We start from the raw sequence: 281,478 nt of genomic DNA, 5'->3' as shown, positions 1-281,478 counted from the left end.
CAGACATAATGCGTTTTTCCAATTTTTGATGTGTTATTTAAGGATTTTTTTAGCTCAAATATTTTATATTTTGGTCATTCTTGTTCATCTATCTTAAATGATTGTTATTAAGAAACTTATGATGCAGCACTAACAAATCATTCATATTTCAACAGAACTTTTATATGATTGGAAGAGACAAGAGCAGAACACATTGGAGAGTATTAAAAATTGACCGGTTAGAGCCAACTGAGCTTACAATTTTCGAAGATTCCACTACTTACTCAGAACATGATTGCCATGATCTTCTGAGACGGTTACATGAAGGAAACAAAGCTGTCGGTGGACTTAAGCTTATAGCAATATGTTATGGAATAATTGGTACAATTTACTGTATTTTTCATAATTTTACATCTTTTTTTTTCTCTTTGATATGGAACTAAATAAGTTATCCTTTGGTTCTAGGCTTTGTTAGATTTCTGGGACCTTATTACATGCTTGTTATCACAAAACGAAGAAAGCTTGGAACAATTTGTGGTCATACAATATATGGAATTTCCAAAAGCAAAATGATTCCAGTACCAAATTCTACAGTGCGGTCAAACTTGCCTTACTCTAAGGATGAGAACAGGTCTCTAGTCCATTATGCTTGTAAATGTAATATGTACATAGTACTTTTAAAGAGAAAATAAGAGAGTAGCATCGAGAACTAGACAGACATTCTTTAATTGTACATATAACAGTATTCTAGTATATATGGTTATTTCTTTTTGGTTTGAATTTCATTGTTTGGGGGTACATTAATTGGTTTGGTTTTATAATTTATATCATTTCAGTAGTACACAAGTAACTTTGTACTGTATTTGTTGAGACTTCTGCAATGTGAATGTGATGATGAGTTGGGTTCTCAGAATCATAACCAGCTCAAGTTACTCTGGTACATTAGTTTTCCGCCTATAGATGAAACACTTAGTACATCTTCCAAATCTTAATCCTTCATTGTTATTATTGTTTGTATAGTTCTGGTGTTTTCCTGCAATATTGACAGGGACAGAGCTGTTATGATGTAAAAAAATAACACCTTGAATGAGACAAGGTATCGACAAGGTTTTGCTGGGGGAAAACACTAACTATATTCTATTGGTTTTGTTTTTATAATTTTCTTTGTTCATTTATATTTAATGCTTATAATTATTCATCTCCATTGTTTTATTGGATTGATTGATTCTTTTTTTACTAATATATATTTGTCCTTTTTCTTTTTCTTGTTGGCTTAGATACAAGAAGCTGCTATCCACAGTGGATCTCACAAAAGATTTCTATTACAGCTACTCATACAATGTCATGCATAGTCTTCAAAGGAATTTGAATGACTGTAAAGCAGGACAGTTTCTTTATGAATCGATGTTTGTTTGGAATGAGTACTTGACTCGTGGAATCCGAAATAATCTTAATAATACTTTATGGACAGTTGCCTTAGTGTATGGTTTCTTTAAACAGGTATGTGTTTAAGAAAATTTGATAACAGGTTACTCTCTATGAAATAATAATCTGAATACTGATTTTAGTTGGATTGTTTGTGTGAGAATTTTGGAATTTGAAAATGAATGAGGGAAAGCTGCTGAAATCTTATAGCTTACTGCTTTTATAATATTCGAATGCTTGCTAAGAATTATTGTATAGTGACCAATCCTTAATATTCAGGATGTTTTCTCAGTTTGGAATTTTACTGAAGTTTTTCTTTCTTTTTCATTCCATCTAGGTTGAGCTCTCTATTTCTGATCGGATCTTCAAATTAATTCTCATTGCTAGACGCTCACGCCATTATGCTGGCACCAGGTTTGAACGCAATTCCCCCTAACACACACTCACACACACACACACAAGTAAATGGTTGATTGGGATAGCTGGCTTAATCTTACATGGAAATTGTACTGCCTGTCTTATATCTCAGTTTTGTTTCAATTTCTTTCGTAGAAAATTTTCAAATCATTACAGCATATACACATTTTCTAGAATGCTTTCAATGATTGTTTCCACTTCCCTGTGCAGATACTTGAAACGAGGTGTCAATGAGAAGGGTAGAGTCGCCAATGACGTTGAGACAGAACAGATTGTAATTGCAAATGCTACTGAAGATTGCCCAACTCAAATTAGTTCTGTGGTACAGATTCGGGGCTCAATTCCACTTTTCTGGTCACAGGAAACATCACGAATAAACATAAAACCTGACATTATATGTATGAATTGCAAAATCCCCTTTTTAGCAGTTTTTTCTCCATACTTTTTTTCTGATTTTTTTTCTCTTTGGGTTCCCCTCAGTATACAAAAAGGACGTAAATTATGAGGCTACAAGACTTCATTTTGAGAATCTAGCCAAGAGATATGGAAATCCAATCATCATTTTAAATTTGATTAAGGTAAATTTTTTCTCATTACTTGAAGAACCATTAAAATACTGAGCAATGGATGGTACTTTCTCTTCTTTCCTATGAATATGCCAACCCCTAATTAGTAAAAAAAAATTCTCTTGTTTTTGTTACAATTGTATAACTAATAATAGACACGCGAGACGAAGCCTAGAGAGACCATTCTTCGAGCAGAATTTGCAGATGCTGTAAGGCATATAAATACAAGTCTGCCAAGGGAGAATCGTCTCATGTTTTTTCAGTGGGATTTGCATAGACATTCTAAGAGGTAATGCTTTTTTTTTTTTTTTTGCTTTTCACATAATGAGTAGAAATTTCTGCAAGTTTAGTGTGATTGAATTGGATTTTGTCTTTGCAGCAAAGCAACTAATGTTCTGAGGCAGCTAGCAAACATGTCTGCATATGCTTTAAGCTTAACTGGGATCTTCTATTGTCAAGTAGCCCCAAATTCAAGGCCCCTGGAATCTCCAGATATTGAGTAAGTTATATCCAAAGGTCACCAGCTTATTACTTATCTCTTTGTGTTTTCTTGGTTCTAAACGTTTGTGGTTGATCCACCTTACCGTATTAGAACCTGTATATCTTAAAAGGCATAATTTCGTCTTTTTTGCTTGATGTTCTTATTCTTATAATTGTTACACTAAAATGTGATTTAGGATCAATAAAACCGATAACTTCTCTTCAGAGAACTTATCCATTCGAAATGAGAGTGCCGATAACGTGGAAATAGAACTTTGCAATACTAGATGTCCTGGTGATTCCAATAGAAGCCACAATGTCAAACCCTTATTGAATCAGAAAGGGGTTTTGAGGACCAATTGCATCGACTGTCTAGATCGTACTAATGTTGCCCAATATGTCTATGGTTTAGTTTGTCTTGGAACTCAGCTATTTACTTTGGGATTTACAGAATCTCCAAAAATTAATCTTGGTGAGCCTTTGGCTGATGAGCTAATGACAATTTATGAGATCATGGGAGACACACTTGCATTCCAATATGGTGGTTCTGCAGCACACAATAAGGTAATTTTTTACTTACTTGCTTTGCTTGTGTTATGAAAGTGAAAATAGATAGGAGTTGGATTAGCCAAATCACCCTTACCTACCCAACTGCTGGCTAAGTTATTTTTATGTAGTTTGTTCTTTGTCGTATCTTTCATCCCATACAAAAATTTATGTAAATTCCACATTATGTCCAAACAAACAGATATTTTCTGAGAGAAGAGGTCAATGGAAGCCCGCAGCACAGTCGCAAGAACTCATTAGAACTCTACAACGGTATTGTAATAATGCCTACTTTGATCGTGATAAACAAGATGCTATAAATGTGTAAGTTGAATTTGTCCTCCAATTAATTAACCAGGCAATACTTGCATTGTTACTGTCAGTCTATTGCATATGATTCTTTGGCAATCTGTTGCAAGGTTTATTGACAAATGACAGAGGAAGTGAAAGCCATCTTAATGTTTGATTTTTCAGATTTTTGGGGCACTTTCAACCACAACAAGGAAAACCTGCACTATGGGAATTGGGTTCAGACCAACATTACAATGTTGGGAAACGTGATTCTAATTTTCCTAATGAGAATGTTAGGTAAGAAGCTGTCTAATGTATTGTAAGACTTGTTTAGAGAAAGCCACAATAAACTATTTCCTTGTCTCTTGAGTAACAATTAAATTATCCTCCAAAAACATCTTATGGTGAAAGTTGCTGTATTTGTAGGGTTAGTATGAAAAGATCACTTTCAGCTGGAAGTATTCCAAGTGACACGCCTGAGGCCGACCCTATACTTGGGTGCAATCAGCCTCTATCTGAAATAGTAGCAGCAGCGAACGATGGTATATCGGAGTCTACACCACTAATTCCAACTAATGAGGATAGCATAGCTGCTTGCAGGTACGCAGTATTACAACTTGCATTTGCTTTGTTGTCTTCTTTTTTATTTTCTAGTACTTCCTGCCACAACAGTCAGTTTAGTGTTATTGTTTAATGTAGTCTCCTCTAAGTGATCAGAGGCAGGTGATCTTTTGGTGTTCACAATTGTTTGTTTAAGATTTGCTCTGCCATTTTCTAGGTATATCCCTTCAGTGATTCAAAAACAATTTTTCAAATTCATGCACGATGGGCAATTGCTTGGACGTGACCCCATTTCTTGTGATGAAGACGATGAGTGTAACTTCTCAAATTTTATGGATGCGGATTGGCTGTCTTCCTCAGGAAATTCTTGTGAAGGAGATATAAATGAAAGGTGATTGTCATGTTTCCACATTTTTGTAGCTTTTACACTCCTTTAGTCTTTATCTTTGACTCACTCTCTCAAGTCCTAATATCTGGCAAGCGACTGGTCTCTGTTGTTATATAGGTCTCTTGGCAGCCTTTCAATAGAGAACGTTGTGAATGGACTAAACATTGATATGAATGAACCAGCAAGAAAATCTAGTGGAATGTCCACTGTTAAAGTGAGTAGCTGTTTCATTTTTTTACTTGATAATTTAATTTTATTGTCCTCTCCAATTAGTAAAAGAGATTTCAACTACCTAATTATGAAACTCAAATTATGTTCAAACACTATTCTGCATTGTGGTATGTAATTTATGCTTACTCCTTATGATTGTGTAGGAAAATGAGCAAGCTAAACCCGACTTAGATGAATTGCTTGAGAAATTTGGAAGTTGGGTTTCTGATGGAGGTTCGCTCTTTCATTAGGGTAACTAGAATCGGTCAAAAAACAATAATTCCTACACCATATTAAACAACTCCATCCGAAGGATGAGTTTCCTGTACAGCAAATAAATGGTAAAAGGAAATCAACAATCAAAAGAAGGATAATTGAACTCTCTCCCTACCCTAGTGTGGAGATTTTGTACCAGCGGAATTGATTTCATCATATGAGATCCTTCATTGTTTATACTTATCCCCCTACATTACAAACAAACTACTAGTGTACAATCCAACAAACATTCACAATTCTTTCAGTTTTCCTCTGACCTAACCAATTTTTTTTCTTGTGTATACAACTTACAAGTTTTTGACTTTGTAAATAAATGTTTAGATTTCCCAAGTGACAATTTCTTTCTATTTCATTTTTATAGACAGACCTAATTTTTTATTTTTACTGATTTACAACAAAATTAGTATAATCAAGGTTGACTAACTCTAGTAAATTTGAGCAACCTGTGATATTCCATATCAGTTAGCTATGCTTAAACACGCTTTAATTAAATTATTTTATAGGGGCTCGTTTGATTATTTATTAAAAAGTTTCACATAATACACTAAAAATTTAAAAAATAATAAAATAATAAGCTATTCAATCATTTTTATTAGTTATTTTATAGTTGTCATGTGATTGATTTTTTAGTTATTTTTTTATTTTTTATGGATTATATATGTTGTTTACAGGTTATTTTCTGATTATTTTTTAATTATTTTTTTACACTTTATTATTTTTCTAAAACTAACGTATTTTGTATTTTTAAAACTTCAAAATCGTATTTTTTTTAAATAAATTTATATAATTGCAAAAATATATATATCGTGTGTAAATAAAATATATTAAAAAAAACGTATTTATGAAAAGTGAGTGACATAATAGTTTTACTAAGGATCGAGATCCAAGTCCACGTTTAGGGTCTGGGTCTATAATTAGGTTAAGGTTCGGGGTTCGATAACCGAGATCCAGGCTCAGGTTCGAGTACAGATCGAGGTCTGAGTCTAGGTCTGGGGCCGAGGCCAGGTCTGGGTCCAAATTTAAGATGGGGGTCCAAGTCTATGGTCAAGGTATGGGTCCGGGGCTGGAGTCAGGGTCGGGGTTGACCGTTGACCATTTGTAAATATTATAATACAAGATAATATGAGTTATTTGTTTTGTATTAAATAATACGACTTGCATTGTCTTAAAATTTATGGTCATAATAATTGATACAATAAAATATTTTTTCCAAACATAGTGTTATTTATTATTTAATACAATACGATCCTCATAAATTATTAGTATTCTCAATTATACACAACTAGACCAATTTAATCAATAAATTACAATTTTAAGTTACAACTACTACACTAAAACTAGGCGCAAAACTTAATAGATAAATAAAGATGGGTAATTTGCGGCTAAACTATATGAACTTTAAGATTTGGTACGATCAATCCCCTATGAATTTTTAGGGACTAAACTCTCCAAACTTCAATTATGTTTCGATCTTCACTTTTCTGTCTAATTTTGTCTTTTAAATGCCAAAATGGACTACTAGCTCATAACATATTTTCATTGATCTATATAATTTTTTTGTAAGGTCGGTCTATATAATATTGATTATCTAAAAATTAAAAAGAAAAACTCCAAAAAATATATATATTTTTTGTTTTCTTCTTCTTTTTTTGACTTACTGGAACCATCGAACCCCAATTTCTTCATTTCTCCTTCTTCAACCACCATAACTACCATTATCACCACCACCCAACCCCGACCGACGATCCTAGACCGACAACCTCAACTGACAACCCTAGACCGAGAGCCTAAACCCCAAAACCTTGACGACAGCCCAAACACTAATGGCTCAAGCGAACCTCCCATCAGCTCCCCACCCTCCAATCTCTCTCTGCCTTCTCTCTCAATCCCTCAAATTGATTTTGTATTTTAGTTTGTGCTATTTGAAATTTTAGATCTAGACTGGATTGTGGGTTTTCATTTCAAATTTGGGATTAAGATTTTAAAAGGGAATTCCCCTATTTGTTGGATTGATGGAGTTGTTTAATTATCTTATTTCTCTCTTTTTTTGTTTGATTTATGGTAATAATAGTAGTGGTGATAAAAAAAATAAAAAAAAATAAAACAGAGAAGAAATTGGGGAAAAATTTTTTTTTTTTATTTTCTTAAAATATAATTTTTTCTCCAATTTAAATTTGATTTATTTTCTCTAATTATTTTTTATAATTTTAAATAATTAATATTATATAAACTATTAAAAATATACCACGTGTACACATTAACAATCCTCGTTAGACAAAACTTTTAAAAAAAGTTAGATCAAAACCGAATTGGAATTCAAAAGATATTTAGCCCACAAAAATTCAGTCCAGAGATTGATAGTACCAACCTAACCTTAAAATTCAAATAACTTAGCCGCAATATAGAAGCAATTATATCACATACCACAAAGGTTACCGTATAGTCTTGCAAATATTACAGATCTTAGACTATATTTTGAATGTCAAATTGAAAATTCAATGTTCGAGACATAAATTGGTTGCTATGGTATTCCATCTTCAATGATAAAATTGCTTTGCCACTTACATTTTACTATATTGATAGACTCGTTAACTTAATCGATAATGGCTGTTTAGCATGTGTAAAAAGGTGAAATCAATTTGCGCAAACAGCCTGCCTACAATGCCAAAAGTGTTCATCGACAAGATGTTACAGAACTTGAGAACATGAGCACCATCAAGATACACAAACTTGAACCAAAGAAATGACTAAACCTTATAAGCAATATTTTAGTAGGAAATATCAGAAAAAATAACTGAGAAACCTAGCCATAAACTTCTTAGAAGCAATCAAATTCTTCTATAAAAAAGAGAAAGTAAGATAATCACAAAGGCATCGTGAAATTGTGATACTCACCAATATGATCAAAATTTGCATCTACTGTGAGCCTTCGTTCAACATAAAAACTTGAAAATATTTTCAAATATCACTCTAAAAGTAGTACGGAACTCAACAGTCTGAAAACTTAAGTGTGCGCTACAAGCCAAAATTCATGTCCAAAACTGGAAGAATAACAAATAAATCTCTAACTTAAACTATGGTTTGCAATGATATGAAGTTATGAAAGGCAGCAGACATCTCATTCCCAGCCTGTAGGAGCAGTTTCGGTAGGCAATTGAGCAGGTGGAATTGCAACATCCCATCCTTCGGCAGCCAAAGGTACTGCAGCTAAAAAAACATCAGCAAAGATAATATAATAGTTTAAAAAAACTACCCTTTTAGCAGCAAATTAAAACAAAACTTAAGGCAGTAAAGGATAAACACCGGTATACTAACCTGCTTCAGTAGTCCAGCCCACAGCGGGAACAGCTGGAATAGCACCTGAGACTTCAGCGGGCCAAGGAGCATCAGCTATTTGGCTAGGCCATTGTTCAGCAGAGAGGCCAGCAAGGCCAGAAGTTGCATAATCGGTAACTCCATAGTCTGCTCCAACAATGGCTTCCTCTTCCTCCTCTGTCTTAGCCTCCTCAGGCTCCCTATAGAAGAATAAATCTACCTGCAAATGGAAACAAGAATCAATCCAAAGCAAATATGTTTTAAAAAGGCAAGACTTGTATTAACTTTGAAATTAAACTTATTAAAAAAAAATGTTTAGTCCTTACCATAACATCCCATTTGTGCCCAGCGCGGATTGTGCCGCGCATCTCCAAAACCATCCTTGCCAAAAGCCAAAATAGGCACCCAATGCTGTGTTTCCCCTTGTTATTCGCAGGGATACCAATGTCAACGTACCTCATTGGTGAATCAGTATCGCAGAAAGCAATGGTAGGGATGTTACCGAGAGCAGCTTCCTTGATGGGCTGCAGGAAAGTTAAACAATCAGAATTATCCATTATAAAATAATTATGAACAATGCAAGCTGTTTGGAATGCAGTAATCACCTGGTGATCAGTTCTTGGGTCAGTAAGAATTAGGAGACGAGGCTCATTAAAAGATGTCTGGAGCTGATTAGTGAAGGTACCAGGAGTATGCCTTCCAGCAATGGCATGAGCACCAGTGTACTGAGCAAATTTAAGCACTGCTCTTTGACCATAAGGCCTTGCAGACTGGACAATCATGTCCTGGGGATTCTCAATAGCAACAATAACCCTGGCAGCAAGCTGAAGCTTTTCCCATGTCTTTCCGAGATTGATAATGTAAATCCCTAAATGCATAAGACACAACGTTTTTGTTAACAGTAAGAAACTACAGTGTTCTCAATTAACTACATTTAGCCTAACAACCATTATAAACACCTCCACTCATCCTTCAAAATACTTGCACTAGGAATAAATTAACAATCAAATAAAAAACAAAAGAACAAATGCAACCTATTAAAGGATTATTCGAACGCAAATTCTCAAAAAGTGCAAAACTATAGTGATCTACATTAACTAGGTTTGGCTTTTCAATAATAAAAAATAAATACCCATTATATATTCCTACATTACTCAACCACAATAATTTCTGAAACAAACAATTGCAACATTAAAAAAGAAAGCAATTTCAGGATTTTCCCAAACGCAAAAGTTGAACAAATTCCTTCACTTAGATTTCATGATGATAAAAGGGAAACAAATCACAATAAAATTGAACAGAGATCTATAGAATACCTCAAAACTAGAGTCAAAATAAAACAAAACAAGCAGAGTACGAATGCATTTATGAAGATATACAACAAAACGTCCAGTTTATCCTTTTCAGGTTAGAATCGAGCGAACCCAATACTTCATCGACTCTACTGTAAGACACTATTAGAATAAAGGACTAATTTTTACACTTTTTTTAGGGGGAATATTCATCTTAATAACGAAACAAAACTAACAGAAAATAAAACAATCAAGATGAATCTACCGTCGTTTCTCCGCTTGAAAACATAACGCTCCATCTGAAAATCACAGTTCTTGGTGCCCAGGTGAACTTCGGCCGCCAACATCATTTGAATGTCAGCTTCTTTCTGAGAGAGCTGACGCGGCGGGGCAGTGGAGTTTCCGGTCGCCATGGTTGACACTGAGAATCGCAATGGAGGCTGTGAGCAGAAGCAGTTTCCTTTTAATTGCTTGATGAGAGTCTGCGAAGATGCTACTTCAAGATGTATTATATAATGATGGGCTTTTGTACATGGGCCTGCACTACTTCAAACCCTAGCAAGCAACCATTACTCACCCTTATTATTGGGCCTATTTACCATCTCAATTACATAAATAATGTGGCTTTTAAAATGGGAAAATTACATTGGGACACGTTTTTTCCCATTTATTTCTAATAATACCGTTTCTCTTTAAATTATTAAGTTTACCGTCAGTTTTACCGTTTTTGATTTTTATACAATTTTTTTATTTTTTGGCTTCTTCAACACGCTTAGTGGATGAGAGGGGCTGACGTAAGTGTCAGTTGAAATGTGATAGGCGTCTTATCAGTGTGGGCGCGTGGGCACGTTTCAGTTTTTGAATTTTTTTAAAATTTTCACCCAAAAGGTGGGTTGTAAACCCAAACCGCCTATATACCTATCAATATAAGTGTTATTTTCATTTTTTCCCAACTTCATTTCTTTTCTCTAAACGTTTAGTAATGGTGAAAACACGTTCGTCTACATCTCCATCCGCGTCCTCCAAGGCTATGAATCCGAAGAACAAATCGAAAGAAACAATGTCCGAGGGTAGTGGATAAGTGAGAGTCTGAGCTTTCTTCGAAGAGGAAGAGGAACAATGTCGGGTCTAAGAAGGGGAAACATGCAGATCGTCCGTTGAAAAAGATGAAGCAAGTGATTGAAGAAGAGGATGTTGAATATGATAGTGACGATTTGGAGATTGGAGTTCCAGATAGTATTAAGGTATATATATTTTATATTTTGTTGTAATTTTTTTGGTTTATTGTCTGATTTAATATTAAGTTTTGATGGATTTTATGGTTTACGGATTTGTTTTTGGATTTTTGTTCTTTTTTTTCGGTTTTCAATTTAAGTTATTGCATGTGTGTTATTTTTTTCCTTTTGATGTTTTTTAGTTGTGTTTAGGGTTTTCTATGGTTTTTTTATTGTTTTTTTATTGTTCAATAAATTTTAGTATATACATTTCAAATATTAATTTATTTTTAGTGATTATTATGTTTTCGGTTATTTTAGGGTTTACGGTTGTATATATAATTTTTATTTTATTGTAATTTTTTTAGTCTATTTTGTTGTTTTTAAATTTTTGTTTTGATGGATTTATTGGTTACGGTTTTATTAGAAATGTATGTACTCTTTTTTGGTAAACGTAATGTTGAGTGGAAGTGTTTGTCGATGAAAGTTATGATTAATTTGATTTCTTGAAATTCGATCATATCTAACGAAACTAATTTTTGAAAAAATATCATGAATCGTGATGGCCATGAGTTTTGTTTTGGCGAAAGGAATATCATGAACCGTGTTTGTATCTTTTCTTGTTTTTGTTTTGGCGGAAGGAATATTTTCTTGGGTCTTAATAACTTAGTTGTTTATGAAACCGAAACGATTGTTAAACAAGAACTTCTAATATTATGACGAGTTTCTATTGTAACAAAAAGGGTTTATCGGAAAGTTTAAACACCAAAGATTAATTGAAAGGCTTTTGAGCAATTACGTTGTTCGGTTGATAAAATATGTCAAATTATAGCTTGACCCAAAATGTTATATTGTTCTCCCCTTATCGTACATGTTGATAAACAATGAGAATAGTGAGTAGACAGTGAGTGAAATAGAGCCATAAGAAGAGTGTTGCTAGTATTTAATCATGTATCTTGTTTAAGTGTTGTAATTAACTAATTATCAAGTTGTTAAGACATTACATATATTTATCTTTAAAAAAAGGACTCGTAAATTTTGTGTAGATTGTGCAACTAATTGCATTGTTAGGAACTTGTTTTGAATGTGATGACCATGATAATCAATATTGGGATCAAGACCCACGAGTTTTTGTTTTTTCTTCTCAGAGTTAAATATGTATTGGTGTATTCACTTTATAAGTTTGATTTTCCCATTTTGAAATGTTTTGGACTATTTTGTTTGTGTTTTGTAGTTGTGGTTGAATGTATATACGTTTTAGTTTGTAGTCAAAAAGTGCTTTTTTAGTGTTATTTCGTTATAGTTTAGTTTTTTACGTAATCTTTATGTTGCTTTTTATTTGGGATTTTTGGGTGTTTTATTTCTAGTAGAATGTATATACGTGTTAGTTTATAGTCAAAAAAATGCTTTTTTAGTGTTATTTTTGTTATAGTTTAGTTTACAGTATCTTTATGTTGATTTATGTGTTTATTTATTTTTGTAGGAGTGGGAGCAATATTTTAAACCTGAGAGTCGTGTTAAGGGTAAGATGATTTTCTTCCCTAATACATTGGAGAACAAAGTGATTGCAAATATCAATGCTAAGTTGAGCCACCGAACAAATTAGGCTTTTTCGTAAATCATGTTTTGGTCATTTGTTAGACATGAAACCAATTTTATATCAACCTCGAGTTAATACATAATGCTGCAGCAGGAGGTACATCAAAAAAATGAGAAGGAGATGTGGTTTAAGTTTGGGTGTGAAAATTTTAGGTTTAGTTTGGGCCGAGTTTGCGGTCATAACCGGTTTCTTGTGTAATGGTGATAATGATATGAAAAAGTATGCAAAAAGGGAGAATGCATTTGTTGATAAGTATTTTTCGAGCAAAGCGCAAGTCACTCATGGTGCGGTTGAACAAAGATTTATGTTTAGTGAGTTCAAGAGTGATGAGTATGCTGTTAAAATGGCAATTTTGTACCTTCTTACCAATGGGTTGATTTGTAGTCCTGCTGTAAAAAAAGTTTCTGATGAGTTGATGAATATTGTGGGGCTTGGTGAATATGATAGTTTCCCTTGGGGGAAAATTGTTTTTGATCTTACATTGCACAATTTGATGATTGCTTTGAGGGGCAGAAAAAGAACGATTTGTCTGATGATTCATGTGGTAAGGGGAAAAGCTAAGGTGAAACGCAAACGACGAAAGAAAATAGTAAAACATACAAGTTACCGGTTTCCCTTATGCATTTATGGTCTCGGTTGTATGAAACTATTCCGTTATGTCTTAAGGCATCTATATGCCAATATGATGCTTCGCAAGAGTATAGGATTTGTAGGTGGTCAAGTACTGGAAATCCTAACTCTGGGGAGCTGGATAGGAAAATTTTCATGTCATCAAAGGTAAATAAGTATTTATTAAAATTATGTAGTTGTTTTTAATTTCTTGGTGTGATATATTTTTTGTAAACTTATATGCTTACTTTTTCTCGTTTTTTTACTTTTTTTTTTTTTGTAGTGAAAGCTCAAGCTATTCTCCCCACCGATGTTGAAAGGAAGATGATGAAACTTGAAGGTTTTGATTTCCCCCTTGTTGGAAACTTCGAAGATGATTTTGATGATGAGCCATTACAAAGGAAGCATTATGAGAAAGGTGACCCATCTGGTATACAGAGAAGTTATGGTGTGGGGAAATCTGATCTAGTAGAGTTAAAGAACAATGTGAAGATGCTTGTTGGTAATCAAACAAAAATTGATGAGTCTTTGAGTTTGTTGAGTACTGAGATGAAGTGTAGTGTTAAGGAATGTGAGTTGAATATGAAGTCTTATATCGATGCAAAAATTGATGGAAGTTTGAAGTTTTATTTGGACATGAAGTTCAATGAGTTGAGAAATTGCTTTTTAAGTGGAAATGATGGTGGAAATGTTGTAGTGAGCGATGAGGATACTTTTAATATGGTATGTGTTTAAGATTATTTTTATTTGATAGTGTGTATTTTTTATTTATTGAGTATGTGATTAGTTATAATGCTGTGTTTTTATTGTGTGTATTGTATTTTATTTTCAGAATGATGATGACCTTGTTTTGACAAATGAAGAAGAGCCAGTTGTGGAGGTAATTTTAGTTAATTAAGAAACTATTATGTTTACTTTTTTTTTAATTAGTTGTTAGATTAATTATTGGGTTTTATGTAAATTTGTTTTTTATGTAAACTCGTTTTGTGTAAACTGTTTTGTTTATTTTTGATAATATTTGTAATATAAAGTTAAACTTTTGTTTAGGTTGAAAAAGTTTGGGGATGAAATGTTGGTAGATAATAAGGTAACTTTTTTAAATTTTAATATTGGTGTAAATTATTAGGATTATTTTTATTATTTTTGTAGTGTAATGTGAAATTATATACAAGTTGAGGAAGTTTTAGATGTTACGAATATAGAGAATAAGGTAACTTTTTTTTTTTATTGTAGTTTTTATTGTAGTTTACTTGTTATATTTAGAAATCAGTAACATTTTTGGTTTATGATTTGTTTTTTATTGTAGAATGATGGTGGTAGTCAGCCTACTTTTGATATAATGTGTTTTATTACATCCCAACCCTTGATGAGAAAGGGGATGATGACAAGAAAGAAGTGGTTGATGATGATCATGAGATGTTCAAGAACGGATCTAACAAGTTAAGGGAAGATGATAATGATGGCGATGACAAGGTTATATTTTATGTTTTATTTATATATTTTGGTATGTGAGTTATATATATTTGCATGTTGATAATTTATTATTTTATTTTTTTATTTTGTTTTTTGCAGTGGTATTGGTGGTGATGGGGTTGGTGCCAAGGAAGTTAAAGGTGGAGGTACTGTTGGTGGATCTAGGGGTGGAGTGAGTCTTTGGGGAGTCACCGTCAAAGAAGGCAAGGAGGTAGTTAGTGTAAATGAGAAGGTTGCCGATGATGAGATGATTTATGAAGAAACCAAAGAGTTTGCGGTGCAACTGAAAAGTTGGGTGATAGTCAAGGTACAGAGGATAGTATAACACTATCTGCTTTAGAGAAGATCAATGTTATTGAGGAAACAATTGCAAAGGTATTTTTATGTTCGTGTTTGGTAATTGTTATGGATTATTAGGTTGTTTTTTTTTTTAACTGTTTTTTTTTTTTTTGTAGGGTAAGGTGTTGCACAAAGAAGTAATGGCTTCTAATCAGAGGAATATTGCAAAGGTTCCATGTTTTAAATGTTTAATTATTATCTACCAACATTTATTTTTTAATTTTTTTTATGTACTTATTATTGAAACTTTTTAATTTATTTTTATTATTACTATTTTTATTTTTTAAAATTTGTGTTTGTTGTGTTTGTTGGTAGGATTTGAATGTAGAGTTTACGCCCAAGGTTGTTAAAAGGGCTGCGAAGCCTGCATCTGTAATGAAGAGTCCTTACACAACAAATTTTGGTTCGGCCAGCAGTGGTAAACCAACTGGTGAAGTGTATGGATTGTTTCCATTTTCAAATGGATTGATGGCCATGCCAGATGAGCTTCAAGTTAAATCATTTGAGCAATGGTTCAAGGCTGGTTTCAATGATAAAAACAAATTGAAGAAGTTCAAACAAGAGGATCGAGTATCAAGGTGCCATTAGATTTTGTTGTTGTGAAGGTTAACGATAAAATGTGGTTTTACGATCTGAGAACCCCGGGGAGAAATTTATCATGTTCGGTTAGTATTTTTTTCTTATGATATATTGATGGGAGTTTTGTTTTTTATGTTTGTGTTTGAGTTTTCATTTATTTGTTTATAATTTATGTTTTTTTTTTATGTTATACGTTATGCAGCATATTGATGTGTGCTTTTATTACTTGAGGAAGCAAATTAAGTATGACAAAAGTGTGAGGTTCTTTGCCAGCACCATCGATTGTTTTTTTGCAGCCCATATATTTGATTTGTACAACAAGTTTTTTGTGCAAATGATGAGGATATTAATTACGTTCCTCGGGACACTAAGCCCATTTGCGTATATTGCGGGATTTGGCTTGTTGTGTGGTAAACCATGGTTCGTTTTAGATTTCATGCTATTTCCGGTCAATGTAATGGCTTTGGCACATTGGATTTTGTGCGTCTTTGACATCAAGATGAGATGTCTTAAGGTGTGCAATTCTTTCGAGGCGTGGAAAGTTTAAGGACGATCGATTTTGTGAATGCATTTGCTGTTATTTTGCCGATTTTATTGTCTCATGTGGATTTCTATGGTCGGAGGTCTGATATTGACAAGAGCACTCAGTATTTTCAGGGAGTGAAGGATACAGATCCATTGGAAATTGTTTTTATAGATAAATTGCCTCAACAAGATCAGTGGTAACTATATTGTATATTTTTTATTTTTTTTATTAACATTTTAGTTTACGATGGTTCTGACTGTTATTTTTATTCTTTATTTTGTAGTGACTGCGGTGTATTCGTTATAAAGTATGCTGAATACTTTATACATGAAATGATCAACAATGTCCCCAAAACTTTGAATATGGATTTCGTCCGAAAGAAGATGTGCGTTGAGCTTTTTGTGCATGCTATGAAGAAGGAGTTGAATGGATATGAATGCAGTTCGAGTTTCTGCGGGAAGATGCCCAAAGCTACTAGGGGAGCTTTGAAGATTGGATGATTAGTGTTACAATTACTATCGTTTAGTTTAGACTGTTATTTTGTGGTTTCCTGATGTTATGTAATTAGCACTTGTAGTATTTTGCAAACTTTAACATGTAGTTTTTGGTTTTATGTAACTGTTGTGTGTTGTGGAACACTTAATTAGGTGGTATACGGACCTTGTATGTTGTGGAACATTATTTTGTGTAAATGAAACTTTTGTGTACTTAAGAAACTAATTAGTTTACTTTTTTTCAATTGATGATTAGTTTACTTTTTCAATTGATGATCAATCTAATTAAAATGGATTTTTTTTTTTTTTTCAGGAAACAAATCACTATCATCAGATATTTTTCTTGTTTACATATCGATATGAGAGGGTAACAGGTACATTTTTTTTTTATAATTGGTGTGAGGATACGAATAGGTAATAGATATATTATTTTTTTTTATTTTTTATTTTTTAAAAAATTGCATATTAATTTTCATTTGAAGATCATTATAAGAAAATATAAAACCTGAAATGGATGGATATGGGTAACATGTTTGTTTATTTTTTTGACATGTTCTTGTTTTTGTAAAATCAGAGGAACCATTATGTTCATAATAGTCCAAGACATAGTACTAATGTAGTACTTATTACTTTAAGTATCAAATGTTGTGAAAAAATGCTATTTTTTTTTAAGTACTGATGTTCTTTCTCTTTCGGGTTGGCTTTGGAACTGGTTCATTTTTGCACGATCTTTTGTTGTGTCCTTTTTGGTTGCATGATCCACATTTGACCTGTGTTTTTGTTTCTAGCACACCTTTGTACCTTTGTTTTTTTGGCCGCCCGTCGCTCTTGTGTGTTGGGTGTAGAACAATCATATCTTTTATATGATCCGGTATATCCCAAGTTGTAGAATCTGCTAGTGGGAAGATATTATCTTCATATGTTGACAAAAAAGCCTTTTTTGTGTAGTAGTAAGAGCGATGGTAGCATGATAGATTCCTTTTGGTTAACACAAATTGCATGTGAGCAAGGCATTTCATCATATTCAAATTTACGACGTTCGCATGTTTTTTTTTCCAGGTTTACTATGTATGAGTCGGTACAATCATGTACTTTGTATACAATCAGGTTTGATGTTTCCACCTGTGAAAGTAGTTATATTTTAGTTACATTATTGATTGCATATAAAAAAAAAAATTTAAGCATGTTTATTGGTATACAAACGAGTTTGATTTTTGTTATGCAGCAATAGACTAATAAGTTTATTTAATAACTGTATGAGTGTAATAAAGTGCAAAAATAAACCAATATGTATATTTTATATAATTATGGAATAATTTTTATAAGGCAGATATGTTACCTTGTACTTTAAGCTCATATCTCGCTCTTTTCGTAGACTTTTCTCTGGTTTTTGTGCCAAGTATGTGAATGTAGACAATGCTCTATTTTTGTTGTCCCAATACCATTTTTGGACCAAAGAGTGAAGACATTCTAGTAAAGTTGCTATTGGTAACTCTCTTACTTCTTTGAGTGCTGCATTCACAGATTCTGCGATGTTCGATGTCATTGTTTTGTATCGCCTGTTTTGGCTGTATAACCTTGTCCACTTACTGTTTCCAACTTCGTTTACTGCATAGTCTCTTATGCCGCTATGAATATTGTCTAGATCTCTCATATTTTTTTCATATTCAGCAGCATTGTAAGCTTTGGAAGCACCATTGAATGCATTTCTGAGTTCATCTCCCCCTTTTTTGAACTTGGTCTTGATATTCTTTAGCAAGTGGTAGCAACAAACTCCATGCATGAGGTTTGGGAAGTTTGTATTTGCTGCTTTCGCAATACTTTCATGTCTATCTGAAATAATGCACTGCCCTTCTCTCTCATTGTATGATTCTTTTAGTTTGCTGAAGAACCAGTTCCATGAAGTGTCATTCTCGTAGTCTACTATTGCAAATGCTAGCTGGAAATATGTGTCTATTTGCATTTTGTGCACTAGCTATTAACAATGTTCCACCATGTTGATTTTTTAAGAAAGTACCATCCGTGACTATTATTGGATTACAGTGTTGCCAACCTTTGATGGAAGCACCTATTGCGAAGTATAGGTATTTGAAGTGGCCATTCTCGTCTGTGACAAGGTCTGTGATTGTTCCTGTAATTCAAGAAACTATTTAGTATACTATATTTTTTATAGTTTTGTTTGGAAAAATTGGTTTTAGGGTTATGAAGTAGTACAGGTTGCATTTTTCCATCATGTACAAGATTCTGGTATTTCGAGTACGATTCGTGTGGACAGCGTCTTGCATCTACAATAGCCTTTTCTCTAGCCCTCCATGCTTTTTGGTAAGATATGGAGACACTATAGTCATCTGCCATGTCATCCACTATTTCATTTGGTGTGTAGTCTCTCTTTGGGTTTACAAATTTGGTTCTTATTACCTTCTACCAATCGGGTTGCTTGTTGCATTAGGGTGGTCTACGGATGTGACATCTAATGAGCATGTATGAGAATGTCGAATCTTTACGATTTTGAACATGTTTGTTTTTCCATGTTTTGATGCCGAGAAACTCCATTTACAATTTTTCATCGATGCAAACTAGCTTGTAGTCAAGTTTGGAGGATCTTTTTACCTTGAAGGAAATTTGATTTCTTCTTATTGAGTATGGGTGACGGCATTTTGTAGTGTTTCCTTGTTTGAAAAAACTTGTCCAACAAATATGTTATCAACATGAGGATCTGAGATCACCTGACTTGTTGCTTGCTGGCTTGTTTCAATTGCATTTTCAACTTGATTGATTACAAAGTACGCCATGTTTTGTGCATACTCCGTCCTTGTAGGTATAGTGTTGTGTGATTTGCATTGTATGTTCGGAAGTAGTCATGATTGATGGGCTTGCTACCAATGTTTTCTCGGTGGAATATTTGCCGAAAGGTTTACCATCATAGGGTATTTGGTCTCATCATCATCTTTTTTTTTCGATTTGTTCATAAAATCGGCCATTGTCATCTCGTAATCTTCATGGGTGGTATTCATTTGATTTAATTTGGAATTGAACATCAATGTTTTGTTTTACTTCGTCCAAACCCAAAGTAGAACATATTGTTTGTGCAAGTAGGTTGTAAGAACATTTTCGATGGTATCAATATCCCCGTCACTTCAAAATCTCGTGTAATTTGTTTTGTCCACCCATTGTCCATTATAAAATATCATAACTGTTCTTGGATCTTCCATATCAAACTGTCATTAATCAATGCAAATGTAACTTTTATTATAAACAGTTTTGATTATTCTAAGTATTTTTTTTTATTGACAAATGTACGTATAAAAAACGATTTTCTCACATAAGTATTTGAAAGTATTGTTTGTATAATAATCAGTTATGTATTTTTAACTTTTATAATTACCTATTTTTGATAGCTTTTGGTGGTGCTTCTAGGAAAGGCAGAGGAAGACGATGAAGATGTACATGTCGTCGAGTACTCGCTGTGAAGGTAATTTTTTCTTAAGCTTTGATTCTTGATCGCATTTGCTCTGTTGACTATTTGGTTGATCTGTCGATGATTCTGATTCAGCTAGCTGTGACTTTTTTGTTTCTGAAGCTTTTTTTTGTTCGTCAATGGAGTTTTTTTTTTTTTTTGGAGAGAAGTTTTGCAGTTGTGATATTGATTTGTATAATCGCAGGGACGCGATTTTGCAAATCGTTAGTGCGGTTGCGAGAATCGAAAACTGTTTTTAGGATGTTCGATCGGTTGTCGAACGATTTTTTTTTTTTTGTTCGTGAATGTTTTTTTTTTTTTCAAGTTTTGATTTGAATTCTCAGATTTTGGATTATAGATTTATAGGTTTCCTTTTTGATTATAGATCACGCGCTTTTTAGGAATTAAAATCCCTTGATTTTCGGATGATTGCAGCGCCTTTGATGACGTTGGCAGTCTGGGTTTTTTTTGGGTTTACGGTAGATGGTGATGAGGTGGCACGTTATTAGGAGTGCATTAGTTTAATTAACGTGATTTACGTTAATAGATTGTATATTACGTATAGATATGAAAATTTCCCTTTTAAAATTGAGAAATTTACAAAAATATTAGAATTTAGGTTAATTTTTACAAAAATACTATCACACGGAAATATTTTCAAAAATACTATGTTTTTATAAAACACCAGTAAAACACAAAGCAGAATAACTCAAAACAATAGTAGAACACCAGTAAAATACCAGTAGAACACCAGTGAAAACTTAACACAGTATACTGCAGTATGAAACTTATAAAAAAACACAGTAAAAAAGTAAAAAATACTGCCCAGTATTTTTATAAAAAAATGACAAAAGTTAGTATACCATGTAAATTTCTCTTTAAAATAATAAAAATTACCCTTATATTTAAACCGTTTTCATTAATATTAGTTTTCTGTTTGATTCATACGTTATTTATTGGTTTATCTTGGTAGTGTACTTTTTTTATTTTTTTGCAATATATCTTATGAATTATCTTGACTTATACACAACTTTTTTTTTTTTTGTAACTTTACATATATATATTTTTTTTTGAATGGGAATAACTTTACATTTATATGTCTTTCTTTCTTCTCTCTTTTTATATTTAAAAATGTTTTTTTTTGCTAGACTAATAATTATTTGATCTAAAAAATTGTACTATTATGATCACTCTTTAAAATAATTATTTTAATACATGAAAATCATATATTTTTTGCTAGTCGAAATCAAAGCAAAAGTAATATTTTAATTTCTTTCAATTTTTTTTTTCTTGTTTTTTTTTTTTAAAAGTTTCTTTTATTTTTGGTTTACCAACATTTAAGCAATATCTAAACTAGGAAGTATACTAAATAAAACTATTTTATTTTATAATTACTTGTTATATTATATAAAAACTAACTAGTTTAAAAATAATAAATTAGTAATTTAAATAAGTAATTAGTAATTTAAATGTTTATCAATTTAATTTACTAATAAATTACGTGAGTTTTTTTATTATCAAAAGTATTAAGCGGTAAGGCTGGTCTTCTCAGCAAGTTGGTTTCAAACAGATTTTATATAATGTCTTACAGTCAAGCTTCCATTGGCAGAAACTTGGTGCTTTAGAAAGAGTCAGCTGAGGAAGAAGAAGTAAAATTTGAGGATAAGGGCCTGATAAGAAACCAACCTCTCCCTCAAAATGACAAAAGCCCAAGAGAAAGTACTGACAGACAGTGTGTAGAGTGCTGATACTGCCGTTGCTGGTTATGGCAGTGATTCTTCAGAAGACCGCATTGAAATAGTGTCTGGGCGGGTTGATCAAACAAAACCAACAGAAACAAAAAGCTTACAAGTGGTCGAAGGAACCTTTGAATAGGATGATACTATGCACGGAATAAGAAGTTATCAACTTTGTAAACTGGGTGGTTCATTATCCTTGGAAATCTTTTGATTTCCCCACAATGTTGTACCATGTAGCTTTAAAAATTGTTCATTTAAGTTTTTGATGTGTACACTAACTAATGAGAAGAGTCTGCATAGCACACCAGTTTCTATTTATTCATCACAGACCCTAGCCATGGGTCCAAATAGAAAGAGCAGAGCAGATATTTTCGAATTCCAACATATGTTATGGTATTTGATCCATTTGGAAGTCACTGAATCAATTTGTGGCATTGACAAGGAGCAAATACGAAAGATAGGCATTTTTAGTCTACTCAATTAGTAAAATCTGAACAAAGATTCATTACAACTACTACACCACGCAACTCTTAGCAGTGAACTAACTAACAACTTTACAAGCTTACTAATAGTAGTAATGTAGTACATAAGTAACAAAAGATACCAGCACCAGTAATTAAGGTTTCAACTTCCAACTCTTCAAGAGATGGTAACCTCAACTTTTTTGGGTTTCGGAGGTGGAGGAAGCTTCTCAACCACAACAGTCAGAACCCCATTTTCGCATTTGGCCGATATAGCTCCGACATTGGCATTTTCAGGCAATCGAAATTTTCTCAAAAGCTTGTTGTTCACCCTCCTCTCCAGTCTCAAGTATTTGCACCCTTCTTCTTCACCCTCCTCACGTTTCCTCTTCCCACCACCACTTCGAATAATCAAAGTGTTCTCGTCCTCAACCGTCACCTGCACTCCAATTCACAATTATCACTTTTACTTTAATTTTGTTAAAAATTAATATTACGATCACGATACATATGAATTTACATAATTATGAAAAAGTACCTGTATATCAGACTTGGACAAACCAGGGACATCCATATAGAAGATGTAGTCTTTCGGAGTGTCCAAAATGTCGACAGGGATGGTTGAAAAGGTTTTGTTCTCACGTGTTTCTTGACCTCGAGAAGGGAAAATAAGTTTCTCTATGGTCTCTGGGAAATGGAAAATGTGATTCACTGCTGAGCCCAAGTCTCCATTGAAGAGGCTCGAATCTGCGACTCCATTACTCATTTCTTTTCTTTCAAATATCAAATCAATTACTCCTAAAAAAACCAAAGAAGAATAAAAAAAAATTGCTCAACGATTTGGCGTAGCAAAGCTAGAGAGAGTGTTAGTAAAAGTGATCAACGATCAGTTTGTAGTGGTGTTTGGTGGCTGAGAAAATTGAGGGAGAGATTTTCTATAAAAGAGATGAGTGGAAAGTATCGTGAAAGTTCCAGAAAAACAGAGCGGAAAGGCACAGAACGGTGTAGAAGCCTCGCGGATTTTGGAGAGGGGTTATGGACATACACGTGTCTAATCGTTATTGGCTTGCCCTATACGTGGCTTCACTTAAAAAGTTAATTTGTCATTTCACGTCTATAATTTGACTGTTACTTTCTAGTAAATTTTTTAATGTTAAATATTTCATGTTTTTGTCAAAAAAAGAAGAAAAGAAATTAATTAACTAATCATTATCTCGAAAACCATTTTTTTTTAAAACTATTTAACTTTTGTAGATTGTCCTTTAATTAGTTATTTTGTTAAAAACATTGATGAAACCAGTGATAAATTATTCTCAGTAAACTTTATTTGAATAAACTAATATTTTATAATTTTTCAAAATATTTATATAAAAAAAAATTATTACAGATTTTATTTTCACACAGCTCGAAAATCCTATACAACTTGAATTATGTTGTAAAATAATGGCGCACACAACAATTTTTTAAAGAAATTTCCAAAATTTTGTGTTTGTAAAAATAATGAAGATCAATAATTATTGGTTACGCAGACCGTGAAGTGTTATAACCAGATGCACAGTTTTGTTCTTTCTATATGTAGATTTTGTAGATGACAATATATTATCACTTTTTTTTTCTTTTAAAAAAAGATAAATACTGAAAGATACTAGTTAGTATACATTTTGTTTTGTTGTTATATAGTTATTAGTATAATAAAATATTAAGTTTATATAATTTAATGTAATAATTTTTAAAAATATTACTAATTAATTACATAACGCTACTTCTAAAAGCTGCTAACTAAAAAAAATTAAAAAGTTTATTTATTGTATTCACTTTTAAATAACTAAATTAGATCATAGGTGGGTGGATTGCATGACAAAAATATGTTACAAGTTCAGATTTCAGCATAGGCAAATTAGATATGTGCTTAGGGACCATGCCAAAAAATAATTTTCTCTTATTAAAATTATACTTTTTTTATTAATTTTAAAATAAAAATTTAAAATATTTTTTTCTATAACCCACTAAATTTTAAGACCCGCCTTAATTTATTAGTAATTGTTTGGTTGTCAAATCTTAAAATGAGTTAATTTTAGCTTATATAATTAAAATCTCAATTAAAGAAATAATTACATAAAATATTAATTTTTGTAAAATTTTAATTTTTTTATGTTTAATTTTGTTTTTACATTTTTACGACATTTTATAAAAATACACAAAAAGAACATACAAGTAACAAGAAATAATATACAAATAATAAAAAATTAACAACAAAATAATAAGAATACAACATAAAAATATACTAAAATATTATATTTTATGTAAATAAAATCAAAAAAACATACAAATTAAAAATTCCTTAACAAAGGATCTATATTTTTTTTGGTTAAGGTATTAAATTTTGAACTAAAAGTTTATACCAAAATAAAAATCCTGGTGCTGTGGTTGAGTGGTGGATTAAACCTGTTGGTAATATCAAAGTTAATTGTGATGAGTCTCTATTCTCGTCGGAATCGAAATTTGGGCTAGGGTTGATTGCTTGCGATTCCTAGGGGCTGTTGGTGGAGGCTATGACCGTGGTTCGTTCATATAGAGAGTGGATACCCATATGGCTGAACAATTGGAGTTAATTAGGAAATGCTGAATTGGATTAAATCTTATGATGAAGTTTTGTTGATGACAGGCTTATGCTTTTATTCTTGAATTTGATTGTCATTGGTTTTCAATGCTATTTTGGATGATGCTGTTATCTTTTTCCCTTTGGTACTGTTATTGCAGATTGTAAGAGACTTGTTCATAGTGTCAATGACTCAATGATGTTTTGTTTTCTTTTATTAAACAATCCGGGAACCAAGCGGCAGATTGGTTAGTTCACTTCTCTAGTTCTTTTCCTGGTCATAATTTCGGTGGGGGTGATGTTTTTACTAGTTTGCAAGCTATTGTATTAGTTGATTCTATGAAGTTTTTTCTTCTGTTTCAAAAAATATATATATCTAAACCATACAAAGAATATATTTCTTACCTTAAAATTTTTTATGAAACTAAAACAAAGTATAGTTCAGAGTCTAAATTTGAATTGTACAATACTACAAGTGCAGTAGATGTAGATTAAAAAAAGAAAACTATTGTACCAATTTCTGATACCAAAGGAATACCACAGAAAACAAATGTGCACAGTGAACCTACTTTTCATCCGTAAGGACCACAAAGAAGAAGCTCTAAACTATTACAAATGTTTTTATTCTAGATTGTGTCTCCTAATGTGATCTGGAATAGTATATGCTTTTTTGTCCCTATTTTGAATCATTAAATCCTATAATTAACTTCATGGCATATTATCTTCCCTTTGCAAATCTGAATAACCATATTATATTAAACATGAATATATTCAAGCACATGATCCAAACCAAACCTAAAAAGTAATCTTAAAGTGATACATGATTTGTTTCCCCATAAGCAAATGTTAAGACAAAAACATCTTAAAAACGAGATTTATCACCATCTTTATCACCTTGAATAATGATACATAGTATATAGATTAAAGAGTACAATCAAAACATAATATAATATCTTCACTATCTTCCAAAAAAATGATTTGATTGTTGGCTTGAAATCAAATTGGTGCTTCATTTTATGAATAAATGAAATAAATTAAACTCCACCAACCACCACATATTTCTAGCCAATAAAAAAGAAACAGAGTAGGCTGCTGTTTAAGGTGATTTGAATTCTTCCACTTGACTTTAAATAGTGGTTTTGTTTAAGTACCCCATAAAAGGACAATATAATAGACAAGAAAGTTTTAAAGCTTAGACCTCTTACTTTCCAATTAGTAAGAAAATAAAAATAATCGTACTGGACTACTGAAATCACTTTATGGCATGTTTCTGTACTATATTCATATAAAGGATCACAATTATTGTCACCCAGTGAAACTTTGCTCTTGTTTAGTTCATGATAACAAAATGATACAGAAAAAAAAAATGAAGACAAAAATGAAATCCACTAGCTAATGTAATTGAAATTGAATCTGCCTCAAACTTGACAAGTGTTTTATGGTTTAAAATTTTGTTGTCAAAATTTAGTGATTTTTCACATCCGTGAAATTGTGTCATACAACATAAAAGCCATTAAAGATTCTAAAAGGTTAGTTCAGATCCGAACCGAATATAATTCAGATTCAAGATTTTACACTGCACTTGACCAGATTCAAGTGACTTTATATTACTACATAAAAATTGTGCAGTGTGCAACAGCTTTCGTCTGTAAGGACCACAATGAACTGAAGAAGCTCCAAAGTACTAGTCTAAGATTTGTGTCTCCCAATATGCTATCTGCTATTTTCTGGCCCTATTTCAAATCATTAAAATCCTATAATTTCATGGCCTCCCTCTGCAAATTTGTAACCATATTAAAATCTGTATCTATATATATAAATTTAAGCACATTATGCAAACCTAACAATAATCTAACATTAATTCATGATTTATATTCACAATAAAGCACGTGTAAGACAGCAATATCTTAAGGTTGATATTTAGACCATTTTTCCAACTGTGGCCACATGATTTATTAGCAATGAGAGAGTCATAGCTCCTTAAACATGTATTATATTTCACTATCATCCAAAAAGAATGATTTGATTGTTTGTTTGAGATTTAATGAGTGCTTGCTTCATTTTATAAAATTATACTATAAAACACTCTACCACCACTATATTCTTACACAAACAAGAAAAAACAGAATAATATTAATCTCAAACAAGAATAATACCTTAAACAGCAATATTTTTTGTTTTTATTTTTGAAAGAGAGTACTCTGTTGTTTAACGTACCCTTCATGAATTGATAATTCCATTTATTTTTGAATACTCCATGAAAGTAAGGAAGTAAAAAGAGCAATAAGGTAGGGAATGAAATGTTCATCCCCATTATATAAATATATAGATATAAAAAGACACAGTCTAGTTTGGCCTTTTGATAGTTCTTAAAGCATATAAAATATTTCACTATCTTCCAAATAATATAAAAAAAAAGAAATTTTTTTGATTTAATTGTTTGTTTGAGACTTAATTGATGCTTCTTTTCAAAAGATAAATAAAATACCACCACTGCATAATTCTACACAAAATAGAAAAAACAGAGAAGAGAGTACTCTGTTGTTGAGGTACCTACCTTTCATCGATTTATGACCCCATTTAACTTAATTCGACTTGTATCTTTTAAAAATACCCCATGACTTTAAAAAAAGATTATAATATAAAATGCCCCACGAAAGGGAAAGAAAATAAATAGAAGGGCAATAAGAAAGACAGAGTCTAGTTTGGCCTCCTACTAGGTATCTAGTCATCCTTATAGTAAAAAAAAAACAAATATTTTAACCGTATTGGACCACTAGAGGTAGAAGAGAAGAACATTTTGGAAGCAGAATAGTCCCTATTATGTACATATATCACAAAGGACCACACAGAATATTGTCACCTAGTGAAGCTCTGCTCTATTTTTTAATTTTCTCTTTTGTTGCCGTACCAACTCAATTAGTGTAGCATTAATAACAGTACTAGTTTTTTCTGCATTTCAAAGAAACGATGCACTAAAAAAATCTTAAAAATGAAGGCTTCTACAAATATGAATCATCACACAGCAATATTTGTGTTGTGTGTGTGAGTAAATGGGTTTAAAAGCAATCAATATGTTTTGTGGGAATGTGATCATTATTTCCCAGAGAAACGTAAGTTTGAAAATTTTGGATGGATACCAACTTAAGTTCTATTTATCATTCAAAATGTTATAATATAGAGAGCTTTATTCTCGTGATGTGTTTGTGTTTTTTTTATTTATTTATTTTGGCTTTGTATTCATGCATGGAAAGAGATCCAGTAGTGCATAGATTTGTCCGCAAAGACAGAATAGAATAGAATAGATATTGGTAACGCTCGAATATGTGGGGGCAATTGGCAAAGACAAAAGTTGGTGCTACAGAAGAAAAGAAAGATGCCTTTGGAGTTTGGATGGTGTTTGGCTGTTGGTGAAAAATAAAACCCAGTTGGGAACTGGTAGACTGCTTACCAACCAACAGCTTGTTTTTCTTGTTGTTACTTGTTAGAAGTTGCTGTGAACAAAAGAGAAAAAAAAAAAAGAAACCAACCACCAAAATGCTTCTTATTACACACTCACCCTTTTCCTTTTTTTACCTGGAAACAACAAGTAATGTATAAAGGAAAACAAAAAATACTTAGCCATTCGTCACTCATGGAAATATATAGCATGCCCAAAATATTTCCTTTTCAAAAATTATACATGGCTGGCATGTTAATTATAAAATTAGATATCAATTTAGACCTAATTTTTTCCACATACGTGAAAGCCACCACCAGCTATATTGTGAAGTACCCTCAAACCTTTACTTATACGACTTTTTTTTTTATTTATTTATTTAAAGATATTAAAAGGGTTGGGGTCAGACAAAGAGTGTCTATATATGCAATAAATAAAAAAGAAAACAAAACAGAAAAAATTTAAAAGATATGATTGATATTGTTAAGCCAATTCAAGCCCCCACGCCAATTGACAAAGCCGCAACTGGTTTTGCACTCTAAAATATGTATTTATTATAGCAAAAAAATGAATATCTGCATTTCTTAGCTGGAAATGAAACAGTGGGCCATGTTGTCTCTATCTCTATTTGACTCTTCCTTTTCTTCTTCTCCAAACTCTTATATATAAATACACGAACCTTCCTTCCCTATTTTCATACAAACAAATTAACCAAAAATCTCTCTTTCTCTTTTTCTTTTAAAAATCCTAAGAAAGACATATATATAAATGGCAAAAGTAGGAAAGCTAGGAGGGAAGTTGAAGTCAGCCATAAAAAGATGGCCATCCTTGACCAAATTCAGCCGCATGAGCAGCAATGGAAGCATCTCATCACCATATCACCCTCATCATAATAATGATCATGACCACAACCAGATCTCAAACGACGTCGTTAATAATGATCAGCTTCATGCCGTTTACGTGGGCAAGTCTAGGCGGCGTTACTTGGTGAGCTCAGAAGTGGTTGAACATCCTCTGTTTCAGGAGCTCGTAGACAAGTCTGCTGCTGCCTCTGTCTACTGTGAAGACGCTACTGGAATCTCCGTCGCTTGCGAGGTTGTGTTGTTTGAACACTTGCTTTGGATGTTGGACAACGCCGAGGCTCAGCTGGGTTCCATGGATGAGCTTGTTGAGTTCTATACTTGCTGATTTTTTTTTATATTTATATTTATATATATATCACTGACCAAGCATATGAAGCAGTTAATTAATTATTAGTTTGTAATTGTATAGAGATATTATATATGGTAATGGTCTTTTGTGTGCCTGTGCTTTGGACAGTGACCAATAACAATATATATTATTGTTATAATTAACCATTTCTTTTTCGAGAAAAGTTGTATTAATTGCTAATGCAAAAGAGTTTGTTATTCAAAATCTCTCTCAGGTTAATTAGTGTTAGGAACTTGATGATGATGATTTTCATTTCATATATTTTCATTATATTTATGAATAATTACTTGTATTTTATGGTTACATTAATTTAAATAAAATTTATGTTGTAATTCATTTGAAGTAATATTATTACCATTATAGTCGATATATATAAGCATGAATAACCTTACATATATATGTCCAAACGAGAATGTACATGTACATGTACCAGTATTTCTGTAAAATACTTAAAAATAAATAAAGAAATAAAAAAAACACAAAAGAAAAGATAATACAAACAACCAAAAACAACTGTATCTGGGTAATGTTTAATGGGATTATTAATACTGGGAAATTTTGCCCATACTATATATTAGGTACAATGCATTGGCCCCTACTCCATTTATATTTTGGATGTTTCTATTCTACTATTACAACTTGTTTGACTATATAATATGTATCTATATATCTCCAATGTGCCAGTTAAAATCACACTTTTACACATACTATATATGAAGTGATTTATTTAGAGGAAAAAAAAGTGGACGAGGATGACTAAAGAGTAATGAGAATTATAAATTGAATATTAGCTGGCAGGAAATGTAAAACAATATCTCTAATTAATAAAGATAGTTAATTAGCTTGACTGGTGGTCTCAAATTTAAAGAAATATTTAGTTTAAGTTTCAAATGATTGGGTTGTTAAGCTGGATGCTTAAGACCAACCAAGCATTGAACTAATAAAAGTTTATTAATATAACATTTTCTATTAGTAATCATATTAATTAAGTTAGATGAGGATTGTCATTATTCAGACCAAGCAAGCAAATTTGCGTGCTACAGAAGAATTAAGTTTTTTTTTTTTTTTGGTGTGTTATTATTTTATTGTATGTGGCTTAGGGTGTAATTACTAATTAATTAGGAATTTCTTAAGAATTTGAACATTAAAGAAAGTATAATGTTGTGAAAACTAACAGTGGCACGCTATAAGTACGTACTCACTGAGTAGTGGAGGGCATCATAAATCATATTAATGATAGAGCATAATATAGCAATTTAATATGCAAACATTGCTCATTTTGAAAGGAAACTTATAATCACCGTTAATTAATTAATGTAGAGTGTCTACATAAACATGGTTGCTACTTGCTGTCTAAATTATAAGTAAGATTAAGGACACAAAAAATATTCATGATATTATACAAATATTTTGGTGTGAGATAATATGATTATTTTGGTGTATAGTATAATTTATTTCTCATTTTCATCCTTAATATATGTCAACTTTATGATTGTTATGCCTTAAAAGAGAGACTATTGGAAAAAATAATATAAGAAGAAGCCTTAAAAAACATAATACTATATATTGAGCACTTGTAATGTCTAGTATTATCTAGAGGTGATGTTATAATTGGTTAGTAATATTTACTAAAAATATTACCTTAAGTTAGAGCATTACTATTGAGTATTAGTGGTGCTTAGCACTTTCTAGATGTGTCATCTTGTAATTGATCATTAACGACTCCCTAAAAGTTATTGTATATATGAGATCCAATAATTAATTATAACAATAAAGATATTGACACGTAAGAGTGTGTTAAGCACTAATGATGTCTTTAAGCATTTCTCCTTTTAGTTATATGGATCTGATACTTAATGCCTCAATAATAGTATGAGATCGAAGAAGATAGTACTGTTAATCACCACGAATACCTTTTAGCATTAAAAAAAAAAACTGAGTTTGAGACACTCATATAATGAAAAATGAAAAATATACAGTAGTAATATGTATAAGGATGTACAGCCATTTATTAAACATTTAATAAAACTTTATTATATGTAAGGAAATCAGAGCAGTGGCATAGTATAGCCAAAATAACAGGAGTGGGCAAGTAGGTCATAAACTGTGTGCGGTTACATTTACTATGGGTCTTGCCCATTGGACCAAATTGAGGCCATACAATTTGTTGGGTGTTGTTCATTACAAACATTTTAAATTAGTTGAGTGTTGTTCTGCCTGAAGAATCTGTTGAATATAGAAACAAAATATGTTTGGGTGTGAAGTTAATGAAATATGGTGGAAGAATCCAAAAATAGATTGAATAGAAGATACAATTGCTGAGCTGAGCTAGGTTGTTTGGGCCACAGCCACACAGCCATATTAATGACCAAAAATATATATGATAAAACAATAAAACAATGCATTGGCCTCCTAAAGTACTAGCAATAATCACTAGTTAAAGTTATGCAAAGCAACACTTAGGTTTAATGTACAGTTGGCTTTGGCTTTTCTAGCTACTTTTTCTACCCAACTTTTGATTAATATATAAACGTAATTCGATTACATAAATTCAATACTAGGGAAAATATTTATTATAATAATAAAGATATATAAACTATTTTTTTTTTCCTTTTGAGGGAAAAAGATAAACTAATTCGATTGGACAAAATGTTCAGAAGAAGAGTATATTGCTGGCCACTAATGGTGACAAATTTGAAAGTTCCAAATAATATAAAAAGAATAATAAGTTCCCAAAATAATAACATTACCATTTCCATTTCCAATTTCTTTACATTAATATTGCAAGAGTGCAAGCTTATACCCTCAAAAGAAATAAAATAGAAGAAGAAAGATGGGTACTGCAACTCAATCTGATAGATGTTGTTGATATTAATTTACATAATGGTAACATTTTCAATATTTGGTCTTAGACATGCATCTTAATATTTAAGATAGAAGTCAAATATAATAGGTGATACTATTTGTATATATATTTTCTTCGTTCTTATATTTCAAATTAATGTGCCACTGCCAAGTGTTTGTTTCAAATAATTGTTTATATGCTTTTAATTAACATTTTATATTTAAATGAACAAACGGCAACTAATTGATTAATTATATATGATCAACTTGCGTACTAGTGAAAAAAAAAACTTCCTGACAATAAATAAATAAACTTAACAATATGAGAAATTATGTGCACTCCTCTAGCTATACCAAATTAAATGATATTTATAGCAAATCATATATTTAATTACTAAACTGACCATTAATTCTTAGCAAAAGATTACAAAAATGTGACTTCTCTCTCTTTGTAAGCATAAGAATGCCAATCACTGATCAGGAGTATACTTATGGTTCATTCATACCAATATATATATACATCATCATTGGCAATAATTAGATCGATCCACTAAACAAAAAAGTATAAACAAATGTTAATTTCATCAATACTTTTTTTTTTCTATTTTTTTTTATCGGAATATATAAAAAGAACATACAAAGTACTTAATATTATGTTATTTCATATATACCAGTAACATCATTACCTACCACTACCAGCACTAATCCACAATTCCCAGAAACTAATGTAATATATATTCTGTACGAACAAATAATTAATTATTAATACAAAATAATGAGTAATAATCAAAGGGGTTTAACCCTGAAGACGTTGGGCTTAGAGGAGTGTTTGGTAATCCAATCCTCAAAATCCTTGGCTCCACAAGGGATCCTCAAAACCCCATCATTAGAAAAGCCATATTCTTCAGCCGATCTATAGAGCAACTCTGAGAAATGGGCATCGCCAAATAAGGCCGTTCGGACCATAAATCGCTTAGTTAACTCATCTTCTAATCCAACACAAATTGGCACATAACCTCTTGGTGTCAATGGAACTGGAGACCCTCTCAGTCGAAGTCGTTTTAGTGATCCTTTACCTTCTATCAACTTTCCCAACTTGCTTCCTCTCATTCCCATCACCAAACTCTCTCTCTCTCTCTCTCTCTCTCTCTCTCTCTCTCTCTCTCTCTCTCTCTCTCTCTCTCTCTCTCTCTCTCTCTCTCTCTCTCTCTCTCTCTCTCTAATGAGCAGTACTAATTACAATTACAAGTAGTATGGTAATATATATATTATAATTAATAAGTTAATTAAGGACATGTAGTTTAGAGAAGGGATTATTATTAATTATTTTGTCAATAAACAAGGCCGTGCGTACCTTACTGTCCTTGTTACACACAACAATTAATATTAATTATCTATGATTATGCAGTTTGTCCAACCAAATTCACCAAACGACATTTTTATTATGATAATTAATTAAACTAATTTAGATAAGGGTTAATATTGTTTTGGAATTTGTATTTTTGTAAAAATTATTGATTAGATTATTTGTTTTATTAAATGATAAAATAAATTATGTATTTTTTAAAATGTATAAATAAAATCTTGAGTTTAATTTTTAATTTTTTTTTCAAATATAACTAATTTGAAAATATTTCATGAAACCAATAGGTACAGAAAACACCAATTTTATTATAATATCTCTACATTAAGTTATTATTAATAAGACAAAATTAATTTATAATACAATTTAGTACTATTTTATAAAATACAAGATGAAATTTGTCATTTAACTTGCAAAATAATATTTACACATTTTATAAAATAATAGGTATATATGTTTATTTATTTTTGTCTTCCCCGTTTTATGTGATGGAGATGTTTATATACATTATTTATATATTATAATTAAGATTCTCCACTGGTAATGGGATTGAAGAGTGCATTCCGTGGCCACTAAGTTGACAACTGCCCAATTAATTTAAGAACTAATTAATCGATCTATATTAATGTTTGGGTTTGGGTTCATATACATATATATACATATAAATATAATTATGTATTGGAAATAACATTGATTCTTTGAATTACTTTTGCATGTAAGGAATGATGAAACCATAAAGCTTTATAATTTATATATATTTCTAGAATAGAAGGTTTTAGTGTACGTACTTATTCACCTGTTAATAATCATAATATTACGAGTCAATGTCGTAAAAGTCACGTTTATATATAAGATAATATCTAAAGTAATTATGATTATAATTAATTGAATAATTTTAGTACGTACCAATAGAAGGATACCCTTTGTACTGTCACTGAGTTGCGAATTGCTCCACGGCAACCTGAAAATTATTGAGTCCCCTTCTTTAATGGAAAATTAATGTAGCTTTGAGACCTCTGAAAAAAATGCATCTACAACTAGAGCCTAGAGGCTCTTGTTGGATATAGGATATTAATAATCAAACCACAGAAAATAAGTATTACGACATCATTTAATCAATAATACTAACAATATATATCTTTTTATATATTTATAGGGAGCTATTATATGAGGCACACAAAAAATATCTTAGGGTATAATCTATTAATTGAGGTATTTAAAATATACATTTTCTTATAAAAAAATTATGACGATATATATTCATTGTAGTCACGCAACAGGCTTCTTGTATTTTTCTTTTTTAGAAATTTCAGCTAATTTATATGGCTTGAATCAAAATTCAAACGCTTTGTTATGGGCAATTATTTTCTCTCATACAAGTAAAGAATAATGGAGGTAACCACGATGCATTCTAAGGATGATGCACCTAAATTTAGTATTTAGAAAAAAAAAAATTAATCTCTATTTTTTTTTTATATTAAGTACGTTATAGTTATTTGAAATATTCTATAAAATTTTAAGAAATTCAAAATTATTTACAATATAAAACAGTTTATTTCACATGCGTATAAAATAAAATAATCACATGTGTAACACATAACTATAACGTACACGACCTATTTTCAACATGCTAAATTTTTCTAAATTTTTTTAAAATTTTGCAGTAAGTCTTAAATAAATGTAACGTACACGACTATGAGAAAAATTAGACTAAATTTTTTTTTCGAATATCGAAATAAATAGGAGTACACCAATACACTCCTTTAGCAGAGTACATTGTAAAATTTTTCAAAAATAATAGTCAACTTTGATTTGGATATGATAAATTAATGCAAAAATTTATTAACATTCTAATAAGATCACAATGAACACTATCATAAGTAATAATAATAATAATAATAAATTAAAATTTTAGTTTTTCTTATATATCATTGGTGCTTTTACAATACACCCTACTAAAATAGGTGTACTAGTATAATTCTTAACTGTTTCGGTATCTAAAATAATTTATTAGTCTAACTTTTTTCGTAGTCGTTACAATTATTTAAGACATATTGTAAAATTTTAAAAAATTCAGAATAATTTACAATATAGAAATTAATGTTCAAATTATCTATTTTACACGCATATAAAATAAAAAAAGCATGCATGTGCAACAGATTTTTTGAATACTATTTTTGGCGTATTAAATTTTCTAATTCCTTAAAATTTTAAAACATATCTTAAATATTAAATAAGTATGACGTATACGATTATAAAATAAATTTAGACTGAATTATTTTTCTTTTTATATTTTTACGTATAAAATCGATAAAATTTATAATTTCTTCTTTTTATATCTCTCCCAATGGATGGGGACACCGATCAGAAACATTTGGGTCAGCCCATTGAAAAGGAAGTCCATTTAGGTTAGTGCTTCAGAGTAGGAAATTTACATGGTATACTAACTTTTATTATTTTTTTTACAAAAATATTGTCATGCGGTATTTTTTACTTTTTTACTGTATTTTTTTATAAATTTCATACTGCAGTATATTGTGTTAAGTTTTCACTGGTGTTCTACTGGTGTTTTTTAGTTGTTCTACTAGTATTTTGAGTTGTTCTGTTTTGTGTTCTACTATTGTTTTATAAAAATACAGTATTTTTGTAAATTTTTTCGTTTGACAATATTTTTGTAAAAGTTACTCCAAATTATAGTATTTTTGTAAGTTTTCTTCAGACCGAAAGGCCCATCGGGCCATGACCGAACGTCGTCGTTTGACAGTTGGCCGAAACAAAGTATCAACTATCAAGCGCTGTTCTTGTTCTTCCTCATCTTTGTCTGTACGTGATTCATAACGTTAAACGGCCAGAACCAGAATCAGTGCAGTCCTCTACTATACTATGGTATGTTGATATTCCCTCAATATCTAAATTGACATTCTTTCAATTTTTCATGCCGTTTCTGGAGAAACCCTTAAATATGTAATTGACTAAGCATTGCCTGTGTGTTTTATGTTTTGCACCATTGCTCTGATTGGAGCTAATTAGAGTCTAATTCACGATTCAACTATATGATCATTAATTGAATTAACCTCATTTTGTGGCTAATTATATAAGCTTAGGATGAGTTTGGGTGAAGCTTTTGGCAAACTTTCTAATGGGATTATTTTGGTTCTGTTTTCAGATGCTCAGAATTTGAAGACAAAACCCACCTTGCTGTTTTTTTTTCTCAGCATTGCCTACTAGCCATTTGCGGTATTTACTCTTTTTATCTCTAATGTTAAGGTTGTTTTGAAAGTTTTTAAAGAGTGTTTTTTTTTTCTTCTCCGAAGACCAACATGTTTGATAAAATGCCACAGAGACTTGAATTCTTTAAATCTGTCGCTTTTTGCTATAATTTGGTATTATTGTGTTATATTGGTGCCGTTGTTTTATTTAAGGCCATATGTTTAACATTTGCCTGGTATCAAGAGAGCAAAGTACTAGTTGATCAAATTTAGTAGTTTCTTTGAACAATTTAGAATTTTATAAAAAATTTTCCAAATGCGTTTTGAATTTTAAAGAAGCAACTATAAAAACTCTAGTTTTTAAACACAATCATTGTTTATAGAATTTTAATTTCAGATCATGTATCAAACGTTTCCCTTTCTTAACTGTAGGAAATTACTGGTGTAGTAGTGAAATGTCAAGGTTCCGAGCCATGTGGCAAGCATCCCTGAATGCGACGAAGAAAGGTAACATTACTTTGCTTTTGCTTGTCTCTCCCCATTATAGCCATATGTACTTTAATGTATATAAGTTTGTGGGCTGTCCTACCACTTAAGAAGCAGTAATCCGTGATTCAGTATGAAGTTGCGGTATAATGTACTGACCTTCATTGAGTATTTTTGCTGACATTTTATGTTCTCTTTATATTACATTCTGTCTTTGAGTATTAGGAAGCCATCATCTTATACCATGTGAGCTTCTCGTTTTTTCCTCTATTTTTTTATAATTAATGCTTCATCTTTAATCCTTTCTCCAATTAAATGTTTCATTTGGGCATTAGTAGTAGGCTTATTTATCGATTAGGGAGGATAGTTAATTCTTTATTTTTGTACACTGGTGTTTTCGCAGTCCTTATATTCTTCCTTTCTAATGTCAAACTGTAGCTCTCACGTGGAGTGCTGAAGATCTGATGCCTCCCACTGAAAGACATATTTTCACCTTCAATTCAAAAGAAGAGGTTAAAAAGTGGCACTTATATTCAGATTCTGAATATGGAGGTATTATTGTAAACAATTCACTTTTAATCATCTTTCTAAGCATAACATTGAGTACATATTCAAGTTTGATTTGAATCGTGCTGTTAAAGCCTTGGCTAAAATAATTCTATCAACGAAATTTCCCTTTTCTTTCTATTTTATTTTGTTTTAATAGAGTTGGCTTTGCTAATGTCATTAATCAATATGCAGATGCTAATCACAAATGCGCCCTTTGTATATTTTATAGGGTTGTCCTCGGCGTCTTTGGAGATCATGGATGCTGGAAAGGGACTAAAAGGTACAAAATAAAAGTTAACTTTAAGTCGGCTTCATGAAAGGTTATATAGCAAGATTATTGTTTGCCTACGCACTTTCATTTTATGTGATTATGAATATAATACTGAAACAAAGGGGCGAAGTAGACCCTGTAGTTGAACTATTAAATTTCTCAGTTAAGCTGTGTAAAGATACGGTCTCCATTCTTAATATCTTTTCTTCTCTGTTTTGATGTAGGAGTTTTCTCTGGCAATCTCTCACTTGATGTCATTCCAGGCTCAAAATGGAATATCAGTCGAAGTGGTTTCTGTGGAATGAGGTCAAGGAAGGTGAAATTATGTCCAAAAATTATAAGTATATATCATATGTTTGGAGTCTTGATTGATTATCATTATACTTTTCTACAGTGTCAAAGCATGATTTAGTTTATGCTTCCACATTGTTAGGTGCAGCATAACAATGTGTCATTTTGTGCTTTACTATTTAGGCTGGTGGAAACAATAGCTTGTCTTGCTTTGTTTTCTATAATAGATGTGGATGAGCCATTGATACTATTGATAACATGAATGATACATTAAGTTGTTCTGCATGTGGTTTGCTTTATTGAGATTTTAGTATTGATATTTTGAGCAAACCTTCGTAAAAATGTGTTAGAGTTTCCTGCCTTTGTTTAATGAGAACATTTATGAAAATAAAACCACTTTCCCCCCTTCTCTTTGATTATACTCTTTTGGCTCCTCTTTTTGGAGAGGCGGCACTTGGCTCAGAAGTGTACTTTTTGGCTCACTATCTTCGAATCACAGATCTTTTGGTTTATCTTTTTGGACCGGTTATTGGATTTGGTTCGAATACTCGTTAGAATTTTGTTTGGTTATGGTACTATGTTAAAATTGTAAGATTTCGTAGAGTTCAATCTCAAAATCAATTGGCAATGAGAGGAGTAGCCCATGCATCTTATGTATGGTTTTTAGTTTCCACACATTATCAATGTGGAACTCTCTAACACAATAAAAACTAGTTTTTGTTGGTATATTCCCTTCATGTGTTCGTTTCCTTTCCTTTGGCAGTTTAATGGCTTCATCGATTTGGAGCCGTTTGACACAGTAGCAATGAAGATAAAAGGAGATGGAAGATGTTACATATCCACCGTAAGTATTCTGCTCATGCCACGGAGATTTTTTGTATAAGCCTTTATTTTAAACCTTCGCTGCTTTTTCCCAGTCTTTTTAATGTGATAGGACTCATGCAGATCTATACGGAAAATTGGGTGAATTCACCTGGACAAGAGGAGGATAATTCATGGCAAGCCTTTGTTTTTGTACCCAAAGATAACTGGTACATTGCAAAGGTAAGTTTCGGCTACCTTTAGCTTTATTGGCTTTCTCATCATACAAGAGAAGATTTCTAGATATAAGTCTATTAGTAAAATCAATTAGCTCAGAGTTCTAGTTCACTATTCAGTTTTCTCCTGATAATCACTTCACTAGTTACTCGTCTCAACTGCCTAAAAATCAATTTCGATCGGTGGAAAGAAAAATAATAAAGTTTTGTTCATATGCTGTGTTACTCTTGTTAATTATACACGTAACAGCTGACTTAGCTTATAAATGATATTTTCAGATTCCACTGGTTCAATATCTACCAACTTGGAGAGGAAGTGTTATAGATGCAGAGATGGAAATGAATCCATCTCGGGTAGTTGGAATGTCTCTATCCGTGAATGCAGAGGGTGGAATGCCTGGTGCCAGAACTGGGCCAGGTGATTTCAAAATTGAGATAGATTGGATCAAGGGCTTAAGAACACAGTGATTAGTGAAGTGAAAAAATGTAGCTGTATCAAAGCTTTTAATTTGTTTTACATGAATAAATCTTATCCGATCTCTCTGTACAGTACCAAATGATGTTGTAAACTACAAACCATCAACTTGCACTGGTTGGAATTCACTAGGCTGATTCCAACCCATCTAAGTTTTTGTGGGGTTTAGAATTTTCCTTTTAGACCATAAAAGTTGGCAAGATTTTGAGAGAATATATCTTTTGGATATGTGGTTGATGTGTTCCATGAGTTTGATTCATTATCTGACCAGCTTTGGTTTCTTTCTCATGAAATATCTGAGGCAATTGAAACCACTAACAGACAATTGATGTGAAAGGGTGCTTGTCTTTTTGGTTGATAAATAGATTTGATGTGTGTGTGAGAGAGAGAGAGAGAAGGGTTAATAACTAATAAGAGGTCTTTTCATGTAGGTGAAAACTAAAGAAAGACTGTGACCATCCTTTAGTTTTGACGTGCTTTGGTTTCAAGAGAGGGCCGCTCCAAGGACCAAATATTATTACTTGTTTCTGCAAATTGTAGTGTCCATACAGGCCTAGTTAGTTCCCAAATTTAGTGGAGGAATATAAACCCTTTGTTTGTTTGTATCAAATAATAAGTGAAGGGAAGAAGTAGAACCTCATTGTTAATTGGACCATTAATCGTACCCTTTTTTTTCTTCTGTTTAATTTGTATTCTTCAAAAGATGACCTTTCACAATCAATTGAAACAGGCAGACAGCTTTCCTAATATTACAACCATATAACATTTCACTCTTATTTTCTTCTTCTCTTTTTACTCTTTTCATTTTGTTGAAAAGAAAAAGCATTGATCACACTGTCAGACCATTATTCGTCCGTACAAAGTCAAAAAATTTATCAGCAAAGTATTTTCTAGTAGTTTCACGTTCAGCAAAGTTGCTTTCAAACTTTCAAGGACGTAATGATTTTAATTTTTACTTGGAAAATTAGGATTTGAAGCCATGGTACATTGTAAGAACTTCAAGTACAAAACAATAAAAAAGAGTTGGATTATGGAGTTAGATAAGATAAAGATGAAATATTTATTAAAATTAATAGGGAAACATGTATAATAACTACTGGTGCAGGCTTGTTGGTTCTTGTGAAGTGTTATAGTTTTTAGGTTGAAAACGATGGAAATGGATCGAAGATGTAGCCAAGATTAAATGTAAGAAGATTAATTAATTTAAAGAAAGAGAGAGTGCAAGATTGTGGGGGTGGGATTGCCTCGAGGAGGATCAAATTAAGAACACTCTGGGTCTGGGGACTAGGGGCCTTGTGGCACTCATTATTTTTTATTCATTTCATACTTGTCATTATTTTTTGTTTTTTTAATTTTTATTTTGTCAGGTTCATCTCATATTTGTTCGAACGTGAAAAATGATTTGTTGACGTGGAAATATGTGTCCCAGATACTACTCTTTCTCTCTCTTTCACAAAAAAGGAGTTTAAAGTTTCTATTAGGCAAACCCACATGTTGCTTTCTTAACCTCCTTATATTAAATGAGTTTTACCTTTCTTACTTGATGATACACTTTCATTGTTGTTTCTTAAAACAAATAAGAATTTTTTACGGGCATAAATATTTAAGTTTAATTTTCGGTTGTAAATAAATATTTAAGTTTAATTTTTAACTGTAATAATACTGAAATTATATTTTTAGAACTCTGTGAGTACTTAACTGTTAATTTTTTAAAAGAAATAAAAATTTGGACCAATCAATGATTGTCACTTGGTAATTTACTAAACTTAATAGTTAGGTACCTATAAAAGTTTTATAATTATAATTTAATTATTATTACCGTAAAAAAATTAAATTTAGATATTTATTCATAAATAAGAGTTAAATTTAAATATTTATATCGTAAATTACTTAAAAAAAATAATAATTATTTCACCACCTAATCATTTTTTTTGAACAATGAATTAGAATTCATTGAAAAAAAAGCGTTTAGTACATCGACAAGGAAAGAAGGAAAATCCTCCATCCAAACTAGCTGATTATTCACTCTAAGTGCGTGCACAGCTAATTAATGAGCAGCCATATTGGCCGACCGATAGACATGAATCAGGGACGTCTCAAAAAAATTGGATAGTAGACTAGAAATATCATCTAAAAGAGAACCAAGGTCATTACAAAGAGAAGATCTTTTAGGAAAAGCAGAAATCACCACCTAATCATTTGTTTATATATAATATAAGTGATTTTGCTACCAAAACTATTAGATTAAAGTAACATTTGTAACTTAATCATATATTCTCTTAAAATCATGAATATGTGGAAATCATTCTCAAAGATTTTATATATATGTGGCCGAATTTTCAATTATGTATTCAAGTGGCTACGTACCACCACACAAATTGGTTAACCTATATCCATCTATAAGGACAAGTTTTGTCAACTTTTTAATAATGGGGAATTTTCCCTCTTGAATAATATACGTAAATGGTATCCTTCCTTTCTTAAAAGATGGACAAAAGAGGAAACATATATAAAGGATTTTTCTTTTTAATTTTTTTTTTGGGTGGGGGGGTTGCTTTTCCCAATTTGATTAAGAGGGATTATAGTATATATAGTGTAGTACTAGTAGTAGTAGTCTAATATGGTCCACATACCAGGGTTTTTGTAGTTACTATCTAATCTTGGTGCTCTTTTAGCTCATATCATATTGAGAGTTGAGACTTGAGAGACTATATATATACACGTAAAGCTTAGTCATACATGAGGCACGTGAAGAGGAGAGGGTTCTAATCTGATTTGGCCAAAATTCACATGGGTCTGTTGGCCCCTTTGGACCACCCACCCTCCCTCTTTCCATTGCAACAATAATATTCTTAATTCTTCTTCTTCTTATTGTTTGTAGCCATATAATTCTTGCTCCATTACCCAGAAGGTAAAAAAAATCTTTGCTTGTCAATTCATATTCCCTAACCCCAACAAACAAGTGCTTCATAAAATATAATAATATGCCAGAGAGTACACTTGATCTACATAATGTTATAGATTTTTTTTATATCTTTGGTTTTAGAGCTCAATAATTTTCAATGTGTATAATAATAAGCTAAAAGTTTTATTGTCTAAGCATTCTTATATAAAGAAAATTAAAACAAAAAAAAATAAATTCTTTCATTTTTGTAACTCTCTACAATATAAAAACATCTGTTTTGACAAGAAAAGAAAACCCTTTTAAGAAACATACAAACATCAGTAAAATTTTTGAATTGTATCAACTATATTCATCAGAACCTACGAGAAGTAGGTGCAAAAAATTCTTTTTGAAAATAATACTCATTTATCTGAATATAATTTACATCCACTGGTTAATAAATTTTAGAGGAAATAGATTCAGCATAAATAGATTATTCATTTAAGATAATATTTAAGGCCTTTGCGGCAATTTTGGTAATATTTGTGGCAAATATATATTGATTATATGTTTCGATAAAAGTAATTTTTTCATTCTTATTATTTCCTGATTCTTAATTTCTTATTATTGCAACGACTTTAGAGGAGAATATATAGCAGTAGCAATTGGTGTATTTGCAGTGACATATACCTGACTTTTTTTTTTGGTCATTCCGGGTGGTCATCAGATTGTTTATTAGGGTTAAATTTCCTATTTTTAGCCGATATTAACATAAACTGTCATATATAGTTGAGATTACTGGCAATCAACATTGATTTGGGCCTTTCCACACCTTTAATTATGTACGTATGGTTAAAATACTGTACTATTATTCAGGTTAGCATAAACTATCATATATGAGTGATATCCATCTTAATATTTTGACTAGTAAAATCAAGAAGAATATTATCTAAGTGCTAAAAGTACGGTGTATATATATATATATATAGTCTAATTTTATAAAATAAAATTCATTAATCGTGTATAAATTAGTCCAAATTTAACACATGTTAAAAATTATATTAAATTTGACATAAATATCAAATGAGTCAAATTTTATACACAATATATATTATTTTTTATTTACTCTGTTGTCACTTATATAACTAGTTATTGGTAAGCATGTTTACTTAGAGTTGTTATTATTTAATCATTAATTTAAATAATAATAAAAATAAAATAAAAATTAAACGTATTTGGTCATATTTTTTTAAAATAGTTTTCAAAGTTTTCTTTTAAAATAAAAATAAAAACATTTTTAAAAAAATATCAACCAAATACAAATTATGTTTTGAAAACTTAAAAAAAAAATAGAAAGAAATGTCAAATATATTATCCTTAAAAGTAACTTTTTTTTAATAATATATTAAGATGATATATTTATAATTTAGAGAGTATTAATCTTTATCCTATAGAAGGAATTTTTTTTTTTTTTTTGACGTAGTGAACAAAGTCACACATGAATAACACATTACAATCGGCGGTGAAGCCCCGAAAGGCATGTTTTACCAAACCATGAGCTGCGGAAAACAAAACGCAAGCCACATAGGACAAAATTGCTCCCGAAAATATAGACAATAAAGCTATAACGTATTTGAACAATACCCCATTACCTTGAAAAACACCTTCCCTTTATTAATAGTTGTCGCCAGAGTTAGCGAGACTGAAAAAACATCACAACACCAAACCAAAAACACTGTTATATTAGAATGACAATCTTCAAAATAAAATCTAAAATACAAACTTAAAATTTAAAAATTAAAAATTTATTCTTTCCATCTATCATTTCTTTCCTTCAATGTTCTTTCTCTCACCAAACAAAAATTTTATCATCTCCTCCCATCTGTATATAGCGTCTTCCCTCTTTTCTCTACTCACCCACTCAGCTATCCATAATGTAAAATGACGTTCCCATGTTTATGCATATGAAATTATATGTTTATTTATTTATTTTTTTATATTGGGGAGGAAATATTCAGAAGACTTCTTTTTTGTGAGTAGAAATGTAGAACCACTAATAACTAAACTATGCCTATGATCACTTATAAAATTATATTTATGGATTTATTATAAAGTCTCACATTGATAATGTGTGAAAAGATAAATAATAGCTAGAATATATAAGATGAATGGGCTACTCCTCCCATTGTTAATTGGTTTTGAGTTGGAATCTCATTCATCTTATTTTAAATTCTAACATGGTATTAGAGCAAAAACAAATAAAAAAAATCCTCTAATAACTATCTAACCCCACAAAAAAGTGCCACTTGTGATCAGGGATAATAAGCCGCTTATGATCGAGTTTTCCAGATGGTGAGCAAATAAAATAGCTACCATCTTGAGAGAGATGTTAGAGAGTCTCACATTACTAATGTGTGGAAAGATTATAGAATGTATAAGATGTTGGAAATTTGATGAATGCTTTAACAAAATATAAGAGTGTTCTAGTGTGTGTGAAGTGGAAAGAGTCCCACATGGGACATGAACCCTTATTTACAAGAATATATAGAGTGCAATTTTGGCATTTGAGTTTGGGCTCCAAGGGGTACTAGTTTTGTGCAAATGGGTGAGGACTCACACACTTAACCCCCACAATTATTTAATAAAATAATTATTTTTTTATTTTTTAATTTAATTAAGAAATATGTTTAATTGGAACTGATTACTTAGTCGTATCAGTTAATGGGACACGTCAAAACCAACTCACCCCACGATTCAGAAAACGTTCTTCTTCCCGTTATGATTTTTTAATCCATTCGTCTATATAATGCGATTGAACTGATGAGAAGAATACATCTTTTTCATATCAGAAAAAAATGCAGTTTTCCTAAATACTAAAATTCTATCTGCGGTATCAAATATATTTGGGTGTATTCGACGGTGCTCTACAGTGCAGTGGGGTTCTGATGCGACGACTAAACTGTTTTATCCCGGGGACGACCAGCAAATGCCGACTGCTTGGACACTCCTAAACAGTGTGATGGAATCTCATTCATTTTATTCAAATTCTAACACGATTGGAGTTAATTGTTTTATGCCTTTAAAAAAAATTAAAATTGGAATATTTCATTTTATAACTTGTATGTGTAAGTCAAGAAAAAAAAAAGATAAGAACAAAGAGACGATATATATGAAAATATTATGTATACTTTAATTGGTTTTCCCCGAGATCTATCTTTTATTTAATTTTGTTTTAAAGTTTGTTGGATTAGTTTCTGAAGCAATTAATTAATTTTGGTCGTAGTACTATATACTAATCAATTATACAAAAGAACGTTGCTAAATGTCACTTCCTCGTACATAAAGCAAGACTGTGATGTAGAAATAATTTCAAAAAGATGAATGGTTTTATTCAGGTTCTGCCCAAGAAGAGATAATATAAAAAAATAATTTAAAGGTGGACACATACAATGGCACCGTATTCACCCTGTTATTCTCTAATAAAATTATAGGACCATTAAATCCATACATTAAATGCTTGCAAAATAAATATCAAAACTTCAATAATAACACTACTTTTTTTAATTAATGTTAAATGCTATTATACACACCCAAATTACAGACGAATGTGTAATAAACATTAATGATTGATATTTTTAAGTAATAAACATCACTTTTAGTTGTAACATTTTTAGGGTAACTGTTGCTAATAAGTCCCTTTATATTTTTATGAGTAATTTGCGGCAAAACCCCTAACTATCAATTTATTTGTAAAAAACCATCCAACCTCATATTTTGGTGGAAAAACCCTCTAAAAATCTTGTTAGTTTATATTTTTAAGGTGTCGTACGTCGAAATTATCGTTAAGTCCTAATTTTGCCCACGTGGCAATGACAAGTCACTAAAAAATTATCCTATGTGGCCATATTTTACAAAATAAAAATAAAACTTTAAGAGCAATTTGCGGCAAAACTCCCCCAACTATCAATTTACTTGCAAAAAACCATCCAAAAAACTTTAAGGTTGGATGGTTTTTTGCAAGTAAATTGATAGTTGGGGGAGTTCTGCCGCAAATTAGTCTTAAATTTTTTATTTTTATTTCATATTTTATTTTGTAAAATATGACCACGTAGGATAATTTTTTAGTGACTTGTCATTGCCACGTGGGCAAAATTAAGACTTAATGAGGCTGAATAGACGACACCTTAAAAATGTAAACGAAACAGTACTTTGGAGGGTTTTCCCACCAAAATATGGGGTTGGATGGTTTTTTGCAATAAATTGATAGTTGAGGGGGTTTTGCCGCAAATTACTCTATTTTTATTTTATACATTTCTTTTTTTTGAGTGATACCTTCTAATATTTGATACTAATTTTGAAAGTAATTGTGTAATAATTATACAATTTAGTAATCACACTATACTTTAAAATATAGGGGTCTTTTTAATATTATACCAAAAACTGATTTTATTTACAAAAATACTTTCAACAAATTTTTTTGCACAAATACCGATGTGCCACGTCAGCGTAAATACCGAAATTCAAAATTATTACCGAAAATAGGAAAAACTTGAAAATTCTCGCTTCCAGAATTTTCAATGTTTTGCAAGTTTTAAAAAAAGCAACATTTTAGTTACTTTTGATGTAAATAATATATCAATTAGTTACTTTTTATTATAAAAAAAATTATTTCATGAATAATTTTTTTCTCATACACATTTAGTTGCTTATTTTAATCGATAACCTTAAAACTATGATTTTATTTTTTTTAATTTTTAGACTATATTATATATTATTTTATTATTTGAAGAAGTAATACTAAATATTATATTTGAACAAAATAAGTATACCATCTAATTTTATGGGTTACTACAATAAATATTATAATATTTCATATTTAAAAGCTTTTTAGTATCTAAATAAATTTACTTTAAATGAGTAACACTAACACATCCTATATAGTAGAGAAGATGTCATGTTTAAAAATTTAATTTATTATAAATTATTTTAGAAACTAGTTCGCATTTGAAATTTAATTTTCTAGTAAAGAAACTAAAAGGTTTTTTCTCAAAAAAAGAAAAAATTAATAAAAGGTTACTTTTGATTTTAATTATTTTTTCCAACAACGATAGAAAAATATATGTTTCCCATATGTTAAAACAATCCTCTTGAAAAGTAGATTGCGGTGACATAAATTTTGAGCTCAAATAATTATCAGTGTAACCAAAAAAACTTTTTAAAATTTTTTTAAAAAAACAAAAAGGAGATTCATTGATGAATAATTCAAATTGAACATACATAAAAAAAAAATCCAACAAATTAGTTACTTGTGGTAATTAAAATGTAATGTTCTTATTTATGTAGTAGTTGTATGAATAAAAATTGCCCATATTTATTTAGATTTACATGAAAAAAAAAGAACAATAACAGAAAGAAATATATTAATTAGCTAGTGATCTCAACAAACTTGACCCTAAGCTTCTTCTCCGCCAGCTTAGGTATATTAAAAAATTTGACCATAAAAAAAAAATTAAAACCCAAATAATGGTGCGTAAGAACTATGAGAAAGAAAGAGAAAATAGGCTATGCACAAACTTGGAAAACATATCAAATATAAAAAGCATTTGGAACGGTATACGTGTCACTCCAAATTTTAAAATACAAACGGTATAAAATCGTATTAATTAAACTAAGGCTAAATTCATAATTAAAATGAAAACAACGTCCACTGACGTAAATTTTTCTAAAATATAAGGGGTACTTGTGTATTAGATGTTAATTAATTATATATGAAGTTATAATATTTTGTTTGACAAAATAATTACTAATAACACAAAAAAAACGTATATATTTTTAAGTAGTTAATATTTCAAATTATTTTTTTTTAATAATTATACAGTTTAATTATACTTACTCATGAGGGTCATACAAATTAAATAATATAATTAAAACCTCTCAATATAAATATACAATCTGAATAGGAAATCTGTTAGCTTTCTGTTACACAGTTTTATAACAATTTTGTTCAGTCTATTATTTTCTTTTCTTGTTTAAATATTCTTGGGTAAGTCTTTGTATCACTATAATGAGTTCTGTTCATTTCAATCATAAAGTGAACTTTGTTTTCGTATTTTCTCTCTTTTAAATTCTCTCTTTTTTTCATGAAATTCATACTCAGAATTCTACATATAATATCAAATTGTCATTGATAAACGTCAACAATGGAGTCCACCAGTGCCGATCCAGCTACCAAAGCTCCTACTGGTCTAACTCAGACCAATAATGCCCCTCCGATCCAGATGAACTCCACCTAATTATTATCTATGAGAGCACTTAAGTTAAAAAATTTATTTCACAAACAAACATAACTTTACTTAGAAACTATTAACTATATTTTTTTTTCAAAAATTTACTACTTTTACAGTTCTATTTTAAAATTTGTGTTAAATATTGTTTTCTTAATATTACAATGTTAATTTAATTAAATTATATGACAAAATAATTTAATAAATCATCTAAATTAAATCGAACACACAATTAAGCATACACGCATTGCATTATTAATAATTACACAATTACAATGTAATTACATTGTCAACAAACATATTAAATTATGTAATTACCTTTAATTATACAATTATATACAAATTCAATTAAACATTGGTTATCAAAACACAATATTGTCGGCTAAATGTCATGTTAGACTATACTTTTATTAGTCCAAATATTTTAAAATTTAAAATAAAATTAACAAATTTATTTAAACTTTTTATTATAAAATAAATTTATTTAATATTTCTTTGTTTTTTTTTTCTTTTCTTCCTTCTAATTCATTTTCATAAAGATCCAAATAATCCCTTCTAATCCCAAATCCCAACCCATTACCACCACCACCACCTTCTTCTAACATGGCATTTAATGAATTATGTTTAGACGCTATACCTTAATATACAAATAGAACCAAACATTAAGAGTGTATTGCCACTAAAAGAAATAAAAGATTCATTATATCAAAATAAAAATATAAGTGGTTTAATTAGCCGAATAACCTTTTTTTTTTTTGAATGGAATAACCTTATTTTTTTAATATGTTTCATCCATTAAAAAAAAAAAAACTAGTGTTTAACTACTTCACCAATAGAATTGATTACCTACAAAAATAATAAATCAAGTGAATTAGTACCAACTATTTAATAAATTTATATAAAAAATTATATTCTAAAAAATATTAAACATAACTTTATGATGAAAATACTAAAACAATATCTAATAAAAAAGATGAATATAGGATTTCTATTTTAAAAATAACTCATCGTTATAAAAAAAAAAAAAAAAAAAAAAAAAAAAAACATTATTTTGTCTTTGTATTTGTTGTTATATCTATATGAAATAACACAATTTTGTCTTATTTTAAATGATTGGAATGAAACTTAAATTATGAAAGAGAGTCTATGTGTGAATTAAACTAAAAATCTTTCTTCTACGAAGTTCTATTAATAAAGATTCTTTAACCCATTCCTTAAATGCATCCCCATTGAACAAAAGCTCAAATACCATTAAATAAAAAACCTCACCCATACTATAGTTTTCATAAGAATAATTAATAATTTTACCACTTAAATTTTCAACAATTCTAAATTATTTATTCGCTAATTAAAATATACAGCTTGTTAAGAATTCTATGAATTTTTACATTTATTATATTTTAGAAAAAAATTTTAACCAATTATATATTTTAAGGGATAATATTAAATAAGTAGAAAAATACTAATTATTCTCTTCATAAATTATTGTAAAAATGCTACCATTATCTCATTACTTAAAATTTGATAAATAAAGCCTATCAGATATCTTGTTTTGATTTTATTAAGGATATTCCAAGTAAAATGACTTATGGATTTGACATCATTTACTGTTTTAACTGTTGTTAATAAAAGGTTTTGTGACTTTCAACAACAAAAGGAAGAAAAAAAACACACTTGAAATTACCAAGATAGATAGAAAGAATTGGAAAATAACGAATTTCTAAAGACCCAATTTTATTCCAACACGTAAAAAAATAATGAAATAAATAAAAATAAGGGGCATAATTTAATTCATATTAAGAAAAAAAAAAAATAAACGAAAAAAAGGTGTAAGAGGGCAGTTTGGACATTTTCTTAGCAAGTTGGTAGTGAGGGAAAGAAGAAGAGAAGAGAAGAGAAAAAGGAAGGGACCCACAGAGCTGAGAGTTTCGTCTAATGGAAAGATATGGTTTTTGCCGTCAGCAAAGACTTGTTGAGATAACAGTGAAAAACAGAACCTTCTGGACACACCATACGCTAAAATATCAACAACTCCCATGCAATCACAGCCGTCCATTCTTCCATCGCCACTATCATTTATTAACACATTGCATTTAAATCACATTATTATAAATTTTATATGAATTTAAAAAATTAAAGTATTAAAATAAAATAAAAATGTGATAAATATATTCTAAAAAAGCTATAGTATTTATATATAAGTTGGGCTTGTTTCTGGAGAGTTCCTGAGGCTTTAGCGTTAAGGGGGAAGAAAGGGTGTTGTGTGTTGATCCTCTTTTTCCGCCTTAAACCCACTTCCCCTTTCCCCTCAAGCTACCTCAAACTCAAATATGCCGAATTTCCTTGTCCCAATTGGGAAAGATGTAGTCTATGATTTGTGATTTGTTATAATATATATACATATATTTATCTATCTATATGGGATTGTAGTTTGCTCTCTTTTTGGGCTTCTGGGTTCTTTAATCTGTCGACAATAAGTGAGAATCGGGGATTTTTCGTTCTGGGTTTTGATTTTCTTTGAAGAAGAAGAAGAGGAAGTTTACAGTAATGGCTAATGGGGAAGAGAAAAGCAGTGACTTTTATGCAGTTTTGGGTTTGAAAAAGGAATGTACAACTTTGGAGCTGAGGAATGCTTACAAGAAATTAGCAATGGTTAGAATTTCTTCGATGACCTTTCTTCTAAAACCCTCTCCTGTTTAATCCTTCTAAATTCTTCATATGGGTCATTTTCAAAATTAAATTTTTTCATGGAGTTTCTGATTTATGTCTTGTTTTTTCCTCTCCAAGGAGACGGTTGACTTGGGTTCAAAAAAAAAAAAATTACAACATACAATTATAGAGAAAAGTCACAGTTCTTGTGGGATTTATTTGAATCCATGCAGTTCACTATTATCATTATTTTTTTCAACTTTTTTAAATAGAGATGGCATCCGGATCGGTGTTCGGCTTCCGGGAATTCAAAGTTCGTGGAGGAAGCCAAAAAGAAATTCCAGGCCATTCAACAAGCCTATTCTGGTAATTTCACAATTTCTAAATTATTTTTCACTTTTGAAAAATTAAAGTTTAATTATTGGATTGACGAAGTCTTTTATGTTAACTTTATGTATTTTTTTACTATTATATTTTGTATTCACAGTTTTATCAGACGAGAATAAGAGGTTCATGTACGACGTCGGAGTCTACGATAGCGATGATGACGAAAGTGTAAGTACAAAAGAATCAAGTCTGTAATCTCATTGGTTCAAGACATGTTGACTTTTCGCTTTCCTTCTGACCTTTCTCAGCCTTTGCAAACCAAACCAGAGCTTGCTCTGTAAGGTTATAATGGACCATGCCCTACTCAATTATTACTCCCTATTCCATGAACCATTTATTTTTCCTTTTTATATTAAGTGGGCATCTTTAAAATATTCTCAAAACCAGTTTTTATGAATTAATGATGATGATTATGGTATGGTACTGATTGTAATTTTTAACTGGTTGATGCAGGGTATGGGTGATTTTTTGAGCGAGATGGCTGTTATGATGAGTCAAACAAAGCCTAATGTGAGTTACCAAACACTTTTTTTTTTATTTATTTATTTATTTATATATTTGTCTATGCATATAAATAAATAAAAAAAAAAAATTGGTACATTTTCCAGTGTTTGTAATATCTCCAAAATTGAATCTTGGTTCTGCTAATGTTTTTGGAGCTGGATCAAATTAAGGAAGAATTGGGTCTCGCTTTTTGGCAAGTCCTATGATGTAGACTTTTGCTTTGCATTTTAGGTCTCTGTGCCTCACTAAAAGCGAGGCACTTTGAGAAAGGAGATATTAATAATGGCTGGCTGTATGTATCCTATAAGAAATTCTGGATGGGCCACTTTAGGGTCTGCAAATTACATTTTTTTAATCAGATATTATTATGATACGCCTCTATTTTTTTATTCTTCTTTGTTGTTATGGTCTTCGGTGTTCAGATACTAGGAGTAGCAAACTCTGCTTCTGGAGGTCCCCCATTTTAAAAGGGAAAATAATAATAATCCTTGATTTTCTTTATAGAAAATTTTGTAAGTTTCACTTTTATTAGTGCGTATGAAAATTTTAGTAGCAAAGGCAAAGTGTGGGCCCATGAATATGTTGCATCAATTTGCCTTTCTGTCATACAAATTTGGTTGTTCATCTGCTTAGTTATGTAATGAAAAATCATTGAAAAATATACACAAGAGAAGAGAAAGTACATCATTTTGATTGTTGAAAATTTAGCAGGAAAGTGGGGAAGAAACCTTTGAAGAATTGCAGCAACTATTTGAAGATATGTTTCAAGGAAACAATGATGCATTTGGATCAAGTAATAGTACTTCCTACTGCGAAACCTCAACGACATCTTCTACGTCCTATGCATCTTATAATTGTGAAAGTTCAAGTTCCAGTAATAAACGTAGCTCCACCGATATGAACAATGGAATTAGGACAAATGGGAATGATTCTTCTTCAGGCTTTGCTGCTCATCTTCAGAGCTTTTGTGTAGGGGTTAGTTAGACCCTATGCTCTTTTTTGCTAGTTATATCTTATTCACTTTCATATTGAAAATATTGAATATATGTAATGTAACCATAGTTTCAAAAGAATTTTAAATTGGATTAGCTTTGTAGGATTCTTACTGTTTGGTATGTTTTCATGAATCCAATAAAGACAGGTGGATCAGCGGCGGGGTTTGAGGGAGGGGATGGTAGTAGGAGGAGGGGCAGTTCGAGGAGGAGCAAGCGATAACCACCGACGACATGGAAGGAAACAAAAGGTTTCGTCTGGTCACGATGTTTCTTCGAACGACTGCTCTAGTGGTATATCAGCAGCTTGATTCAAATGAGTTGGAACAAAAGGAATAATTTTTTCTGCTTCCAGCTTATTATATAGAGGATTTAAGAAAATCACATTTTACAGGCAAACAATAGGGTATTTTTGCCTTTTTTTTTTTGTTTTATGTTTAGTGGTAGTAGGATTTGAATTGAACTTCACATTAGCTACTGCTGGGGCAATGGGGCCACAGAGTTGTCTACCCTACACATTCATGTCCCTGCTGTGGTTTAGTAATTGTAGCTTTGTCTAAAGCCTTCGAATTCGATTGTACTGTTTAGCTTTTCTTTTCATTAATCCTTTTTAAATGTAATGTTATTATAATTCTAATACTTATTTTGCTACTGCATTTTTATCTCCATTATATTTTATTTGGCTAAAAGCTGTGGTGTATAGGAATATTTGAGTCCGTAAAAGTGAATTTCAATAGTAACATATAAAGTGCTCTAAATTTAAAATTTAATACAAAATATAATATGTTAAATTTTATGTTACAATAACATTTCATTTATACATTGAATAAAAAATTAATTTTACTGTTAGGATATTACTATTAAATTTGTATTAAAATATAATATGTAATGTTTTTAATTCAAATTTAAATAGAATATATCAACCAAAAACAAAAGAAGAAAGTAAGCATTTTTTTTCGAACCGGAAAAGAAAGTAAGCATTTACTTCATCAAACATAGTGTAATAACAATTTAGTTGCACTGATTTCGTAGCTTATAGGAAAATTGGGCAATATTATAAGTCCTTTGATATGAATGTAAAGTGGGTGAGGGGTGAGTCCTACAGCACGTGGGAAAGGACCCCACATGTGAGGAGTAAGAGATGTGTTTGTTATTCCATAGGGACTGCTTTTCTTTTTTAATATAATTAAAAAAAGTATAATTTGTCTGGTTTTATATGGGAGTTAATGTGATGGTGAAATATGAGCATGCATGAATGAAGGATGGTCCTACAAACAACAGTACCAAACCACAATCAACTTTTCGGTTTGAAAGCTTGTAGGTAGGTTGTAGGACCAGGCTCAACCCCCATCTCCCCAGTACCCATGGCTTTTCGATTCAGCAACTTGACAAAATTTCCAAAGTTGTGGGGTCCCTTTTCTTTTATATATTTCTTTACATTTTGCCGTTATCTTCTCATGTTGTCTCTCCCAAACCAAGTTGGGGTAAATTAGTTTTGGTACTATACATACTCTCTTATATCATATCAATACTGTAGAAGATACAAGTACTTTTGCACACTCACCGCAACTGGCAATGATTTGCTTTGCATCATTGCATGTTGGTTTTGGTTAATTTATATCTTGAAAATTTAGAAAGAAAAAATAAGGGAAATTTACATGGTATACTAACTTTTGTCATTTTTTTACAAAAATACTGTCAGACGGTATTTTTTACTTTTTTACTGTATTTTTTTATAAGTTTCATACTGCAGTATATTGTGTTAAGTTTTCACTGGTGTTCTACTAGTGTTCTACTGTTGTTTTGAGTTGTTATGCTTTGTGTTTTATTGGTATTTTATAAAAACACAGTATTTTTGAAAAAATTTCCGTGTGACAGTATTTTTGTAAAAGTTAACCCAAATTCCAGTATTTTTGTAAATTTCCCAAAAATAAAGCTTTCATTTTTAGATGATATTTGTTTGACATAATTCTCTCTAAATGTTAAAAGCATGAAAAGCCTCAAAGCCTTAATCAAGGGATATATAAAATGAGATGGGAAGACCGGTGCGTATCATATTATGATATATTAATCAAATAATATTTGCCACGTGACTGTCCCAAACAAGGTAAGAAAAATGAGATAGCGATAGGGATTAGTGGAGAAAAGGAGTTGTTTACAGCAGAAAGGAAAAAGGGAGAAAATTGTCCAACTTTAATATATTTAAGTGGACAAGTTGAAGTTTTTAGAGTGCAAATATGAAAATTCAAGAAGAGAAAGAAGAAGAAGAAAAAGGAAAGAACATTATCATCAAGTTGATCATAAAATAATGTTTTGAGGACAAAAATGATCACAAGTTGAGCTTATTTTTGTGTTTAATAATATAGGGTTGGTCACAAACAAGTTGACGCAAATAGAAAAAATACTAGAGATGAAACGTCTGGTAGAACCCTCCACTTAAACTCATTCACTTTGTTAAGTCAATAAATACACACCATTTTTTTTCTTCTCTTACTTGGTGCCCAGCTCAACACTCGACCCAGTTGCTTTTCACGAACATTAACAGTATATTGCTTGTGTATGAATTATGGTAACGAAATTAAAAGTTAAATTACATGAAATGAATGGGATGTGAAGTATTTTGTTTGGTCACTGACTCAATAATTAAATGTCCTACCAATTGTAATTACACAATATATGCTAACTAATGATCCAGGTTTTCAAAATTTTCCTAAAATTCTATCTGAAAACTATCAATTGAGTACTTTCACCTCGTACAAACATGTTTTTTTTTTTTGCTGAAACACAAACAGATTTAACGGTAGTAACAGACGAAAGTTGCACTAAAATAGGAAGGAAATAGATTTTGCCTTGAAAATTCAATACTATACTAACATGCACTAATATTTTCTTAAAAATTTTATAATTTATATAAATAGGAGCTAAATTTTTTAAATTAAATTAAAAAAAGGAGGAAATGAAGAGATTGTAAAATTATGAAAAGAAAAATACTTATTGTTTTTGAGAAAATAATATAAGTAAAAAATACACTTATGAGTTTTCATTCAATTTGTGAAAAAAAAAAGGTTATTTTTTGGGAAAAATTAAAAAAGAAAACAAAAAGAGTATACCTAAGGAAGTGACTGGTATCTCTCTGTTACTAACTGTTTTTTATTTCAATAATGTTTATTTTTATTTTTCTTTTGAATTTTTCTAAAAACAAATTTTTTCAAAAAATAAAATCATATTTGTAAACTTTGAAAAAAAAAACATAAAAAAGAAAAGTCTCATTAATATAATTCTACAATTGGGCCATTTTGCCACCTCCATGTTCAAAAGCCCAGAACATTTTTTACTGGAAATGTTGATAACAGTGAGAGAGAGCGAGAGTCTAAAATTTGGTGTGAAGACGTAACCAGGGATGCTCCTCTCCATTTGAAGTAATAAAGATCTAAAAATGAAGCCACTAAGTCGATCTAGATCTACTGAGGAAGTTGGAAAGTTGGAGAGACTAAATATTGAGGCTATAATTTATTAGGGTGTCAATTAATAACCAAATTTGTTAATGAAAAAAAAAACAGAGAATAAATAAAATTTGATACCTTGCACATCTATAACTAAATTTGATACCATGTAACACTATAACTAAATTAACAAGTAGATTCTAGCTAGATAACAAAATGGGAAATTTTTAAAAATACATTCTTTTATGTTTTATTTATAGTTATATGGCTTGAAATTTTTAATTATAAAAATATATTTGTAAAGTTTTAAAATTATAAAAATATACATTATTCAGTAAAAAATTAAAAAACAACTAAAAATAACGAGATTTCAACTTCACGATAACTATAAATAAACTATAAAATAACCTGAAAAACAATCTCATGACAACTATAAATAAACTATAAAATAATAAAAAAAAATATTTTATTATTTTTACTGAAAATGTGTTTTTATAAATAAAAAATTTAAAAAGTAAAAATGAGAAATTTTTCATGTTGACGTATTTTAATAATTTATTTCAAAAGTCTTAAATTTTTCCAACCACCAGGCCCAGCCCAGCCCAGCTCTGTTCAGCACAGCCATGTATATATCATGGAGAAAAAATAGAGGGTTGGGTTCTATGGTACTCAAAATTCCTTGTAAATGTAAAAATGCTTAGTAGTCAATTTTTCGTTTTTGAAAGAGTAAGTAATCATTTTAAAATGTGCTTTATAAATACGGTGTCTCATCTTTAGTAAAATCTTTGTTTATCCAATAAAAAAGGAGTTAATTTAGTACTAATATTAATAATTTTACAGTAGATGTTAATACTTAAATGTTTTTTTTTTGTTACTACCGCATATTCCTTTTAACTGGGTGGACACATATTGGAGCAAATTTTGTAGGGTTAAGTTGAAAAATATTACTTTTTTTAATCAATTAATTAAATTTATTTTTAATTTTGTATTTAATTGAAATGTACTTCTTTTTATATGTATTGTACCCAAAATACCCTGACATAAGAGAGTATCTATAAGTGACAGGGGCAAAAGTAGTATAAAAATTAAAAAAAAAGATGTAAAAATAATAGACTTTAAAAAAGAGAGTACAAATAAAAGAGGACAATATAAAAAGGTATAAAGTGTAATTTACTCAATTTGTATGGAAATTTAAATTTGTTGAATAAAGAGAAAATTACTTTTATGTTCTACTTTTATTTTTCCTATAAGCTTGATAAATACTGCATTTTCAATTTTACATATTTTTATGATTTTATGCATACTTCTTCGAATTAATAATTTTTAAAATTGATATGATAGTAATTGATTACTTCGGTAAAAATAGTTGTGGGGTTTATGTACAGTTGCAAGTATTAGTTTAAGTCTGTTAGTTTCTGTTGTAAAACTTGACAGTTATTTCTGTTACTTTATTTTGTTTGTTTGTACTCTCAGCCTATATATAAAGGCTTGTGTTTTGTAATTGAAGGGTAACAAATAGAGAGAGAGTTCTTGTGGTGAGCAGAGAGATTCACATTGAGTTGTAACAGAGCATGATTTATTTCAATTTATGTCTCTCGAGTGTCAAGGTTTCTGGTGTAGGAGCAAGACTCCATTTAGTGTGTTTGCTGTATGTTGTTACTGATTACTGAGCTTCATTCATAATAAGAAAGGCAAAGCCCCAAGGCAGTTCCTCCCAAGGATTAGATCCAAGTGTTATTCACTTGTGATTGAACCTTGTAAACCCTGTGCTCTTATTGATTTTACTGCTGCATTACTATTGTTCTTGTTGCTGGTTTATTGTCAATTAACTTACTGGTTTATGTTAATTGTTTCTCTGGTTTAATTGATCTGTTTTAATGTTCTTGAATGGTGATTGAATCACCACAAATGGTATCAGAGCACAGGTTGCATTTGAGGATTCAAGAACCGTGAAGATCAAGCTTGAAGAACATCAATGGCTACTGCAAGATTCGAAATTGACAAGTTCACTGGTGTGAACGATTTTGGCCTATGGCGCATCAAGATGAAGGCACTCCTTGTGCAGCAGGGTATTGTCAATGCTATTCTTGAACCTGCTTCCAAAGATGGAGAAGATGTAAAGAAAGTGTCTCAAGAACTCGAGATGAAGGCACACAGTGCAATATTACTCAGTTTGGGTGATGAGGTGCTTCGAGAAGTTGCTGAAGAGGAATCTGCTATTGGCTTATGGAATAAACTTGGTACAATCTATATGAAAAAGTCTTTAGCTAACAAACTGTACTTGAAGAAAAGACTTTACACCATGAAAATGGAGGAAACAAAAGAACTAAGGAGGCATCTTGATGACTTCAACAAACTGATCTTGGATTTGAACAACATTGGAGTCAAGATTGATGAGGAAGACCAAGCCATTCTTTTACTCAGCTCCTTGCCTAAGAACTATGAACATTTTGTGGACACAATACTTTATGGTAAGGATACTCTTACCATGTCTGAAGTTAAAGCAGCCCTTAACTCAAAAGAAATACAAAAGAAAGTTGATGACAGATCCGAAACTGGTGGGGAAGGTCTATTTGTTCGAGGAAGACCAGAAAGAAGAGATTTCAAGAAATCAAAGAATGGACACAAGTCCAATTCCAAGAACAGAAATGCAGTGGGAAAGAAGTGCTATTATTGTAAGAAAGAAGGTCACTTTAGGGATGATTGTTATCTATTAAAGAACAAGCTCAAAAGGGACAAAAGCAAGGAAAGGGGTGAAGCTGATGTTGCATCTGGATACGATTCAGCTGATGTTCTTGTTGCATCTAGTGAAGATTCTGGTGTGGAATGGATTCTTGATTCGGGTTGTTCCTTCCACATGACACCAAACAAGAACCTGTTCACTGAATTTGAAGAAAATGCAGCAGGTACTGTTCTCTTGGGCAACAACAAAGCTTGTAAAATCATTGGAGTTGGCACGGTTAATATGAAAATGCATGATGGCATTGTTAGATCAGTTCAGAAAGTTAGATATGTTCCTGATCTTAAGAGGAACTTGTTATCCATAGGCATGTTTGACAATCAAGGGTACACTGTCGAAATCGACCAAGGCACTCTCAACATCTCAAAAGGGTCACTTGTGGTAGTTAGAGGAAGACTCAAAAATGGTCTTTACTACATGGTTGGCTCTGGTGTAATAGGATCTGCAACACCAGCAATAAACAATGCAAATAATGATGTTCAACTATGGCATTTGAGGCTAGGACATGTTAGTGAAAGAGGGCTCAATGAACTCGACAAACAGGGGCTGTTTCAAGGTGGTTTAAATGGGAAACTTGGTTTCTGTGAGGAGTGTGTTTATGGGAAAAGCTGTAGGGTAAAATTTGCTACTAGTCAACACACTACCAAGGAGAAATTAGCCTACATACACTCGGATTTGTGGGGGCCTTCTAGAGTTAAAACTCTTGGTGGTGCTAGCTATTTTATTAGCATCATGGATGACTTTTCTAGGAAAGTTTGGGTGTTCCTATTGAAAAGTAAAGATGAGGCATTTAATGCCTTTGTCAATTGGAAAAGGCTAATTGAGAACCAAACAAAGTGCAAGATTAGAAAGCTAAGGACAGACAATGGATGGGAGTATTGCTCAAATCAATTTGATGAATTTTGCAAAGAACATGGAATTGCTAGACACCTCACTGTTAGAGATACACCTCAGCAAAATGGACTTGCTGAAAGAATGAATAGAACTCTCATTGAGAGAGTTAGGTGTATGTTGAAAGGTGCTGGTTTGGATAGACCTTTCTGGGGAGAAGCTGTCAAGACAGCTTGTTATCTAATAAATAGGTGCCCATCAGTTCCCTTGAAATTCAAAACTCCACAAGAACTTTGGACTGGTCATGTTCCAAAGCTTGACCACTTGAGGGTCTTTGGTTGCTCAGCTTATGCACACTACAGACAAGACAAGTTACAACCTAGAGCTCTAAAATGCATGTTCCTAGGCTATCCTGATGGAGTAAAGGGGTACAAATTATGGTGCCTAGAACAAGGGCATAAGAAATGTATCATTAGTAGAGATGTGGTGTTCAATGAGGAGGAAATGGCTATGAAAAAGAGTGTTACTGCTGCTGCACCAGAAACCAGCAATGTAGGTGATCAAATTGAGGTGGACACTACTCAATTTAATCCCACTGAAGCCTCAGAAACCACCAAGAATGACAATGTTGAGACTATCACTCAACCTAGTCTCAGCTCATATCAACTTGCTCGAGATAGAGAAAGGAGAACAACAAAGGCACCTGACAAATTTGGTTATGCTGAATTTACAGCTTATGCTCTTAGTGTTGCTGAAGAAGTGGAGAGTGATGAACCTTCAAGTTACATGGAAGCCATCTCTGGTAAAAATAAAGTTGCTTGGTTGCATGCTATAGAGGAGGAGAAAATATCTTTAAAGAAAAACAAGACATGGACAGTGGTGAAAAGACCTGAAAATCAAAGGATAATCAAGTGCAGATGGTTATTCAAACAAAAGGATGGTATACCTGGTAGTGAGGGACCAAGGTTTAAAGCAAGGTTGGTTGCTAAGGGATTCACTCAACAAGAAGGAGTTGATTACAATGACATATTCTCCCCAGTTGTCAAACAAACTACCATTAGAGTTGTCTTATCCATGGCTGCTAGATTTGATCTTGAGGTGGATCAAATGGATGTTAGAACTGCATTTTTGCATGGGAACCTAGAGGAGAAAATCTACATGGAGATACCTGAAGGCTATGATGAGAAACCTGATCAGGTATGTCTCTTAAACAAATCTCTTTATGGTTTAAAACAGGCTCCAAGGCAATGGAACCTTAGATTTGATGAGTTTATGTTGAAAATTGGCTTTACCAAAAGCAAATATGATACTTGTGTTTATTTTCACAATGGGATCTATCTACTATTGTATGTTGATGATATACTAATAGTAGGGAAAGAAAGAAATAAAATTGAAAGCTTGAAATCTCAACTTGGTGTTGAATTTGAAATGAAAGACTTGGGGCCAGCCAAGAAGATTCTAGGCATTGAAATAAAGAGAAATAGGCCTCATACTATAAGTCTATCTCAAGAACATTACCTCAAGAAGGTTATTGACAAGCTTGGCATGAAAGATGCTAAACCCGTGACAACTCCTCTTGCCCAACACTTCAAACTATCTCAAGACCAATCACCTAAAACTGAAAATGAGAGAAAATACATGGAAAGTATACCCTATGCTACTGGTGTGGGTTGCCTTATGTATGCTATGGTGTGTACTAGACCCGATTTAGCTCATAGCATGAGTGTTGTGAGTAGGTTTATTAGTGATCCTGGTGAAGAACATTGGAAAGGATTAAAATGGATACTGAGGTATCTAAAGGGCACACTCAAAACTGGTTTACTGCTGGGAAATGACAGCAAGTATAATGACAATGTTACTGGTTTTGTAGATTCAGATTATGTAGGAAACTTAGATACTAGGAGGTCTCTATCAGGTTTTGTTTTCACTGTGTTTGGGGGCTGTGTTAGTTGGAAAGCAAACCTACAAAAGGTTGTTGCTTTATCCTCCACTGAAGCCGAGTATATGGCTGCTACAGAGGCTGTGAAAGAAGCTATTTGGTTGAAGGGTTTGACATCTGAACTGGGAATTAATTCTGACAATTTGTTCATTCATTGTGACAACCAACGTGCTATTCACCTCATGAAGAATCCCATGTACCATGAAAGGTCAAAACACATTGACATCAAACTACACTTCATTAGAGACATTATTGCTAGCAAATTGGTCAAAGTAAAGAAGATAAATACACATGAAAATCCTGCTGATATGTTCACCAAAGCTGTCACTAGTGAGAAATTCAGGCTATGCCTGAAGTTGCTGAACATTGGAGATTGTTGATCCTTCATCTGTGAAGGAAAACTTTATTGATGGAACGGTTTTGCCTATGTTATTTTTAGCTCAGTTTTCTTCACTTGCAAATGTATATAAACCAGGTGGAATTTGTGGGGTTTATGTACAGTTGCAAGTATTAGTTTAAGTCTGTTAGTTTCTGTTGTAAAACTTGACAGTTATTTCTGTTACTTTGTTTTGTTTGTTTGTACTCTCAGCCTATATATAAAGGCTTGTGTTTTGTAATTGAAGGGTAACAAACAGAGAGAGAGTTCTTGTGGTGAGCAGAGAGATTCACATTGAGTTGTAACAGAGCATGATTTATTTCAATTTATGTCTCTCGAGTGTCAAGGTTTCTGGTGTAGGAGCAAGACTCCATTTAGTGTGTTTGCTGTATGTTGTTACTGATTACTGAGCTTCATTCATAATAAGAAAGGCAAAGCCCCAAGGCAGTTCCTCCCAAGGATTAGATCCAAGTGTTATTCACTTGTGATTGAACCTTGTAAACCCTGTGTTCTTATTGATTTTACTGCTGCATTACTGTTGCTGGTTTATTGTCAATTAACTTACTGGTTTATGTTAATTGTTTCTCTGGTTTAATTGATCTGTTTTAATGTTCTTGAATGGTGATTAAATCACCACAATAGTATTTTTATTTTTTCAATTGTAAAATTAATAGAAGTACTACATCACAAAAGAAAGAAAAACCATTGTAATATATACTATAGCTAGTTACTTTTAAATTATTGTTTATTTTAGAAAAAAATAAATAAATTATATTTTTCGGTGGCATTAATTTATTTTCTATATTTATAAAAATTAAATTTAAATTTACCATATTTTAATAAATTTCTCTTGAATAAATACTACTACTATTTCTTCGACATTTTTCAAGTAATCGTCATCCTATTTCTACACATTTTAGGTCATTTGTCTGTGTGCTCAACTTGTCAAATAGGCCTATTGGATTGCATTTTATTTTTATTATTATTATTATTATTATTGTTTAATTTTCTTTTTGATAGTCTTTTTCTTCTCTTGCTTGAGAGGTTATCATAATTCTATTTCACTTGCGACGCCATGGGCAAAAATGTAGAGCAATAGAAAGGACAAACAACAAATGTCGAAATTTCAATGTATATTTATCTTTTTGACAAAAAATTTAAATAAATATAAAAGATAAATAGATATATATATATATATAAAAACAATTCAAAACATTATAGTGTTTTCGAAAACTTGTTTATTGTTGGTCCATTTTGGAGAATGCTGCGATTTTTGTTTCACTATTTTGGCTTTACCTAACAAAATGAAATAATTATTGTTACACTTAACACAATTAGTGTTGCTGGATGGTCCTTGTTGAAAAAAAGTCTTTGTAGGGTTCTTGTTATGTAAATGTTTTTGAAGAAAAATACTACCAAAGATTGAATATGGAAAAGGACAATTCATCTTGGTAGGACCAAATACGATACCAACATCATACCCAATGAAAGGATCAGCATAAACAAAAAAATTTCTCCCATAAGAAAGGGGGAAGCTATTTATTAGTTGGATTTATAATATTAAGTCATGAAATTGATAGACTATAATTAGTTTGATTGGCTCTATACCCAATCCTTGGAAAAATCTCCGTTATACTAATCTTTGGGGATATACGGTAGCTACAAATATTCAACTGAATATTTTAAGGTGGATCATACTTATAGCACCCACTTTTGTTTATGTAATATATATATACTATATATATAGTATGAATTAAATGATAAATTGACATTATTCCTTTAATCTACTGTATTATTTAACTTATTCTTGTTGTCATTCAATTATTTTTTTTAAATAAGTAGATACTTATTAAAATTTAGGGATAACTACGTATAAAATATTATTTTTTGTAATATTTTATATTTTTAAGTGCAATTTTTTTATTTTTATTTTTATATTTTTAAAGTATTCTATAAAAACAATAAAAAAATTACGTAAAAGTAACATGAAAATAACATTCTAACAATATCAAATCAACAATAATAAATATATAAATAACAACATAAAAATACAATATTTTTTGTAAATAAATAATACAAATCGTAAAAACGTTTAAAATTCTGTAAAACCGTATTTTTATAATTTTTTTTATTTTGTATATTTGTGAAATAATTTTTAAAATTAAATCCAATATTCAAAAAAAAAAAAAAACACCTTAACTAATACTTATGCAATAATATAATAGTATGATTAAATGAAGAAGTCTCGGAACCACATATAATTTCTACCAAATAAGTGGTGCCTATTAAGTTTGGAATATTTTTAATTTATACAAAAAGCAATGTATTTCATTCCAACACAAGTCGTAATAAGTTATTATTAGACAGCAACAGCAATGCATAAATATAGGTTCTTGAATTAAGATCTCCTATAAAAATTAGTGTTGTCCTATTTTGTTAAATTAATTTAAATTTAACACTTTAATTAATTTAATTTACATTAAATATGCTAACTATTTTTATTGATTCACTTAAAAATTTAATTTTTTTAATAAATAAAATATTAATTACGTGTAAAACTTAAATTTATTTAACAAAAATATGAGATATCATTTTTTATTAGGGATCTTGATTCCTTATGTTTTCTTATATTATGTAGTTTTTGTATTTTGCAGTCCTTTTCTTTTCTTGCTTTAGCTTTAGTTTCTTATTGCGCTTGGAGACAAAAGACCCTGTTATTGTTTCTTTATTTAAACATCTATAAGTAAAGATCACTTAACCTATAAAAATGTTTCCCACGTATTGGACAACATCAGGGTGTGTTTTTTTTTTTTTTCTTAATTTATTTATCTTGACAAAATGATGTGCTAATTAAACAAATATTTCATAAATACAGCTGATAATAATGTGGAAAACGCATAAGTACATCCACTTATTCATTTCTTACACTACAAGCTCTTTTTTTGTTTTTTTTGAAAATCTTATACTTAAGATGTTCATCCGATCCAATCCGCACTTTTTTGGTCAAACAACATCCAATCCGCACTACGTGCGGATTTCATATTTTGGATCCAATCCGATCCGCATAAGAATTTAAATCCAATCCAATCCAATCCGCAATAGTGCAGATTGGATCGGTTATTTTTTTAATAATAAATTATTTAATATTTCATAGAAAAAAATTAAAAAAAGACTATTGTTTCTTAATCTTCAATAATAATCTATTTCCATCTCTATTTATATACAAATCAAATCAATATACATATATATCAATATATATGTACTTATCTTTAGATTTATACTAAAATAACTAAGCTAGTATACATATATTTAAATTTATGATTATGTGTCTATGTGAATAAGAATTATTTTTCTTGTATTTTTTATTATAAAATAAATAAAATGCACTATTAACTTTCCTAGACATTGCTGTAACAAGAAAGAGAAGAGAAAGGTATGGAAACAGAGAGAAAGAGAGGGAAAGAGTGAACAGTTATATTCAATGAATAAAGAGTGCCATACATGCTTTTATACACAGGAATCATTAACAGAAAACAAAGAGAGAAGTAGACAGTTAGGACTCTAACAAACTAACCAACTTCTCTAACAGTAATAACAGAATTGACACTCTTAACACTCCCCCTCAAACTTAGAATTGATGCATCTTCAATTCTAAGTTTGTGTCTAAAGTTGCTGAATCTGTTGCTGGAAATGGACTTAGTAAGACCATCAGCTATTTGATCAATTGCTGGAACATGTCTGATATCAACAACTTGCTGCAGTATCTTTTCTCGAACAAAGTACAAGTCGAGTTCAATATGCTTGGTTCTAGCATGTAGAACCGGATTAGCAGTGAGTAACACTGTACTGAGATTGTCACACCACACGACTGGAGTCCTGGGAATGGAGACATGCAATTCGAACAGCAGTGAATGAAGCCAAGTTATTTCTGCTACAACATTTGCTAGGGATCGAAACTCTGCTTCTGTGCTTGACCGTGACACGGTATGCTGTTTCTTGGAAGACCAGGCAACAAGATTAGAACCAAAGTAGATTGCATACCCTGAAGTTGACCTCCTATCATCAACATCTGCTGCCCAGTCAGCATCACAAAAGGCAGTGTAGGGATAATGTTGAGATCCTCAAAAGTATATAGGCCATTCCTGTGTGTCCCTTGCAACAGAATTTGCTTGGTACCCTGATCCTTTACACAACAAGTATCAGGATGAAACTCAAAGAACACTTTGTTATCTCTAGCAAATTTGGATACACTTAACAAGTTTTTAGTTATAGCAGGGACATGCAACAAGTTATTGAGCACAAGAGGTTCAGGAGACAATTTTGATGATAAAAAGGATTGACCTATGTGTTTAATGGACAAACCTGATCCATCACCTACAAACAGTTGCTCTTGTCCATTGTAGTCTGAACTTTGTGCAAGATTTGTGGGATCTGGTGTGCAGTGAGTAGTGGCTCCTGAGTCTGGATACCAAACCATGTCCCAGTCATTTGAAGAGGTGAGTAGATTAGCTTGTGGTGTTGCAGAATTAGGAGTAGCATTCGGGCTATTGTGTGAAGGACCTGGAAAATTTTTGTAAAACCTATAGAAACAGCTTTGGACAGTGTGTCCAAGTTTGAGACACAACTGACACTGAAGCTTATTGTTAGGATTAGACACTCTAGCACCTCTGCTAGGATTAAAATTGCCACGAACAGGAGCAAAATAGGGGTAATTGTAAGGACTGAAGTTGTTGAAGTTGGGTTGAAAATTACCTCTATTTGGAAAGGAGTTGCCAGGACCTGTGTTGTTGAATCGATTGAAAGGTTGCTTATATCCTCCTCGACCATAATTTGCAAGGTTGGCTTCAGGACATGGATCAGGCTCCATTGTAGCAATATTAGCACTTAGATCGATCTCACGATCAGTCTTCTCAATTCGAGATTCTGAGGCAAGTAAAAGTGCTTCGATTTCAGCTACAGAGTATTGTTCGAGTCTTGTATTAGTGGATATGACAAAAGTTTCATATTCACTAGGTAAGCCCTTGAAGATCGCACGAACATGATCTCTTGGAGAGAGAACATCACCAACTGATGCAAGAAGATCTACAGTTTCTTTAACCTTGAGAAGATAATCATTAAGAGATAGAGATCCTTTCTTGAGGTTCTGCAGCTTGGTTTGGAATTCAAGAATCTTTGCAGAGACCTGTAGAGTAAAATACTTTTCGAGTGTGGACCATATTTGACTGGCAGATTCACACCCTACCATGCGAGTTAGGAGACTTGGAGTCATAGAGGACAGGAGCCAAGACACCAGTAGTTGATCTTGAGCCTCCCAATCAAGATACTCTGGATTGTAGATTTTTCTGGTGCGATCTTCATCAGTAAGGTATTTTAATGGAGGATCGGAGCCCATGATGAAGTGTTGAAGTCGATTCCCTCTGATTGCAGCTAACACTTGTTGTTTCCACAACAAGAAGTTGTGATCATTTAGCTTGATCGATAGACTGTGGTTGAAATAGACTGGATTCGATTCGTCAGAATTCTTTCTTCGAGTCCGTTGCAGACTTTGTGTTTGATTTGATGATTCCTGTTGACCTTGTTGTGAGTTGTCTGCAGCTGCACTCTTCTTTCCATTGCCAGTAACGACATTTGCCATTAATGGCGGAAACTCAAGCTCTGATACCATATTAACTTTCCTAGACATTGTTGTAACAAGAAAGAGAAGAGAAAGGTATGGAAACAGAGAGAAAGAGAGGGAAAGAGTGAACAGTTATATTCAATGAATAAAGAGTGCCATACATGCTTTTATACACAGGAATCATTAACAGAAAACAAAGAGAGAAGTAGACAGTTAGGACTCTAACAAACTAACCAACTTCTCTAACAGTAATAACAGAATTGACACTCTTAACATGCACCAACTCAATATGTTACTAAAAGAAGTTTGTGTTTTTTTTTATTAATATATATTATATATTAAAATTTTTAAAAAATATGTATAATTAAGTGCGGATTGGATTGGATCGGTTATTTTTTGAGGTCAAACAACATCCAATCTGCACAAGTGCGGATTTTGGATTTTTTAATCCAATCCAATCCGCACAAGTGCGGATATTCGTATTTTGCGAATTAGATTGGATTGGATCGTGCGGATTAAATTGGATCGGATACTTTGTGAACACCCCTACTTATACTGGAAGGCGGTAGCTTAAGTAGATATTTTTTATTCACGAGAAGAAAAGTAGATATTTTTTACTACGATTATGTGGAGATATATATATCTGTATGAATGAGTTTTGATGCAAAATCTCTGTCACGTGACAAGACGTGGATCCCACTCATCCTATCTATTGTTGTGTGTGTTTATTTTTATTTCTTTTTTGGATAGAAAATCTATTCTTATGTTTGGTAGATCTAGATTGAGATTATTAACTTACCAGCACTTTCTATAGAAAAAAACAAAAAAAAAAAGAAAAAAACTTACCAGCACTTATCCAATGACGTGGATTTCATAAAGTAAACTGTTTAATTAGTGGACCCATCTTGACTAAGTCTCACTAATTCTACTGTTTTTCTTTTAATTATTATTATTTTATATATAGTTGCAAGCCTCCAATAGCTTCGGGGTTTATTTACTGCTGTGCTGGCTTTGTAGTCTCAAATTTCAACTTTCAAACAATTAATTAACAAACGAGCATTGTTATTGGGCACCAGTGGTATCTAGCACCTTCTAGATGTGTCGATTTACAATTAGCTAGCAATACTGTATAAAAATTATTATATTAAACTATATGGGACCCGATACTTAATTACACCAATAGCGATATTGACACGTAGAAAGGTGCTAGGCACCAGTAATACCCTTTAGCATTTCTCTTAACAAACTCCATAGTCGATATATCTCGGCTAAATTAAGCCCCATCTTAACTTGGAAATATATATTAGTTGAAATTTTATATTGTCTTTATGTATTTTGGCTTCAAACTAAAAATATATGACTTATAGAGGCGTTTAATTTCTGAAATCTTTTTGGGTAGCTATTGTTTGTTGTTTACTAATCTATACTAAAAATTCAGTTAAAAGAATTAAATGTAATTGGCTAAACCAAAATTCATTTTTTTTTTTATCTCCTGCTAAATATATATGAATGGCATATATGACAATTTTATTATTTTTGTGGTACTATATTCCTAGTTAAACATGCAAAAAGTACGTAGCAAATGAATTTGTACTATTAATTAGATATATGCATACTAATTAAAAAATGGGTTATTATGTCTCATATTAATTATCATATTAATTACATGCAAAATTTCGTTTGAAATGCTAAAGGGCCCTAGTGGTGTTTAACACCTTTAATATCGCTATTAGTACAACTAAGTATCGGGTCCCATATAATTTAATATAATAGTTTTTAAGGAGTATCGCTAGCCAATCGCAATGCCACATGTCGCAAAAGTGCTAGGCACTACTGGTGCCTAATAGCAATGCTCTTATTTTATAGTTATCCAAGAAATTAATGAGAATAATTTAGTGGCTCAAAATGAATCCTAGTTAGCCGGGAAGCCATTGACTCAATTTAGCCAACATAAATCATCCTTCTCTCTTCGAGATCTCCATAATTATCTTCTTATTCTTTCTCTCTATAAAAACCAAACCTTATTACCAAACGGAAGAAACTAATAAACCTCTTCCTTCTTTTGTACATACATATTCCCTCTTCTCTCTCGTAATTCGTTTCATTCTGGTCTTGTCTAGTCCTATATTCTCCCACACATAATCTCTCTTCGTAACACTCGTATCGATTATATATAAATATCATAAAATTATAAGGAAGCCATATATATATAGGTACGAAGAGAAGAAGTAAGATATATAATAAATTATTAATGGGATTCTTAGACAAGCTCTGGGACGAAACTCTAGCTGGGCCCACCCCGGAGACTGGGCTGTCTAAGCTCCGGAAGTATAACTCCTTCGCCGTTGGCACTAGTATTAATAATAATAATAATAATAATAGTTCAAGGGCTCCTCCACCTCCACAGGTGGTGGTTAATGATGGGGTTAGTCGGAGCATCACAATTCTTAGGACAAATTCCACACCTCCTCTCAGGACTTTATCCACTCATCAAGTTCCGGTTTCCGACCCGGATTCTCCTTCCGGTCCGTTCAGCAGTGCCCCCTCCACTCCCACCACCCGTAACTCTTCTCATCTCTTCATACATCTCGTTCATATAATTTTTCATTAATTATTTGAAATAAAGAAGGGATAAGTTTGAAATTAAATTTTTATAAATTTTGGTATTATAATTATTGATTGAAAAGTAAATTGTGGGGTTTGATTGGGTGCAGCCGGAACGCCTGGCGATCATCAAAATATGAAGAAACATTGGACAAGGAGAAAATTCCCTGTTGCAGGCGATGCCTTTGAAGTTGACCGCACTCATAATAACCAGACAAGTCCGACTGTTTACCATTGGTTGTTTTATAATTTTATTATTACACTAAAGATTAATCTGAATTAAATTAATTAGGATTCACCAAAAAAAATAATTGAAATTAAATTGTTTTCTCAATTAGTTGATAATTGTTAGACTAGTACTATATTTATTATTCTTGAACGATGCTTGAAATTACACAATATAAATCGTTTCTAAGTTGGTAATTGGCTTCTCCCATTGCAGGATAGTGATTAGTGCTTTGGATCGTTGAGAAAGAGAGAAGAAGAAATTGATGGTGGATTTTGCTTTCCCATACATCATCGCTATGCCACTCTGTTTGTACATAGAAGGAACCTTTTTGCAGAGACTGTTTCTGCTGCTACTATATATATATATCATGTACATATATATATATTAATAATAATAAATATTATAATAATAAGTCTACAGTTGGTTCAGCCGTGGAAGAATAGATAGAGAACCAATAGTTGCTGTTGTTGTTGTTTGAGTTTTGTGGGAAAGAGGAGTAAGTTTATATATAGCCATAACTTTCAATCACCGATCGAGTTCTTTGTGTGTGTGTGTTTTTCTTTTTCTTTCATCTTGTATTGTACATACAGGGGCTTATATTTTAGCTTGAATATGTATATATACATGGGTTGTGGTTTGAATCCTCTTTCAATGAAAAACTCAATAGAAGAGCTTTGGAAAAGTTAGTTGTATTCAGTAAGTACTTTTGATAACCCATTTAGGTGGTGTTACCACATTGCTTTCTAATTTTCCAATATTGTTTATGAAGTCCTGCCAATCCCATCCACCACAAATCAAAAGTGGAGTTTGATATCATTACTGAATACTTTAGTCTTTATTAGAAGAAAAAATTTGAGAGAACTCCATGGGAAATAGTTATTTTTGTAATTCTGTTTGGACTGTTCAATAATCAATAAAGAGACAACAATTTAGGTAAGGAACAAAAACAAAAAACACTTGAAAAGGAAAAATTCACAATAATCGATCGTCATAGAGAGATCCTTGATGGGGTTTGTGATATAGGTGTTATTTGGTCTAATAATTAAGCTGGGGATGCCTTCACTTTCTCAATCAGATCAGCTGCATCTTGGACGGTTGAGATATTCTCAGCTCCCGCTTCTCCAATTGACACGTCAAACTTCTCTTCCAAAGCCATCATGATTTCGACCTGTCCATTTGTCACAAACAACAATACTTTCAATCCAAAGACCCTTATAACATTATTAGTATTAAAACAAGCACATAATGGCTCATTATTATTATTATGACTTGAGAATAGGGTCAAAAACTATAAAAGACATACAGTGTCAAGCGAATCAGCCCCTAAATCAGCAAATTTTGTTGAGGGTGTGACTGTATTTTCATCAATGGAGAGTTGTTTGGCAATTGTGCTCTGAACCGTTTTAAGAGTCTCTGGTTGAGCCTGAATATATATATGAGCACAGTGTTCTTCTAAAATAGTTAAGCTTAATTTAGTTGGTGCATATAAATAGATATATGTAGACTCACATTAATGGAGCAAGAAATTCTAGTCTTGAAGCAATTAGATGAGAATAAAACCAATCTCTCAGTTGCCTTTGTGAATGTGACCTTAGGAGCAATTCTTAGCCCATTAACCACTGGACCTCCCTGAACATAAAATACTTAAAATCAACATATATAAGTATACATTACATAACACACATACCAATGAAGATTAGCAATAATAAATTGTTTACAATGTTAGTGAAGCCCTTAAGTTGGCAAACTGTGCTTCTGGGTGTGGCATTATTTGATGGAAGAGTTGCTATAGCACTAATTGGGGAGCTTGCAACAATGGAAGCCATTATAAGTTAAGACAAATATGTAAATTTTACTATTGAAAGAAAAAAAATGGTTATGTTATAATAAGAAGAGGCTCGTAGTTTGAATCATATTATATATATATAAAGTTTCATTGAATCAAATCGATTATACCAAAGGAACTGGGGTTATATGGACCCATTAAAACGGGCGGATTATGTTATGACTTGAAATGTCCTTTTCTTTTGTAAGCAAATTCCAAAATACAACGTTTCATAGCTGGCCCCATGGCCATGACTCGTCGTCATCATTTTGTTTTTCTTTTATCAGAATATTGTCTCTTCTGATTTCCTCGTTGCACTCTGTTTTCCATTTTCCTTTAATAACATTCCCAATCAAACAAAAACATTATAATTATTAGTTACTGAAGCAGAATTGCACAACGGGGATGTAGCTCAAATGGTAGAGCGCTCGCTTTGCATGCGAGAGGCACGGGGTTCGATCCCCCGCATCTCCACTTTTATGATCGCTTTTTTTTTTATATTTTAAGAAAAAAAAATTTATTTGAACTTATATTTCCCTAGATTTGAGATGTAAATAGTTCATTTCATTAACTACAAGAAGCCCATCCATTTAGTTAGTTTGGGTTGTTGTGTTGTGTTGTGTCTGGGGCCTTTATCCGAACTCAATGAACTCATTTGTCTCTTTCCCGTGAATGAATAAAATTGACTAAAGTTCTCCCTAGCTACAAACACGTTTGCCTTTCTTTGTTCTCGTAACTTCCACTATCTTACCTCTCATTTAAATGACCTTAATGTCCCCAACCTCGAACAACCTTATTCAAAATTATTATTCTTTCTTTTAATTGTTAACCATATACATGGAAATATTAAAAATATCATTATTATTATAATCATCAACAAATTTAAAATAAAGTCTCCGGAACGGCATCGAGCACATTTTCCTTAATTTTTGTAACAAAATTTGAAAAATAAACGAAATAATTTTCATTTATTTTTGAAATAATAAAATTTTATTAATTTTATTAAAAAAAAAAACAAAAAAAAAATGCTAACGCAAAAGATGTCAGATAGTAAGAGCAGAGGGGAGGAAAGTTAGGAAATCAACCGGTAATTTCAGAGAAAATACGTGGATTTTTATGTCAAATAGACCAACGTACCCCGTGACGCCGGTGGTGATGTGTACAACGTTTCGACCAATAAAACTCTGCCACATCACCAAACTCATTCCCCATTCGGCACTCCTTTCGTACCCTTCGACGGTAGCCGTCAACCCCACCCACCCCACCCCACCCTTTCTCTGTTTTTTCCGTCAACGAGAAAAAAAAAATAAACTTTATAATAATAATGATAATCTCACAAAAGAGAGAGAAAACCGAGGCAGCGAAAATGCCGGTACCCTTTTGAAAACCCTAATCCGATCAACCTGAAATTCACTTTCTTTTCTCCGACTCGGTGATTATCTCTTCTTAGGTACGTATTATCTTTTCTCCTCTTGGATTTCAGCTATTCCTTTCTCGATTCTAATTGTTAGGGTTTTTTCGGTTCTTGTGTTTTGTTTTAGGGTTTTTGAAATTTGACTTTGATTTTTGGGGTTTTGTTTTATTTTTCTAGATCCAGGTTATATTTCATATTGGTTTATGTTTTGTGAGATACGAGAAAGTCTTAAATTTTATCTTTCATCTTTTGTAATTCAGAACATGGTTGTTGAGTTCAGATGTGGTGGGTTTAATATTATACCACAGTTTAGAATTTGGCTTAATCGCTAGTTACTTTCCTCGATCTGAAACTACGTATCTCGGTGTATCTTCCGATGACTCATTGAAATCTTAACCTTCTTATACCCTACGAAATCCTAAGATTTTTCTAACTCTGTTTCTTTCGTAGATCGGAATTTTACTACTCTGTGCACCGGCCGACGAGAACTAGGATTTCAATGGAGGAGGACGACGAGATCCAGTCACATCAATCTCCGGGGAGTGCATCTCCGGCGTCTCCGAGGCCCGTCGGAAGGATAACGGTGACTGTGGCGGCGGCCCCACCTCAGCAGCCGGTGACCCAAAACGCTCTGACTCTGGCTCTCCCCATACAGACTAGGAATGGTGTGGGTGAAAGAGGTAGCGGCGGCGGTGGTGGTAGGGAGGATTGCTGGAGTGAAGGAGCGACGTCAGTTCTGATTGATGCGTGGGGCGAGCGGTATTTGGAGCTGAGCCGAGGAAATCTAAAGCAGAAACATTGGAAAGAGGTGGCGGATATTGTGAGTGGTAGGGATGACTATACGAAGGCTGCAAAGACGGATATTCAGTGCAAGAACAGGATTGATACTGTGAAAAAGAAGTATAAGCTTGAAAAGGCTAAGCTTTCGTCCGGCGGAGGGCCTAGCAAGTGGCCTTTCTACGACAGACTCGACCATTTGATTGGTCCCACTGTGAAGATCGCCGGTGCCGTTGGTGGTCATAATGCCGTTTCTTTAGCGAATAGCTCTTCCCAACATGCTCATAAGGTCCCCCTGGGAATTCCGGTTCGGGGAGTTAGTCCTTTCCAAGGATTACGGGACCCGAAACCGCACCATCTTCAGCAATCTCTGAAGAACCAGAAGATGCAACACAAGAAACGGGGTCCGGTGGATTCGAGCTCATCAAGGGAGGCATCTCCCGCTTCAACGGATAGTTTCCCAATGGATTTTTATGAGAGGAAAAGAGTGAGGACGGGGAGGGAGATGAATTTGAATGCGAATTTGAATCCTGGTAGGAGTGGAGGAGGGGCATTTAGGGGAGGAAAAGAGAAGAAGGGTTGGGGAAATGCAGTTAAGGAATTGACACAAGCTATATTGAAGTTTGGAGAGGCTTATGAGCAAGCTGAAAGCTCGAAGTTGCAACAGGTAGTGGAGATGGAGAAGCAGAGAATGAATTTTGCTAAGGAGTTGGAGTTGCAGAGGATGCAATTCTTTATGAAGACCCAGTTGGAGATTTCACAGCTCAAGCATGGGAGAAAGGGTGGGATTGGCAATGCCAGTAACCATCATCATAGTAACAACAACAACAACAATAATAATAACAGTGATAGCAGCAACTAAGATTATAACTGTTTGGTTTCTCTGTTTATGGTAGAAAATCCATGTTTGAGATATTTGTATTTGTAACTGAAGAAGATGCTAGTGTAATTGTCTCGTCTCCTCCTAATTTAATCACAATTTGATTGCCCTGTTTGCCTTTTCTATTCTAATACCTAGCCTGACAATGTCGCATTTTCTAATATTAGGAAATTAGGAATCATTGATGAGTGTTTTTTTTCCTTTATTAAATATATATTTTTTCTTTTGGATGTGAATTAAAGGTTTCCACTTGTCATTCTAAATTTCATGAAAAAATTGCAACTTTATTTTTGCAACAATTTGTGTCTTTAGTTTTTATAACAATTTACAAATCGTTTTGCCTACTAGCCGGGGAAAAATAAAGTGGAACATAACTCGTAATTACTTTGACTCAGCTAAGCTAACCGTTTCCTTTTCTTGTTTCCTATACTATGCCTTAGTGACACGAAGCTGTGCTGTGACTAAAATCTCAAAGACTTACACGAGTTGAAAGCCGCACAAGAATTAACGAGTTTGGATTAACCGGTCGTGTTTGAGTTGACACGACTAATACATAACTGACTATTTAATGATTTATTTAAAATTATTTTACTACTTTAATAGATCATAAATAGATTATAAACGTGTTGAATATGCTATAAATGTGTTATTGGTTGACATGTTTAAATAAAAAATACTTATAAACTGGTTACACTAGATGACAGGTCGTGTTCAGACTGGACATATACTTATTATATATAAGTCTTAATACCACACGAATACACGATCCACGACCATAAATTGTCATTCCTAGATGTAGCACCGTATATTTTAGCCATATCCAATACTAGTTAGTAGTTACCACATTGGTACTGCTTCAAAAGTACATGATTTATCTTTCTGGGTGAGCAGATATTTTTATTTCAATGTGAGAAACATCAGTTAGGCCTTTAAACTCCAACATTTATTGGATCGAAATCTAAAACAGGCAAAGAAAAGCCCACATCTCCTTTGGAAAAGGAATTAAACAAAATAAATATGTGATGAGAACAAAGTAGCTAAAGTACCCAAATGAAAACATTGCTATGAAAAAGTCTTGCTTGTTGTAATTGGACATTCTCTTGATCGTTCGGCTTTTTAAGCTTGAATCTTTTGGAAATAAAAGTTTGTTAAGTTGTGCTTTGTCTCTAATTTGAAAGCCCACAAAGTGTAAGACAAATTTGAATCTTTTGGTAATCAAAGATAATTATTAAAAGAAAACATTAATTAAACTGTACTTTAACAATCGTTGAAATACATAAAGTTTATGACAAGATTGTTTGTCCCCTTAGTTGATGAGTCTGATGCTTATGAACTTTTAAGTGTCCAATTGGGATTATATTAAACCAAAACGAAACCAATTATGATATAACATAAAAGTATTACTTGCTGATAGGGAAAATCGCCAAAGATGGTCTAAAGCATGAAAATAAAAAGGAAGATATAGTCAAGCCTTTTTATTTTATTTTATTTATTTTTTGTTGACGTTTGGAGACAATTGTTTTGTACATTCCAATCATAGATTCTCATTCAAATTTCAAAATAGAAATATCTTTCATCCAAAGCATCAAAGGAAATCTATATAATATTTATATATCTGGAATTTAAGCAAGGTCCCTTCCCTACCTCACAAGTCACTCGCAAGGTCTATCTAGAACATCAAAATAATAATATTATTTAGTCACAGCGTAACGCAATGCAAAGAGAAAATGAAATTATGATTTCTTTTCTTGGTAGCAACTCAAAGAGAATAGAAAGAAAGAAAGAAAGAAAGAGTCGTGCATAGTTTTGCCCTTTTGCTTAGACAGAGGACAAATTCGGATTCAGTTGTCTCCTATAAACAAATTCAGTGGGTATTTTGTTCACACTCCAGCTAACATAAATAACACATTCCTAGATCTAGTAGGCCCTTACTCTACCAACCTTCACCGAAAATAAGGAAGAAGAAAAAAACGAAGAAAGAAGTTCACTATCTAATATCTATTCAATACATCCCTTATCTATTGACAAAATATAAAATGAAGTCAAATATTTAAAACCCTAATGATTAATCTCATTGGGAATGTGAAGTGTGTGTGGTGTGGAAATATATATTAATGCATGTTGTCATTGCTATGTAATTAACATTTATCAAATGATGAACACATTTACTTACAATCAAGTACTAATTTTTTATTCATATGGATTGATTTTGTTCTATTATTTAAAATTATAAAATATATTATCAAATCAAATTTATCCAATATATACTCATTTGCTACATTATTTATTTTTAAGATTGTTGCCGGGAGTTCACATGGTTCCTTCTGCAGCTTACTAAACTCAATAGTCAATATTATATTGATTACATAGCCATTTTTTTTCAGAGGAATTGCATTATCATTATTTGAGCTTTTCATTAAAGAAAAAGGAAAAAACATTATTTGAGCTGGATTATAGTAGTTCCAAGTTGTGTGTGATTTGGCTTTGAATTTTAGGTGGAAAAAAGAAAAAGGTATCAATAATATGGGTTATATATATAGCTCAGTTTAAGTCAAATATCTTCTTATTGAATGTTTGAGGTATTTCAGCAAAAAACATGTTCTCCCCACCAAGGCACCGACTGTGGAAATTAATGGTGTACTTCTTTGCATATTTTATAAAATTTAAATCCATGATCAGCCCTTTAGTGTGACCAAAAAGTCCACTCATCCATATGCAACTATGACCCTTTGATCTGTATGCTTTTTCAGTGGCCCCCATATACATCCCTTGCACCTTGATTGCATTCGTGGAGCCCATCTGACCGTCCACCTGTCCAGTTTCAAATCACATGTGTGCCAAGCCTATTGGGTGGGTTTTTTAACTCAAAACAAACTCACATCACATATGAAAAGGAGTTTACTTTACATTTTCCCATGTTTTATTTCCAATAATAAATCCCAACTCAAAGTAGCTATAGTTAGTTGTACTGGTAATCATGCATTAATTACAAGTTCAATGGGTAAAACATATTAGGAGTAAAAAACTAATAAAAGAAAAGGAAGATTTTGGTGGCTTATATTATACACGTGGCGTAATGAGCTATAATGAGTTCCTTGAACTTAATAGGGCCACGTGGCAAAGATTTATTGGGGCAGCAAAATTTGGCAACAACCGGAGCGGGGGCTGATGATATACTAGGGTCCCACCCAAATATGAGGGTTTTGTTTTATTTTGAGTACACTATAATGGCCAGTAGGAATGAAAATGAAAGTTCCAAAAAACGTTACCCAACAACAAAGAAAAGAAAGTTACAGGTCTATTTCTAGTGACACACCAAAATTAGAAAACAAAACCTAATAATAATAATTAATGATGGGATTAATTATTTGGAATCTTCTTGTTTTTGCACCACCGGCCGCTAACATCAACAAGAGTGTCACCACCACCATCCACTCACCACCAACGGATACAATACAAATATCAATATCATAATATTACACAGAAACTACACATTTTTTTCAAAAAAAAAAACAAAGAAACCAAGAAAATTCATAAAACACAGGAATGTTGTCAGAATTGCACTTTCTATAGTGAGATTGAATAGCATTAATCGTGTAATGAATTGCACTTTCATTAATTATGAAACTGGCAGCATAGAACCAGTAGCTCCATTTCTTTCTTTTTCTCTTTCAAAAAAATCTAATCCTTGGTACATACATTTCAGTTATTGGTACTCTTAGCTGGGAAAAGAAAATGTTTTTTTGATTAAGTGTAAGAAATTTTTTTTGCTCTAACTCCTAAAATTGGCAATTTTTTTTTTTTTTTTTGTTTTTACTCTTTATACATCTCTAGTATAAAAATAATAAACCTTTTTTTTTTTGTCGTTTTATAATTTAATTATAGTTGTATAATTATATTATAATTGTTATGAGATTATTTTTTAGTTGTTTTGTAGTTTATTTTTTATTCATAGTTGACGTAAGTTTGATTTCTCGTTGTTTTTAAAAAATTTGTTGAAAAAAGTGTATTTTTTATAATTTTAAAGTTTTACTGGCGTATTTTTATAAATGAAAATTTTATATTAAAAAAATAGCTAATTAGAATTTTTGGCCCCTAAACTTTGACATGTACCAAATCATGCCCCTGAACTTTTAAGGTCGTTAAAAATGCGCCTGAACTATTGAGATTGTTAGATTTAAAGACTTTTGTCTAATTTCATTCAATTTTACTATTTCATTGTTTATGTACTAAACCATGATCTACAAACTTTGATATCTACCAAATCATGCCCCTCGAACTTTGATATGTACTAAATTATGTCCCCTGAATTTTCATCCATGTAAGACTTTTCAACTAAAATTATAAAAAAATTCCTTAAATCTAACAATCTCAATTGTTCATGGGGCATTTTTAGAGACCTTAAAAATTCAAAGGGCATGATTTGGTACATATAAAAATTTAGAGACAAAAATTCTAATTAGCCTTAAAAAATTATAAAAAAAAAAGAGTATTTTTGATTTTTTTTAGTTCATAGAAAAATTATAATTATGATTTTTTTACACAACATTATTTATTATTTATTGTAATTTACAACATTATGTAACTTTTCAATAAATCTAAAACTATTTATAGCACTGAAATTAAAGTTCAAACAACTTCTTATATATATATTAAAAAAACAAAAAACTCACACCTTTGAACTACTATTATTTTATTTCAACATCTTAAATAATTGGTATATATCTATATATAAAAACTAAATTTTTAATTTCTCTGATGAAAAGATGTGAACTGTATATCATAGAAATCTCTTAAGTATACTTTAATGTAAGGGGTATGTGTTAATATACATATATATTAATTGACTAGCAATTTTAAGGATTTCTTACTTGCATTTGGAGCATATTGACATTGATATTTGAAGTAAATTAATATAGTTAGCATCAAGAGGTATGGCTGTATTACCTAATTAATGGAGCATATATAACCTCCAACTAACATTTCTAAGAGCAAACTATCAATTAGAGGACCATTTCATGCCTTTATTTTGAGGATTATGACTTATGACTGTCTGCAACAAGGGCCATATCTCCCCTCTCTCTCTCTATATATATTATTTGTAAAACTACGGTCACACTTACTATGATTTCAAATCCTTATAATCACAGTCTAATTGCGGTGAGGAATGAGGATTAATAAATATTCATAGTCGCCATCACAAATGTGAAAAGTTTATAATAATTAAATTATAGAACTGTGAAATCATTTTTAAAATCTAATTGCTAAAATTAAAAGAGAATATTTCATATATATATAAAAATAACAAAAATAATATAAAAATACGGTTGTATAAAATTTTATATATTTTTACGACTTTTATGATTTTATTTACAGAAGATATAGTATTTTGATGTATTTTTATATTGTATTCTTGTTAATTTGTTATTATTTGTATGTTAACTTTTTCGTTTTATTTAGTTGTTATTTTTTTTTTAATTTTTATATAATTTTATTGTTATTTTTATAGAACATCGTAAAAATATAAAAAAAAAATAAGCATTGAACATAAAAAAAATATAAAAAATTATTTTTATGTAATTATTCTAAAATAAAAATCTAACTGGGTCTATTTTTAGTGATGAGAAATAAAAAAATGTTTTCTATAAAAAAAAAAAAGAAAGAGGAGAGAAATAAAAATTGTTTGATTGTTAAATGTTGATCTTTTGCTCGGTAGTGATAATGGATAAACCTTATGGAAGATTTTTTATTTTTTTTTAAAGAAAAATATAAAATAAATAAATATTAGAATTATGGAAGCGTTTTACTTTCTGTTTATGGTCACTGCATAATATTATAAGACATGGTATTGAAAAACTTAAGTTACATTTTTTTTTTAAAAAAAAATAAAATAAAATAATGGAATAGGTCTTATAGGACAATTTTTTTTGGGTGGTGTCTTTATCTCTACAAAATTACCATGGAGCCCAATTTTATAGTGGTCATCACTGGGGTCAGTTTGGTCAAGTTTTGAAATTATATGTATTATAGTATCTATTAACACCAACAAACGAGTTGTTGCAATATCATTATAATAACCCAACTTTGGAAAAAATAAAAAAAATAAATAAAAATAATATGCAGGGACAGGCCTCCGACATTTGTTAAAAGCAATTAAATTAGCCTAATACCAACTCTATCCAATGACCACTTCTTTTAGGGTGCAAAATAACTATATTTTATTCCTTTAGCAAAAGAAGTAAATTTCAAGTAAAACTAATCATCCTAAGTTGATATATGGAAATTTTAAAACAGAAATGCAGACATAATCCAGGGATGTAATAAATGAAAACACATTAAAAATGAAATATTTGGTAGATAATTAGAAACAAATGACCATGTCTAAAAAAGAAACCTTGCTCTGATGAAAGAACAATATTGCTCCCTTTATACCTTTGACCACTTCAAAGCAAAAAGAAAATGTAAATGGTTTAAGATAAGTTTTGGTATGGAAGATTCAGTTTTACACAAGTGCCTTCCACAATTACCTTGTTTTCTTTTATAAAAAGTGACCAATACATTAACCCAAATACGGATAAAGTCTATATTCTTTTTTAAAGAGCATAAATGATAATGAATACTTTTGCACACATATTTCCTAATGTATATTATGGCTACAAAAATAAAATTGAAATGATTTGTTTGTATTTATTTTTAATAAAATTCAAGATGAACTTCACTTTATTTATTTTAACTAATTTTTAGATTTTTTTTTTGGGTATTGTAGTCATAAGCATAATTTAGTGGGTTTTTTAAGGATTATTTTACAAATACATAAAAATAATAAAATAAAAAATTACAAAAATACTGTTGTACGTAATTTTAAATATTTTTATGATTTTTATGATTTTATTTATAGAAAATACGATATTTTTATGTTGTACTCTTGTTAATTTATTGTTGATTTTTTATTATTTGTATGTTATTTTTTGTTGTTATTTTGATGTTATTTTTTTGTTACTTTTATGTATTTTCTTGTTATTTTCGTGTTATTTTTATAGAAAACTGTAAAAAAATATATAAAAAAATTTAAATGTAAAAATATAATTTTTCACGTGTAATTATCTATTTTTTTTATAAGATAATCCAAATTTAAATCTTCCTTCCTCCAATATAAAATATAATTATTTTTTTTATTTTTATATATATGTACATATAGGGGTGTCAATCCATCCTTTTGCATTATTTCTAAATTAATTAACCCTCCATTTGGATAGTGAATCATAATTTTTTATTAGATACAAGAGAATTATTTGAAGAAATACTAAAATATTTTTATAGGTCTTGAAGATAATAAAAATAAAATAAATTTATTTTAATTTTTTGTTTGATTGCATTTTGAATTATTAAATGGTCATTTTAATAGAATGATTTTTCTATAGTTTTAATAGAATGACTATTTCATTTTGAAATGGAAGGAAAAACTATTCTAAAGCCAAATGATATTAATTTTTTATTATTTTTTTTATGTGTTTTAAATTTAATTCAAATATATTACTATTTCCATTCCTATTTTTACATTATTCTTTTATTTTCATTCTTTTCAACTGACACTATAGTGTTTAAAATTGTCATATAAAGTTATATTCTTATTATTATTGTAATCAAATATTAAATTTTTATTTTAATTTAATAACTATAATAAAAATTACAAAATGATATTTCATAATGGTATGTACATTAGAGTAATCTCAAATAACTTCTTTACTCTATTTTTTTTGAAAAACATCATCAAAATTTAACTTTTTATATTTTAGATCATAATTTTATATTACAGCATACAATAGCCTCCAATAAAAAAAAATTAGTGTTTAAAAATTAATTATAAATTAAATAATTATACAATAAAATAGTAAAAAAAAAACCCCACAAAATAATTATAATTATTATTTAAAATAAATATAAATATTTTTATAACAATTAAGTTCACACGAATCAAAAATCTTAAATCCATAACTGCATACAATAATTTTTTTAAAATACATCACTAAAATCTATTTTTTTAATAAACGGGATTGGTCATTGCTTAATGTAATTTTAGATTTTTTTTTTTTTTTTTTTTCTAAGTGGGAAAAGTTGGTGAAGGAGGATGTGTCTGAAATTGAATATTTGCAGAGTTATTATAAAATGACAAGGGTCATATCGTTATTGGACTATGAAAAATATAAGAGAATATAATGTATTATTATTATGTTTGGTGTATTTTCTACTCTATTAGGGGTAATATGAGAGAAAGTGATTTATTCTCACTTTCAAAAACTTGTACTAATTTTATAGGAACCGTTAAATTTGTAATCTAATCTGCCTTAACCGAAGAGCGGGATATATTGTGAAAGTCGAATAGTTTGACCATGGTTAAGCTTTGTCTAATTACCATAATACCCGTATTTAATGAACAGTGCCATTAATCCTTCCCTGCCCAACCCATCTTATGTTTTTATGTGAAATTATATATATATTTGGACTACAATGCCCTTCCTGGAATTAATTTCATATTCATAAATCATATTAAACCAACAAAATGTCAACAAATTTGGAAATTTAGTCAACAAACTCAAGTGTTACATTTACTAAAACCTCAATAGTATGCCTAACCTCATGGACACTTTGGTAATTTAAATAAAAGGCTAAAATAGTAAAAACAAACATCTCACCACTAAAGAGATTTTTGTCTTTCTATTACGTTATCGTAGTAATAGATTTTACAGATTACAGACAAATTTGGTCTGGAGCCCAAACTAAGTACTTCGCACACTCTCTCTCTTCCTCACACTGTATTTTTTTAGAGAGAGAGAGAGCAGAGAAAAGGGAAAAGAAATAATAATAAAGTATGATACATTTGGAGAGTAGGAAGGAATGAGTAAAGCAAAAACCTTCGTTTTCGTCTTCTTCTTCTCGTCATTGTTGTTGCCAAGGTTTCTTCAAGTCAAATAGATTAATAATAAAAATAGTATTTGAAAAACCCACTTGCCAAAACTTGGAGAACTTAGTTAATCTCAGAGACCCAGAAGAAGAAAAAGGAATTTTTTAAAGAGAAAAAAGTTCGAGAAAGTGAAATGCTTGTGCCCATTTGAAACTATAATACGATTAAGCAATCGAAGATCCCTGGTATGTTTGTTTGTTTTTTTAATTCGACGATCGGGTTCACATTTGTTTCCATTTTGAGTGTGATTTTAGGGTTTGTTTAAAGAAAACAAAAGTCTTTATGGGCCACTTTAGTTGCTTTTGTGCATGTAAAATGTGTTTCTGTCTCTACTTTTGTGTTTATCTATCTGGGTTTTGGTCGGATATGGTATGAGCATATGAATGTGGTTTATGCGTGTTTGTGCATTTATCTTTTTATGGGTTTGGTTTGATTTCGCCTTTGGGTTTGGATTGTTTTTGAGTCAGATCTGGTAGATATCTTATACACACCCGTTTATCATTAGTTACTATTTTAGGAGAAGTGCCCAAGTATTTGTGCATTTTGTTTCTTGAGAAGGGTTTATTAGTAGTACTTAGATCCGGTGCTTTAGTATTGATCAAGATTCTGTACTGAAACTAGTGAGTTTTAGTTGATTGACATCTACTTTGTTAAATGTATAATTGATTTATACCAAAAACATTACATGGTTGGAAATGCCAATTACTTGAGTGGGTTCTCTTATTTATTCTTGGATGGTAACATTTTAATGTGTTTTTTCTTTTCCTTCTTCCTACTGGTTTGTAACTGTGTTTTATAATTTATTGTGTGCTTCTGAAAACGGTTTCTTTTATTTCCTATGAATTTTGACATTGCTAGCCAGCATTGAGTGGATCTCCGGGCTTCTGGAAAGTACAACTGGGTGATGAACCGAAGGAAGAAGATATAGGATAAGTGCAGAGAGTCGAAAATGAAACCTGACACCCCTCTTGATTATGCTGTGTTCCAGTTGTCTCCAAAGCGATCACGGTGAGAACAATATCCCAAGTCATTAACTTCTGACCTTGCCTATTAAGGTGTTAAAAATACAATCGCTTTTGTTTCTTACAGATGTGAATTGTTGGTCTCTGGCAATGGAAACACTGAGAAACTTGCATCAGGATCAGTCAAACCGTTTGTATCTCATTTAAAGTTTGCAGAAGAGCAGGTTGCACTTGCAGTTCAGTCGATTAAACTTGAAGTTGAGAACTATAGAAATGCAGAGACCTGGTTCACTAAAGGAACACTTGAAAGGTGTTTATAAGTCAATTAAGTTAGCACTTGTTATTACACTGTTATTTGTGCCTTTATGTGGATGTGATGACATTATGAGTTTCATATTTTAGTTGGTTTGCAACTTTTTCCAGATTTGTGCGCTTTGTCAGTACACCAGAGGTCTTGGAACTGGTTAATACATTTGATGCAGAAATGTCTCAGTTGGAGTCAGCTCGAAGGATATATTCTCAGGTAATTATTGTCATAATTAGAACTACTTACATTATTTACCCCCATTCATTGTTGCTATCTTGCTGACGGTGTGTGTGTTTTTCCTTCTTTTAATCAGGGTTTGGGAGATCAAAAAGCTGGCGGATCGGGTATGTGCATTACTTTTTCTTGTTCAAATTCAAGTAGTTGATTGCACTTTTTGACTTATGATTAGAGAAAGATTAACTTTCAATTTTATTATGGTCATTAATTATTGTAAAATACAAAGTTTAGATATTCCATGGCAGTTAGCTGAATAAAAGAGAAAAATAGAAGAATAATTATGATTACAATAATTATGGTTTCATTATTAGCGAAGACACCTCTTAATAAGAGTGTTGTCCTGCATGCTGAATATCATCATCATTATTGTTTTGACAACCAATTATAGTTGAAGCTAGTACTAGTTTGGTCCAAATATTAGGAGAGATGGAATTTTCTTGACCAGGGAAATGAATCTGCATTGAAACTTGAATGGTGTATTTACTGTGCATTTGGATAACTATGGTGGAATTAAATGTGGGTGTAATTGGAGGTAATTACATGATTTGGCACGTTTTGTTTAACCATGCAATTACTATGTAATTGGATGTTATTGAGGGGTTCTAATTGCACTATTCATTTCTCATGGTCTCCAATGAGAAGTGTAATTATGTTGTGTAAATGTAATTACTAAAAACTTTCCATTTGAAATATTTATCACTAAAAATTATTATGTTCTTGTGTAATTACTAATTATCTACGTAATTATGTAATTATCACTTCATATCCAAACACACATTCCTTTTATTATAAAATAGTGTAATTTCTATGTTGTTTACACTACCTAGTAATTATACAGTTACTTTCAAACGCACCCTTAGTATTTACAAGCTCTTTTATCCACGAAATGATTATTTTGTATTATTTTTGAGTGAAATGAGGTTGTAATGTCTTCGTTTTAGTTCTAGCGAAAGATGAAAGATTACTAGAGAAATGACTGAAATAATGGAAAAGAGAAAGTGAATTGTGATATATATGGAATTATGGATGGAGGTCATGTAGAATTCATAAATGTTTATTATTTATTATATTGTTATTGTATTATCAATGGAGTGACTTTGTGTGTAATCGAGAACCTTCCCATCACCACAACAAAACTTAAGAGTATTCTCATACCTAGCACATATATAACAAAAAACTTTTAGACCAAACAAAAACATTCAAATTGAAATTATAGAAAAAGTTGAAAATAATGAGTTTAGTATGAAAGAAGAACTATACCAATTCTTCAGTCAGTTCAGTGATTGCAAATCTGTAACAACCTCTTTTTCTAGCACTACTCCCACAAAAACGCAAACAAACTTTAATCTTGATTTTAAGTCCATGTCTAATAAGTACATTGGCAATATTTGGGAAAGAAGAGGACGGATTATACGAAAGGTTGCAAAACTTGTAATAACAAATATCTCCATAAGACTTCTTAAGAGGAGTTGTCTTTTCGGTCGTTGGAAAAGTGAAAAGGAAATCAACACTTCCTCTGAAGAAGTCTAATGGAGATATTTGTTATTTTAAGTTTTGCAACCTTTTGTTCAAGTCTTCCACTTCTTTCCCTGATATTGTTGATGTATTAAACGTAGGCTTAAAATCAAAAGTTTAAATCTGTGTGTTTTTTGAGAGTAGTGCTGGGAAGAGAGATTATTACACAGATGCAACCATTGAACCGGTTGAAGAGTTGGTACAAATTTTCTTTCCCATTATACCGACTTTTTCTATATTTTTGTTTGGTCTAAAAGTTGTTTGTTATATATGTGCTAGGTATCAAGATGCTATAAGTTTCATCTTGGTGGAGGGAATGTTCTTGAGTAAGTATGTGACAGTGAGTACATAGGCTTTCTGTTGACCTTCAATGTTTTGGTTAGAGTATGAAGTGATTGAGCTACAAACTTTGAAGCTGTGACAATGTGCTTCACTATACCCACAATTTTCTCTAATATTAACAATAAAAATCCTGATAAGAATCTTATAGACCTAATAAGAATCCTGATTTTCCATTCTATTGAGTTGACTTGATCAATTAGTTCTTAAAAGTTCAAATGAAATCAGTTATTACGAATGGATATTGTTACTACATTATCAATGTGATTTGGACCTTGGGTGAGTGTATTAAAGGCAAAAGAAGCTGGTCATATTGCCGTGTTTCATGCTCAATGCAATGTTAATAAGTAGTGTTTTTTATTTACTTGAAGCTCCGAAGGCAGAAATAGTTGATGCTAGCAGTACCAAATTGTTTGTATGCAAGTTTGGACCTACTTTGTCTCTTGAAGATGGGAATGTACAGGCAGAAGAAAAGCAGATTCATTGATTTTTAGTCCATCTATTAGGATTTAGGAGTTGTGTTTGGGATCAGATGCAGCTGCTTGGTCATGTTATAGACGTTTCTAGATTTATGTTAGAGTAGTATTTCTCTGTAATATGCTTTCAAGATGCATAAAGGACTTGGTTAAGAAGTCAGTATGTGACTGCAATTTTAAATGTTTGCTACATGAAAAAGGTTCTGCTGACTTGGTTATGAATGAAAATGTTTAATGCTTAAATGACTTGGCTTTCTTGCTTGCTTACAAGTATTATAGGTTGGATCTTCTTGGTTTAAATTGATTACTCCTACCACTCTGATCCAAGTTGTACTCTACAATAACTCATAATGTTATCCAATTTACCTCAGGTGGGGATGCAACAGGAATTACAGCAGCTGCGGATGCGACAAAGTAAAGCTTCTAGTTTTTTTTTTCTTTTTAATTGCTTCATTTATGGCAATCTGCATCATATATGCAAGTCTTTTTTCTATACATACTGTTTTTCAGTATTATGATGTATCATTGTATTTCCTTTCTAGGTGTTTTCCATGTTATCTGTGCTTTTCTTTTCTGACTCTATCTTTCATGCAGGAGAGAGCTATTACGAGCTATTGATGTACGGCTTACTGCAGTTAGGCAGGACTTAATCACAGCTTATACTCGTTCATCTGCTGCTGGTTTCAATCCTGATACAATTTCTGATCTCCAAGTCTTTGCAGATCGATTTGGTGCCCACCGCTTGAAGTAAGAGCTCTGGGATATCCCACCTTCACGTAAATCTTATTTTTTAAACCCATACACTCACTTCTCTTTTCTGCATGCACTTTTGCATTTGTTGACTCACCTCAATGTCAATGCACATCTATACTTGTATGTCATGAACCTGAAAACTCATACTATGGTCATATTCTTGTATATTGGTCTTTCTTCTAGGGAGGGATTAGCTGGTGAGATTTAATAGAAATGGCTAGGATAGAGTCACTGCAACTTTGCATTAATCATGGCAACATGAATTCCCGTGTTACTTTTTTCAGTTTGGTTTTCTCCCTTTAGGAATGCCAGGTTAATGGCTTTGAAATGAGATTGTAACAATATCACTATGTCAAAGAGGGTGTACTTAACCACTTTAATTGAGCACTTACCACCCAATGACCAATGAGGGTATTACGCACTTGGGTACTTTTGTTTTAGTGCAGTTATCGGTTGTTTCATTGAATATTAATGTGAATTAACAAGCGGAAATTAAGCCGGTTTAGCTGTCTCTTGTATTATGTTTTGTGTTTTTGCAAAAATGTTTAATAACTCAAATGAGTTGGTCACGGAATAACAACTAAAATCATATGAACTTGAATTTTATATTTTCCCTTTCAATGAAGCAAAATGGATAAGTAGACTGATTTTGTGTTTTTTCTTTTGAGCCCTTTGGCTGTTGATTACTTAAATGGGTCCATTAGTTAAAGTCTAAGGGAATATGATACATAGTCTAACATTGTAGAAAAAGCTAAGGTTACCTGTCAAAACACTGCAGGTACGGCAGTTGAAGAAGTCTTTTCCAATTTTATAAATCTGAACTGCATTTTACGTCTGACCCAAATACATTCCAACTTAAATATTTTTATTATAATGTATATATATATAAATATATTTTACAATTAAATTGTTTATTTTAAAAAATTTGTGCAGCGAAGCTTGTTCCAAATTTATATCTCTATGTCAAAGAAGACCCGATGTAATCAACCAATGGATACAAGGTAGTGATGATGATAGAGCCGTAAGATCATCTTATGGGTCTGACATGTCCATCGAGGACCCCACTGAAGACTCTTCTTGCCCCCAAAACAAGAGCCAGCAACAACTGGATTCATCCCAAGCCCACCTGGACCAATCAAGACTTGCCACTTGTCAGCAACCCACCTCCTCTTCTCCTACAATAAGCAACGTAAACGGAAAAAACGAAGTGAAAGAAGAAACCCACCAACCGTTAGAGAAGGAGAAAAAGGAGGAGGCTCTGACTGAGTCATCTTCTTCTCCCAGTCCAGTGGGTCATCATGTCAGGCGACTGAGTGTTCAGGATCGTATCAACCTTTTTGAGAACAAGCAGAAAGAGCAATCTACTAGCAGCAGCGGTAGTGCTGGAAAACCTGTTGTTGGCAAGTCAGTGGAACTCAGGAGACTCTCCTCGGATGTGTCATCAGCACCTGTTGGGGTTGAGAAGGCTGTTCTGCGAAGATGGAGCGGCACAAGCGACATGAGTATTGATTTGAGCGAGAAGAAGGATATAGATAGTCCCTTGTGTACACCCTCTTCTGCTTCCTCTATTCCTCAAGCTAAGTCTAATAGTAATAATATAATATTGGTTGGTTCTGAAGGTAAGGATCAGAAGGGATTGAATAGTGGTTCAACTTCTTCATCTAAAAGTGAAAACTTGAGCAGTTCGGTCGGAGTTGGCGATGTTGGGTTAAAAGAACAAGCTGAGGGCCACACCCAGGCTGTGGTTTCTTCAGGTATAGAGGAGGAATCAGGATCCAAGGGATGGACTAATTCTAAGGACCAGGTTGTTTCTCAGACCCAACTCAAGTATTATACTTCAAGAGCAGAAATGGTTGCTAACGATCAGAAGGTTTCTTTGGAGAAGTTAAAGAATTCATTTAATAGTGAAGATAGGAGCGGTGTGTTTAAAGATCAAGCGGGTGTTGGAGTTAAAAATCAGGCCGGTGTTCGGGTACAGACTGTAAGTCTAGCAAGCAAGGTGGGGGATGCATCATCTGCTGGTGGATTTGTGAATAAAGTGAATGATTTGGAAATAGTTGATCAGCCTGTAATTCAGTCACGTACAAGGAATTTCCAGAGTCATTCTCGCTCTTCTTCTGGACAGTTTGAATCTGGTAGTGGACTAAAACTTAAGGAACCATCCTCAATCCAGCCCAAATGGCTTGAGGGAGATCAGCTTCCTTTTCAGCCTCAATGGAGATCATCACCTGCTCGAGGGCTTGAGGGGGGTGAAGTGGACTTAATATCGTCAGGTAAGCAACAACTAAAACCTGAAGACTCTGGAGTTCAGAAAATGAAATTCCAGAAACAGGTTTCTTCTAATGATGAACAGAAACAGAAATCCCAGATCCGGAGGAACGAAAGCAGTTTGGCAAACGAAGAGAGCAAATTAGATTTTAAAGTTAAAAAGGTCTCAGTAAATCAAGAGAGTTCGGGTATAATGTCAAAACAGCCAGTTGAGCAGGTGCAGAGAGTAAGGCAGACTAAAGGAAATCAGGAGCGCAACGATGAGCTTAAGATGAAGGCAAATGAACTTGAAAAGCTGTATGCAGAACACAAGCTTCGAGTTCCTGGGGATCAGTCTAGTTCTGCTAGGAGAAGTAAACCCACTGACATGCCAGAAGAAGTGGGTTTAGATTCGCAGTACAAAAAACTGGCACCAGAGGATACTTCCTTACAATTACCTGAGAAAAGCATGGTGATGGAATCAACCAGCGGATCTAGTAATGTGGCAATGTTTAATACACCACCACCAAGCAAGTTGGTAAATAACCATGATTCCGGGGATTCTCTGAGGCAGAATTTCTCTGATCTTAGTTTTTCTGATGATTCTAGGGGAAAGTTTTATGACAAATACATGCAGAAAAGGAATGCTAAGTTGAAAGAAGAATGGGGTTCTAAAAGAGTGGAGAAGGAAGCCAAGTTGATGGCCATGCAGGAAAGCCTTGAGAAAAGTAGAGCTGAGTTGATGGCCAAGTTTTCAGGGTCAGCAGACAGACAGGATCCTGTATCTACTGCTCGTCGGCGTGCTGAGAAGCTCAGATCTTTTAATCTTACTTCTAGTTTAAAGAGAGAGAAGGTATAAATCAAGTTATGCTTTAAGTAATCTTGAGTTAAATCTTAGAACTGGAAGAGTTTTAAATTCATTCCTCTCTTTCTCTATCGCTCTTTGTTTATTAATATTTGAAATACTGTCAAGTGATATTTGGGTTCTTCATTCAATTTTTCCTAATGATGATGAGGTTTTCCTGAATAAACAGTCAATGGATTCATTTCCAAGCGAAGAAGATGAGGAAGACCTTTCTGAGTTTCCAGGACAAAAGTTTTATGGTCAAGAGAGATTTCTTCGTGAAGCATCTCCGGGAGATGGCTCTTCCAGATCCACTCAAAGTAAAAGACTTTTGCCAAATAGAAATTTGTCTTCATCTACTCGGACCATGGCAGCACCAGTACCAGCACCAGCACCAAGGTCTTCATCCAAACTTTCTAACTCCAATTCAGGGAGGCGAAGAGCACAATCAGAAAATCCTCTGGCACAGTCGGTTCCAAACTTCTCTGATTTCAGAAAAGAAAACACAAAGCCTGCTTCTGGAGTCAGCAAGCCAACGCGTTCACAGGTGAGAACCTATGCCCGCAACAGGAGTACCATTGATGAAGCACCAAGTTTCAAGGAGGAGAAGCCAAGGCGATCCCAGTCCTTGAGGAAAAGCTCTGCTAATCCTGCAGATATTAAAGATGTGCCTCCTTTGAGCTCTGAAGGTGTTGTTTTGACACCGTTGAAATACGATAAAGAAGAAACTGAGTCTAGTCCATATGACAAGTTTCAGAAAAGCATGGAGACAAAATCATATCTTAGGAAGGGTAATGGCATAGGTCCTGGTTCTGGAGCTAGTATTGCCAAGTTGAAAGCTTCAGTGGCATTAGAAAATCTCGAAAATGAAGAATTTGATGAATTGGGCTCTGAGGCAGATGAGTTTGTGGACGTAGCTAAGGAAGAAGACGAAGACGAAGACGAAGAGATTGATATTGAAACGACAGAGGTTGATGATTGTGCAAATAATGGAAAATCAAGGCTGAGTCAGGGATCCGATAAGTCTGGTAATTCTGAGTTTGATAATGGTGATTTTACAAGGTCACTTTCTCAAGCTGCTTCAGTTGCAGAATTACCTGCTGCTATTCCTTCAGCATTTCATGTTGTAGGGTCTATTCAAGACTCACCTGGAGAAAGCCCTGTTTCTTGGAATTCACGCAATCACCTTCCATTTTCTTACCCACATGAAACCTCTGACATTGATGCTTCAGTGGACTCTCCAATTGGGAGCCCTGCTTCTTGGAATTCTCATGGTCTTGCTCAAACAGAGGCTGATGCAGCTAGAATGAGGAAGAAATGGGGAAGTGCTCAGAAGCCTATTATTGCTTCTAACTCATCCCACAATCAATCCCGCAAGGACATGACTAAAGGTTTCAAACGGCTATTAAAGTTTGGAAGAAAAACTCGTGGAACTGAGACTTTAGTCGACTGGATCTCTGCTACGACTTCTGAAGGTGATGATGATACAGAAGATGGCCGAGATCCTGCCAATCGATCATCAGAGGACTTAAGGAAGTCAAGAATGGGCTTCTTTCAGGGGCCTTCCGACGACAGCTTCAACAACGAAGGCGAATACATTGAGCATGGTATTTTCTTTTTTTCACATAATAAGTAATTACCCCTTTCTATGTTTACAGATTGCCTAGAATTCTTTTAACTTTGTACTTAATTTCCTTTTTCTTTTTGTGTTAACAGCTCCACGCTCATTCTTCTCGCTCTCTTCGTTCCGAGGCAAAGGAAGTGAATCAAAGCCAAGATGAGTAACCACAAAACAGCAAGGCTATGGATCTTCAGACAAGTTAGGGTGTAAAGGATGATATAATAAATATCAAAAGCTTGAGATAGGGATGACACGACGATGGGTATAAGATCCACGATGGAATTATGTATATCTTACTGGATTTTCGAGGCCTTTGTGGTCATTTAGTTAGTCATATATATGATCATATCTTAATAGTGTTGTGTCCAAATATGGTGTATATTTTTTCTGAACATTGATGAGTCGCTTATTGGCGTAATGTAATTGTGATTTTTGGTAGTTAAAAGAGGCATTCTTTCTCCTTGTTACTTCTAGTTTTGTGTGATGTATATCTAGTTAAAATCAGCATTGGTGACATTTTTAAGAAGTGAGAGATGATATAGCTTGTAAAGACATGAAACTATTTTTTCAACTCATCATTTCTTATTAATATACCTGCTCTTGCTATATTATTCAGCTCATCGTTTTTTTCAATTTGTTCGTTTGTTAGTTGTAGTTTTCCTTCTTGGACACTTGAAATTATTTTGTTATGGTTATTATCTTGTGTCTGTTAGGTAGGACGGTTATATGAAGATATAAACTTTAGAAGTCAAATGTTGAGTGGGAAAGTTCCATCGGTGAAGGAACACAAAAACACTTGATAAGAATAATGGATTGGATTTCAGGCTTTTTCATCATTATTAAACGTTTCTGAAGACGTTTCTCATCATTATCAAACTCATTTTAGGCTTTTTCTATACTTGCATAAATAAGAATATTAAATCAACCTACAGCTAAAAATGATGAAAGAAAAACAACAAACCCAACTATAATAACAAATAGAGAATCATTGCTTCTGTGTTATGTTGACATATATAACTATAATAGAAATCACACACATACATATCATATATAAATTATATATTATTGGACATTTTTATTACATAAACAAAGCAACGTACAGGAGCCACGTTGAGAATTATGTGTGCCGGCGTCCCCCTTTGGCCTGCAATCCAATCAGGTTCGTTGATGATTACAATTCATCTAACTAGTCACGTATATATGTATATTTAAATCAAAATAATTAAATAATCATAAAGACCAACATTGCTATAAGAAGAAGAAGAATAAGGTACAATGTCTAGTATTCTTACAAAATTTTATCCGATAACAATAATTATAACACCAATGCATATATACGTATCTGAATTAGAATCTCAATAGAACCAAAAATAAGAATGGCGGATTCAGCAAAGTTATTGTTTGACTCCTAAAGCTGGAATTTTTGGACTTGATCACACTTGCAAGTTCCAACTTTTTCTCTGTTTTCTTTTTCCTTTCTAACCAATTTATACTTCGACTGTCTTCATTTCCATTCTGCCATACATTTTCATGCCATGGCTGATTCTTCCTTTGAGTTTAACAGCTCTGTTGCTGACTCAACTCACCGTCACCGTAACCGCAACAGTGACAGTCGCCGCCGTCGCCGTCACCCAACTCCTGTCAACTCACACTATGCAACTTCTAGCTCTTTCACTCAATTTAGCTCTCAATACTACCCAAGTGGTTTGCCTGCCGGAAGAAGATTCCGCCACCCAACTCCGGTGCCCACCACGCCGTTTGCCTCCGACAATGACGTGTCATGGCAAAGTGAGGTATCTTGGCAGTTTGAGCCCAGTGGATGGCATGAAAACCACAACCTGGGCTCTGTTCTTAGCCCATGGACCGCCACTCCCAACGTAGTTCGTCGTTCGGCCAATGATTACTATCTTTCTCGAACAAATAATGGTGGCCTCGGAACTTCGATGAATTCACAGTACGATTATTCCGGCTTTCATGGTGGCAGGATTGAGCTTCAAAGCTTTGTTGGTCAAGCTTTTGGTCGTGGCGTACAGAGCAAGTTAAGTACAAAAGCTAAGCCTTTGGCTAGTACAGATGAGCTTAGTATAGTTAATTTCGCTATACCAGAAGATGAACAAGGACATGACTATGATTCTTGGCCTTCTGCTTCTCAATACGGTCATGATAAGTCTGGTATTGATGTTGGACGAGTTTCAGATAGTGAAGAAGAGGAGGAAGAAGAAGAAGAAGATGATGATGATGATGATTATGATGATGGCCCAGCTAAGACAGTTGGACTATTGAGCTTGTTTAAGTATTCAACCAAGTGGGATATTGTTCTTATTATTTTGGGTTGTTTGGGGGCTCTTATAAATGGAGGTTCACTTCCTTGGTACTCTTATCTCTTTGGAGAGTTTGTGAATAAAATTGCTGAAGATTCTTTGGATACTGATAAAATGATGAAAGATGTCCTTAGGGTATGAAAAAAGTTGATTGTTGTTCTAAAATCTTGATTGTGAATTTAGATTTTCTTTAGAAATGATTTTGAATTTCATTTTCAGATATGCTTGTTTATGATGGGACTAGCAGCATTAGTGGCAGTTGGAGCTTTCATGGGTAAGATTTCATTTTCTTTTTTGCACAATGGTTGGTTTTCTTTATAAGAAATTGTATATTAGCTTTGATTAGTTGTTAGGATTATTGAAATTTGTTACTGCTTTTCTTATTATGACTAAATTGGCAGAGATAACATGTTGGAGATTGGTGGGGGAGAGATCAGCACAAAGGATAAGAAAAAAATACTTGAAAGCAGTTTTGAGACAAGATGTTGCCTTTTTTGATACACAAATCAGTACTGGTGATATAATGCATGGAATTTCAAGTGATGTTGCTCAAATCCAAGAAGTCATGGGAGAAAAGGTCTTTTCAAAACTAAATAATCCTTTAGAGAAAGATAATTTTTATTCCTATATGTAGCACTTAAGTTTATTATCAACTCTGATTCAATTGGAAAATCTTTTATTGCAGATGGCACACTTCGTTCACCATATATTTACCTTCATTTGTGGATACGCAGTTGGGTTTTCACGGTCATGGAAAGTATCTCTAGTAGTCTTTTCTGTCATCCCCCTAATGATGTTTTGTGGTATTGCTTACAAGGCTGTTTATGTTGGTCTAACATCAAAAGAAGAGGTAAAAGGAAGAAACGAATATCATAACAACAACATATTGTTTTCAATAGCTTTATTATTATAAATTAATATTTTGTGCTCTCTTTTGTTTAAGGTTTCATATAGAAAAGCCGGTAGTGTAGTAGAACAAGCTATCAGTTCAATCAGAACTGTATTCTCGTTTGTGGCAGAAGATCATTTGGCTGAAAAATACTCTGAATTGTTGAACAAATCAATCCCATTTGGAGCAAAAATTGGATTTGCTAAGGGTGCAGGTGTGGGAGTTATCTATTTGGTTACATATTCAACATGGGCATTGGCTTTTTGGTATGGCTCTATTTTGGTTGCCAGAAAAGAGTTGTCTGGAGGTGCTGCCATTGCTTGCTTCTTTGGTGTTAATCTAGGAGGAAGGTAATAAAAACTTCATTATTGCTAATGCACCATTTGTAGATTAACCATCTTTGATTGTTGTATAATAGTGTGATTGTTAATGAAAGATGTTGCGAACTGCAGAGGCTTGGCATTGTCATTGTCATATTTTGCTCAATTTGCTCAAGGTACTGTGGCTGCAGCCCGAGTTTTTGAAGTCATTGACAGAGTTCCCGAGATAGATCCCTACAACCCAGTGGGAAGAATCCTCCAAAAATCCCGAGGAAGGATTGAGTTTAAAGATGTAAGCTTTGCATACCCCTCTCGTCCAGATGCTCAAATTCTCAACTCCTTTACTCTAGTAATTCCTGCTTCGAAGAGCTTTGCGCTGGTTGGCGCTAGTGGTGGTGGCAAGTCTACCCTTTTTGCTCTAATTGAGAGGTTCTATGACCCCAACAAGGGTAATTACTCGTCTTTCTGATACAACAATCTTTTATTGTAGACAAGGAACAAATCAATACATAGCTGAAATTACTCTTGTTTTTAATTTATTGGGCAGGTATAGTCACCCTGGATGGTCATGACTTAAGGTCACTGCAAGTTAAGTGGCTAAGAGGTCAGATAGGTATGCTGGGCCAGGAACCTGTTCTCTTTGCCACTACTATTCTAGAAAATGTGATGATGGGAAAGGAGAATTGCACAGAGAAAGAGGCCATTGCAGCTTGTATAGCTTCCAATGCTCACAAATTCATTTCTACTCTTCCACAAGGCTATGACACTCAGGTTTCAATAACATAGTTTACTAATATTCCTAGACAAAAATATCAAGAGAAATGCTAAGAACATAGGCTTTAGTCATATCAAAACCATTGATGCATTGATGATAGATCTCATAGGCATGTTTGTCCTTACAAAGACACACTAATAATATGCATAAGCTCTCAGTGATACAACCATGTCAATACTCAATTGTGAGGTTGTTTTTTTTTACTCAAAATGTTCACTTTGTGTGGCAGCTTGGAGACAGGGGAACCCAACTTTCGGGTGGTCAGAAGCAGCGCATTGCATTGGCTCGAGCCATGATTAAAGACCCTACAATTCTTCTGTTGGATGAACCTACTAGCGCTCTAGACCCCGAGTCTGAGATTATAGTCCAACAGGCAATTGACAAGATTTCTTTAGGCCGAACAACCATTGTCATTGCTCATAGGCTAGCTACTGTGAAAAATTCTCATGTCATTGCTGTTCTTGAGCGTGGCTCCGTAGCTGAGATTGGTAATCATCGTCAGCTAATGGAAAAAGCTGGCGCCTACTATAACCTTATCAAGCTTGCTTCTGAAGCAGCCTCGAAAAATACAGTTGAAGTAAAAGATAGCGCGAAGGTTATGCAGTTTCCTGCTTATGACAAATCAGTACATGACATATCAAGATCAAAGTATTTGTACGAAGTATCAGTGTCAAAGAACTTCAAATCTATGCAAAAGGAAATTCAAGCAGAAGAAGAACAACAACAAAAACCAAAACAAAGAAACTATAAGTTAAATGATTTATGGAAGTTGCAAAGACCAGAGCTTGTAATACTCATCTTAGGATTCATTTTAGGTATGCATGCAGGTGCAATTCTATCTGCTTTCCCATTAGCTCTGGGACAAGCCCTTGAGGTTTACTTTGCTAATGAACCAGACAAGATTAAAAGAAAAGTTGGGCATCTTTGTTTGATAATTGTTGGGCTTGGTTTTGGGTGTATAATCTCCATGACTGGACAACAAGGTTTATGTGGTTGGGCTGGAACAAAGCTCACAGTGAGAGTTAGAGATCTCTTATTTAGATCAATATTGAAACAAGAACCTGGTTGGTTTGATTTTGAAGAGAATTCTACCGGAGTACTTGTCTCTAGGCTCTCCATTGATTGTGTAAGCTTTCGATCAGCCCTTGGAGATCGTTTCTCAGTCTTGTTAATGGGATTGAGTTCAGCTGCAGTAGGCCTTGGTGTATGCTTTTATCTTGAATGGAAACTAACCCTTTTGGCTGCTGTTCTCACTCCCTTCACCCTTGGTGCAAACTACATAAACTTGATCATAAATGTTGGACCAAGACTCGACAACAAAGCATATGCAAAAGCTAGCAATATTGCTTCTGGAGCAGTCTCAAATATAAGAACTGTCATAACATTTTCAGCTCAGGAACAACTAATTAAGTCATTTGATCTAGCTTTATCAGAACCAAAACAAAAATCTGTTAGAAAGACACAGATTCTAGGCCTCATACTTGGGGCATCTCAAGGCTCCATGTATGTAGCATATACCATAACTCTTTGGTTTGGGGCATATCTTGTAAAAGAAAAGGAAACAAACTTTGGTGTAGTTTATAAGATTTTCCTCATTCTTGTTCTGAGCTCATTTTCTGTAGGACAACTTGTTGGGCTCGCACCAGACACTTCAATGGCTGCTACAGCAATTCCAGCTGTTTTAAGTATCACCAACCGGAGGCCATTGATTGGAAGTAACAGAGAGAAGGGTAAGAAGATTGATCAGTCGAAACCATTTGATATTGAGCTCAAAATGGTAACTTTTGCATACCCATCTAGGCCTGATGTGATTGTGTTGAGAGACTTCTGTTTAAAGGTCAAAGGAGGTAGTATGGTGGCATTGGTGGGGGGAAGTGGTTCAGGAAAATCAACAGTAGTATGGTTGGTACAAAGGTTTTATGATCCAAACCAAGGAAAAGTGATGATTGGGGGTGTGGACATAAGAGAGATTGATGTTAAATGGTTAAGGAGGCAAACATCTTTAGTGAGTCAAGAACCTGCTTTGTTTGCTGGAACTATAAGAGAGAATATTGCAATTGGAAATCCAGGGGCTTCATGGGGTGAGATTGAAAATGCTGCAAGGGAAGCTTACATTCACAAATTCATCAGTGGCCTCCCTCAAGGTTATGAAACTCAGGTACTACTAATTAAATTCCATTCTTATTATATTTAATGCATAAAAGAAGACTTGTATTATATGAAAGAGATAATATTGTTCTTTTTATGTAAGGTTGGAGAGAGTGGTGCTCAACTATCAGGTGGTCAAAAGCAAAGGATAGCCATAGCAAGGGCCATATTGAAAAATTCAAAGGTACTACTACTTGATGAAGCAAGTAGTGCATTGGACTTAGAATCAGAAAAACATGTCCAAGAGGCAGTGAGAAAACTTTCCAAGCGAACCACCACCATTGTAGTGGCTCATCGGCTTTCAACCATTAGAGAAGCTAATATGATAGCAGTGGTGACCAATGGTAAGGTGACTGAGTATGGTAGCCATGACACACTCATGGCTTCCCATGTTAATGGGGCATATGCTAGCTTGGTTCGTGCTGAGACTGAAGCCAATGCATTTTCTTGAACTATATACTCAACTCAAACCCAAGTGTCATTAACTACACACACCTTGTAAAGAAACTACTACTACTAATGAGTATTGCTTCCGTTTTTCGTAATTACTTTACTCTCTCCGAGTGTGCAAAAAGTCATCCAATCTAATTATAACCGATTAATCAATTACGACTCATCTAATAAAATTCGATATCCAAACCTATTCAATTATTAACGAGTTGTCATCCAATTAAATTTATATGTTTTTAAATTCTAATATATGCTTACACAATTACATAAAAAAATTCAAATATAAAATATCACATATTTATAACATTAATAAATATATTTTAAAAACATATAAACAAATAAATATTTATTATTTTTATGTATTTCTTTGTATGTTTTTTTTTAAAAAAAATTTAACGAATTAAAATGTATTTATTAATTTTTTTTTTTATATATTTGTATTTTATTATTATGAAAATTAAATTTTGTATAAATATATTTTTCTTTTTAGTGAAATTGGCTAAAAATAAATAAATGGGTCCACTCCAATTTAATAGAAAACGAGTCACTACATCTAATAGTTAGAATTGATTTAATCCAATGCATGGATTGGATCGGATGGGATCAGTTGACTCAATTTAATTGGATTAGATCAGTTGACAAAATCTAACATTTAATAAATAAGAGCATTGTTATGAAGTACCAAAATGTCTAGCACTTCTATAAAATGATATCTTATAATTAGTTATCAGTTTTGTATAATTTTTATTCAGTTAAAATAAATAGGACCCAAATTGAATTGTACTAATAGCGATATAACGCTTCATAAAATGCTAGGCACTATAAATAGTGCTCTTTAGCATTTCTCAAAGATTAAATCGGTTGGGTCCAAATCCAACTCCTAACTATTTATATATTTTAAATTGCATTCATAAGTTTGTAATGACTAAACACAACCTCCATAATTGTCCTCTAATATAATAAAGTATCAAAATAAATATAAATACACGAGATTCTAGTATATTGAGAACAAAAATACTTTATGTTTTATTTATAATTTGCTTAAAATTTTTAATTACAAAATTATTATTACAAAGTTTTAAAATTATAAATATACACTTTGTTCAGTAAAAAGTAAAAAAAATAAATTAAAAAATAACCTAACCCTACGACAACTATAAATGAACTATAAAACAACTAAAAAAATCTCATAAGAAGTATAAATAAACTAGGCTAATTAGCAATTTTTCCTCCCCGAACTTTAACATGTACAAAATTATGTCTCCTGAACTTTTTTGGCCGTTAAAAATTTCCCCTGAACTATTAAGATTGTTAAATTTAAGGACTTTTGTCTAATTTTAGTAAAAAAATTCTAACATGGATGAAAGTTTAAGGGGCATGATTTAGTACATATTAAAGTTTGAGGGGCATCATTTGGTAGATATTAAAGTCTGGGGAGCATGTTTTAGTACATAAACAATCACTGAAACAGTAAAATTGAATGAAATTAGACAAAATTCCTTAAATCTAATAATCTCAATAGTTCAGGGGTAATTTTTATCAGCCAAAAAAATTCAGGGGTATGATTTGGTATATGTCAAAATTCGGGGGAAAAAATTGCTGATTATAAAACAAATAAAAAAAAATACTTTATTATTTTTATTGAAAATATATTTTTGTAAATAAAAAAATTCAAAAAGTAAAAATAATTTTTTTTTTGTGCTGATATATTTTTTGTAAATTTTTTTCAAATTTTTAGTCTATTATATAGATTTTTCCATATATTTTCTTTCCTAACTATTTTTTACCTTAAATGTTAAAGTTCTGAAGTATTTTTCTTTTTGGAGCTAATATTCAGAAAAACTTAACAAATTCTGACAAAAAAAAAAAAAAACTTAACAAGTTCATCCATCAATTTAAATTTCTTGAAGTGTTTGAACTTTGAATGGTGGATTTAATATTAAATTTATTTTGAATGGGAGGGCGTGAATACTATTCAATGAATCCTAAAGGAAAATTCTTTCTAAAAGGTAGAAAATAAATATCATATGAAACGAAAATTTGACATGCATCCTAATACCTCATTTTTAGGGTCTTTTTCTTTTTAACACTAACATTTTTATTTTCATATTTTTACCAAATTCTACCTAGAAATCCCTATTGTAATTATCAGAGTAATTTAAATCGCAACTAAAAATTATATAGCAATCCACATAAAAATTAACAGAGAAACCACTTTAGAAACTTAACCTGTAAATTTAAAAAAAAAAAAAAAAATTAAAAAAATTAGTATATGAAATAATTTTTATTATTATTATTTTAATTTTTATTTTCAAAAAATTCTTTTATTACGTGGGAATTACTCTAGAAATTTTTACACCAAAAATCTGTTTTGCACATTTTATTACTCTATGGTAAATTACACATTTTTTTAACTTTACTTTTTCTTTTGAACATGGGGTGTTTCCTAAGGTAATGTAGATTGCGAACTGAGTTAAGTTACAATTTGAATTGCTGCATGAATTACGATGTAAATTGTAAATTGAGTGTTGCGATTTGAGTTACTGTGTGAAATGCCATTAAAGTATTTACAATAAAATACCATACAATTATAATTTATACCAATTTTATCGTATAAATAAAAAAATAACTTTAAACTATATAAATGAACCAACCCTTTTTAGTGTAAATTTACATAATATTACTACTGATTATTTGACAAATTATAATTCCCACATTTTCAATAAATTAACATAATAATAATTGGGTTTTTTTTATTACAACAGAAAAGGAAAAAGAAAATAGATCCTTGTGGATAGAAGGCTGGATAATTTTTGTCAAATTTGTTATACAATGCACGGTATAGCTTTTCTATATAGTTATGCCATTGCGTGTATTAATGTTTTTGGAAAGAATATAATGTCAAATTTGTTATACATGGTATAGTTTCTCTACATAGTTCATTCAGTCCTTGAAAAGTTTTTTTTTGGTAATTAAGTATTTAATTTTCTTTTTATTGGATGAGTCATTAAATTTTGAAAACCATAACAATTTAGTCTTACAAGTTTTTTTCTAATAATTAATAATTTAGTTATTAATTACTAACAACAGTTATTTTCAAAAAAAAAAAAAACAACAGTTTAATTTTTCTTGCGGATAATTTAACTTTTTTTTATGACTTATATGAACTTTTTTTTGTGTGTGTTTTTTTTTTCTCTTTATTGTGTTCTTACGTTTGGCCTATAGATAAATTATAATTTTTTTTTATAGATATAAAGATATATAATATAATTATTTACAATATTAATTAATTTATTACGTCGAAAATATAAAATAATTATTTTGTTATGTGTTTTATAAACAGGGAATATTTATCAAAATAATTTTCGGTAATATAAAATTATAAATCATTAGAAATCTTATAAATATTAATAAAACAATTACTATAAAATATTATATATTATTATTAAAAAAATGGATTATAAGGGAAAAAAACAAAAAAATACAAAAAAGGAAAAAAAATTACAAAAATTTTATCTGCCCAAACAAATACAGTTCCACCAGTAATATTTACAAAAATACCACATGCACTAAGCCTTCACCATAAAGATGAAAATACGCGCTCGTTTCAAAACAACAACCAAAATGAAACCAAAACGAGAAAAATACAACTATTAATTCAATTGATCTGATTCAAATAAAACGCAACTATATTAAATTGAATTAAGTGTTGTGGCTTTTCAAGTTGATTTATCATTATTTTATATTAGTTTAATTCAATTGTTTGCAAGAATTTATTTTGGAAATAAGAAAAGGAGAAAACACTTTGAGAAATAGTTAGTTTCTGAAATAAATTTAAACGTTTCTTAATAGTTTCATTTTAGTTTTATTATAGTTTATTAACAAATATAAATTGTAAATAAACAAGTATACAAACTATAATAAAACTATAAAAAAACTAAAAACAAACGATAAGATATATCTCACTATATATAAACTACAAACATCTAAATCGAATTGTTACCTAAAAAAGAACAGCAAACAACTATACCTAATAATATTCCCAAAACACATCATACATAAACATATTAAACTATTAAAAAACTAGAAAAAAAAAAAAAACTAAAACCCACTGATTAGAGACACTAAAACAAAAACAAATGTTTCAAAATATCTAAAAAAAACTAGAAACACAAACAGAACATAAAACACAACAAAAATGGAACGAAAATAATAAGAAACAAACTAAAATGCCAAACCCAAGAACAAAATAAAATTGATTAAACAAAAATAAAGTCCTAAAAATCCAAAGAAAACCAAACGAAATTTTAAAATGAAAAACCTAAAATATCACAAACCAGAAAAAACCAAAACGATGAAATGGAAATACAAGAAAATGTTTAAAATGGGGGGAAACGAAAATGAAACTGAAAACCAACCTCTGTTCAAACTTCGGCAGAGGCACTAGCTTTTTCACTAGAAATTTCTTCAACCATTTGCTCCTCCACATTGAGCTTCGATTTCTTCTCTTCAACAATCGGACGTTTACCCTTTGTTTTGTTAGCCAAAGATTTCAAGCCCATTTTCGATTTTTTTTTTCTGAACTGGGGAAAGAGATGAGGATGAACGAGTGATGACCATTTTATAAAGAAATTTGAAACAAGAATAAACTGAGAGGGAAAAAAACTTGAGAAATCGTGGGTTGAGTGAGAGTTGAAATTTTTTGGAAGAACAAAAAATGAGAGAGAAAAAAATCGTGATGAATAATGAGTAGTTATGCTTCAACAATGGAGGTTATTGATCTTCCAAACAAAAAAAAAACTGAAAGAAAATCCAAAATCAAATGAAAAGAAAAGGAAAAAAGAGAAAGAAGAGAGTGGAAGTTGATTGATGTGTGATAGAAAAGAAAAAAAGAGAAAGAAGAGAGTGGAAGTTGATTGATGTGTGATGGGGATGACACATGTGTCTGTGCATGAGAATGGTGTGTAAGTGGTATTATTGTAATAAAATAAAGATGGTAAGTAAAAATGTTGATGTAGGCGTGTAGGAGTAAAACAGTAATAAAATGTGCAAAACAGATTTTTGGTGTAAAAATTTCAACATGAAATGTCTTTTTTTTTTTTTTAATAATAAAAAAAAAACAGCAAATAAAATTGAGTTAGATTCATATGTGTGTTCGACCTTGGAAATACAAGTTGGACAAGAGATCGAAGCCTGGGCCTGCATTTATTTTATTGTCTCACTATAAATAACCCTCAATCTGTATTTTCTTCCTCTTGTTTCCTCACAATCTCAATTCCTATCATCATCATCATCTTCATTACCATTCTCGTTCTGTTTTCTCCCTCTGCCATACCCAGCTCCAGGTATCTCTTATTTATCTCTCTATCCCCTTTGAATATATAAGAAAAATGGGACCTTCGTTTAAAAATTATTCCTTTATTTCGTATCTCTCGCACAGGTCAATTGTTTATTTATTTTTTGAGTTGGGTCGTTTCTGTTTGATCTTGGATGTCTTTTCGGAACAGAACAGAAGGTGAAATGGAAAATTTATAGAGTGGGTTTGGACTCCGATTACTCCATTTATCTTTAATTAGTCGTTTTTTTTACTCCAAGATAATTTTTCACTCTTGCGTGTTTTCTTCGTCTCTTTTAAAGTTGTCTTTTTTGGGAAAGAAAATTGTTTGGTGCTTTGTTTGGTTGCTGAGAAACTGTGATAATGGGTATTTTGATATTGTCGAAGTTTGTTTTTTTGAATTTGGTGTTGAATGTACGAGTCTTTATGACTATCTTGGATTGTTTTCAAACTGGGTTTAGGAAATTTCGTGACTTCTTTGATTCTTCTGTTCTATTTTTTGATGATTAGAATTTTTTTAATCAGATTCTGGCGATTGTTAAGTTGAGGTTTTTGTTTTATGTTACATAGGTGGCACTGGAGAATGACGGTGATGATCAAGGGGGAGAACATTAGTTGTGATCAGATTTTGAGTTTTGTTTAATCTTGGATTGTTCTTTGGGGAGATTCTGAAAAAAAGGGATTTCTTAGCTAAACCAAATGAATGTCGTAGGAAAAGTTGGGAGCTTAATTGCTGGTGGTGTTTACTCTGTTGCAACACCGTTTCATCCTTTTGGTGGTGCTGTTGATGTCATTGTTGTTCGACAGCAAGATGGAACTTTTCGAAGTACACCATGGTATGTTAGATTTGGTAAATTTCAGGGTGTTCTTAAAGGTACTGAGAAGGTTGTTGGTATAGCAGTCAATGGGGTTGATGCCAATTTTCATATGTATCTTGATAACTCTGGTGAGGCCTATTTTATCAAGGAGATTGATGTTGGTAAAGGGAGTGAGCTAAATGGGGTCGCCAAGAATGATCAAGAATTTAATGAGGGGAGTAGTAGCATAAATGGTGATAAGAACAACAAGGAAAATGAACATGTTAATAATATTCGTAGACTCGAGCATAGTGTGTCTGATTCTGCTGTAGTTCAATTGCAAGAGGAGCGTGATTCTTTGGGGGAAGATGGGAGGTTTTATGAATTTCAAGATGATGAATCTTCTCTTGATGATTCAGAGTATGGTTCTAGCCGTTTTGAGAGTTTAGATGGTGACAAAATTGTTAAATCCCAGAATTTAAATTCAGAAGTTGTATTGGTAAGTGTGGATGGTCATATATTAACAGCCCCCATCACGGCATTGGAACAGGATACTGAAAATGTTCAATTAAGCACCCCTCAGTTTCATCTTGGCCCAGGTGAAAGTTCTGAGTTTTGTGATGTCAACGATGAGTTCAGTACAGACGAAAATTCTTGGCTGGATTATATTAGTAAGCTGAATGCACCTAAACCAAATGATACATCTGATAATCTCTCTATAGTTAACAATGAGGAAAGTGTTTTTTGTCAGCAGCAGCTGGAAGTACGTGAAGGTGAGGAAGAACATGCCTTTCTATCTACTGAAACTCAAAATTTTAAAATGGAAGAAAAAATTATTTTGGCGCGTAGTGATCTAGAAGATGCATTGCAAGTAAATGATTCGGAATCATCAGATGTTTCTGCACATATTAAAGATTTAAGTTCATCATCAGATGCTTATATTTCACAGTCTAACCATACTATTATAGTTGCTAATGACGCTGAAGAGGTTACTGCTGAATTCAGAAATGATGATGGGTCATCTCTTTCATGTAGTTCTTTTCCACTTAACAACGATACAAGTATGAATATAAAGCTAGAAGATGAACCAGCTGATGATTCTGAAGATGAAGAGAGTTTATCTCCTCATTCTGTTACTAAAAATTCAGAGTTGAAGGATGAACAGTCAATTATTGGGATAGACTCTATTGACATTACACCAGAGAGACCTACAGACAAAGAGGAACCTCAAACAACTTCTACAGAGATACAAATTCAGTCCAGTACAAGTAAGTTTCTCAAAGAATTTCCTGTCTCTTTTTAAGGAAAAATATAAATTTCTAAAGCAATCATTTTGTTTATCCATGTCATTATTTGCAGGGTTCGAGATCTCGCTCTGTGGGAACAAACTTAATGCAGGCATGGGCTTGGATGCGGCTGCTGAAGCTTTTGATGCACATCGCATTTTGGCAGAGGATTTTAAAAGTTCTGGCTCATCAATTATTAAGGATGGAAATCTGATCATTAGATTTAGAGGGCAGTATTTTCCATGGGAAAAAGCTGCTCATTTAGCTCTTGGAGTAGCTGCATTTGGTATGGACTTGCCTATTGATCTCAAGGACGCAATTCCTGTGGAACAGGACAACACACGAAAGGCTGGGAATGGTTCTGGATTGACATCCACTCCCTCTGGACGCAGGTGGCGCCTATGGCCTATTCCATTTAGAAGGGTCAAAACACTTGAGCACACCAACAGTACTTCGTCAAACGAGGAAGAATTTGTTGATTCTGAATCTGTTTTACACAGCTCACAAGCAGAAACGACCCCAAGTACTCCGACATCCCAAACCTTCCATGAATCTCCTCGCAAACAATTTGTGAGGACAAATATTCCCACTAATGAGCAGATAGCATCTTTGAACCTGAAAGAAGGTCAAAATATTGTGACATTTAGTTTCTCTACTCGGGTTCTTGGAAGACAACAGGTTTGAGTTTTATTTATCTTTATGTTGCTCCATCTTAATTCAGTTTCTAGTATTTAGCTGTTAAGATTTTCTGTTCATGTGTTATAGGTTGACGCACACATTTATTTATGGAAGTGGAATGCACGAATTGTAATTTCTGATGTTGATGGTACAATAACAAAGTAAGACATGCTTACAAGTAAATAGATACCAGAAATCATCAATTTCTGTTTACAACTTTCGTTTCTCTTTCTAATTTTACAGTCGGACATGCTTATGAAAACTACTTAAGTCACAACATAGTATTAATGCAGATTGTGTAACATGTAGGCAATGTTGTAATAAATTCAGTCTTAGTCTCTCATTCACTTCACTGGTGACTTTTTTCTCCAGGTCAGATGTTTTAGGTCAATTCATGCCTTTGGTTGGGAAAGATTGGACACAATCTGGGGTGGCTAAGCTTTTCTCTGCAATTAAGGTATTCTCCTTAGCTCTTTAAGATCATCCAAGATCTCAAATTTCAGTATAATGAACTATAAATGGGGTGATTGTTTTATAAATGTTTTTGAATATGTAACTAAAATGCAATGAAGTTCTTGGTATTATAGATGTAGTTTTAGTGCTGGTCAACAAGAACAATTTTTTCACAGTTCAAATACTTCAGTACATTCTGTTTCTCATAGCTTTGCAACCTTTTTATTGTAATAAAAGAATTACTGCCTTTTTAAAAAGTATATATTTTTGTTGATCATTTGTAGATTTGTAATTTATTTTTGTGTAGGAATGGATTTCCTTGGGTACTTACGCAAGAAAAGTTATTGAACCTCTGTTGTCCCTACTGAACTTGATTTAATATTATTCTGACTTTTACAACAGGAAAATGGATACCAGCTACTATTTCTCAGTGCACGAGCTATTGTTCAGGCGTATCTAACTAGAAGCTTTTTACTTAACCTTAAACAGGTACCATGTTTGATTTTTTTTTTCTGGTATGATTGTTCTTTACTTGGTCAGGCATTGCTTGCATAATGTGGCACTGTTTTGGCATAGGTTTTTAGTATCAGATTCTTAAAGTTCTCTTAGTATAATAGGTGGTTTTGCACTTTCTAATATTGGTTTGGAGTCTTGTGATTGCAGTTAATTCTAGAACTGAATGAGCTAAGTTAAAGTTATCTTCTTAATTTCTTTGCATATAGGATGGAAGCACTCTACCAAATGGACCTGTTGTGATCTCACCAGATGGATTATTTCCTTCGTTGTACCGCGAAGGTGAGATGATCTTGCTGATAATTATTAGGACAGCCATTGTAGATGTTCATTGTTGAGTATGCTTGGATTGATTAGTTTATTTCTCATATTATTTTCTTCATTGCAGTAATAAGAAGAGCACCTCATGAATTCAAGATTGCATGTCTAGAGGTTAAAGTTAACAAAAAGCCTGTAACTAATTTCAAATTTAAACGCATTTCGACAGGCTTCTTCTGACACAATATTCTTTTTCTATGTTTAGGATATTAAGAAGCTGTTCCCTAATGATTACAATCCATTTTATGCGGGTTTTGGAAACAGAGACACAGATGAACTGAGTTACAGGAAGATTGGGATTCCAAAAGGGAAAATATTTATTATCAATCCTAAGGTATTATTCTATTGTATTGTTGCATAAAAGAGTTGGTAATGGTAGTGGTAATGGGATGATTCCTAATTGGTTTATGAACTGTGAACTCGGCAGGGTGAGGTAGCCATTAGTCATAGGATTGATGTGAAGTCATACACTTCTTTACACACTCTTGTGAATGACATGTTTCCTCCAACTTCATTGATAGAACAGGTAAGCGAGCAGGTAAGCAATGCCATTATTTAAGAAGAGAAAGACAGTGGTAACAATCTCAAGTTTGATTTGAATGTATGTGTATGCAGGAAGACTTCAACTCATGGAATTTTTGGAGAGTACCACTGCCAGAAATTGATGACTAAAGTCAGTCTCATAGAGTTGAGTTTAAAGAGTAATTTGTAATTTAGTTTGTATTTAGAGGAGTATTATACTTTTGTTTTGATATGGATGGTGATAATAGAATATGGTTCCTTATTGGGGTATGAACTATGAACTTGGCAGGGTGACATAGCCATTAGTCATAGGATTGATGTGAAGCCATACACTTCTGTACACACTCTAAATAACATGTTTCCTCCAACTTCATTGATAGAGCAGGTAAGCAAAGCCATTATTCTATTTTGTTTTTTTTTTTTGGTGACAATCCCAAGTTTGATTGAAGGTATGTATGTATGTGCAGGAAGACTTAAACTCATGGAATTTTTGGAGAGTAGCATTGCCAGAAATCGATGATTAAAATAATAGAGTTGAGAGAGTAGTATTGTACTTTAGTTTGTCACAAGTGTTCTAGATCAGTATTATATTGTTGTTTTATATGGCCATTCAAAATTGCAGCATATTCTTTTAGATATCTTGTGACAGTACATCATGGGTTTCTTCCTCTCTCAATTTTAATATTTCCCAATTTGTAATTTCAACAACAGTAATTTTACGTACAGAAATATACAAAATGTTCTCACTTTAGTTACTTTGTTTCCGTTCATGTGAAATTGTGGTTGATGAGATCATTCAAATGCATGATTGCTAAAGGGAAATTTGATTTTCTATACTTACATATACTTAATATTTTTTTTTAAAACACATAACATTTAATATTTGTAGGATATGACACATTTTAGAATATCCCTAAAATACCCCCATTTACATTACCGCCTCCCCACTCTCTTCTTCTCTCTTTGTTATAAACAAAAAAAAAATTAAAAAAAAAAATTAAAGTGGGCATCGGGCCCTACATCGGGCCCATCGGGCCAGTCATCTGACCATCGGGCCCATCGGGCCAGTCCTATAAAATGAAAAAAAATTAAAAAAATTAAGTGGGCATCTGACCATCGGGCCGACCATCGGGCCCTACATCGGGCCCATCGGACCAATCCTATAAATAGAAAAAAAAATTTTAAAAATCCAAAATGGGCATCTGACCATCGGGCCAACCATCGGGCCCTACATCGGGCCCATCGGGCCAGTCCTATAAATAGAAAAAAAAATTTTAAAAATCCAAAATGGCATCAGACCATCGGGCCCTACATCGGGCCATGCATCGGACCATCGGGCCATGCATCGGGCCTTCATCTTCAAGCTCATATCAAACTAGAAAATCGAATTTTCTTGCCCAGAAAGATCACAGACCCTAGATCTACTCCATCTAACCCTAGATCTAATCAAGAATGCACATATCCAACCTAAATCTATCAACTAACAACATTTTCACCATAATCAATAAGAAAAAAAAAATTAAAAAACCGAAGTGGATGGGTTCCCTCCGTGGGGTGGTGGGTTCGGTGGGTTCTTCGTTCGAGTGGGGAATCGTGGTGGTCCAATTTCAAACGCTAGAGAGAGAGAGAGAGAGAGAGAGAGTCAGTTTAGAAATGAGGGGGGTAAAAATGGGTTTAAGTAAAAGTTATCCCATTTTACAAATTATGTATAGTTTTAGATTAGGATACCAATTTTAATCCCTAATATGCATATAATTTCAAATTTCCCTTGCTAAAATCGAATTTTGACGGTACCATTGCAAAAGAGAGACAACTTGAGGAAGGAGGTTGTTTGAGTGGTACGGACAAGTTGAGTTGAGGTGTGCTATTGTAAATCTCTGTCTCAACCGCCTTATAAAACAAATGTAGATTTTTTTTATGGACTTGTTTGTTAATTGTTATATAGCTTTTAAAATAATTTATAATTTATTTACAATTTTTTTGTATCGATGTCCAAATATTTTGAAAATTATTTTTTCATCCAACGATTAAAAATAAAAATAATACTTCTAAAAAAAATAAAACGAGTTTTTTCATTTTTATTCCTCAAAACAGTTTTTTTTTATTATTTTTTTACGAAATTCTACATAGAAATTTTTATTGCAACAAGTGCTGCAACTTAAATTGTAACAAAAAATCGTATAAAAATCCTATTGCAATTAGTGGTACAATCACTTTAGAAATTCAAGAAAAAAAAATTAAAAATAATTTATGAGTAATTCCCGAAGTAAAATATATTTTGCAAAAATTGTAATTACTACTGTATTTTCTGTAGAAAAAAAAATTAGATATGAGGTGTGGATTTATTTTTTATTTATTATTTAGTAGAAAAAATGAGTTGATGCATCGGTGTGTTGTACCTTTGGAAATATGATTGACTATTGACGCGTATAACTGGACATAAGAGATCGCAGCCTGCGGCTTTGCATTTATTGTCTCACTTGGTCTCATAAAAAAAAAAAAAACCCTCAAATTATTTTTTACTTCTTCTTCTTTTGTTGCGCAGAATCAAAATTATTATCATCGTCCTCCTTCTATTTCTCCCTCAAATCAATGCCATACCCAGGTATATCTTGTTAACATAATACTTTTTTTTTGTTCTTTAATTATAAGGAAAATGAGAATTACATGTTAAATTGATCATTTGTTTCGTATTTTTTTTTGGATACTTTTCGTGGGTCATTTTTTTTTTTCTATTCTTGGGTTCGTTTTTGCTTGATCTTGGATGCCTTATTCTAATAGATCATTGAATTTTATGAAAGTCTTATTATGAGAATTGGATCTTAACGGCGTGAGAAAATCTGCTTTACTGTACACAAAGAAGAAGGGAATACATATTTAGTTTGCATTTTCTCAGATGGTGAAATGGAAAATCATAGATTGGGTTTGGACTCAAATCATTACAACTTGCTTGCCAAGCCAACTTGTAAATAAGCGAAGTGTTTTGGCGAGGCTATAATCCAATTTCTTCTACCATCTTTGCTATGTTTTGTGATGGCTATTTCTGCAATTATGCATTGGGGGTCTAGATTAATTATTATAAAAGAGAGGGACTTTTTAGCAAGCTCCACTGAAGCTCCGCTCGCTGTCACGCGCTGTGTCGCCGACTAGAACCCGCCAACATTGGCCTCGTATGGCTATTCGAAGTTGCCGTTCGGCAATATTCCGGCTGTAGAGAAGTGCGGTTGAGACTATCATGCCGTGGCGAAGCCACATTGGCTATTCTAGTCGCCGTTGAGAGGGACGACGCGGTGAGTAGTAGACTTTCCTCAACTCGAAAATTCACTTCAGATACGTCAGAGGAGGACTCTTTCCGACGAGCTCGGTTCTCCAGAGGATAGACTCGATTTAGGTGGACCCTTAGTCAAGGACGATTAATAGTATCTTTTAACAAAGAATTTTCTCTTTTTTTTTTCTTTCTTTACAAACAAACTTTTTTTTTTTCCTTTTCTTCTTTTACAAACAAATTTGATTGTACAAAAATGCTGTTAATTGCGAACAGTTGAAATTATAATGGAGTTGATGTCAGAGTAGTACAGTACAGTGTAATCTTGATAGCTATACTGAGGATTAGGTTGGAGGATCATTAATTTGAATAAATATCCCCACATGAGTTATTTACTCAAATTCTACCATGGCCTAGGCTCGTGAATCGTGATAAGTTTTCTTGAATATTGTTGTTTAGTTTGTACTTCGCAGTTCTGATAATTTGTGCTATAGTGTGTATTTGATGCTAATGCTAAGCGTAAATATATGGATTAATCATTAGATAATATATTTATTAAATTTCATTTAGTTTTTGAATAATGAATTAATAATTTTAGTAGTTTTAAATTCTTGGATTTAAACTCTACTGTGTTCCTTCTCTCCCTAGAAATTATATTCTTATTTTCTTTCTTTCTCTAGATCTGTTCTCTTTGTTGTTTTCTCTTTGCTCTATCTATTCTACATTAGTACTACTACATAAGTTTGATCTTATGTAACTGTTGACCTATTGCAGTTTAAGTACTAGAGCAAGGTATTTGGGTACTCAAGATGGTAAAGCTAACGATGATTGCCCGAGTTACTGATGGTCTTCCACTAGCAGAGGGGCTCGATGATGGCCGTGATATAACAGATGTTGAATTCTACAAACAGCAAGTCAAAGCATTGTTCAAAAACCTCTCAAGAGGTCACAATGAGCCGTCAAGGATGTCAGTTGAAACTGGACCTTACATTTTCCAGTATCCTTGTGTGTTGTGTCTCTGTTTCCCCCATATTTGCTTCTTGCATTCTTTTCTTATTTTTCTTGTTATAGAAAAATTTGGTTCTGATTCATTGGATTATCCTACAGATTACTTTCTAGGAAAATTTGTTTGATTGGGTTATGCATGCAGCAGATGTCGGTTCTTCCTAAATTTATTCTAGAACTTATGACAGTCTTGCTTGCATTTGCATCAACTCATTCTAGTTGAAACTTTAGTAATTGATTTTGGTTCGATCTACACCAGTAAAGATGTATTTCAGCCATGCTCTATGACTACTGTGTGTGTTGATTTTAGATATTCCCATGCACATGAGCTCACTTTGCAAGCTTTCCTGTGGACTTTCATTTGTAACTTTCTCCATAACTTGTTTACGTGTATTCCAATTTTGACTGCAGCCAATTCTCAATGTTACCTTAACCTAGTTTCTTAGCTATATAACAGAAGGACGTGTCTGTTACTTGACAATGTGCGACCGTGCCTACCCAAAGAAACTTGCTTATCAATACCTTGAAGACTTGAAGAATGAATTTGAGCGTGTTAACAGGGTGGGGCAAATTGAAACTGCGGCCAGACCATACGCCTTCATTAAGTTTGGTGTGTTTTTGTTATTGATGTTTTTCCTTCTCTTCCTTAATCTACAGTGGTCTTACTGTGTCTAAGTTATCATTTTTTATGTGTTTATAGATACATTCATACAGAAAACAAAGAAATTGTACCAGGACACTCATACTCAACGGAATATTTCAAAGTTGAATGATGAGCTCTATGAAGTCCACCAAATAATGACTCGAAACGTCCAGGAAGTCCTTGGCGTCGGTGAAAAGTTGGACCGTAAGATTTTTCGATAACTTCATAATCATGTCATTAATATGCATCAAGTTATATTAAACACATGCACTATAATACGATATTGTTCATATAAGTAGCATTTTCTTAATGTTTTGCAATACACTAATGCAGTTCCCTTGCTCACTACATTATGCATCTTCCCTTTCTACTCCATGAAAAATTGTTTTTGTACAATATGAACTGATTAGATCTCTCTCAAATTCAATTTTGCAGAGGTTAGCCAAATGTCCAGTCGATTAACATCTGAATCACGCATATATGCTGATAAGGCGAGGGATCTTAATCGACAGGTCAGTTCTATCCTCTGATTCAATTTAATTACCTATCAGATGCATTTGGATTTCCCATTAACATTGTAGATTTTTTTCATCTACTGCTCTTTTAGGCTTTAATTCGGAAGTGGGCCCCAGTTGCCATTGTTCTTGGAGTAGTGTTCCTCCTCTTCTGGGTTAAAAACAAGCTCTGGTGAACAAGCTGCCTTATCCCGATTTTGGAGGTTATGAAGTTTTCAACGGGATATTGATATTGACTATTGAGGAATGGGTGCGGGGTTACTTTCCAGACTTGAATGCTTGAGGCTCATGGAGGATTAATTTGATGGCTGAGTTTGTTAACTTGTAATTGAGTTCATAGAGGTACCCTTTGTTGTCAAATTAAATAGTATACTGTTTTCCAAAGAAAGAACAAAAATAGAAAACCTACCGTACCATAAATACCATTTAAAGTTATCAGAAATTTCTTTTTTGATATCTTCTGTCATTTTCATTCTATTGTCAGTTTTAAATTTTGAATAGAATGACTTTTGTGGACACAACCAACTTTCAAACTTTCACGAGTGGGTGCCTTTTAAATGTTAATGGACATTGTAATTTATTATGAATTGTTTCGTAGTACAAATTTTGAGGACACAAATAAAACTAAACATGTTCATTTGTTATGCTAAAACTAGTATGGAGAAGTTGAACCATGAAATAGTTCTTGAAATATGTGGTTTATAGTGCTCTCATATTAAGTCGAAAACTGAAGAACAAGTTGGCACAACACTATTATTGGGAGATCAATGATAGAATTACACATTTTGTGAACAGCAAAGCTTACAAAAGCAAGTCTTTTAATTTTCATTCTTCTTTGGAAGTGAAAATACTAGATGATAATTAGGGTATAATTGTTTAACCCCAAATTCACTTGTAAGGCGCAAATACAAGAGACGAGTTCTGTCCGCCGAAGGCCAGTGAGTTGGACAATGCTACCTTTATGTCCAAACGCTCCTTCTTCTTTCCCACTAGAGCATTCATGCCCTGATCACAATCACAAAATCCAACCATGAAAACAACACTGAAACATTAACTCTCAACATACTTATAACTCATTATACATACCGTGCCCTCATCGAAATTATCAAGATTTATGTTTGGGTGCACCATCCCAGTTTGTATTGCCTGTATATGAAAATCGAGCATAATATGTAAAAAAAACAAAAACAAAACCCAAGATAGAAAGTTCAATCTTTTTCTCTTCCATTTCTCTCCGTTTGGGAACCATAGGATTCACACAAGTAACTATGGGCTGAGTATTACGATCGTAACATAGGCATTCATGGATTTGAAAAATTATTACGGCTGGTTGTGAAGATGGACAGATTTGTATTCTCCGAATTGGTTGCAACTGCTCTGCATGTGTTGGCACCATTTTGTCGAAATTGATGGCTAAGTCTTACTATTTATTATCTATAGCACTGTTCATTATCTCTAACACTTACAAACAACCTTATATATTATTATAATTATAAATACTTATTTATATATATATATATATATGGAAAGAGGTTTTGATGGTTACATTTTATTATGTAATCCATCATGGTTATATTTTTTTAAGCCATTGGATTACTATTAAATGGTTGTGATTATTTTAGAAATTAAATAAAAATAAATAATAAATAACTTGTAACCTGAAAGTAACCTAATCATTTATTTCCTTATAAAACTTAAATTAAGATTAATTATATTTTAAAATTAAATTAATTATAATTATTAATTAATTTTTTGCAACTTATTACTATATAAGGATCTTTTAGCAATTTATTTTTTTATACTTAAATTATTTAAAATTTTATAGCAAAACTTTTTATAATTTAAAATTATACACATATAATTTCATAATTTAAATTTTATTATACTTGTAATCTTAATTTTAAATTATTACACTTAATTATTTAATTTTTTTTATTTAAATATTTAAAAAGTAAAAAATGAAATAAGTTGAAGGATTTTTTAGAAAAAAAATGGCTGCACTTGTTATCGATTGATTAGCTTGAGCCCTCATACTTAGTTCATATAATTGTAACAAAATAATTAAATATCATTTAAAAATAATTAATTATTTGAAAATTTATTATAAGAAGAGAATTTTAATTTGTGTCAAAAGAAGTTTAATTTTTGTAAAAAAAATAAATTTTATTGTAAATATTATAATTAAATTGTTTAATTATTAAAATAAGTCAAGTAAGGATTTAAATATAAATATTAATTGCTAAAAGAGGTCTTGTTAAATATTTAATTAATTATTTTAAGAAAATAGTTAATTATAATTAAATAATTCTAAAAAAGGAATGTCTATTTAATTAATTATTTTAAGAAAATAGTTAATTATAATTAATTAAATCTAAAAAAGGTAAGTTTACCTATTAGTAACCTGCTATTACAGGTTAAAGAAAAATAGCAATATAGTTCTGATAAAAAATATAGCAGATTGAATAGTCACCCATATATATATATTTGTATATATTTATATATTAAAATATATCTTTTATTATTTATATTGTTTTTGATTTCAGTAATTTATCCATTAGAAGATCTGGTCTATTTTTTTGGAAAATACTTTCTTTTAATAAATAGCTTATATAAATATAGCACTAATTCTCGAAAGCCATGGCAAGCAAATGTGGAGGTAATGCCAATGTTAAGTTCGGTTGGTACCAACCGCGCGTCTTCTAAAGATGAAATCTCGAAGATCTTCTTCCCTCAATTCCACAATTTTCCACATAACTATGGATTGTACGATCGCGGTCTCTATCTTTCTCTAAATGATTTTCTATTCAAAAGAAAGAAAAAAATTAAAAAAAAAAAAATTTCTTGCTCATCAAGTTTGTTGCGCGGTTTTATGCTCTCTATACAACACGGTTTGTGGAACAGTTATTATTATTATTATTATTATTATTATTATTATTATTATTATTTCGTTTGAAATAGTAATGAAACACTTATCATAAAATAATGAGTGTAGACAGAGGCTACGGTGATGTGGTGTTGCGGGTATAGTAACATTGACCTTTGCAGTTATTTTGTTTTTAGTTTTTATTTATTTATTTATTTTAAATTTCATATTTTTGTTGCATATTTTTTGTGGTTTTTTTAACTATCCTCTATAGCTTTTTAAGGAAGTTATAACTATCAATTATTCTTATTTTATTTATTTTTTATTTTTTAGCACTTATTTATAATAGTTTATGATTTTATTTTTTTATGAATTAATTATTGTAAATTGGTGTAATTTTGCGTCAATTATTTTATTTATCAATTATTTATAATAATTATTTATTTTTCAATTGGGGATTCATATTTAATATTTTCACATATAGTTTTATTTTGGTGGTTGGATAGAGGATAAAATTTATTTACTTGCCTAAGATTTTAATGTAAGGTTATATAGGATCCCACTATATATGATTGGTGTTTATATTTGCATTTTTTTAGAATAATTTTATATGTTGGTAGATTTTTATGAGATAAGTATTGGTAGTTATTAAGGTAAATATATTATTTTAGGTAGAATTTCTTATTTCTTATTGATTTATTATTTTAACATTTTGTTATCTTTTTTTTTTTAGTTATTAAATTATTTTAGTTTTTCTTTTCTTATTACACTTTTACAATTTTCCATTTATGTCGTTAAGTTTTATCCAATTTTCTTTTAATAAGTTATTTTATTTGTCTTAACATTGCTAATATTTTTTATATATTGTTGTGTTATTTTGTACGGTGATATTATTATGTTATGTTAATGTTCATTAGTTTATTATGTAAAATTTTATTATTTGGAGTTCGATAAAAATTTAACGAGTTTGAACAAGATCTCTCCTCAAGTATTCGAGTTGGAGATAAGTTTCTATCTTTTTCTTATTTTATCTTTATTATTATTATTATTATTATTATTATTATTATTATTATTATTATTATTGGTATAATATGTTCTAATTATTCTTATTTTCTCTTTGGTTTTGTAGGGAAGTTTACAGATTAGCAAAAGCTAAACTTATGTAGCTTTAGTGGTTGCACTGGATTGATCTCTTGCATTGGGCTACCTAATAAATCTTTTGAGTTTAGTTGATTATTTTCAATTATTGTATTTTCTAGGAGATCCTTCTTCTTTGTTTTAATGTAGGATCTTTTCTAGATTTTTTTGCTAGTTTGCTATCCAATTTTCCTGAGGCATCTCTGATTCATGTTTATTGTACACATGAATTAGCAGTTCGTGCACTCAGGGTGGATGATAAACTAGTTTGGATAGATGATTTTTCATCTTTTCTCTATGTATAAACTTTTGAGTATTTTCAATGAAAGTTCATTGTGAAAAAAAAAACCCAAGATAACACAAAATACAAATGGCGAGAGTTTTAGTAAAAGAGATTCAACCTTAACTGTTGCAACAGCTTCAACAGCACCAGCAGCCCCCAAAAGGTGGCCTATCATGGATTTGGTAGAGTTCACTCTCAGCTGCAAAAGAATGTTGTCGAAACAGTCACCAAAACCGAAATCTGGTGGTCTTAAACTAGAAGAAAGTATGTACATTTACGATTCAAACATACATTTGGATTCTTTCCAAAACATCTGTTTATAGCTCTGATTTCTTCCATATCACTGGTTGGTGATGATATAGCATGTGCATTTATGTAGTTTACATCTTCTGGGGCTACCCCAGATTGAGCTAAAGCGTTCTCCATGCAAAGAGATATTTCTCTCCCTGATTCTACAAAAGAAGAGTAATGTATTGTTAGATGCCTCATACGAATAAAAGCCAGTTACTGAGAGACCAGATTAGACAATGCCAAGAAGAGTCTAAGTTGTTGGTTAGTTACCATCATAACGAAGAGCGTCACAAGTGAGGCTTCCCCCTAAAAACTCTGCGTAAATAGTTGCTCCTCTCCTCTTAAGTAATAAAAAGAAATAAGAGAAGTTTAAAGCTTAAAAAACTTGACCAGTGGCTACTGTGCATAGATATAAGATTAGGATCAGGACTACCTTAGCATGTTCCAATTCTTCCAATAACAAAACTCCAGCACCTTCTCCCATCACAAATCCATCTCTAGTCTACAAAAATTAGCAGTTTTAAGAACAAGATTAAACAACTAAGAAAACCAGAAGACTAAGGAGTAAAAGTTTTGAAAGGAAGACTAGAATGGAATAATACAGTATCCCATGGTCGCGAAGCTTTAGTTGGTTCATCATTTTGACGCGAGAGTAATTTGCATGCTATAAAACCTCCAATAGCTGCAGAGATTAAAATCTCAAACTTAGTTTGATATGATCATAAATTCAAAACTTTATCTCAAAATTCAAATACACAAGAATGAAAGCACTGGCTGTATTACATATGGGAACAATCGCTGATTCTGATCCACCACAAAGCATCATGTCCTACAAAATTTGCCAAAACTAGATTAGAGACTCCACATGGGTTCATACAATGCTGAAAATGAAAATGTCAAAACATTCTGCTAAGACGCAAAAAAGCATAAAATCTCAATCCAACTGAGAGTAATAAGGTGAGAACTTACTGCATCACCACTGGTAATATGATGTGCTGCATTCAGTATACAAGAATTGCTAGTTGCACAAGCTGCTGATATTGAGTAGTTTGGTCCTGTCCAGCCCTGAAATTAGTGGCAACATTAATAACAATGTGTACAAGTTTTGTGTTTTGTATGCCATGAGACTTAAACTAAGTTGATTTTTTTTACCAAGTCTATTGCTAGTATAGCAGGGCCCATGTTGGTTCCTGTAAAAGGAACAGTAAAGGGATTTATCTTTCTGTAAGAAGATCTTAATGCTTCATTTGCTTCAGTAAAAACCTAACAAAACGAAGAAAAAGAATAACAACAACAACAACAACAACAAAAGTAAGTTATAGTTCTGAAAAATAAATGTAATTTGGAAAATGTTATATTGAATTTGCATTGGACTTAACTGATATGCCTCCTAATGCTGAGCCAATTAAGACTCCACATCTGGCTTTATCTAATTCTCCCATTTTTTGTGAAGTAATCCCACTATCTATCAATGCTTTCTTTCCTGCAGTGAGCATATAAAGCATGAATTTGTCTGCCCTCTTAGAAATCTTTGGAGACACATATTCTTCTTCTGTTGAAAAAGACTTTATTTGTCCGGCGATTCGCTGTTGAAAACAAAAATGTGAAAACTATGAGTGAAACTGCAAACTCAAAACCTCATTAAGTTGCCACTGTTGAAACTTATATGTAAATATTTTATATACATACCGAGGGAAATTCAGAACAATCAAAGCCCTCTATCTCACTTATGCCACTGACACCTTCAAGAAGATTAGTGTAGAAGGCATTTGGATCATGACCAATGGAGCTTACCACACCCAACCCTGTCACAACTACTCTTCTTTTCCTTGTTTCTTTCTTAGAATCAGCTTCCACAGTAGCACAAGTAGCTTTGTCTATACAAAGATGTCGAAACAATACAAATATAAAACTTAAACATACATAAAGCATTATATGGTATGATATATATATACTCTCTGTATAAAGAAATTACCTGCAGAATGAGCTTCACAATTCATGAGCCTACTTTTCCTTCTTCTAGTTATGAAGGAATTACTCTTTGATCCACAAATGGGGAATGAAATATTTTCACCAATGACAGCTAAAGGTGCATAAAGTCCCCTGGAGCTGTAGTACTCTTTTTTATATTGATCAAAAGCACCTTTGCCATTGTTGCAACATGCTAGAATAATAGTAAGATTGTTTCTTTGAGCTCGTGGGCTCAGTCTATTCTGAGACTGAACCGAGAACCATGTACAAGGAGAAGAAGCTATGGAAGAAACCTCCATTGATTAATGAAGGGATAGCTTAATCAACAGTAGAGAGGAAGAAAGTTTTTCCCTTTTAAATATTTTATAATATGAGAGTTGGATTGGTGTGACTGTTATATTTATTAGCCATGCAGTGTAGCTGATAATAGAGATATTAAAAGAAAATGAAAAATTATGTTCACACAAAAAGAGTGGAATGTTGTAATTTAAGGATCCTAAATATATATATATGTATATTTAGTTGTGATTAAGAGTCTTCTTATATGTAGGAGTTTGTTTATTATAAGGAAATATGGCTTGTGTTGCGTTGCATCTATCTGACACTTTGATGGTATTGTATCTATCTACTCTTTATACTAATTACTATGTGGCAGGGCTAAGTAGTTAATTTTTTACCAAACTCCTCACCCGCCACATTTGCTATTTTTCTGGACTTTAATGTTATTGGAGACGAAAGTAACCACCTACATACATATATATTTAATATGAATATTATCATCCATATATACCTCAGCAGTTTACAACTCATATATATTTATTTAATGTAACAGTGTACTTTTTTTTTCTTCTTTTGGTACGTCTTATTTAGTATCTTGACAAATGACAAAATCGTTTGTCTCAACTTCTTTGCTTGCTTTTTATTTAATAGTCTCTAGTAAAGATTGACAATTAGCAAAAAAATAAATATCTTATTAAATTGTCTTTTCAATAAAAAATAAAACTCGTTAAATATATTTATTTTTTTGGCAAATAGTTCGTAATCTCTAAATCTGTTAGTATTTTAGAGTTATAATTTAACTCTTTCCCATTAAAAGAGCTCTCCAATAATTTCGTTAGACCATCTCTTATCTATCTCCATTTCTTATTTATTATCTTCCCTTTTCCTTGACACACCTTCCTCTTTCCTGATTCATTAATATTATACCAATCACTTTATGGGTTTTATGTTTCCACAATAAATGTTACTGCTCTGTCTTCATTTCATACAGAAAACAATGAAGTTGTACCTGGACACTCATAGCGGAATATTTCAAAAATGAAATGATGAACTCTATGAAGTCTATCAAATAATGTTAGACTCACATTCACAACGGGTTCAACAAATATAAAAGATGTATAGTCTATTTCACCCCTAACCAATTAATTTTGAGATAAAACACTGTACATCTTACCATACACCTCACTCCTAATGACAAATTAAAACTAACCATGTTTCATTTGTTTTGCTGAAATGATAAGGAGATTTTTAACCATGAAATCCCTAGTTCTGGAATTATGTTGTTTAATTCATAGCTACTCTCTCATGTTATGTATCAGTTTCTTTCTTTTCAAAGGGTAGTGTAAGTTAAAAACTGAAGAACATGGTTGGAAAAGCACAACACTATACTTAAAAACATTATGTGAACAAGAAAACTTACAAAAGCACTTCACTTAAATTTTATTTTTATTTGGAACGGAAATTACTAGGTGATATTTTCTGCAAGTGATAGATGATAATTACTAAGTCATTTACGGTAGATAATTATGTAACACACCAAATTCACTTGTAATAAGGTGCAAATACAAGAGACGAGTTCTGTCCGCCGAAGGCCAATGAGTTGGACAATGCTACCTTTATGTCCAAACGCTCCTTCTTCTTCCCCACTAGAACATTCATGTCCTGACCACATTCATTACCATACTATTAAAACAACACTGAAACATTAACACATCAAATCAAATGAATCATAGGTGTCTCATTATACATACCACCCCTTCATCAGGATTATCAAGATTTATGTTTGGATGCACCAAACCAGTTTGTATTGCCTGTATGTGATAATCAAAATCAAGTATAATATGAAGAAGTAAAAAATACAAATGATGATAGTTGATCAATTTTAGTAAAAGAGATTCAACCTTAACTGTTGCAACAGCTTCAACAGCACCAGCAGCCCCCAAAAGATGGCCTATCATGGATTTAGTAGAGTTTACTCTCAGCTGCAAATGAATGGTGTCAAAACAGTCACCACAACCAAAATCTGGTGATCTTATTATACTAGGAGAAAATATGTGCATTTAGGATTTAAAACTTACATTTGGATTCTTGCCAAAACATCTGTTTATAGCTCGGATTTCTTTTATATCACTGGCTGGTGATGATATAGCATGTGCATTTATGTAGTTTACATCTTCTGGAGCTACCCCAGATTGAGCTAAAGCCCTCTCCATGCAAAGCGATATTTCTTTCCCCGAATCTACAAAAGAACAGAACAGAACAGTTATTAAGTAACAGCAGTCTATGTTGAGAAAGTTATGGAAAATGAGGGAAAAAGAGTCTATATATGTTGCTGGTTTGTTACCATCAGTACGAAAAGCATTACAAGTGAAACTTCCCCCTAAAAGCTCTGCATAAATTGTTGCTCCTCTCTTCTGTAGTAGTAACAATAAAAAAGAAAGTAGACAAAAATGAGAAGAGTTTAAGTCTTAAAAAAACCTGGCTAATGGAAACTATGCATAGATATAGAGATAAGAACAAACCTTAGCATGTTCCAACTCTTCCAATAGCAAAACTCCAGCACCTTCTCCCATCACAAATCCATCTCGATTCTACAAAATAAGCATTTTTATGTACAAGATTAAACAACTAAAAAAACCAGAAGACTATGGAGTAAGTTAAGTTTTGAAAGGCAGAGTAGAATGGAATACAGTATCCCAAGGCCGTGAAGCTTTAGTTGGTTCATCATTTTGACGCGAGAGTAATCTGCATGATATAAAACCTCCAATAGCTGCAGAGATAAAAATCTTAAACTTAGTTTGATAAGATCATGTATTTAAACCAAACAAGAATGAAAGAACTGGCCTTATTACATATGGGAATAACTCCTGCATCTGATCCACCACAAAGCATCATGTCCTGCGAAATTTGACAAAACTAGATTAGAGAATAGAGACTCATCATGGGTTATTACTAGATTTTATTTTTAAAAAAGTTAGAACTTACTGCATCGTCACTTATAATATGTTGTGCTGCATTTAGTATGCAAAAATTGCTTGTTGCACAAGCTGTTGATATTGAGTAGTTTGGTCCTGTCCACCCCTGAAATTTTTGGTGGAACCATAATGATAATGTGTACAAGTAAATTATTTTGTATGCCATTAGAATTAAACCAACTTGAATTCTTTTTCTTTACCAAGTCTATTGCTAGTATAGCAGATCCCATATTGGCTGTGGCAAAAGGTACAGTAAAGGGATTTATCTTCCTATAAGAAACTCTTAAAGCTTCTACTGCTTCAGTAGAGACCTAACAAAAACAACAACAACAATAACAACAAAGTAAATCAATTAATAACTCTCTGAGTTGAAATCTACTTTGGAAAAGGTTATAGTGAATTTGGTGGAGACTTAACTGCCATGCCTCCCAGTGCAGTGCCAATTATGACACCACATCTGCTTTTATCTAATTCTCCCATTTCTTGTGAAGTAATTCCACTATCTAGCAGTGCTTTCTTTCCTGCAGTGAGCATATAAAGCATGAATTTGTCTGCCCTTCTAGAAATCTTGGGAGACACATATTCTTCTGTTGAAAATGACTTTATCTCTCCAGCGATTCGCTGTTAAAAATAAAAATGTGAAAACTATGAGTGAAATTGCAAACTCAAAACCTCATTAAGTTGTCACTGTTGAAACTGATCATATATTTGTAAATATTATATAAGTACATACATACCGAGGGAAATTCAGAACAATCAAATCCCTCTATCTCACTTATGCCACTGACACCTTCAAGAAGATTAGTGTAGAAGGCATTTGGATCATGACCAATGGAGCTTATCACACCCAACCCTGTCACAACTACTCTTCTTTTCCTTGTTTTTTCCTTAGAATCAGCTTCAACAGTAGTACAAGTAGCTTTGTCTGTATAAAGATGTCAAAACACTACAAATATAAAACATACATAAAGCAATATATGGTGTGATATGTATATATTCTCTGTATAAAGAAATTACCTGTAGAATGAGCTTCACAACTCATGAGCCTAGTTTTCTTTTTTCCAGTTATGGAGACAGTACTCTTTGATCCATAAATGGGGAATGAAGTATTGTCACCAAAGACAGGTAAAGTTGCATAAAGTCCTCTGGAGGTGTAATACTCTATGTTATGTTGATCAAAAGCACAGGAAAGTGTATTTTTAGAAGCAGAAATGGCACCATTGCCATTGATGCAACATGTTGGAATTATAAGCTTTTTTCTTTGAGCTCGTTGGCTGATGATCAGTCTATTCTGAGACTGAACTGCGAAACATGTGTAAGGTGGAGAAGCTATGGAAGAAACCTCCATCGATGAATAAAGCGATATAGCTAGCTAGCTAGGACTAATATAATGTTATATATATATATAGCTTAAAGCAAAAGTAGAGGAAGAAAATTCTCTGTTTTAGCAAAAACACTACTTAAAATTACTTGCTTATATATAATTATAACCAAATGACATTTCGGTTTGGGAATTTATATTTGTGGGGATGATATGATAAAGGAATTGTTTGCCAAACTCCTTAATTATCTACATTCACACAAAAAGTTTCATCTCCATACAATATGCATTTCTTACATATTATTACGTCTAGAAAAGGATAAAATATTCAAGGGAATGAAGTAAAATAGGACAATCTAATCAATTACCATTAAAGATAAATATTATATATAATTTTAGGTATTTATAATCTGCACACCATAATTATATATGCTTTTAAATTAGTACTATATATAGAGTATTATTGCAACACCTCAACTACATGTGTCGGACTGGTTTGACTGTATATATATAATGGTGTGGAAGAAATGTTACATGAGAAGAGACACTACATGCAGCTGATGATAGAGAGTAGAAGAAATATATATATATTTAGACAAAAAGGGTACAATGTTCTATAGTGAAGGAATGATATCCTTGATAAATATAATATATATATACTAGTTATTATATATATAAAATATAATATGCTCTATAGTTGGAAACACGTACCAAGGTGTAGTTAAGAGTCTTATTCCAGCTTGGTAAATATTTTATCATATTACGTAATTTTGTTTATTAATGAATTGTGAAGAATAAATATGGCTTCTTGTGCGTTGTTGCATCTACTCCTAATTAGTATTCATGAGTTGAGTATACTGACTAACTGGCTAGTTAATTTTTCTACCAACCTTCTCACCATGCCACTCGCTATTTTTCCAGGCTTTAATGTAAATGTATACGTAAAGTTAACTCCTACATATATATATATAATTATTATCATACGTATTATACGTCCCCAGTTTACAAGTACTCATATAAATTTTATATATATTAATGTGTAACAAGTTTGCATGGTTTTCTGGTACATCTCATTACTAAATTTTTTGACAATTAATCGTTTGTCTCAACTTGCTTATGCTTGCTCTTTATTTAAGAGCATTGTTATTAGACACTATCACCTTCTCGACATGTCACTTTGCGATTGACTAGCGATATTCATTAAAAATTATTAAATTAAATTATATGGGACCCGATACTTAAGTGGACCAATATTACCAATATTAACATGTAGGAGGGTATTAGGCACCACTAGTACCCTTTAGCATTTTTTTTTTCTTTATTTAATCATGGAAATAAAAATCTTACTAGCTAAACAAAAAAATAAAAAAAAATCGTACGTTTAATTATAATTAATAATAGTAAATAATTAATTATTATGTATAAGAAAAGATAGATCTCTTAATTTCACATAAACAAAAAAGATAGATATAATAATTAAAATTCACATTTAGCTAGCCTTTTGTCAACAAATTTAGAAAAAAAAAAGGCATTTAGCCTTAATTAAGTCATTTTAAGCGTCCTTAACCGTACCCATGTTTTTCTTAGGAGTACCAGTAACCCACAATAAAGGGACATGAAAATTTTTCAGTGTACGTGTCCCTTTAAATTAAGGATCACTAAAATGTAATATTGTAGTAGCTAGTGAATAGTGATGATGAGTCTGTTACAACATGATAAAGCTCCACTCCAGTCTCCAGCTATTGCTTTGGAGGCTATAAAAGAGTATCATTACTTTTAACTTTTACTTAGGTGAGTAGTTGCCACTAACAGATTTGGAAATAAGGCCTAGCTAGATAGTTACTTTAACTTCACCTTTATAATCTCGAATCATATATAGCACCAATTCCCACAATTGCACATCAAAAGCTGTATCGATATTTAATTTGACATAACCTCTAGCAGAACCTGACAACTTTGCAATGCTTTCTTCTCTGCTCTAAATTGACAAAAATCTCCATTGATTTTGAAATATATATATGCCCCCAACATTTATTTGCCTTATAATAAAAAATTGAAATGGTGTCCAAAATTTCTCTTACGTGTTTGCAAGAAATATATATATTTCACTACTTAATTACGGATTGAATGAATTGAAGCTTTTGAGGTTTGTTACATTGTTGTTGTCATTCGTTATTTATAAAATTTAAGTTGGTTGAGTAAATTTAAAATGGATATTTTATTTAATCTACTATACTAATGTACACTGTATTAATTTATATATGTTGGTTGGGCTTAAATTATGTAGTCGATCGTCTCGGTTACCACAACATTTTATTAGGTGGAGTTGGATTGCCAGGTTGTTACTACGCTTTCATGTAAGAAAGATTCTTGTTTGGCAATATGATATTTTGTTACTTTGTAAGAAGGTTAATGTTTTTAAGATTTTATTTTGTAAATATTGCTCTACGTTATTGCTCAGTCACGACTTGGCCAAAATGGTTCTCTTTTTAGAGGAAGCGAGAGTTTGGTGATCGAGGTTACCGATTTTTGTGTAAGTGTTTGGATTTTTTTTTTCTTGCCATTAGCTTAATAATAATTATCTTTCATTCAAAAAAAAAAAGTACTGTACTAATTTATTTATTTATTTATTTTTTTTTTTTTTGAGAGAGAGAGAAAAAAAAAACCCCAAAGATCACTTTTCAAGTAAAAAGTTTAAAGAAAAGGTGGAGGGGAGGTTGGTTGATTGTATTAATTCTTTTTGATGTAAAATAAGTTCTTGGATACAAGAAAGATACACCGACCACCACACCTTGTTAATAACTTTCGATAAGTATATTTAGCTAAAGAATGAGCAACAGTATTAATAGTTTTAGAGCAAAAAAAAAAATTAGCATAGTGAAAACCAGAAAAATTATGTCTAAAATCTACTAAGACTAAATTGAAGAAGCCAAAGAAACTTGGTTATTAAACTTCAAAACCACACTCAAACTATCAGATTCGAAAACCACATTTTGGTTGCATGTTTTAAAGCTGAAATTTCCGCTATTTCAAAAGAAAAAGTATACATAATGTGCCAAACAGCAGAGACCATAACTTCACATATGAAGTCACGAACCACTATACCCAAACCACATCTTCTATTAAAAACATCAAATACAGTATCAACATTGATCTTCACATTTTTCCTAACAGGTGGCACCCAAGCAAAACTAGGGGAGGCATTAGATGAGGATGGCAAGCTCCCACACCCAAATGAGAAATATTTTTAGACATGTCTAATCTCTGATAGTTAGCAAAAAAATTACACCCCAAAAAACAACAATTTCTAGAACAATAACCTTATCATTGTGCATATTTTTATTCCTCCTAAACTAATAATTTGCCACATAACTATTTTTTTTTTTATGAAAATATAATCTGAATCTTAGCGTATAAATTGTAAATATTAATTAATTAATTAAGTTGATATTTAATTTAAAAAACCATCTACAGTAGTTATTGGATTGGATTAATGATTATATGATATAAAAGGGTAACGTTTCAAGTAACTCATTTTGTAATATTTTTCTTTCAAGAAAAAAAAAAGAAAAGAAAACATTTTGTAATATGCAAGACGAATACCATTAATTCTCTATATCATCAGTAATTAACAATGATTTCTAATTTCGTAGTATTAAATAATGTAAAAAGCATCAATACCTCCCCCAAGTCACACAACCCCATCGTGAAAACCCACAATCCAATCGCGAAACCCACAACAAAATCGCGGAATCCACAACGTAAAACTTTTAATTAATTTTAAATGGATTTTTGGATTTTAATCGCTTGAGTGTTAGGAATAAGGTCATTTTTTCGTGTTTTGGGTTGTTTTTCATTGTTGTATGTTCAAGTTCTGCGTTTCACTGATTATCGACATGTTAAGACATTGTTCGCGACGTTTGTCAATTTCTCTCTTTCAAATGCAAACAAATTGTAGTAGTTGTGTTTTTGTCGATGTTTCACGACATGTTGCAACATTTCTATGCGACACGTCTTTAGGCTTGATGTAGTTTCATCTCATCGCTAAAATGTCGTTAATATAATATCACTAATAGTTTAATTATGTTTTTATTGTTTGAAATTTGAAATTTTATGTCGTTAGATGTCATCAATATTATTGCTATATATCGTTAAATCATGTCTATTTGTTATTTTTCACGATATATTCGCAACGCAGTTTGCGATATGAAATTTTAAAGTTTTTAATATGTTTGCTTACTGTTTTTGCAAATGGCTCTTGAACTTAAACTTACAGTTTCCCAACAGTTCATCGGACGTCTTACCTATCGGGGTTTAGATAGATTTAAAGATATCAAGGCCAAGTTTAAAGAGTTTGAGTTAATTGATACGGTTAAGGCTAACCCTTTCAGGTACTTTTGGGAAGCCAAAGAGTTAATTTTCTCATGGGCGTTGGTCAACAACCTACTCTTATAGAAGATGAAAGTTGACAATGAAAAAGAAGACGAGATATGATTTCATGTGGACAAAGATGACCTGAGATTCGGGCGGATAGAGTTTGAACTTATTATCGGCTTACTTATGGGTAGTGTCATTTAATTAATTCACTAATCTTTTTTTTCCATTAATAGAATATTTTAATAGTTACTAGTTAGTAGTGAGTTTGATTAAATGTTTCACCTATAAGTATACCTAAAATAAATTTATATATCTAAAAGAATTGTTGAGAGTTTTGATACTTGAATATCCATTTTACTTTGTGTTTATTTTCTTTTGCTAATCTAACCTTGGTAGATCAAAGTTATATGGTAGCATCTGGTATATCAAAGTTATATGGTAGCATCTTGTGAATAGTTACTAATTTTTTATGATAATTATTAAATTTAAAAATATATATATAATCAGATACTTGATTATAATTATAATAATTTTTAGGGAAATTACTTCATATGCTATTTTTTTAAAATTTATGGTTTGAGTTTTTAAAGTGATTTTTCCTAAAGTTTTTAAGTAAAATTCTGTAAAAATATATATATATAATAAAAAAAAACTCTTATTTTTTATTGGTTCCATTACCATTTCCCTAAACTAAAATTTAAAAGTATTGTGTAACAAGATTTATGAGTGGTGAATTTTAATAAGTGAACCACCACAAGTACGTGAATTTTACTATGTTAAATGAAAATTAATAACACAGTAATCAGAAAGGACGGTGGTTGGTGAAGATATTTTAGCCTTGTGTTTCTTATAGTAATAATAAGCTTCTGCCACTTATTTATTTTGTCCTACAGTTTTAGTTGTAAGAATAGATAGAAGTTTTCGTCTTTAATTAATAAATGACACCTGTTTTTAATATTAATCTTTCGAAAGGAGTAAATGAGTATTTTTATGCTTCAAAAAAAAAAAAAAAAAGAAAATTGAGTAGTGTGTGATCAATGTTTTTATCAAAAACAAAAAATGATCATGTATTAGTATTTCTGATTGGGCACGTGTAGTACTGCCTAAATATTATCATGGTTAGAAAAAGGACTCATGGTGTTTTAGCAGAAGAAATATTTGTAAATGAGCAGTACATAAAAATATTGCAATAATATATGTATAAAATTAAATTATATATTTTAAGTGATTTCATAAATTATTATTGAAAGATGTTAAGTTGATAGTTATTGATAAGTGTAATTTATTAAATTGGAAATTTATTATTTTTGGCACTTTTTTAATTAAAAATGTTATTAGTGTTTTTAATACCATTATTAAAAGTAATATGACTTTTCTATTTGTTGATTTTGCTTTTTTTTTTTTTTTTTGAATAAAGATAGTTCTCATTAACATGAACAGGTCTCAGCTATAACAATATCACACAAGAACGAAGGAGCATTCAACTCATTATACATACAACTTGACGATAAATTTATGAGTGATATAACGATGTATAAAAAAGAATGAAGGACTGCTGGGATATTTATGAGTACTTTTTATAGAAATTTTTAATTGTATTGTACAATATTGTTGTGCATCTTTTAAAACAATAGGACCAGCAACCATTTTTGTCTTTTAATTATTACTGGTTGGATTTAACTGCTTCGCACGTGACCTGTAATATAAATTTTTTTAAAAAAATTTGTAACATGTTGATTTTTTGTCTTAGTTTTTCATGATTTTTGTAAATTTATAAGGGCCAAATTTATTTATTCATTTTGTGGCTCTAAAAATATTTATGATATTTTACACATATTTTATTTTTATAAAATAGAATACTTTAATTTTTTTAAAAAAAAAAATAATTAATACATAAAATACTTGGTTAATTTTATAAAACAAATAAGAAATAAGATTTTTATTAAGTTTAATTCTTTTTAATTATGAGGTCTACTAATTATTTTATAGGGTGTAAATAATTTTTTTTTAAAATTAATACACTTTTATTATAGTTATAGATTGATAGATATTGTCTCAATTTAATAAATTTATTTGTTATATGTGATGATTATTACTATCTAAAGAGGTTATATAATTATCAAATACAAAATATTCACTTAAAAAAATAAAGAAACCTTATTAATTTAAAATTATATTTGTCATTGAGAGACTTTGATAAAATAATCACCTCCACAAATATTTCACATAAGATAAAATATAAATTGGAGAACAAGCTTATTTAGCATTGACCTTAATAAGTAATGTAGTTTGATACTTGTTTTATCAATTGGGAGTTTAACTTTTTTTTTTTTGTAATTTAATATGTATTGAAGGCTATTTATATAACTTAATTAGTGGAATTTTAAAAATACTCTCATTTTTTATATAGGTTATAGATATATATTAGAAATTTTTACATGAAAAATCCTTTTTACACACTTTATTACAAAATTACCCTCACACGCCTATTACTACATTTCTACTTACAAAGTTTTTTTTATTACACATTTACCACTTACTCATCATACCATGCATACACGTGTGCTTTCCCCATGCATCATCAATCAAATCATACTCTCTTCCCTCTCTTTTTTCTTTTTGTTTTCATTTCATTTTCGATTCTTCATTTCTGTTCTCTAAGTTCATTTTGAATTCAAGTAACCTCCATTAACCACCCATAATTTATCACGTTTTTCCCTCTTATTTTTGGTTCATCCACGAATTTTCAACTTCCTCTTAGCCCACGATTTAGCAACTGTTTTTCTCTCTCTGTTTCAGTTTTTTTCAATCTTATTTATAGGATGGCAATCACTCGTTCATCTTCATCCCCTTCTCCAGTTCTCAAACAGAAATCAAAAATGGGCAAGAAATCTTTGGCCAACAAATCCAAGGGTAAACGCCCAATCATTGATGATTTTGATTCTGATTTTGAAGCTCCAATGCCGAAGCGTGTGAGACCCCATTCTTCGAAGAAAACGAAGCTGAACTTGGAGGAGCACATGCTTCCAGAAATTTCTGGGAAAAAATTTCAAAAATCTATTACACATGCTGAAGATCGGACTGAAGTTGGTTTTTAGTTTTATTTTCGTTTCCCCCTTTCTTCCATTTATGCTTTACCCAGATTTTGGCGTTTTCATGTTCATTATGCTTTGTGTAATTTTAGGGTTTCATTTGCGCATTTTGTTTCATGTTTTTAAATTTTTTAGTTATTTATTGTTGCTTTTGATCATTTCAATTGATTACGATGCAGGTGTTGTTCTTTAATTTGGTTTTGTTTTCTTTATTTTCAGTGTTTTTTTGTGCTTACAGGTTACGTGTTTTGTTTTCGTTTTTGGTGTTTTCAATCAGTCGTCGGTAGTTTCTTTTCAGTTTTTTAATAGTTTGTTACTGGTATGTTTTGATGTGTTTTCGATTTTCATTAGGTTTAGTTGTTTCTTTGTTATATTTTAGATTTCAAAACGATTTTCAAATCTTTGCTCTATATTTTTCTATAGTTGTATATGTTTTTTAGTTTGTTTGTTGTTTTAATATAGTTTTATTGTTCTTTTTATACTGCATTTTTCAATTTCTTTTAGGGTTAGTTGTTTACTGTTTTTTTTATGTTTCCAAACGATTTCAGGTCTTTACTGTTATTTTCTGTGTAGTTGTTTGCCATTGATAGTTTGTTTTTGGTTTGTTTGTAGTTGTATTACAGTTTTCATACTGTTTTATTCAGGATTTATAATTTATCTTGGCCCTTTTCGTTATGTTGCAGGTTTGGGATTTGTAAATTTAGTCCTTCGATTTTTACGGATTTAAGTGTGTATGCACCAGTGTTTATTCTGTGATAGATAATATTAAAACCACTTTATCTCGTTAATTTGCTTTCTTTGTTTCGTCGGACTCGGTTTGGGCATTTTACGGATATGCACGAGTTTGTTTTTCATCCGCAAGTCGTACATAGTTTATTACTAAGGGAAGTTTTACAGCCTAATCCTAAGGAGTTTTGGGCTCAGGTTGCTGGTCGTTGCATACGGTTTAGTGCCGAAGAATTTTACTGATTTACGGTTTAGATTGTTTCGGTGATTGCAACAAGTTGTTGTTTTCACAGGAAACAAATCAATTGGTAGAAACATGTTTCCGTGGTGTAAAAACTATTGACAACAAAGCCATCGAGGATGCTTTTTTGGGTAGTCGGTGGGGTTTGGATGAGTCTATTGGTTTGAAAATGGCTGTTTTGTATTTCATTCAGTGTTTTCTTCTTAGCAATACTCCTGACAAAGAAGTGTCTAGGTTTGTTCTAGATGTAGTTGATAGCGGTCGGTGGGATGAGTATTGTTGGGGTAGGGAATCATTTGAATTGACAATTGACTCATTCAAAGGTAGGATTGAGCATGGGATCATTATGAAAAATAGAAAGGCAGAGAAGGGAGGCCAATATGATGGCTGGTATAGGGCATTGGGATGTCCTTGGGTTTTCACTGTTTGGTTTTATGAATGCTGTCCTGCAATGGTGAACTCTTTCTGTAAGAGAGTTTCATCTTCTATTCCTAGGATTCTGAACTGGAGCAACACCATCGTCACCAAAAATCCAACCCTTCGAGACTTGAAGGGCAAGATTTTTGATTTACCTTTGGAGAAGGTACTTTACAGTTTCTTTACTGTTTTTTTCCTGTTTCTTTTCAGTTTTATTTATGTTGTTGTTTTTTGGTTTTTCCAATTGTTTTAATTTTTTTTCATATTATGTTTGATTATGCTGTTCAGTTGAAGATAAAAAACATGCGTCCTGCGATGAAGAGAGGCGGCGGCTTCAACTTGACGGTCTATTTATCGATGAATCTATTGATGAACGTGGTGTAGCGAAGCAATCATTCGAGGGTGGGTCATCTTCAAAGAAGTCGATTCGGCGGATATTGATTGGATGAAATCTAAGTGGAGATGCTCATTTCGAATCAATCATCATTGGCGAGAAGGACTTCATTTCATTGAGGTGTTTTGTTGATTTTAATTTCAAATCCGTAATGACTGTAATTAAGGATATCCAAGAGAAAGTTAATGCCATTCATCGTCGTCCTTCTGACGAGGTATTTATTCTTATTTTATTGTTTAGGTTTTTTTATATATTTTTTTTTGTATAGTTTCTTTACTGTTTTATTTAAGTTTCATTTATGTTGGTTGATACAGGGAAAGTCATCGGATGAATTAGTAACTCAAGATTCTGATGATGATGCTGATGATGATGATGATGATGATGATGATGATGCCGAGGATGATGAGAAGCAATTGCCTGATCCAGAGAATATTGATTCCGACTCCGACGATGGTGGTGAGTTGGTTAAAGTTGGTGGGGATGCTGATGATGCTGACAAGGTCATTCTTCTTGTTCCTTCGCCGATGTGAATCCTTCGAGGATGTTGGAGGGAGTGATAAAAATGTTAAGGATGTTGAGAAGCCGAAGGGCGATGATTCTCGATTGAAGGGGGACGATTTCTTTGATGGGTTGAGCCAGCTTGTAATAGATGATGATCAAGTTGTGTTGGCTGGCTTGGAGGTCATTGCTAAAATCAATGTAAGTTTACTTTTAATTGTTTTCAAAAAAACTAGGTTTCTTTTTGGTTGCTCATTAGTTTCTAGTATGTTTTGCAACTGTTTTAATGCATTCTTTATTTTTTAGGTCCCCGCACCCAATCCAGATGTTGTTGGTGAAAAGTCAGATGCCCTTCATGCGATGAAGAACCGAGGATACCGTCTCGATACACCTCTGTTGGATAAGAGGAAGCGTGCTCCGCCTTGAAATCTCCATTTGTTGATTTCGGGTCTGGCGATGTCGGGAGCACTCCAATGGAGCTTATGTCCTCAGGTTCTCAATCAGCTGGGGATGATAGGGATTTCAAAATGGTGACTTATGTGAAGGGCCTTTATGCTCTTAATGATGCTTTTGCTGATCCCGTATCTACCGAGATTGAGGCAAAATTTGACTCTTGGATTGGTGAAGGATTGCTTAAACATCCTAGGTCACTGTTTTTATTAAATCTGTTTTTGTATTATTTTTTTTTTCAGTTTTATTCCTGTTTTAATGCTATTTTTTTGCTGTTTTTTTGTTGTTGTAGGCATTATAATTGTTATGAAGACGGCGCAAAGAAATTTACCCCGGGTTTTAGGCTAGGTGTTGATTATGTTGAGGATAAAACTTGGTTTTACCATTTGGCCACATGCGACATGTTTATGAACGACTCGGTAAAGTTTCCAATTTATATTGTACTTATGGTAGTTTGTTTTTAGTTGCTTTATAAATGTTTTTTAGTTTTGATACTACATTTCAGTTTTTTTACAGTTGTTAAACCTTTTCATTTGTGTTTCTGTGTTGTTTTTTTTCTCAGCATATGAACACCATATTCTATTACCTTCGGAAAAAAGGTAAGTATTCTTCCGCTGTGACGTTGAATTTCGCAACTACTGATTGTCTTTTTGATGATTCCATCCAAGCATTGTACCACAAATTTAACAAGGCCAAGTCAATGAAGACTAAGATGTCACACATTCACGCTGCCCACCCAATTGCGCATTACATCCGAGGTATGCGCATTCCCTGTTCCAAGCCTTGGTATGAAGCCGATCACGTGCTTTTCATCATCAATTTAAGAAGGGAAAGTCATTGGGTTTTTGGGCGTCTTGACGTGAACGAAGGGACGTTGTTTCTGTACAATTCTTTGAGAACCGCGAAGATGAATGCCGCAGCTAGGAATGCGATGAAGGCTTATTCCGTGTTCTTTGCCTTTGTTTTTCGATTTACTTGGGTTACGGAAGAATAGAGCACAAGCTCTGCCTCGGTTTCGACCCTACTGGCTCCATTCGGAATCGTGGAGCTTAGTGGTCTTGCGTCTCGACGAAGAAGTGAGTGTTTCTTTTAAGTTTCTTTTATGTTGTTTTTTAGTTTCTAAACTGTTTATTTTTTCTCTATGTTTTTTAACAGTGATTGTGGAGCATATGTTGCTGCCTTTGCTGAATTCTTTATACACGGAAAGGATGTCCCTGCAGACTTTGACATCGAAGTTTATCGAACCCGACTTGCTTCACTTTTCTACTCGTACGGACAAAGGAAAATTGACGAAAGTATTGACAGCGAGGATGAGAAGCAAACCAAGTCTTCTAAGGCATCTAAATTGAAGAAATAGGATCTTTTAATTTGGTGGCTCTATTCTGTTATTTGTTGAATCTATTTACTTGACAAGTTTTAGTGTTGTTGTTTCAATGTAGGTATTATATTTGATTTTATACTATGTAGCTGGTTTAAAACTTTTAGGATATTTGACATTCACTCCTTATAATATCTTTATTGTATAGGTTTGTATTTCCCAAAGTTGTTTGTTTTTTTTAATTGTTCAAGTTCTTATATACGGTCGCACAACTATAGAGAAACTATTAACCAACTAAATACAAACTATGTTTTCATTTTTCCTAAATAGTGCTATGAATGTATATTAATTCTTCGTATTCCATTAATCCTTTTCCCTTATTCAAGTGATGTTTTATCAATTATTGACTGACTGCCTTTAAAACTGTGAAGAAGAAGTCATTCCGCCACTTAATATTTTACAAAGGGTCGCAACTGTAACAAAACGATTTTGAAACTATTAAAAAACTGTTTCAAATTTCATAAAAATGAAATCCCATGTATTTAGAACATCACAGATCAACCTATTTGAATTTGCACACAAAATTAAACAATTCAAATATTTCATATGTATCTATTTTATTGCTTGATTGTTGCATGTCTTTCGATTGTGTCCGTGTTGTCCACATTTGCCGCACCTGTTATGTTTTTTTGTATCCCATTCAGATAAAAACCTTCGTTTCCTTGGTCTTCCAGATCTTATTTTTTGGTTTGGTGGCAGAACAATGATATCTTTTATGTTTTGTGGCACATCCCAAGTTGTGTGATTGTGTACCGGATATGTTGAGCCGATGTATGTTTCAAGTCATGTTCGTGTGGTGTAATAACCCGAACAGTAGTTGTAAACATTCAAGTTCATCTCTTTTATAACAGCAAGCGCATGAGCACACAGTAACTCATCAAGTTGGAATCTGTTGCAACTGCATGTTTTCTCCTTCAGGTTGATGACCCGTGATCTGGTTAGTTCAATGACTTCGAACATGGTCTCATTTATTGGTTTTACCTGCGTATTAAGTGTAAAACTATTAATATGTATAGCAACGAAAAACAAACTATAAAGAAACTATAATGCAACTAAAATATTAAACATGTCATTACATTTTCTGTCAATGATTCCACAAAGTTGTCGACTAATTTCTTTTCTGCTGTAGGTGTTAAAAATGTTGTTGTTTTATGTGCTTTTTTCCTGTTTGTGTATGTCCATTGTTGAACCAATGCTCTCAATGACTCCATCAGTGTTGTGATTGGTAGCTCTCTAGCTGCCAAGTTTGCTGCATTTAGAGATTCAGCAATGTTTGAAGTCATAGTTGAATACCTGTTGTTTTTGCAGTGGTATCTTGACCATTTGTGGTATCCAACTTGTTGTAAATATGGTCTTACACGGATGTCCAAGCTGTCCAACTCGCTCATATGGTATTCAAATTTCCTCTCTGTGTATGCTGTTGCCGGCGAAGAATGGTTTATCCGGCTTGCTTGCATTCTTCTTGAAGGTTGCTTTTAGGTTGCTTAACAGTGGTATACACAATAGCAATGTGTGATTTACGGAAATACTTGACAAGAGTTTGCCTTACTTATGCTCTCATGTCTATCTGAGATCAAGCACTGTTCCTTTCTAATCCCATATGTGTCTCTCACTTTTGTGAAAAACCATTGCCATGAGTTGTTGTTTTACGAGATCCACAACAGAAAAAGCTAGTGGAAAAATGTGCCCATTTGCATCCTGTGTACAAGCAGAGAGCAGTGTACCTCCATATGTTGATTTAAGGAAAGTTCCGTCAACAACTATTATAGGTTTGCATTTCTTCCATCCTTTTATTGATGCATCCAGTGCGACAAACAAGTACTTGAAGCTGTTGTCATCCTCTGTTTCCATGTGCACTATTGTTCCGGGATTAGTTTTTTGCAACATGTGCAAAAAACCGGGCAGCAACATGTATGATTCGTTGGCTTTTCCTCGTAATTCTTCTTGCGCGTGCTCTTTGCTTCTCCATGCTTTCATGTAGTTCATTCGACCCCATACTTGTGTTTCATTTCTCCTCCGATGTCTTGTGGCGTTTGAGTTGTTTTTATGTTGGTGAACCGTGGCTTGATGTAGTTTCCAATCAATTTCTTTGTAGCTTGTCTCTTGCGGCAAATCGATGTTTAGATCACAAGTGTGTATCACCTTTACGTCGTACTTTCGAATGATGAATGACTTTGTTGGCCCGTTTACGGATCTTGTTAGTGCCCACTTGCATTTTGGATCCAAACAACAAATCTTGTATGTTCTTGCACATGATTTTTTAACTACGAATTGGAAGTTGTTCCTAATTGCATAGAAACCAAGCACACTGCAGTGTTTCTTTGTCTTTGTATATTTGTGCTTCTTCTATTTACGGATGATGCGGATCTGTGATTAGTAGTTCGTCATAATCTGTGATTTCTGGTTCCTTTTTTCTGTTGTTTTCCAGTTGCTCAACCATTTCCTCTGCCACAAGTTTTGCATAGTCCATGAAGTCAAAACTTTCTTCCCCAAATTCCGGTACTCTTGCTTCAATTATATGTTGTTGATTTGTTGAGTCTTCTGTTGTTGCTGCATTGTATTCGATTGGTTGGAAGGCGCTTCTATGTGTAATTAATGAATTGTCATTTCCAAAGAATGTTGCATCGATGGTTGTTGTTGGGTTGTTGATGACATTCACACACATTGGTTATGTTGTGAAGTCGGGGTCTTTCGGTTTGAGTTGTATGTAGAAATGCAGGCTTTGATCATCCTTTATCCTCAATGGTTGGTATCCTTCCTTCACTTGATATTTCAGTTGCAAAACAGTGTTTTCTTGGTTGCATTCCAGGGCATCTTTGAGTTTCTGTTGCAAATCTTCATAGTTACAATTGGCAGAAATGTAGTGTCCACTGGCTTCATAATTTTCATAATTCATTCGATCATCGAATTTTCCATTGTAGAAGACTAGGAATAGAATGTCTTTCCTTTCCTGTGTTTTTGCAATGGTTATTAGTCCGAGGCAACGAATTTTAAAACTGGTTTTATTATGTTATGAAATAGAGTACAAACTTACTTCTATCTCTGTTCCTTTGTTCAAGCATTGTATTTCCTGTCCTGATTCCTGATTTTGCCATTTTTTTGGTTGTTAATAAACTACAAAGAAACGAGAATAAAACTATTAAGAAACTTCATTTAAATTTTGGGAAACTAACCATTTCTCAAACTGTTCTGTCCTCTATCTTTTCCACAATAAATTCCTGCAAAAAACGTAATGAAACTATTATTAAATGATTATGCAACTGTAAACCAACTGAAAAACCACAATTATATCCCCAAAATTACATAGTTCTTACTCATTGTCATTTTTCATCATGTTTATTCGAATCAGATCGATTTACAACTATTATAAAACTAATTTGCTACCATTAACATACATCTTACCTTGTATATATGCTAGCTCTTGGTACTTGTCATATAACACTTCTTCATGATTTCTAAACCATTTTCAAACGATAATGCAACTGTAAGCCAACGCAAAAAAAATTAAAAAAAAAGTTATTAGTATCCCTTGGTTCCTTAATCAGAATCAGTTCTTGTTTATTGGTTTTACCATATGAATTGCTTGTTGCACACCATTGAATCAACCAGAATGCAACTAAAAATGCTGTGTATCATTGTTGAAAAAAAAAATCAGTTCATACCTTTTTTTTGGATTTGAGGGGGAGCTCCAGATCTGTTCAATACAGATTTACATTGCTTCAATCTGAATTTTCGACGATCGTTTGAGTGATATTGCACTATAAAAACCGAAATCAAATGTTGAATTTCAGTTTCTCCACGGTTGTCCTGCTCTTTTTTTTTAAAAAATTTATGTTTAGATCATTGGATTTGATCGTTTCCTATTGAAATTCAACGGGATTTACAGCTGTTTTACGTTCGATCTGGTTTCATTATGGTTGCGTGGCCGACTGCATCGATGGAGCTTCATTCATCCTCTCCGTTTGTGACGTGCGGCTGAAGGTAAGGGCAAGTGGTATTTTTGTAATATTTTCCTTTTGGGCTGTACAAATGTTCATTGGGCCGGCCCACAGTATTGTTGTAATATTTTTCCCTTTTTAGAATATTCCTGTTTTTTACCCTATATATTTTTTTACAAAAATTAATATCGTATATATATTTATACTTGTATAAATAAACTTTTTTTATTTATTCTTTATTTAATAAAATATTAAATAAATCATTTCTAATTAAATGTGAAATAAATAATTATAAAATAATTTTTTATTTTTGAAAGAATAACAAAATGTTAATGAGTTTTGTTGTTCATAAAAAAAAAAAAATTAATATCTAGTAAAGGCTAATTGTGTAAGGGAAATTTGATTTTATATACTTAAAAAATTAAAAAAATTTATTATTAAACCAAAACTTTTCAAAATAAAAAAACAATGACATTTTTTTCAAAATTCCAAAAATACCCCCCTCACAATTCAAACCCATTCTCTCTCTTTCCCTCAAACTCTCTCTGCATCATCTCTCTCTATCTCGCATCCCACAACCGCCCACCCTCACCACCACCTCCGACGTCCGACCTCCGACCACCCGCACCAACACCCTCGACCCAGCCCCCCTCTCTCGGACCACCCAAACTTCGCACCCCTTCAGCCCCACTCTCTTTTCCTCTCTGAAATCGCAAAAAAAAAAAAAAAAAAAAAAAAAACCATGAGTCCGATGGTCGGACCATGGGGTCCGACCAATCGGACCCATGGTCCGACCGGTATTTTTTTTTTTTTTTTTTTTGCGATTTCAGAGAGGGAAAAGAGAGTGGGGTCCGATGGGTCCGATTGGTCGGACCCCATGGTCCGACCATCGGACTGGGGAATTTTTTTTTTTTTTTTTAATTTCGGACGGAGAGAGAGAGAGAGAGAGAGAGAGAGAGAGAGAGAGAGAGAGAGAGAGAGAGAGAGAGAGAGAGAGAGAGAGAGAGAGAGAGAGAGAGAGAGAGAGAGAGAGAGAGAGAGAGAGAGAGAGAGAGAGAGAGATGGGGTTGAGTTATGAGAGGGGTATTTCTGGGTTTTAAATAAAAGTGTCATATTTTTCTTAGTTTGAAATGTATTGGTTTAAAAATAAAATATTAAGGGTTTTTAAGTATAGAAAATCAAATTTCCCTTGTGTAATTCACATAGTAGAAGCCCACAGACATTCTCACTTTTATAGAAGTTATAGATATAATATTTCGAATATAATTTTATATATAAATATTATATTGATAAGTACTTGAGTAGATAGAAAAAAGAAAACTTTTCAAGTGGAAGAAAATATTTATTTTTCCACTATAACTATTCGGCTGACTAACAATTTTACTGTTATATTGGTGTTTAAATTACTACCAAAGAAAGGAGGATGGGTGTAGAGATATTGATGGAATACTAAATTGTATTAGAGCTTTAATGTTAAATGATGCTGTTATGGGTGTTTTCTTTGTATATAGGGAAGCGAATAGTGTCGTTCATGGTTTAGCCAATTATCCTTTGTTGAACAAAGCTAGTGCTATGTGGATTGGGGTTAATTTCCCTTGTGTAAGTCTTGCTATCAAGCGTGACATGCCTAATCCTTTGTAATTGTTTGTTTGGATTTCAAAAAAAAAAAAAATTACTACTAAAAAAACATATTAGTAATTAAATATTGTTAATAATTTAAAAAAGTTTTTTTACTTAATTTTTTTTCGTATAAAAAGAATTGTATAGAAAAAAAAAAATTGATTCAACAAAAATTTTCATATCAAATAATTATTATTTTTTTATTATTATTTTCCACATTTTTTTTCTTTACCACTTTCCTTCCCCACTAAAATCTAACTTCAAAATATACCACTGACAAAACTACATTTAATATAATATTGCGGTAATATGATAATAATATTATTTTCTTTTTAAAAAATCTCAAAATGATAAAAAGAAATTTCGTAAAAACATTAAAAAAAAAAAAAATAGATATTTTGTGTAATTTTTTTTGGGCTATTTCAAAAATATGAGAAAAATGATTAAGGTTATGATAAATATGGCATAAAAAGTAAATGCCACTAAATATGTGATTATCTAACAAATTAAACTAAAAATATGGTTTTTTTTAGAAAAAAAACCATATAAAACATTAAAAAAAAAAATGTGAGTTTAAAATTCATAAAAAGTAAAAACTTAATTAAATTACCATAAAAAATATTAAAATTCCCTTCATATTTATTTTTTTAAAAAAAATAAAACAAATAAAACTATAGTGATCGTCGAAGTTGTCACTCGTGCCGGAAAAGTCACCGGAGTTTACTGACGGCACCAAAAAAGTCGTCGAAGTAGTCGTCGGTGCCGGAAAAGTCGCCGGAGTTTCTGCCAACGCGGAAAAAGTAGCATTGTCCCTGGAAAAATCACCAAGAAACTGGTTTCTTGATGAAGAAACAGGTTACTTGGAAACCGATTTCTTGGTGATTTTTCTGGTAATTTTACCGGTGACAATGTCAAGTCCAACGACTATTCTGGAGTTTGATGTCGGTGCCGGAAAAGTCGCCGAAGTAGTTGCCGGTGTCGGAAAAATTGTCGGAGTCAAAAAAGTCGTCTGAATTGGTATTGTCGCAGCAAAATCACTAGAAAAATCACCAAGAAAGTAGCTTTTTCATCAAGAAACCAGTGTCTTCACCAAAAAAGTGGTTTCTTCACTAAGGAACTAATTTTGTTACACAACAATAATAAAGATTATGAAAATAAAATAAAAATGATATACACTAAAAATAATTGAAACTAATTTCATCAATCAACTAAATAGAGAAGAAAAATACCAAAAAAAAATTACCAAGAAATTGATTCCTTCATCAAGAAACTAGTTTCTTGATGAAGAAAATAACCAGTTTCTTGGTGATTTTTCTGGTAATTTTTTCGGCGACAATGCCAATTCCGACGAATTTCCTAGAGTTTACTGTCGGTACTGAAAAAGTCACCGGAGTAGCTATCGGTGTATTAGTCGTCAGAGTTGCTACCAACGCCAGAAAAGTCGTCAGAATTGCCATTGTCGTCCGAGAAATCACTGGAAAAATCACCAAAAAACTGGTTTCTTCATCAAGAAACCAAAAACCAGTTTCTTGGTAATTTTTTGCGACGACTATGCCAATTCAAAGGACTTTTCTGAAGTTTGCTGTCGGTGCCGGAAAAGTCGCCGGAGTAGCTGCTAGTGTCAGAAAAGTCGTCAGAATTGGCATTGTCAACGGAAAAATCACCAAGAAACCAGTTTCGGTTTCTTGGTGATTTTTTCAGTGATTTTTCCAGCGACAATGCCAATTCTGACGAAATTTTCCGGCGCCGGCAGCAACTCCGGCGACTTTTCCGGCATCAATAATAAATAAAACTTCCTAAACAAATAAAAACATTAAATATGGGATTTGAAAACCTAATTACATATATATGGCATATCAAATACCATAAAAAGACCTAAAAACAAAAAAATACAATATAAATTGGTCAAACTTAAATGTGCCATATTTATCATAAGAACTTTTATAATTTCATAGTAAGTGTAATTTCCTCATTTTTTGCTATTTTTTTACAAAAAATACTGCTAGGCGGTATTTTTTACTTTTTTACTATATTTTTTATAAGTTTCATACTGCAGTATACTGTGTTAAGTTTTTACTGTTATTCTATTGGTGTTTTTTAGTTGTTCTACTGTTATTTTGAGTTGTTCTGTTTTGTGTTCTACTGATGTTTTTTAAAAATACAGTATTTTTAAAAATATTTCCGTGTGACAGTATTTTTGTAAAAGTTAACCTAAATTCTAGTATTTTGTAAGTTTTTTTTTTTTTTTGTCCTCAAAGATGGGTTGTTTCTCAGTCAAGATGAAAATGTGTTAAGAGTTTGGGCTCATCACAAACATCCATGACATGATATCAACTGGGCCTGGCCCATATTACTTCGAGGCGTTTACTATTCCATATGGAGCTTTGAAGTTTGAACAGTGCACAACGGTCATTTTTTTTCTCTTTTCAAAAGCTGGCATCGGAAGTGAATTGAAAGTGAGAATTCCATATTATTGATAATCTGTTTAAATTGATTTTCCACCCGAAAATTTCTTTAGAACTGCATCACAATCCGACTCTGAAAACGGCTCCGATGATTCGGACGAGGACCCAAGTTACAGCATTATGGAAGAAACTCAAACAAAATTTTCCAAGCTTTCACTGAAGAAGAAAACAAAGGCTAGGTTTGTGTCTAAAATCTTTTCTTTTCTTTCTCGTCTTTTTTCATATTGGATTGAGACTTACTTTTGTTATTGTGTTTTCATGGGGAATCAATAGTATTTGTGATGATATTGATGTCCCTAACGAAGAGGACCCCAATGGGAGTTATATTAATCCTGAAGAACTTGATGAAAAAGATGCGAAGAGCTTAGAGGAAATCCAAAGAAAGATTGAAGGTTAGCCCAGAAAAGGGTTTCTCTTTTTTTCCTTCATGAACTAATTATATATATCATATAACTATTCATTTATGAAAGAATTGATCTTTATTAATTATAATGATCGAATAATTTTTATTCGTTCTGTTGTGGCAGCGGGGCAGCTAGAGAAGTTGAAAGTTGACCAATGTAAGATTTATCTAAGGAAAAATGGGTTGAGACTGACCGGGAACAAAAGCACACTCCTTCAGCGCATTAAAGAGCATCTTGAGTAATTTTATGACTTTTATCTATGTATAACTCTGAAGAAACGTTTGTTTTTACTTCCTTTTTCTTACATGCAAATGAAATGTTTTTCAGGATTGTGAATGGTGAAGGGGACAAGAAGTATCCTGTATCTAGTTTTGTAGTAAATTGTAAAGGTATGCATCTAGATAGGATGTGGGAATTGTGAAGTTTGGTACACCCACGCCTCTATATTTTGATTCCCAAAGTCATATTTGTTATATTGTAATATTTCTTTGCTTGTATTTTTTACCTTAATTGGCGAATTTTTGTGCAGGCGATGCATGTACTGGCGATGTAGTTTTGTTTGAACAAAATGTTTATGACATGTAAGCTTTAACAAATAGTAAATCTTTGTTTTCTCTGCTGTGAACTAGTTGATAAGAAATTGTGCTCTTCACTTACAAGTAAAACATTATTATTGCTGATTCAATAATACGTCCATTTAGCTTTCTTAGAGTTCTGAAACTCTTTTTCAGGTTCAATGTAGCATCACGGAGAGCCAGCGGTCCTCCTTGTGGCACAAGAATGGTTGCTGGTCGTATTGTGAAAGAGAGCTATGGTGCTGCAAAGCAACAACATACATTCACAGTGAGTTGAGGAGTAATATTTTAGTTGGATATATAAGAATAGTACACATAAATTCCTTATTTATTTCTTTTTTAGGTGGTGTGAAATTAGATGACATTGTAAGATAATAATGAGCATGGATGGAGTAGTAGTGATCCATGTAATGCAACTAGACGCATGCTGATTTTAGTACATAGATAAAATCATCAAGTTGACAATGATGTTGAACTTTGCATACTTTATCACAGATGTTAATATACAGTTTTTTGGTCAATCCCACCAGATTGAAGTACTATGGAGCAAAGGGGAGAAGCCACTTCCCCCACTTCATCCCCTCCTAATTAAGGGACGGAATCTTTACCGGTTGAAAACTTTGAGACAGGTCGGTTTTGCATGATCTTTCTTCCTCTGGTTTGAGCTTGTATAGCTTAAGTTGTATTCTTGTTTCTTGAAAACTCTGAGAGAGATTAAGTTGTACGTATTGTTGTGTGTTTAGAAATGGGAAAATGAAGAGACAAGGCAAAAGATTTTGATGGAGAAGCACTCAAGGGGATCTCTTGCTAGATCTGATAGAGAAACACGAATTCTTGAGAAGAATTATAGAAAAATGCAAAATGGAAATAGGTAAACAATATGAATGATATGGATAAATATTGTTTATTTTATCAAATATTTACTTGTTTATATACCCTTTGTTTCTTGTATTGTTACATGATCAATTCTTTTATGCTTCAGGATTTCAAAAAATGAGGCAGGTCTCCAGCCTTGTCAGCGTTACTCAAAGCCTGCAATTCCACGAGAGAATTTTGTTTCGTCTATCAGTTCAGAAAACAAAGAAAAGGAACCGATGAGGTTGTCCACTGATTCTGGGAAACCTGCGGCAGCTACTAAAGCTCGAGATGCAAGCTCAACTACTAATTTTAGTAAAGTTTCCTCAAATCCAAGCCTGTTTCTGAAAAATAGAAGACAAGACAATCATGTCTCTATCAACCAGCATGCCTCCAAGAATTTGGTAGGGAATATTAATCAAGCAAGAACACATTATGACATTCTTGATGTTCATCACATAAGTGATCGGCAACCTCCCACATATGCATGCTCAAGTGTGAATCAGACAAAGGAACCTCTGAACAGCGGTAATCACAGGCAGCCATTAACAAGCGTGGAAAACTATCATCCCCTGAGTCCATCAAGGAGACAAAACAGAACTGATAACTATCATCCCCTGAGTCCTTCAAGGAGACAAAATGGAAAGGATAACTATCATCCCATGAGTCCATCAAGGAGACAAAATGGAATTGAAAAGTATCATCCTATGAATCCATCAAGGAGACAAAATGTAACTGATAACTATTATTCCTATCTTCCCATGTGTCCATCAAGGAGGCAAAACGAAATGCCACAAAAGCTATGCCGGTATTATGCTCAAGGCAGGTGCTATTATGGAGATACCTGTAAATTCTCTCATGATATGAGGGAGGAATTTGGTCAAAGGAGGGAAGAGAGGTGGTCTTGTGAGCAGAGAGAGTTCCAGGGATGGTCCCATGACCCAAGGGGGAGAGTTTGAGAGACCGACATAGGACAATGTTTTGTTGTTTTGTATGGTCCCCTATCCAAAAACAAGTTTCTACTAAAGAAAAGATTTTGGTTTTTCCTTAATTTTAGAGTACGGGTATCCAAAAACAAGTTTTTACTATATGTAACGATTTTGGTTTTTCCTTAATTTTAAAGTATGGGATTCATATGTGAAGTCATATTCTTTTTTTTGCTAAACAAGTAAACTCTATTGACTTTGCAAACCTCCAAGTGGTCGATGGGTTCCTAAAAATAGTTTACATACAATGATGCTAGAAAGACAAAAGAGAGTATTTTTTCTATAATTTGTCAATCAGAAAAAGCAATTAATCTGACCCCTCTGATATTCAATTGATTGAAATTGGTCTTCTTCCACTGTATCGACTATCATCTTCAATCATTACTCAACTGTTGTCAAACGAAACCATGCATTATTCAAATTCAAATGACAAATTTAACCTTGACAGTCTAAACAAATCACGGCGACACCAACAAAACCAAATTATTGGCGTTTTTCCGGTCCCAAAAGTTTAAGCGAGAGTTTCAGTTTCATAGTATACTTTCTCTGACACAGAAAACAATAAAATATAAATATAAGCTGGTTTAAAGGAGATCCAAGTTTTCAAAACCTTCACTTCGGTAGTGATTTCTCTCGATTTATAGGCCAAGAGAAAACAGGTCATATAAGGTAAGTTCAAACTAGTTTTATTTATATATATCATTTCTCGAGTGTTATGCAAGATCTATTATGGCCCTCTTGCTCTCTAATGGGTAATCATCGTGTCATCGTTTTCCATTGATATGCGGCATAATTTTCTTTTCTTTGCAAATATAATCTTCTTTACATGTCTTTTGTATTTCTTAATTCATTGCTGCAATATTTTAAACTAGCTTCTTAATATTTAAGTAAGTTTAAATGGTTATCTGATTTAGTGATTGTATATAGGTTCCTTGTATGTATTTATATAAATAAATAGATGGATGGATCGAACCCAACATCATAGTTTACAATATTAGATGGTTCTGGTTTTGTTTGCAGGCAGAAAAATGGCACCTGAACCAGTCAACGTGAATGAGTTCAAGGAATTGGCTAGGCAAGCTCTTCCCAAAATGTACTTTGATTATTATGCTGGAGGAGCTGAGGATGAGAATACATTAAGAGAGAACATCGAGGCATATCAAAGAATCAGGTAATATCAGGCTTACTAGTGGTAGCAATTTTTTTCATTTTTTTTTTTAAACTCTCATGTTTTGATTTTGATTGGTTTGTATTGGTGGTGGTATGGATATCTAGGTTACGGCCTAGAGTTCTTGTAGATGTTAGCAGAATAGATATGTCAACAACTGTATTGGGTTACAAAATCTCAGCCCCTATAATGATTGCTCCAACTGCTTATCATCAGTTAGCTCACCCTGAAGGTGTAAATTCAATAGAAGAGAATTTCCTGTGAGGTATTTTGGTATCAAAGTTTGGACTTAACATGACCTTTTCTTACTGCAGGGGAGGTAGCTACAGCCAGAGCAGCGGCTTCATGTGACACCATCATGGTAATTAGCCCAACACATTTGAGGTTTTCTTATTTTGAGAATATAAATGAATCAGTATTTGGAAGGGGTTTGATTTTTCAGGTTTCTTCCTTTTTATTTAGGTTTTATCATACATGTCTAACTGCGCTGTGGAAGAGGTTGCTTCCAGCTGCAATGCTGTTCGGTTCTATCAGTTATACGTACTTAATACTTATCCCTCCTTAACCTTCTTTTATTACAGTTTGTCATCACTGTTCTTGTTATTTTTTTCATAGCAGAAATTGGCTTACACTGAAGTATATTGATCTCATCAACCATATAGGTTAATAAGAGACGGGATGTATCAGCACAGCTGGTGCAAAGGGCTGAAAGAAATGGATTTAAGGCTATTGTCTGGACAGTTGATGCTCCTAGACTTGGTCGGAGAGAGGCAGACATAAGGAACAAGTAAATAAATGCAATCAGTTTCCTTTTCGTATGTTGGACAAAAAACAAAATTCTATTGTCTTTCAACACAAAATATTATAGATGTTTAATTGTATGATCTTCATTGGAAACATGATTTGAATTATCTCTTCAGAATGGTTGCACCTCAGTTGAAGAATTTTGAAGGCCTTATGTCTGCTGAAGTTCACACTCTGCGTGGGGTAGTTCATTTGTTAAATATAGCTCTTAGTTGTATTAGTTCAACAAACTGAGAATTTAGTTTTTCCACAAAAAAGTAGACAATGATAATTTAAAAATCAACAAATCATTCTGTTTAATATAGCTCTTAGTTTTGTATGCAAGAAGCTAAGGGGAATTGTTTTTCTGCAGGATGATGGCTCAAAGCTTGAAGCTTTTGCTAGGAAAACCTTTGATGATTCCCTATGTTGGGAGGTACAAATCATTTAAGCTAAAAAAATTTGGATTAAATAGATTTGTTATCCCAACTTGAGGCTTATGGAGATACCTGTATTTTGTTCTTTTTGTTTGCATCTGCTGGTTTGTAATCACTTGTTATTCTCGAGTTCATTTGAGCTGATTTAGTAAAACTTATTTATAACATTTGCAGGACCTAAAATGGTTGAGATCCATCACAAACCTGCCCATTCTGATCAAGGGGGTGCTTACTCATGAAGATGGTAACTGAAGGGTCTTCTTTTCTTTTTGTGCTGTCTGTAGATTTTCGTAGTGTTATTCTATAGAATGACAAGAAACCAGGCAATTGAAATCCAAAGCCTCTTCTTTTCATTTTCTTCGTCTCACCTTTCTTAGACATCATTCTAAAATAATTGAAAGTCAAATATACCATAACGGATGACACTGTATTCTTCTTCATAAATTCAAAAGTCTCCATTCTTTGTTAACCAACCATTTAAATAGCCTCTTCAGATTCAGTAAATTCATCAAATGCTTCTTTTTGCTAGCTTGTGATTTATTCTTAAAAGTTGTACTACTTTTATACACGTATATTGAATTGATAAGATCTTAATATTTGAGATGTTATGCCCCCAATTTCAGCAAGAAAAGCAGTTGAAGCAGGAGTTCATGGCATTGTCGTCTCTAATCATGGAGCCCGCCAGCTTGATCATACTCCTGCCACTATCTCTGTCTTAGAAGAGGTGACTATGCTTATCATCATGTATCTAACTTCTTGTTTAGCTTTTAGGATTGCTGTCTTTCTGTTAAAATACAAATGATTCTCCTGATGATCAATGAATTTTTGAAATCCTTACATTAGGTTGTTCAAGCTGTTGGAGGGAAAGTTCCTGTTATTGTTGACGGAGGAATTCGGCGAGGAACAGATGTCTTTAAGGCATTAGCCCTTGGTGCACAAGCTGTACTTGTAAGTTCTTTTCTTCAAATTAATCCAGCTTTTTATGTATCATTTCAGCACTAAAGATAATGAGCATAATAAATACTAAAAATTAACGTGTTAAATTCATAGGTTGATAAGTGCAGGGAAAAATGATAAACTTCACCTGCAGTGAAATAATAAAGAAAGCTTAAAAAAAATTCGGTTTGATAAAACTACTAAATTCACAAAAAGAGATATATTTCACTTATAACTCAAAATTATACACTCACTATCTCAATTTCTCCACCCAAATCTTAATACACAATTTGCTTCTTTTTCACTCTCACCACACTGCAAACTCACACATTTTTTTTTAACAACTCACTTTTCTTCTCACACACACCACTCTCTCACACACAAAAATATATTTATAAAGTTACAAAATTTGAACACCAAAATACTCTAAAACTTGGCTACCAAGACACTCCAAACTTAGCCACTATAACTCATTTTCTCACAATTTATAATTACTTAAAAAGAAATAGTAATTTTACAAATATAATTAAATAAATAAATTAAGTCAAACTCCATCAATAAATTTACCCAAATTAAATATAATCATTTTATAAATAAGTTAGGTGGCTAGTGTTAGTTTAACCTGTTTTTAAGCAAGTCAGGTTTGGACTTGACCTGACACGACTCGACATGACCTATAAACACAAATTGTCACCGCTTTCGAGAAAAATTAGCATGTCATTGCTTTTTAAATTGTTTTAGCCTTTCTTAATTAACTGTTGTTAATGAAAATTACAGATTGGGAGGCCAGTTATCTATGGCCTGGCAGCAATGGGGCAACGTGGAGTGAAAAGTGTGGTTAAAATGCTGAAGAATGAGCTTGAGCTAACTATGGCCCTGTCTGGCTGTCCTACACTAGAACATATTACAAGGAGTCATGTGATGACGGAGCGTGACAGTAGTCTCCATTCAAAGCTTTAATTTCATTTTAGAAGAAGAATTAGTTATGGTAAATGGAACTTAAGAATCTCAGGATTTGTTTGAGTTGCAGACCCAGATTGGTTTGGCCTATCATCTGAGACTGATCATCTCAAATTACTAGAGCCAACTTCTGAGTTATCCAGTTAAGCTAGGTCTAGGCTCCACGCTGGGTTGGTTTGGGAGATGATAATCTTGCCATTATTCTAGAACTAAATTATACATGCTATCACTTTCTTAATGCTTATAATGATTTATGAATTGATTTAGCATGTGCTTAGATATCTAATAAATTTGTAAATATCATTTTGGACATAAAAGTTTTGATTGGTTCCTTATGATAAATTACATTTTTATTTTTTAAAATAGTATAAAAGAAATTATCAAAAATTAAATTTAGAGTAATATACACATTCTTCACCTTATTAGTGACACATGAGACAATTAATTCAATTTTATTTATTTTTTTGAATAACTTTAATCAAACATTTGGCTCTGATTACATGAATAAACATGTGGCTCGGAGAAAATGAACCATATAAAGGTACTCTTTTTATGTTCAAAAAAAAAAAAAGGTACTTTTTTTTTTAACAGAACCATAAAGGTTCCTTATATAGAACATAATACAAAGAAATTTGTTTGTTTTTTTCCTCTTTTATGGGACCCAACGTAACGTCACTGTCAGTGCTTCTTTTTTTTTTTCTTTTTTGCTAAAAACTGTCAGTGCTTCTTTATTTGGTTGTCTTTTTCTTTTGATAAAGTGAAACTGGTGAAGCTCACTTTCACAATTAACATTTTTTTTTATAGATTAAATCAAACATAGAATTTACTCCATTATTAAAATTAATATTATTATAATAAATTATGTAAATAAATAAATAATTATCCAAAAATGTTTTACTAGCAAGTAACTGTGATTCTACTGTATCGATAGATAAGAGAGTAGTGATAGCACTATGATTTTTTCTCCGGATTATATGAGTTTGTATAGCAGCTTAACAAGGAAAATAATAGGAATAGTTTGGATTGATTGTTAGAAAGTGTAATGCCATAATAAAATATATAAAATCTACCAAAAATAGGATTGAAATATAATTTTATTAACCACGGTCTATAATTGTCTAAATAAGTCTAAAATCCATATATTATTAAAGGAAATTTTATTTACACTTCATAAAATAATAAATACACTTTATTATTAAAAAAAAATATGAACTCATAATAATTTTTAAAAATTACTCTTAATATTTTTTTTTAATTTTTTTCTCATATTATTTTATATTAATTTTAATACTTATTTTTATTTTATTTTCATAATTTTTTTAATTGGTGTAATATTTTTTTATTTTTTTCTAAGAAAATTTAATATAATTTTTTATTTTAATTTTTTTGTCATAATATTTAAAATATAATTTATTTTTATTTAATAAGTATATTTTTAGAGAATATGAATTGAAAGAAAAAAATTAAAAAAACTTAGTACAATTAAAGATATAAATTTTACATAAAATAAAAATTATTAAAATGAGTTGTCTTTAGAAATTTTTAGGATGTAAATAAAATTTTTCTATTATTAAACCTTTTGAATAACAATCATGAAGGCTCAAAAGAGATCTCCCACGGTCTCTGAGAAGAAAATTTTGAACTGTAAACTATCTTATAGAATTATCAGTTTAAATGCATCAATCAATAAAATAATAGTATCAAGTGGTATATAGAACTTCAAAATTAAAGTCTCTTTACCAGGTGTTATGTCTGTGGCTTCAAAATTATTCCCGTTTGGCATATGCTTGCTTTGATCGAGATTTTTGGAGATGATTCCATACTACAATTTAGTAGAACTTTTAGGACATTTTTGGGAAATGCATCCGAACAACTCTAATAATAAATTAATTTTGAAATGAAAACTTATGCATTCTTATAATTCTACCACTAATAAAGGCTTTATACTTGTTAACTTTTATTAAACTATGATCTTGATCAGAAAAAAATTTGCTGTCGGTATTTTTTATTGTAATATAATACAACCCTTGTCTTATTATTATTATTCCAGTTTTCTATATTCATTTTCAAGTTAACAATGTTTTGGCTTTAAAACCAAACAAAAGCCACGTGTACTAGTACCAGAGCCGTCAGCACTGGTTTTCCAATTGTTAGAGATTCGTTTTCTTTCATAGGTGTATTCATCCCATTGATCAAAATCCACTGAAGAAAAAGCTCCAATCTATATTTGGCTTGTCTAACTTAATTTCTGATTAAATATTTCAAACTTTTTTTTTTTGGGTATGATCTGATATCCAGAACATGTTCTCTTCTAGTTGTTCTAAGTCATTTTGATGTGTTATAGTGCTTTTACTGAAGAAATATACGAGCAAAACACTCAAATTAATACTAGTTTGGATTGATACTAATAAGTTGTAGTTGATCATGATCTTGCTGAAAAATCTTGGAAGATGACTCGAAATCGTTTCCAGGAATCGATGAAATCTTCTGTTTTCATTTGTTATAGCAATAGAGAACTTTTTTTGTTTGTACACAAAGATATGTTGGTGTTAAAGCTCATTCATTCAAAAAGTAAATTTGAAATAAAAATAACACAGCTTTTGTAAAGTGCCTTGAAACTATATTGGTTTTCCATATAAGACTAGTGTTGTTAGTCTCATTTACCTTTATCATACAAGTAACAATTCCAATACATATCTGTGTTATTAGGCTAAAATGGCATCTGAACCAGTAAATGTGAATGAGTTCCAAGAACTGGCAAGGAAAGTCCTTCCGAAAATGTACTTTGATTTCTATAATGGAGGAGCAGAGGACGAGTATACACTTAAACAGAATATGGAGGCTTTTCAAAGAATCAGGTAAGATTTACTCGAAGGCCTTGCTATATTCTTGATTATTATAACAATAAGTGTTGTGCTATGTTGTGTATGTTTCTCTAATGAACTAATATAGTTTTTGCATGGCTTTCTAGGCTATGGCCAAGAGTTCTTGTAGATGTTAGCAGAATAGACATGTCCACAACTTTGTTGGGTTACAAAATCGCAGCACCTATATTGATTGCTCCCACTGCTATGCACCAGTTAGCTCACCCAGAAGGTCTAAATCTACTCTCATCACATATTTGATCAACCAAACTCTTAGCTTTTTACATACATAATGAGTAAAATCCTTTTGTACTAAACATACAGGAGAGAAAGCCACAGCTAGAGCCGCGGCTTCATGCAACACAATCATGGTATGTAGAAGTTAACAGATAATGATGAGTTCATCATGTTTAGTTTCTGAAATTTGTGGAAACTTTCAACACTTGATTTGTTTTGTTGTTCTCATTTTAGGTTGTGTCTTTTTCATCAAACTGCACCATAGAGGAGGTTGCTTCAAGCTGCAATGCTGTTCGGTTCTTTCAGTTATATGTACTCAACTCAATCACCCTCCTAAACCTCTCCTTGTTTTATCAGTTTGTTGCTGTTGTTGTCACATAAATTAATCTTAATAGGTTTATAAGCAACGAGAAGTATCGGCTGAGCTGGTGAAGAGAGCTGAAAGAAATGGATTCAAGGCTATTGTGTTAACAGCTGATACTCCTAAACTTGGTCGAAGAGAGGCAGACATAAAGAACAAGTAAATATGAGATTTGCTCTTTGTTTAAATATGTTTTGATGAATAAACTATTTATTATTTAAACTTGATTCTTTCTGACTTCCTTTACAGAATGATAGCACCTAAATTAAGGAATCTCGAAGGCCTTATGGTTACTGAAGTTGACTCTGTGAGTCGAATTTATGCTTTGTTTTCAGATTTTTGCTCATTATTTTGTGGGGTTAGACCGAAACAAATCATTTTTCTAATATGAAAACAGGACAAGTAATTTCATAAAGTAATATGTTTTGTGTTACTACTACTCATAATAAATTTTCTGTAAATTACTTTTTTTTATACTTGTACAGAATGATGGTTCAAACCTGGAAGCTTATGCCAGTAAAACAATGGATACTTCTCTTTGTTGGAAGGTATCAGCTAACTAACTTTTACTCCTATGTTCTGTGACTAATTACCCTTATTACAAAAAAAGAAATACATGATACATTCAAAGTTCCTATGCTTTGTACCTTTATTTTTTCAATCAGCTGAAAATACGTGATAATATTAGCAGGACATTGAGTGGTTAAGATCAATCACGAGCTTGCCAATTCTGGTGAAAGGAGTACTTACTCATGAAGATGGTAACACCACAACTTCATCTCTTAAGTAATTTATTTAGTCATATTCACTAACTAGAAGTTACCAGTCAGTTTTACCAAGTGCAAAGATGTGATGATTCCACCATTTCATTTTCCAGCAAGAATGGCTGTCGAGGCCGGTCTTGATGGGATTATTGTCTCTAATCACGGAGGCCGGCAGCTAGATTATGCTCCTCCCACTATTTCTGTTCTAGAAGAGGTGAGTAAAACTACACATTTGCTTTTTACCAAAGTTACTAAAGCAAAAACACTTGAGTTAAGCAGCTATCCCTTGCCATAATGAAGAGTCAAATTAGCTAAGTTAATGTTATTAACCATGGCTGAAGGTCATCCATGGTGTTGGAGGGAAAATACCTGTTCTTCTTGATGGTGGAGTGCGCCGAGGAACAGATGTGTTCAAGGCATTAGCCCTTGGTGCACAAGCTGTACTTGTAAGTTCAATCCTCATTTGACAAAAATATGGCTTTCTAAATTAGCTCATAACTTTTGAAAAGTGATAAAATGGTTGACCAAATCTTGACTTTGGTATTTGAAAATATGCAACAGGTTGGAAGGCCAGTTATCTATGGGCTAGCCGCAAAGGGGGAAAATGGGGTTAGAACTGTGATTGAAATGCTGAAGAATGAGCTTGAACTCACTATGACCCTTTCCGGGTGTCCTACTCTAAAAGATATCCATAGAAGCCATGTGATGAGTCCTCAAGAGAGTCTTCACTCAAAGCTTTAGTTTGCTTTTTTGAAGCTCCTACTACTTATCATATTACACACAACTATAATGGATAGAATAATAAATAAGGGAATTTCTCCTTTCTGGTTTGGGTGAGAATTGAATGTAATGATTATATACTTGTATAGAATGGAATTGTTAGGATTTACACCATTCAGGGTCACACTATATTTGCAAAAATATTTTAGCCTTCAGACTTTATTTACGGGTCATTAATTTGCAAAATACATGGATCTTTTAACGCATGAAAATGCACTAAATTCGGGTTAAGATGACTATTTTTACTATTTGACAAAACACAAAATATTAAGGGAAATTTACACCCATTACTGCCTTTATTATTTGTTTTTTCATTTGTACTGTCGCACGATCATTTTAACTTTTATATTATTTTTTATTTTTAAATATTTTTGGCAGTATACTGTCTTTGGTAAGTTTTATTAATAATAGTTTTATGGCTTTACAAGTATCATGCTGGGGTTATTCCACGTTTTTTTTCTAGTGTCATTCATTTTTCCAAAATATTTTATAATAATAATAATAAAATAGGACATAATGAGTAGTTATGTTTCCCCACATTAAAATTTAAATTTTTTTGTTTTATTAGAGTGATTGATTTGGCAGGACATTGAGTGGTTAAGATCAATCACGAGCTTGCCAATTCTGGTGAAAGGAGTACTTACTCATGAAGATGGTAACACCACAACTTTATTTATTTATTTATTTATTTAATTTTAATTTTCTTTTTCATAACTAGAAGTTTCCAGTCAGCTTTTAAAAAAAGATGTGATGATTCTCTCTCATTTAAGCCATTTTCCAGTCAAGAATGGCTGTCGAGGCAAGCTTTGTCGCCATGAGAGAAGGTTGGAATGGTGCTCAAAGGTCCAACAAAAACAAGGCCCATTTCTCTTCATTGATTAGACTCTTCATCACTCTTTCTCTAGAAGTATGGATGAGTAAAACTACACATCTTGGAGTCTCTTTATGGCAAAGTTACTAAAGCAAAACCACGAGTTAAGCAGCTATCCTCTTCTCCACCTCCCAAACATTTCTTCACGTAGTTCCCTACTTCATGAACAAGAGCGCATCCTCTTCTCAACCTTTTTTCCATCTGTATATAAGGGGTTCAAAAGTCTCCCAAATCTGATAAGGTTTTTTTCTATTGTTCTTGTGTTGTTTTAAGAGTTTTTTCAAGTTGATTATATTTCCTATTTTTTTTTTCTTGCATGTTTTTTTTTTTTTTGTTAGTCTTTTTAATGTTTTTTTATGCTTGTTGTTTATGTTCTTTAAAATTTTTTTTGTGTTGTTTTGGTAGTATTTTCTTATGTTTTTTTATAGGATGGGAATCCAAGTACATCCGATCGAAATACTGTCATTCCAAATCTTATGTTTTTTTATAGGATTGTCACATTGTCTTGAAATAATTATGTTTTTTTTCCCATTGTCCATTGCTCTTTATGAAAACTGGTATAAATTCCATGTTCTGTCATTTTTTACAATATTTCATTTATGTGGCCTTTTTTTGAAGCTCCTACTACTTAGTCATATTACACTACAACTATAATGGATAGAATAATAATTTAGTAATTTTCTCTCTTTGCTGGTTTGGGTGAGAATTGAATGTAATGATTATATACTTGTATAGAATTTTGGTGTTAGGATTTACACCATTCAGGGTCACACTATAAAAGTAAATATTTTAAGTTCAGACTTTATGAAAGAAAAAGAAAAAAAGGCTTTAACGCATGAAAATGCAAATTATTGCCGTGTGTCAGTATTATTGTAAAATTTAGGGAAAAAACAGTATTTTTATAAATTTCCCAATATAAATGTATAAATTTTTAAAAAAAAAACGAAAAAACATTGTACGTTACTTATAACAAGTGCATTGAAATATATATCCAAGAGTCACTTCAATAGTATTACTTTAAAATAAGAAAACCTCACCAACTACGATCAATGTATCATACAATAAATAATTAAAGTATACAGGGAGGGTATTCTTCCTAATTGATTAGAATTTACAAGGGACTTACAATAAAATCAACTACAAAATAGCAATTCCAACACTAGCTTCACAATTCCCCTCCCCTGCCATCCAAAATCTCAATTCCATAAAAACTAGCTAAAGACGAGCCATTCGTAGCAATTTACATAAAACTATTCTTCTGTAGTATCTGTACAAGCCACGATGAATCTAAATTCTTGTTACTTCTTAACAGGCTGACAAATATCATGTGACACTTCAAAAATATTCATCAAAACAACTTATTAATATGAGTTGTTAATTATGAATCTCTTGCCCCACATCAGCTATTTCTTGGCATAATAGCTGTAGCATTATTTAAGAAATTCACCCAACCTATAAATTTCAAAATGCATTATTTTCTCTTACTCTCTCCAATGGCAATTGAACCTTCTCTGTGAGGAATGGTAAGATAACAAACAAGACCACAGCCTGAAATGTTTACTGTGCATTGCTAACAGAGTTACTTTTGTTCACACCTGGAAGATCCATGGGAGAATTTGCAATGCTACCACCTGAACCGAGGGTTTGGGAGCTCAATTGTGGACTGGCTGGACAGCCCTCTGGGTTCCCAGCACTCATGGCATGAATAGCACCTGTGCTTAGCTGTGGACTCATTGGAGTTCGTTGGCTCATTTGCTGGGGGCTGGCCTGCTGCTGCTGCTGCTGCTGGGTTTGTTGGTTCATTTGTGAAAATCCCATGGTTGAGGGTGATCCCACCTGGGGTGGAGACACAACAGCCTGAAGTGATGAGTTTGTTTCTTGATGCTGCTGTAACTGATGTAATTGCTGTTGTTGCTGTAATTGTTGTTGCTGCTGTAATTGTTGTTGTTGCTGCTGCTGCTGCAATTGTTGTTGCTGCTGTAATTGTTGCTGTAGTTGCAACTGTTGGTGTTGCTGCTGCTGGTTCATGTATATATTCATCCCTGCTGCCATCAACTTTGGAGGACCCATAGGCATAGACCCCATTTGTGTTCGTTGCATTGGATTTGGGTTCAAGTTAGCTCGGCTCAAAGTCTGACCAATCATTGAAAGACTAGCAGATCCTGGAAGCATCTGTCTGGCCCCTGCCATCCCAGTTATGCCTGACTGAGGACCTAGGATTGTTTGTCTGTTTTGGGCCATCCTATATTTTGATGCCATTAAAGCAGCTTGTGGTAATGGTCCAGATCGAATATGGTTTATTGTACTACCCATATTGGAAGACTGGCTTAAATTCATTGGGTTCTGCCCCACGTGTCCTATTGCAGATAAAGATGTCATGGGTGCTGAAATTGCAGTTGCCCTTACAGTTCCCATTCCCATGGCGTTGCTAAGACCTGAAATATTATTGCCCACATTTCCAAGACCCATCATCATTTTTCTCTGCATTTGAGATGTCTGCTGCTGCTGCTGCTGTTGCTGTTGCTGCTGTTGTAACAACTGAAGATTGAGAGCAGAAGACTTGTTCCCAATGTGATTTCCCAACTGCATACTCGAATTCTGCCCAATAGCATTCAAGTTTGAAAGAGGATTTGTTTGAAGCATCATAGATCTCTGGAACTGTTGCTGCTGTTGTTGAATCAATTGGTTTGGCTGTTGCTGCTGTTGCTGGGGAAGTGATGGCTGAGAGTCTAACAGTTGTGGCCTTGGGGGAATTGAATTCCCAGGTAGAAGCCCTTGAGACATCTGTAAGGCCTGAGTGGTTCCAGGGGGAAGCATCCTTGAGTTTGCTAGAAGATTCTGGGATGTATGAAGATTATTGCTTTGCTTCACAGCCTCATTGGATAGCTGGCCAGGAACTGCTTCTGCATATTGTTGCATCTCACCTGCAGAATTAGGAGGCATCCCAGTAGTATTTGATGGATTGCCCGGGGCAACAGTCATGTGAGCTTTAGGTTGCACACGTTGCTCCCATTTATATCCTTCACGTTCCATCTGCATAAACAGATAGCATGACTTAAATTTCAATGAGGATGGCGACAGAAAATGACTTTGAAACCATTATTGATATACATACCAGCTTACAGAACTGTTTTGCCAGCAAATCTGCATAATGCTGCACCAAACATTAAACAAATACAAACGTCAACGGAAAGCAGATCTTATCAGAGATGGAAAGAAAAAAGAAACTACAACATTTTAAATGAAGTAAATAAACTCATATGGTACATTGGTAATTGGCACTATATATACAGACAATTTCCTGTAAGCTATTTTTGACTTTCCACAAGAGAAGTATATGACTATCATGGTGAGAATAGGCACTGTTATGGCCCAATGTCCTCCCTCCTCATAAGATAATTATACTAGAGAATACAGGTGGTGTGACCAATGGCATGGGATAGACATGCAGAAATCCCAGAAGTAGCCCCAAAAGTAATTTCAAAATCTGAAGAGTCTAAAAGAAAATTGACTCTACAAATATCAGACCAAGTTTGAAAATCCTGGAGGTTAGAGCAAAATTAATCAACCCAAATTATTTTTTGTAACAGGATTTTTTGTTCTTTCTATTAATTGCCCCAAATAACTGGAGAAAAGTCAACTTCAGTAATTCAACAAAATGATATACCTCTTCACTAAAACAATTTGTACAGCGAGACTTACAGTATTTGGCAGAGTGGGAAGACCGTGCTCAACATTATTGAAATCACTCTCCTCTAAATCTAAATCTCCATAGAACATTGCAACAGTTCCATCATTTGGCTTCTCTGACATGATCATCCTAGATATGGACCTAAGACCATAAGATGTTCCTGCAGAAGCAGAGGGAAATTTCCGGCAAGGGAAAAAAGATCAACCAATAACATGAAGGAACTCATCAACTTAAGAAAATACAAATACTAGTAGAGGCTAAAATGACTAGAGGAAATAGAACAAACCTTGCTGAACCATACGCTCAGAAGGCCCAAAGGCTATAACTCTAGTCTTACAAATATTCATGTTGCCCCCTACAAGTGACTTCGATAAAGATTTTTCAGTATCGTCTTTGAAATCCTCATTGTTTGAAGGATTGGAGAGACAAACCATAAGCTTTTGAGTTGGAAATCCATTAGGCTTTCTTCTAGAGTAGTCATCAACCTTATTCTCTTTGTAATTGAGTTTATGTCTGAAACAGTAACCCATCAAATGTTAATAACGAGTACCAAAATGCACAGCTATTACTATATTACATATTACACACATTGCTTTCTTATAGCATAATAATGAAACTAATATCACCTACCTATCGACAATATAAGCTGTGAACTGGACCTTTTTTTCTAACAATATTCTCATATTTACTTGGAATTAAAGCATGACCACAGATCAAGAATATCTTATTCATTTTTTTTAAAAAAAAAAAAACAAATGGAGAACAAAAAATGAACAATAGAAATTGTCATATTCAAAGAATTAAAATAAACCAAATATAAACAGAGATTCTTTGTCCACTTTACGAAAAATTACTCGACTCCTGTCCAAAAATTTCTTGCTATTCAACATTTTCTGGTCTTTGGTAGGTAGACAAGCAGCAAAAGAACAAGCTAGTTACACAGACAAGTCTTTTTCCTTGAAAGGACACTAATAATTAACTTCTTGACACAGATTATAATTTTTCTTTAATCACTAGTGCAATACAACTGGTAATGGTACTAAATAATCAAGTAGTTGACAAAATCTTGCCATTAAATACACGCATAAATCTAATGCAAGGGCAGACCAAACACCGTACCTCTTGGTCACCATATCAATATTAGAGAATCTCTCAAGCATTTCTTTGTCAACATAATGCTGGGTTGAAGGACTACTAGCATTTAGTGGCATACTCATATTACTAACACTGGCAGGGGAAGCAACCCCGCTCATTGCAGGGGTCTTGGGAAGGGAATTTGATCTCCGTTTAGCAGCAAGTTGGGCTTGGTGTTGCCTTTGCAGGGAATCATTTGCACTGGAAGTTAAAGATTGTGTTCCGCCAACTGCATGCATCGTGGATATTGCTGACTTCTCCTTCTGGGATGCAGTAGTAGTTGTTGGAGCTGTTGCAAACTGGGGTCCAGAACCACTAGAAAGCTCACCTGATTTTGACGATAATGGAGATTGCGCCAAAGTTCCTGCAGATAACCGGGGGCTTTGAGCTGATTTTCTTTTCTGGAACTGTTCCTCCTTTCTGCCATCTTTCTCAGTGTGCTGACCAAGATTATTCCATGATGTTTGAGGAAAATTTGATCTCATGAAACTATTCTGCAGTAATCTTGCTTGGTTCCTTGATTGCTGTGGATCAAGATGGCTCATTTCGTTTTCCACCATCTGTGTATCATTTCTACCTCCATTGAGCTCTGATCCATCCAGCTTAGCTGTCTCAAACTGCTCTTCCTTAGCAGTGAATCTCATGCCCTGCTGTCCTGCAGAAAATGGTGCCGCCACATCCTGATTTAAAACCCCTTCAAACACCTGCTGGGAAAACTTCTGATTGCCAGTATTTGCATACTGCATTCCTCTGCCTGTAGCTTGCTGCTGCAACAATGCATTCTTCCAGTTGTCCATGTGTGGCCCAGCTTGCTGTTGTTGTTGTTGCAATCCCTCAAGACCTACAGGCATAGGCCTTCCTCTTTTATTAATATTGGCTAAGGGAGACAACTGTCCATCCTGATTCTCCCTCTTTCTGTGAAGAGAGGTGCTAGAGTTCACATTATCACCATATGTAATCATTACATCCTGCCCAACAGGAGATGCCCCAGATGAATTTACAACAAATCCTGATCCATGATCCTGGGTACTTCTTTGGGTACCAACCCCCATTTGATAGCCCATTTGATTAGATACCAAATGTGGCGTTGTTACAGAAGCATCAGACACAAAGTTATTGCCTCTAATGGCCAACATGTTGCTACTCAGATTTTCATGAACATTCTCGGTAACTAAACTGCCTGAATCTCCCAGTCTGCAGTTAGAACTCTCTGGAACTCTATCAATGCATATTTTCTTTCCATGTGTTTTGCTGTTAGATGTGACAGTAACTTCTGGCATCTGTCTTAATCTCTTTCTTCGCAAACTACAGATAGCCAAATTAAGCTGCAATAAATCCAGCAAAACTAAAATTTAAATGCCCGTGAGTTTTCTTGGTAGAAAACTAAAAAACAGCCTTAAAATTAATTACCTTTGTTGGAACTGGATTCTTACAAAGCCTATCCAACTTTGGAGTGGGATCTAAATGAAGTTGAGGTTGCAGAGCTTTTAATATACGAGACTCCACCTCCTGCAATTAAAAGCATCACTATGCCAATAATTGATAGGCTTTATACGTAAATAGCTTGATAAGAGAAAATGCATGCATACCATCAGATCACCATAAGTCCAAGAATTATCTGAGATCAATGGAATATCCTTCACAACATTCTCTAATGACATTTTAAGGCATACTTTACTCACGACAGGGCATCCATCAGTTAGCACAGAACCAGATCCTGCTGGTTCCGGAGCACATTTACGGTAATCTCGTACCTGCAAAAGTATTACCATTTTTTAACAGCATTAACTAAATATGAATTAAAAGTGAAATACTGTCACAATCTTTTAACTTCACTTTCTACAATACTAGAAGATTCATAGACCTGAGACCCGTCATTATTGTTTCCAATGTATGAGCATAAATAGTGATGAAACAAGAGAAGCACAAAATATTGGAGGGAGTGATGCAGTATAAGTATGCTAAAAAGGTATGGTTTGTATGATATAAATTACACACACTTATATGACAAATAGTTTCGACCAACTGTATTCTTTGAAGATGCGTGTCACTTGTTAAAGGTGACTTGTCATATAAGTGTTATGTCAAGTTTCCGTGTAATTTATGTGTGCACATATTATTAATCATTTTATCATTTAAAAATGATTATTGTTTATAATAAAATGGTTTATGAATAATAAAAAGTTAACCATCTTTTTAATTTTGACACAATTGACATAAATGACAGAGCAAACTCACCTCACAAACGAGTGTTCCATCAACATACTTGCAAGGTATATCGTCCAGAATATCTCCCGGCAACTGACCAGATTCAATTGCCTCCAAAAAAAAAAATCACAAAGCAATGGGAAAGAAATTATTTTTTAATAGAAAGGCTTATAACAGACTTTTTTTGGGAATAATAAAACGGAGCAAAAAGAGGCAATATGTATTTTATTTGAATAAAAAAAATTAAAGAATCCAATATTGCAGTCCTCGAAAAATAAACTTCAGTGCTACAGAGAGGCTCCAAATGATACAGTGACTACCTTAAAATTATATTTCTGTGTTACATCAACTGTCAATTTATTTTGGTTTCTTCCAAGTGTGCAGACATGGCAATAATTCAGAATGGATGTGGTTGAAAAGAAATACAATGATTTATGAAGAATTCAACTTGTATACTACCTGTTTCAGAAATGGTGAATTATCTAACCACTTTGGGGAATCTACTCCTAGATAATTCAATGACCACCTTATATTTGGTATTTTGAGATGGAAAAGCATTATACAACTTTCTAACTATGTTGTATTTTCTTTCTATTGAGGATCCTTCTTATTTCTTTGTATCCAAATATAAAATTATCCTTCACTCTCTTATTTCAGGATGGAGTGGCTATTGAGCAGTCAACCAATAATACTTTTCACATAGTGTCCTTTTTCAGAAAGAATAAAATTTATGACCCTTTGGGAGTTGATCACTACTAAAGAATTCAATAACTGCGTTCTCTTTGGCCCTTTTAGCTGGAAAGCATTCTGCAATTTTATAATCTGTGTTGTATTTTATGTTTATTAAAGATCAACTATTCTTTTCTTTCTTGTAATTCTCAAAATATAAAGTTATATCCTTCACTCTCTTATTAAAAGAACAAAAGAAAATGGAGATGAAACTTCTCATAGGAACAAATAACTGGGTACTTACTGAGAAGAGAGTTTCGGATGTCCTATCATATGGATGTAACAGCTTCTGCGCATCTTGGAGAGCTAATTGACTCGTAGACTCATTCTGAAAATTCATCAAGAAAGTTAAAAGCACCATACAAGACGGTAACACAGATTTCCTAAATCTTAGAACCAACATTCAAATAATTTTTTGCAGTAAAATTTCTGTTCAACAAACCTCCGAGGGTTTCCCAATAGAATATCCATCTAAAAAGAGGTTCAAAGTAAAGGACACTTCTCTATCTGTCAAAACAGCAACAACAAAAAGTGATTCAAAACATTCAAGTCTACATTATACCAAAATAACCAACAAAAGTATCTTTAATAAAGGTTAGAGAGACTTGAGTCTTAAACATCAATACTGGAGACAATGGTTAGCAATCTGTTCAGTCTATTACCAACTATGACTAACCTTTAACTCCAAGTTGCTCTTCAGAAGACACGGATGACCCAGACACCCGTGCAACTTTCTCACCTCCCTCAACAGCAGCACCCTGCAACATAAGTTGATCTAAATAATCTTTTCATAAGAAAGCAATGAAATACAGAAGGGATATAATAGAATTGTACAATGAAAACAGACCCTTCATTCTATTCGTGCCACAGTAGCGAGCAAACTATAAATAACAGATCTTTCACTTTGCAATATACAAGGGAAAAGAAAGCTTTCTTTTTTGAGAGTAGAATACAATTAATTGCAGCAGAAATAATAATATAGATTTCTCTAACAAGTAGGCTCATTTTCAAGCAGCGAAAACTTCAGATTTCTCTCTCTGTCTATTTGAGAAAACATACAGGAGATAGTACAGAAAGTGGTGGGGGGAAGATTGAGTGCGGGTGCTAGGACTTAAAATGAATGAATAGCTTATAATCCCATTTGCCCATGGTAGAAAAGGGTTTCGTTTTCACAAACAAGAAACTAAGATACTATAATTGTAGCTTTATAATAAATGTTAATTCAACAATCAAATGAAACAAAAAGGAATACATTACCCTAAATTTTACCATGCTCTTCGACTTCCAGGCAGACTAATTATTTTTTGATGATAGTGCCACTAAAAATAATCAAATGAAGGAAAATACCACGATATTTGTTGGACTCACTCAACCACATGGAAAAAAAAATCATAAAAAACTATGGCAAAACATCAAAAGGAAAAAATCCCTCAAACAGCCTCGAAATCAATTGTCAAGCATTAAAATTTCCAAGTGTCACTTTTTCTAGAGCCCCAAATACCAAAAATCTGTAGAATTCACTTTTTCCTAATAACAGCCAATGAGCAAATCAATATGACTACACGTCCACCATTTGCAAACTTCAATCACGTCCCACAATTTTTTCAGGTGATTTCGTAGACCCAAATCAAGTAAGTACCGAAAATCAGTATTCTCAAAACTTTACCTCGATTTTCCGAGCAATTGGGTCGTCCCTGTGTAGAATTCGTGAGCTATCTCTAGAATTCTCGGGCACATCTTCGACACCAACGTTGGTCTCGGATTGAAGAGAAGAGTTGGGGCGGAACCTGGTACCTGTCTTCGACAATTTGAATGACACAACCATAATGGGGTTTTTCTGAAATCTTGGGAATCTAAATTCTAAAGCGTTTCTTTCTACGGCACCTACATGAATGTTTGGATCAGGAAATGGAGATGAGAAAGGGTCAAATACATATTCAAATGAAGAAAATGAAACTAAAACCCTTTAGCACAAAGAACAGATTGAGGTTTTGATGCTCAAGATTAAGAACAAAAATTGCCCACATATACCAAGAGTTTCTTTTTCTGTATTTCTTTTTTTGTTGCAAGAAATAGAAAAATGTTAAACATTTCCTCACACATCAATAGAGTATTAGCAATTTATCTCTTCAATATTTCATAGAAAATTATTTATATTAACTTATTTATTTAATAATATGTTCTCAACAAAATTTATTTATTTAATAATATCACACGGAAGTCATAGGCTGAATATCGAGCGGGTTGACCAGATTTTAAGTTTGCGGGTTTCAGATTTAAAAAATTATATCCGGACCCGACTCGTGAAATCAAATTCTTACTAAATTAACATACATTTAATAATGTGGGTATTATTTTGTTTATTTTATTACTAACTATTTTTATTTTTATTTTAAAATGAGAGCCTTAAGTAGTGGAGGCCTAAACCGGTGGCATATAGTAATACTAAATTAGAAAACAATATTTGAGGCTTATGGCTTCTTTGTTGATTTTTAATATATTAACTCTATAATAAATAACATGTTATCCATTTATTTTTTAAAATTTATTTCTTTATTTATTTTTAATATAAATAAATAAATAAATCGGGTTGGCGGGCGAGTTCGGATTCAACCCAAAACCCGATGGCCATAAAAAACCAACCCGTGAACCCGCCCGATGGGATACCGGGTTGAACCTGACCCGGCCGAACAAAATCAGTTTTGAAAATTTGCATGTTGAGCGGGTCAGGTCCGAGCGGGTTGGTCGGTTCGGGTCAAACCCGGTCAAAATGTTTAGTCTTAACTGAAGATGTTAAATTAAAGGGTAGATACTATTTTGGACCATGTGTTTTGTAAAAGTTACCAATTGGATCCTCTGTTTTGTTAAATGACAAAATAGACCCTAAAGTTTCTAAAATTGTACAAATAGGACCCCAAATTGATTTTTTGTCAAAATAAAATTTAATAATAATTTGATCTAGAAATGTTAAGACAAAATTGGTTATATTTTCTGTATCTATTCATGTTATAATTTATCTTAAAGTTGGTTATATATTAAAAAATAAAATTTTTTAAAATTGTGCTCAAGGTCCTATTTTTACTATTTTTGAAAATATAAGATCCATTTTGTCATTTAACAAAATAGAGGGTCCAATTAGTAACTTTTGCAAAATACAAAATCCAAAATGGTATTTAACCTAAACTAAAACTACTTGTGCCCTTTGGCATTTATAATTATACTAAAAGGGAGAATTAATTTTTCATACATATATTAATAAGACTATTTGGAATGGGTTAATATAGGGGTGTACATCGGTCGGTTTGGTCAGATTATAGTGTATTTTTACTAATCCAATATAAATGTCGGGTTGCAAATATCTAACTGTAACTCGTTCAATGAAAAAATAAAAAAATGTAACTTGCCTAATGATTTTTGTCGATTTGGTCGGGTTAACCCGTTTAATCCGATCTTTATTTTTTATTTGTTTTCATTGTTGTTGATTTTTTGTGTTCAAATAATTAATTTGAAAAGAAATAAATGTATTAAAATAGTTATAATTTAAATTAATGTTAAAAAATAAATATGAATTAAATAAACATTAAAGTATTAAATAATATTTTTCAAAAAATAGAATAAAAAAAATATACTCATATGTAAATTTTAAATTTCAAAATAAACACTATAACATACAAACTTTAAATGTAAAATAGTTTAACTATTAAACGCAATTTATATATTATGTTATAAATAATTTTAGTAAAAAAATATGTAAATCGGTTTATTCGAGTTATTTGGGCAGGTTAGAATAATATTCAACCTGCCCAATATATTCATTGGGCGGTTTGAATTTTTCGTAAAGTTATTCAAGTTTTATTCAGTTTGGTTTTGGCGGTTTGTTAATTTTTTTGAACAACCTTGGTTAATACTAGTTAAGAAATGTTTATGTAAAATATAATTTTGTTTATTATCTGTATAAAATTTATGTATAATGCATTATTGCTAATAACATAAAAGTAACTCGGTTAAAAAAAAACGATCTCACTAAATGTATATCGTAATATTTTATTTATAATAAATTATAATATTAATGATATTCAAATTTATTTATTAATTTAAAAATGCTATTCAAATGAATATAATGGAAATGAATAATTTAATTCCACATATATATTAATATTTTTTTAGATTGGTTTTTTAAATAGAGTTATTATTATGTTATTAGCAATAACACATATGCATGCATTATACATAAATTTTATACGAATAGTGTACATAAATGACATAGCAAATAAAAATAAGCATAGTGATAAAATATATAGAAAGAATTATTTTAATTAATAAAAAATACAATAAAATTTAATATTTACTAATTAATAATTATTTTATTTTTATGTATAATTAACATTAACTAAATATAATAAAAAAATATTTTTATTTTAATCTTTTAAATAATATATAAGATTATTGTACTCAACTAAACAGTGTAATTCAATTAACGGGAATGTGATTATATATCACCCAACAAAACTAAACATAAATTACACATTTTTATACAATCATATTCTTTTTCATAATATTCTTTATAATCAAATTATTTTGAACACTATATTCTAAACGGCTAATTTTGAACTTTAAACCCAAGTTTAACACCATAGATAATGTAATTTTTAGATTTTGTTCTAAAAATACCCTTCCCATTTCAAAACTAACCCAAAACTCATATCCATATTTCTCTATCTTCTCTCTTTCCCTCAATCTTGTCTCTGCCCAAACTTACGTACCCTCCCATTCTCGTAGCACCATCGTCATCCACCAAAGAAATAGCCACCGAGATCAAGACCCATAAACCAAAGAAACCACCAACACCCTTTTTGCTATTGTTGTTTAGATGTTCGATCTATGATTTTTTTGTGTTATTTTCTTATTTTTTGGTGGAAAATCAAATTTTTGTGAAATGTGTGTTTTTTGGGTTCTTTGTGATTTTTTTTGTATATGGTACGATGATGGGTGCAATAGTATTGTAATCTGGAAGTTAGAGATGAAGGTTCGATAAGGTACGATAGTTGATAGGTACAATAGTGGTTCGATAGTTGTTTAAAATTTATGGCATGATATGTAGGTTATGGCTTGACAAAGGTGATACAAGGTACGATAGTGGGTGCGATAGTAGTGCAATATAGAAGTTAGGGATGAAGTTTTGATAGGGTACGATGGTTGATAAAGGTACGGTGGTACGGTAAGCTACGATAATAATATCCTATCGCACCCTATCATACCCCATCGTACCACTATCGTACTTTAACACCCATGGTACCTGTTGTGGTATTTTAACACGCAGGTATATGTATCGTTTTAACATTTAATACTCAGGTAAGTGAGATCGTTCCCACGAGAATTGTAGTTAAGTACCAATTAATTGAAATCTTGTTTCTATTTGGCAATCGAATAGATAAATTTTAAAACTAAATTAACTAAGCAAAAATAAATAAAACAAACAAATAAGAGGTTTAACAATAAATGTGAAATTAGAGATATGATTTCAATTGTATCTATCTATTATGGTCTCATATGATTCAACTCTTATTACCAAATTCTATGCAATAATATGTTTACTCAAGTAATTTATAGTCTTCTCAGATATATAAATTTCAATTACATGCAAATTTTCTACTCTCTTAATAAATTAAACATTTAAAGAGATTAAACACAGAAACCCTATAAGCTATCCAAACCATATATGTACTCTTGTCTTATACTGAAATTTGTTTCCATTTCACTATAGCATAATTGATACTCACTTCTCAGATTTTACATCAAAATCATAAATATTTAATTGGTGATTATGCCATTAAAAGTAATTAAGTACGAATGAAGTATAATACATAGAAACTGAGAGAAAATTAAATTATATTAAAACTATAAATCAATGTCAAACAATATCCATATAACCCCTAATAAATTATTTAGCTATTCATGTTTATCGTAACAAATTCACACATATTAATTCAGAATAAAAAAAGAAAATAAAAAAAAAAATATTGAAAACCCCATTGAAAAAGCCTTTGCTATTGATTTTGCTCTCCAATTTTTACTCCTGAATTGCTTGCCAATTATCCTAGCTTTACCTAATTTTTCAGAAGTCGTTAATATTACAAGCTGTAGCTTATTAACTAGAGGTGAAGTACCACAATGTTACTGTACATGTCGACCATCTTAGAGCACTCACATTATCAGATACTTAAAAATATGATTTTTTTTTTAATATAAAAACACCAATATCCAATTCTTTAAAATCTTTCTTTATTTTCGTTAAGATTGAAAATTCATCTTCTACCTCAAGTATTGATGGTACACAGTAACACTAGAGTGGTCTCCAAATCAATTTTGTTATGATGATTCACAATAATTGTAAAATATTGTAATAAGAATATTTTATATTGTAAAATATTAAATTTTAAAAGTTAATGGCGAGAAAAGTGAAATTATTAGAGATTTTACAATTAGCTTAAAAAAAATAAAAAATAAAATAATACACATTTGGTAAAACAGAGAGTACAGCCTAAACGGTGCGTTCTGTCTGTGTAGACTGTAGACGTTGTGTTTCACTTCCCTGTCTTTCCGGCTAAGTTAGGCTTCCCGCGCTCGAAGCTTTTCGTTCTAGGGTTTAAGCTTCATTCAGTCACTCTGATTTTGGGCCTTTCACTCTCCTATTTCGAGTGGTCAGCGAATATGGACGTCGACATGGATGCTTCTCCAAGATACTTCGATCCTGAAGACCAGACAATCAGAGAGCGATTTCGCCGATACGGGTGCGCCTTCAAACAACTTTCACTTCATAGTCATTTTATTTGCTTCTGTTACTTTTAACATTATGGTTTCTTGGTTTGGACTTGCCTAGTTTTGATTGCATTTTTTAGTTTGAAAAATTATCAACTTAAATTTTTGAATTCAATTCTCAAACATAATTATTTATTTTAATTATTTTTTGGTGAGTTTTTTTTTTTCCTTTGTATGTTACTCCTACATTTGGTTAGATTATGGAGTTATAAGAATGGGCAACTCTAACTATGGAAAGACTCCTTGTTATCGATCAATTTTTAGGAGTTATATGTGTTTATGTGCAGGAAGAGACCCTCAGCGTCAGGCTCATCACCCCTCCAGGGGAATTCACCTTCAAAATTCAGTGAAACGAGATTGTTTTATGATGGCCAAAATATCCATAGCCCCACAAATGCTGCACTTATTCTAGATAATATCAAACAAGAGGTTGAGAGCATGGATGGTCATGGAATCCCAGAAGCAGATATCTGTTTTGATTCAGAGCGCTCTTCACTAAAAGCTTGCAAACGAGAGGATGAGTTGCTGTCTGATAGTGAAGATACCACATTTTCATATTTCGCTCAGCTACTTGATCCTGCTATTCAAGGTGTGTTTGAAGCATAAGTGCCAGAAGTTTAGATAGATCATCAAGTAGTGTCAAGATCAGGAAATAATTTAGATTTTTATTTATAGTGGTGCCAGAAGTTCATTTTATTGTTATGGCATTAGCATAATTTAATTTATAAATATTGATATCATAGTTACCTCTATATTTTGTTTTCAGGACATATTCCTATTCCCGACCTTATACTGCAATTTGAGAAATGCTGCCGGGGTGTTTCCAAGACAATTAGGTTTGTTACCAAAAACTCTAAGTATTAGCATTGCAACAGGTGCTTGTTATACTTCTGTTTTTTTATACTTAAAATAAAATAAGTAGGGTATACTGTGATAGGAATTTAATGCTAACATAGGCAAAGGGGTAATATAGCTGCTGTAGTTATCTTGGGAGGAGGAGGAATTAGGTGTTTGTTGTTAGTTTTGGCCTATAGATTATTGTATAAATAGCTAGTCCTTGTTATTGGGAGATCTATATAGAGAATTGAGTTGTCTAGGTCTTCTTGGAGAGACCAAGCCTCTCGAAAGCTGGGAAGTTTTTTTTTTTATCTCATTTCAACAAAATCATTAAAGAAGTACAGTAGTTTTATGATTCATCATCAATCTATCCTACTTTCTGTCTTGATAGAGTTCTAAGACATTATCATCTTCGTAATGTTTTTCTAGTGACATGATAGTTTTATTCCTTTTTATGAAACAAAATTAGAGAAAATGAGCACAGCTGATTTTAGCAGTAAAAGTTTTTTACATTTGACTTATTTTCTTAATGCAGTTTTGCTATGAAACAAACATATTTGTCAATTAGTTATGATTTTTACTGACTGTTTGATTCTATATCTTGGAATCTTTAATAGGGATGACTCCACTTCTCGGCACCGGGTTTTGGAGGACAAGTTAATGCGGCAAAAGGCCCAGCTGTTGCTTGATGAGGCTGCTTCCTGGTCCCTCCTGTGGTATCTTTATGGAAAAGGAAATAACCTTTACCTTTGTAGATTTATGTTAGAACTGACATCCTTATGCCACGTTCATGCATTGACACACACACAGAAACAGAAATACACAGACATGCATATACATGTAGGCAAAAATATGGCACGGGCATTGTTCATTTGCCAATACAGTAATATGGCTTTCAGTACTTAACACTTACGTTGCTTTTGATGCCCACCCTCATCAAGTGTCCCATTTTTCTAAAGAAAAACATATAAATATGCCTATGTTTATTAGTCTACAAATGGAAAGTGTAATATGAGCAAGCTATTTTTGGGATGTCTAAAGTAGAAATGTCATGTGAAGTTGTCAGTTTATATCATAGCTATGAATTACGGTATCAATTATACTAATTTGATGTAAAGCATCTATGATTGCTTCCATTGGTCAAGCTTTGCATATTTATAATTGTTGTGAAATTGTTCTTTATTATGACGATGGATTTTGAGAGGGTCTCAAGAAAATCTCAGGCTATAGGTAACTCATTTGCACACAAACATTGCCTCTAGACTACTATCTGTATTTGTTCTGGTTAATTTTGGCTGCTGTGAATCACAAAATACGAGCTTTGTACTTTTCATCTAACAGTGTTTCTTCTTCTTGCAGGAACTGAAGATATCCCCAGAGATCTCGTCCTGGTAATGCTTAACACACACACAACACAGCAAACCCATTGTTTTATTGGAAGAATATTTCCAGTTTTCTTGTTTTTTGTTTTCTTCTTCTTCTTCTTCTTTTTAGTGTGAAAATACTTGAAAATTGTTGAATAAATTGCTCTAAATTAAATTCACTATTAACAGTTGCCCCCAACATCACATTTGGAGGCTTGTCAGTTTGTGGCAGAGGACCATACAGCACAGTTGTGCTTGCGGATTGTTCAATGGTTAGAAGGTTTAGCCTCCAATGCACTTGACTCAGAATGCAAGGTTGTCATTTTTGCTTTACTTTTTTGTTCAGTTTAATCTAATTTTTTTTTGGTAAATGTAATTATCTATGCTTATTTTTCTTTCATTTTGTTGGATACCAACCTATTTCTTCACCCTCCTGTATGCTTGCAGAAAGATTTATTTTGCTGGCACGTATCTACTAAATAATCTGATAATCTATTGTGTAAATCTTCTGTCATATAATTTTTGTTACTTCTTAATGCGGCCCAATCATATTATTAATTTCCTTCCTCTTGGGCAAAGATTGCCATGATAGAAGTTTTATTATATTACTAGAGTTTTTGACTTGGAAGTATATCTATAATTTTTGGGTGCAGGGATCATATATTGGTACATATCTTCCAACTTCTGGTATTTGGCGTCAGACCCAAAAGTATCTTAAAAAAGGAGTTTCCAATTCAAGCACTATACATCACTTAGATTTTGATGCTCCAACACGAGAACATGCTCATCAACTACCTGATGACAAGGTACTCTCTAAGTTAGATAATTTTGCAATTTGGGGCCACAAGGCAACATCACCATTTGCCTCAAACTTTTGGTGTACATATGTGTATTTCTATATAGTGGTTATTTTTCCCTTCCATTTTCGGTACACAAAACTATGCAAATTTTGAAATTAGTTTGATTTTCAGCAATCTATGACGTGTGCTGAATTATTTTGAACAACACCAGTAGGAGTAGGACTAGGATTATCAGTGGTTAGTGAATGTGATGCTTATTTTCTCATTTTTACATTGCGGTAGATTGTGCAAATTTGGCTCTTTTGCAATCTTGTCTGGCTCCTTTGCTGGAAGTATTGGAAATGAAAATTATATATAGGACACTACTGATTCAGAATTATTATATTTTATGTAAGTATGACAAAACAAAGTCATGATTTTATGTAAGCAACATAATTGCTGGATGTTTCTCTCTAACCATCAAAAAAATAAAAAATGTATATTTTTTTTAATAAAAAGCTCAATTGTGTTTTTTTTTTCTTTTCAAATCAAACACATCAAAGGTTCGGACCAAGAATCTAATCGTGTTAATGGTACACATAGTGAACATATTATATGGAGTGAACTGAAAGAGACCAAAAGATATCTGGAACAAAATTATATGAATGTAACTTGTAAGTTTATTTACTGTTGTTGAAATAATGCTAGTGATAATAGTTCCCCAAAGCCTTGTCTATGACATGCAATTGAATTTGAAAGTTGTCTGTTGTTGAAATAATACTAGTGATAATAGTTCCCCAAAGCCTTGTCTATGACATGCAATTGAATTTGAAAGTACTTCTATAGTACTTTGATTCTGTTCACTTATAACTAATACATTATTATATATAGGTGTGCTTAGCATATATTCTTCAATCTTTCGAAATTTAGTATCTCAGATGTTTTTTTGCTGATGTATGCACGTAATGATGTAACATAAGGGGAATCGGCTGTTTAATTTTCTCTGCTCAAATTGTTGAAAATTTACTGTGGCTGACTAAGTTGTAGTTTGGGTGATGATACATCATCTCTTCTGTTATTAATTCAACTTATGTTTCATATATATTTTTTGGTTGTAAATGCACAAAGTTTGACCTTTGAGTGCGTGCTTTTCTAAAGTTCATGTTATGTTTCATGTCAACAGAAACAAGATGAATCACTTTTAGAAGATCTCTGGACGCTTTTGAGAGCTGGTAAACTTGAAGAAGCATGTAACCTTTGTAGATCTGCAGGACAAGTAAGCAGAGTTATTAAATTCATGAAGTTATTACCTTAATTATGCTTTCAGTTTCTCTTTTGATTTATGATGACTTTTTTGCAGCCTTGGAGAGCGGCAACTTTGTGCCCATTTGGGGGGCGAGACCAATTTCCTTCTGTTGAAGCTCTCTTAAAAAATGGGAAGGATAGAACTCTACAAGCCATCGAACTAGAAAGTGGTATTGGTCACCAGTGGCGTCTTTGGAAATGGGCATCTTATTGTGCCTCAGAGGTAGAGTTCAAAGTTTTATTGTCTAGCAGAGCAAGTTACACGTGTTCTATATTTGAATATTTCTCTGCCCATGTATCTGTACTCATTGGTAAATTGGATATGCATTTTTCTGCTGTAGCTCTTCAAAATTTTGAAATCACTTTTATTTTGGATGTCGATATGATCAATTCCCTTGCGTATGTTTCCTTGTTCAGTTTCTTTTCTCCGTGTTATATGTGGGGGTGTGCCTTTTATCAGTGATTATAATAAGTGCTTCTGTCATTCTTTGGTGAATTAATGTAACTTTTCTTATCTATCATGGAAGAAAATATCTCATCAAGATGGTGGGAAGTTTGAAGCAGCTATATATGCAGCCCAATGTAGCAACTTGCAACGCATGCTTCCTATTTGCACAGACTGGGAGGTAATCTTTTTCCTATATTCAGACTGATAAAAATCGGTAGCTGGTGCATTTTATTAAAGGATCTCCTATTGAGGATTTATTTGTTATTTGCATTCATTTTTTCTTTACTTTTAGGTTTGTATTTCGTTCTAATTTTTTGAATATATTGATAGGTGTATCATCTTTTGTAATAATTATATCAATAACAACTTCGTTTACTTTATGTATATAATTATAATAAATGGAGAAGAGAGAATCAACTTCAAATATTTTGACATACTATTTTAATAGCACAGCTTTCAGAACTCTTGTTTGTATTGTCTTGACAAAACATGTCATTTATGTAAATAGATGAATATCTTGATCATAAATTTTCTAATGTGAAAGCTTTTATTGTTCAAAAAAAATGAAAGCTTTTGTTGTCACTTGTTAGAAAAAAAATATACTAATGCTTTTGTTCGCCCGCGAATGTTTGAGAAACTTTTCTGTAGTTTACTATTGTAATGCCCGATTGGTTTCTATGCATCAAATCACATTTGGCTCCGTTCATAAATCTTTGATTTTGATTGCTTTTATTACATGTCTTTAGTTTTGCATATATGCCAATCCTTCATCTTGATACGTTGGTTTGGAAACTAATAAATCAATGTAACTCATGGGAAATAATTATCTCGTGTATCATATAGGTATAAAATGATATACGCTATTAAGCCACTAGGTTGGTGTGGTCTGTTGGTGAGGGTGTTTGGGAAATGGGAGAGACCCTGGCTCAAGCTGGGATCTCTTAATATTGAGGTTCTTAGAGCCTCAATTAGGCACCAAGTGTGCCAAGATAGAAAAAATTATTATATTTGCAATTTATTATTTCATCAAGGCGTCTTAAGCTAAGCACAAAAGAATACATCAGACCTGATATTCATTTTAAATGGTTAATTAACTTGTAAGTTGCGCGGTATTCATCTCCAAGTGTGTCTTTCTTTTCTTTTTTTTTTTTCTTTCTCAATGAGGTTCATCTTCAAGTGGTATGTTGATGAAGTTTGTGTATATGGTAAAAAATTATGCAGTATTAAAGTTCTTTTACATGGTTTTGTTTGGGAATTATATATGTACAAATTTCTATGTATACATATATATATATTTCTATCTACTCACAGGTTAATTAATTTTGAAGCCACCAAACCCTCTGAAAATTTGATACGTAATATTTTGTGTAGTCAGCATGCTGGGCAATGGCAAAGTCGTGGCTAGAAGTTCAGGTGGATATGGAATTGGCTCATCTGCAACCAGAAGGGCTGGATCAATTTAGAAACCCTGGAGATGTGATTAGTGGAAGTCCTGGACATAGTGACCAAGACTTTCAGCCTTCAAATGGACCAGAAAATTGGCCACGGCAAGTTGTGAATCAGCAACCACGACAGCTCTCTGATCTTCTCCAGAAGCTTCATTCAGGGTACACTATCAACTTATTTTTGACCCATTATTCTCTCTCATTATGTTCCTTACTAATTAAGAATCAATTAATATGATTGTAGGGACATGGTACATGAAAGTGTGACCAGAGCATGCAAGGAGCAACAACGTCAAATTGAGGTAACAATATTTTTTTTAGCTTTTTTGCTGTTCTTATGCTTTAAATCATGGTGTGTTTAAGAAACGTGTTTTGTTCAAGACAAATTTGCAGCTGCGTGTTGAACAATATTTTTCTTTGAAGATATGCCGCAAATTAAAGTATTATTTGATACACTACTTAACCAAAGGAAAATTTATATACATGCATAGATATAAATATAAATAAAAGGCCATTGGCAACATTTTTATCATCTTAGTTTGATCTCTTCTTTTGACTGACCTCTCTTTTCACGTTTAACCTTGTTTGACAGATGATTCTGATGTCAGGAGATATACCAAGTCTGTTAGATCTTATATGGTCATGGATAGCACCTTCTGAGGACGATCAGAGTGTCTTCAGGTACTGCTTGGACTTCAACTTGCCTTTATTTGTTCTTGCTCAGAAACCTTGTTAAATTTTACAACTGAAAAGATGTCCACATTGAATGCAAAGTCACCATGACTATATAAGATTTGCAGAAATTCGTGGCTTTTAGTGCCTTTCTTCCATTACATGTGTGGTTCACAAATTGCTATCTGTTTTGGGAATATATTTAACTTTCTCTTATTTATGCCTCTGAGAATAACACGTGGATTGTATTTCTAACTGGTTGGCATTTATTTTTATGTTAGGCCTCATGGAGATCCTGAAATGATTCGATTTGGTGCACACTTGGTTCTTGTTCTTAGATATTTACTTGATGATGAAATGAAGGATACTTCTAAAGACAAAATTGTAAATGTTGGTGACCTCATCCTACACATGTAAGTAGTGCTGGGTCATGCCCCATTGCTCCTTGTGCTTTCTTCTTCAGAAATTGATTAGTACGACTGCAAAAAACTAAATTTCAATAAATAAATAACTTTTTCACTGGAAATGTAGCTGCCTATGCTCTGCTTTACTAGGATGTGTCCAGCTGAATAAGGTTTTGAACTCTTATTCAGTGAAGGTGCTGCATAATGCCCACAGCTTTTATATTTGCACTCGATTTTTTGATTTTTTTTCTCTTGGTCCTCAAAGGAGCAAAAAGTTTAATTTATTTGTCAGATTTCTTTTTTGTTTTGTTTTTTTTAAAGAATGATTATTGTGTTAGATTTGGATCATTCTATTTATTATATAAGGCTTCTCTGCTCTCTTGATCTTATTTCTCTTGTCATAAATTTGTTTAAAAGCGCGGATTTAGCTCTGAAGATTCTTTGTTGCTCTGCATACTCTAAGTCCAATTGTTCTGCTTAATATAAGTGCAACCCATGCCACGCCTTCGCAACCAAATTGTTTGCACATCCTATACACTGCAGTATCTACTTTTATTTTTTTAATAGAGCTTCTCGAGTTGGAGTTATATGATCACATTTGGATATTATTTATCTGTCAGAGAACAAACATACATATCTCTTCTGTCATTGATGTAGAATAGGCCTGTCTTTTGTATATAACACATTGAGCTTAATGGAGAAATAGGGTGATTCTTCTGGCTTTTGGTGAAAGTCTAGTATGGATGCAGAAGTTTTCATTGTGCTCAATAATATAAACTGTCATTCTCTTTTAGGTATGCCATGTTTCTATTTTCAAAGCACCGAGAGGATTTGGTGGGCATATATGCTTCTCAACTTGCACGTCATCGATGCATTGACTTGTTTGTGCACATGATGGAGCTAAGGTGGAACAGCAGGTAACAGATACTGTCAAGATTATTTGTTTTACATGTCATCTGCTGGAATGGAACTTTTCTCTTTGAGATTGTAATCATGGAGTGGAGATCCAACTTAAAATGCATGAGACATTTGGAACTTATTATATGAATATATTCTTTCATACAAGAGAATTTTAATTATATTTCTTTTGGGAAGGGAAGGAACTGGATATTTTATTTACAACTTTCTGATTTGCATTATTATTCTTGATGGAAAAATGTAGCATCTAATTAAAAGCTAATCCGTTCTTCCAAAAAAAAAAAATTAAAAGCTAATCGAATATTGAATGACTTACATTGACACTCTTTGAACTTGTAAATGAAATATTTACAACATGAGCATAATTGACAGATGCACACTGAAACATGTCTTTGTAACTTTGACCTTCCCCTTGTTTTTTCTTCATACAAGGATTTCTTTGTAAAATTTTTACAGTGGTTGACTTGTTATTATATTATTCTTTTTTGTCTCTCAAAGTGTGCAGGTCAAGTACAAGATCTTTATATCTGCAATGCAACACTTGCCATTTTCTACTGGGGATGATTCAAAAGGCAGCTTTGAAGAAATAATTGAGAGGTATTTGAAATCTCTTCTTAAGCATACTTGACTTCCTTTTTTTTTCTTTCACAAAGTTAAGCATACTTTACTTCAAGGTTGGATTTTAATGATTCTATTTATATTTTATAACACAGCTCTGCAATCTTTATGCTCATTTTATTTGTGCGTATAAATTTAAACAGGGTTCTATCAAGATCTCGGGAAATCAAAGCTGGTACAAATAACCAGTTATCAGATGTTGCAGAGCAGCATCGCCTGCAGAGTCTTCAAAAAGCTATGGTTACTCAATGGCTTTGCTTTACTCCCCCTTCCACGATTACAAATGTCAAAGATGTTAGCACAAAACTTCTTCTTCGAGCATTGATACACAGGTGATTGATATGCTATGCTATGAAGCTTTATGGTAGTATTCTAAAAAAGTGATGCTGCTTTCTGGTGGATTTGTACTTCGAATATTTGTATCAGATGATTCGCTACATAGAATTATTTCCTATCTAGTCATCGATGGTGATGTACAATGGAAAATTTTGGTGGTTTGATAATTAGATAATTGGTTCTTAGGTTTATAGCCTTACAATTAACTGGATATACGAGACTTATTTATGAGGGTTACTAATTTACACAGTGGATTAGATTTTCATTTTCTCGCTTGCTGTTTGGACTATTTTTGTTTTCCTATTTTTTTTTCATTATCAACCAATTACTTCATATAATTGGTTGCCTGTTGCCTTTTCTCCATTTCTCACCCTTAGTTTTTATTTTACTTTAATTGATGAGATCAAATATTGACCTATATTTATGTTTCTTTTCCTTATAGCAACATATTGTTCAGGGAGTTTGCCCTGATTTCAATGTGGAGGGTGCCAGCAATGCCCATAGGTGCCCACACATTACTTAGTTTTCTTGCTGAACCTTTGAAGCAACTATCAGAATCTACTGATACATTGGAGAATTATAATGCTTTTGAGAATCTGAATGAATTCCAGGATTGGGTATGCATGTCTTCCTTTTCTGCCAGTTGGTAGCCAATTTTTAAGATCTTTTGTGTACGTGTGTGTGTGTGTAGGTTCTCTATTCCAGAGTTCAATTTTGATATATTAATACCTTCTCTTTTAAAATAGAGTGAATATTATTCCTGTGATGCAACATATCGCAACTGGCTCAAAATTGAAGTAGATATTGCAGAGGTTCCTCCGGTCAAGCTTTCATTGGAGGAAAAAGAAAGAACTATTTTAGCAGCTAGGGAGACTTTGAAGTCTTCTCTATTATTGTTATTGAGTAAGTAAATCCACGTCTTTATTTTTCTTACAATTGTATTCCAAAGAATGGAATATAGACTGAATTGGCTAGAACTTAATGTAGCATCAAATTTTTGGACTGGTGGATTTTTCTCATATCATATGCAACTTCTTGGACCTTTCGGGTTAATATGTAAATACATTGATTTAAATTCTTCACTGTTCAGGAGAACATCCGTGGTTAGTTTTTACTGAAGACCATATCAATGAATTGGCGGAGCCTGCATTCCTCGAACTGCATGCCATTGCAATGATCTGCCTTCCTTCTGGTGAATGCATGTGTCCAGATGCCACCATATGCACAACATTGATGAGTGCCCTTTACTCTTCATTGGATGAGGAAATTGTGTCAAATCGGCAACTCATGGTATGCTGTTTTATCCCAATTTTGCTAAATATGAAAAAATGAAGAAAAGGAAAATTTATATAAGTATTACTTAACTCTATTTAGTTAATGATATCATGGTGCAAACTCTTGTGGAATATCAGAAATCCATCCTTTCTGCATAATCTTGGCTAACCATGCTCCTTTTACCCGCTTATTCTGAAACTTCCTTTTGTAGGTAAATGTTTTTATATCTTCTGTAGACAATTATTGCATCGAGGTAGTGCTTCGTTGCTTGGCTGTAGCAGGTGATGGTCTTGGGACACATGAGCTAAATGACGGCGGTATTCTTGGTACCATTATGGCTGCTGCCTTTAAAGGTATGAAATTCCATTGAATTGTCGTGCTTTTCTTGTGAGTTACTGCTGTTTTGTGAAGTAAATTTACCATATTGGAGGAATTTTGTTTCAAGTAAAATTGTTTTTGAACAGCATCCTGGTGTCTGTCATATTTGATCAATTTTAGAGTTGAGAATAAATTACGTTTAATTATAGATACCTTCATGGAACTTTGAAATCACCTTTTTTTGCAAATGATAAATGAAGTAAATGAGTTGCCAAAGAACTCATAAATTGTCTTTGAAGCTAGTATGATGAAAATGAAGATGGGTACACTGATTCACTTGTTATCTTTATGCAGGTGAGCTTCCTCGATTTCAAACGGGGATTACTTTGGAGATTTCTCGATTAGATGCTTGGTATTCAAGTAAAGATGGCTCTTTACAAGGCCCTGCAATGTACATTGTGCGGGGACTTTGCCGCAGGGTCTGTCTTCCAGAAACCATTCTTCGATCAATGCAGGTATGCTTTCTAGTTATAGACTCCATTTGCAAGTTGTCCCTGGATTACTAACTTTAAATGTGATGAAAGCACAACTTCATGTTTTTTGGTATTATTTCCGATTTCTGTGTTCACATATTTGCACTTTCCATGTCATGATTGTTAACATATATGCAGGTCTCTGTGTCACTCATGGAGTCAGGTGTCATGCCTGAAAGCTTGGATAAGTTGATTGAACTAGTGGCTAGCCCAGATACAGGATTTCTTCATTTGTTTAGTCAGCAGCAATTGCAGGTTAGCTACTAAACTCATTTACAAAGGAACAAGATCCGAGTCATGTACACTGATTCAAAAGTTGAGTTTTTATCTTTATGCAACATTTTATGTGATTGGGTGGACTTCTTTCTTGTGCGGAAAGTAGTCTTTTCAGTCAGAAACTTTTCTTAAAGATTATCCATTTTCAAATTATAGCTTTGTAAGATTGAATATAATAAGGGTGTTATATTGTTCGAGGCTTACTGCTAGGCTTTCTATTCTAATCTAAACCCATATTTTGTATGCACATATCATTAAATCTCATCCCATTAATTTGTTTCAGGAATTTCTATTATTTGCGAGGGAATACTCGATATTTCAAATGGAGTTGCAAGAGGAAGAAGAACAGACATGATTATATTGCTGCTGAAGATTACCGAAATCCCCACAATTGTATTTTATTTATATGTTACAGAAGCTGCTGCAGATGTGAAATGAGAAAGAAAAAAAAATATGTGTTCTATATTTCTTATTTCTGTTGTATAGGCATTTCTCTTTTTCTCTCTCTTGATATGCGAAATAGAGAACCTGTGATATACTTAATTTTAATTGCTGAAATTTTGTAGGAGATAATATGGGATTAATGTAGGGTAGTCAAATTTCCTTGATATTCATCTTTTTGTACTTGGATTCATAAATTAATCTGAGTCAAGTCTTTAGTTTTAATAAATATCATCTATTATCCGAATCAAACAATTGAGCTACTTATTGAAGCTTTTTTTTTTTTTTTTTTTTAAAGGAAAAAAAGAAGACAATAACTAAACTACGTTAGATTTGGATAATACGTTATGAATATTCCATCCAAAAAAAAAAAACATGTTGTGGATAATAACTTAAAATATGTTTGGTCACATTAATACTTATTAAAGGCAATAATTAGTTTACTTGGACCTCAAATACACAATAATTATACATGAAAAGCATAATTGGGATTCAAATATTCTCTCGAAAGCGGAAAAGAAGTTTTGAATAAAAATGTCGCTTAGGTGTTACTAAGCTATGTTATTAGTGTTTTTCTTCTTCCTATTGAGATAAGTAATGACATGGAACAACATATATGGTAAAGTTTTGGTAGAAGAGTTTCAATTTTATTCATTGTCTAGGGAGAAATTGAGTAAACATAAAAGTGTGGGAGGGATGGGCTTTCACAATCTTTCGGATCATAATTAATCACTTCTTAGTAAGCAAGGCTGGTGACTTTTTACTCGTCTATACTCTTTGGTTTCAAAGATTTTCAAGAAAATGTATTTCTCTCATGGTTCTTATCTCACGACTAGGGGTGTTCATCCGATCCAATTCGCACTTTTTTGGTCAAACAACATCCAATTCGCACTAAGTGCGGATTTCATATTTTGGATCCAATCCGATCCGCATAAGAGTTTAAATCCAATCCAATTCAATCCGCAATAGTGCGGATTGGATCGGTTATTTTTTTAATAATAAATTATTTAATATTTCATAGAAAAAAATTAAAAAAAGATTATTGTTTCTTAATCTCTAATAATAATCTATTTCCATCTCTATTTATATATAAATTAAACCAATATACATATATATATATATCAATATATATACTTATCTTTAGATTTACACTAAAATATATATGTATCTAATTACTAAAATAAATAAGCTAGTATATATATATATTTAAATTTTATGTGTATGTGTCTATGTGAATAAGAATTACTTTTCTTGTGTTTTTTATTACAAAATAAAAAAAATTCACTAACTCAATATATTACTAAAAAAGATTAAGAAATTAGAAGTTTGTGTCTTTTTTAATTAATATATATTACATATTGTAATTTTTTAAAAATATATATAATTAAGTGCGGATTGGATTGCATCGGTTACTTTTTGAGGTCAAACAACATCCAATCCGCATAAGTGCGGATTTTAAATTTTTCAATCCAATCCAATCCGCACAAGTGCGGATATCTGCATTTTGCGGATTGGATTGAATTGGATCGTGCGGATTGGATTGGATCGGATACTTTGTGAACACCCCTACTCACGGCACAATTAGGTCATAATCCAAGTTTTGTTTGGCATAGCATTCGGGAGACTCAAAGTGTTGTTAAGAATATGGTGCGTTGGAGGATAGAAGATGGAAAAACAGTGGTTGTGATGGGAGAACCTTGGTTGCGGAGAATCCTTTTGTCACCTTTATACATTCTGCTCTTGATGGTATAGTGGAGGAAAATTTGTTGAAAACTGATGGAGTAGGTTAGGATTTGGAGCTGTTGGATGATTTGTTCAATGATTATGATAAAGCAGTAATTCGTAGCATTCCATTTTAGGTTACCCCTCCTAGTCTGAATTCTTTATACTGGTTTCATGAGATTTCTGGTGCTTACTCTGTGAAGAGTGCTTTCAATTTGCTCCAAAAACTTAAGAGATTGAAAATACCACACAAGTTTAAAAATCTTATGTGGAGGGAAGGATCTAGTTGCCTACCGACTATGATAATGCTACCCACCAAGAAGGTAGTAGTGACTAGCCTTTGCCCAATTTGTGGATTACATGATGTATGACTGATAGTCATAACAATTGCATAAACATTTTGCTAACATTTATTTAGTTTGATTAAAACCTTCGTCTGATGCAACCTTCAGCCAACCATCCAACAACTTTTGTTTGATTAAAATTTTCGTCTTATACAACCTTCGGCCAACCACCCAACAACCTTCGTCTAATTGAAACCTTTGTCTGATGCAACATTCGGCCAACCACCTATCAACCATCCTGCAACCATCATCTGATTGTGTAAGTGATAGTGTAAGAGGTATAAATATTGTCTACACTTTATGAAGATATTTTTATAAATAAAGTATTAATTTATATTTTCCATGTAATAACTTTTTTTATACTCTTTCTCATACATCAAACCCTCCTAAAAGTTTTAGGAAAGTTATATTTACACCCTTAATTTTAAGAGCATTGCTATTGGGCACCAGTAGTGTCCAGCACCTTCCATAAGTGTCACCTTATGATTGGTTAGCGATATTCCTTAAAACTTATATGAGACCCTCTATTTAATTACACAAATTCCTTAAAACTTATATGAGACCCTCTATTTAATTACACAAATAGCAGTATGACGCTAAAGAGGGTGCTAGGCACCAGTGATGTCCTTTAGCAATTCTCTCATTTTAATAAAGACATTCCATTTTGTTTTAAGAAACAATTAATTACATATTTACTATTATGACTAAAATATACAATTTTAATCATATTTGTATTTATAAATACATCCAGATTATAAATGAAGTGATTTTTCATGAGTACCGTCAAAAACTCAAATCAAAGAATTAATGATATTGAAATTTTATCAAATAATTCGTAGAGTTATTGAGGTATATTATGAAAAATTATCTACTTTTGAGAACATTTCAAAAAAAACTATTTATATATTGAACAACAAATTAGTATATCGAATCAAGAAATCCCTTTGTCTTCTTCGTCTTCATTTTTAATTTTTTGTTTAGGAACTTCTTTCCTTTTTTTATTATTTTACAAAATGACTAAAGAATTTGAAGTAAAATTTTTACAAAAATTTATCCACATTAAAAGTGAGAACCTTTTCATTATTTTTAACTTGATAAAAAATGTTTAATTAGAAAAGCCTCAGTTATTGGTTGGAACCCAAGCCACTTTCCTTCCTTTCCAACCCAACCCAGCCCTCCCCCTTCTATCTCCTCGACCTCGACGGCGAGCCAAGCTCCACCCCAGCAGCCACCAGATTCGGCGACGGCGAGAAGCGAGAACCCAAGCCCCCACACCAGGTATTCTTCTTCTCCTTCTTCTTCTTCATTTTCTCAGGGGTTAGCTCAAAAAAAAAATATTTATTATCTTTGTTTTTTTGTCAGCAAAAAAAGCCGCTACCTAATGAAGCCGCCACATATAGAATCCTCAGAATTCATTTCATGATTTCATCGAATCCTCAGAATTCAATCAACTTCAAGAAATGGCTACAAAGGAACCATTGGTAATAACCGATAAACACGAGATGAGGAAATGGTCTAGAGCCATGAAATCCCAAGGCAAAACCATTGGCTTCGTACCCACAATGGGTTATCTCCACCAGGGTCACATATCACTCGTTAGAGAAGCTCAACACCATTCTGATCTCATAGTGGTCTCCATTTATGTAAACCCAGGTCAGTTTTCTCCCACCGAGGATCTTTCCACATACCCTTCTAATTTTCGTGGTGATATTGAGCAGCTTATGGCAATTCCTGGTGGGGTTGATGTTGTTTTTCACCCTCATAATCTCTACCACTATGGACCAACAAATCAGAGTGTTGACAGTGGTGGTGATAAGGGGTTAGACAGAAAAGGGACTGGCGTGGTTTCATGTGTAGAAGATAGTGGTTTTGGGCATGAGACTTGGGTTAGAGTTGAAAATTTGGAAAAGGGTATGTGTGGTGAGAGTAGGCCTGTGTTTTTTAGAGGGGTTGCCACTATAGTCACCAAGTTGTTTAATATAGTTGAGCCTGATTTTGCTGTGTTTGGGAAGAAGGATTATCAGCAATGGCGTCTTATTCAGAGGATGGTGAGTTTTGATTTTGATTTTCATTTTGATTTCATCTCATAATTCTCTCTGGTTTAGAATTAGAACTAAGTTCAATAATTGTGCAAAAATTTCAAATGTTTGAAACTAGTACACTACACTACAGCTCTGTTAATGGTACTGACTTTGATTTGTGGCTAGAATTAGAACTAAGGTGGCTTAATGGGAATGGTATTTTGATGTTTGGTTTATGTTGGTACCGTAATGAAAATGATAATTTTATTTTTATATACATATGGTGTAATGGTGATTATATAGGTGTAGAACAGCAATCCTTATCTTTATGAATGGTGTAATGGTGATTACATTGTAAAAACATTACAATGTTTTCAAAACCAAACCAAATAATGGAATTGTAATAGTGATTCCATTAGTATTTAGATTACGTCAAATCGAACATGACCTAAGCTCAATTGAGCAAAAATGTCAAATGTTTGAAAGTAGTACACTAAACTACAGCTCTGTTAATGGTACTAACTCTGTTTTTTTGCTTGATAAAGGCATATATGTGTTTGCTAGTACATATTATTCCCATTGAATCTTTGAACATGTTAATAGGTTAAACATCATTGAGATCAATAGTATTGTTTATCTTTACAGGTTCGAGACCTTGACTTTTCTATTAAAGTGATTGGTTCTGAAATAGTTCGTGATGATGATGGCCTAGCAATGAGTTCACGCAATGTTCACCTCTCACCTGAACAAAGAAAACAGGTCTTTCTTGCCCATTTTTTTTTCTCAATCATTCTTTTAGTTTGGTTATGTTATTTTTCCATGCTACCCTACAAAAAAAAAAAAAAGATATTGTCTGGTTAGCTTTATTTAGTAGTGATACAATTTGTTTGATTGTGGTAATTTTATTGTTTTTGTTTCTCAAGGCATTGTCAATAAACAAGTCTTTGTCAAGAGCTAGAATTGCTGCAGAAAAAGGTCATGTTAATTGTAAAGAGTTAATAGATATGGTCATCAAAGCAATCCATGAAGCTGGTGGAAAAGTCGATTATGCTGAGGTAACCCCAAAAATAAAAGTCAGTTTTCAAGTGCTTTGACTTGTTCAAATTACCCTGTAGATTAAATATTTCGTTTTCAAGAACCAAAAAGGGGTTCTTTAATGATATGTAATCCATACTGAAGCCTTAGGGGTTTAAAATGTGATTTTTATGGTAGCAGATTGTTGACCAAGAAAGTTTGAAGGATGTGGAAGAAATTACAAGTCCTGTTGTGTTTTGCGTCGCTGCATGGTTTGGGAAAGTGAGATTGATAGACAACATGGAGATCTTCATTCGAAATGGTGATCTATAGTAACCTAACTTTTTGTGCTTTATTTTGGGATTTTTTGAGACATGAATTCACAAGAAATTTCGACCCATTTCTTCTTTAAATAATGCTCATGTTTACAATGTTGTTCCCAAATAAGCCCTGCACAATTTGTAGTAGGTTGTCTTATATGAATGTAAAGGAACCATCTTTATAAAGATCAATAAAGCTATGTATAGAGATTCTTTTCATATGGGCACATTTCTTCATGTATATATTTTCAATGAGAAAGATGGAAATTTTGCATTGGTTTTTGACCTTTCTCGGCAATGTCGTTTTGTTCTTTTTTTGACTTTATTGAGATTTGATAGTTTGAGAAAAGCATTTTCCTATGGAAAAATAAAACAAGAGAAAAGATTCTCAATAATAATAATAAAAAAAATGCATGGGAAGAAGAGCAAGAAAATGAATTACAAATACTACTAAACGAATTTGGAATCAATCACACTAAATTGCAATTTTTTCCATTGTTTCAATTTCGAGAAAGATGTTAAGGTGAAATAATAGTAACATAATTGTTGAATTTTAAACTATTTTTGCTTTAAATTGTAACATGACACTTTTACCTATGCTTTTTATATAGTTTGTTCATTTTGATTCAATTTTTGGGTAAAGTAATATGTTAGTTTGTAAGTAAACTGATACATATATTGCTAAATATAGTTGAGTGTGTTTAATTGTGACTTTATTTTTTAATAAATAACCTTGTTATTTTGCAAAAAGTAACCTACTAGTTGAATTTTTAGCTTTAATTTTTCTTCAAAAAGTAACATGGTATCTGTAGTGTGCATTGTGCTATGGTTGCACAAAGTAACGTGTTAATTTGAAAAAGTAATTTGATTGTTAAATTTTAGATATTATTTTTGCTTTAGAGAGTAACTTTGTACTTTTAGTTTTGATTTTAGTTATAATAATTAATTCAAATGAAGATCTTTCTTTCATAAGTATCTAGAATAAATTTTTAATAATTTTTTTTTTTTTTGGGTAAGATTAGTATCAAAAAGTTAATGTAGAATAAAACAATTTGACTAATAAGTCAAATATTTATTTTTCCCAATTAAAAAAAAAAACTAACATAAAAATATTGTAAAACAAAAATATATATATTAAATTACATATTCAATATTAATAATTAAGATAAATAACAAATTTCCCTAAAAAATAATACAAATCTCTAAAAAATAATTGGTCAAAAAAAAAAAATCTCTACAAAATAAATTAACAAATAAAATATGACTTTATTTTATAAAAACTCAAACATATGGAAATATAATTCCACACAACTAACATAAATTAGAAAAAAGCCATAAGTTAAGTAAAATGATAATTTCTCCTTATTTATCGAACTTTTAAAAAAAGTTTATATTCTACATAATTTCCTCTATAAAAAGATATTGTCCAAAATTAAAAAAAAAAAATGGCCCAGCCCAACGAGCCCGAAACTCCAAAACCCGTTCTCCCATATGAGCGGGGTCGGTATACATATTTCACGTACACAAAATCCGAACCTAAAAAACCCGAAACCCGTAAAACTCTCTGATGTGCACTCTCTGTGAGTGATTGTTATATTTTCTTGTGTATGGCCAATTATGCATTATAGTTTATAATTAATATTTAAAAAACTAATAAATTTTTAATTTTAAGAATATTAAAGTAGCTCAATTTTATAATTTTATTGAAATAGTTTTATGTTTATTTGTTATTTTTTATAAGATGAATTTTACAATAATAAATTATATATATCATAATTTCATAAAACATTATAATTTATTTATTTTTAAAATTTTCGTTGTATTAAATATTTATGTAACATTATTATATATTAATAAAAAATAAAAAATAAATTTAATACTTTTATTATAATAGTTTGTGACCGTCTCTGAAGTATATTTTTGTTTTATTGCACTGAATACTACGCTCGCTCATGGTCTTTAATGGTGTTTATCGTAGGGCTGAGCATAAAATCCAGAAAACCGAAAAAACCGATCGAACCGACCTACCGAATACCGCTGAAACCGAAACCGAAAAAACCAAAAATCGAAAAAACCGACGACGGTTAAAACCGCTATTAAACGGTCGGTTTTTTTTTGGGTACTGAACCGACCAATTCAAACCGAAACCGACCGAATATGTTATACATACATATATACAACTTTCATGTTTAATTTATACACTCAGTACACAATACAGAATACACATAATATAACCAAAAAAAACAAAACCCTTTGACCAGTCCACTCTTTTTCTCATTAAATGAAAAGTGAATTGTACATTTTCATTTTCCCACTCTTTTCGTCCAAAACCAAAACAGTACACATAATGCTATTAATTATCATCTCTTTCCTTCTTTCTTTCTTCTTTAATTTTCTTTTGCTGCAACTGCTAGGGTTTTAAACTCAAAATCCCAAAATCAAAACTCAAAGCTCACTCTTCACTCAATCAAAGCTAAAGCTCCAATCTCACTCGTCACTCACTCACTCACGGCTCAAGGAGGGAGGCTCACGACTCTCACTCTCTTCTCTAGTCTCTCCATTTTCCATTAAAGTCCCAAACTCTCTTCTCTTCAAGCATCATCTGAGAATGAAAGATTGAAGGCGTTTCTTTACAAGACAGAGACAAGACTGGTATTGGTAAGTTCTTTTTCTTTTTCTTCTTCATCATCTTTTTTTTTTTTTTATTTTCATCTCAGATTTCTATCTCTCCCTCAAATTTAATTTCAAAGTTCAAACTATTTTTGGGTTTCAGTTTCAGGTGCTTTTGTAACAGATCTGATTAAATTTTGAATTGGTTTGTGTTGGATTGGCTTGCATTACTACTCCTCCAAGTCCAACAGCAACAGGGTACTGCTTTTCATTGATATCTCTTTAATTTGTTAGATTTAAGAGTGTGGCAAGTTGTAAGCAGAACACATAAGGTTAAAACACATAGAAATAGTAGTTGAATATATACAAATCTAATTGCAAATTCCATTGTAAACTTCACCTACTTTGTCAAGTAGTAAGCAGAGTATAGTAGCAGTGGTAATCTCTCTACTTTGTCTCTCTCTCTCTCTCTCTATTTACTTGTCATTTTTATTTGATTGTGTTTGGATGTGTTGTCGTTTTGAATCAACCAAATAACTTGAGATCCTTTCACTGTTGATTCATTGATCAATATTTGATGTTAATCACTTGTGTTTGTTGAAATATTTGTTGTTGTACACCTTTCATATATAAAAAAAATTATTTGTTGGATTGGACTCTATTTTGATATCTATTGCTTTAATGTATTTCATTTGTTTGGTTGTGGAATAATGTATTTGATGTGGACTTATATTTGATTTGTGTTTTAGATTTAGACTTTAGACTTTTAACTACATATTTTAATTTATATGGTTGCACTTATAATATGTAGAATCATGTGTTTACAATTGGTTTTTGAACAAATAATTTGCATGATTGTGGTATTTTTTTTTTTAAAAGAAAGTGTCTATATGGTTGTAGCTTTAGATTTAAGAATAATGGGTTTATGGAATAAATTGGACTATATTTTTCAGCAAAAAAAAAAAAGTCGGTTTTGGCGGTTTGAACCGACCGAACCGCGGTTTAGTTTGGTCGGTTTTCGGGCGGTTTTAAATTTGGTCGGTCGGTTTTGGATTGAACCAATCCAGACCGAAAAACCGAAAGTTGGATTTTTTTGAGGGAAAAAACCGACCAAACCGACCAATGCTCAGCCCTAGTTTATCGTCTAGGGTTTCCCTCACACTCAATCTATCTTTTGCATAAGTTTGATTCTGATTCTTAATAACTTAAAATAGATGGTTTGATTGAAGTTTATGTTTCAGGGTGTTTACAGGAATCTAATGGGTTCGAAAGCTGAAATTCTTGAAGAGAAGCTGACATCTTTGCTTGGTCAGCTTCAAACAGAGTGTGGCATTCTTGAAAGAATGGTCTACAAAAACAAGAACCAGCATAGGCGTTGCTCTTATTTCCAATACTTACTCAAGGTTTGCACTGTTTACTCTTCCAAACCAGTTTAAAACTTTCTTTTTTATATTTCCTAAACTCCTGTGTAGTTGACATCAATGCTTTGGGATGCTAGGTAAGGAGAGATTTGAGAGTTCTACAGTCAGTTAAGTTGGGAGAAATTCTGAGTTCTTGCTTCCAAGCTATCACAGGGAAGAGGCCTAAACGAAAGATTCATCTATTAGAAAGGTAACTAGAAAATTAGGTTAATTTAGTTGTTCAATTCAATACTATGAATGTTCTCAATGTGAACATTATATATACTTATATCATCAAGTTCTGCAGTTTGAAGAGAGGAAAATTTGAAGTTGAAAACTATCATTTTATGGAGCGTCTGTTAGGAGCTGCTCGCCTTCTGTCTCAGGTCTAATTATAGTTTTAGTGTGTCATTCATCTACTTTTAGACATCACATTGCTGCAACGGTATCTTTTACTTTAATATCGAGAATAATGATAAATGATATCTGTTCTCTTGCTCAATCAAAAGACATTGTATGCTTTATTTGGCAAGAAAATGGCTCACTAATCAGACATTGATATTGTTTGTTTCTCTGTCTTGCAGATGGTTGAGCCAATGCTGAAGGCAGCTGTGTATGTATCCTTTGTTTTTTGGTTTCATACTTTAAGTTTATAAGTTTCATTCTTTCGCCACATGAGAATCAATTGATAGATATGTGAATTTTCCTTGACTATTTTACAGTGAGATATCTGTCTTGCTCGCTCAATCGTTCTTCATGGGATTTTGTTTGACGATTTTGGCTTTGCTTGCACGAATTCGAGTTTTGGCTCAACAGGTACTTCTTGTTCTTTTCCCAAGGCTTCAAAAATTCATGAGATAGGAGAGAATTGAATGTTTTATGCAAAGAGAATGTGATGTTACTTATGGCCGAATATCTTTCGTGAATTGAGCTTGAGCTAGGTGTTAGTGTTAGTAATAGTGTTAAATCCAAGTTTTCTAATTAGGACGTCCGAAATTGTTTTAGGCATCTTTGTTACTTAAATATATTCCTTGCGGTTGTTCCTGAACAATATGTATTGTATTCTTTAAGAGCATTTATAATGTAATCTTTAGATATTGGTTTCAGCTAATGTTTGTTTTGCTTCTGCAGATATTACTTGATGTTGTTTCAGTATTCAATACGGTTTCTTCTCTCTCAAGAAAGAAGCATTCTGTAAAAATAACTGAAGATGGACTTGAGGTCATCAGTCTTCTCTCGTTTAATTTCTGCTGTTTCATAAATGTGTGTGTGTGTCTTTTCCTTTTAAGGAAGCAGGTTTCATAATTTTCTATCAACTCAGGTTTTCAGGGAGGTTTTCCCAACAAAAGAGGAATTTCTTACTTTGGAATGTGTGTGGGAATCAGATAAATTCATATTAGTTGAACGGATGCAAAAGAGTAATATTGCAACTCATGAAGTATTAGAACAAAGTTCTTCACATCCATCATCTGTACAGTATAAAAGTATTGATTCTTTTCTTGGAGGTACAGATATGTGGAAATTTCTTACCTTATATCTTTAGTTTCATTGCTCAGTTTAAGCTATGTCCGAACGGTTGTAATTTTGTGGTTTATGCAGAAGGTGAGCTTCCTTCCAAGGGAGTGGATGAAGAATGCACAATCGAAAAAAATCCAACTCGTGTTAGTGAGAATACAGCTGATATGCTTCCAAGCCCTTCCATTAGAGACGAGAAGGAGAGGCTAGGTGAAGATTGTCCAAAGGTAGGAGAAGATGCATCAAGCATTGCAGATAGGGATAGCCCTGGCAATAAAGTCCATCAAGGTGACTTGCTTTCATGCTCAAGTTTTTCTTCCAATACTTTGAAACCGAAGCCTATGTCAAGAAAAGTGGCTTTTGTAGCGGTTAAAAATCCAGTTCCATTGACAACAAATGCAACGGGAACTGATTTTAAGGGAGCTGAAAGCAAGAGTGGTGACAAGGAAGACTCGTTTTTCAGCTTACTAACTGGTGGAGATGCTAAAGATAGTCTGTTTTGATATCTCTTCAATATTTGCTTTATTCCTTTGCTGCTTGATCTAGTGAATTTTAAGAAAAATCTTTTATTTTCTTATTATTAGATCAATTTTAAGCCATTGGAATATGAACAATGCTAACATATTCTTAGATTCTACAAAATTTATTATTATAATTACCCAATTCAAAATGATAGTGTTTTGAAAATATTTGTGGAGATTCTGGAGAAATTTAAGTGGAAATTACATCCATTTTTTTTTTTCTGGTTAGGTACATCCACTTTTTTTCAAAAGTTCACATAAATGTGGAAATCTAAAAATTGGCTATTTTTATATGGGATTAGCATAGTTTAGTTTACATTATAAAATTTATTTATATTTTAAGATAGATTTATTTTTGATGAAAATTTTATATTTAGAAAACGAACAATTTAAAATACATTTAAACAAAATAATAATATTTAGGAAATTATAATCTGTCTCTCCTCAATCTACAATCTTAAACAAAGACTTGAGAAATTTTTTGGGGGAAACAATAATTTGTTAAAAATATAAGAGTAAGAAGTCTGAAGGTTGAAGAAAAAGACGAGGGCTGAATCAAATTAATTAGCACAAAAAGTAATTATGAAAATTGTTTTTATTGGTCCATTATGATCCAATTCATAGATGCTATTCAAAATGTCATCAAGTACATGAAACAGACAAAATCTTCTGTTAATTCAGTTATACTCTACCATGGTTTTATATCTTAAATTTCGTTATAGTAGTGTTAAAGTTAGATATTATTATATATGATATGATGACACAGTATTTGTCACTTGACTACAAGTTTAACTCTAGCATGACCTTGTGATATTTGGAATTGTTCAGTTAAACCAAAATGAGCCATCAAAAGCCAAACATGAGTGAGAAGCTCCCCACCTCTTCTGAGCTGTTGAGCATGATGATTCCCTCTGCATTGGCTAGCAGCATAAGCAAGCATCTCCACCCAAACTTCACTAATCATTTTCCACTTCTTATCTTTATCTGAGATGCCTTGCAGCTCCCAGGCAAGCCTGCAAGCATCAAACAGCACAGATTTGCTTCTGTCTCCTTTCACTTTCACGGCTGGAACTGCAGTGTTGACTTTCAGCAACATGTTGCAGGCTTGGGATTTATCTAACTTGGCCTTGTTTCTAGCCCAAGAGAAAAACTGAGTACTACTACTACTACTTCTACTAATGTCTGACAATGATGATGATGATGACTTGTGTTCTTCAAAGAATTTGGTAATCTCAGCTTGAGTATCTCGAAATCTGATCATACCAATCCCCACTGGTAACATGAAAGGGCGCATCACTAGAAGATACACCATGTACTGTGATAGCCTTTTGCTCAATTTACACTTAGTGTTATCAAAGCTTTCAGCTGTATGATCTTTGTAGTAACAAAGATATGTAGCAATGTGCCATATCAGAATGCTTTGATCAAAATCCACTTTGATGCTCCAATCAAGTTCAGTACAGCAATAATTTTCTAAGACACGCCCTCCTCGGCAGGTAAGCACGGCTCTAGCATCTGTTGCCACAATGCTTGGTGCTACTAGATGCTCAAACTTCTCTTTGAGATGGTCAAAAATTAGTGTTCTCATCTCCCTGGACACTTGCTTGTATTTTGTATACCGGGATTTTTCTAGCAGGGAATCAAGGCAGAGAAGCTTTTGGATTTCATAACCGATAGTTGGTTTGTTAATTTTGAGGTAAAAGCTCAAAGCATTGAACTGTGCTATGGAATTTGACCATCTGTGATTTTCATTAGGCAGCTGCAAACAAGTGACGAATCGACGAATGGAGGCGTTGGCATGCTTAGTTAACCAATGATTTGTCCAGTCAGAAGAGATCAACAAGATTATTGCATATACCTCTAAAAGTAGAGCAGCATATAGCAGTAAATAAGATATTAGCAAATCAACATGTGAGTGTGATTGTTTATGTTCAGCAAAGGAAAAGAAAACCAACACACCAAGGGTGCAAGAAAAACTGAGGAACCGGAGACAACACCCTTGAAATAAATATATGACTTTAGCTTTGGTGTATAGCTTGTCATACACAAATCCCAGTTCAATCTCAACCACTTTGAAAGCCTTTTCCAATGAAATTCCTCTGAACAAGGATTGACTCTTTTCCCTATCATCAAAACCAAGGATGAGTTCGACGAAAAGGCGCTGGAAAACATGTAACAATTCATGGGCAGTGAGCAATTCTGCTGCATCAGGAATGGCGTAATTCTCAACCAAAGAGACACTCACGGGGGCTTGAGCCTCAATCACCTCATCAGCAGTCACATGGAACCCCTCAAACTGTTTTAAAGTATATTCCTGCATAAATTTGGAATAGTTGGGGCCAGGATCAGCAGGAGTTAACATAGAGTCCCTGAATTTCTCACTACTTGCTGACCTGAGAACCCAAGTTCTCTCCCCATACTTAATGATTCCTACACAGAACACTGGAATTGACAAAAGAGAGAGTGGAGAACCAGTCCAAGCCATGAGAAATATATAGAGAGTCACCCCTGTTTGTACTCCTAATCCAAGTAAATGCCTTAACCATAACTCATTATCTTCCAATGAATAAGCTGTAATGGTGTCAGGACCACCCAAATGAAGCAAAAGAAAAGGTGCCCAGAAAGCAGTTAACTCAGCATCAGCATCAAGAGAGCCACCTTTGCCAACTGTTTCCACAACATCACCAAGATTGTTGGATATGACACCAAGAGCAACAGTGGCGATCCAGTCAGCCATCAAATAAGCACACCATAAAACAATTCTTACCCAAATCTTACTTGAGTATTTCCTGCGATTCCCAAAGAAGATGAGAATTATCTGCAAGCTGAGGCTAACAAGAACCATAACACGCAGTTCCCAGTCTTTCCATAGTTCCCTCAAGCTACCAGGAAATAACTCCATCACTTTTCTACCCTTTACATACATCAAGCTGCCAAAACCTGTAACAAAAACTATTTATAAGAAACTGACAAAGGAAACATCTAAGTTTATGGGTACAAAAAATACTTGAGATCAGAAACAGTGGAAGTTAAAAAACTTACAGGAGGGTATCATTTTTGCCTTTACTATAAGATATCAAATATTGCTTTTTAGAAATGTTGTACTGAGGAATTCTTTGTCTAACATATGTGAAAGATTGGCATAATGATTTGCATTTATGTCCAATTAAAGTTGGATGAAAAATAAGGCTTTTTTTAACATATTCTGTCATATAGCTATGTTGTCACTTGTCACTTGTCACAGCTCCACTACAGTATATTGTGGACCATGTACTTGAATTGACAAGTCAACTACACTCCTCGGTCGTTTTCAGTCTTGGTTAAAATATTTAATTTGGAATACAATCCCTTATGCTACAGTAGAATATCAATATTCGTCTCCAATTGCAGTGGTTGAGTTTTATTCTTCTCCAAAGGTCAATTCATCACAAATAGTGCCACAGTGGAACGAGAGAAATTATGGTTTTCTTAAGTTCAGATGATTTTTCTTTTTCTTTTTCTTTTTTGCTGTGTGGTGTAAAATGACAAATAAAAAATATATATAATTAGTCATCTTTCAGTGCTAAAAATTTGCAAGTCTGCCATGTAACAATACAGATAGCAAGTACAGAAGTTAAAACCAAAACATTAGGGCTTCTCCAAGGAGCCATCAAAACACTAAATATGTGTGAGATTTTCTCCAAGGACACGACATCTACGGCTGCATATTGCCGTTTGTGCTACAGTGCACGGCATATATGCAGTGCACTGTAGCACACTGCATTTTTTTTCTTCATTTTTTTATATATTTAATAATTATATATATTATTATTTATATTTATAAAATTACAAAATATTTTTTTTAAAGTAGTGCATTGATATACTCTTACTTGTTTTAGATCCGAAATTTTTTTTATGATCATGTACATTATAATTATTTAAGACATCCGGTATGTTATTGAAAAATTTGAAAAAATTTAACGAAAAGAAAATTCAAACTGTATGTTATATGTTTGACTTTTTTATTTAGAAGGGTACATTATAAAAATATATTTTAATTTATTGTGTGTAAATTTAAAAGTGAATACCATAAATTAATTTTATAGTAATAAAAATAAATTTTCAATTTAAAAGTGATGCACTAATTATTATTTAAATATAACAATTGATATATTATTAATTTTTTTTAATTTTATTAAAAAATAATATAATAATAAAAAATATTTTTTAGTGTAATTTTTGGTGTTATGGTTGGAGAGAAGATAATTTTTAACACTAAATTTAGTGATAGTGTAACATCAAATTTGATGTACTCCTTAGAGATGCTCTTACTGTGTTTATTTTGGTGTTAGCTTGTAAATCATCCTTACATTCATGATAAATGAGTACTTTAACATAATACATAGGAAGCATAAGATGTTTATTTAGATTGATCTAAATATAATGAACCAATCATAAGGCCCAACTTTGAATTATTTTGGTTTGGGATGGTATGATAAGATGAAACTGCATAGGTCAAAACTTCCACTCATTTACAGTGATCGATGTAGCCCCATCCACGTTTGCTTTAACATTTTGTACAAGATGCAATGGCATATTTGTTAAGGTCAAGTCTTTCAAGGTTGTTAGGTGGTTTAGCCCTTCTACTTGCTTCATATTTGGGCAGCGTCTGATCTCTAGCTCTCTAAGATGGGACATTGCTCCTTCCTCTATCTTCCATTCTTCCAATTCTTCAAGCATCCAAAGTTTCAGAACAACAAGTTCTGGAAAATCACCACAAATACATTCCATTTTTCTACCTGAATATGAGCTACCAAAAAGCCTGAGGATGTTTAATTGAGGAAGTTTTCCTAGCAATGTTATCGATTCTTCGTCTAGTTGGGATCCAGACAAAGTAAGAATTTTCAAGTTTGGTGGGAATTGAAATATTTCATTAGCTGCTAATTTTGGCAAAACTCCAAGCAAATACAAGTCAGTGAGCTTGTGGTGCAGAGCCATGTTAACCAACTTGAGATCTGAAGGTTGACCAAATTCATCAATTGATCTCAACTTCAAAGATTGAAGATCAGTAAGTTTTGAAATCCAATCAGCTATGGCCTGAATTCTTGTTGAATGGCATGTCAATCCCAATTTTCTGAGGCCAACCAATTTGCTCAGCCAATTCACAACAAGGCTTGTACTCCCTACAGATAGCCCCCATAAGGTCTGCAAGTTGGTTAGAGAGCCACGAGGCCGTTTCTGAACTGACACATCGAAATGAACCTCATTCATGTACAGATGTCTAAGATTTTTGGCCTTCCAAATTGAAGTAGACAAAGTGGTTATATTGGTGTGCTTGACATCCAAAGTCTCCAAGTACACTAGACCACCAACTGAATCAGTAAGTGAATCTAGGAAAGTCCATCTCAAGCCAAGATATCTTAGCTGCAAAAGTTTTCCAAGGGACTCCGGTAGCCTAGGCTTATAAACACCTTCAAGATCGAGCACTCTGAGCAACCCGAATCCACGCTTAGCAGTAACCTTATCAAGAAAGATGCCTACTTCATGTGCAGGAGTATCTCTTCTCCTGGTATTGAAAGATATGTATGAAAGAAGATGTTGGTTGTGAAAATCCGAAGAAGGATAGTTCTTCATATCAACATACTCCACAAGCCGACGAACATGAAACTTTGGTGAAGTGACTGAATTATATTCAGAGTACTTATGAACAAAAAAAAGGCCAAGAGCCATGGCTTTGGCAGAGAATACATCATAAAGAATACCTGGAATTCGACAAGTCTTGGGGCGTCCATCAGATTTTCTCCTTGTTACCTCTATCATGTTTTTATTGACAAGTTCTTTGAAATAGTCTTCTGCTAGATCTTCAGGTGTTTGAGAAGACCCCGAATCCGGTATCACCAATCCTTCTGCAATCCATAGCCGAAACAATCTTCTTATTGGGATCTCAAATGCTCTAGGAAAGAGCCCCATATAAAGATAGCATGGTCTTATCCTTGGAAGAAGGTTTTGATAGCTTAAAGTCAACCTATAAGAGAAACTAGATTGATGGTTTTGATCATCACCTGAACTAACATGATCATCAATCAATTTCAACAGTTCATGGTAATCAGAACTCTTGGCTGGTAACAAACTACAAAGCTTGGTAACTGCTAGAGGTGAACCATCACACTTTCTCAAAACATTGTTCCTAAAATATGTCAACTCCAAATCATTAAATCTATCTTCATTCCATCTCATATTTTTCAAGAACAGTGCCCAAACATCTTCATCACTAAGCCGGTTAAGTTGAATAAGCTCACAGCCCTGATCAACCCTCGAACTCCCACGCCATGCTACTTCATTATCACACGTTGTCAACAAAATTCTGCTACCACTTTTGGTGTCTGGGAAGACATGTTTTACTTCATCCCATAACTGAGTTGACCAGACATTATCCATGACTATCAGATATCTGTTTTCCTCCAGAATTGTAGCAAGACTCCTTCTCAAGTTGTTATAGTTTTCCTCCGACACAACTTTTGCTTCATTCATACTCATAGCTTGTTTGCATATGTCAATCAACAAATCTCTAACACTAAAACTTGTTGGCACATGAATCCAAACCATGACACGGAAATGCTCCTTAATATCTGGTCTATTGTATACGGTCTTAGCCAGAGTTGTCTTCCCACAGCCTACAATACCGACAATTGAAATGACACGAAGTTGACATCCAAGATCGTCAGACCGAAGCATCTGAGCAACTAGAGCCTCTTCTTCTTTGTCAAGACCAATAACACCTGATACCATGCTAGTGTCAAGGGAACTGCTATAGCAAGAAGCTGTGTCACTTGAAAGATTTTCTTCAATGTCTTGGCCAGAGGTTGAGAGCGTGAGCTCCTCTAAGGACTTGTTCCAGAAGTTGATGAAAGAAAGCCTGACCTTTTTCATCCCATCCATCAAGAATTTTTGGCTCCACACTGAGCTGAGGCGGAGGAAAGGGCGCATTGGACCTTTTTGTCTATGAATAAGCATTGTTCTTGTGGTGAGGAAAATATCAGTGATATTGTCCACCATAAAGCAATCTTGTAGAACTCTATACTCGAATTTGGGAACCTTTTTATCCATTTTGTGTTTGTGAGCTGAGTCTCTGAACCTTCTTAAATATTCATGGAGGTCATTGGTTGCCCATCTAACTTCTCGTCTTAGCCTTGGGTGAACAAACAGGTGCTGAGCTAGTAGATCACTCAGTTTCTCTGTCACTACAGAAACTTGTATGTCTACGTCTATGGAGTGTTGATCCATCTGTTTTGTTTTGTTTCCTCCCCTAAATGAAATTAACACAATAAGAGGATTTAAACTTCAAATTAATGACAACCTAGATATTCAATAATGTAGAATACAGCACAGACCTCCATTATTCTCTTCTTATAGCATTATTTATTATATTAAATTAACCAGACAAGATTAATAGTAAATTTCAACTCTCATACTGAACTCCTTCGTAATAATGCACATCAAAGATTGAAGAAGAGACTATTGAAATCACAAGACAACAAAATGAATAGAAGTAAAGACTTTGCTTAAATCTTCTTACATGTGTTATATATATGCATTTAAACATACAAATACAAGATAAAATTATTTCAAATTATGATCAAAATTCATATATTTATATTAAAAAAAAAATTACCTTTCTCTGCGAGTGTTTGATCAAGTTCGCATCTTTGAACAGTGAAGGGAGATTGAATTTAAATTAGGGGCTTATATGCGGAGTGAAGTAATAAGAAAGTAGAAGAAACATAATACATAAAAAAGATGGGGTGGGTGGGTGGACCTAAAGACTAAAGAGAGTTTTAACGAATATGCTTGCTAAGTTGGTATTCTAGGAATCGAAAGAGACTCTGGTCCTAGCCCTAGGCTTCTTCCACACTCTCTTCTCAGTCTCATGGAGGACGTGATGGGTTCAATCTCAACACTCCAAAACTCATAATTAATCAGAGATTAACAATTGATAGAACTCAACAGCCAAAAATGAGTAGTGGAGTTGCAAACGTAAGAGTAAAATGTTTCAACATTACAATAAATTATAAAACAGATATGGTGAGCTTTTTTCTAATCTCAGTATCATATTGGTTTAAAAGAAAAAGGCAAAATCTTGTTTTCATTTATCATCTTACTGAAGATCGAACCGTTACTTAAATAGGTTCGTATGATCGGAAAAGCAAAAGGTTCGTACGGTCCCGCTTCAAGTTTTTAGTTTTTACTCGAGCTTAGTTGGCTCCTTTCTATTCCACATTTATAACTGATTTAGTTATTTTAGTAATCCTTTCCTTTTTTGTTAATGAGTGGTAGTTGTTTTGTGATTGTTTTAATATTTTTTTTAAAAATTATTACATTAAAATATAGGAGAGTAATAATTAATTGGACCAGTAATAGCGATAGACATCAATGCTTTTTAATATTTTTATTTTTAAAAGAAATATTTTCCCATTTTACTTGTAAATTGTGTAAAAACCAATGATAGCAAAACATTTGGATTGTGAAAAAAAATTGTGACTTTGTATGTACAATATATATTGTTTTGAAAATTTATGACAAAATAATCTTTTAGATATCTTAAGTGAAAGTCATTTGGATCCTTTAATTTTTTTTAGAAAAGTCATTTTCCAAAAAAAATTAAAGGAAAATTTTTTATGCTAAATAATACTAGTAAAAAAAAAAGTTCTATCATCACACTAGATAATATGTCTCACATAAATACTAGACAATAATATTTTCTTAACTTATTAAGTTCCTAATTTTTTTTTTTTTAAAAAAAAAAAAAGAAAACTTATTAAATTCCTGCTGAATATTGATATTTGATAAGTTCTCTCTCCCACTAGTGAAGAAATTAACGAAAAGGCTGTTTATTTTTCCACCCACCAACTTATCAAAATTCCCACAACATTATTGAATAGATGATAGCTATACTGGATTGGTTCTTGGAAAAATAAAATACCTATCAGTCATTTCCACTAAGATAAATGGCATAAATTGTCTTTGCCATGCCATAGAGGAATCAGTGCATTGGGTGGCTATAAAATAAATTTCAACCATACCATGCATGTGAATGTGAAGTCTTTTCTGTCTTTTACTGAAAATAAAGACACTATTTTTGGTTAGGTAAAAGACTATGACAGCCTCTTTAATTTAGATATACTTAGTTAGATGGTTACAGTCTGAATAGAGCCTCCATGTTGGTCAAGTGGCTCCTGCCTGGAAAAGCCAATTGAAGGACAATATTACTTTTCTAAATTAAAACATATTAAATTAGTACATAAAAAACGACTTGACTAAGTTTTCTTTAGAGGCAATAGTACTCTAAACTGCAAAGTTCAATTAATAATTGATTGTAATCAATAATCACAAGACAAAGCACACAACTAAGGCAAAAAAGTATAGATAAATAATTATGAGATAATTGTGAGCAGATAAGTTTATTAGAATATACAATAAGAAAAGAGTAACCTAATTATGGAAACAAGTTCCCAATGGTGTAATGATTTGGGACTAATCAATGAAGGAGCAAGTACTAGTGATCCTCCTGAAGTTGTTGGTTTTGAATCTTATGAAGCTGAATTGGAAGGTTGGTTATTAGACAATGAATTCAAGCACAAAGTGATTTTCATAGTAGGCATGGGAGGACTTGGAAAAACAACTCTGGCCAAGTTAGTTTATAACAAGACTCAAATCAGTGACCACTTCAGCTGCAAAGCTTGGGTTACAGTCTCTCAAACATTCAGTAACCAAAAGGTCATAGCTTCAATGGTAAGACAGTTCCATCAGGCAACTACAGATTCTGATCCATTAGGACTTGGCAATGATTTGAACAATCATCATGATCAACATCATCAAGGTGAGTTGTTACAGCACTTGTTGGAAGAGGAAAGGTATATGTTTGTGTTTGATGATGTTTGGAATGTTAGTTTCTGTGAGCATTTGAAAAAAGTTTTACCAGAAACCAAACGAGGCTGTACAATAATAATCACAACTCGGGTTTACAAGAATTTGGATGTTTGGTGGCCACAATTTTTCTTTGTTCGAGTCATGGAGATGCAGCCTCTTGAGCCAACAATGGCCTTTGAACTATTCAGCAAAAATGTGTCCCAACAAATCACATTTTTCCCACCAGAGATGGAGAAACTGTCTCATGAAATCCTCCAAAGATGCGAAGGCTTACCAGCTGCTCTGGTGGCTGTTGGTAGATTTTTGTCAACTAAAGACAAAACCTTCCTTGGCTGGAAACAGTTTCTTGAAAAAAATTCTTCAATGTTGAAGTTGAATGCTCTTCTGAAGGATATATCAGAGAGTTTACTGCCTCAGTTTGGCTATCTTCCTTTGAGTATTGAAGCTTGCTTTCTCTACTTTGGTGTTTACCCCAAGGACTATTTGGTCAGTTGGAAAAGGTTAGTAAGGCAATTGGTTGCTGAAGGATTTGTTGAAAGTGAAGATATGGGAAATGACCACTTGAATGAGCTTGTGAGTTTAAGCTTGATTCAGGTACCAGATGCCAATAGTACTATTAATGGGAAACCAAGATGGTGTCGAGTTCAGAATCTAATGCACGAAGCTATCCAATTGGTATGTGATACAAAGTCTGGTTTTGTTCGCAGTAAGCAGCCAGAAGAGTCCAATGAAGATAACTTCACTGACTCACACATACGCCCTCGCTTTCCATACATGGTTGGTGAGTCCATTGATCCTTTCAATAGTACTAAATGGTATGCAAATGACAGGTACAAGCTCTTGAAACTTTTGGATCTTGAAGGCTGCGGTAATCGAGTTTTTGTTCCTGAAGAAGTTGGAAATCTGATATTTCTAACTTATCTAAGTGTGAGAAACACAACAATTATGATGCTTCCAAAGTCAATAAGTAAGCTGCAAAGGCTTCAGACTTTGGATTTGAAGTACTCTCTAGTATGTGAGCTGCCAATCGAAATAAACAATCTTCGTGAGCTAAAATACATTCTAGCATACTACTATGGCAAAAGAAGAGATACCCTTTTGAATACAGTACGAGGAGTTAAGATAAACGAAGGGTTTGGCCATTGGGATGGACTGAGAAAACTCTATCATATAGAGGCAAATAATGATGTTGGACTAATGAAAGAGCTTAGAAAGTTCAGTCAGTTAAAGAAGTTGGGCATTACAAAGTTGACAAAGGAAACCTCAAGAGCTTTATGTACTTCATTTGATACCATGTACCAACTCGAAAACTTGCAGCTGTTTTCTTTGAGTTCAGATGAGATTCTTGACTTGGGAACACTCTCATTTCCCTCACTTCTTCGGTCACTACACTTGGAAGGTTGTCTTGACAAGTTGCCAGGCTGCATTCCTCGACTTCAAACACTAGAAAGATTAACTCTACGGTTCTCAAAGTTGACAGATGATCCACTAGAGGACATTCAATATCTAGTCTCATTGATCAAGCTCGAGCTGTACGAGGCCTATGATGGCGAGCAGCTGCGGTTCAAGAATGGCGGGTTTCAAAACTTGAAGGTACTAAGCGTAAGAGGGTTGTCCAGATTGAATTCAATAAGTATAGATGAGTGGGCATTGCCTTACCTTGAAGAGTTTACGATTGGAGAGAGTACAAGGCTGAAGGAAATACCACTTGGGATCAAACACTTGAGAACCCTCAAAAGTCTTAAATTATATGACATGGGAGATGAATTTGGACTGAGTATGGTACCAAATGGAGGCCAGCATTATTATGTAGTTCAACATATTCAAGATGTTAATTTCTATTACAAACGTCATGGAGGAAAACGTTATGACGTTTCTCCTCTTCGTTAATTCAATCATGTAGTTAATTTTGATTATTTCACTTAATTATTCAAAGTGTCTCCTACCTAAACTATCCAATGGGGTGTTTGGTATGGAGATTGGGATTGGGAATGGGAATGGGAATGTAAAACCAAAACTATGGTTGGTATCGTTCTAGGCTATTTCTTCTTTTTTTTTTTAATATCTTTTTGGGGGGTTTTAGCATTAATACTCTTAAATTTTACAATGTTTGACAATTTTGTCCTTAAGAAATATTTTCTTACAATCAAATTCTTCAGTTGTAAAAATAGTAGCAATCAATTTTTCACAACTTGTTTAGTTTTTGAATTACTTTTTATTATTACTATTCAATAATCAATACAATGTAAGTATTTGGAGATAAATATTATTCATAAAATTTAGTAAAAAGTTGACTAACATTTTCAAAACTTAAAAAGCTGTGATTCTTAGAAACTGAATTCAAATAATAAACAATTTGGGGACATTAATCCTAAAAAAAAACTTCTTATTTCTAGATTTTAATAATTTATATATTTTTTATTGAATAAGCTTATAAAAGCGTAGGTGAATACTGAAGAAAAGCCCACAGGAATATCCAAAGTGGTATTAAAGGTAATTCAGTGGAAAAGTAAGGTTGTTTTGCGATTATATTAATTGTAGGGGAATTGTTTTGATTGTTTTTAATATCTGTAAAATTAGTTTTGACAAAAGTTTTATCCGAAACGATGGCGGTGATGGTCCGCAGCTCTTGTTTCCTCACTCGCCCCAACAACTCCTCCTCCTCCAAACCCTTCCCGGCCGATCAATTCTCTCCCAAGTCCCATCTTCCCGGTCAGTTCTTCTCTTCGCTTCTCTACCACTGATTTCTGTATTTTTGTTCTTATAGGATACATTAACCTCCAAATTTCTGCACTTTTTTTTGTCTTTTTGGGGTTGTTGAGGTACCGTAGAATTATGAGATCAATTCAAATTCGATTTTTTTCTTGAAGGAAAGTTATTAATGAAACTTAAAATGCATTTCATTTAACCTGAGGTTGCTACCATTGTTTAGAAAAATTGTATGTAATGAAAATAATCCTTAAAGAAAATCCTTTCGTAATGGAATTTGAAGTGGTAAACAATTGAAATAATAATAAGGGAAGAAATCTGTATCTTTTGAGCAAGTGGAAGTGATAGAAAATCCTTTTTTTTTTAATTTTTAATTTTGGTCTGTGTGCTTAGGTCGACGGTTTTGTTCATCTATGTATTGATTATTTTTTTCTTTCTCCGAGTCAGGAAAATTAGCTTCGTTTTCATTGAAAGTGGAAAAGCTTAAATCATCACTCAAAGATACTCACAATGAAGTGTTAGAGATACACCATAGTCAGGTATGATGGTGAGTCACCCATCAGCTGTTCCCTCATTTGGTGGTTATTTTTACTTGTGCTAATTTATGGTTTGATAATATGCAAATGCAATCTTAGTCTGCTTCATTCATCAATGGTATGATGAAGAGGTGTAAGGCCAAGTATCTCCAAGTTCCACTAAATGAGAGCATTTCTGACTTGTCCTGAAAACAATTGCATTCTGCTGTTTTAGACCATTAGTATTGTTTATTGTCGGAATGTGGAGGTGCCTCTTGTTAATGATGTCTTATGTCATATTGACTTCTTTCTTTGGCAGGGAAACATGCAGGTTAACGTCCCGGCAGTGGCATTTTTTGTTAGCAACGCTCTGGTCACTGTGCCTTTTAAAGCTTTAGCAGAAACATGTGAGGCTGATAATTCTATGTCCAACATGCCTGTGCTGCTCGCTGTAGCTCTTATTGGGGCTACTGTTGGAGGTAATGGGTTGGTGCTTTTCTAGTCTAGTATAGACTTAGAAATTGTTCTCACTGTGACCTCCTCACGCCACTTAGGAAATTCGATATACATATAATGAGTTGGTTGTTATGTAAAGATGTAAAGCTTAATAATGTAGGCAGAGAAAGAGAGGGGAAAAAAATAAAAACTTGTGTGAAATTTAGAACTACTTTTTTTATGTAGCAACGTTTGTGCTTGAAAATAATGCATACCATATTGTAGGTTTGCTCGCTCGGCAAAGGAAGGCAGAGCTGCAACGATTGAATGAACAGCTTCGCCAGATAAATGCAGCTCTTAGAAGGCAAGCAAAGATCGAGTCTTATGCTCCCACATTAAGTTATGCCCCTACAGCAGGAAGAATACCAGAGAGTGAGGTAATAATTGATTCAAGGAAGCAAGAATTGATTTCCCGTTTGAAAGCTGGGAAGAATTTTTTGAGGAATCAAGAACCAGAGAAAGCATTTGTGGAATTTAAGACTGCCCTTCAACTTGCTCAAGAATTGAATGATGCTATAGAGGAGAAGAAAGCAGCCAGAGGCTTAGGTTTGTGTTTGTATATTTTATAAAACTTTTAAGAGTGGCCATGAACGTTTTTTATACAGGCGTTGATTTGGCTCCTTTTTTTCATTTTTTTTTTTTGCTGACACAGGAGCTTCCCTTCAAAGGCAAGGTAAGTATCAGGAGGCTATAAAATACCATTCATTGGTTTTGGAGATCTCCGAACGTGAAAGAGAGAATTCAGGAAACACCGAAGCTTATGGAGCTATAGCCGATTGTTATACCGAGCTTGGAGATCTTGAGCGTGCAGCAAAATTTTATGACCAGTATATTTCAAGGTTGGAAAAAGACTGATAAAATCATTTTGTTTAAGCTGCTCCAGGGTGTTAGAAAATTTAGTTGAGGGTACGGAGAATGGCCTGCGGATCTTTTCAGTTTACTTGTGTTCAAAAATGTGTAGAATGCTTTTTCTAAGGTGTAGAATGCTTTAAACTCAATTTGAATAAATAATTGGAAAGGAAGGAGTAACCCGGTTGTAGTCTTGTAGAGATTATGATAAAAATTAAATAGAAAAAAAAAATACTAAAGACCAAAATCACAATCAATAATATATCGATTCGAGAATTAATCATCACAACAGTACCTAAAATACGGGCCAAAAATGGGGGAAGCGGCAGTAAATGAAGGTTTACAACCCAAAATCAGCTGAATGGTTGGAAATTAAAAAAAAAATGTAAAAAAGACTAAGCAAATTAGCAACCAAAAAAAAAATCTAAAGCCATCACTGCTTGTTTATACTATAACCAACTCCCTCTGATAATCGTAACCACTCATCATAAGAAAGACCACAAAATCATACACCATACACATCCATACAAATAGCAATCACATTATGCAGGGTGACGTCCCCACCCCGAAAAAGGATTAAATAAAAAAAAAAAAAAAAAAAGGATTTCCTAAAGGTTTTATGAACTCAAGAGAAAGTCTGCATAACACAGGAAATATGACCGGGATTACAGCGTTATAATTATGCATTACTGGTAGTACATGAGTTGCTGAGCAGCAGCAACACTCTGGAATCCGCCGTCATATATAGCCTGGCTTGCGCCAGCAGCACCCATTCCCATTGCAGCCTGCTTAAGATGCTGTCCCTGTGGATGCATGAGGGCATGTACACCTCCCATCTTGCTCATTTGTAGCTGACGCTCATAGGCCAAAATATCAGTGGCAGAGAGGCCAGGTAAAGGTGCAGCAGCAACAGGGGGAGGTAATGGGTTCGAAGCTGTCCCCGGTGGAGTGGGCTTGCTCCCCCAAGAGCACTACAATAAAAAAAAAAAGGTCAGTTAATTATTGGAAATAGAAACTATATCCTTAGCAGTGATCATCAAAATGCACAACTGCACACTCCAATTTCTTGCTCAGGAGGTTTCAAGAATTTTTACTAACACGACATCTTTACAAAACCTTAATAACCCTATAAGATAACACAAGACTAGCTAATTATGGTACTAACACGAAATTGCATCTTATTACAAATGGTTAGATATCATACTCCCTGTTTCCCTGGCGAGGAAGGAGTTGTCCCCTGCCCCTATAGATTGAACAGCCTAATCCAGTACTTGTAAAATTTCAGGGGTTGAAAACTTGATCGTATTGAAGTCTCAACATGTGAAGTAACTGGTATGATCTCTAAGTAAAGCAAATCAGACTAGACTGGTTCAGTTAAAAATAAAATGGCCAAGAGTGAAGTACTGAACCACACCTTAATTTGTCGTCCACATAAAAGCGACTGGGTGTTTCCCATCTGAATTGCCAGAGCTGCCTCAGCATGAGTACTATACCTCACAAAACCAAAACCTTTATCACGCTGAACTCTAACCTCTTCGAGCACCCCAGCACCAAGCGAGTGAAAATGACGATGCAAATCAAGCTGAGTGACCTGTAAATTGGACACCCAACAAGAAGGTTGCTCACATTAATATCAACGCTGTAACCTCTATGATGCAATATCACCAAGACAAACAAAAATAATTCCATCTTAAAAGAGTGGACAATTTTGATTATGTAGAATGACTTTTTTTTGGTAGATGATCTTGACAAGGTGTTCACAACCAAGTTCAGTTCTGCTACTAACTAGACACGCCTACCATTCCACGTCAATAGCATAAAGTTCCATGCATATGACAATAATTACTTACTTCGGGAGCAAGATTTCCAACATACACGGTAGTATATTGAGGGTTGTTTTCTGGGGCCTCACTGTTAGTCACCTCCTTGCCATCTTCTGCACAATCAAAACGATATATACAATTTCATATCTTGAGACAGTGGCCCTCTATTTACAATGGAGACAGAAGATAGATAATATGACTGAGCTATGACACATCTTGAATCTTTGTATTTCCCATTTTAAAATCAAGAATATAACTATAAATAACTTAAGTAAGGAAGTTTTGTTTTTCTTAAAAATAAAAAAGAACGAAGTTTTGTACTCCAACTCAAAGATAATCATTTGTGCATAATATAATTGAAAATAGATTCTGACTTAAACAGTTCACAAGTAAAATGACCACTTGAGGCTAGCTCAAGTGGCTGGAAATGTGAGTAGGGGGCATGGGCTGGAACCCGATTTGTTGGAAAAAAAAAAACGGGGGGGGGGGGCGGGGAATTAGTGATAGTGCACACTTTCCAAACTAGAACAACTAAAAGAAACTAGCCATTTGCCTCACCTGATGAGCCATTTGTTAGCTCTACCACACTTTTTGCGTCTGTGCTTTTGGCGTCCTCATTTGAAACAGCACCTTTTGTAGCCCAATTACATCGTATCTGTCTGCTACCTAACCACTTACCTGAAAAATGAATTTAAAAGAATCAGCAATAGGCTTGGAAAAAAAGGAACATAGAAAACAAAAGAGTTTCAGCCTCTGTCAAATATAGGGGTGTTCAAAAATGTCTGATGGTCATGATGAATTTAAAGAGTCAAATTGCAATTGATGAGATTATTTATGGTAATATTTTTAGGAAATTTTAGGTGAAAAAAATTCCATATTGTATACTGGAGAAGAAGAGCTAAAAACATGCAAAATTACTCAAAAGTTATTAACATAGGCAAGTTAAAGACATACATCCTCATTAAGTTAAGCTAAAACTTCAATTTTTTTTAAGAAAATATAAATGGCAGACAATAAAATCGTTCTCACCAGTTAAGTCATTTATTGCACTTTGAGCGTCCTGAAAAAGCAATGCCACACACAGATGATTACAAAAAGATAGCATAATAGAAGAGGGGAAAAAGCACTAGCAGACCAAATTAAAACGGTACCTGCTGGTTTCGGAATGAAACAAACCCAAAGCCTCTTGATCGCCCAGTTTTCTGATCCCACATAACCCTTGCATCTCTAAGAAAAAGAGGAGAAATTAAAGATGACTAAAAACCAAGTAAATTGAGCTTAAGTAAACTAAATGATAAAAGCATTATCGGTGACGTAATGTACTATAACTGCATAAGCAGTTGTGCACTTAACAAACAGTAATCAAATGAGTAAAACGGAGTCACAGTGCTGAAGCTTACGAACAACTGGGATAAACAGAAAAGCACGCAAACAAGGTAGAATCGGTAACCTCGGGGCTGAGATCACCAACAAAAATGTTAAAATGACCTGTGTATTATAACAAACATTGTCATAAAGCAGAAACAGAGATAAATGCTACACCATTCGAAAACCAGTTCGACAATCAAGCATGATAGTTAAACACAAGCATAAACGAACCTGATGTATCCTCCCTCTGACCACTAGCGTATGCCCAATTTACTTTGATAGGCTGACCAAACCTGAATCACATAATAAGATGTAAGAGAAAATGATCACCAAATTAACAAACATAGATTATTAAAAATTCACTTACAGATGCCTTCCATTGAGAGACAATATGGCAAGGGCAGCTGATCTACGATCGAAATAATGAACAAATCCATAGGATGACTGCATGAACCAAACAAGAAAACCAACAAAGTGATAAAGCAAACAAAACAGTAAAACAAAATTAAGAAACTAATTACTAGATAATCCAAGTTTTAAAATATTTAATCTACAAAAAATTAAAAACTTCTACGCGAGATAGAATGAAAAAAATAATGAAATTTAAATAAAATTAGGAGATTACCTTTTCCTTTCTTATAAGCTTGCAGCCTTCCACAGCACCAGTACTTGCAAAAACCTCTTGAAGAAGTGGCTCCGTTACCTGTGTATGAATGTTACCAACGTACCTGCGATTTCTCAAAAATAAAAAAGCTGGAAGTTTTAAAGAAAGAAGAGAGAAAAAGGGGAAAAAAATAGATTCAGCCATAAGTGATTGCCCTCAATTGTGAAAAAACAAAACGTAATGTAAGAAGAAACATTACAAGAGATGGATGATTTAATAACAGGTAAACGTAACAAGAAAGCGTGTAACTATGGAGAATATGGTTATAAGAAACAGATATGTGAAATTAAGAATAATGATTGTGATTTGTGACACACTTAAATTACACACTTTATACCTACAATTATGTGTAATGAATCTCAACTATACATTAAAATTGATATGATCCCCACTTAAAATTATATATGGCTAAAATTGAATACACATCATTGTGTGTAATTTGATTGTGCCTATAGCATTACTCGTAAAACTAATTACAATAGCATGCGAGAAAACCCACAACATACAAGGAAACGTCGAACAAATAAAAAGGAAAACCAAAAAAAGATTAAACAGACACTCACACACTGCGGCAACTACTTGGATCAAAACCAGGAGGCAAATTTCCACTAGGAATTGGCTCAATCTGCAAAAATAAATAAATAAATAAACAAACAAACAAAAAGAAAAAGAAAGTATATATATTAATGGTTCCTACTTTATCTACCCCAACAGATGGCATATTTCACTGAACTTATCGGCGTGTTATGCATTTACTATGTAGGCAAACAATACATAATATTTCCTTCAACAAAATCACCCTAGTAAAAAGAGATCAATCAAAACTCATAATTTAGAAAGGTGAACTACAAGTCTACAGCAGACATGTTACATAAAGTAATGAAATAAATATGAATTAAACAATACATTCTCAAATTAGAAAGTTTAGCTAAGCTAACTATCATTTAGTAGAAGAATCATTACCCATGTAGATATACAACGTTTAAGTCTTGAAATCCATTAATAATAAGACAGTTGTTTGCTCAACAGTATAAGCTAACCCAGCAAGAAAACAATAAAATAAAATATTTTTAAGATTTAAACACGGCCCCCTCATTAGAGAATTATAATTAATTCTTGAAATCCATTACTAATAGGACAGTTGTTTTCTCAAAAGTATATGCTAACACGGCAAGAAAAACAATAAAATGAAATCGTTTTAAGATTTGAACACAGCCCGCTTATTATAGACAATTATAATTAATTACCGAAAAACACATTAACTCGTGAAAATTTTAAATAAATAATAATAGAATATAAGAATATAGCGAAAAGAGAAATTGTACCATTAAATCTAAACAAACAGTTATTCCATGGACGATTGTTTGATCATTTAAAATTTTAAAGAAAAGATGAATAGGAGAGGGGAAAACAAGCTTCTATAGGAGAACAAAACAATTGCAGAGCGTCCGACCTCCTACAGCTAAATGCTCATTAGACACCAGTAATACATTATGTAATGCCAAAGAAAAAACAACATATCAGCTTCAAAATTCAAGAATTTTCTCAGCCAAATACAAACCTCCTAAAAGCATTATTGCTAAATCTAGAATCTAATGCCATATCAAAATACAAATCAAACAATAAAAAAATTATAACGAACAAACAAAAATACCCAAAACATTACTAAAAACAAGCTACGCAAATTTGCAGTTCGTCCATTTCCAAACAAATGAAAATCAGAACCCTAGAATTCACAATCCAACCCCTAAAACTACAATCAGAATCGAAGATCAACTCTAGAAAACGGAACCTAAGACAGAGCATTCAAAAAAGGAATCGCAATCAAACCAAAAGTCGAAAACAAAAAAAAAAAATTATAAAAAGGAAACGAAATAGCTCGAACCTGAGGGGCAGCTAAAAGTCCCGGGTGGTAAATAGAATGTTGCTGGAGAAGAGCCTGTTGCATCAGAGCTTGTTGCTGTTGCTGCTTCAGCCTCTGCTGCTGCATTTTCCCGGCGATTTCCCGATAAAATTTAGAGATTTTCCAGTAAAAGTTTGAGGTTAGGGTTTGAACGAAGAAACAAAAACAAAAAAAGTCCCTCGGGAGAAATGAAGAGAAGGGAGAGGCGCGTGAGGCAAAATAGGAGAGAAGCGTCTCAGGGAAAGGAAATATTCACGATGGCTGGAGCTCTATATATAAACATACAAATGTTATTCCAGTCATGTCCCCACCAGACTCATCCCTCAAATTTGTTTAACAATTTTTCTTCTTTTTTTTTCTTTTTTTCCTTTTTCCATCAATTTTTCAAGAATAAATACAGAAAATTAAACTTAAATTGATATCTGATGATTAATTTACTTTAAAAAAAATTGTAATAATTAACCATCTAATATAATTTTAGTTAATGTTATCATATCATTGTGACTATACATTGAGGAAGATATAACTTAAAATCAACACAAATAAGTCTATTAAATGTATTTACCAAGTTATTTATAATAAAATAAAAGAAAATTACAATATCAACTCAACTAAGTCACCAAGATTAGACACTAAACTAGTGTGAAGTATATTAGTTTTACAATCTAAACTAAATGTTTACTTATGACTATCAGCTAATAATAAAACTAATCATCTTATAATTCTCAATCACAAAAGGTTAAAATACATAACATAGAGCTAATAAAGATTTAAAAATCTCCTTATTTGACGATCAAATAGAAAAACCAAGATATTCTTGCCAAAATGACTAGATATCATCGATGAGACATACATTAATCCATAATGGTGATGGAGAAGCCCCCAACAGCACCACAAAGAACCCATATTGAACACTAAACCTTTATCACTCAAGTATCCTTTAATTTTGTAATCCATTTAATCTCTGTGAACCTCTAGTACCCGATCTTAAAGTATATAGAACTTAAGACAAAATTAAATTATTGGACTCCTATATATAGTTTAAATTATTAACAAAATTGTAATGCTAGTGTAATAGTAAGACTTTTTCTAAGGTTCAATCGTTCATAACCACACATTAAATATTTTTTAAAAAAATAAAAATGTAGATGTTAGTAATAAATCTCTTGAGCTCTTAGCTTAAATAAAATTCTTTACCATTACATCAAATAATGTTTATCATAATATTTAATTATTTAATATTTTTTCTATATACTAAAGATTTTTTTTTACAATTTTAAGGCCTTGAGCGTTCGGGGGCCTGAGGCACACGTCTGTCTCGCATACTCTCAAGCCTCTTCTTTTTACCTTTCTTATATATATAGTGTAGTATATGTTGTTTTAATATCTATTTAATTAATTTTTTAAACCGTGTATTATTTTTATAATAGAATTGTAATTTTTTACTTTATCTTCCATTGATATATAAAATTTTTAACAAAAAAATAGATAATGACCACGTAGATCGCTGATTACTAAAGAATCAACCGAACACGAAATCACTAGCAAAACAACAAACTAAAAAAAAAAAGACAATATCCAAGAGGCCAAAAAAAGGGAGAAAAAGGAACCACCCCGACTAAAGCCACACACATACACATAAGAGGGCTAGTGAGCTCTGGTTAGAGCAAGCTTCAAACCTTAAAAACAATGTAATAGATCTAAAGAGAGAAAACTTAAAACTTTTCTTTTTATCGACGTAGCTTTTAGTCACTTCCTAAATTGCATTACGATGTTTGGTGTAATTTATTTTTTTTTTGTTGGAAAGTTTGTCATTAGAAAAAAGAATATGGAGAATTACAATTATATACCTAAAATACAAATAAATTATTACATCAAGATTACAAAATAATTATCAGACATTGAAGAACATTCAATTTCAAAACAATGGGCTTGAACATTAAGTTTATTAGAATTTTTTTTCAAGTTACTTTTTTATTATTTTGTTTCTAGGTTGGAAACTTACACTTATATTTTGTTATTAAATTATTGGATAGGCATTATGTGTTGTTTTGATAATATTTTATAGGATTTTTTAAGATATTTGTGTGTGCGTATTATTATGTCGGAATCATACGAATAGGTTTGTTAAGCAATTAACCATTTGTATTTTGTTATATGATTTTTATAACGTAAATCGTTTCACATGTCGAAATTGTTTCACATGTTTTAACTATTTCAGTATTTTCTAAAAGTTTATGATATTATTATATATTTAATTACTCCACACTAAGTGTATAAAACCAGGATTATTGTATGATATTTGAGGACAACAATGGGTTAAGTTTTGTCTCCTTGTTGAGTTTGCATACGAATTATAATAATTTTATTATTTTCATAACCGGTTTTTTTAAGTAATTGGAATTTTTTTTAGTATGGATCATAATTGAGTTTTATTGTTCATATTAATTTTATTAATTTATCTCAAGAACCGGAGTTTTGTTTTGGTTGTTTTTTGGTAGCATTACTGTTTTTCAAGATGAAACTTTTTTTTTATTCTATGGTTTTTATTGCACTAAATTGGGTCTCTTTAATTTTCGTGTGGGATTCCTCTTTGATTTTAAATTTGTGATTCTCTGTTATATCCATATTGTAATGGCTATCAACTCTACATGCAAGCAAATAAAAAATTAAATGCCAAAATAAAGAATGAAGTTAGAAGTTTGATTATTAGAGGATGATATAAATTTTATATGTTCTAAATTTTTAAATTTAGTATCGTTAATTTGTGTTTAGTTATTGTGTCCCGTATTTTTATTATGTTATCATAACTATTTTTTTTTTTGCCTCTTTTAATGAAATAATTCGTTTATTTTAATATTGATGCCCTTAAAGGCTAGTATCGTCTTTAGATTGTAGTTCATTATCTTGTTGATGAAGATTTTTTGTATTCTTTAAATGAAATTATTGAAATCTTTCAATGTTGAATGAAACTCTTAATGTTCGGATTCTTTTTAGATCACATTTTAAAAAAAAATGGAAAGGCTCCTAAATATTTTTTTCGCCGTTAATTGTATGGACTAATTATCTTTTAACAAAAAAAACTTGACTCATGCTAAAAATTGTGTCAAATTAAGTACACAACAAATGTACACTTATTATATATATTGCAAGAGAAAAAAATTAGGTTGAGAAAAAAATTGAAAAAAAAAAGAGAGACACTTTAATGTAGAAATTTTTAATTATAATAGAGAGAGATTAAGCGATTAATTATTATTTAAATATTTAATTTATTGATTATCATTGAAAAGAAAAGATATTTTTTGTCATAAAAAATATATAAAAAAGACAACATAAATATTATTTGAAGTTTCAATAAGTAAAATAACAAATATAGTATTAATAAAAGTTTATATTTTTGTTTCAAATTTAATATAATGTAATGTTTGAAATCATGGTCAAATATTTATAATTTTTCAAATGAAAAAGCAAAACTAAAATGTACGTGTAAAACTAAAGTTTTAATTAAATTAAAACTAATGTCAAAGCTGAAAAATACAAAACATAGAAGATATGACCTTGATAATAAGAAAATATGTTCATTTATAAAAGAAAAATGTGATAATAAGTTTGGTAAGATTGATTGTTTTGGAAAATTTATGTCTTTTAACCAATGTTATGATTTGTGAGTGCCAAAAAAAGAGAGATACACCACCCGACTAAAGCCATCACATGGCCATAACAAGAATGACTCATGATAGACACCCTCATATTAAAAACAATGTAATGCAAAGACGGGAAAACTTAAAACTTTTCTTTTTATCGACGTAGCTTTTAGTCACTTCCTAAATTGCATTACGATGTTTGGTGTAATTTTTTTTTTTTGTTGGAAAGTTTGTCATTAGAAAAAAGAATATGGAGAATTACAATTGTATACATAAAATACAAATAAATTATTACATCAAGATTACAAAATAATTATAGAAGAAGAAGAACATTCAACAAACAATGGGCTTGAACAAAGTTTATAGACTTTTGTCCTAAGAGTTATTTCCTCCCTCATTGAAATTTGGAAAGGCTCCTTTTCACAAATATTGGATCCACTTTGCTGGTCGATGCAGCAGTCTTAAAGGATTCTAAGATATTTGGTGTGGGGACCATTATTATGTCAGCAAATCATACAGTAATAGTTGTGTTAAGCAAACCATTACGAGGTTAGTATTGTAAATTTTTAATGTTATTGTTTCCATAGAGTGAACAATAGTATTTTCTAAAAGTTTAAGGATTTTGAAAATTTAATTACTCCACACTAAGGACTAGTACTAACCAAAGGAATCTGAGTAGAGGAGCATGGGTTAAGTTTTGTCTCCTTGTTGAGTTTGCATACGAATTATAATAATTTTGTCAGTTACTAACCAAAGTGTTGACAATCTTGGTTGATGTATTTTTGATTTATTGTGCTCTATTGTTATTGTTAGTTTCTATCGATTTTTGTTATTTTGGTTATTTTTTTGGTAGCATTACTGTTTTCAATATTGAAATTTTCCTGATACTAAATTCGTGTGGTTTTCGTGTGGGATTATTTTCTAAGCTGGTATCTAAAATCGATCCATATAAAAAATGGAATGTAATAACATGAAGGTGATCGCAAATGAGATAGTACTTTCTCTAATTTTTCCAATAAATAATGGAAGAAAAATAACTTTAATCATGTCCAAAAAAAATGTATTTACTAATTAGGGTAAATATCATATTGGATTTTATGTTTTTACAAAAATTATCAATTAAACCCTCTATTTTGTTAAATGACAAAATGGAAAGGCTCCTAAATATTTAAAAACGCATCTAATTGTATACTAAATCTTGCGCTAAACTTGACTCATGCTAAAAATTGTGTCAAATTAAGTACACAACAAATGTAATTTTTATAATTGCAGCTTTGTCATTAATCACTAACGATAAACTTTAATGTATATTTTTAATTATAATATTATCATTAATTATTATTTAAATATTTAATTTATTGATTATCATTAATGATATTTTTTTGTCATAATTTACAACATAAATACTATTGTATATTGGAGCACAATAACAAATATAGTATTTGTTTATTTTTTGTTTCAAATTTAATATAATATTTAAATCATGGTCAAATATTATAATTCTACTGTGATTAGCAAAACTAAACACGAACTAAGTTTTAATTATTAACTTGTCAAAGTGAAAAATACACATAGAAGATTACCTTGTAAGAAAATATGTTCATTTATAAAAGCAAAATGTGATAATAAGATTGGTAAGATTGATTGTTTTGGAATATTTATGTCTTTTAACAAATGTTATGATTTGTGAGTGTATCGCGATACACTCCTCTTTCCATCAATGGCCCAAGAATGACTCATGATAGACACCCTCATATTCCATGCAAAGACGGGCCGGGCCCTATACAGCAGAATATGAACTAATAGGGGGAAAGGTTTTCTTGAAAAAATTAAGGGATAAGTTGAGGATTACATATTTTTACATTATATTTTATTAAAATTTACTTATGGATTGTCCGATACACTATCACCCTTTACTTTAAGTCTAGTATATATTTTACATTAACCGAAGGGTATAATGAGAATATCATCTCTAAAAGTGAGTATATCTTAAAGATTATAAAATTAAAATAAATAGAGTAAAATGGGCATACAATACAATTTTCACAAAAAGTAATGTCAAATAAATAAGAGAATTTTTTTTTTAAAAAAAAAAAACAAAAACAACAAAAAATACGATTGTACGAAATTTTATTCATTTTTACCATTTTTGTGATTATATTTACATAAAAATACAATCTTGTGATGTATTTTTATATTTTCGTATTGTCAACTATAGTTATTTTCTATTTTTATCTTGTTTTAATATTGTTCTCAAAAATTACAAAGTAGATTATTTTCTTGTATCTAAAATATATATAAAAAAAAAATGAATGTAAAAAAAATGATCAAAAATAGTACTTTCTGTAATTTTTCCAATAAATAATGGAAGAAAAATAACTTTAATCATGTCCAAAAAAAATGTATTTACTAATTAGGGTAAATATCATTTTGGATTTTATGTTTTTACAAAAATTATCAATTAAACCCTCTATTTTGTTAAATGACAAAATGGATCCTATATTTTTCAAAATGATGAGCTCAATTTTCAACAATTTTAAGTTAATATAATCGAAACTTTATGCGTACTTGATCGTATTACGAATGATACAAAAAATCACGTAACTAGTTTTGTCATTAAAAGTTCAGATCGCATTAATTTTTAAGTTTTATTTTAAAACTTAATTTAAGGGTTAATATAATTTTAAATCATGTATTTTGTAAAAATTACTAATTTCACTAATTGTTAATTTTATTAAATAACAAAATAGTATTTACCCTACTAATTATTCAAAATACATATTAAATAAGATATCGTGTTTTTGGTAAATTGTCAACTCTTTTGACATCTAAGAAAAAATTTGGTCCTTTTTTTTTATGATTTAGTATAGTAATTATTTAAGATTATTTGTAAATTTTTAAAAAAATTTAAAATACTTTATAATACCGAAAATAAGATTCAAATAGTTATTTATTGCGCGTAAACGAAAAATAATCACATGTGCAATTAAATATTTGAGCCTTAATTTCAAGATATTGTAATTTTTTTAGGACTACTCGTATTTTATTATTTTTATGATTGTATATTTTGTAATTATTTAGTACTACTTATAAATTTTAATAATTTGCTTATCAAAAATTAATATCATACGTAATTATTATATAAAAATATTGTATGAAAAAATGAATCACATTTACATATAAAATATTTATACAATACAATACAACTATACGACTTTTCAAACGAAATTTATAAATGATTCTAAATTTTTTACCCAAAGTAGATACTTTTTTTTTGAATAAATAGAATTAAACTAAATAAATATATTAACCATTAAATAAATCAGAGAATTTACCAAAACATAGCAAATCAAGGGGATATTACCCCAAGTTGAAACTACTTATCGTATTTAAAAATAAGAGTAAGTTTCTACATAAAGTTGACATACCTTATTGGCCGATCTTGGGCCTATAAATAAAACGAAATTTAGTTTTGAATTTCTTTCAATATTTAAGCTTTACAATCTTTAACTTGATCGTTTGACCAAAGTCAATGGATCACGTCAGCATTTCAATTAGTTCGGGTCATTAAGCTTGTATTAGTAAAACTTAATTTAAGGGTTAATATAATTTTAAATCATGTATTTTGTAAAAATTACTAATTTCACTATTTATTTTATTAAATAACAAAATAAACTTCTATTTTTCAAAATAATATTAAATAAGATACCGTCCCTTGTTCGATAACTCTTTTTTATAATGCCTTCGATCTATTTTTAAAACCTTGTATTTAAGCATTTACGGCCACAACCGAACCCATATATTATTTAGTGTCGGAAATATAGCGCCATCAACATTAACCTTATATACTATTTGCAATTGGTGGCTGCCACTAATATATATATATTTATAAAAATTAATATAATATGTAATTTTATATAAAAATATTATATAAAATGTAATTTAATATAAAACTATACAATACAATCCAGTATAATATCACTTACCAAACGAAACTTAAAGTGATAAATTTTTTACCCATTTTAAAAAGAGGGAGAGAGAATTTTTTAAAGCTTTTTTCATTTATTTATTTGGACGTTCTGGTGCGAAAAAGAAAGCGGGTACAGTTTTGTCGTGTGTTGGGACAAATGGCCTATCACACATTTTACTTATTTTTTGAATGAAAATAAAATATATGAAAATGAGTAAGTAAAAACAAACAAAACAGTTGGAAGTGGACTCTTTCTTACTTTTTTTTGACAACAGCTAATGAGATATTTTGCATCTCTGGAATAAGTCTATAAGGTGGCGTTTGGTTAGAGGTAATAAAATGGAAAGGAAATAATTTTTATTTCATTCATTTATTTGGTTGCATTTTAAAGTATCTTTTCACCATTTTGGTAGAATGACTATTCCATTTTAAAAAAAAATAAATGACCATTCTAATGTAACAAGAAAAAAAATTTAATTATTTTTTTATCAATTTTTTTTATGCATTTTAAATTTTATTCTATTCCCGTTCCCATTCTTATAACAATTAGTTTTTTTTTTTTTAATTTAAGCGTTTATATACATGTTTTACGAGCAAAGGCATAAATATTCATATCCTATGTAATTGGCTATGAAATCCAAAGTGGTATTATTTCAATTAGATCAAACCTTACTTATTCATCCGTACTAATTTTTCTTTTTCTTCTTTTCGCTAAGAATATATAGTTTTTTTTTTATGCTGAAATAAAGTGATAACTAATTCAAATTTTCGAAGGTAAAAGAGAAACAGCTTTTAATGCAATTAATGAAAAACATAAATAACATTGTCCACTTATACAGTGGAATATTAGTTAGCACTTGTTTATTTATTTATTCTATATGAAGGAGAAAAAATAAATTCATTATAATTTAATTAGAAAGCATTGTGGACACCACAAACGGAAAACTACATTTTTCTTTTAGGAATAAACAACTTCATTAAATAATATTCTTTTATCGTTTAGAATTTTTCTCTAAATATGTAAGAGTTCAATAGGGTATTTTCATACTTTCATTATAATTTTTTTTTAATAATAAAAACCAAACCAAACCAAACTATTAAGAACGATTTAGTTTAGTTCAAAACTACAATTTAAGTATAATTTATAATTATTCATATTTTCTAAGTAATTGTACTATTTTTATTAAGTTTTTTATTTTATTTTTCAAAATATATATTTAATATATTAAATAATAGATCTATAACATGAAAATAATAATATAAAAATATTCTCAAAAGTTAAATATAACATAAAAATTTAATATTCATGCAATAAAAAACTTGACACACAAAAAAAGTTTAAAATTATACATATAGTCATAAATAAAATATATATAAATCAATTATTAATTATAAACGGTCGGGTCCGGTTTAACCGTTAACTATGTATTACGAACCGTAACCGAACCATTATAGTCCGGATTAACCAGACCACCAAAAATGATTTTCCCGGTTATGATACAATTGGTTCAGATTCTCGCGGTCCGAATTTATACCACAGTTTTCCGTTTTCGATGAACAACTCTACAGTTCAAGAGCAAATCAGATACTAACGGGACCAACACTATAAGATGTGCCACCTCTAATTACTTTCAGAGGTTGCTATTTTCACAATAATTGTAAAGGATTGGTCATCTCCAGGAAAGTCTACTTGGAGGACGAGAGGTTTCGGTCTCTTCCTCTTTGTAAGTGAGTTCGACTCGAAGAAAGTGCAAAAGGATGAGTAGAGCATAACACACTGCATGAGATTAAAGTCATTGTATACGCATTAAATGCGGCATGGAGAAGATCACCCAGCACATTACTCTGAAAAGACGTGTTCAAAGGTTTAAACTTATAATTCTCTAATTTCACGAATAATTACTCTGAAATCACAAGAATATTTGGCATACATGGCAAATAATTACAATAAATTATTTTTATTTAAGTTGAATCTCATTTATTAAAATGTATTTCAATACATCGAAGTTTGTATATTAATATTTATTTTGAAGATTGTCATTTTAATATAATTATATTTTTGATTTGGTATTGTGATGTTTTATTTTTTTTTAATTGGCTAGTTCTAGCAACAACTATTAATAATGGAAAGGGTAATTCAATATACTGAGTATGCTATTTGAATACGTTATAACTTTATAATCTAAATTATGATAGTAATTTTGTCCTATTTAATTTGAGTTAAGAATTTAGCAATTTATAGTTTGACAAAAAATACAATTCGGTTGAACAATAAACTATCCTAATTCGAGGATGTTACACTGATTGCAAACTTAAAATAATATAAAATATACTCTTAGAGCACTCCACATTTGTAACATATGATATATCTTCACACACCTATCTATATATATTTTAAAAAAAGTTAGGGGTCTCAATTGTCTCTCCTTATTCCAATGTAGGTCGGCCACTGTGTGAATATATAAATGAAAAAGGTCAAAAACAATTATGCCTTATGATAAAACTTTAGCCATATGTGGCCAAGCCGTGTACATGAGGTAAAAGATTGAGCCCATTTGTAGATTGAGGTAGAAGATTGAAGTTTAATAGCTCAGTTGACGGATTGAACATTTTATAACTTTTTTAGCTATTTTAAAACACCTGTTAAAAATATTCTGTTGAAACATAAACTATCTTGATATAAATAAAGATTTTTTATTTGTTAAAAGATAATTCATTTAATTCCATTCAACCGTTAAAAAATGATTCATTTAGTTCCCCAAAATGGTTCTTGATATTACTAATTATAGATTAACTTTTATATATTAGTGAGCAGTTATGTTAAAATTGTAGGCAAAAAACACTCTGTATTTTGGTTATGCCTATCCTATATTGATAAGAAGCTGTCGTTCATACCAACCATTTCTAGTACTTGATAGCACATGTCACAATTAAAAATTAATTTAGTAATCTTCGGTTTTACTTTATCACATTAGGAAAACGTTGTTATAAATTTACTAGTACAGAAATTTGGTTCACACATTTAGATACAACGTAAACGTATAAATTGGACTTTGTGATATTTATTATTTGAAAAGTATTTTTAATGTTAATTATTAAGTTGAAATTTGATTCGATAAGAAATATAACTTGTGTTTCTTAAATTGTTACTTAAGTTGACTTGACTATTAAACTTTTTAATTTAAAAAATACTCGGGCAGTCGGGCAGATATAAATACACAAATTAAAGATAAGAGTAATAATTGTATAAGTTTTTTTGTTTCTAAATATATATGCAAATTGAAATACTGTTTTCCTTATTATTTTTTAATTTATGAAAAAATATAAAAATATATATTTGGTAATTTTTTTTATTTTTGTTTATAAAAAATATATGTATATTTAGTAATTTTTTAATTTTTTTTATTCAAGTGAAATGAAGCTGATGAAGTGAATAAAAAGATAATATAAAATAAATTCTGATTAAAAAATTATTTAACTAAAATTTGAAACTAACTTATTTTTATCTTTAAAAATTTTGATTCTAGGAAAAAAAACCAAATACATTTTTCAAAAATATTTCTGATTCTCTAATTACTAAACTATTTAAATATTTGTTACCAAACTTACCTTTAATTTATGCACAAAAATTACAAGGTTGTTTAATATTATTTAAACACGTTTGTAAATTATTGCTAATTAATGATTGATTAATATAGAGATTATATCAGGCTTATTATATACATTTTGATAACAGAACTCATTCATTAACTCTCAAAGCATTCGACGAGCTAGCATGAATAACAATGGAAAAGTAAATCATTACAAGTGAGTAATTACAAAAATCTGAGATTAAACAATGCATGGATGATAATTAAAGGAGTATATATATAGTTAGGATTTATAATTGCTAAATTAATGATTAAATAGCCAAAAAAAATAAAATAAAAATATACAATTATATATATAGGATCTAAGATTAACAAATGATGAATGAGCTCAAATCTCTCTGGCAAGTCACAGTTATTATAACTTGAGTTCTAATTGCTCTGAACATTCACCTTCACTAGCACTCGTACTAGTACTACTCCTCCATTGATTTCCTTCATCAGCTGGTTTTGGGGAAGCCATATTAACTGGGCGATTATTATTCACTTGGTATGGTGCTTTTGCTGCCACCCTAAAAATTTATAATTAATTAAAAAAATTGATTTTATTAAGAAAATAATAATAATAATTTAAAAAAAAACTATTAAGAAGAGTACTTAAACGAACCTGTCTTTTCTCTTCTCCAAGAACCGATGGAGTGAGTTTCTTCTGGCAATTGGCAAGTCTGTATACAAAAGAAAAAGATAATTAATTCATTAATCAAGACATTAGAATTATTAAATGCTTGAATTGATTAAGAAATTAAAGGATATATAATTACCAGATCCATTAGCGGCGGCTTCAGCGTTACTTTCTTGAATCGGTTCAAGAGTTGGGAATTTTTTATTAGACTTGGGAATAATGGGAACAACTGAAGTTTTGTTTTTAATGACCAAATTGGAATTGGAGACTTCATCAGTGTCAGCAGGAGACTCATTAATATTAATTATAATATTGGAAGAGTCAGTAGTTTTCTCCTTGAAATTTAGAGTAGTAACAGAAGCAGCAGAAGAGTTATTATTATTAATTAAGTTTGAGCTTGAAGAGCATCCTTTTCTAGCCAATGCCAACACTTCGTTCGCTTTATCAATCGGCAGATCGTTAAAAGTTAGGACTTGGCCAGCGTAAAATATTGTCATTTGTGAACACTCAACATTCGTACTTGTCGTTTTCCTATAACAATAATCAACAAAAAAAAAATAAAATTAAACCTTTTAGTTTAGTTTCATCCCATTGTTGATAGGAATTTTTTTATTTTTATAATTCAAAGCAGTTATTTTTTCTATATTTTTACAAACTTAAACAATAAATTTTTTAAAAAAAAAATTAAAAAAACAATAAATAAGGTAATTCTTCATATTAATAATAGGGTTACACATAAATAACCTAACCTTCCGTTTGTAATAACTAATTTCATGCGATGATACAGAAAAATAACCTAATTTTCCGTTTTTAAAAAAACTACATGTATTGCCGCCGGCCGGTGAATTTATGTCGTTTTCTTATTTCCAGCAGTAGGGGTATTTTGGTAATTTCATTAAAAAGTGTGTGAAATCTCGACCATTATTTTGTTGAAATTTCAGTTCAGCACGGAATGGAATGAATTATGTTTGTTTGTTTGTTTGTTTATTATATATTATTTCAAATAATTTCTCAATCAGAGTCTGAGGCACAAAATATTTAAGGCAATAATAAATAAATAAATAAATAAAGCTTAAAAAATAGTGAGACACACACCTTGGATCAGGTTTGATAGAGTCTTGAATATTGGAGTTTGGGGAAACAAGTTGGGGAAAAAAATTGGGGGATTTCACCATTGGTGAGGTTTCTGTAGCAGAAGCACTTCGTGTACTATTCCCTGGAGCTGGATTTTCCATATGCATATTGGTCAAGAAATTCATTGAAGAAGAAGCTGGAGCCAATTTTTCTGATTAAAAAAATCCCCAAAAAAAATGTTAAATTTTTCAACTTTTTGCCCCCAAAATTTAGATCTAATCCCTTACCCAAACATTAAAAAAGATAAATAAAAAAATTATGTAATATAACTACCTTTGTTTTCAGATTTATTATTTGCAGCCAATCCAGCCTCAGTAGCTCTCTTCTCCTTCAAAAACTGACTCAATAGAGTACATGTCTGAGCAAAATTAGACTTCTCCAAGGCCTTTCCAACTTTCCAGTTGGGATTTTTATTGCCTTCTGCCATTTTTCTTTTTGGGTCCCAAAAACAATAAATTGGAATGGGTTTTTGGGAAGAAGAAGAAGGGTTTTTTCCCCTAAAATTAAGCTTATGGGTTTGGTTTAGCCACTTCTAATTTTGAGATTTGAGAATGATTTTTTAGTTTAAAGAACAAGGCATGAGGGATTAGGAAATATATGGGTATAGGGCTAAGAAGAAGAGAGACAGAGTGATGTGTTCGTCTTTCTCTTGTTCTTGTGTGAGAGTCTACTTTGGCTTTGTTCTTTCTTTTTATTTTAAATAATAATAATAAAATAAAGTAATTGTTTTTTTTTTCCTTTTTGTTTAAAAGCACGTGTTTATTGCATTTGAATAAAGCTAAATGTAATTTTCAAAGGATATATAATAATGAAAGGGATAATTATATAGACTCGTGGAGGAGGTTGATGAAGGGAGGGCAAAGCACCTTTCACGTCCACATATATTTACCATAATGTCCTTTCTCATTTTTCTCTCTCCTATTTAATTAACCTGCTGTGGTGACTTAGTCTACTCTTTCATATTCATACAAAGGTGCGATCTAGCTAGTTTTAAAAAAAAATGAAAAAAAAAAACTTACATCACTTTTACTTTTTTTAGGAAAATAATTTCACTAAGTTTTGTTTTCGGTTTTTTGTTATTGTAATTTGTAAGAAAAAACCCCAACAAAACTAAGTTTTGTTTTCTATTGTAAATTTAAAGATCGTGGGATAATTAATGGTTGAAGATATTATAATTTTTGAGAAATTTTATTTACATTTAAAAAATTTTAAACAATATTTTATTTTAATAATTTTTATTTTATATAAAATTTATATTTTTAATTCTACTAAGTTTTTTTTTGAAATTTTTACATGAAAAATCCATTTTATACAATTTATTACAAAATTACTCATACACGCTTATACCTACTTTTTTACTTACAAAGTTTGTTTTATTACACATATACCACTTAGTCATCATTCCATCCATCATCAATCAAATCCTACTCTCTTCCCTCTCTTTTTTTCATTTTCTATCAATCAATCCATCATTTCACTCTCTTTTTTTCTTCTTTTCTTTTTATTTTTAATTTTATTTCAGTTTTTTATTTTTTATTTTTAATTTTATTTCAGTTTTTAATTTTTTATTTTTAATTTTATTTTCAGTTTTATTATAAATAAGTTATTGGATTAAGATTAGTAACAGTCAACTAAACTTCAATCCTAAGTGAAAACAAAGTCTCAGACTTTTAAGTTTTAAATGTAAGAAACTTGAACAAGAAGGATTGCAAAAGCTGCACTAAATCTTACTCTTACGGACAAAACCATTGAACTCCAGTAATCTGGTAGCCATGGATGGAGCAAGTTGAAGATCTACCGTAAATGCAAGGCGATTAATTTCACCATAAACTCAGCTTGTTTTTCCTCCTAGTGAACTTTATAATCTTGGTTTCAAGCCACAAACTTGATGCTAAATAAAAAAAAAAAATCCACACATTGTCACACATATATATGGAATTGCAAATTACAATTTATGTTTCGAGCCAGAAGTTATATGCTAAAAGCAAACAAGCACATTTACTTACATGTTGTCAAGCACAAAAACAAGATAAATGTAAATCAAAATCAACATATTATTAGCCATACAAATTATTAGATTATTATGAGACGCACAAAACAATTCTTTTCGCCATAACAAAATTCATCCAAACATAAAGAAAATTTTGCAAGAACGTGTATTGTACTCCGCTTTATTATTGTAACTACAATAAAAAAAAATAACCAGAATCATTGTTAATACCGCGCCGATCTAAAATTCTGTACGAACTTAGCAACAATTCATTTGTCCCAAACAAATAGGCTTTGGATGAGACAGAGAAGTGTACCTGTTTGGAAGGCGTTGGAGACAAATGAAACACATATTCGCAAAGGGTGTTCTTACAGTTGTTTTGTAGTTTTATTATAGTTTTGCTACTTGCATATGTTATTTCACTATAAAATTAATATGCAACTATTTGCACAAAACTTACTATGTATAACTACTATTTCTTAGTCCCCATCAAATTAAATTCTTGCATAATATATAAACTATCATAAAACGATAATGCAACTATAAGGCAACTATTTGCACTTGCATACAGTTGTTTTGTAGTTTTATTATAGTTTTGCTACTTGCATATGTTATTTCACTATAAAATTAATATGCAACTATTTGCACAAAACTTACTATGTATAACTACTATTTCTTAGTCCCTATCAAATTAAATTCTTGCATAATATATAAACTATCATAAAACGATAATGCAACTATAAGGCAACTATTTGCACTTGCATACAGTTGTTTTGTAGTTTTGTTATAGTTTTGCTACTTGCATATGTTATTTCACTATAAAATTAATATGCAACTATTTGCACAAAACTTACTATGTATAACTACTATTTCTTAGTCCCCATCAAATTAAATTCTTGCATAATATATAAACTATCATAAAATGATAATGCAACTATAAGGCAACCAAAACAAAAAATAAATCAAAATGCAACTGTATATAACGTAGATGTATTATTCATGAGGTTTTTTTTTAAATTTTTCACATCATACATTGTTTTGGATTTAGTGGGAGCTCCAGATCTGTTTGTTACCGATCTACATTTCATGAATATAGATTTCGATATTAGGGGGAGTTATTTTGATCGAATAAAATAGAAAACAAATGTGTAATTTCAGTTTCTTCACAGTTTTTTTGATTTTTTTTTTCGTCATTTTCAGTTTAGATCATTGCAGGTATTCTTTTCCAGTTGATTTTGCCAGAATTAATTGTTGTATTTTTCTCGTTTTGGTTTCATTTTGGTTGTTTTGCGGTTTTGAAACGAGCGCGTATTTTCATCTTCATGGTTCGCTCTGTACAGCTGAAGGCTTAGTGCATGTGGTATTTTTGTAAATATTTGTATGTGGACTGTATAAATGTTTAATGGGCCGGCCCAAAGTATTTTTGTAATTTTTTTTCCTTTTTTGTATTTTTTTGTTTTTTTCCCTTTTTTTTTTTAATTTGTTTCTTCCAATTCATATTTTTTATATTTTTAAAAAATATACTCATCAAACAAAAATAAATTATGTTTTAAATATTATGATAAAAAAATTAAATTAAAAATTATATGAATTTTTTTAAAGTTTTGGAATTAAAAATGTTTGCTAATTTTTTTCTAAAGTAAAGCAAAAAATAAAGTGAATGTTGATGTAATAAGATACAGCCTATAATTAAAAAAAAGTCTAAATAAATTTTAAAAGTAATTTATATTAAAACTCTTAATTCTTATTTTAAAAATATAAGAATAAGATTATTGTTATAAAACATGTTTTTTTTGTTTTTAAAAAAAATATTATATTACTATTCTAATTAAAAAATATTTAAATAATAATTACATAATGCACCCATCATATACAGATATGTCCCCAATAAATTATCAATAAATTTTGTTTTTTTTTTTTTTCAAAAAAAAAATTCACTATTATTATAAATCAACATTCATTTACAATAATAACAAAAATAAAATAGGCAACTTCTCCTAACCAACAAATATCTTGATCCAACTTTAAAATATATTTTGCCAAACTATGTGTGGCATGGTTAGTATTTCCCTTATCACGAGAAACAACAACTTCAGGAAAAAAGAATAAAAGACAACGAACATCTAAGATTAAAACAAGATAAATCCTTAGATGTAGTATTCAAAGCACTAGTGACTCGTAGCGCATCTGTTTCAATATGGGTGATGTGTAATTGCTCTTGCAACGTCCAATTGAGACTAGGGAAAAGAGCTTTGGCTTCCATTTCATCTGAACGAAAACATCTTTGTACTGGCTTTGAAAAGGCAGCGATAACACGACCATGGTGATCTCGAACAACTGCTCCCACACCCAAAGTTTTAGGTACCGAGTCGAGGGCTACATCAATGTTCAGCTTTAGCCCTTTAGCAGTCGGTGGTTGCCATGGAATTTCTTCAGAATGGTTGCTCATTTTTTTGGTGGTGTGGACAGCAGTAGAGCCATTGCTGCTCACCATGCCTCCATGTTGTGACCGCTGACGAGAAGAACAAAATTTCTCCAAATAGTTAATTGCAAATGTAGCAGTATGTTTTCCTTCTGATATAGTTCTACCATGTACTACTTTATTTCTATTTGACCGTATCGCCCACATGACACAAATGATAAGCTCAAAATCAGCTTGACGATGTAAGGTGGGAAGGTGAATTAGATAATCACCATTATACATTTGTTGATCTTTTGGATAATCAATGGTGAACAATGTGTGTTTCCAAATTGATTTAGCATGTGGACAATGAAAAAGAGCATGCCCACTTGATTTCAATGCATGTGTACACATGGAATAAGCAGTCGAGTCAATAACTTTCCTACGATGAAGTGCTGCTGCCGTTGAAAGAGCATTGTTTAGTACTTTCCATGCAAATATTTTCAGTTTTGATGGAAGATTCAGATCCCAAAAGGTTTTCTACCAATTCTCGTGTAAGTCTGAGGAAGAGGATTGTTGTCGTTCTTCTAAACTCGTAACCAAATGGAAATTTGACTTAACTGTATATATTTATAAGGTTGTGTGATGCCAAATTAATATATCACTGAAAGAGAATAATCTCAAAGGAATAGTGACAATTCTTTCAATGTCCAGTTGTCCAAAAAATCGTTAAGTAATTCCATATTCCACTCTCTTTCAGCAGTGATGAGATGAGCAACGGGTAAGGAATCTGGCCCAATGTAAGAATAGGCTTAAACTCTGTATAGCCAGGTATTCATAACTATACCCAACTTTGTATCTATATAAGACCTTGTACAAGAAGCTCACCACCTAATAAATACTTTGCCATGTAAGTGATGGTGTATGGCTTAGCCTTGCTTCCAAAAAAGAATTGTTAAAAAAGTACTTGCACTTTAATAACTGGCTCAACAAAGAATTTGGCACTTCAAAGATTCTCCAAGCTTGTTTAACTAAGAATGTTTGCTTGTAATGTACGAAAGATTAAAATCCCATACCACCCTCAAATTTGAATTTACATAGCAATTTTTATCTTTTCCAATATATTTTTGTGCCATCTTTATTTGATCCCCACGAGAAATTTTCCATCATACTTTCCAATTGTTGACAGAAGGTCTTTGTTAAATAGAAACAACTCATAACAAAGTTAAGATTGACTGAACTACTACTTTAAGTAAAACTTCTTTTCCACCAATAGAGAAATTTTTCGTTCCAAGTATGCATCAACTTCTGAACACGCTCTTTGATGTTACTGAATAACTCATTTTTGTCTTGGCCTGAATAAGAAGACAATTCAAGATAACGATCATGACACTCACTAGTTATCATATTTAAAATCAGATGGAAAAAGTTTTGCGTTGTAATTGGAGTTTTTTTGAGAGAAAGACATAATCGATTTTTGATTGTTAAGCATTTGTCCTGAAGCTTAGTGATATATGTCTAAAGCTTGTCTAATTGCCAAAGCAAATGTATTTGTGATCTCACAAAATAACAGGCTATCATCATCAAAAAGTAAGTGTGGGACTGAAGGTTCTCTTCTAGTAAGACGTAAACTTTGAAGATTAACTATTGCTTCTTCATTTTATAGTATCTTGAAAATTCTTCTGAGCAAATCAAGAAGAGATAAAGGGGAAAGAGGGTCCCTCTACGTAAGTTCTCTAGTTGACTTGACATAACCAATAACTTCACCATTGAGTGAGAAAGATAAGCTTGTAGATGACAAACAATGTTGAATCAAAGCTATCCATTTACTATCAAAGCCCATTTTCTTCATAATTTTCCAAAGATAAGCCCACTCTACTTGATCAAATTTACTCATACCAATTTGAGAGTTGAGTAACTTTTAGCACCCCTTGTGTTGGATGTGGTGTACAAGTTCAAAGGCGATAAAAATATTGTCAATTATGAGTCTATTAGAGAGAAAGACGCTTTGTGTTTCAAAGATTATCAGTCGGAGTGCTTCCTTAAATCTTAACACCACCATTTTTTAAATGAGCTTGTAAATAACATTACACAAATTTATTAGACGGAAATGGCCCGTACCACACCGTGATTTGATCTTTGAAATTAGTGTAATTATTGATTTGTTGATTAAGTAAATTTTATTTTTGAACTAATAAATTATATTCATTAATATTTTTTGTAATAAATTTTTTTTGGTAAGAATATTATTTATAATGTTTGATAAATCAATATTTTGTTGACTAAAATATAAATTAATAATTAGAAACTGATTTTCTAATTATATATGGTCCCGCTGCTGCATTATTAATCTATTTGAAATTGTAGTGTATTAAATCTATACAAAAAGAATAAAGAAGAATTTCATAAATAAATAAATCAAATAAGTTGTAAAAAAATAAAATGAGGAGGATGGATAGTGCGGACACGTGAAATTCATTGCCGCGTATAATAATTATTATTACTGCCAGATCACCACCAACCTTTTTTAATTGTTTTCTTTCCCTCCAAATATTTTATTTATTAGTAATGATGTTTAATATTTTTAAATATGTTGGTTTACGATTAATTAGTGATATAGAAAAATATTTTTTTTTTGTTTAACGATACAGAAAGGTGTTAAGTATCATTGATGTCTAATACTTTTTATTGATACTTTATAATTAGTTAATAATAATTCTTAAAACTTATTTTCTTAAAGTATATGAAACTCATTACTTAATTACACTAATAGCAGTATAACACTAAGATTACGCTTGATTAGGAGGAATGAAAACAAAAGAATAAAAATAAAAATAAAAATAGAAATTGAAATGGAATAGAATAGAATAAAATTTCAAATACATCAAAAAAATTTAATAAAAAAATTATTAAATTTTTTTTGATCATACAATAGAATGACTTTTCTTTCTATTTTAAAATGATTAATCATTCTATCAAAATAATAAAAAGATCATTCTAATTTTTTAATATGACTAAATAAAAGAATAGAATAATTTTTTTTTTTACATTCTATTCTATTTTATTACTTTTAACCTGGCCCACTTAATAGAGTATTAGACACAACGTTACCTTCACCAATTCTAAAAAGAAAAAAAGAAGACTCCAAATCCCAAAGCCCAACCAATACTGCCACATCTTTGAAATTTGATACTGGTACGGTCAGGCACAGGCACAGCTGAAATGACGAAACTACCCTCAACTATTGAAGCATTGTTTATCACGTGCAACTAACAAATGTGGAAGAAACGTGAACTTGGTGGCCTCGAAGAAATTGGAATTGGAATAGGAGTATGTATGTATGTATGTGTGGGACCCACCCACCTTGATGTCGGCACTCACTGTCTCACACGTTAAATAATCCTTACCTAAATTTGCCGCTACACCCGGTTTTCTATACCTAATTATAAATTATAATTAACTCCCTCTTTCATTTCTCTTAATTACTATTTATTATTAAAAAGTGTAGAATTATTACTATTCTTCTTCGTCGGAACCACTCAAATTATATTTTAATGCAAATTATTATTTACTTGGAACCATTTACATATATATATATTTTTTTTTTTTAAAAAAAAAATTAGGTAGTACCTTCAAAATTAAATGAAAATGAGTATAGCACGAGGAAAGAATGTAGTTTAGTAATGACATTAGATAATCTACGAAAATAACTAATTATGAAATGTCATGTCTCTACTATTCTATACTTCTTTTTAGAGAAGGAAGGAAGTCACAAATTTAAATTCTCTTATCCTAATTTAAAAATTAAATAAATATAAAAACTAATATTAAAAAATGCTTAAGATTATTTAATTAAATATTAAAATTTGGTGTAATTTAAGCATACAAAAATCAGAAAAAATAAGTAATGAGAGGCGGAGGGAGAGGGGTTTAGCGAGTCATTTGCCCCCTTAATTTCTAATAAATTAAATTTTGTGTATATATTTTCTAATATTTTAAGTTTTACCCCCATTTAATTAATTATGTTTTAGTTATACTCTTACATAATTTTATTTTAGGAATTATTTCACATACATAAAAACAACAAAAAATTACAAAAATATAATTTCACGAAATTTTAAATATTTTTACAATTTTTTTTTAATTTTATTTACAGAAAATACGATTTTTTTATATTTCACTCTTTTTAATTTATTGTTGATTTTTTACTATTGTTTTGATGTAATTTAGATGTTATTTTCATGTTACTTTTATGTAGTTTTCTTGTTATTTTCATATTGTTTCTATAGAAAAACCGTAAAAATGTAAAAATAATATTTTAAACGTAAAAATGTAAATTTTTTATAAAAAAATAGTATCTTATGTAATTATTCATTTAGTTTACTCCCATAAAATTTATATATATATATTTTTTTTTATTTTTATCCCAAATAATTTTACTTTCATCTCACATAATTTTATTTGGGAAATTTGACATTATATACTTAAAAAAGCATAAATTGTTTTTATATGCTTCTTAAAAAAATATAAAAATAATACCCTCCAAACATCTTTAATCCCAACAATACCCTCCTCATTTCAAACCCCCACTCTCCCTCTAACTCTCTCGTTTCTCTCTCTTTCTCTAACTCTCCAAACCCATTCCCAACAAAATCCCACCGGACCACCCACAAGAAGCACCTGACAACCCACGACCACCGCACCACTTCCGGCGAAACCCATTTGCTTGTTTTCTGCATTTTTTTTTTCTGGTTTTTGACGATATCGCGAAACATCGCTAAATGTCGATAAACATCGCGAAATCATGAAACATCTCTAAAATGTCTTTAATTAACAACAACGCTTGTTTTCTACATTTTTTTTTTCTGATTTTTGACGATGTCGCGAAAACGTCGCGAAACATCGCGAAATCGTGAAAACATCTCCAATTCACTATATCGCGAAACACATCGCGAATATCATCGTGAAACATCGCGAAATATCGCTAAATATCGCAAATCATCACTAAACTTCATCTCTGACCTCAGATTTGTTCTATCATTGCAAATACATCGCTAAATATCGCAAAAAACTGGTAAACCAGAAGAAAAAAATGCAGAAAACGAGAGAGGCCGTGAGAGAAGATGACGGCGAGGCCTTGCGACTGAAGTTTTGGGTTTGTGTGTTCGACGGTAGGGGTTCTAGGTCGGGGTTAACGCCGGAGAAAGAGAGAGAGAGACATGGATGTTTGGTTTTTATTTGTTTAAGGGTAAAATTGGATAGAAAAATAGTGTGAGTATATTTTGCATGATGCAAAATATGCTAGCATATTTTTAGTGGATAAATTAATTTTAAGCATATAATATCAAATTTCCCTTTTATTTTTATCCCTACTAAGTTTATAGTTTTCATTTCTATATTCATATATTTTTATTTGTCTCCATAATTTTTTTTATTATTTTTTGCCTACACTGATAACTGTGGCTGGCTGGCTCTACCAACAAGTTCTTTGTTATCAAGAATTTTTTTAACCAAATATATATGAAATAATTCTATAGGTATTATTAGTAAATAAGTTTAACTATAAATATTAAATCATTAGATTTTGATCCAATACTAAATTATAAAAGAAAAATTTGAATTTCTATACTTACTTTAGCTACTTAATTAAAAAAAAATCAAAAAATATCTATTTTTATAGTATATCAAAAATATATTTATATAAAACTACTTTTAAGTCAAACTCAACTTTTTTTAATGTTAATTATTTAATAATTTTTTAAGCCAATATAATAATCTCAATCCTTATAATATAAAAATGATAGATTTTTCTATTGAATTTTCTAATTCGATAGAAAAATTTAACATAAAACTCCACCCTAAAGAGCGAAATCTCTTAAAAGAAGGAATAAGAGGATATCATTAAATACTTGTGGCATCTAGATATCCTCGCCACCAAACTTTGCTAGTAGCCACATCCAAGGCATAATTAGCAAAGTTGTGGAAAACAACGTTAAGTGTCTTAGAATAATAAGAAAGACTCAATTACGAAAGAGAGCCAAATTACAATGAATATCTCTAAAAATTAAGCCTAGCAACGAATTCAAAAGAACATTATTGTTGATCTTGTTAACCACATTAAGACAATCAATTTCGAATTGAACATTATCCAACCCAAGAATATGACAATTGGATACCTACATGACGAAGAGCAAGGGCTTCCGAAGTTTTAGCTGGAAAAAAGCCAACCATGTGCCAGTAGCCAAGGCAAAGTCATTCCCATGAGCATCACGAATAATCATACCCATACAACAAAAACCACCATCCAAGTTTAAACCCACATCAATATTAACCTTAAAATATCCCCTAAAGAAGGTACCCAACAAGGCACAATAGGAGGAGATAGATTAGGCATGACATTCCCATGAGAACTCCGAAGAATAGCCTCTTTGAAAACCAAGAGAGATTTTTGATAATCACTCAAAAAAGTACGAGCCCAATTAACCACCAACTCAGGGGACATAAAGTAATTATTATGGACCATTGTATTTCTCCTATACCAAATAGGGTTGAACATCACGCGGGTTTACAGAGTTTCGGGTTCAAAAAAATGAAGCCGAACCCGGACCTGAATAAGGCACGGGTTGGCAGGTTCGCGGATTTTTGGTTCGCGGGTTTGGGTTGGCCGGGTTGACCGGGTTGGCGGGTTGACCCGGTCAACCCGGTCAACTCTTTAAAAAAAATAATTTTCTATTCAAAACTAATAAAAATAACAATAAATTAAAATAAAATTTATATATATTATTAAAAAATTATTATATATTTCTGAATATAAATTATTTAATATAATATATATAAATTTTTAATAAAAATTATATATAAAAATATATTTAATTTATATTATTTAAGAAAATAAATTTATAAAAAAAAAAAATCTGAGAGTTTAAATTTTAATAAAAGTTTAGAATTTTTTATTTTTTAATTAATAATTTAATATATATAAATTGTAATAAAAAAAATAAAAATATATATAACATATTTAAATTGCGGGTTGGCGGGTTCAACCCGAAACCCGGAGTTCCTAAAAACTCAACCCACGAACCCGCCCGAAGGGTACCGGGTTGAACCCAACCCGCCCGAACATTTTTTCAAAAAAAATTTTGCGGGTTCACCGGTTCGGGTTCGGGCGGGTTGTTCGGGTTTGGGTTGAACCCGCTAGAAATGTTCAGCCCTAGTACCAAATTCTCCATATGATAACAAAGCCTAACTCCAATTGAGAATTTGGCAAAGGATAAAAAAAAAATAGATAAAAGAAATAAAATCAGTACATGTGACTAAAGAATCTCCAAGGTTAAACTCACAAAGATTTTAGCATTGAGAAAGAGAAGAGCATCTCCATAAAGCATGATGAGTAGTCTCCTGAGCGTCGCACAAAGGGCATAAGCCATCAATAAGCATACCATGTGTATTTAGATTAAACTTGGTTGGGATCCAATTGTGAGAAATCTGCCTAACAAACATTTTAACTTTAGGAGAAAGATGAAGACTCCAGAGTTTTTTCCACCAACCTAATAACCCTTTACAAATAGAAGATTTGTTGCACTTCAAGGATCTAGTAGCAAACCAGTAACCACTCTTGACAGAATAAAAACCAGTGGAATCATGACCCCAAATTAGATCAACATCCCAACCACCCAGGTTTGATTGCAAACAATCCACTGTTCTGCCAACACCGAGTAGATTTGGAGACAAAACAGAGGTATCCAGTTGTCTTCATAAATAACAATCTCACTACCATCCCCAACTCTCCAAATAGCCCATGCATCATATAGTTCTTTTCCCCTTCCAAACAAATGATACATTTTTAGAAGACTTGATTGATTTAAATGGTCTATTTCTATGATACAAACCTTTCAAAACTCGGGCTGCCAAAGAAGAAGGGTCATGATACAGCCTCAAAGCTTGTTTAGCGAAAAGGGCTTGGTTGAAAAGTCTTAAATCCCAGAACATCATTCCACCTTCATCCTTATGCCAACACAATTTTCCCATTTGTATCAGTGTATTTTTATCTTCACATCATCACTTCCACCACCAAAATATTGCATGCATGTGATGAATATTTTTCACAAAATTTTTGGGCAGCTTGAAAATGGACATAGTATAAGTTGGGATCGATTAAATGACATCTTTAATAAAGATATCTCTACCTACCATAGTAAAAGATTTAGCATTCCAACCATTTAGCTTCTTTGATACGATTTATGATGGAATTAAACGTAGCTAGTTTAGTAGCTCCAACAAAACAAGGCCAAATTATTCTCGTGGCACTTAACCCCTATTACCTCAAAAGTCATGGTCATCACAATCTTATCCGCCTAAAAAATATTAGGATTAAAACAGATAATTAGTTTCTCAAAATTTACACTCTAACCTGAGGTTGCACCTAAAATTGATACTTTGACTTCTCAAAAATCGGTTTATAAGGTTAATGGTTGACTTCTCAAAATTGCAACTAAATAAAAATTCTCATTTTTTTTTTATCACTTATTATTTCTCTATTTTCTATTTCATCAAATCTATTCTATGTGTTAGTCTATTTTTAAGTAACAATTATTTAGGTGGAAAAATTATTTTCATTGTAGTTGAGCCTCTTTGAGTGTTGCAAGTTTAGGATCCCTTGAAATCTCCAAGTGATAGCGGCATTTTACGTGATATACTAATTTCATTTATTGCAAATGATTTAATTTGGCAATATCGCATTAACTTAGAAAACAAATAAAGTTGGTTGCAAGTAAATGATTATTTAACTATAATTAATAAAATTAAAAGTCTTGTTTTCTTGGTAAATTTTTATATGCTTTCAATTTTTACTTTCAAGAGATTTTTATTTCACTATTTGACCAACTAACTTTTAGTAATATTAAAAAAGATTATCATTAGCAATATTTTCTCCCTGCAGTTGTACATTCTAGTATTGATAAAAATAGATTATTAATAGTTTATCAAATATTACTAAATTAAAATATAACAATTATTTTAACCATAACCCGTTTAGAGCAGGACAGAGAAGGGGATCACCCTTTCCCAAACCCACTCTGTTTAAATTGCAATTTTTTTTTTTAAATATAAATATAATTAAAATAATGAATATAATGAATACTATAGAACATATACTTCTTTATAGTGAATACTATACAAGATATAAGTAATTTATACAACATATTTATATTACACTCATACAGTGAATAATTACCAAGTCATAATCTTATAATAAAATTTTAATAATTGGATAAATACTAGTGTGATTTATAGAAAAGGAAACTTATGTGAGTATGTTTATCCCACGTTAATAATATGTGAGTAGTTTATCCAATTTATTCCACATTATTTTACTTACATAGGGCTCTTTAGTATGCCGTATTGTATTATATTGTGCTAGATTGTATTGTATTATATTATATTAGTATTATTTAATACAATACTATATTTAGGATTGACTTGTATGAATAAATTGTATAAAATTATAATATATTTTCAATACACTCGATCCTAACACCAACTACGAGTCAGATTCGAGTCTGGGTCCAAGTCTAAATCTGGGTCCCAGGTCTAAGTCGCAAATCTCGGATCTCAACTCTAAGGTCCGAATCCCAAGTCTAGATCCGAATCCAGGAGTCCGAGTTAAAAAAAAAAATTTCAATAGAAGCATTGATTACTATTTACTAAAGATGTGAAAGTTTCACCGTGGTGAAAGGACACAAGTAATGGTTGTTTGTTTGGTTTGGTTAACTACCATTAATTAAAATGCATTTATTTTTTTTATTTGAACCATTTGTAGTATGAAGTTATTTCCGCACGTGATTTAACTAAAGCTATATGCTATAGCTTGTAGGAATAGATAACTGACTTAATAATTGAAATAATTTGGTTTTTCAATTAATATTGCTAAGCTTTTTAATTATTCGTATCCAAATGTATTTTTCTTTTCTTATTTTTTTTAAGGACCACGTTCATTATAATAACATCATTCCTTAAAAAAAAAAAATAGGAGTTTCATTAAAAAATACAATTTTAAACCAGAGATATCTAATAATTAGAACTTTTTATTTTAATATTTTTCTTGACCACCATAATAATTTGTCACATAAATATTAAGTTTAGAACACTCACAATAATCTTTTTATAACAGAAATTTTTTAATTTATTTTAGCAAAATGTAATGAAAAAAGCTTCCATCAGCTCTTTTAAATTATATATATAATAAAAATATACTCAAATTAATACAACTTGCTTTACATGTAAAGAATGAATAAGTGTTTTTTCTATGTTTATTTTAATAATATATAAATAATATCAAAATTATTATTATTATTATTATTATTATTATTATTTTTGATTCAAAATTATTATTTTATTAGTGTAGAAAATAAAAATAATATTAATTTAATGATGTGGATAAAAATATTTAAAAAAATTAATGTATTAATGTATAATGTATTTTAAAAGTGTGTTTTAAAATAAAGAGAATAAAATTTTAATAATGTATTTTAAAAAATAAAGTAGAAAATTGTTGGGACTTAGAGTGGTTTTAAAACAAGAAACGTCAGGTGATTCATTCATATGTGATGCCCAACTAACGTGTAGGGTGCAGGACCATTGATTCGTTCTATTCATAGGCCCAGAAGACAGCCTATGTGGATTGGGATCCATGGGCTCCATTCTCATATGGGTTATGAGATCAAAAATCTTTTAGAAAAATGTCACCAAATTTTGCATAAGGGAACACATAATAAGATTGAATCACAACGTAATCTTGCATAAGTATAAAATGTAAATCATAGCACGCCGCATCACACACTTGGGACATGAATCATGATCGATTCAAGTAAAATAATACTTTCTTTCAAAAAAATAAACAATTCTTTGGAGATTTATAGCTACATATATATAGAGAATGGAATCCTTAATTTAATTTAGATTTATATTGAAATTGCTTTAATCATATAAAACTGTTTTATGATGAATTAGTGATGGCTAAGTCGGGTAATTTGTTGGTATAAGTGTTCTGTATTTGGCTGAAATAGTTCGTATAAAAGAAGCGTTAAGCTGTGAGATTGCTTTGTAGCCGTCTAACCTATTCGAAATTCATTACTCATATTTTTTTTTTCTTTTGAGGTTATTATAGAAGATTGTCGTAAACCTTCTAACATAATTGCTAATAGTCTTGTTAGAGCATTTTTTTTTTTTACAAATCTAGTGTAAGAGAGGTGATGTTCTTGTTGAGGTACAATCTTTTTTTTTTTTAATAAAAGTTCTGTTTTTTTAATAAAAAAAAAAATGAAACTACTTTTAGAAAAATGACACCAAATTTGTAAGTAGGGAACACTTGTTAAATCGGACATGATTCAATCACAATGCAATTTTCAATAGTTAATTTTTTCAGAATAATCAACTAATAATTTTCAATTAAATCGTGAAATCTAAACAACATTGTTTCTTTTGTTTTTCCTACCATTTTAAAAATAAAAAGAAAATATAAAAAGCCGAATCATTAATCCTACCAGGTTGGGACAAATATAGATACTAACTTTTGTTAGAAAATATATTTTATTCTAGAAAGCCAATACAAATTATGTATATACTAAGTTAGGATTCTCTTCATCTTAATTGAAACCCCACCAAGTCATCAATACACAAAAACAGGTTAATAAATGCTAACTGTCTTAACGGTTTTTTAAAATCTGACTCATTCAAACCTCTGCAAACGGCTCTTTCTCTTATCTCTATGGCCAAGAAATTTTAAGCCATTTCTCATTCTGAGGCTGTCTCCTCTCTGGACCAAAAAAGAAACCATCAATGCTCACTATGCAAAGAGCAAATCCAATTAAGCAGAAAACCAAAAATGTGTTAAAACCAAAAAGTTACAGACAAAATTATTTACGGCACCAAAAATTGTAAATTTCCGGTTAAGTAATGGCCGTAGATTGGCTTCTTCTCCGGCCGTACTTACTGTTTTCATTCACTTTGATTGGGCTGTCTTCTATGACAAATTCCATGAGCGAATATGATGCTCTGCTTAAACTCAAAAAATCATTCACGAACACCATCGCTCTTAATTCCTGGGATCCAGGCTCATCACCTTGCGGCGGAAGAACACAGTGGAAAGGTGTGATATGTTACGACGGCATTGTTACCGGTCTTCGCCTGGAAGGGTTTGGTTTATCAGGGGCAATAGATGTCTCTGCTCTTGAAGCTTTAAAGGGTCTTCGAAGTATAAGCTTTAGCAACAATTCGTTTTCTGGTCCCATTCCTGATTTGAGTAATTTGAGTCATTTAAAAGCCATTTACCTTTCTACTAATAAATTCTCCGGTGAGATTCCGTCTGAGTATTTTGCAAGAATGGATTGGCTTAAGAAGTTATGGCTTTCAAATAACGAATTCACGGGCAATTTACCCTTTTCCTTATCTAATCTCACAAAACTTATCGAACTTCATTTGGAGAACAATCAATTTAGCGGAACCATTCCTAATTTCGACATACCTTCTTTATTGGAACTCAATTTATCTAACAACGAATTAGAAGGCGAAATCCCAGAAAGCTTATCGAGATTCCAACCAAGTTCCTTTGCCGATAACCCGAATCTTTGTGGGAAAATGCTTAGCAATAAGGAGTGTAGTAGTCAAGACAAAATCGATCTTGGGATAGTAAGGTATGAGGAAGATTCAAAGAAGATTATCGCCACCGCTGTAACTTTTGTGGCTGTGATTGTTTCTCTAATCATTTTTATCATAATTCGTTCGAAACGTAAAGGGAAAGAAGATTTTGACAAGCTTGGTGAAGATAGCACAGAGCATAATAATAGTAATAATAATAATAACAATAATGCCCCTGTTGAGGTGCATGTTACTACTTCACTAAACAAGAAGGAAATGGATTCTGCTCCAGAGACTGAATCGAGCCCCTCTTCAAATCTTAAAGGAGGGTCTGATTCTAACCAGAGAGGTGGCCGGGGAGGCGCGGGCGCGGCTGCTGTTCCTGCAGCGGCGGAGATAGTGATGGTGAATGAGGAAAAAGGGGTGTTTGGGATGCCGGATTTGATGAAAGCCACGGCTGAGGTACTAGGGAATGGAGGGCTTGGATCGTCTTACAAGGCTGTGATGGCTAATGGGATAGCTGTGGTGGTTAAGAGAATGAGGGAAATGAATGTTAAAGGAAAAGATCAGTTTGATGCAGAGATTAGGCGGTTGGGGAAGCTTAATCATTGGAATGTTTTGACTCCTTTGGCTTACCATTATCGAAAAGAGGAGAAATTGGTGGTGTCTGAGTATGTTCCTCATGGGAGTTTGCTTTATCTTCTTCATGGTATGTATGTATGTATGAAATTTTTATGAGTCTTTTCTCTTGGTTAAAATATCAAACATAAAGGTTATTTGAACTTTTTGTAGGTGATCATGGATCTTCACATGTGGAGCTTAACTGGCATACTCGTTTGAAAATTGTGTTAGGAATAGCCAAAGGGTTAGGCTATCTTCACACAGAATTGTCTTCATTTGATTTACCTCATGGCAATTTGAAATCAAGCAATGTACTTCTGGGACCTGATTACGAGCCTTTGATAGTTGATTATGGATTTATTCCACTAATCAACCCAACAAGTGTTAGCCAAGCAATGTTTGCGTACAAGACCCCAGAAGCTACAGAACACAACCATGTAAACCATAAATCAGACGTTTACTGTCTTGGCATCATAATCTTGGAAATCCTAACAGGGAAATTTCCTTCTCAATATCTCAACACAGGTAAAGGAGGGGTTGATGTAGTCCAATGTGTGGCCTCGGCTATATCTGAAGAAAGAGAAACAGAGTTGTTAGACCCCGAAATCTCGAATATTACTTCGAGAAATTCGCTGGGACAGATGGTGAGGCTCCTCCATGTTGGTGCGGCTTGCACCATGAGAAGCCCCGACCAAAGGCCAGACACAGCTGAGGTCATTCGGAGAATAGAGGAGATACAAAGTGAGGGAGGCCAAGAAAGTAGTGGCAGTAGTACAAATAGAGCAATGCAAGTATTGCCATCACTCCGAGATGGTTATGCAGATTCCATACCAACCCCACCACTATCATCATCACTATCACTTGCTGAAAATCATGAACTGAGTTTGAGAGATGATTTTGGTGAGGTTTCTGGGAGAAAGAGACTAAAAAATGGTGACAGTTTTGCCTTCCCAATCTCATAATTTAACTAGTTTGTGTTGTATTTTCATTAGAGGGCAATGCTGATTTTTTGAGTTCTTTCTTGTTATATAATATTATAGCAAATATTCTTTGAGATGAGATGGCTTATGGATCATTATTTTTAGATCGCTTACAAAACAATTTGAACCTTTGTACAGTAAATTTATTCTGTGTGACAATGTATACTTCCTTGCATAAGAAAACAAAAATGTGTCGACATTAAATTATAATAAAATATAATATAGAATATCACATTTTCTCTACTTCCTTGCAATATAGATGACTGAATTGTATACATCATTTCGGTCTTTATATTCGTTGCATTATTGTCGTTTTAAAAGGAAAAAATGTCGTTTTAGTACAACATCATTGTTTCATTTAAAAATATCGTTTACCTGAAACGATTGTCGTTTCAGTAAACAATGTCGTTTTCAGTCGTTTAATTAATTCATTTGATGACAGCTTAAGTATTTTGGCCTACGGTGTTGTCTTTATATTTTCAAATTTTGAGGGGTCTCTCTCTCTTTAAATGCTTGCGTATAAGATTAATGCCTCGTCTATGTTCACACTATTCATTCTACAATTCATTTTAGGGGTATTTAAAGATTGTGTAGTTTCCTCAAAATTTGTCCTTTTCAAAAAGGGAAATTTTGTTAGAAGAAAACAGAGATAGAAGGCCCATTGGTTCAGATTGGATCAGGCCTCTCCAAAATCCCAAGCGACATCTCTTTGTTTTTTTTAGAGGAATTTTGTAAGAGGGGAAATGTTATTTAATTTGCTATGGAAAAAAGGAAGAATTTAATCTATTTTGATTTGGGATTTTCATTAAGTCAACTCTGTTGTGTTCTGTTGTAGATCGTATGCGTCAGACAGCTGGAAAACGCCCTCAAATGAAAACAACAGCAGTATCTTGTTTCTTTAGAACAATATTAATCTAATTAAAAAACTTGTTCATACAGCTGGACTTTACTTATAATCAATTTCTTTATAACTTTTTTTAAATTAAGGCTCACTTTCATAGGCCGCTAATCTGGCACGGAACAAATTTTCACCAAAGCTCTCAATCTTAAACTCTCACTAAAAGACAAGAATATTTAAATTTAATAAAATAAGTAACGACTTATTATCATTATACTCTTATTATCCTTTTAACCCCTTCAAAAACATTGAACCGAGACAATATTTAAACCTTATTATATTTTAATATTATGAGCAATTTCCTTTCTACTATTAATATAAACAGAAAATTAAGAACATATAAAATAAAAGAAAAGAGGAAAAAAAAAACACTCAAAATTTTGGACCTAGTTATGAAGCGTGAGCTTTCATTTCCCAATAATTTATATGCATTTATAAAGTTATATATTATATGAGTTTACAATGTCAATATGCTTACAGTGTTTTCAATATTTATAAGGATAAAGTTATAAAACGTACACTAAGTTTATGTATATATATTGAATTATATACAATTGATTAAACATTTCTTTAAATTGTATTAGCTCAATGGATTTGTTTGATATTTTAGACAGATTGAAGTTAGATTATTTAAAAAACACAATGGCTAGCTTATGAGCCCTAATCTCAAAACATAATGCTGCATTTTTGTGTCAATATATATATAATTGTACATTAATTAATATATATTTATTTATTAAGGTCTTTTTATTTCTTAATATAAAGACCAACTTTTATTTAAGAATATACTTAGGATTAAATAAATTATATTTTAATTGAGAGGTTATAATTAAATAGAATTATACTAAAAATGAAAATAAAAATACCAAAAAATATCAATGTAACAATAAAAAATTATCAATACTATATCATACTAAAATTATTTTAGAGTAAATATAATATTTATACATGTATTAATATTTGGAATAAAATTATTAATTTTATGTGAATAAATTTACAAAATATATGTATATATTTTATTAAGATAATATAATTATTTTTATATAGATGTATATTTTGTTAATACGGGAGTTAAAAAATGTATAATTAATTACAATTTAAAGGTTATATATTCTTATTTATAATCTGTTCAAATTAAAATTTGATTTTTTTATAATAAATTAAAAGTTATATATTTTTAAATAAAATTTTATATTGTATATGCATAAATAAATAATTTATGGCCCTCGTCTCAATTAATTAGCTTGGCTAGAAATTTACACTGTAAATGTTTACAGTGACAGTGAAGTATGAGTAGTTATATATATAATAGCACCCTAAAATCATTGCTTATATTGCACCACTCGTGCAACTGTGAATCTAAATATAATTTAATTTCTCTCTCTAGATTGTTCTTTTATCATCCTATTCATACCATATTTTATATATTAATTAATTAATGGCACACACCATGATCCATACAAAAAGATTCCTAAATATTAATACAAAAAAATATTCATTTAAATATTAGATATGAATTATATACTGCACAAAATGTGCCTTGGGTTTTGGTAATAATATATCAAGCAGTACTTTACATAATATGCTTTCACATAACATGTACAAATCTATGTATAAATTTCTTTTCTTAGGAGGGAAAAATCATTACAAAATAATATTCGTATGGCCAATTTCGATGCTTATATTGTAAAGATTTTTTCAAATAAAAATAAAAGATTATTACCGAATATTGTTATTATAATTTTGCGTACGTGCAAGGCTTGCATGCACGTGAATATTGGTTAAATAAGGTAACACATTAATTAGATATTAGTTGACTTGATAAATATATGTTTAGGTTATTTTGAGGATATGAATGAGAGGCCAACTTAGTTTTGCCTTTGCAAAGGGTTTACCTTATATATAAACATGAGAATATGGGTTAAACATGAGAATAGTAATGTGTGATGTCACGGGGTTCAGTGATCTGTAAGAAAAAACATCGAGTAAACTGTGTATAGTTTTGAGAAAGATTATATGTAATGATTTTAAGACTTGTAAATATGACAATGACATTATACAATGAAGATGTCTATTAAATAAATTGATGGGTATGAATGCTAAAACTAAGTGTGATTGACTTAAAAAATAATCTTAAGATAAAGAAAATTTTTCCAAAAAATGTACAAATACACATCCGCCGTATATATTGTGTAGGTACAATTAAAAAAGGGACCTTACCAATTATATATTTTTTTAGTAAGTATATAGTAAGTATAGTGAGCTGAGCATACTTTTCTGTATCATATATAGATAGCTAGTAGCTATTGGAGTATAGGTGGAGGAATGAGGCGAGCAAGAGCCAGGCAATAAGGCAGCTCAACATGTTCTTATTTGCATCCCAATCCTATTATATATTATCATCATCTTATATATTTTTTTGGTACTTTTTGAGCTCAAGTGCTCACACTCAGTTTTGGATGCATAATACATCCCTAGATTCAGAGTGAGAGAGAGACCAGATGTTAAATCTCGTGATATTTTGGAATTTGGATGATAAAGTTTTTAGTTCTTCTTTTTAATATAATGTAGGAGTGTTCATCTGATTCAATTCGAATTATTTACTCATAGTACATTTGATCTGCACTAGGTGGGAATTTTATATTTTAGATCCAATTCAATCTAATCTGCAAAAGTACGAATTGGATCGGTTATTTTATATTGATTATTTTTTAATAGTAAATTATTTAATATTTATAAAAAATATATATTTTTTTCACATAACAAGTAATGAAATAAAATAAACTATTGTTATTTTATGTTTTCAATAACAAATTAAAATAAATAAAATAATAAATTCAAAGGAAAAAAATTTATATGTATAAAGAAATATTTAATTTTATTTTAAATTGTATGTAGAAAAAAAAAATTATATATGAAAATAAAAATATAATTATATTATATGTATTAGACTAAAAAATTATTATTTTCTTTACATTAAAATATTAATTGTATATATAATTTTTTAATTTCTTTTTATAAATATTAATCAACATCCAATTTGCATACGTACAGATTTTGAATTTTTCAATCCAATCCAATCTACACAAATACGAATATCCACACTTTGCGGATTAGATTGGATTGGATTGGATCGTACAGATTGAATTGATTAATCGATTATTTTATAAACACTCCTATAACGGACCCTATATTATAACTTGTGCTATATAAATGAATAACTATGAAGAATAAAACACCATACTAACAAAAGAACCACTAGTGTTTATAATATCTTGTATATTGCATGATCATGTCAAGAAATAAAAAAGAACCATTATAATTGTTACCATATATAAAATGTACCTTACCATACACTTACTTATTCTACTAGCTTAGTTATACATTTCACATTCTAACAATAATTTATGCAATCCTTCTATGTCAAGTCATGCAGGATTTTACAATCAATATTTTTATAATCGTTTTATGGACAGTTTTAACCAAATTAATATACATAGTAGTAGTACATACTAACAAATAATACAGAGTACAGTCACCCCCTTACAAATGGGGCAATTGGCGGAGCGTGTGGCTGAAAACGGCGTCGTCCTTTACGAATCTAAGGTTTAGTAATTTTTGATTTTTTCTTTTTGGTTTGAGTGGCCCAATTATATGAGTAGAGACTTTTTTAGGGGTTGAATGGTGGTGAGAACTATTTGTAAATTTATAAATAAAGCACAACAACACAAACTTTTTTTTTTTTTGTTAGTGGTTGTTTTGATCCGTACATGATGATGATTCATGATTCATAATTTCATATGGCATGAGCCGTAGCATATGAGTTCCAACATAAGCATAGTGTGTCACCCACTAGTGGATTAATGGTTACCGAGGGACCCAACACACCACACCAACATTATCTATTTATGTATATACTATGTTATTTTTCCACATTTATGTCAAGAATTTCCCACAATTTGTTTTGAAACAATAACATAAAAACTAAAATTATGGTGTTTATTTTATTTATTTTTTGTTTATAACATTTTAAATTTTAAATTTTAAATGCAGTTATATTTTATTTATTTCAAATAAAATATATACACCTGTTTTAAACAAAAATAATTATTGAAACTCAAAATAATAAATAAAATATATTTAGAACAATAAATATTATTTTATAAATAAATTTTAAAAAACTCTAAATGAAGAAATAATTTAAAACATTTGCTGTAACTTATTTTTAGTACGGTTCGTTAAATTTTGAGTTTTTTGCAGTTAAACTCTCTCAACTATAAATTCAAATTTTCACAGTAAAACTCTTCAAATTACTGCACTGCTTGCAAATTTAAGGTGTCATCCATTTTTTATAATTAATTACCAATGTGTACACTTTTGTATATGTGTCAAATTCATGTTGGTACACTTAATATTATTAAAAATTATTTCAAAATTTATAATATTTTTTATTTTTTTAAATATTTTTATTTTATTTTTTATAATTTTACTTAATTTTAAAATAATTTTAAAAATAATTTTTAAATAATAATATTATGAGTACTAATATAAACGCGTAATGCGTATGAGAGTGTATACATAAGTAGCTCATAGTGACAATTAACAGAATGACACCTTAGTAGTTCAGTAGTTTAGAAGATTTTACTGCTAAAATTTGAATTTAAAAAGTTAAATAGAAGTGAAACCATAGTTAAAAAGACTTTGATGCAAAAAAAACTCTTAAATTTTTTAAAACTTCTGGAATAACTATTAATAAAACTTCTAGAATAACTATTAATACACAATAAGTTAATCAAATTTTTGTCATAAAGCAAGACTAAACCAAAATAATTGTAGCTAGTTAATATGATGTTCTAATTATTTACCAACGCGTTTAGAAGAATTTAGGTGCCTCGGTTTGAATTTAATGCACAACTTTTTACTGTACGGTTATCTACAATTATTCATTTTACTAATACACTACATTTAAAAAAGAAAAAAAAATATGGGTGTAAGTATATGTTGCGGTTGTGATCAAGGAAACTCCCAGTTAAATTATGTCAAAAAAAACTTGCATCGAAAAAAATTACTTTTAAAAGCAAAAATCATCAGTTAACTGACCAAAAAAACACTGTAAAAATTGTTCTGATTTTAGAGCAAACTGTAAAAATTGTTCTGATTTTAGAGCAATTTTAAGTTGGGATTACTAAGCCACTTTTTTCTTATAACTAAAATGCAGTATAAAGTACTTTTCAAAACATCAAATATTTAAGATTCTGTCCACATTTCCAACCGGATAACATATTACGAAAAAAAAGGAAAAATCATTTTATTTTTATTGTATCACTTTTTAATGATTATTCCTCAATACAATAATTTGCCACAATAAAAGGATAAAAAAGAAAAGAAAAGCATAATTAATAATAATAAAAAAGATTCACCTTTAATTTAGAGCAAAATAAAGAAAAACATGGGTGAGGTGGGGGCCTAAATTACAGGAATAAGATTACATTGAAACGCCGGTTAAGTCAAAGCACTCCAATTCCCATATTTTTCTTTCACTCTCTTTTTAATTATAATCTTATTATTAATATTATTATTATTAATTAATAATTATAATTAATCCCAATAATCACGAAAACACTATTTACTTATTTACTAATCCCTCCATGTTGGACATTACACAAATCCACGGCTCCCCCAGCTGCCTTTCTAGACTCTTGCCTATTTTTTTTTTCTTTATGAAAAAAATATAATTTATTGAAAATACATATATAAATAAATAATAATATATACCGTTTCTATTATTTTTTTTGAGTGTTTTTAGTTTTTGAAGACGAAGAAGCTGAAGAAGACGACGACCACCACCACCACCGGAAGAAAAGGGAATTACTTTGGTTGAATTCTGTAATTAATTCTGTTTCCATTTCTCTTTTCTTCTTCTTTTTTTTTTGGGTATAAAAATTGAAAATAAAAAATTGAATTTGGCTATGGAACCGCCGGAGGATGCGAACCTAGGGTTGGATGAGGCGGAAGAGATTATCTTGCGGTGGGATTCAACGGCGTCGGAGGAAGCTAGGGAGAAGATGATCTTCGAAGGGAATCGAGATGAGGTCGATCGTTACTTGCTCGCCGTCGATCAAATCCAACGGTCAATTTCTTCTGTTTCTATCTCCGATGACCAGGCTAAAGTCAACTCTGCTATTCAGATCGCCATGGCTCGACTTGAGGATGAGTTTCGTAACATACTGTTGATCCATACTAGCCCTATTGAGACTGATACACTCACGGATCCGAGTTCTTCGATTCACTCCTCTGTTGGAGCCGCCAGTAGTAGTGTTGGTGTTGGTGATGGTGATGGTGGTGTTGATTATGAGGAGGACGGCGATGAAGATAAAGATGATGATGAGTTGCTTCGGAGAGGGGATTCCAGTAACAGTGTTAGTTATAGGTCTACTAGTAGTATCCGTGAGATCGATCTGATACCTTCTGATGCTGTGATTGATCTTCGGAGCATCGCTGAGCGTATGATATCGGCAGGATACTTGCGTGAGTGTATTCAAGTCTATGGAAGCGTGAGGAAATCGACAGTTGATTCGAGTTTCAGGAGGCTTGGAATCGAGAAGCTTAGTATCGGTGATATTCAGAGGCTGGAGTGGGACCAGCTGGAGACGAAGATCAGGCGATGGATTAGAGCCGCCAAGGTATGCATCAGGATAGTATTCGCGAGCGAGAAAAAGCTCTGTGAGGAAATCTTTGACGGTGTTGGTACTGCTATTGATGATGCTTGTTTCATGGAGACCGTCAAGGGTCCAGCGATTCAGCTTTTCAACTTCGCGGAGGCTATAAGTATCAGCCGAAGATCACCGGAGAAGTTGTTCAAGATTCTCGACCTTCATGACGCTTTGATGGACTTGATTCCCGATATTGATGTTGTGTTCGAATCAAAATCGTCAGAATCGATTCGGATACAGGCGGCCGAGATATTGTCTAGGCTGGCGGAGGCGGCGAGAGGGATATTGTCCGAATTCGAGAATGCCGTGCTCCGAGAACCGTCGAGGGTACCGGTCCCCGGTGGGACAATTCACCCCTTGACGAGGTATGTAATGAATTATATAAGTTTGATATCTGATTATAAGCAGACACTGAATGAGTTAATTGTGTCGAAGCCTTCGACTGGTTCACGGTATTCAGGAGATCCAACAACCCCAGATATGGAGTTTGCAGAGCTGGAAGGGAAGACCCCTTTGGCTCTCCATTTGATTTGGATTATTGTGATTCTGCAATTCAATTTGGATGGCAAGTCCAAGCATTATAAGGATGCGTCTTTAGTCCATTTGTTCATGATGAACAATGTTCATTATATTGTTCAGAAGGTGAAAGGGTCTCCAGAATTAAGGGAAATGATTGGAGATGATTATTTGAGGAAGTTAACGGGGAAGTTCAGGCTTTCAGCTACTAATTACCAGAGAGCAACTTGGGTAAGGGTGTTGTATTGTTTGAGGGATGAAGGTCTGCATGTGAGTGGTAGTTTCTCTTCTGGGGTCTCAAAGAGTGCTTTGAGAGAGAGGTTTAAAACCTTTAATGCTATGCTTGAGGATGTTCATAGGACTCAAGCAACATGGTTAATTCCAGATTCGCAACTTAGGGAGGAACTGCGAATATCAATCTCAGAGAAGTTGATCCCTGCTTACAGATCGTTCTTGGGACGGTTTAGAAACCATATAGAGAGTGGGAAGCATCCTGAAAACTACATCAAGTACTCTGTCGAGGATTTGGAGAATGCTGTCTTGGACTTCTTCGAGGGGTATCCTATATCTCAGCACCTGAGGAGAAGATCTCAGTAAATGAAGTGAAGCGAGTTTTGCTATTTAGAAGCTAGGGAAACATTCTTTTAATTTTTTGGAGTGTTAGGGGATGCGGTGCTGGTCATTCTGGGTTTTCCTGAGTAATCACATATCTTGAATTTCAGAGTTCAATTGTGCATTGGTTTATTGAATCAAGAGATCATGTTATTATGAAGATCGGGTGCAACAATTCTCCAGATTGGTCAAGTCCCACAGCCTGAATGCTTCTGCCTTGTAAGCATGTTATTCGTTACAAGTTCTAGATTTCGTTTTACTTGTTTATATTGGAATTATTGTATGTGTGTTTTCTTTTACTCTTATTTATATCAAGAAGCAGTTTCCATTAACAGTTCGAAATAACACTATGTCATATCATATGTTAAGCTTTTGATTAGACGACCATTGGAAATGGAATTTAGATAAGTTTTGTCAGTCTTGAAATTTTTTTTGAACAGTTGATGTTCCTTGTATACAGTATTCTTTTTTATTTTTTATTTCCTGTCCTAATTGGATGCATATGAATACTTTTAAAGACATGGAGAAGTAGTCTAGAATAACTTGGGTTCACTTCAATAAAAACAGGAATACTTCAGAGACAATTTTGATAACAGTTCCCGTTCTCATTTTTGATTGTTGACAATTTCACTAAAAGAAGTCTATTGTTGGTTCAATGAATTGTCAGGTGTCTATCAACAGGCACATATCATAGTCTTCGTTTGTTTAGTCAAGTTTATTATGTGCTCATGCTAGAATGTTATGTTGAAATTGTGCTATATACTCCATTATCTTCTCATCTTGAAGCTACAGTTTTGTATCTCTGCAGAATTATGTATTAGCTTCAACACTGATTCTAGAATCCATTCAATAACATATTATGCTATATCTTTTAACGGTCTGAAACAATGTTCAGTAACACAAATCTGGGTTCATTTCATTCATACAAAGAGAAGGGTCTGATTAGAGTTGGTTTCCTTTTGTTTCGACCTTAAGTATGAATGAATTTCTGTTCCCGCAACCAGCTAGCTTAACATGGTCAACTGCTTTGGGCAAAGGATTGGTGGTTCTAGAATTAACATAATTTGACTTTGGGAATGGTTAGTGAAAGATTGGAAAGGGCGAAATAATTATAATCGTCTGATAGGAAATTTTGAATTATGAAGAAAAAAGTCATCTTGCTACTTTATCGATTTTAAACTTGCTTTTGATCTATATATATATAGGCATAGGTTTCGCCTTAATAGTCTTTAATTGTTAGTATTTATTTGAGAGGACTTGTAAAGTCTTAAACTACGGTATATTATTATGTTTCTGGCCTTAGCTAACTGCCTTACTAAAACATTGGAATATTGTTTAGTTGAATTTGCGTTGGGAATATTGTTAAGAGTCAATCATGCATTTGTTCAACGATGCCTGCAATAATTTTAAATGTGATGATGATGCATGTGCCTGAAAACTGGAAATCTTGCAAAATTTCATCAAGGATAAAAGAACCTCCAATTTTGAATATTTCCCGCCCTTAATGAACTAGCCCTTTCTCTATTTGGTCAAATAATTGGGCTAACCTATTCGAGTTTTTATATTTACAGTTATGATTAATAATATGTAGGTTGGGCAGAACCACTCGTCAACTCACGTGCAAGTACGAGGACAAGCCTCAAACCGAACAAATTCTAGAGTCAAATTTTGTTGAAGTTCAGTTAGTTCTTTTTCACTAGCAGAAAAGAAACCCACAACAGAAATCCATTCATAATTTGTTTGTAATGCAGAGTCAGATATAATTATTTAAAGAACCTAATCGTGTGTACTTCGTACGATTAGATAAATCTCTTGAAGGAAAAGAAAAACCATAATCAATTTTCATCAAAGCCAGTTAAAGTCATATTCAAATTCGAGCATGTAGTACATAGTATACATCTAAATCTAAAAGGCTATGGTTCTGAGTAAAGAATTCCATTTAAGCAATGATATATTTTTCTTCATCACAGAGTAACTATTCAATCTATATTAAGTAATAACCCAATGAACAAATAGCTAAGAAAAGTAACATGAACAAAAATGAACAAAAGGCTAAAATGGCACCATCTCAAAGTTGAGTTTTTCCCCTCTTGTATAATAATTACTGAGATGGTATCAATATATCGCAGGCACTGACTGTTCTACATCATTCTGTCTTGTCTTCTTCCAAATCACCATCCACATCTAGAGATCTGGCTTCTGGCACGGGGCGAACATCTTTAGATGGAATTGGAGATGGTTTTATGAGTGTCAAAGACGTATCATCACGGTCGAACTCTTCATTTCCATCATCGGAGTAAGTATACCTATCAAAAGCATAAGACAGCAGAGAGAATGGTATAAATTGGGCATATTGAATAAGAAACAAAAACGAGCCATCTGCATGGAAGTTAATTTTCTACATATATACAGGCAGGATGGCACTTAATAGTTTTGTTCAACAATGAATAACTCGTAGAAAGAGGACAAATGAGAATGATGCATCCTGAAGAAGACGGGATGACGCAGTCCTTACCTCATTGAGTTCTGGGATGGGGCCCAAAGGGCACAGATGACACAGAGAACCGAAAAAGATAGGACTTGCCAAAAGGCAGGGATAATCCAAGCATTTTGCCACTGCTCATTGTAAATATCCTTAGATTTGAAGTAAAGCTGCAATTCCGAAGTTAAAATATCATCAACTGTAAATAAATTTGAAAGCACATATAAACGAACTAAACTACATCATAAGCTAAGCTCGCATTAGAAAAAAGAGCATAGCTGTAAACATTTTGTGTTGACTACCTCATAGCATATCCAACCAACGGAAACAATAACAGCTACTGCCAAAGCGTTTGTGAACTTCCTGTAAATATCTAGTTTAATCAACATTCGCCTGGCCTGGAAAGAAATCAAATTTTGTTAGCAGTATAATTTTTTTCTTTAAAGCAAACTACAGATTCAAGAATTGGGGAAACATAACCAGTATAACATGAGGCCACCAAAATGCATATTAAGTTGGACGCATAAAAAATTCATGTATTCACTCAAGCTCAAGCATGGGAGATAACAGAGCAAAAGATGAACATAAGGTGAAAAGAATTGTAACGAAGTACCTGAAGCTTCTTTAAAGTTGCTGAGAGGGATGAAAATATCCAAAGGATGAAGAAAGCATCCAATACAGCCACAGGAAGAACCAAAAACAATCTTGCCTTTCCAGAAAGATCACTGACTGCACCAACATTTTCTACCATCTCAAGAACTTCAGATGCCACAAAGAAGGTTGCTCCAAGCATAACCACCTTTGATGTAATTCCACCCAAGGTAGGTCTGACAACACCATAACCCATGGACACCATTAAAATGATCAATCGTGCAACAGTACGTTTAATAGCACCAAAGGTGACAGCCCATAGAGTTATCCCGGTGGGCCTGATTCCATTCTCGTTGAATTCTGCATAATCAAAGTACCACAGAGCCATTTCCAACATGCCCAGCGTAATCACTAGAGTAATACAGTTCTGCAGAGGCAGAACTTCTCTCCAAAATCTTGCATACTGTGAGAACCAAAAGAGCCCAAGTAATACAAAAGCAAATGACATGAGCCCATAAAATTTCATAAGTGGTGCCATTCTGCCCGGTAGATATCCATTTGGGTTTTTCCATACAGTTTTCCCCTCTACAACCACATTCTCAAGCCTAACATCACAGTGTATGAAATACAAGTTATACATTCCTGTTCTAGTAATCTCTATGGACTTTGAAGGCAATGTAGTAATTTCTTCATTTACATCAAATGAGACACCAAAAACTTGAGGCCAATCAGGATTCTTAGGTGAGGGGCGGTGAATGACTTCTCCTTCTTTACATACACCCAATTTTGCAAGATCCCCTGTGCAACATACTGCTCTTTGACCCCCGTATGCTGAACCCCCAATTGTTTCCCTATCTTCCACTTCAAAAATAATGGCATGGACCAAGCCTGAGCTAAAATTAGTATAGTCTCTGGCTCTCCGAAATGTTACTTTGTCAAAGCTGGTTTCATCATATGACAAGCAAAACAAACGTTCAATGAGTGCAACTGTGTATAATTTCATACAATCGTATCGGCTTAAACATATAAGTCTACCACAATCCATATGCCAATATGTGTTAATTTCCAGCCTAATTTAAAAGTTTCCTTCCTATATAAACTTGTATAAACTAAGTAAATGAGAGGAGCAAATCAGACATTTTCACTTCGATTTCGAGTCAACAATATCAATTCCCAACCAGAAAATATCAAGCAAAATTCTCAGTTACATAAAAAAAAATAATTAAAATAAAAATCAAGAGCATTACCGTATGAAAGAGTCACCATCAGCAGAAATATCAGTCTCATTGCGACCAGGGACAGAATAGTAAATCCCCTCGCTGCCTCCATGAACAACGAAGGCATTTCCTTTGGCGGCGAATTTGACAGCGGCGTAGTCGTGGACCGAAGCTTCGACACAAACGAAGCTCAAAACAACGAGTAGAGCCAAAACGGACGACATTGTTGAAAAGCGAAGCACAGGAAACCCTATTATTGTACGGAAGATTATGGATCTGAAACGATGAGAAGAGATTGAGAGGAGTGTGGTTTGAGAATGTGAGATCTTCTATAATCTAATAGAACTTGCATATTACTACTCTTACTTAACTTCTTACTAATACTAACTAGTCTTATTATGAGCTCAAGGACAAAAGAGTTGGAAAGAAGAGGGAGAGGACAAGGAGGAGGCAGAGGAATTATCAGCTGCATCGCGTGACGTGTCGATACTTTAATCAGAGCCGTTGTTTTGTTGTAAATGATCATAATGATGAAGTGATTAAATATACGAAGTCAATGTTGTCGGTGTTACAATAACTTGACGTTAAAAGAGCTGCACTGTAAAGAAAGATAGTAAAGCCAGGCCAGCTGCTATCTCCCCTTAATTAATTGTTATTATTAATTGTTTATTGGAAAAAATTAGAGAAAAAAAAAGATTATGTGGTCAATTAGTCAATCGTGCATGTTACTTTCTACATATATTCTTACTGATCAAACTTAAATTATGTTAAAATGCTTCTCAATAGACCAAAATGCTTCCAATAATTTCATCTCTTTTTTTTTTTCTTTCTTTTAATTTTATTTCCCTCTCAATAGTATTACATTGCATAATTTGAGACTCAAACCAGGACCTTCAACACACACGCACCCTCTTATAGCCACTTGAGCTAGCAGTAAATTGTAAATTGTAAATTGCGTAAATGAATATAATACTATCATTACAGAGTTTACCCTATGATTATTTACAGCTTTACTAAAAAATTACCAACATACACAATTTAATGCTTGTTTACTCAACTCACCAAATTAATAAATACAACTGAAATTAATATGTTTGCAGAAGATGGGGGAACACATGAGACTCATGAGTTGGTTGGTCAGAATTTGGAAATTTATAATTGACATTACTAATAAAACTACTAATGAAAATATCTGAAAAAGGTACGTTTATAAACAAGGCCAAAACTAAAAATAAGCTGAAAGAGAAGAAAAGATTCAATGACTAAAATCCATGGATAAATTTTAGGAATGAATGTATTGATTCAGACCAATATTACACAAAAGAAATTTGAAGAATGGTTCAACATTGAAGTTATAATTTGAAAAGTATTTCACCTCTAACAACTACAGATCTTCCTACCAAGCAAAAGTAGTTAAAGAAGAAAAAGAAGAAGACATGGAAAAGAAACACAGCCGCTATAATATTTGCGGACAGAAATGTGAACCAACTACTCGAGGGTCATACTAAACACGCACTCATTAATCCAAATCAAGAAACTCCATCCTTTTTCTCATGGTCCCTTTAAGATCACTAGCCTCCCTTTCAGCTTTCTGTGCCTGCAGAATCACACACCATCAACCACTGTAACCACAAAACTCCAATCATATATGTTCAATTATAAAAACGCCACTCTTGATCTAGTGATAATTCTTAAAAGCCAAAAATGACAAGCTTTCATGCAATGCTGTACAACCAGACATACAGTACTTGGAGATTTAAACAGCATGAGCATGGCCACTAAATCACCAATATGATTACGAAACCACATTTTTTTTTAATAAAACGGAGATTTGATCTAGCCAACCACTTGAGCTCGCCCCAAGTGGCAAACTATAAAATTATAAAACCAGTATTAATAGCATTATCTCTACTGTCAATAAATTTGATCACATAATCAACTTATCAGGAAGATACAACATCGAGTGTTTTTTTATTTTATTTTTAAACTAGGCTTTCCCACCCTCAATGGTACATTTAGGACTAAGAGAAACTATAGTAATGAAACCAACAAGAGACTTGAACTTCAAACTTCGTAAGAACAAACCACATATTTGACCATTTGAGCTACAGCCTACAGCTACAGATCTTGTATGTATCATACAATACTTAAAAATTTTATTTTGACATTTTAAAAGCCTTATTTTCATTGAATGGTGCACCTTTGAGATAATAAGTATGACCTAGTGATAACTAATAAAGAATCTCCTACACATGATATGATACAGTGGAATCAAAATCAATTTATGGGAACATGACAATTTAAGGCTTTTCTCCAATAATCAAGATAAAACTATTTTTAATTCAGGAAAATCAAACACTCCAAACCATTCAGGAAAAGGACACGATTCTAGATATATGACACATTACATAATTTTAAAATAAAACAAACAAACAAACAAACATATTATCAACCAAATTATCATGAAGGAATATAAAATAGTATCACTTTACCCTTTTAATTTCTGCTGGTGAAACACGTGTCATGTGTGGAGGAAGTTCTTCCCTCTCCAAGTCCTACAAGTGCAAAGGTCGAAGTGTAAATCTAAGCACAACACAAATATGCATACCATTCTTTATTTTTAATTTTAGTTTAAAAATAAAAAATGAGAAAAGAAAAAGAAAATGAAACTTATAGATACAAATAATACCAGCTCTCCAATTAGAACAACATTCTCTCCACGTATTACGTATAGACCTAAAGGCATGTCACAGTAAAGTTCACCAACAATGACTCTCTCACATGCACCCTCAAGAACAGCATTGGCTGCATTTGAGAAATATAAACTTCTTTAGTTACTAATAAGATCTTAAAACTTTGATTGAAAAGATGGCATGTTCACATGTGTACCAAATTGATCAAATGATCGAAGTATCCCGAGAAGCTTTCTCCCATCTCTAAGCAGGACAAGAAGTTTCTCTGCAATGAAAGAACACAGTAAAACCACATAAGATTATAATGAGAACAAATAATCATCATCAATTATGGATCAAGGATAATTCATGTTGATATTTCCTACTGCACTACACTGTAGATAGAAAAACAATGAGACAGACTAGCAAAAATAAAAATTGGCACAAACAACATCACCTTTGACCCAATATGTCATTTAAATGCAAATAAGTTTGAATGCACTAGTGAACAAGAAGGTACGTGTATTCTCTTAAACACAATAAGATCCATAATATCACACAGCGTGATCAATCTATAAATGAGGCTTGAAATTAAGGACCTAGGTCAATGAAATGGAAAAGATATAGCTGCACAGCCCGTAGATCATAAATGGAAAGAAAACACGCACAACAGAGCAAATACGAAGGAAAAAAAAAGTGACTATGCATCCATGTTTGGTAATGTAATGACCAAATTTGACAAATCTATTGCTGAACACAGTGTCTAGTAAAAGTAGACTTTGTGAAAACTTTTATTAGAGAACTAACCTTTCAAAAAATAATGTGAGTTGAGCTAAGGGTTGCTCCTGCAACATTAATATTACACTAAGCGACCCTAAAACGACCCTCAGGGTTGGCTACCTAAATTTACAATAAGCGACCATGAGGGTACCTTAATGTAAAGTGGTTATTTTGCAAATTTCACATGTTCATGTTGGTAGTGTGTAAAATTCTCCTATGAATACATCCTAACATACTTATAACGATACACAGATATTTGCGATTCAGATTCGTACTGAAACTATTCTGTCAGTGGCTGAAAATTATCCTTAATTCCAACAACTCAACAACTCTACAATGTATCCGTACTATGTCAGTAATTTACAATATAACAGGTACAAATATAATGAAACTAAGCAGAACAATAATCACTTAATATAAACCAATAAAAGCTCAACAAAACACATTACCAAAAGCGTCAAACTAAAATTGCACTGATTAAAGAGAAAAATAAAACGAAACAATAAACCCATAAAGTGAGTTTATACAAAGCCCATCACCAATCGCAGCAATTATAAGGAAAGATAAAGCGCTTACTGTCAAGATAGCTGGCAAGAGAGGTAGAAAGATGGATATCTTCCGGGCCTGCCCAAGACATTGGTGTCAAGGAGTTCAAACTTTTTCGGTACCGAAAAAACAACCGAAAATTTCAACAGAGACGAAACCAATGGCATTGGCAGCTCAGATTTCAATCTGAAGCCTCACACCAAAACCCTTTAGTCAAATTCCAATAATCCCAATTGATGTCCACTGCCACAAAACCCCACTAAACAAAATAATACAAACTTGAATTAACCTTTTACAAAAAGCCCTATCCTTCTCAGATCCAAAAACCCTGATAAGTCACCCAATTAAGAACTCGAGACTTTTCTCTTCCGGTCGACGGAATTAAGAGGAGTTGAGAAAAAAAAAAGCACTCAGATCCAATCCAGCCGCACCGGAAGAGATTCAAGCAGAAATTCCAACTAGAAAATCAGAAAGAAAATAAAATTAGGGTTTAGAAATTGAGATGGTGAGAAAAATTAAAAGGAGGCATAGAAAAATTGTTTTGGGGTTGTTACTTGTATTGTAGGTGGCTGCTTCATTGCCCGATGGTGTTTTTTCCTCTTCCAATTATTAATATATTTCATCGTATTTTTTTTTTTTTTTTTTTTTTTTTTTTTTTTGACAGTGATTAAAATCACTCATGAATTTACGACGCCCACGTCCATGCCACCGCGCTTAACCTCCTCGAACCAAAGGATAGCTCATCGTTAACAAGCAGCATGCTTTGCCAACCATGGGCGCTAAAATCTTAGAAAGCGAGCCCCATGGGACAAAAATCGCCCCTAAATTTAGGCATAATAAAGCTATAACATCTTCAAAACAACGCTCCTAACTCAATAAAATAGTTCCACTCAAAAAACATCAAAAAACGATAAAACTTTAATTAGAAAACTATTCAACCGAAGAGAATCAATAACCACCAAGACTAGCAACAGACTTCCCTGTAAAAACTGAGCCCAACCAAAGGGATTACCCTTTGGCTAGTAACAACTAAATTATAGCATTCTACTTCATAACCTTCATAGGATCTCTATTCCTTGTTTTTACCCTTTTAAAATCAAACATAAATAAAAAATTTCCTTTTAATATCCATTATTCCTTAAATATTCAAAATATTATATACTAATTATTTCATTTTATCTCTTAAAAATATTACTTATTTATAGACTAAAACATGTTAAAATCCTTAATAAGTCAAATTATTTATTATTTTATTTACAGCGTAAAACATAGTATCTATAATCTTTCAGCCTAAAACAAATCAAAATTGTATTAATATCCTTAAAACTTAAAATTGCACTTTTCACATTCAAAAAATACCATTTTCCTATTACCACTTCATCATACATTTAATTAATAATATTAAATTAATATTAATTAATCCAATTCGGTATTATCATGACATAATGCTTCCTTATTTATTATTTAAATAGATAACCTCCTAATTATTATACCATTCAAATTATTATAAAAACTATTCATATTAGTATTTTCCTATACAACTAATAAGGCAATAATCTCAATACTTCATTAGCATTTACTTTCCATTTATTTCAATATCTTCCCAAAAATAAAAAAATAAAATAAAACAAAGTATTCTCAATTCACAATTAATGTCCCTATCTCCAATTTATTATAAAAATCCCACATTTATAATTTATATACCAAAATTAATATTATGTTATCTATAATAAACTCATATTTATAATTTATATACCCAAAATTAATATTGTGTTATCTATAATTAACTAATAAGGCAATAATCTCATAATTATATACCATAATTGTTAGCTATTAAATTTTATAATATTTTTAAAATTCATGATATCTTATAATTTTAACCAATTACCCAAATAATTAGGGGACAACCATAAATCATGCGCGAAAATCTTAAAAGGCACCAAAACCATAAACAATGGCACAGCTCATCCATCAAATTTGTACTTCCATTTCTTCCATCAAAAAACTAATACCAATCATCCAGAAATTCTTTAAAAATACAAATAATATAATAATTTTGGTACATTCCCATAACAAACTAAATTTTCATAATAATTTGACTTTCCAAATATATCTAAACCAATATATTCTCATTAGACCATAAGTGTTTCCACCTCCCCCTTTATTACAAGATCCTCAAGATTCTTATTCTTCAATTTACTTAATTAGTTCTAATATTAAAATTTGAATACTAAAATTCAAAACACTTTCCTTTTATGCTCAAAAATTTCTAAAAAAATATAAACCAAAACATAGCTAATAGGAATTAGCGTTTAAAGTAAACCCTCTTAAACCTTATTTCAGTTTAAAATATTCTTTAAATCATACCTTAACCAAAATAATCATCTTATTCCGACTAATAAATTCATATACATAACTTATTAACTTTTAAAATATTATTGTGTCAAAATTTTCTTATACATTCAATACCGAAAAATATGAAAATTTAAACAAACTACCCTAAATAATTAGGGGCCCAACCATATAATAGGTGCTAAAGCCTTATAAGGCGCCAAAGTCATATATAATGACGCAAAATAGAACAAAATCAATATAAATAATGCTATATTTATCCATTAAAAAATGCTATATTTATAATCATGATTCCAAAAAAAGGTAAACGTATAAATATAATTATTACTCCCAAAATAAAAGAAAATACAAATTAAATTAAATACCATAAATGTAGAAACCATAATTATAGGAAAAATTAACACTGATATCAATCAATAATTAAGTATACACAAACTTACGAAAATTAAGTAACGTCCTTCAATTTCGTCTTCAGCTAAGTGGTCAAATCGAATATCCACCACATCCTCACTCAACAAAAATCAGGGTTGGTCACATCCAATGTACAGTAATGGGACACAACAATGACTAAAGCTTAACGCCGTCATTATAGAGAGAAAAAAATATCAATGAAGATATGAATCATTTTAGCACACAATACCATAATCCTGAACAGACCTAAATATGGACAAAAATAACAATAGGACTACCAAAATCTCTACCACACTGTTAGCAAAACACATATATACAATGAAAAAGAAATCAAGAACTAAATTCTCATGAGATTACTTTTTTGAATACCCAAATGAAGGGAAGAAAAAATTCCAGAACTCAAAAAGTGATGATAAAAAAACTATATACAAATATAGATTAGAAAGTACATAATTGAAAAAAGAAAAAAAGTTTAGATCTCAAACGAAGCTATACAAAGAAAAGAACAAACTCATCGTATTTAATTCTCATATAAATAAATGGTTCCTTATTATTTGTTTTTATTATTATTTATTTTAGGAGAAAGCTGTTAAATAAAATAAATAAATAAAAAGAGACAGAATGATAAAAAAAAAAAAAAGGGGAGAGAGATTCATACATTCAACTTAAAAAAAACCCCTATCTTCAAAAAAGAAAAAAAGAATTAAAAAATTACCTTTATGTCATTTTACTAAACTTGCTTGAAAAAGAAGAGAAATACTACTACTGTAGGGGTGTCCAAAAAATTCCAAAGAATTCAATCTGAATAAATCGTTCAAATCATACAGAATAAATTAGCGAAAATCGCAACAATAAAGCAATAAAAATTTAAACCACCTAATAAATATAGTGAATTTGAATAGATTAAAAGTTATTTTAAATTATTTAATTAACTTGAATAAATCGATTTATACAGATTTTAGGATATGTATATAATATATTACATAAATTACATTTTATTAGTTAAATTATTTTGTGTTTAAAATCTAGACTGTATAGTATTCAATTTAAAATTTAAATTTTATTGTATTTAAATAGTAAAGTGAATATTTAAAATTTACATCATATTATTATTATTAATTTTTAAATTTGAAATATAAAAAGTAATTTGTGGTATAAATACTTAAGTTTAACACATAATTATAAATAAATACTTAAGTTTAATTTCTGACGGTAATAATACTTAAGTTATAATCTGTAACTTCTGTAGGTAACAACTATAATTGAACGTTTCCAAAAGTTTAATTAGTTACAAAAATTTGCCATCCATCTAACTGCAGTACATATTTCATTACGAATAAATATTTAAGATATTCAAACTCATCTAATATGCATATTCCACCTCATCTAACTGCAGTATGATATATATCGCAAAATCTATTTTACTACGGATGAATATTTAAGATATTCAAACTCTTCTAATTATTAATAATTAATAACAAACGTTAATGAATATATACCTCTAGCTAAATGTCGATCAACACTAAAGAAATCAGATCTTTACAAATTGGCCTCACAACTTACAATGTAAAGAAATACTACAAAAATAAAAATTTAATTATTTAACTATATACTAATTGTATAATTTAAGAGTAACTAGTTAATTTATTCCTAACTAGTGAAGTTAGAATTTATTACTAATAGTAACTAGTTAGTAAAATTAGTGTAACTAGTTACTAATAAAATCACGTGAATGAGAATGAAAATTACTAACTAGTTAGTAGTTGTAACTAATTATTTACTAGTAAAAAAAAATAAAAACACATAAATAGTAATGAACATGGAAAATAGATGAAAAAAAAATTAAATTAAATTTAATATGCATATAAAAAAATAGATAAAGAGTTAATTTTTTTTTCTCATCTTACATTTACATCTATTTTGAAAAAAAAAAACATATAGATTTATAATAAATTATATCTCACTAACATATTTTTTAAAACCTAATTTTTAAAATTTATTTTATTACTCTCCTATCTCATTCTTAATCTCTCTTTTTATCTTTCAATCACAATATTTAATATATTAATATTAAAGAAAAATAATAAATTTGTAACAAAACTATTAGTGTAACACAAAAACAATCACTAATCAAAAAGTTATTCTAATAAAAAAATAATAACAAAATTCTTAAAAATTAGATTTTTTACTTATTGCCGAAATTCGACACCAATGCCGACAAAAAATCTAGCCACCAACCGCAACCCCCAAAAAACTCACAATCTTAACAAGAAAAATCCTAAAAAAAATTATAACACCAAAAACAATGTAATGTACCTCAATAAAACTACTAAAAATCAAATTTATACCTTAATAAATGTTAAGGTTCAACGTTTTAATGTCTAAATTTCGGTCGTCAGAGCTACAACCACCACAATCGCACCAACACACTTATTCTGCGCTTACAAGACTAAATATTATTATTCTAATATCGATAATATCTTTTTTGGTATTGAAAATGAAAAAATTTGCAAAAAAAAAAAATGAAAGAAAATGGTGGAGAAATGGGGTTATAACTAAGTATTTTGATAGGAGATGAACGTTGAAGGAGACGAAATGATTCATTTAAGTCTTACTGAAGGATTTTTTAAGGCCCTATGACCAACGCCACAAGGTCACACGTACACGTGTCCCATATGGCGACAATTATTACATAATAACTAACGGCATAAGGCCTTAAAAACTATTATTAGCGAGACCAAAAGGCTTTAGCTAACCTTTTTATATTATTCAACTAAGAACATCTCTAATATGGATTGCTAAAAAAAAGTTGTGTATTGCTATATTTTAGCACACTTAAAAAAAAATAATTCTCTAATGGTATTCTAAAAAGTGTGCTAAATTTTGGACATGCTAAAAATTATGCCAAATCTGGCACAAGATATAGCATTGTGCCAAATTTAGCCCACAATAAATTCTACATTTTTTTTACTATAGTGCCACTAATTATTATGATTCATTAACTTTTACATAACTTTATCTTCTTTATTTACTATATTACCATTATTTAAGCAATAAAAAAAATAAAAAATAAGGATGCTTGTATATTTTCAATACAATATTAATGATGATCAATATAATTATATTTTTTTACATCTTTACATTAGAATACAATTATAAATAGTGGGCTAAATATAACACAAACTTAATTTTTATACTAAATTTAGCACAAATTTTACATTTTGCATTGATATATGGTCTAAAATAATTGCCTTTAAAGACTAATTTTATAGTAGTGACATGAAATCACATAAAAAAAAAATCCTAAATCTAAAATATAACATAATTTTCTTAAAAAATTAAACTTAAGAGTGATTTATTTTATAATATTACATAATATTTATAGGGATATGATTTTGTCCCGTGATGTACTTTCACGGAATGTATTCCGTGGTACATTAGATGGGTCTCAAGGTACATTAAATAAGTATCAGGGTATGCTTCTACTTTTTAACCCTAATTACCCCTAGATCAATCTCAGCCGTCAGATCAAATAACTCCCTCATCTGACGGCTGCCGTACATCACGGATTACAATCCGTGAAAGTACAATAACGGGACAAAATCATATCCCAATATTTATATTTGATGTATTGAACTTGTTTATTAAGGCTTATGGTTATTATATTGGTATGAAATTTGTGTTGTATATTTTTATATTTTTATTATGGTATCATGAGAATTAAGTTGGACTAAATTAACTAATGCTTATTATGTATGTTATATTATGTTTTATTACTATGAGAATTAGATTTTATATTATGTTTTTTTAATATATATCTTTATAAAATTCAGCCTAATATTGATGGTTGAAAAAAATTGTATGGATCCAATCTGTTGACTTCGCTTTTAGCCAACGATAATGATTCTATTTTATAAGCGATAAACGATATGTAGTAACAGATATATGATAAAGCAATAATAAGACACATGAATTTTATAGAGGTTCAGCCTCGAGCAGTTCGGTAATAGCTTAATCCTCGTTATTTGTATTGACTTAAGATCAAGGAAGAAGATTCATTTTCTTATAGCTCTTACAACAGTATCTCTGAATATGTAATTCTTAGATAATAGTATAGTCTTAGCTTAGCTGCTTTTTTGACCGATCCCCTGCCCAGTGAATATGCATCACTATTTATAGGGCTAGGAAGCTTGAGGAGGAAGAGTTTCCTCCCTCGTTACAATGCGTATAAATAGAAAGATCGTGGGATCAATACTGAATGCAAGGATCGTGGAATTGAGGCTGCATATACACTGATAGTGGGATCGTGTGTATACCGTATCCATGTAAATTGATCCCTAAGTTATAGGGATTGAGCTGATGACTCATGATGCGAAAGCTGAATTCGCTAAATGTCGATTGCTCTGCACGGATCGTTGAATATCTTACTCTGGACATGCCAGCGAGGCATCCTGCTCGGCCTATCTTCCCGAGCAGATGTTCCAAGTGGACTCCACGTGTCACCATTCTCGTGATGCCACGTCAGAGTGCAAAATTTGGGATAATACAATCTAATTCAATTCAATAAAAATTTATTTAATGCATCAAATGGTTGGAATCGATCTAATCTAATGAATCTATTGGATTGAATCGGATCGGCTGACTCAATTGGTTCGATTGGATCGCTTGATAATATCTAATAAATAATTAAATTAAATCGGTTGGATTCAAATTTATTGAATATTATCCAATAAATATCCACAGCCCCAATCTACAATTTTAAGTTGACTTATTTATATAAATATATTATGATAATTTCACCCCTCCTTACCGTTATTTATATCTTGTCTTCTAACGTACCTTACCTATCCGAACGTGGGGTTAACGTAAAAACTAACGCCTAATAAATAGTGGATGCCTTAATTAAGCTTGCACTCGTAAATAGGGGTGTTCATCCGATCCAATCCGCACTTTTTTGGTCAAACAACATCCAATCCGCATTAAGTGCGGATTTCATATTTTGGATCCAATCCGATCCGCATAAGAGTTTAAATCCAATCCAATCCAATCCGCAATAGTGCGGATTGGATCGGTTATTTTGGATCGGTTATTTTTTTAATAATAAATTATTTAATATTTCATAGAAAAAAAATTAAAAAAAGACTATTGTTTCTTAATCTCCAATAATAATCTATTTCTATCTCTATTTATATTCAAATTAAATCAATATACATATATATATCAATATATATACTTATTTTTAGATTTACACTAAAATATATATGTATCTAATTACTAAAATAAATAAGCTAGTATATATATATTTAAACTTTATGTGTATGTGTCTATGTGAATAAGAATTATTTTTCTTGTGTTTTTTATTACAAAATAAATAAAATGCACCAACTCAATATATTACTAAAAAAGATTAAGAAATTAGAAGTTTGTGTCTTTTTTTAATTAATATATATTACATATTATATTTTTTAAAAAATATATATAATTAAGTGCGGATTGGATTGGATCGTTTACTTTTTGAGGTTAAACAACATCCAATCCGCACAAGTGCGAATTTTAGATTTTTCAATCCAATCCAATCCGCACAAGAGCGGATATCCGCATTTTGCGGATTGGATTGGATTGGATCGTGCGGATTGGATTGGATCGGATACTTTATGAACACCCCTACTCGTAAATGTCTGAAGACACCCCTACGCACATGCGCTTCCCAGTACAAATTATTTTAATTTACAAATATATAGCCTAAACTTACATTACACAGGCCAACACTAGGCGTTTTCTATTAATATATTTACAGTTTTTTTAATGGAAATATTAATAGATTTACAGTTGAAAAACTAAAAAAAGTTACAAGTAACATTTTGGGGATTTTATTCAAAAGAAAAAATAGATATATATAATTTGGGGGGCGTTTTGAAAGGTGTTGTGTAAATGAAATATTGAATGTATTATGGGTGTTGGACCTTTTAATAGATGTGGATGTTGTGTAGATAGAATGAGTTTGCTCACAAGCTTGCTAAGTGGGTATTTAATTTTTCTTATTTTGGTTTTCTGTCTCTTGAGGAGTTGGTTGCTCTTGTGGCCAACTAGAACTTTTCCTGGTTTGCTTAGTTTTGAGCATGTTTTAATATATTTGAAAGTTTGATAAAAACAGGAATGAAATTGAATGTAATTTAGAGTAATTGCAAGGTTTAACATATTTGTCCAATTGTAATCACACAATAATCATCTAATTGAAGATAATGTAGGAGTTTTCATTATATTCTTCAATTTTCTTGGCCTTCTATGAAAATTATGTATAATTATAATATATTATTATTTGTAGATAATTAATGTTATTAAACTATTTAATTAATAACTCATTTGCCAAATATAAAAATGAGAATTCATATGTAATTAATACTTGACATCTAAACACACATTGAATTTAAAGGAGAATTGCTAAAAAGTACTAATGGTGCTTAACATATTTCAACATGTCATATCGTTATTGGTACAATCAAGTATCGAATCTCATATAAAATAACTTCTATAAAATATTGTTAACTAATAGCAATGCACTACGTATTAATGATGTTAGGGAGTGACTTATCAATGCTCTATTTTAAAATAGAGTATAATTACTCTAATGTGTAATAAAATTTGACGCTATGTATTTTTTTGGGGGCAGTATACTCATATTCATTGTATTATTTTATAAAATTAAAATATTGAAAATCATAATTTTGTATAATCATACAAATGAATCTTAAATGATCCCCTTATTATTAATTATCATGAAGCAAGTAATAAAGTGATTGTGACTCTTCACATTCTCCTTTCTTCATCATTCCTGCCAAAAATAAAAAAGAAAAGTTAAGCAATTTAAACTTAACCACAACACGTTACAAAAGTGAAATAGTAAGTGGGAAGTAATAGAAGAGGAAACATTTAGCACATCTCCATAAAATTCACTTTCGTAAAATATATAAAGATAACCAAAAATGGAGGGGCAATAACATAGTTAAATTTCCAAGGTGTCTCCTCACTCACAAAATATTTAAAGTGATCATGATCCATATATTCAAAATAAAAAGTAGGTGATTTTAACGATGTACCAAATCTGGTCGGTATAAGGTGAATTCAACTTGGACAAAGTGATCATATCAGTATTTTACAATATAAATACCTCCACTTAAATAAGTTCAATTTATATGTGCTTTATCATAGATTTTATATACACATTTAGTATAACTACATATATGTACGGTCATGAATATCAACTTTTGAATATATATAGAGACAGAGAGAGATTTAATTAAAGTTGGATTGGATATATAGTGCTTTATTTGTTATTGTGATTGATTGATCAGATTCATGAACATATTCTTGAAAGTGAAATATCAAGACAAAAGGAATATATAAAAAGGTCAATCTAATACTGTTATTGATAACCTCAAAATATCTTACAGATAGAAGCATTTCAGCTAAGAAAAAAAATACACAGTAAATTACATAAACAGAGATCGAAAATTGTAGCTGGAAAAACGTATAGCTCGACCAGAATGGTATACTATACGTACAGAAACCCTTTTAACAATATTAGTTTTTCATAATTTATATAATATATATAACATGATTAATTGCAACTGGGATTGAAATCCTCAGTTACATTTATACCATGAAAAAACGGGACTCAATTCTGTCACCAAAAACACAGAGCTAGATATAATTATATGCTGTTTCAGCCGATTTTGTACTGATCTCATCATCGTCTTCTTCTTCAATTAATAGGAACAGACCAACATTGATGATTTTAATTATTGGCCATGGTATTTTTTATCTATTCATTTATTTTTGTGATATTTAATCATTTCAAAACGTACGGCTGTGATATTTCAGATCAATTAATTCCAAGTCCTCTGACTAAATACAAGGCATATGTAATACAGACTTAAGAATAACCTGCATAAAATACGAAAAGAATAATTAGATTATTATTATTATTGATATATGTATTATTTTTTTTATTGGAAATGGTTCCATATGCATATATATTGTATAGTGGAGGCTTATTGAAAATGTAAATAAGTAATTTGTTATACCTTGAAATAAGAATGCTAGCTGCTATCGATCAAGTGAGGGGAGCAGACTCAAATCTCTAGAACAATATCTGTAATGAAAATCAAAAGAGGCCATTAGTATTGAGTACTGATATTTAATTCAAATAATAATTAACTAGTATATATACTTACATTCAGAATCTGTCTTAACCCATTTGCCTCCATCATCAGTTCTCTCCCGTCTCTTCTCATTATGTTGATCTTGATCTTGATCATTATCATTATTAGTTCTCTTCTTTGGAGTAATCGGTTTGTCTCCCAAGTATTTCTTTGCTGAGGATGCCCTGTTAGGATTTTGAGGGGCCATCTTCTTGTGAAGCATTGTCCTCAAAAGCTGTATATACAAATATTTACCATTAATTAATATATTTATCATATTATATGAGATAAAAACTAAAAGTGGATATTGGTTTTGTTCATGATGAATGGGCCATTGCAAAAGGCCTGGCTCGTTGGGACCCAATGCATAATAAATGGGCCGCATAAATAGTGAGTTGATTAATTAAAGTGAGAAAATGGTGATGATGTATGTATGTATATACCTTCTCCATTGTGGACTCTTGCAGTGAATCTCTCAAACTAGGAGTTGGTCCAAAGCCACTCCCACAAACAAACATCTTCTTTAGAAGAAAAGAAATAGACTTCTTTCCAATATTATCCTTCTTATTTTTCCCAGCAGAAATTGCCTCTCTGCATTTACCAAGAATGACACTAATGGTTTTGTCAATATCTTCATCTTTATTATAATCATTATCTGATGATGATGACACAACACTTGTACAAAGGGCATTGCTAATTCTCCTATCAACTTCCAAGCTTGATGGGCAGTTTAAGAATCTATCCAAAGGAAGATCAGCAATTTCCTTTTCCATGTTTGGCTTCCGAGATAACAACTTTGTTAACTCTTTTTGTAATTTTCCAACCTCTTCAGGAGTAATATCAAATATTTCCTCAGCTGAACATTGATTTTCCTTAACAATATTATCATTATCGTTATTATTTTGTTGGCTCTCAGCTGAAATTTCTTTGATATCATCGTTACCAAACGTTCCAATTGATAGCAATCCTTGTGGCCAATCACTAAACTCTTCTCGAGGCTCTTGCTTTGCATAATCTAGACAAATTAACACAATAAATTAGACAAAAATTTCAAATATTAATTATATATATATGTTACTCGTGAAAAATTAGACAATATTGCATTCAAGGTATATAATATTTTATTTACAAAGTTATTCAACTAGTGCTTATTAAAAATAAATATAATAGATTAATCAAGCTAGATTGTGGTCAGTTTCTAGTTTCTTATAGATATGCAGTTTTTCATCAAGTTTGTTGTTATGATTAATTAATATTCAAGTATGTACCTTCTCATGTCAGTACTTAATTGTTAAAAATCTATTGAGTAGTACTCTTTCTCCCTGGGGATCTGCTAATAATGGAGGTTTATATGTAATTATAATATAATATTATTATCTTCATTTTTCTATTTTTAATTTAATTTTCCAGGCTTTTCTAATTATCAGATCCAAATACTTGACCCTTTTGATATCCAAAATCAAGTTGTTGGTGACTTATGAATTATCAGATCTAAACTTGGTCAAAACCGTATTATTTTTATTTATTTATTTATTTATTTATGTATTTTGCTATAAATCAAAACAACATTTTATAGACACGTTTGATAAAAATAAATTATGTATTTTATTTTATTTTTTATATAGAAACTGAAAGACCCTTTTCTAAAGGTGGTATTGTGATTGGCCAATACTTTTGACCATATTTCCACCACCTTCAATATGCATGCTTTAACATCTATATATGCATCGTAACAAAAACAGAGTATATATATGCAAATGTATTGACTAACTTAATTAATATATAATCTATACATACACTTACACATGATTTATATAGGTATAAACATAAAATTCAGATCCAAATAAACAAGTGAAAAATATATGTTCAGCTAAGATAGAAAGTGGGAAAAACTAGAGTACTTACTAGTTGCTGGAACTGTATTTGTATTCTTGGTTGTTTGTTTTCCATTAAGCTTATTTTGCATCCAGCCAAACAGCTGCATTAAAACAAAACAAGACCACCACACTATTAATTGGGTTTAATAAAAATGAAACTTTGCAGAGTAAAAAATAGTGCTTACCCTCATTTTGTAGGAGTACTGTTTATAAGTGGAAAAAGACTAGAAGATAATGGGAAGAGAAAAGGCAGAGGAAAGATCGTTAGGCATGCAAAGGAGGAAGTGTAGTAGTAGAGTATGGGCTAAAAGAGAGAAAGAGAAAGAGAGAGAATAAATGGGCTGAAATGAGCTTTAGAAGTAGAAAAAAGTATATATGTACCAAGCTTTTATGAATTTCATTTGGTGGCCAAGCTAGTTGGTTGATCAGAGTGGTGTTTTTCTTTTTTTTTTTAAACTGGTTCAAGTTCCCAAAAACGGCTTTTATCTCTCTGGAAATACTCCTCTCCTTCCCACTTTAGTTTACTTCTTTGTATCTAGCCTATAATTCCTTGTGCCTCAAACTTTATTCTCTTTTATATTAAAAAAAATTAATAATAATTCACAAGCATACCCCACTAGCAAGAAAACATTCTCTCTCTCTTTTGCTCATTTTTTTTCTTCTTGAAGACTTATTTTATTAAGTAATAACTAAACCTGTTTAATTAGTTTATTGAATGGTAAAGAGGTCTATTTATATATATAACACATGGGTGATCTGATTATGCGGAGCTCAGTTCTAGAACGTTACCGATGTATACATTAATTAAAAAAAAGCCTCTGTGTCACTCTTTTTATCCATTAGATCATGTAAATTCAGATCTTAAGGCACTTTTTCAATTAGTAGTACTAGTACTACTACATAGAATGATATGACTTATTGTTATATATAGTACGTACCAGTAGTGTTTTTATAGTTTTTAATAAAATTATCATATAGTTCATAGACCACTTGTGGTTAATATGTAGCTACGTAGTTATGTAGTACTCATTCCTTTAGTAATTCTAGGCATATAATTAGTTTTCATATGCATGCAATATCCTCAACCTTAAAAATTATGATTCTCTCTCTATTTATATATAATTTAATTTATTGTCATC

At 31.9% G+C, this 281,478-nt stretch overlaps 36 protein-coding genes and 1 non-coding gene across 57 annotated transcripts in view; 22 read left to right on the top strand and 15 right to left on the bottom strand.

Annotated features, from left to right (window-relative positions):
* The window catches only part of LOC115707158 (phosphoinositide phosphatase SAC2), a 6,255-nt gene extending 741 nt beyond the window's left edge, over positions 1-5,514 (top strand). For both annotated transcript variants that reach the window (XM_030635022.2, XM_061108388.1), the window contains 15 exons: positions 156-360; positions 445-610; positions 1,257-1,479; positions 1,742-1,818; positions 2,032-2,219; positions 2,302-2,399; positions 2,543-2,676; positions 2,767-2,886; positions 3,065-3,431; positions 3,616-3,737; positions 3,888-4,001; positions 4,131-4,304; positions 4,483-4,656; positions 4,771-4,867; positions 5,028-5,514. In XM_030635022.2, coding sequence (XP_030490882.2) covers positions 156-360; positions 445-610; positions 1,257-1,479; positions 1,742-1,818; positions 2,032-2,219; positions 2,302-2,399; positions 2,543-2,676; positions 2,767-2,886; positions 3,065-3,431; positions 3,616-3,737; positions 3,888-4,001; positions 4,131-4,304; positions 4,483-4,656; positions 4,771-4,867; positions 5,028-5,114 — 2,346 coding nt within the window. In that variant the 3' untranslated portion in view covers positions 5,115-5,514. The remainder of the gene's footprint in view (positions 1-155; positions 361-444; positions 611-1,256; positions 1,480-1,741; positions 1,819-2,031; positions 2,220-2,301; positions 2,400-2,542; positions 2,677-2,766; positions 2,887-3,064; positions 3,432-3,615; positions 3,738-3,887; positions 4,002-4,130; positions 4,305-4,482; positions 4,657-4,770; positions 4,868-5,027) is intronic.
* Positions 5,515-7,999: 2,485 nt separating this feature from the next.
* LOC115707151 (small ribosomal subunit protein uS2) lies at positions 8,000-10,374 on the bottom strand. Of its 2 annotated transcripts, none has more exons than XM_030635017.2 (5): positions 10,012-10,374; positions 9,060-9,322; positions 8,781-8,978; positions 8,455-8,674; positions 8,000-8,346 (listed from the first exon to the last, which is right to left on the bottom strand). In XM_030635017.2, the coding sequence occupies exons 1-5, from the start codon at positions 10,157-10,159 to the stop codon at positions 8,258-8,260; spliced, it is 918 nt and encodes a 305-aa protein (XP_030490877.1). In that variant the 5' UTR covers positions 10,160-10,374; the 3' UTR covers positions 8,000-8,257. The 2 variants fall into 2 exon arrangements, with proteins under 2 accessions (XP_030490877.1, XP_030490878.1); XM_030635018.2 differs by having other exon boundaries at positions 8,000-8,340.
* A 7,423-nt stretch (positions 10,375-17,797) lies between these two features.
* LOC133034690 (uncharacterized) lies at positions 17,798-18,543 on the bottom strand. The gene is made up of 2 exons (XM_061110008.1): positions 17,920-18,543; positions 17,798-17,812 (listed from the first exon to the last, which is right to left on the bottom strand). The coding sequence occupies exons 1-2, from the start codon at positions 18,541-18,543 to the stop codon at positions 17,798-17,800; spliced, it is 639 nt and encodes a 212-aa protein (XP_060965991.1).
* Positions 18,544-22,227: 3,684 nt separating this feature from the next.
* Positions 22,228-23,322, bottom strand: LOC115704871 (17.4 kDa class III heat shock protein). The gene is made up of 2 exons (XM_030632081.2): positions 22,776-23,322; positions 22,228-22,676 (listed from the first exon to the last, which is right to left on the bottom strand). Exons 1-2 carry the CDS (start codon positions 23,001-23,003, stop codon positions 22,416-22,418), a joined length of 489 nt encoding a protein of 162 aa, XP_030487941.1. The 5' UTR covers positions 23,004-23,322; the 3' UTR covers positions 22,228-22,415.
* A 5,619-nt stretch (positions 23,323-28,941) lies between these two features.
* On the top strand, positions 28,942-29,691 carry LOC115704933 (auxin-responsive protein SAUR78). The gene has a single exon (XM_030632153.2). It carries the CDS (start codon positions 29,044-29,046, stop codon positions 29,461-29,463), a length of 420 nt encoding a protein of 139 aa, XP_030488013.1. The 5' UTR covers positions 28,942-29,043; the 3' UTR covers positions 29,464-29,691.
* A 3,219-nt stretch (positions 29,692-32,910) lies between these two features.
* Positions 32,911-33,575, bottom strand: LOC115704545 (auxin-responsive protein SAUR71-like). Its single transcript, XM_030631746.2, has one exon. The coding sequence runs from the start codon at positions 33,445-33,447 to the stop codon at positions 33,118-33,120; it is 330 nt and encodes a 109-aa protein (XP_030487606.1). The 5' UTR covers positions 33,448-33,575; the 3' UTR covers positions 32,911-33,117.
* Positions 33,576-36,424: 2,849 nt separating this feature from the next.
* Positions 36,425-40,256, top strand: LOC115708333 (probable complex I intermediate-associated protein 30). The gene is made up of 9 exons (XM_030636576.2): positions 36,425-36,580; positions 36,861-36,931; positions 37,336-37,410; positions 37,828-37,941; positions 38,168-38,218; positions 38,434-38,525; positions 39,264-39,344; positions 39,446-39,544; positions 39,817-40,256. The coding sequence occupies exons 3-9, from the start codon at positions 37,359-37,361 to the stop codon at positions 40,003-40,005; spliced, it is 678 nt and encodes a 225-aa protein (XP_030492436.2). The 5' UTR covers positions 36,425-36,580; positions 36,861-36,931; positions 37,336-37,358; the 3' UTR covers positions 40,006-40,256.
* An 11,036-nt stretch (positions 40,257-51,292) lies between these two features.
* Positions 51,293-54,368, top strand: LOC115707149 (uncharacterized). Of its 4 annotated transcripts, none has more exons than XM_030635013.2 (6): positions 51,293-51,832; positions 52,102-52,195; positions 52,317-52,384; positions 52,670-52,726; positions 53,432-53,695; positions 53,862-54,368. In XM_030635013.2, the coding sequence occupies exons 1-6, from the start codon at positions 51,728-51,730 to the stop codon at positions 54,021-54,023; spliced, it is 750 nt and encodes a 249-aa protein (XP_030490873.2). In that variant the 5' UTR covers positions 51,293-51,727; the 3' UTR covers positions 54,024-54,368. The 4 variants fall into 4 exon arrangements, with proteins under 4 accessions (XP_030490873.2, XP_030490875.2, XP_030490872.2 ...); XM_030635015.2 differs by having other exon boundaries at positions 51,321-51,832; positions 53,858-54,368; XM_030635012.2 differs by having other exon boundaries at positions 51,340-51,832; positions 53,429-53,695.
* Positions 54,369-70,585: 16,217 nt separating this feature from the next.
* On the top strand, positions 70,586-72,173 carry LOC115707142 (dormancy-associated protein homolog 4). 3 transcript variants are annotated; one of them, XM_030635007.2, is made up of 3 exons: positions 70,586-71,219; positions 71,373-71,499; positions 71,705-72,173. In XM_030635007.2, exons 1-3 carry the CDS (start codon positions 70,910-70,912, stop codon positions 71,730-71,732), a joined length of 465 nt encoding a protein of 154 aa, XP_030490867.2. In that variant the 5' UTR covers positions 70,586-70,909; the 3' UTR covers positions 71,733-72,173. The 3 variants fall into 3 exon arrangements, with proteins under 3 accessions (XP_030490867.2, XP_060964370.1, XP_030490868.2); XM_030635008.2 differs by having other exon boundaries at positions 70,658-71,219; positions 71,373-71,480; XM_061108387.1 differs by having other exon boundaries at positions 70,652-71,219; positions 71,373-72,173.
* A 169-nt stretch (positions 72,174-72,342) lies between these two features.
* LOC115707141 (acyl carrier protein, chloroplastic) lies at positions 72,343-73,443 on the bottom strand. Its single transcript, XM_030635006.2, has 4 exons — positions 73,210-73,443; positions 73,001-73,120; positions 72,795-72,914; positions 72,343-72,659 (listed from the first exon to the last, which is right to left on the bottom strand). Exons 1-4 carry the CDS (start codon positions 73,315-73,317, stop codon positions 72,534-72,536), a joined length of 474 nt encoding a protein of 157 aa, XP_030490866.2. The 5' UTR covers positions 73,318-73,443; the 3' UTR covers positions 72,343-72,533.
* A 274-nt stretch (positions 73,444-73,717) lies between these two features.
* TRNAA-UGC (transfer RNA alanine (anticodon UGC)) lies at positions 73,718-73,790 on the top strand. Its single transcript has one exon. It is a non-coding gene; the product is annotated as a tRNA-Ala (tRNA).
* Positions 73,791-74,154: 364 nt separating this feature from the next.
* Positions 74,155-76,623, top strand: LOC115707140 (trihelix transcription factor ASIL2). Its single transcript, XM_030635004.2, has 2 exons — positions 74,155-74,766; positions 75,181-76,623. Exon 2 carries the CDS (start codon positions 75,230-75,232, stop codon positions 76,367-76,369), a length of 1,140 nt encoding a protein of 379 aa, XP_030490864.2. The 5' UTR covers positions 74,155-74,766; positions 75,181-75,229; the 3' UTR covers positions 76,370-76,623.
* Positions 76,624-85,067: 8,444 nt separating this feature from the next.
* On the top strand, positions 85,068-95,261 carry LOC115707139 (COP1-interacting protein 7). 2 transcript variants are annotated; one of them, XM_030635002.2, is made up of 10 exons: positions 85,068-85,534; positions 86,208-86,357; positions 86,439-86,621; positions 86,735-86,834; positions 86,932-86,962; positions 89,557-89,599; positions 89,780-89,932; positions 90,872-93,038; positions 93,220-94,636; positions 94,746-95,261. In XM_030635002.2, the coding sequence occupies exons 2-10, from the start codon at positions 86,299-86,301 to the stop codon at positions 94,808-94,810; spliced, it is 4,218 nt and encodes a 1,405-aa protein (XP_030490862.2). In that variant the 5' UTR covers positions 85,068-85,534; positions 86,208-86,298; the 3' UTR covers positions 94,811-95,261. The 2 variants fall into 2 exon arrangements, with proteins under 2 accessions (XP_030490862.2, XP_030490863.2); XM_030635003.2 differs by having other exon boundaries at positions 85,139-85,534; positions 86,212-86,357.
* A 497-nt stretch (positions 95,262-95,758) lies between these two features.
* Positions 95,759-101,677, top strand: LOC115704543 (ABC transporter B family member 19-like). The gene is made up of 9 exons (XM_030631745.2): positions 95,759-97,106; positions 97,191-97,245; positions 97,373-97,548; positions 97,657-97,821; positions 97,915-98,210; positions 98,313-98,629; positions 98,728-98,951; positions 99,185-101,113; positions 101,207-101,677. Exons 1-9 carry the CDS (start codon positions 96,186-96,188, stop codon positions 101,552-101,554), a joined length of 4,431 nt encoding a protein of 1,476 aa, XP_030487605.2. The 5' UTR covers positions 95,759-96,185; the 3' UTR covers positions 101,555-101,677.
* Positions 101,678-106,630: 4,953 nt separating this feature from the next.
* On the top strand, positions 106,631-112,206 carry LOC115707138 (phosphatidate phosphatase PAH1). Of its 6 annotated transcripts, none has more exons than XR_009688034.1 (13): positions 106,631-106,898; positions 107,459-108,953; positions 109,045-109,649; positions 109,737-109,810; positions 110,022-110,106; positions 110,505-110,591; positions 110,825-110,897; positions 111,004-111,047; positions 111,139-111,267; positions 111,361-111,459; positions 111,549-111,620; positions 111,745-111,840; positions 111,923-112,206. XR_009688034.1 is itself a non-coding variant. In XM_061116147.1 (11 exons), exons 2-11 carry the CDS (start codon positions 107,588-107,590, stop codon positions 111,603-111,605), a joined length of 2,619 nt encoding a protein of 872 aa, XP_060972130.1. In that variant the 5' UTR covers positions 106,693-106,898; positions 107,459-107,587; the 3' UTR covers positions 111,606-111,886. The 6 variants fall into 6 exon arrangements, 1 of the variants encoding a protein (XP_060972130.1); XR_009688033.1 differs by having other exon boundaries at positions 106,693-106,898; positions 111,549-111,606; XR_009688031.1 differs by having other exon boundaries at positions 106,693-106,898; positions 111,361-111,471; positions 111,549-111,606.
* A 1,612-nt stretch (positions 112,207-113,818) lies between these two features.
* Positions 113,819-117,470, top strand: LOC115707137 (25.3 kDa vesicle transport protein SEC22-1). Its single transcript, XM_030634997.2, has 6 exons — positions 113,819-114,060; positions 115,495-115,717; positions 116,172-116,335; positions 116,426-116,572; positions 116,804-116,880; positions 116,976-117,470. Exons 2-6 carry the CDS (start codon positions 115,530-115,532, stop codon positions 117,057-117,059), a joined length of 660 nt encoding a protein of 219 aa, XP_030490857.2. The 5' UTR covers positions 113,819-114,060; positions 115,495-115,529; the 3' UTR covers positions 117,060-117,470.
* A 141-nt stretch (positions 117,471-117,611) lies between these two features.
* On the bottom strand, positions 117,612-124,140 carry LOC115707136 (3-oxoacyl-[acyl-carrier-protein] synthase II, chloroplastic). The gene is made up of 13 exons (XM_030634995.2): positions 123,433-124,140; positions 123,147-123,334; positions 122,837-123,043; positions 122,610-122,720; positions 122,427-122,522; positions 122,241-122,286; positions 122,060-122,139; positions 121,891-121,959; positions 121,728-121,797; positions 121,458-121,618; positions 121,285-121,365; positions 117,970-118,029; positions 117,612-117,888 (listed from the first exon to the last, which is right to left on the bottom strand). The coding sequence occupies exons 1-13, from the start codon at positions 123,725-123,727 to the stop codon at positions 117,772-117,774; spliced, it is 1,581 nt and encodes a 526-aa protein (XP_030490855.2). The 5' UTR covers positions 123,728-124,140; the 3' UTR covers positions 117,612-117,771.
* Positions 124,141-125,074: 934 nt separating this feature from the next.
* LOC115707135 (3-oxoacyl-[acyl-carrier-protein] synthase II, chloroplastic) lies at positions 125,075-128,639 on the bottom strand. The gene is made up of 13 exons (XM_030634994.2): positions 127,700-128,639; positions 127,420-127,607; positions 127,100-127,303; positions 126,883-126,993; positions 126,693-126,788; positions 126,560-126,605; positions 126,398-126,477; positions 126,230-126,298; positions 126,052-126,121; positions 125,786-125,946; positions 125,609-125,689; positions 125,459-125,518; positions 125,075-125,369 (listed from the first exon to the last, which is right to left on the bottom strand). Exons 1-13 carry the CDS (start codon positions 128,028-128,030, stop codon positions 125,250-125,252), a joined length of 1,617 nt encoding a protein of 538 aa, XP_030490854.2. The 5' UTR covers positions 128,031-128,639; the 3' UTR covers positions 125,075-125,249.
* Positions 128,640-138,209: 9,570 nt separating this feature from the next.
* LOC133034685 (uncharacterized) lies at positions 138,210-139,555 on the top strand. The gene is made up of 4 exons (XM_061109996.1): positions 138,210-138,394; positions 138,491-138,617; positions 138,761-139,146; positions 139,354-139,555. Exons 1-4 carry the CDS (start codon positions 138,222-138,224, stop codon positions 139,553-139,555), a joined length of 888 nt encoding a protein of 295 aa, XP_060965979.1. The 5' UTR covers positions 138,210-138,221.
* A 7,823-nt stretch (positions 139,556-147,378) lies between these two features.
* LOC115707129 (zinc finger CCCH domain-containing protein 62) lies at positions 147,379-150,653 on the top strand. Its single transcript, XM_030634986.2, has 9 exons — positions 147,379-147,778; positions 147,873-147,991; positions 148,127-148,241; positions 148,331-148,392; positions 148,533-148,584; positions 148,735-148,846; positions 149,109-149,207; positions 149,322-149,449; positions 149,561-150,653. The coding sequence occupies exons 1-9, from the start codon at positions 147,720-147,722 to the stop codon at positions 150,390-150,392; spliced, it is 1,578 nt and encodes a 525-aa protein (XP_030490846.2). The 5' UTR covers positions 147,379-147,719; the 3' UTR covers positions 150,393-150,653.
* Positions 150,654-150,787: 134 nt separating this feature from the next.
* On the top strand, positions 150,788-154,972 carry LOC115707132 (peroxisomal (S)-2-hydroxyacid oxidase GLO4). Of its 2 annotated transcripts, none has more exons than XM_030634990.2 (12): positions 150,788-151,088; positions 151,440-151,590; positions 151,695-151,819; positions 151,902-151,948; positions 152,050-152,127; positions 152,250-152,374; positions 152,508-152,574; positions 152,744-152,806; positions 152,982-153,051; positions 153,431-153,531; positions 153,651-153,755; positions 154,521-154,972. In XM_030634990.2, the coding sequence occupies exons 2-12, from the start codon at positions 151,448-151,450 to the stop codon at positions 154,701-154,703; spliced, it is 1,107 nt and encodes a 368-aa protein (XP_030490850.2). In that variant the 5' UTR covers positions 150,788-151,088; positions 151,440-151,447; the 3' UTR covers positions 154,704-154,972. The 2 variants fall into 2 exon arrangements, with proteins under 2 accessions (XP_030490850.2, XP_030490848.2); XM_030634988.2 differs by having other exon boundaries at positions 150,788-151,171.
* Positions 154,973-156,792: 1,820 nt separating this feature from the next.
* LOC115707133 (peroxisomal (S)-2-hydroxyacid oxidase GLO4) lies at positions 156,793-159,895 on the top strand. 2 transcript variants are annotated; one of them, XM_061108385.1, is made up of 12 exons: positions 156,793-156,983; positions 157,413-157,561; positions 157,675-157,799; positions 157,892-157,938; positions 158,039-158,116; positions 158,200-158,324; positions 158,415-158,472; positions 158,651-158,713; positions 158,857-158,926; positions 159,043-159,143; positions 159,271-159,375; positions 159,491-159,895. In XM_061108385.1, the coding sequence occupies exons 2-12, from the start codon at positions 157,419-157,421 to the stop codon at positions 159,668-159,670; spliced, it is 1,095 nt and encodes a 364-aa protein (XP_060964368.1). In that variant the 5' UTR covers positions 156,793-156,983; positions 157,413-157,418; the 3' UTR covers positions 159,671-159,895. The 2 variants fall into 2 exon arrangements, with proteins under 2 accessions (XP_060964368.1, XP_060964369.1); XM_061108386.1 differs by having other exon boundaries at positions 156,903-156,933.
* Positions 159,896-161,566: 1,671 nt separating this feature from the next.
* Positions 161,567-170,476, bottom strand: LOC115707127 (protein PHYTOCHROME-DEPENDENT LATE-FLOWERING). The gene is made up of 12 exons (XM_030634985.2): positions 170,009-170,476; positions 169,019-169,100; positions 168,785-168,849; positions 168,587-168,670; positions 167,644-167,724; positions 166,995-167,159; positions 166,816-166,914; positions 165,391-166,730; positions 164,558-164,784; positions 164,283-164,431; positions 163,696-163,734; positions 161,567-163,613 (listed from the first exon to the last, which is right to left on the bottom strand). The coding sequence occupies exons 1-12, from the start codon at positions 170,165-170,167 to the stop codon at positions 162,138-162,140; spliced, it is 3,966 nt and encodes a 1,321-aa protein (XP_030490845.2). The 5' UTR covers positions 170,168-170,476; the 3' UTR covers positions 161,567-162,137.
* A 4,385-nt stretch (positions 170,477-174,861) lies between these two features.
* LOC115707125 (nuclear pore complex protein NUP107) lies at positions 174,862-187,359 on the top strand. The gene is made up of 24 exons (XM_061116103.1): positions 174,862-175,133; positions 175,449-175,750; positions 175,928-175,997; positions 176,616-176,734; positions 177,361-177,389; positions 177,552-177,677; positions 178,016-178,168; positions 179,325-179,417; positions 179,502-179,669; positions 179,974-180,072; positions 181,266-181,501; positions 181,584-181,641; positions 181,932-182,020; positions 182,293-182,424; positions 183,210-183,332; positions 183,832-183,930; positions 184,095-184,283; positions 184,730-184,904; positions 185,034-185,190; positions 185,378-185,577; positions 185,774-185,915; positions 186,235-186,395; positions 186,552-186,668; positions 186,973-187,359. Exons 1-24 carry the CDS (start codon positions 175,054-175,056, stop codon positions 187,042-187,044), a joined length of 3,189 nt encoding a protein of 1,062 aa, XP_060972086.1. The 5' UTR covers positions 174,862-175,053; the 3' UTR covers positions 187,045-187,359.
* Positions 187,360-190,294: 2,935 nt separating this feature from the next.
* On the top strand, positions 190,295-192,833 carry LOC115707186 (pantoate--beta-alanine ligase). Of its 2 annotated transcripts, none has more exons than XM_030635064.2 (5): positions 190,295-190,474; positions 190,559-191,244; positions 191,863-191,976; positions 192,141-192,272; positions 192,433-192,833. In XM_030635064.2, exons 2-5 carry the CDS (start codon positions 190,657-190,659, stop codon positions 192,562-192,564), a joined length of 966 nt encoding a protein of 321 aa, XP_030490924.2. In that variant the 5' UTR covers positions 190,295-190,474; positions 190,559-190,656; the 3' UTR covers positions 192,565-192,833. The 2 variants fall into 2 exon arrangements, with proteins under 2 accessions (XP_030490924.2, XP_030490923.2); XM_030635063.2 differs by having other exon boundaries at positions 190,299-190,474; positions 192,141-192,290.
* Positions 192,834-194,848: 2,015 nt separating this feature from the next.
* Positions 194,849-198,786, top strand: LOC115707145 (uncharacterized). 2 transcript variants are annotated; one of them, XM_061116115.1, is made up of 10 exons: positions 194,849-195,209; positions 195,325-195,419; positions 196,391-196,564; positions 196,660-196,772; positions 196,869-196,947; positions 197,146-197,174; positions 197,284-197,377; positions 197,693-197,782; positions 197,883-198,066; positions 198,161-198,786. In XM_061116115.1, the coding sequence occupies exons 3-10, from the start codon at positions 196,394-196,396 to the stop codon at positions 198,577-198,579; spliced, it is 1,179 nt and encodes a 392-aa protein (XP_060972098.1). In that variant the 5' UTR covers positions 194,849-195,209; positions 195,325-195,419; positions 196,391-196,393; the 3' UTR covers positions 198,580-198,786. The 2 variants fall into 2 exon arrangements, with proteins under 2 accessions (XP_060972098.1, XP_060972100.1); XM_061116117.1 differs by having other exon boundaries at positions 194,850-195,209; positions 196,403-196,564.
* A 391-nt stretch (positions 198,787-199,177) lies between these two features.
* LOC115704247 (uncharacterized) lies at positions 199,178-201,762 on the bottom strand. Of its 2 annotated transcripts, XM_030631463.2 has the most exons (3): positions 201,640-201,762; positions 201,376-201,537; positions 199,178-201,264 (listed from the first exon to the last, which is right to left on the bottom strand). In XM_030631463.2, exons 1-3 carry the CDS (start codon positions 201,650-201,652, stop codon positions 199,370-199,372), a joined length of 2,070 nt encoding a protein of 689 aa, XP_030487323.2. In that variant the 5' UTR covers positions 201,653-201,762; the 3' UTR covers positions 199,178-199,369. The 2 variants fall into 2 exon arrangements, with proteins under 2 accessions (XP_030487323.2, XP_030487322.2); XM_030631462.2 differs by having other exon boundaries at positions 199,178-201,537.
* A 1,162-nt stretch (positions 201,763-202,924) lies between these two features.
* Positions 202,925-206,847, bottom strand: LOC115707510 (protein RECOGNITION OF PERONOSPORA PARASITICA 7). The gene is made up of 2 exons (XM_030635505.2): positions 206,249-206,847; positions 202,925-205,882 (listed from the first exon to the last, which is right to left on the bottom strand). The coding sequence occupies exon 2, from the start codon at positions 205,858-205,860 to the stop codon at positions 203,092-203,094; it is 2,769 nt and encodes a 922-aa protein (XP_030491365.2). The 5' UTR covers positions 205,861-205,882; positions 206,249-206,847; the 3' UTR covers positions 202,925-203,091.
* A 1,224-nt stretch (positions 206,848-208,071) lies between these two features.
* On the top strand, positions 208,072-210,393 carry LOC115704542 (disease resistance protein RPM1). Its single transcript, XM_030631744.2, has one exon. It carries the CDS (start codon positions 208,072-208,074, stop codon positions 210,391-210,393), a length of 2,322 nt encoding a protein of 773 aa, XP_030487604.2.
* A 457-nt stretch (positions 210,394-210,850) lies between these two features.
* Positions 210,851-213,251, top strand: LOC115707124 (protein FLUORESCENT IN BLUE LIGHT, chloroplastic). Of its 2 annotated transcripts, XM_030634982.2 has the most exons (6): positions 210,851-210,996; positions 211,084-211,215; positions 211,660-211,751; positions 212,047-212,206; positions 212,448-212,768; positions 212,875-213,251. In XM_030634982.2, the coding sequence occupies exons 2-6, from the start codon at positions 211,110-211,112 to the stop codon at positions 213,075-213,077; spliced, it is 882 nt and encodes a 293-aa protein (XP_030490842.2). In that variant the 5' UTR covers positions 210,851-210,996; positions 211,084-211,109; the 3' UTR covers positions 213,078-213,251. The 2 variants fall into 2 exon arrangements, with proteins under 2 accessions (XP_030490842.2, XP_030490843.1); XM_030634983.2 differs by lacking the exons at positions 210,851-210,996; positions 211,084-211,215 and having other exon boundaries at positions 211,656-211,759.
* A 239-nt stretch (positions 213,252-213,490) lies between these two features.
* LOC115707123 (oligouridylate-binding protein 1B) lies at positions 213,491-219,162 on the bottom strand. The gene is made up of 12 exons (XM_030634981.2): positions 218,812-219,162; positions 217,490-217,551; positions 216,888-216,990; positions 216,630-216,706; positions 216,494-216,555; positions 216,295-216,382; positions 216,046-216,121; positions 215,924-215,954; positions 215,453-215,572; positions 214,922-215,007; positions 214,486-214,662; positions 213,491-214,042 (listed from the first exon to the last, which is right to left on the bottom strand). Exons 1-12 carry the CDS (start codon positions 218,914-218,916, stop codon positions 213,758-213,760), a joined length of 1,272 nt encoding a protein of 423 aa, XP_030490841.2. The 5' UTR covers positions 218,917-219,162; the 3' UTR covers positions 213,491-213,757.
* Positions 219,163-230,167: 11,005 nt separating this feature from the next.
* LOC115707122 (protein TIFY 10c) lies at positions 230,168-232,583 on the bottom strand. The gene is made up of 5 exons (XM_030634980.2): positions 232,120-232,583; positions 231,808-231,997; positions 230,852-231,243; positions 230,698-230,755; positions 230,168-230,602 (listed from the first exon to the last, which is right to left on the bottom strand). Exons 1-5 carry the CDS (start codon positions 232,271-232,273, stop codon positions 230,449-230,451), a joined length of 948 nt encoding a protein of 315 aa, XP_030490840.2. The 5' UTR covers positions 232,274-232,583; the 3' UTR covers positions 230,168-230,448.
* Positions 232,584-247,951: 15,368 nt separating this feature from the next.
* Positions 247,952-250,713, top strand: LOC115707284 (pollen receptor-like kinase 3). Its single transcript, XM_030635196.2, has 2 exons — positions 247,952-249,579; positions 249,663-250,713. The coding sequence occupies exons 1-2, from the start codon at positions 248,190-248,192 to the stop codon at positions 250,451-250,453; spliced, it is 2,181 nt and encodes a 726-aa protein (XP_030491056.2). The 5' UTR covers positions 247,952-248,189; the 3' UTR covers positions 250,454-250,713.
* A 6,427-nt stretch (positions 250,714-257,140) lies between these two features.
* LOC115707117 (exocyst complex component EXO70A1) lies at positions 257,141-261,515 on the top strand. Its single transcript, XM_030634972.2, has 2 exons — positions 257,141-259,429; positions 260,802-261,515. The coding sequence occupies exon 1, from the start codon at positions 257,339-257,341 to the stop codon at positions 259,193-259,195; it is 1,857 nt and encodes a 618-aa protein (XP_030490832.2). The 5' UTR covers positions 257,141-257,338; the 3' UTR covers positions 259,196-259,429; positions 260,802-261,515.
* Positions 261,133-264,053, bottom strand: LOC115707118 (uncharacterized). The gene is made up of 5 exons (XM_030634974.2): positions 263,531-264,053; positions 262,306-263,224; positions 261,995-262,090; positions 261,726-261,862; positions 261,133-261,516 (listed from the first exon to the last, which is right to left on the bottom strand). Exons 1-5 carry the CDS (start codon positions 263,722-263,724, stop codon positions 261,357-261,359), a joined length of 1,506 nt encoding a protein of 501 aa, XP_030490834.2. The 5' UTR covers positions 263,725-264,053; the 3' UTR covers positions 261,133-261,356.
* Positions 264,054-264,759: 706 nt separating this feature from the next.
* On the bottom strand, positions 264,760-268,149 carry LOC115707364 (sm-like protein LSM1B). The gene is made up of 6 exons (XM_030635305.2): positions 268,053-268,149; positions 267,529-267,956; positions 266,390-266,458; positions 266,190-266,305; positions 265,993-266,055; positions 264,760-265,097 (listed from the first exon to the last, which is right to left on the bottom strand). Exons 2-6 carry the CDS (start codon positions 267,587-267,589, stop codon positions 265,020-265,022), a joined length of 387 nt encoding a protein of 128 aa, XP_030491165.1. The 5' UTR covers positions 267,590-267,956; positions 268,053-268,149; the 3' UTR covers positions 264,760-265,019.
* Positions 268,150-277,658: 9,509 nt separating this feature from the next.
* On the bottom strand, positions 277,659-280,947 carry LOC115706787 (protein DEEPER ROOTING 1). 2 transcript variants are annotated; one of them, XM_030634519.2, is made up of 6 exons: positions 280,525-280,947; positions 280,368-280,440; positions 278,906-279,477; positions 278,496-278,697; positions 278,346-278,413; positions 277,659-278,205 (listed from the first exon to the last, which is right to left on the bottom strand). In XM_030634519.2, the coding sequence occupies exons 1-5, from the start codon at positions 280,528-280,530 to the stop codon at positions 278,394-278,396; spliced, it is 873 nt and encodes a 290-aa protein (XP_030490379.2). In that variant the 5' UTR covers positions 280,531-280,947; the 3' UTR covers positions 277,659-278,205; positions 278,346-278,393. The 2 variants fall into 2 exon arrangements, with proteins under 2 accessions (XP_030490379.2, XP_030490380.2); XM_030634520.2 differs by having other exon boundaries at positions 280,368-280,947.
* Positions 280,948-281,478: the final 531 nt, after the last annotated feature.

Source organism: Cannabis sativa, chromosome 1 (genome assembly GCF_029168945.1).
Source record: "Cannabis sativa cultivar Pink pepper isolate KNU-18-1 chromosome 1, ASM2916894v1, whole genome shotgun sequence".
Lineage (NCBI taxonomy): Eukaryota > Viridiplantae > Streptophyta > Magnoliopsida > Rosales > Cannabaceae > Cannabis > Cannabis sativa.
This window is presented reverse-complemented; position numbering and strand designations above follow the sequence as displayed.

Excerpts from the sequence above, each read along its gene's own strand:
- LOC115707138 (XM_061116147.1), top strand. The coding sequence starts at position 107,588 with ATGAATGTCGTAGGAAAAGTTGGGAGCTTAATTGCTGGTGGTGTTTAC. Across the intron at positions 111,048-111,138 it reads TCAAGATTGCATGTCTAGAG|GATATTAAGAAGCTGTTCCC; the intron begins GTTAAAGTTAAC and ends TTCTATGTTTAG. Across the intron at positions 111,460-111,548 it reads CAACTTCATTGATAGAACAG|GAAGACTTCAACTCATGGAA; the intron begins GTAAGCGAGCAG and ends ATGTGTATGCAG.
- LOC115707139 (XM_030635002.2), top strand. The coding sequence starts at position 86,299 with ATGAAACCTGACACCCCTCTTGATTATGCTGTGTTCCAGTTGTCTCCA. Across the intron at positions 86,835-86,931 it reads CTCGAAGGATATATTCTCAG|GGTTTGGGAGATCAAAAAGC; the intron begins GTAATTATTGTC and ends TCTTTTAATCAG. Across the intron at positions 94,637-94,745 it reads AGGCGAATACATTGAGCATG|CTCCACGCTCATTCTTCTCG; the intron begins GTATTTTCTTTT and ends TTGTGTTAACAG.
- LOC115707141 (XM_030635006.2), bottom strand. The coding sequence starts at position 73,317 with ATGGCTTCCATTGTTGCAAGCTCCCCAATTAGTGCTATAGCAACTCTT. Across the intron at positions 73,121-73,209 it reads TTAAGGGCTTCACTAACATT|GGAGGTCCAGTGGTTAATGG; the intron begins GTAAACAATTTA and ends TTTTATGTTCAG. Across the intron at positions 72,915-73,000 it reads GAATTTCTTGCTCCATTAAT|GCTCAACCAGAGACTCTTAA; the intron begins GTGAGTCTACAT and ends ATATATATTCAG.
- LOC115707510 (XM_030635505.2), bottom strand. The coding sequence starts at position 205,860 with ATGGATCAACACTCCATAGACGTAGACATACAAGTTTCTGTAGTGACA.
- LOC115707132 (XM_030634988.2), top strand. The coding sequence starts at position 151,135 with ATGCAAGATCTATTATGGCCCTCTTGCTCTCTAATGG. Across the intron at positions 151,949-152,049 it reads CTTCATGTGACACCATCATG|GTTTTATCATACATGTCTAA; the intron begins GTAATTAGCCCA and ends CTTTTTATTTAG. Across the intron at positions 153,756-154,520 it reads TTGGTGCACAAGCTGTACTT|ATTGGGAGGCCAGTTATCTA; the intron begins GTAAGTTCTTTT and ends TGAAAATTACAG.
- LOC115704545 (XM_030631746.2), bottom strand. The coding sequence starts at position 33,447 with ATGGGAATGAGAGGAAGCAAGTTGGGAAAGTTGATAGAAGGTAAAGGA.
- LOC115704543 (XM_030631745.2), top strand. The coding sequence starts at position 96,186 with ATGGCTGATTCTTCCTTTGAGTTTAACAGCTCTGTTGCTGACTCAACT. Across the intron at positions 97,246-97,372 it reads GGCAGTTGGAGCTTTCATGG|AGATAACATGTTGGAGATTG; the intron begins GTAAGATTTCAT and ends CTAAATTGGCAG. Across the intron at positions 98,630-98,727 it reads GTTCTATGACCCCAACAAGG|GTATAGTCACCCTGGATGGT; the intron begins GTAATTACTCGT and ends TTTATTGGGCAG.
- LOC115707124 (XM_030634982.2), top strand. The coding sequence starts at position 211,110 with ATGGCGGTGATGGTCCGCAGCTCTTGTTTCCTCACTCGCCCCAACAAC. Across the intron at positions 211,216-211,659 it reads TCCCAAGTCCCATCTTCCCG|GAAAATTAGCTTCGTTTTCA; the intron begins GTCAGTTCTTCT and ends TCTCCGAGTCAG. Across the intron at positions 211,752-212,046 it reads TAGAGATACACCATAGTCAG|GGAAACATGCAGGTTAACGT; the intron begins GTATGATGGTGA and ends TTTCTTTGGCAG.
- LOC115707118 (XM_030634974.2), bottom strand. The coding sequence starts at position 263,724 with ATGTCGTCCGTTTTGGCTCTACTCGTTGTTTTGAGCTTCGTTTGTGTC. Across the intron at positions 263,225-263,530 it reads GATGGTGACTCTTTCATACG|CTTTGACAAAGTAACATTTC; the intron begins GTAATGCTCTTG and ends TGATGAAACCAG. Across the intron at positions 261,517-261,725 it reads CCATCCCAGAACTCAATGAG|GTATACTTACTCCGATGATG; the intron begins GTAAGGACTGCG and ends TGCTTTTGATAG.
- LOC115707123 (XM_030634981.2), bottom strand. The coding sequence starts at position 218,916 with ATGCAGCAGCAGAGGCTGAAGCAGCAACAGCAACAAGCTCTGATGCAA. Across the intron at positions 216,991-217,489 it reads CCAAGTAGTTGCCGCAGTGT|GTACGTTGGTAACATTCATA; the intron begins GTGAGTGTCTGT and ends GAGAAATCGCAG. Across the intron at positions 214,663-214,921 it reads TTGGAAATCTTGCTCCCGAA|GTCACTCAGCTTGATTTGCA; the intron begins GTAAGTAATTAT and ends TCCAATTTACAG.
- LOC115707129 (XM_030634986.2), top strand. The coding sequence starts at position 147,720 with ATGGAAGAAACTCAAACAAAATTTTCCAAGCTTTCACTGAAGAAGAAA. Across the intron at positions 147,779-147,872 it reads AAGAAGAAAACAAAGGCTAG|TATTTGTGATGATATTGATG; the intron begins GTTTGTGTCTAA and ends GGGAATCAATAG. Across the intron at positions 149,450-149,560 it reads AAAATGCAAAATGGAAATAG|GATTTCAAAAAATGAGGCAG; the intron begins GTAAACAATATG and ends TTTATGCTTCAG.
- LOC115707117 (XM_030634972.2), top strand. The coding sequence starts at position 257,339 with ATGGAACCGCCGGAGGATGCGAACCTAGGGTTGGATGAGGCGGAAGAG.
- LOC115707284 (XM_030635196.2), top strand. The coding sequence starts at position 248,190 with ATGGCCGTAGATTGGCTTCTTCTCCGGCCGTACTTACTGTTTTCATTC. Across the intron at positions 249,580-249,662 it reads TTTGCTTTATCTTCTTCATG|GTGATCATGGATCTTCACAT; the intron begins GTATGTATGTAT and ends AACTTTTTGTAG.
- LOC115707137 (XM_030634997.2), top strand. The coding sequence starts at position 115,530 with ATGGTAAAGCTAACGATGATTGCCCGAGTTACTGATGGTCTTCCACTA. Across the intron at positions 115,718-116,171 it reads ACTGGACCTTACATTTTCCA|CTATATAACAGAAGGACGTG; the intron begins GTATCCTTGTGT and ends CTAGTTTCTTAG. Across the intron at positions 116,336-116,425 it reads ATACGCCTTCATTAAGTTTG|ATACATTCATACAGAAAACA; the intron begins GTGTGTTTTTGT and ends ATGTGTTTATAG.
- LOC115707136 (XM_030634995.2), bottom strand. The coding sequence starts at position 123,727 with ATGGAGGTTTCTTCCATAGCTTCTTCTCCTTGTACATGGTTCTCGGTT. Across the intron at positions 122,140-122,240 it reads ATCAGCGATTGTTCCCATAT|CTATTGGAGGTTTTATAGCA; the intron begins GTAATACAGCCA and ends TAATCTCTGCAG. Across the intron at positions 121,366-121,457 it reads GTTTTGGAAAGAATCCAAAT|CTGAGAGTGAACTCTACCAA; the intron begins GTATGTTTGAAT and ends ATTCTTTTGCAG.
- LOC115704542 (XM_030631744.2), top strand. The coding sequence starts at position 208,072 with ATGGAAACAAGTTCCCAATGGTGTAATGATTTGGGACTAATCAATGAA.
- LOC115704871 (XM_030632081.2), bottom strand. The coding sequence starts at position 23,003 with ATGAGTAATGGAGTCGCAGATTCGAGCCTCTTCAATGGAGACTTGGGC. Across the intron at positions 22,677-22,775 it reads TGTCCAAGTCTGATATACAG|GTGACGGTTGAGGACGAGAA; the intron begins GTACTTTTTCAT and ends ATTGGAGTGCAG.
- LOC115707135 (XM_030634994.2), bottom strand. The coding sequence starts at position 128,030 with ATGGAGGTTTCTTCCATAGCTTCTCCACCTTACACATGTTTCGCAGTT. Across the intron at positions 126,299-126,397 it reads CTTCACGGCCTTGGGATACT|AATCGAGATGGATTTGTGAT; the intron begins GTATTCCATTCT and ends CTTATTTTGTAG. Across the intron at positions 125,690-125,785 it reads GTTTTGGCAAGAATCCAAAT|CTGAGAGTAAACTCTACTAA; the intron begins GTAAGTTTTAAA and ends ATTCATTTGCAG.
- LOC115704933 (XM_030632153.2), top strand. The coding sequence starts at position 29,044 with ATGGCAAAAGTAGGAAAGCTAGGAGGGAAGTTGAAGTCAGCCATAAAA.
- LOC115707125 (XM_061116103.1), top strand. The coding sequence starts at position 175,054 with ATGGACGTCGACATGGATGCTTCTCCAAGATACTTCGATCCTGAAGAC. Across the intron at positions 183,333-183,831 it reads GAGCTAAGGTGGAACAGCAG|TGTGCAGGTCAAGTACAAGA; the intron begins GTAACAGATACT and ends TGTCTCTCAAAG. Across the intron at positions 186,669-186,972 it reads TTAGTCAGCAGCAATTGCAG|GAATTTCTATTATTTGCGAG; the intron begins GTTAGCTACTAA and ends AATTTGTTTCAG.
- LOC115706787 (XM_030634520.2), bottom strand. The coding sequence starts at position 280,446 with ATGCAGCTGTTTGGCTGGATGCAAAATAAGCTTAATGGAAAACAAACA. Across the intron at positions 279,478-280,367 it reads AAATACAGTTCCAGCAACTA|ATTATGCAAAGCAAGAGCCT; the intron begins GTAAGTACTCTA and ends TAATTTGTCTAG. Across the intron at positions 278,698-278,905 it reads AAGAGTCCACAATGGAGAAG|CTTTTGAGGACAATGCTTCA; the intron begins GTATATACATAC and ends TTGTATATACAG.
- LOC133034690 (XM_061110008.1), bottom strand. The coding sequence starts at position 18,543 with ATGCAAATAGACACATATTTCCAGCTAGCATTTGCAATAGTAGACTAC.
- LOC115707186 (XM_030635063.2), top strand. The coding sequence starts at position 190,657 with ATGGCTACAAAGGAACCATTGGTAATAACCGATAAACACGAGATGAGG. Across the intron at positions 191,245-191,862 it reads GGCGTCTTATTCAGAGGATG|GTTCGAGACCTTGACTTTTC; the intron begins GTGAGTTTTGAT and ends TTATCTTTACAG. Across the intron at positions 192,291-192,432 it reads AGGTAACCCCAAAAATAAAA|ATTGTTGACCAAGAAAGTTT; the intron begins GTCAGTTTTCAA and ends TTATGGTAGCAG.
- LOC115707151 (XM_030635017.2), bottom strand. The coding sequence starts at position 10,159 with ATGGCGACCGGAAACTCCACTGCCCCGCCGCGTCAGCTCTCTCAGAAA. Across the intron at positions 9,323-10,011 it reads TTTCAAGCGGAGAAACGACG|GGATTTACATTATCAATCTC; the intron begins GTAGATTCATCT and ends TTATGCATTTAG. Across the intron at positions 8,979-9,059 it reads ACCCAAGAACTGATCACCAG|CCCATCAAGGAAGCTGCTCT; the intron begins GTGATTACTGCA and ends ACTTTCCTGCAG.
- LOC115707364 (XM_030635305.2), bottom strand. The coding sequence starts at position 267,589 with ATGTCTTGGGCAGGCCCGGAAGATATCCATCTTTCTACCTCTCTTGCC. Across the intron at positions 266,306-266,389 it reads TCGATCATTTGATCAATTTG|CCAATGCTGTTCTTGAGGGT; the intron begins GTACACATGTGA and ends TCTCAAATGCAG. Across the intron at positions 266,056-266,189 it reads TTGTTCTAATTGGAGAGCTG|GACTTGGAGAGGGAAGAACT; the intron begins GTATTATTTGTA and ends TTGCACTTGTAG.
- LOC133034685 (XM_061109996.1), top strand. The coding sequence starts at position 138,222 with ATGGAGCTTATGTCCTCAGGTTCTCAATCAGCTGGGGATGATAGGGAT. Across the intron at positions 138,395-138,490 it reads GGATTGCTTAAACATCCTAG|GCATTATAATTGTTATGAAG; the intron begins GTCACTGTTTTT and ends TTGTTGTTGTAG. Across the intron at positions 138,618-138,760 it reads ACATGTTTATGAACGACTCG|CATATGAACACCATATTCTA; the intron begins GTAAAGTTTCCA and ends TTTTTTTCTCAG.
- LOC115707149 (XM_030635012.2), top strand. The coding sequence starts at position 51,728 with ATGGCTAATGGGGAAGAGAAAAGCAGTGACTTTTATGCAGTTTTGGGT. Across the intron at positions 52,727-53,428 it reads TGAGTCAAACAAAGCCTAAT|CAGGAAAGTGGGGAAGAAAC; the intron begins GTGAGTTACCAA and ends TTGAAAATTTAG. Across the intron at positions 53,696-53,861 it reads TTCAGAGCTTTTGTGTAGGG|GTGGATCAGCGGCGGGGTTT; the intron begins GTTAGTTAGACC and ends CAATAAAGACAG.
- LOC115707122 (XM_030634980.2), bottom strand. The coding sequence starts at position 232,273 with ATGGCAGAAGGCAATAAAAATCCCAACTGGAAAGTTGGAAAGGCCTTG. Across the intron at positions 231,998-232,119 it reads TAATAAATCTGAAAACAAAG|AAAAATTGGCTCCAGCTTCT; the intron begins GTAGTTATATTA and ends TTTTTTAATCAG. Across the intron at positions 231,244-231,807 it reads TCTATCAAACCTGATCCAAG|GAAAACGACAAGTACGAATG; the intron begins GTGTGTGTCTCA and ends TTATTGTTATAG.
- LOC115707140 (XM_030635004.2), top strand. The coding sequence starts at position 75,230 with ATGGAGGAGGACGACGAGATCCAGTCACATCAATCTCCGGGGAGTGCA.
- LOC115707127 (XM_030634985.2), bottom strand. The coding sequence starts at position 170,167 with ATGGTTGTGTCATTCAAATTGTCGAAGACAGGTACCAGGTTCCGCCCC. Across the intron at positions 168,671-168,784 it reads CTATTGGGAAACCCTCGGAG|AATGAGTCTACGAGTCAATT; the intron begins GTTTGTTGAACA and ends ATGAATTTTCAG. Across the intron at positions 167,160-167,643 it reads ATGGAACACTCGTTTGTGAG|GTACGAGATTACCGTAAATG; the intron begins GTGAGTTTGCTC and ends ATACTTTTGCAG.
- LOC115707142 (XM_061108387.1), top strand. The coding sequence starts at position 70,910 with ATGGGATTCTTAGACAAGCTCTGGGACGAAACTCTAGCTGGGCCCACC. Across the intron at positions 71,220-71,372 it reads CCCCTCCACTCCCACCACCC|CCGGAACGCCTGGCGATCAT; the intron begins GTAACTCTTCTC and ends GATTGGGTGCAG.
- LOC115708333 (XM_030636576.2), top strand. The coding sequence starts at position 37,359 with ATGTCAAGGTTCCGAGCCATGTGGCAAGCATCCCTGAATGCGACGAAG. Across the intron at positions 38,219-38,433 it reads TGCTGGAAAGGGACTAAAAG|GAGTTTTCTCTGGCAATCTC; the intron begins GTACAAAATAAA and ends GTTTTGATGTAG. Across the intron at positions 38,526-39,263 it reads GTGGAATGAGGTCAAGGAAG|TTTAATGGCTTCATCGATTT; the intron begins GTGAAATTATGT and ends TTCCTTTGGCAG.
- LOC115707145 (XM_061116115.1), top strand. The coding sequence starts at position 196,394 with ATGTTTCAGGGTGTTTACAGGAATCTAATGGGTTCGAAAGCTGAAATT. Across the intron at positions 197,378-197,692 it reads TTCGAGTTTTGGCTCAACAG|ATATTACTTGATGTTGTTTC; the intron begins GTACTTCTTGTT and ends TTGCTTCTGCAG. Across the intron at positions 198,067-198,160 it reads TATTGATTCTTTTCTTGGAG|AAGGTGAGCTTCCTTCCAAG; the intron begins GTACAGATATGT and ends TGGTTTATGCAG.
- LOC115707133 (XM_061108385.1), top strand. The coding sequence starts at position 157,419 with ATGGCATCTGAACCAGTAAATGTGAATGAGTTCCAAGAACTGGCAAGG. Across the intron at positions 158,117-158,199 it reads TTCGGTTCTTTCAGTTATAT|GTTTATAAGCAACGAGAAGT; the intron begins GTACTCAACTCA and ends TAATCTTAATAG. Across the intron at positions 158,325-158,414 it reads GAGGCAGACATAAAGAACAA|AATGATAGCACCTAAATTAA; the intron begins GTAAATATGAGA and ends CTTCCTTTACAG.